Source organism: Nematostella vectensis, chromosome 7 (assembly GCF_932526225.1).
Source record: "Nematostella vectensis chromosome 7, jaNemVect1.1, whole genome shotgun sequence".
NCBI lineage: Eukaryota > Metazoa > Cnidaria > Anthozoa > Actiniaria > Edwardsiidae > Nematostella > Nematostella vectensis.
Window position 1 is genome coordinate 4,429,061 of NC_064040.1, and position 231,642 is coordinate 4,660,702.

Genomic DNA, 231,642 nt, shown 5'->3' on the forward strand with positions numbered 1-231,642 from the left:
CACAATGGCTTGACCGCAATCGCTGCTAGCGGCTTATGATCACTCTCTATTGTTACTGGTCGACCATATGCATATTAGTCAAACTTCTGCAGTGAATATACCACGGCCAGCATTTCCTTTTCGATTTGGGCGTAGCGAGTCTCTGCATCCGTAAGTGCCCGGCTGGCAAAGGCGACGGGCTGCCCATTCTGCATTAAGGCTGCGCCCAGTCCCTTCTCGCTAGCATCGCACTGTATGGCCAGCTCTTGTTCAGGGTCGTAGTACCTCGGTAGCGATGCTGTCGTCACCAATTCCTCCACTCTCTTGAAGTCTGTGTCGTGCTCCTGGCGCCAGTTCCACGCGGTCTTCCTGTGTGTTAGTTGCTGGGTTGGCTCTAGCACCTGGGCTAATCGAGGCAGGAATTTTGCAAGGTAGTTGACGAACCCACAAAATCTCCTCACTGCCTTGACGTTATCTGGTTTCGGTATGTTTTTTACTGCCTCAACCTTCTCTGCGTCCGGCTTGAGTCCCTCAGCCGTGATCTGGTGGCCCAGATATGGTATCTGCTTGCATTGCAGCTTCAGCTTTCTCTTGTTAAACTTGACACCAGTCTCCTTACAGCGCTGAAGAGACTGTGCCAATTTTCTGTTGTGGTCTTCTGTCGCTGCTTCCTCGGTGTCTCCAACTCCATATATGACCATATCATCGTGTACAGTTAGCAATCCATCCAATTTATCGAGCGCTTGGTGACATTACGATACAATACAATACAATACAATACAATACAATACAATACAATACAATACAATACAATACAATACAATACAATACAATACAATACAATACAATACAATACAATACAATACAATACAATACAATACAATACAATACAATAAACTCGTTAAATAAAGTTTATTGTATTGTATTGTATTGTATTGTATTGTATTGTATTGTATTGTATTGTATTGTATTGTATTGTATTGTATTGTATTGTATTGTATTGTCTTCTGAAAATTTCACTTGATACTGACGTCCCGAACGGGAGTCTTCTCCAGCAGTAACTGCCGAAAAGCGTGTCAAACGTTGTCAGTTTGCTGGACTCCTCGCCGAGCTGTACATGCCAGTAGCCGTTTCGGCCATCGACCTTTGTGAACACCTTAGCACGTTCTAGGTAATACGTGATCAATGACAGTCAATGGATAGCGCTCTCTCTGAAGGGCTTTGTTTAGCTGTTTCGAGTCCAAACTATGTCTTAAATCTCTTAATTCCTTTGTGGAGATAACTAGGTTGCTAACCCGATTAGTTCGCTCATCAACGGGCGCTAGAACCCCTAGCTCCGTCAGTTTCTCAAGCTCAGCTTTCAGCTTGGGCTTCACCGCAAACGGCACTCTGCAACATGAGGTTGTACTGATGTATCAAAAGTAAGATGCTGTTCTCCAGCAAGCGTCCCCAACTCGCCTTCAAATACGTCCTTGTATTCTTGAGCCGAAAACTGTATCTCCGTCTTTGTTGACGAGATTGTCTTAAATTTCTCTTTATGTACTTCGATTAGACCCATTTCCTGTATAACGTTGGCGCCCTAACAACGGGGTTAAATTATCCTTCACAACCATAAACTCGACTGAGTATTTTTCGGCCATTCTTGGAGTTAGTGACGGTCACGCAACGCGTCCCTTCCGGTTTAAGCTCAGTCTTATTCCACATTTGTAGAATCCTCTTCGTCGGCTTTATCTCTGCATCCTTGGCGTATCTCCGTATCTCTTGAGTAAAACGTTAACCGATGCCCCGCAATCGACGTGGAATTTTATCCTCTTTGTGCCGATCTACATATTAGCGTAGATCTGTTTGTTGTCAGCACGGGCTGCTCCATCCTTGTTAACCTCGTCCGGTTTCAGCCTTACTAAGTAGCCATACTCATAATCGCTTAAATCCTCGTCAGTTTCATCTGCAAGTTGATGTGCTTTCTTTTGCCGACATTGCTTGGCGAACTGATTTTTCTAGCCACAGGAATTGCACGTTTACTCTAAACGCACGGCAGTTGTCTCGCCCTCGTCTGTACTATCGACCGCAGAAGCCGCATGGCTTTGAGCCGAGCTTTGCCTTGTCTTGCGGCTTCCTGTTTGGCTTTGTTCTAGAGCTTTTCTGTTTGTCGTTGCTCTTTGGATTTAGCTTCAGCTTGTGAACTTCTTCGGTTCTTCCTGCTTTGTCCATGTATTTGCTTTGACGGAACCTCACCGCTTCTCACTATTTCTATACATTTTTGTAAAGTTAGCTTCGTCTGTCGCAGCAAGCGTTTTGGGTGTTTGCATCTTGTATTCCTAACACGAGTCTGTCCCTTATTCGCGAATCCTGTAGACATGCACAGAAATTACAAGATTGCGCTAAAAGTTCTCAGCTCTGTGACGTATTTATCGATGCTCTCTCCGTTCTTTTGCCTTACGGCTGTTAAAAACGTATCTCATACGTTTCGTTCGTCTCTCCGACCGCATACTCGTTGTATTGCTTCATTATCTGGTCTAGTTTTCTCGATCTTCTTGAGACAACTGTTGAAGATCTTTACAGCTTCATTGCCGCTCGAGTTCAAAAACAGCGCTACGGGACACTCCTCCGTCTTCTGTTGTAAATTTGTCAAGTTCGCATAATTCTTCAACTCCGGTTTATATACTTTCCAGTTAGATCTTTTGTTTTTTTACCGTTAGATTCAGCCCACTCGGCGGCTGGATTCCTTGTAACATGGGCCGGTCACTGGTCCCGCGGCCTCAGGATCCAGCATCGTTCTGTATATGATTACTTTCTCTACGTTGGTTTGCGAATTTCTCTATTTCCACCATGTTTCGTGTAAAGTATAACAAGAAGTGTGTTCAATACTAAGACGTATCATCTAGCATAAGACATTGAATTAGATAGCGTGGCGACGTGTTGATCACATGAATTTGTTATGAGAGGCGGTTATGAAATTGTTATGTAATCTACTTAACCCTATTCAGACTTGGGGGGGGGGGGGGGGCTCTTTAAGCCGATGGGGGGCTCTTTAAGCCTCCGGGAAAATTGCTATAACTTCTGAAACATAAGTGGTTAAAACTTGGTGACTTTTCCTAAAAACTATCTGTGGACGTTTTGATACCATTGACATGCCTAGGAGACGCTCCATGTTACCATGGCAACAGTTTTACACACATAGGTTTCCCAAAAAAGCAGTGAATTTTTCATATTTTGGTCCTGTTTCTCCGATTTAAATGCCTCTTTTGACTTTATAAGTTTGTTTAGGTAACAAGTTTATCAACAGCGCTAGAATTTTTTTACCTGTTTACCTCGGATATTTAGGGGAAAGGGGTGGGTAAATTTTGCTCTCTTAAAGCTGTTGTTAAAAATGTCATCAGATTTACTACACAGTCTGAAACAATACGTCTATCTCGTGACACACGCCACCTCATTCTAAACTAAGCAAGTATTCTATATTTTTTTGCCATATAATAAAACAAAATAATTGCGTTTTCCCGAATCATCGTGTAAGAAATGAGTCTTGAGGACTCATATTGATCATTTTAGGGATGGAATCTTATTTCTTCAATACGATTTTTGTGCGTGCTTACGCACATCTTTCACTGGAATGCTGAAGCCTACGACGCCCCCCGTGGAGATCGATGTTCAAAAACATCTCCACGGGGGACGGGTCCGTTGCTAAGGCGACTCTTGTCAGTTAAGAATTTTTGGCGAGCAAACGTGACGCTCACATTTCTGTGACTTCTGTCAGTTTGGTTCATCCTTCCTTATCCAGAAAGAAATGGCAAAAAACACGAGCCGGCGATTTTCTCCTTGTATCGTGGTTCACGGAGGCTCTCATGCTATTATACCCGATCAAGCCGTAAAACAGTTACTTGTTCATGGGGTAAAAAACGCGGCTAACGCCGGCTACGAAGTCCTCAAAAAGGGGGGCAAGAACGCTGTTATTGATGCTGTAGAGGCAGCGATAAGGGTGAGTTTTTAGTGAGAATTCGTATCCGACTTGTTCGTCACAGAAGTATCTCGTTGATGGCGTCGAAAACGCGTAAGAGAAAATCGCTGCTAGCAGGTTAGTGTAGATAGAAGTTTACATCAGTCTAGCTGGTTTCAAGTGAAAAATAGACCGGCAGCCTAAAATAGATTTTTGCCATAAAGCTTGCAAGTTCGTCCAAGTTCGAAGTTTTAACAAGATTGATCGATATGCTAGTTATAGCTTTTACTTATTAGTCCGGGGATCAAAAAGAAACATCCCCCTCAGAAAAGATTTTGCAAGATTTTGGGAGACATAAGCACATCATCGTAATGATTTGAATAAGATTTAAATTAGGATAATGTATGCATGCCAACATGACTGCCACAATTTTTAGAGCTCTGACTTAGTACCTATTTTTTACCTACTTAAAGCCAAATTCTTTGTTGCACGACCTCGGCGAATCCAAAATCCTTGTCTCGTTTGGGAAAAGCGCGTAGTCAGACACAAGCTTTTGGGGCGGTTTGTCTGGTTTACTAAAGAAAGGTATATTTCTTTAGTAGGGAGAAAGAAGTCATAAATTCCGTTGAGAAAACCCCCCCCCCCCCCCCCCAAATCGTTTATTACACGCGAATTTGACAACAACAAGGCATGTTCTAAGTTCTAAGGCAATTTTATTGACAACATTTCACACAAAAAAAACGCTTTACTCGACCGGTCTCAAAACAGCCGAATTCCGAGCTACGACAAGCAACCATTGCCTGTGGTACCTGTGCTTATACACGATTTGAAAGCTGTGTATGTGAGACGCTTCACGACGAAGTGTAACAGAAATACGCGAACGATAACCACATGGCACAAGCATGGTTCGACGGTTCTTGCCTACCCCGAAGGTTCAGTGATGTTGGATATTACTGTGTTCCAAGATGTAGCCAGGAACCCTGGTCCTCAATTTTCTATGAGTGGTGGCAGCTATAGTGAAACCGAGGGCCTACAAACACATAGTCAACAACAAGGACAGGTGCGGGGTTATGACAGGAAAGCGATTCTTGATGTGCGAAAACTCGCCGAATTCAACGTTTTCCGCCGAAGTAAAAAATCTGGGAATCCTGAAGTACCGAGGGCACAATACAGTTTCAATAACTTCAAGTTCTGAAAATAACCCACGGGAGATTATGGTTATCCCGAGTCGTCGTCCCACTGAATGCGCAAGGAAAATATCAGCTCGGACTTTTCTTGTACCTATGAAGCGGCAGCAACAGAGAAAAATAACGACTGATCGGGTTTTGCTTTTCAGAAATGTTTATTTATCAAAATTTGTAGTCTAAAGAAAACTAAAAATCGCGTCCGCGCTCCAGTGATCTTATTCATAATGAATAGATGTGTGCGTGATTACGGTATCTCACTTGAAACCGGACACACCGGACTCGGTGGTAAATATTCCAGGCTACTCGATCTACAGGAGAGACAGATACGAGGGAAAAGGGTGGAGTCGCAATTTATACCAGAAGTAATCTCAAGGTTTTGGATATTTATAGATCAAGGCTCTATATGAGCTTATTTGCATAACTCTACAGCCTGAAGGGAATTGCATGCTGGTATGCGGACTGTATAACCCACCTGAGCACAAGTATTCTGATGACGATCTTATGGATTACTTGGTCAACATAGCGGACAGCACACTAGAAAAATTTCCCAATATTTTCATTGCGTGTGGAGGAGATCTCAACCGCTTGGATATTTGTCGCTTGGAAGAACTGACAGGTTGGAAAGCGCTCGTCGATTTCCACACTCGTAGAAATTCTCTTTTAGACAGTTGTTTAACGAATGGACCCGATCTCTTTTCTAAAGGCCTGGCTAAACTAGGCGACATGTCGCCTAGTTTAGCCAGGCCTTAAGTGTCAACCGGTTCAGTTGTTAATAAAAACGGACCATACTGGGTTCACTGTTCCAGCGGGTGTTAAATTGAAACCAATTAGGCGTAAAGAGTTAGGGACTACAGAAACCACTCTAAAGAAAATCTGTACAAGGTTTTCGACGAAGAAGACTGGCACAATATCTTCAGTTTCAATGTGGGTGATGCAGTAAACAACCTGGAGAATACAATCCTCAGCGATATGAACAAGTGCATGCGTGCTTTGATGCAGTAAAAGGGACGAAAGCGTGGTGGAAAAGAGTTGGCACTCTATCTCAGCGGCGTAGCACTGCTACCAACGTTTGTCTGGATGATGAACAACTCACCGGTCTCAATGATTACTTCGGAAATCTGTGTACGACACAACATACGAGGAACCTGCTATCATGACTATTGATTCATAGCTCAGTTTTTCCCGAAGTCAGTGAGCGACAGGTTTGGAAGGCACTCGAGGGAATAAAATTTAAGAAAATAGAAACAGATATCTACAAGATAGATGGCAAGGAGTACTTGATAACGGTGGACTATTTCTCAAACTTTTGGGAAATCGATCCCCTTCCCAATGACGCTAAGGCCTCTACAGTTATCAAGAAACTAAAGGTTCGCTTTGCGCGACAAGGGATACCTGACAAAGTCATTAGTGACAATGGTCCTTAATTCTATTCTGAGGAATTTACCAACTTTACACATGAGTTGGGTTTTGAACACCAACCTGTAAGCCCTGAACATCAACAAATAGAAAAGCAGAGGCAGCAGTCAAAGATGCAAAGCGTTTGCTAAAGAAGGCTAAGCACACGAAAAGTGATTTGTACGAAAAGTGGCAGTACCCGCACTGAGAAACACACTCACTGAGGCTATGGAAACCAGCCCAGCACAACGACTACTGGGAGACGATTCAAGGCTACCCGTGACAGCAAAGCTACTGAAACCTAAAGAGGTAAACACTGATAGAGTGGTAAAGGAGACAAAGGCAAAGCAAGCAGTGCAAGCCTCACACTACAACCGAGGGAGATCTTCCTCCACTAGAAGAAGGAGATGTGGTGAGGATGCAGCGTTCGTATGAAGTCGAGACAGACGTAAAGACACACCGAAGAAACAGGGTGGATCTCAAGGAACAGAACCTTCCGCCTGCAGCACCACAGGAAACAGACCAAGGCCCAACCCCGGACAAGAAACAGGACAACCCAGCAACCAAGGCACCGGAAGTGTGTCAAGGTTTACAGTTAACCATATGGGATTGAAATAAGCCGTTCACTTTACTACGAAATAGAATCGTAAAACTCTAAAAAAATATTCTGACCTGACAGTGGAGTCTTAAATAATGTCTGGGTGAAGTTTCAAGCCATTTGAGCCGGCATTTCGAGAGTTACGTGTTTCCTACCCCCTGACCATGAAATCAACTTACATCACTACCACCCATTTTTTGGAAGAAATAAAAATCGCTAAAAAGCGAGAGATCTGGTGCTCAATGCGGGAGAAGGGGTCCAAAATCTTGAGACTCCTGCCTAATGCGGGAGAGTTGACACAAATATGGAGAATGCTCACAGAAGAATTCGATTTCAATGTTTGACAAACATATTTGAATATTTAGGTAGGCCATAAGCCTCGAAGGTATGGTAGCAAACCATGAAACCAACTAACATCACCTCCCACTACCCACCCCACCATCAACATCACTGGCATCACAAACATAAAGGAAAATTAAACCTTCTCCATCCTGAAGGTTTTGGTCATGAAATTTTGAATTTTAGGTCTAAGTGGATTGATGTACTCTTCATCCCAGCAATACATTTGAAGCTTATGGTATCTTATTGTCATTCTGCAGGTATTTGAAGACAATGCCCTGTTTAACTGCGGTTATGGCTCTAAACTAAATGCACTTGGCAGAGTATCAATGGATGCAATGATGATGGATGGAAGATCAATTGACTATGGTAAAATCATGCCCATGTTTTATTTTCAATTTGACTATTTGTACATAAATTGAGCCACATATCTGAAAAATAAGGAATTTACAGTCCCCAATTAGTGCCAGTGTGTTATAAACCTATCAATGTTATGCCTGTGGGGGGAGGTGCGGCAAGAGGCGGGGATTTAACATAGTTGCAGTTTTTTTAGTCAAATTTCCTACCCTTGGGGAAATTTTGGAGCTAGACCTTGAGGAATATCTTTACCCCGGGCTCTATTATTGTGATCAAATATCCCTTGTCAAGGGCCGTACGGCAGGTGAAATATAGAGACAGCATGAACTATATAACATGTGATTTCTTTTTATGGATGCGCTGAATATAGTAAAACACTGAAACATCAAGTCTGCAAACATTCTCACATCCGAGAATCAAAACAAATACAGTTATTAAACATCAATCAAGCATCTGCAGTGCGTGCACCACGCTTAGCAAAAAAATTAGAACATTCCAGTCCGTGGGTCACATAAATAGGCACTAGAAGAGAAGATCTCTACTCCGAGAAAAAAATATATAAATCTCTGCCACGGGATAAACATCAAAATCACTATCTACGGGTCAGTTTAACTGTTCACCCCCCCCCCCCTTGCCGCACCCCCCATCGGCTTAACATTGATAGTTGCATTATACCTTTGAAAGAAGCTATACATGATTAGCAAAAGTTATTATCATTTTCATGATTAACAGGATTTGTTAGTATTTCCATAATTCGCGAAATAATTTATTCGTGAATCGAGGAAATAACCTTGTGGACCCTTCGCCTCCTTGCTAATGTCTAGATCTGTGAGTAGAGGATACAGAGTACTAAATAATCATTTCTATTGCTTTAGGTGGTGTTTGCGGACTAAGGAATGTAGCAAACCCAATTACAGTGGCCAAGAAGCTAATGACCAACTCTAGACACTGCCTACTTACGGGGGAAGGTGGTGACATGTTTGCACAAGAGATGGGAGTGCCTTTTGTATCTGATGAAAACCTCATTACAGAAATGAGAAGGAAACAACTGGAAGCTGCCTTAGAGGCTCTAGAGGTTAAAATGGAAGAAAAAGAAAATAATGAGAAATTGCTGAAAGTGAAAGAGGACAAGGAAGAAAAAAAGAAAGATTTAGAGTGTATGAGCGGTTTTGTGACAGAATTTCTATCAAAGTCTGAAAATCGTGAAGAACTGGATACTGAATTGGTCTTAAAAACGGTAAGTACAGTGGAATAGTGAACGTTAAGTGTGTCCTGTTTCCCTCAACGAACCATATTTCTACCCTTTATATATAGCTTGCAATAAACTCCAAGCCATTTCAAGGGCTACATTAGAGCAGTGGGGACTCTCCATAAAAGTAGACAGAGGTGATCATCTATCGTTTGAAGTATAAAATTCTACCAGCCGCTATCCCTTGGGGGTGTTTAAAGATTCTTCCTATTCTGCTTTATTACTGTAGGCGGGTTTACACTAATGGATCATCCTATCCAACAACAACCGGACTCGAAAGTCGTCACAATATGGATGTGCTCGATGGTATAAAATGACAGCAACAAAATTCTAAAAGACTGAGTGTTTCCAGTGCTTTCTCTTAGAAATTGTCCTCATGGAAGACTTATAAACCATTATGCAAAAGTTATTACAATGATTTGGAATAATCAAATTAATTTAAAACATGAATTTCATGTTTCCAGATTGAAGAAATCAAGAACATTGATGAGCATGACACTGTGAGTAATGCAAGACTTGTAATTATTGTGGATTCTCATCCTCCGTGTTAAAAATCTGTATGGTTTCAAACCTCTATTTGACTATTCTTAAAAGAATGATTTATTTTTTATTCATTTATGCAGGATGGGGGGGGGGGGGGGGGGGGGCGGGAGGGGGGTGCAATGGGTGCGAACGCACCCGCCCAAAACGGCCGAAGGTCAACTTTCGGTTCTCAATAGACGTGCTATGTGTAGACAAAACTACAAAGCGTAAGATAGATCACTATGGTGTGTAGTCAAATTCGACAATAAACGTCCCGTGAAAATACTGCAAATGCATTAAAAAAACCCTTTTTTTCGGGGGTGGTCAGATTTTTATAAGAGAACTTCCCCCCCCCCCCCCCCCCCCCGTAAAAATTAGGTCCACTTTTTTTATTTCGCACCCCCTCCCGCCAAAAAAAAATCCTTGGTACGGGCCTGTTAAGTAAGACGATGAACGGAGACCTGCAACTGACAAAATAACATACAATATAATGATACATGTTGCACACAAAAACAACATAGAATAATGAATTCGACAATTGCACAAATGCACTTTAAGGGTAGCGATGGGTAAGTCTGAAGACTTGCCAAGGCGCCGAGACCCGCGTTTCAAAATCCGAGCCCGAGATTTTTGTCAAATTTCAGAAACCGAGCCCGAGCTTCTCCGGTCTCTTAACTACCGAGCCCGAGCTTATCTTTCGAGGTTGTTTTCGGATAACTTGTTCGAGGTATGTCATAAACATCATTTTGAAAAAAGAATAAGTAGAGTTACAGTACATTCTTGCTACACAACGAAATAGAAGGCTAACCCGCAGCATGATAACAACATAAAACAGATCGCGTTTAACAAAAATCCGAGATCCAGATCGCGTTTTAAAGACCGAGACTCCGAGGCCGTGGTAAAAACAGCGAGGCTCCGAGACCCCCAAAATTTTGGAAAAACGAGAATTTTTGCGAGACTTTCGAATTTTCGAGGTACCCATCGCTACCCCTCCTTTAAGGTCGCGCTTAACCTGGTACCTAAATGTCTCAAAGCTATACAGGCTCCTGGTGCTACAGTGCTACATGCCTTTAGCAATCTCAGGGTTTAAAACCTCTATATTTGTCTATTTTTAAAGGTTGGTGCTGTAGCAATAGACGAGTTTGGCAATGTTGCATGTGGCACATCAACAGGAGGGATGACTGGTGTTTATCATGGTAGAGTCGGTGATTCTCCCATTATTGGCTGTGGAGGTTATGCAGATAATGAGATTGCTGCCATTTCAACTACTGGCTCAGGGGAATTTCTTCTTCGATGCACACTTGCCAGGTACACTTGTCTTCTAGAGAATGTTGGAAGTACTGTTACCTAGGGTATGAGCGGGGGTGGATGGAGGGGGAGGGGGGGTGAAATGAACAAGCACAATTAGTGAATCAAGGGAGAAGGAAAAAAAAATGAATTAGCACAGTGGAGAATTCAGGAGGTTGTGGTGCTCCAAAGGGAGGGAAATGTATGGGAATTAAAATCCGTGTTCCTTTCTCTTTACACAGTCATTCGATGTACATGATGCAGAGTGGCAAAACTCCAACAGAGTCTGTCTTTGCTGCATTGGACAACATGGATAAACGGATTGGGGGCAAAGGCGGCATGATTGTTTTGGACTGCGAGGGAAACGCTGCTATTGCACACAGCACCCCGCACATGCCATGGGCTCAGCGCAGAGAAGATGTGACAGCATTTGGTGTCTATCCTGGGGATGCTATGGCTGAAGTGTACTCTACTGAAGGCATGAAAATAGTTGAGGCTCCTGGAGTAGCCTGTAAACAATATTCTGGCTCAAATGTAACCTCCTATGGTATAGGACAAGATAGTCTTGTGGCTGGGATGGATTTTTAGAAGTCTATTGAGATAACCAAGGGGTATATTTTGCACATTTAAGACAACAGGTTGTTAACAATTTCTTTTGATGCATAAAGCAGTGCTGTTGTGTCCATAGCTACCAGGGGTCCTGCCCCCCAGTAAACAAAACAAAAAAATAGGTACAGCAGTCTTCTGTGCTTTGACTAAGTTGGTAAAATAATCGTGTCAATCGTTGACGTGTTGCATGTAATTCTACATCCATGATGGAAAACAGCAAACTCCAGCCAGTTGCCACTAAAATGCTCCTAAATGGGAGCCCGAGATTTCTATGAACTGATAGTTGGACTTTAGCTCAAAACGCACGCGTTTACGCTATGAGCTGATAGATAGCGAGTAGGTAGGCCAAACAGCCCGCACCATTCCCAGTAGATCACTTGTTTGAATCAAATGATATCTTTGATATCATCAAGTAAAGCACATACGCCCTTTAAAAACATATCTATTTGCTAATTAGATGCTTCTTTCCTGTTTCGACTCAGTATAGCATGCACACATGCTTTAGTGTTGCGAGAGAGGATTTGGTTAAAGCGCACGGTCAAAGATATTATAAAGAGCAAGACAGTTTATTTATTTCACGAATTTATTTCTTAAAACGAATATATTTCTTAACATGTGAACGAGATAACTTGTGAGCCTATTCGTAGATCAGGGTTTGTACAATTTTTCACAAATCAAATTCAAGTACTTTCAAAGACTTTTTCAATGACTTTCTGTAGAAATTCAAGTAGTTTAAAAACGATAAAACCACATAGACAATATACGGTCAATAATGTTTTAGAGTCACCAACTTTGCTGAAGCTCGTTTTAATTGTACATGACTCATACCTTACATTTAAGGCAAAAAATTATGCATTTATGATTCACTGGTGAGCAACATGCATTCATGATTAACTGGTAGCAAATGCTACTAAAACAGTGATTTCACGCAAACTAGACTGATTTCAAGCGAAACGCTTAAATGACTACAATATTTCAACTTTTTGCGAGAAATTTCTTCCACGTCTTTTAAAGCCCAAGTCCACCGATATCTGTAATGTGATCATGAACAACTCTTTGGGCAATAAAGCTTCTTTCCTTAACACATTGACCCCTCAACCGGCCTGTACCGGCTTTGAGAGTACCCACAACCCCAAGAATTCATAAATGCAAAATAAACACAAAAAGATATAGATACTCAGGCATCAGTCTAAGGGATAAATGGTCTTGATATGCATCCAACCAAGGTGTTGGCATCTACTCTTAAGCCAAATAATAGCACAGGTTCTTTGACAAATTTCAAATCGAACAGGGAAAGAAAAGCAGAATCACCCCTCTCAATAAAACGCTCAAAATACCACAAAGGGAGAGAGATCAGCAAACACAGCTCAAGACACAAATATATACCTTTATTCTGATCCTCCAGGTTCATTTCCATGGCCTCAAAACACAATGTCCACTCCTTGAAGGCTTGTAAAAAAACTTGGGTGCCTTTACAGAATGCAAAGCATTCTGGAAGATCCAGAGAAAAATTCACGAGGGGAGGGCCAGTCAACACTCCTCTCCCCAAAGTCAGATGGTTTTTCACCCCGAAGCCAAACAAATCAATTCCAGGTCATACAGACCCAGAAAAGCAGTGTAAACAATTTTGAAATCAATTTGGTTCCAAAAAAGTCAGCATTTAGGAGAGCTGTGGTGATTCATTAGAAAATTATTCTTATCCAGGCAAAGCCAAACAAGAAAAAATCATCATGAATCCACCTTTGCTTGCAAATATCCATAAGCAAAGCACTCAATTATGCCCCTAATAGACTTCATGATGTCCTGAGACACTCTCCTAATATGCTCATAGCTGTATTTTTGATGAAAAATACAAGCAACCATCAACTTGTGCTGGCTTCAGCACAACGACGAGGGATTAAAAGTGGGGACCGCAAAGCACTGTTGGAAAGCTTGGATACCGCTGACTAGGTGCACCTGTGTTTGATTTTGACAGGCTGTATAAAACTCAGAATAGGAGGGAGGTATCTGTTTTCAGTCTGTTTTTTATTTTGTAAATTCAGCTAAAAAATAGCCAGTCAACGGGTTAAGGTTTCAACCATCAGCTGGCGATTTACCAAGAATCCCCTTGACAAGCTTTCCATTACAGTTTTCCGAGACCACTCTGCGAAGCCAGATGCTGCAGGAAGAACTTGTCCAGCCTATCTTGCTTGTAGTTAAAATCCAAAAACAGTGTCTTCTGAGCTTTCTCTGCTTTTTCGACAAACTCCGTATACTGGAGCACCAGGGGGTACATTTTTACCGGCGCGCTTGCACTCCACCATCTTCGTCAGTAAGAGCTTAAATTTGGAGATGCACACTTCTTTCCCCAGGACAATATGAGTGGAAACTAGGCAGATTATGTTTATTCTGGCCATGGAATACGCAATTGGGGTCTTCTCTAGTCAGGCCAGTACCCAGGGTACCCCCCCCCCTCCCCCACAACGGCCAAAGGTCCACTTTCGATTCTCAATAGACGTGCTATTATTTGTAGAAACTCCCCCTCGAAAATATATGGTCTTCTTTTTCGGATTTCGCACCCCTCCCCCCAAGAAAAATCCTGGGTACGGGCCTCCTAGTAGCTTCTGCACGACACAAGAAATCCCGGAACGCCTGCTTGAATTGGTAAACCTGAAAATATTGGTAAACCTGAAAATATTCAAATCGAAAAAATAATAAAAAGAAAACCCACGGACATGAAGAGAGTGGAAAAAATAGGAAATACTGAGTTTACATTACTTGGCTCGTAAATAGCACTATTAGATGAAGTACTGACCCCCTATTCCAACATCTATATCTTACAAAAAAACTACTGTAAGTCGATGCACTATGCTTTATGGTTAGAGCCTCCTATGAAATTCTTCAATATACTTTCCTGACGTTCACTGACTTTATTGTCTGCCAAAAGCGTCTTCACCTTTCTATTTTCCAAAAATTTTACATCTATCCTCTTGATATCAAGGTATGTTTCCTTCTGTGACAAGTCAATCTTAGTCAACTTAAATGCAGAGTTTGGTGGCTGGAGACATCTGGTTTAATGAATCTCTTCATTAAATCTTGGATCAAATGTAGCATCCTTGATGACTTTGAAAGACTTTGAATTGGGTGTTGGATACTTCTTCTCTCGAAGCACTGCTTGCACATATCGACACATAAGCCTCGATGTTGTCCCATGTCGACCCATAGTTCTTTAGCCCTTACAGAGACAGGGACATTCTCAAGCCATCTGTGCTAACAGAACTTGAGGGGGGGAACGGTAATCCTGTTAGTTCTTTTAAGTCCTCTCTTCTAGCAGGACAGTCGACAAAAAACCAATAAACTGAATAAAAGTACCTCCTCCACATTCCACTGAGAAGCTTTGCAATGCATTCAAATGCATTGCAAAGCACAATGCATCCACAATGCATTTAAAGCTCCCGCTTTAAATGCATTGTGGATAACGCGTAGACCACATGAACCCACATTAATGAGATTTGGGGTGCTTTCGTTGGCCTCCAGACGTCAATCAATGCCACTTGATTGCAAAAGAAGTTTTCATAACTTGAAACATGTCCTGTGCAGTTGCATGACCCATGAATACATAGGTGACATATCTAGTCTTGACTCTTGGCGTTATCTCGTAACAATATCTGACATGGATGGAGCTCAGATTGGCAGGTCATTCGATTGCAAAGGTGAAATCTATGTTCTTATAGATTTGCCTGGGCAGTTGACACATTTTCCATAAGCCATATTTAAATATAGAAGACCCTCTTTTCTTTGCAGCGACTGTCTTCTGGCTGATCACTAACTCTTTTTTTTCACGGTTTATCTGCTTGTTTTATAAAAGAAAAGGAACAAAAACAAATCTCAAGTAGTAATATTTTATTAAACAAAAGAAATTATTTAATTTAAGGTCTGATAACCATAACAGGCAATCTGATTAGTTGGGGAGGGGACATGCAATTATAGATATTCTGGAAAAAAAGACTGCTTTTTGGTGGCTGAGTGGGAGGGGCACAACCCGTGTGCCCACCCCGAGCTGCATGCCTGTACACACCCAGTAAGCCATTTGGATCTAAGTGGTGACCATGAAAATAGCTATTGAAATGATTAACTTTACATGTGTTGACATATAGTGTACAATAAAGAATTTATGATCTCCTGCTTATTTCTTACAATAGATTCTGTTTACAAAAATACACCACAGTGTTCAATGGAGCCCACTGATTTCTGAAGAATCTCCTCTATGGCTTTGTATGTGCCTTCCTTTGATTTGTTTATTGTTTTTTTTTCTAAGAAATATTCTCTATCTCTTATTGAATGTCATATTCTTAATAAAACATTTTAATGAAAAATGAAACATTTGCAATAAGAACTAGAGGATTCTGTTGTGTTTGATATTCTTTAGCCTATCCATTTGACTTTATAATATTTTTGTCTAAACAATATATATAGTAGATCTTATTGTTTATTTTGCACTTACATAAATGAAATAGTAATTAACAATAAAAACAATTAAACAGTAGTTACATTATGGCTCATTTTGGGTGTAACAGCAAATTTACCATAATATGAAACGTAGCTAAAGTTTTCCCGTATTTTATTATGGTTCTAGCTCCACTGTGACTTTGTTCTCTTTGCTATTGTAGCCCTCTACCCCTAGAGATATCATCTGGTGTATGAGGAATAGGATATTAAACACACGATGATACTAGGCTGCTACCAATTTAAAATCCTGATATATGTGACAAGATGACTTGTGCCGAGTGTACCCAAACGTCTTGTCAATTGTACGGGGGGAAGAAAGAGACCACAGACCAAACTGTTGAGACCCACTGCTTTACTATGGAAGAGCTGGAACTAACTGTAGACGAACTAGAACTTGAACTTTAGACGAACTTTGGACGAATTAGAACTTGAACTTTAGACGAACTTTGGACGAACTAGAACTTGAACTTTAGACGAACTTTGGACGAACTAGAACTTGAACTTTAGACGAACTTAATACAATTTTACGGTTGCTCCTTTCATAGGCAGGGTGCATCTGCGTGTGTATGCCTAGGCACTCATGGGTTACGTGTACCATTACATCATAAATGAAGAAGTTCATTGGTTTACCAGATTTTCTAGGTAACGGGTACACGGGTTGGCCCAGGGGTGAATACATAAACAGGACATGCGCAGATGCTGTTTAAAGGCATATTTTCCAACATAAAACTAATATAAAATTAGTAAAAGTAGCAACAGAAAGGAAGAGCTAAATCTAACGTAACTGACGGTACTAAAAACTTTAACTAAAATTCAAAAAGGAAAAAGTTATAATCGAAAAACTCAAAGGTTAATTATGTTGTCAGATAAGACAAAGTGTCAACAAAAACGAAGTCTTTGAAGTTGCTACTGCAAATTAACTAAACATGTTTCTTTTATTAAATCTCACACCTAAGGGTCTTTGAAGTTAGGGCCGCCAATCAACTGAATATGATTCTCTTATTAAACATGTATCCTCAATTTGAATCCCTTCGAGATAACGCAACACAAATCACCCAAGTGTGCAACCCTTAATCATCAAGGCCCGCGTACAAGTTGCAAGGCTTAGGCTTGTTAATTTGTACTGTATGGTACACAAAAGGATAGAGCGTTATTACATACACACACTTCCAATATCGCTATGCCGTGCTATTGTGTTAATATAGTGCTTATTTTAGATGTTTACGGTGCCGTATAAAATATTTAACTTGTAGCCACTAAATAAATATAAAAACTTAATATCACTCTTATGACATATACATCCAGATATTCCATATGGCCCTCTCATTTGGCACCAAAATATTTTTGTCTAAACAATATAATAGCATAAATGGTCTTGTTGTTTACTTTGTGCTTACAAGTGAAATGATAAATACCTTAAACAATGGAGACCAATATATATTGTTCATAACAATGACTCACTTTGGTTTAACAGCCAATTTGATCCTAACCCCCTTTTACTTTTATGGGGCCACATGGTGTTTCTAACCCCAATACCCAGTCAGAATTAACATTGCTTAAATAATTAAATGTTTTTTAATGGTTAAACAAAAAACATTTTTAGTCATACATGTCACAACACAGTTACTCAAACAAATTGCAATCCGTCACATGCATATGAAATCCCTCAGGTATCCCAGTCAACCCTGCGCTAAGGGTCTTTAATAAAACAATATGTTTTCAGCGCTTGGAGAGGTCGCTGGATGCCATATTGAAGACTCTGAGGCAATGTTGTGGTTTATATTCGATATTTATTTCGCTGTAAATTCCACTTTACGTGGCAGAACAAATGAATAACACTTCCCTCGACTAACAAAATATGTTCAACTTTGCCGGTTATTTTCCAAGGTGGTGACTGTGACTGTGAATAAGCAGAGACCACCAGTAGCAAAAATACGAGAGAGAGAAAAAGCAATACTCGAACGAAGAGAATAACATACGTCAAAATGTGTTTACCTATGCAATAAATAAACCTTGCACTAAAAGTCTTACCAATGATATGATTCTTGTCAGCATTGAATATTCGATATCCCTTCTAATAAAGATACTGAGTACTCGCTTCGATCCAAATTCGTGCCTGATTTGACTGCCAATAGTGATCGCTGGACCTCCGCTCGCTTGCTAAACCTCACGAACGTCTCAAAATTTCATCTTACTGATTTTTAAATAAAAAAAACGATAATCCTTGAAAATAAAACGCTAACTAATAAGAAAAATCATTGTTCGTAACAGAAACTTGGATGTAGCTTTCGGATGGGCAGTAAAACAGAGAAAATTTCGAAGATTTATCAACGGCACTTTTCCCCCTTCTCAGAGATCGATCATGGCTATCCGTTTTGGAAGGCTGGAGAAGGCTCCTCATGAGAACTAAGAACTAAGACAATGGTTTGCAATCATATTCATAGTAGTTTTGGATGGGACATTGATGTAAAAAAACACCAAAATATAAAATACTGCAAACCAGGTATCGAATTTAAAAAAACACTTTCATGTCTGATTGCGAAACGATGCAGAGGAATAAGAGTGTAGTTTCATAACAGAGTTCGTATGAGCGAACAAATCAATCTCGTTGAAATAAATATGCTGATTTGAAAATAAAGCAGTAGTTTGAAGTTGCTGCTGCTCAATGCCGCCATTTTTGCCATTCTAAGCTGTTTTAACCGAATTTTTCTCGTCGCCTTCTGTATTATATACAAAAGGCGACAGGAAAAATTTGCAGCGGCTAAAACAGCTTGTTTTATTTTCAAATCAGCATATTTATTTCAACAAGATTTGTTCGCTCATACAAACTCTGTTATAAAACTACACTCGCCGTGAGTCTGGGCCAAACTGTTGCGAAGCATTCTGGCTGGTGGAATTTGGCATGGCGTGTATTGTCTTTTTCTCCACGAACGGCCCATCGAACTCGAGGGTCGCTATCACGAATATTTTCAAATTCAAACTCGCTCAAACGGCAAAACGGGGACGAATAGACGATTAAAAGGTATGGTTGGAAAGATAAATACGTGTGCTATGATTCTGAAAGGTTTATTTTGCCGTGCGATTCTGGATTTCGAAACGATCGGTCGATTTGTTGAGCACTTTGGAATTTGGCGGTTGTCGGAGTTTGCAATCTTGTCTATTTTATATAAGTACAGAAGGCGACGTGAAAAATTTTCAGCGGCTGAAACAGCTTAGAATGACAAATAATGGCTGGATTGAGCAGCAGCAACGTCAAACTACTGTTTTATTTTCAATTCAGAATATTTATTTCAACGAATTTTTTGCTCATGCAAACTCTGTAATAAACCAACACTCGCCGTGAGCCTGGGCTACCTGTGATCAAATAACACAGATATCTACTAAATGCGTATTGTTTACCCACCATTTCAGGAATCTGGTTGGTTATAGCACGGGCAAACCAGACGAAATGTGCGTGTATCGAATATTATATATTATATCTTTAATTTGTTCACCGAATATATCTGTAATAACGCAAATTTCTTGAAAATGTTGTCATATATTGATCTGGTTACTTTTTAGCCGTGATTCATAACAGTTTAGGCGATTTTCCTCCCTCATCTCGGTTCTCCTCCTCCCCACTCGTAATCACAACTTCCACTCTTCGAGGCAATTTTTTCGGCAAAATTCAGTGACGAGCGAAACGAGGAGGCTCTGGGCGAGGCGAGCAGCTTCTTTCAGTTCCTTGGTCAACGAGATTGTCATAGTAACACAAAACCATATTTAGTCAATATACCCATATTTGGAATAAGCTTAAAAACCGGTTTGTTGGGTTTGTTTTGCAAAGGTTGAAAGTTCAGCTTTTCCATTGCGTGTAGTAACATGGAGTTCAACGCTAGTTTCGACCGTTTTCATGCGTCCTTGATTCTCCTATTTGTTTTCGGGCTGGGGCTGCAGGGATCTTGCAGTTTGTACCAAAGGCGAAGTTGAAAATGGAACTAAGCCGGCCCGCATCGGGGCGCAAACGGTGCCTTTCCGAGGCTTTTCCAACCTATCGCTCTCGATTGCTCACATGTCCTTGCGTTTGTGGATTTGAAATTTTGCCGTTCTCTATCAATGATTCCTTTACGTTCTCTACCTTTTCAAGCTGCCTTACGCAGGAGGTTTCTTATTGTAACGTTTGCTGGTAAAAAAAAAATAATAAACAGACGTTCTACGAATCGCGCCTTCCTTGTCTTAGAGCCAGTAAAACAAATTAAACTTGCCTATAGAAGTGTTGTTGCAGTTATGACAGAAATTAGAGCAGAAAAATGGCATTTTCGCTGAGCTTAACCGCCAGCTACGCAGGCTATACTGTTTTAGCAGGCTACGAATTCTGCTATAAAGCCGAAATTTTGTTTTCTTTTAGAATTTATTAAGATATGGGCTTCCTGTGTTTCGGATGCCAGCCAATGAAAACGACGTACCAGATGGCAGCTTGACTACAAACCGGTTTTCACTGCCGGTTTTCACATCAAGTTTCTCCCCGGGGCGGTAAGAAAGAAACGCGTTTTTTTCCTGTTTTATTGCTGGTCTTGCCAGAAATGAATTCTTGTTTCCAAAACACGAATAAATGGAGAATCAAAGATTCGTTAGTTTAGTTTAGATCTTTGAGCGAGCAAACGTGAGGTTTACATTTGTACTGTGACTTGTCCGTTTGGTCGATCTTTCCTTTCAGAGAAAAATGGAGAAAGGCAAGATCCGGCGATTTTCTCCTTGTATCGTGGTCCACGGAGGCGCTCATGCTGTAATACCCGATCAAGCCGTAAAACAGTTACTTGTTGATGGCGTCAAAAACGCGGCTAACGTCGGCTACAAAGTCCTCAAAGAAGGAGGCAGTAACGCTGCCATTGATGCCGTAGAAGCAGCGATAAGGGTGAGTTTTTAGTGATAAATTCTTATTCTGCTAGTAGAGCTTTTTTCTATTTGTTTCTAGCAGTTCGCTTATCCGTTAAGCGTCTTATTCGTTACAGAAGTACTTATATTGTTAATGGCGTCAAAAACGCGTAGGAGAAAGCTCCGTTTTCAGGCAGTGTGATAGAAATACAGATTCTGAACATAATTTTGAACATAATTCGGAACATAATTCGTCCGTACGAAGTTTTCAACGAGGTTGATCGATATGCTAGTTTCAGCTTATTACTTATTCATTTTGACGGAAAATTCCAGCTTCTAAATGGATTCACAGCAAAAAATTTTTTGCGTTGAACTAAATCACCACATGACGACTGAGAAAAAAATATGCTCATGTAGATAAAGTAGTAGATGTGATATCAGAATCATTCCTGTCAACCCTAGAAAATTTCAAGGCTTAAGTTTTTGTGAAGGGGTGGAGTATAATTATTTTCGGTGGTGACGGATATGTATAACCTCGCGGTTGTTTTGCACAAAAGAAACCCACACAAATCCACTTTATAGATCTCACGAGGGTGTTACAAATGTCGCTACACAAGGGAATTATTGTCTTAATATAAAGTAAAAATCGCTAAAAAGGGAGATCTGGTGCTCAATGCGGGAGAAGGGGTCCAAAGTCTTGAGACTCCTGCCTAATGCGGGAGAGTTGACACAAATATGGAGAATGCTCACAGGAGAATTCGATTTCAATGTTTGACAAACATATTTGAATATTTAGGTAGGCCATAAGCCTCGAAGGTATGGTAGCAAACCATGAAACCAACTAACATCACCTCCCACTACCCACCCCACCATCAACATCACTGGCATCACCAACAAAAAGGAAGATTAAACCTTCTCCATCCTGAAGGTTTTGGTCATGAAATTTTGAATTTTAGGTCTAAGTGGATTGATGTACTCTTCATCCCAGCAATACATTTGAAGCTTATGGTATCTTATTGTCATTCTGCAGGTATTTGAAGACAATGCCCTGTTCAACTGCGGTTATGGATCTAAACTAAATGCACTTGGCAGAGTATCAATGGATGCAATGATGATGGATGGAAGATCAATTGACTATGGTAAAATTTTGCCCTCTTTATTTTTAATTTGACTATTTGTACATAAATTAAGCCACATATCTGGAAGGTACAGGTAACTTACAGTCCCCAATGTTAGATAGCCAAGGTGTTACACCTTTAGAAATAGCTATACATGATTAGTAAAAGATGTTAGCATTTTCACAATACACAAAATGCTTTGTTCATGAATCAAGAAAATAACTTTGCAGTCCCTGATTTGACTGCATTTATTTTTGTCACCCTCGGCCCCCTTGCTTATGTCTAGGTCTGTAAGTAAACTAATCATTTATATTGCTTTAGGTGGTGTTTGCGGACTAAGGAATGTAGCAAACCCAATTACAGTGGCCAAGAAGCTAATGACCAACTCTAGGCACTGCCTACTTACGGGGGAAGGTGGTGACATGTTTGCACAAGAGATGGGAGTGCCTTTTGTATCTGATGAAAACCTCATTACAGAAATGAGAAGGAAACAACTGGAAGCTGCCTTAGAGGCTCTAGAGGTTAAAAAAATGGAAGAAAAAGAAAATAATGAGAAATTGCAGAAAGAGAAAGAGGACAAAGAAGAAGACAAGAAAGATTTTGACTGTGTGAACAGTTTTGAGACAGAACTTCAATCAAAGCCTGAAAAACGTGAAGAAGTTAAAGAACAGGATATTGAATTGGTCTTAAAAATGGTAAGTACAGTTGAATAGTGTTTTCTGTTTCCCTTGAAGAACTTTATTTCTTCCCTCCCCTTCATAACTTGCAATAAACTCCAAATAACCTAGCCATTTTCTAGGTCTACATTATGCTAGGGGTGACTCTCCATCAAAGTGATAATCCTGTCTTTAGGGTGTTGTGCTCAATGGCAGTCTCTTGGGTTAGAAATTGTCCACATGAAAGACTTTTAAACCATTATGCAACTGTACTTATAATATTTTGAATACTAGTCAAATTTATTTTAAACATGAATTTCATGTTTCCAGATTGAAGAAATCAAGAACATTGATGAGCATGACACTGTAAGTAATGCAAGACTTGTAATTATTGTGGATTCTCATCCTTTATCCGTATGGTTTCAAACATCTATATTTGTCTATTGTTAAGGGTGTACTGACATCTGTTGCTAAGAGAAATTGAATATAGCATAAAAGCCTTATAGAAAGTAATAAGGGTCTGATATTTGCCAAAGTTGACCACCAAAAGTTTAAATGTCTGATAGCTATGCAGGCTCCTTTAGGTTCAACTGCAGTGCTAGATTTAAAACCTCTATTTGTCTGTTTTTTTTAAAGGTTGGTGCTGTAGCAATAGACGAGTTTGGCAATGTTGCATGTGGCACATCAACAGGAGGAATCTCTGGTGTTCACCCTGGTAGAGTCGGTGATTCTCCCATCATTGGCTGTGGAGGTTATGCAGATAATGAGATTGCTGCCATTTCAACTACTGGCTCAGGGGAATTTATACTTCGATGCACACTTGCAAGGTACACTTGTTTTCTAGAGAATGTTGGATGTACTGTTACCTAGGGTATGAGCGGTGGTGAATCCAGAGGGGGGGGGGGTGGATTAGTGAATCAAGGGAGAAGGGAAAAAAAGATAAATTAGCACAGTGGAGAATTCAGGAGGTTGTGGTGCTCCAAAGGGAGGGAAATGTATGGGAATTAAAATCCGTGTTCCTTTCTCTTTACACAGTCATTCGATGTACATGATGCAAAGTGGCAAAACTCCAACAGAGTCTGTCTTTGCTGCATTGGACAACATGGATAAACGGATTGGGGGCAAAGGCGGCATGATTGTTTTGGACTGCGAGGGAAACGCTGCTATTGCACACAGCACCCCGCACATGCCATGGGCTCAGCGCAGAGAAGATGTGACAGCATTTGGTGTCTATCCTGGGGATGCTATGGCTGAAGTGTACTCAACTGAAGGCATGAAAATAGTGGAGGCTCCTGGAGTAGCTTGTAAACAATATTCTGGCTCAAATGTAACCTCCTATGGTATAGGACAAGATAGTATAGGGGTTGGCATGGATTTTTAGACGTCCATTGAGATCAACCAAGTGGTATATTTTGCACATACAATTGTACAAAAAGATTATTTTGTGTTCATAGCTCTAAGGTGGGGGCCGCCCCAGTATTAAAAAAATAGATAAAATAGAAAATGACTAGTAGGGCTTAGTTGCCCAAGTTTTCTTATGTATGTTGTCTCTGTACATACTGCCTATTTATATTTACAAAAAAAATCGTGTTTCATATTTTACAGTCGCATCACATTAGCAATCACATTATGACCAAAGTGCATCACTCGTGGTTGTAATTGTCAAATTGTTATTTATTATAATTGATTAAGATATATCAGTTTAAACTATTCAAATTAAAAAACAATGATTTTGCCTCTTAAGTTATTGCGTTATTCAAGAATCCCAAATGCATAACTGAAGCAAAACAATGACAAAGTTCAAATTGTAAGGTTATGTTACCTTACATTTGCTTGATTTTTTTGCCCAGAGGTTCCTTGTGTAATATAAAACAAAATAAGCGTGAGCATTTTTTGGTGGATGTTCTGTTCATGAGACATGATTCAGCAATTTTGACATAAATCATGAAAAAGTAGTAATTTTGGTGCAATTTGGGACAAATCAAGAGTCGCAATCCAGAACGGATTATCTACCAAAAGGCTTGCGACGTACATAAACATAAAATGCCAGCTAAAATTTTTGTGCATATAAACCAAACCCAAAAATAAACCCCCAGCTTCTACTCGCTGGCAAATACGGTACCTACAAAATGTCCGCAAACATAGCTAAAAACTTTCCCACTACCTAACACACACTACCTCTTGTACTGGTTGCCCACAGGATTGCACGGTTCCTCCGCAAGTAGCTCGACCACGGTGTAAAAAGGAAAAGCGACGGCTATTTTGGATACAAAGTCTGGATTCTAGTCTGCTCAATTTTTTTTTCGGATGCCTCAGTGATGCACGAATATTTTTTTTGTGAGCGATTGGCTTGCAGGAACCTTTGTTTTCGCCACAAACACTGAAATTTATTTATGGTTCGGAAAACAACAATAAATCTAGATTTCATTCTATTTGTTCATACGATAAATCCAAATGGTGATTGCATAGGACATGAAGTCAATCCTCATTCCCAGGTACCAGAAGCCCAGTAAAAAAATGCCCCCCCCCCCCCACCACCTCCCATCACTTTTCTAACGGTCCGTCCCTCAGTTGACAGAGGCTTGAACGGGGACGCGACGAGTGGTCGCAAGGCAGTGTGAGTGTCCCAGAAGGATCTTTGGCACGTTGGATCGCTGATAGGCAAACTCCGGGCTATCTTCGCAAGTTCGCCGAGGGAATGAGTGGCATGCTTTTTGGGAGTAGGTAACCCAGCCGCGGACGAGTCAGTGAGGAAGTATGTAGAGGCGAGTGTGGTAGTTCGCCAGGCTGCATTTTGCTCGAGGGTTTAAAGGTTATCTGTAATTCGCCTGCAAAACTCTTTGTTTATGCAAGGGATTTAAAAGTCTTATTTTTTTGCGGGAGACAGGGCTGCGGACATGTTTCAAATCAAATCAGGGATATTCTAGCTACGCCTTCCAGATGAGACAGGGCTTTCGCTTGATCACTGTTGGACATAAACGACGAGGGAGGGGGTTGTGCATCAAATGGGTCCTAAATGGGGGAGAAATAGGACAATATGTCTAGTTGCGGGCATAGAGCTATATTTGAGGGTTTGTGCTATTATAAAGGTGAAATTGTCACCGGGTTTCTTATTTCGGTCGAGCTCTTAATCGGATGAGGTGCCTGCGCATCCATTCGAAACTGCAGCAGCTCGGGCTAGATTAGATGTATACACGCAAGCACTCAAGGACAGGGCTTATAGGCTCGCTGTTTACGTTGCAAGGTTTTCGGAACGGTGTGGCTGTGTCTTTGGCGTTGTCTGGGGTTCCATTATGCAGGATATTATGGGTCATATTGCCTGGAAGTCGGGTAAAACAGCCCTGCACTATTACATTAGGTGTTTAAGCTCAATGGACAGGGAGAAGTATTACACTATGCAAATTCATGTCCATATGATAATATGACTCCCTGGGGAATTGGCATGATAAAACCTATGCGAGTAGTTGCTCTGCTCTCACTTCTTATCCCCCCCCCCCTCCCGAGCAAGCGTAACGTCCTATCCAATCCCCACTCTGGTGTAACCCGGGCCGTGGCCTCCTTTGTTTTATTCGGGCTTCCTGTGTTATCGATAGCCGCTGACAGGAGCTCATCCCAGTTCAGTTTTCGAACAATTTCATAGTCCCCGTCAAGGAGAAGGAGAAAATTCATCCTTCCACTTTTCATCGATAGCGAGATGACCTCGAGCGTCCCATTCATCGTACGGCTTGTATCTAGCTCTGTATCTATCGCGAATCGAGCAGGAAGTGTTATCAGGGACATTCTAAAAAAAGGAGAACTCGGTATTATCGACAAGGTAAAGGGGGCATCGGGCGCTCTCTCGGAGAGCGGCTATCCATTCCCATCAAAATCAACGTTTTTCGAGCATTGGCAATGTGAAGAAAGTCTTCGTGTTTTAACGTCTTCCACATGATAACACTAGTCTTCGTTTTCAATACAAAATGGCGATAACTTTCTTATTCACCCAACTAACTGTCAAAATAACATTGTCGTTTATTAGTTGACCTTAGCTGTCAAATTAACCATCGTCCTACTACCGCGTATTTATATGATTTAACTTAAACGCAGACAACTACAAAAGTCATTATTAAGACTTGAGGATATTTATTTTCATACTGGTTCTGTTCCGCCTCTTTCGCAGTAAGTCGATAACTTTTCATTTTCACTTCACTATTCAGGATTGCCCGAAAAAAATTTTACTCGATCCTTCTACATAGCCCTCTCTATGTTTAGTTTTATAATGTTTTTGGTACACCATTCCCCAAATAACCCACTATTAAGCCGGATATGTGGTAGGAGCGATTATAGATAACGGGGACATCTCACTGTATTATGAGAGCTTTTAGGTAATAATTCATTCTTCCTCTTAAGAAAAATGATTCGATTTGTCGCTTTTTATCCCACAAAACTTTAAAGCTACTTAAAGAGCAACCATATTTTTATCAAATGAATTACTGAATGGATTCACGAGTTTTTATTGCAAGGACAAATGATCAGCCATAAGCAATGAGCTCCAACTTGACCAGCACCTGTTAAGCTGAAAATTGATCTTCCCTCATTACCAGGTTTTAGTATGCTTGACTTGTGTTATAAAAGAACACATCTCTGCATACTTATAAAGAGGAATTGTGTGTTGAGACAAGAAGTCAACTTCCAAATAAATATCCCAATTTTTTGTCAGTAAATATTCGAAATATTTGTCAGTTTGTCAAATGGTTAGAGCTAAAGATATTTTTAGTATTGGTATATAGATTTAGCCATTGTATTAAGGTGTAGCTCCTGAATACATACTGTATCTTTTACAAACTGCAGAAACGACGCAAAAAACAACTAATGAAATAAGCGTAATCATTTCAATTCCATGCAGACAAGAGTTTTTTTTCCATAGAAATAATGTATAAAGATCTTTTCACAAAGCAAAAAAGTATTGTAGAGAGACTAGCTCAGCATCCAGTGTTTATTTCAACTCATTTAGTATTTTACTGAAACATTATTCTCCTTGTTTTTTTACACAAGGATTTGTTTGCAAAAAAGCTGCAAAGCTGCTCACTATAAAAAAGTTACCTAATTGGTTATGAACTAGGTTTCTTTCCTAGTGAAGAATATCGAACAGCGAACCAGAGAGCACAATTCAATTTTCTTCACTATGATGAAAAGCTTATTGTAAGCAGCAGCTTTGTCATTCAAAGGATTGTTTATGTTTTGACTGCAGTTGTTGTATAAAAACTGTGTGATCATGAAAATGGCATCAAGTGTTCAAGAATATCAAGAGATCTAGAATATCAAAAGAAGAGAGATAATTGTCTGCAATAGGGGTTTTAGAGAGAAATTTTATATATGACAGTTAGAAGAGATAATGGAAGAAATAATTGCAACACATCTCTGGTTACAATTTCAGTATAACAGTGACTTATTTATGTGTATCTTGTATTAGTCTGCTGCAGGTTCCGGGAAGTTCGACCCACAGACTGAGGCTGACCGTGCTGCCCAGCGATGCATTATTGGCTCCTTACTGGTGCAGTTCCCTAGCCTGCGAATAGTAGGAGAAGAAGAGGTTTGTGTTTTGGTTGTTTTTGATATGCAGGCTGGATTGATTGAAGGGGCATGGATGGTTAGGTTTTTGTTGACTTTTCTTATTTTTGAATTATTATTATCCAAGGCCAAGTTTACAGTTGTTTTATCCAGGGCCCTGTGCAGCATAGTTTAAGACCCTCTGCTCAATATTTGATAAGACCACTCATTTGAAGCCTTTGGACCAGCGGAAAAATCCATTTGTATGATTATGTTTTGTTGTTAAAGGGCATTGACGCCAATGACCTGGGGGATGACTTACTAGTCACTAGCCAAGACTCTTCTATCTTAGATGTCAAATGCCCTGAAAACCTCAACAACATCAAAGCTGAAGATGTAAGTCTGACAAAGCACGACTACTATCGTATATTAAGGTCTATATAACCTTTCAGAGTTTATAGATTTGGTTAATTCTTTATATTTGCATCTTCCAAAGCTGAAGATGTAAGTCTGACAAAGCATGACTACTATCTTTTGTATAATTAGTGCAAACATCAACATGATCAAATTAAGCTTCAAATGCTCAAAAAACATCACCCTTGAACAGCCTCTGTCAAAGTACCAAGTATCCATTTTGGCTGATTTGGGGAAGCCAATGCTATATTTGTGACTGAATCTAGTAAAAAGTATATTAAAAAAGTATATTAAAGTCTATATAACCTTTCAGAGTTTATAGATTTGGTTAATTCTTTATATTTTCATCTTCCAAATGGTATGTAGTTCGTTTGAACTCAAATCTGTAATATTGAGGTATTTTGGTCAACCTTTGGAAAAAAGGCTGTGAACTGGAAGGCCTGGGTCCAGTCATTTGTGACGTAGATCATGTAGTGTTTTCATAACGACGATGGAAGTAGATTCCTGCACACTGACACAAGCCAACACGAGACTGCCATATTGGATATCAACAACATCTTTATTACCTCAAAACGAGGCAGGTACCACAGGGTATCCAAACTGGCTAACACTACAGATCAAGGCGTCAATCAAATTACATGAGAAAATATCAGCACATGCTATACTAGTTCCCATCTACATGAGTCTTCTTGGCTATTGCTGAAGATGGTTGTGTGGCTACAAATTGTACCATCATCTTGATATCTCAACCTTGTAGTCAACTGATTTTTTAACTTCAGGATACAAATCTGAAAATTTAGCAAAAACTTTATAGTCTGTAAGTTGATTTGGCGTTTTCCGCGCGCGCTGCATGTACAATCAAGAATGGCAACATGTACTGTTTTAGAAACCTACAACAAAACAATATTTTCTAATTTCGCACATAATTCTCTGCTTTAAATTATTCTTTGCTTCATTGTGGGTAGCATTGCAATAGAAAACACTTCGCCAATATTTTGTGGTATTGCTGTCCCTGAATTTAAACGGATTTAAGGAAAATATGTTGTTTTAGATTTTCCTGCCAAAACTCGTAATTATTCACTTGTTCAATCTCCTTTCGCACAGCCAAGAAAATTTTCAAAGATCTGAAGAAAATTCAAAATTCTATCAAATTCATTTCCCTTTTCAGAATTTGAAAGCTTATATATATATATTCTTTTGGCTAGATTGATATGAGTGAAAGGTTTTAAGAACTTAAAGTGTATTACAGACAGTTCCATACAGTTTACATTCATGAGCAGTTGATTTAGTTAGTCTTGAACAATAGGGGGTGGTAGGTTTGTCCCCCTGCACCCATCCCTAGCAATAAAGACCCTACTTCCACCCCCAACAACTCGACTGGATGGTCCACTCTAATGAAGGAAAAAATGCTTTAGGATGAGCTTAGAAGAGATGGTATACTAAATGGCTACAGGCCTGAGCTACAATATACTCCTGGCTTGAAAGCTCTGTCTCTAGAGATGGCAATTAAGCCCAGAAGTCTCCAGCTGTTCATGTATGTCACTCAATAGAGGTTTATGTGCAGTGAGAGACAATACCTCCAAGAAGATTAAGAGCTTTATATGTCCCAATTTACAGTTGTACAGTAGAGTGCCGCTGAAGGGAATAGCAGAGTGCCCACCCTTTTGACTTGGAGGAAGATCTATGGGATTAATATGAAGCTATCTTTTCTTACAGGTTGTTGTATGGGTGGACCCAGTAGATGGAACAAAGGAATTCACTGAAGGTGGCTTTTATAAGTTTATTTTATTGAATTGCAATAAGACACAAGATGTTTCTCTCCCACTTGTTTGACATGATCTTTCTGTCCCCAAAGAAATATTTTGTCACAACCAGTAGCAATAACAACCTATATGTTAATTGCGCTGTCTTCTCTTGTCACCAGGACTCCTGCACCACGCCACCGTCTTGATAGGCGTGTCCTACGAGGGGCGTCCTGTTGCTGGAGTCATCCATCAGCCATTCTTCGGCCATAATTCTTCTTCAGATCTCTCCAAACTTGGCAGAACTCTCTGGGGTATAAACGGTCTGGGCGCATTTGGATTCAAGACAAAGCCTATACCTGATGGCCGACGTATTATCACAACTACCCGCTCCCATTTGACACAGGATGTCACCGATGCTATAGCGGCAATGAAGCCCGAAAGTGTCCTTAAAGTAGGAGGTTCCGGTCAGTAAAAATTAAAATAAGAAAAAAGTCAAAATGTTGACATGTTCTTAGAGCTTTTAGCATATTTTTATTGGGGATAGAAAATCATTGTTTCTCTATAACAGATATTTAAGCCCAACCTCAGGTGGGTGAAAATTAAAATTAGAAAAAATGCCAAATGTTGACATGTTCTTAGGGCTAGTAGCATTTTTTTATGGGGGAAGGAAATCATTGGTTATTCTATATAAGGTATAAGCATGACCTGTAAAACTGTGAATACCAAAAAATATGTGTTGAAGTGTACTTGTTTTCAGGACTTGTTCTCTCTTCTTAGGTTATAAGGTCCTCCTCCTTCTTGATGGTGATGCTGATGGCTATATATTTGCCAGCCCAGGAACAAAGATGTGGGACACCTGTGCATGTCAAGCAATACTAGAGGCTGTGGGAGGCAAGCTGACCGATATCTGTGGCAATGAAGTGGTGTATGATTTTGATGCCGAATCCTATCTTAATAGGTTAGGTGTGGTTGCTGCACTAAGGGAACATGAATGGTATATCGAAATGATACCAGACACAGTAAGGGACGGACTCAGGAAAAAACAGAAACTTTGAGACCTTTTTTTACGAGTAAAAGGCAACAGAAGGCAGTGAAACACATGTTAAAAAATAGGCATGGAGTAAAAATGTAGGGAAAAAAGAGAACGTAATTGTCTCCCTAGGTCTTCCTAAATGCATCAGGATTAGGTTCATGTGTTGATACATTTAGGTAGAGCCTAGTATTTCGTTTCCTTTATTGTGAAAAGTGAATCTAGAGAGAGGAGAAAAGGTGATATATATTTTCAGAAAAATTCGATTTTCGATTAAGGGACATTGTAAAGTTTCAAAAATCTGAGAAAAAAACCTAGATATCCAATGGTTTCTTTTTGGAATGACCATCCATATATAGACAGAACTTGACTCCATATAATATGATATTCACAGCTTTTATTCGTATATTTTGGCACAATATTTCCAAAAAAAGGATAATTTTTGCCACCAGTTGGCCCTCCACCCCGCCCTCTCCTTTTGAAGTTTTCTCAGATGTTTGGGATTTTTTAACTTTTCAAGATCCCTAAACACTTTTAGAATTGCTTAATATTTGTACAAATGTATGATTAATAACTAAAACTTATCTGCATAAGAATCTTAAAGATTTTTCTAATGTTAAAGTCTGATGTAATCCTTAATTCTTTTCCAGACTTTTCTAAAATACCATGAATGACTAATTAGCAAAGATGTTTAATATTAGAGTAGGAATGTAGGGGTGTTCTATTGAAGCTAAGAGATGGAAAATAAGATATTTAAGGGAGGGATGGGGAAATTTCTTTTGCTGTAATCTCTTTTTAACTTTATAAACTTGGCTTCAATCTTTCTAGGTGGAGGGACCATCAAAATGTATATTAGTTAAGTGTTATATTATTGAATTTCAAAATAATGTGTATTAAGCATATGTAGCAAGATATTAATTACTGTATATTGTGGATGTGGTATAATTTTAGGAAGTACAACTTCTATATAATTTATACTACTGAAAAATAAATACTACTAGAAACCTTTGAGGTTCTCAGAGCAACTCAATGAATTTTTAACATTGTGCTAAATCCCCTCAATAATTTCCAACTCCTAACCACTCTCAGGCTTCCCTCATTCAAACTAACAGAATAAATGTTTTTTTATTGGTCAGAACCTTGCCAAAAGCATGACTGCTGGCACCATGCATAGTTTAAACACAGGCTATATGATAATTTGACTCTGAAATGAAGTCTAATGTCTTGTTAGTGTTGGATAGCACATATCCCTACTTTGACTGGATGTATTTGCCTTGGTTTCGCTCATGCAGCAAGCTCTGTTCCTATGCACTTGCGACCTTTCAAACGACATGCTGTGTAACCACCACCACCTGGTAAATGAGTAACTCAACCACATTTCGGAGTCAAATTATCCTATAGCCCGTGGTTTAACTGGTCAAGTCATGTTTAGTTGGAAGGAAAGTCAGGGAATGGTATCTGCAAGATCATGAAAAGTACATGCTATGCTCGGATATGAGAGGGACTTGTATTTTGTTGACAATAGCTCACAAAATGTTCTCCCAAATCCCTTTTTTTTTTTTCAGAAAACCTTTTCAATCAAGATTGACGGGAAACTATTTTAACTCTTTAAGCTTTATTTTTAGCCATTTCTGTATGCTGGTAGTGTTGCAGTCTGCCATGTGGTGGAAGCAAAGCTCATCTCAAAACAAGAAACAATTTTTGATAATGCTATTTGGTAGTTACTATAAGTAGTAATGAAAATGATCTAAGTTTCACCAACTGAAATAAACCATTAAGGACATATAAACAGAAAGGTCAATAATTTATTAAACCAATTAACCGCCTAACCAGAAAATATAAATACAAACAAACGAGTCATTTTTCAAATATTGTATTTTTTTAAAGCCTTATATAGTCTAATATGGGACCATCAGAATGAGCCTGCTCTTATTTAGGGTTATTTAAAAATATGAAAGTATGAGGTCCATCCCATTGCACGTCACAGGATTCTCAATGTTTGAAAATAAAACATTTCCAAATAACCGCAATCGAGCTGGCTAGAAGGTCAACTTTAAACAACTGAAATGTTGCTATTTGAAAATACACAAGTCTTTTGAGCTGTTACCCTTTCTTGACAACATTGTTAATTCAATGTTAAATAATTATGCCAAATATTTACATTATCTATACTTTAATTTTGTTTTATGCTCTTAATATTCTCCTTCAAAGGGAATTCAGTTTCCTTTGACTTGTCCGACGTGGCAATCTTTGACGTGTTTTGAGGTTTGCCTGTTCTAAGGACCTATCCCTTTGACGTCTAAGGTTGTATGCAGGGCGTGATTGTTGTTTCTTTTTATTGCTGGTAGTATGGACAGAGTGGTTTCTTCTTTTCCTTGGTGTTCTTGTGTTACTTTCGGAAAACGTACACTCCCTAAGGAAACCAATAGTAACAACATTAAGACTAAAATGAGAAGATAAGAGCAATAGATAAATCCTCAGAGGGTTTAATCCCTTAAAAATAAACTTTCATGTCAATTGGCTGCCAGAGAGACAGTCCTTTTTAAAGAATATCTTATTGTCTAAAGGAGCCCAGTGTTTGGGTGTGATTCTGATAAAGCTGACAGAAATCTTTGAAACCTTTGTTATGGTCCTGACAGGATTTTTGCTCCCTGAACATTGTAGAAAAAAAAACACAGAGAGAGAAAGTCAGAGAGAGCAGCTTTTTCACACTAGGGAGACCACTAAGGGACCAGGGATATCACAAACGCGAAACTCAATTTAAGTATACACATATTTTTTACTTTAACTGTGGCACTTTAAATTTGCACGAAAATATATAAATGCACTCACTTTGAATGGGTGTCTAGCTCCCATTCCCACATCTCAGCCCCACAGCCAGCATTCAAGCATTTCCTTACTCCAAGTTGAACCTGAATAGCAATATTATCCTCTGGAATACTCGGTCTAAAGCACGGGAACGCATCCATTGTTTGACAAGTCGGACATTTTTCCAAACCTTCTCGTCTCTCACCGTTCGAGTCATAAAGACATGCTTCACAAAGTCTGTGCTGGCAACTCCCGTAAACCATTCGCAGTCTAGGTGACCAACATATCAAACAGTTAAACCTTTGCTCAAAAGAACAACATCTAGTAGGAGAAAGCAGTACATTTGGTGATTTTGTAGCATGTGCTTTTTTACGACCGTCCGCCATTTTTTGCATTTATTGTTACACATATTCCCGCGTCTCGCTTTATGATAATCGTTACCTCAATTCTGATTGGCTAGACACAAACAAATGCGCTCCTGATTGGCTACCTCCTTGGTGATAGACAAAACAGATCGAAAAATTTCTTTCTAAGGGAGGTAGAGGATCGGCTTTGGATACGGACGGGAGGGACGAGGTTTACTGATTTCGAAATTCTTATATAGGGGAAGAAATTACCTCCCCAAAAAGCTCCTATTTTTACACATATACATAATTATGAAAATCATCACCGTTTTGGAAAATAATCAATTTGTAATCGATGCATCATGGACCCCTGAATTTCTTTTAATTTTGTGATCACGTGACTGTGCCACCAAAAACAGACACGAGAGCCGGGAGACAAAATGGCGTCCGGCGACGTCGAAGACATCATTCCTCCCTCGTATCCCGGCGAATCCTTTCTCTATCGCTCTCTCAAAAACACGATCTCTGGTACAGCGGGTGGGATCTCTGTTTGCTTGGTAGGACATCCTTTCGACACTTTAAAAGTCCGTCTGCAAACCCAGCCAGTCGACAGGCCGGTGTACAAGGGACTTGTCGACTGCTTCGTGAAAACTTTGAAATGGGAAGGCATTGGAGGGCTTTATAAAGGTGTAGGTAGGTTTGATTTTGCCACTTTAAAACAACCTATCTAAGTATCTACTTAAAAAAAGCTATATGCCTTGTTCAAGGAGCTTTGGCTGCATATTTTAAGTACTAGTGTGTAAGACGATATGGTGTTGCTATAATAAAGTTATGGCCTGATAAAATGCATCTTGACCTTACCCATGTAGCGATTAATTTTGAGTGTTCTGCTAGATCTTGAATGTATGAAAAACATAGGTGCGTGAAAAAAGTGTTTTAGTGTTTGTCAGTCAATTTTTTTTCATTTTAGCCAATCCTGTTTGTCAATCATAATCAGCTGCATGTTCTATATTTGTGTTAATGTTTCAAATAATATAGAGTAGTCAAAATCATAGCGCCAGGCCACCAGGTCGCAGGGTTGCCGGGTCACAGGGTCACCAGAAACTTGAAAAGTGATGGGGGTGCCGAATGAATGGTATACGTGGCAAATATTTGAAAAAAAATTCTCCTTCTTTTTGACTAGGCTCGGTTTCCAGCCGTTGTGGTGTCGTTTTCTGACTAAGTCCTCCCTTGGAACCGAGCCTACTCTCTAACAAGCTCTCCATTATTTTTGCCAATACAACATATAGCATGGTCATTTTGACTAGTACGCACCTTCATGAATAAGGGAAAGTTCATTTATTATCCCAAGGGGGGGGGGGCTGTGGATTTTGATAAAAGTAATGGATAAAATTAGTTGACCCCCCTTCAGGAGGAACAAAATTTTCCATGCTCCCCCCCCCCCCCTTACGCTTCCCCCATATTTTTGGTGCCCCGCCTCCCGAAAATCGAAGAAAGAAGGAGCAAAGAAAGGAACAGCCATTACAACGTTAAACAAACATGATGAAGAGATTAGCTGCAAGCTGGACAGAAAGTGGAGGGGAAGAAATTGGCTAAAACATTAATTCAGAAAAAGTGAAGGCACTAAATTTCTCAAAGATGCGACTAACTCCAGGTTGCAACCTGATAATGGTTGATGCTATAGATGACGTAAAAGGAGCAAAAAGGCTTTTTGATCTTCTGTAAGAAAAGCGCAGCATGAGAAGAAAAAAAAAGAGAGCGAGGAAGACAGCGAATCAGTTATGAGCGAGGATTTTGATGATGGAGAATAAGTGCTTATAGCATTAAAATGTTTTGTTTATATTTTAGATATGGAACATAAGCACTTTATAATATTATATAGCAGAAATCATAAAAGATGTATTTAGGGTGTATACAGGTTTGCATTGCATAGATAAAATGTGGCTTAAAGCCGCATTGTCACCAGTTTACTTCCGGTCGATTACCTAACAATCTCCGATGATTTTTAACGGAAAAAGCGAAAAATATTTCAAAATATTGAAAGCAGTGTGTCTATTGAAAGTTTCTTTAAGGATGTGATTGATAATTTAGAGCGGATGGCCTGTTTAATATCTCGGATTTTTATAGATTCTTTTTTCTTTTAGCAGTTGAGGTTTCTGTCGGACCTCCGGAACTAAACTGGTGACAATGCGGCTTTAATACGTATTCTGGACTCCTGGATTGTGCATACCATAAATAACTGCCCCCAAACCGAGACAAGTTAAACAAAGAAGTCTGATTAGACACTTCATCAAATTATATAGTAGAGGCAACACCCAAAGGAATCAGTGACCCTCCCTTCTAAAATCCAAACATTTTTTACACCCCCCTTTAGACCTAAAAAATTTCTCAAGGCCCCCCTGCAGTATCCTCACGACCCCCCCCTCCTCTGGATAAGCTCCAAAACTGTTTCTCTTTCTTCAAATAAAACAATTCTCAAATATGGGAAAAGGCCCACTTGATAAACGTATATAACAGATAAATCCTGAACACTGCAGAAAATCCACTTTGCAATTAGGAAAATTAGGTCTAATTTTTTGGATGTCACCCCCACCCCCACCCCCCAAGAAAATTCCAGGGTACAGGCCTGTTAAATGCCATATTTGAGAGTCTGCTTTAATAAATTAAACAATTTTTTAGATGATTTAGTGAAACAACAGCCATTGAATAATGAGGTTATCGCAGTTTTTAATTCTGAATTCCAGGTTCACCTATTGTGGGGCAGATGTTTTTCAGAGCAACACTGTTTGGATCATATTTTCAGGTATAAATTCTAGCTAAATATTTTGTCTAGCAGAATGAGTGACATGCAAAAACACCCTCTTTTCCTGTGATATAGTTTACAGCTTCATTTGCTGGCAAGGAGCGTGAGGGCCAACGCCTAACACTCCCTGAGTACTACGCATGCGGTGCAGGAACAGGGCTTGTTGTAGCATTCATTGAGGGACCTATTGACTTGGTAAGTAAACATTTTTTTTCTATTTATTACAATAAAAAAAAAGAAACACCACAAAAAAAATTATGAGACCCTCTGGCCACCCAAGATAGTGGTTCAGGTGACTAGAAGAAAAGGGTCTGTGAATATCCTTAAGCATTTTTCAGCCGTTCAGTCGATCAGTAATTCAGTAACTGGACCCTCTACTCTCAGGCTTGTACTGAGGGGGGAAGGGTTCAAGGCATATGCCTGCAGCCCCACAAAAGCACAAGTCTTGTCTTGATCCACATTAAAAAACTGTAAGGACTTTATATGGATTTTCTTACTATTTTCTGTTTTTTTTTTGTTTTTTTTTTTAATGGAAATGCTTGACTCATTGTTTGCTTTGTTTCATAGTTCAAGTCTAAGATGCAGGTTCAGATTATCAGGGCCCAGTCTGGGGCTCCCATACAGTACAGGAATGTGTTCCATGCAGGCTATACCATAGCCCAGACTTATGGCATCAGAGGTTGCTATCAGGGGCTATCAGCTACACTTGTAAGAAACATCCCGGCTAATGGATTCTTCTTTGGTAAGAATATACTAATTACAGATTGTTAGAGACATTTAGATCCAATGACCAGTTCCAGATCCATGAACAGTTACTGTCAGGATCCATATTTTGCAGGTAGTAATGAACACAATCACCCACTGATCCCCCATGAAGAAACATTCACTTCGTGAGATCTCTCTGCCCACCACTTATATCAATGTTTGGGATGGTGTGAAGAGGATCTCAAAATTCCCAATAATTAGCTTGTGATTGACATGATGTTAACCCATTGACTCCTGGCTATTTTTGAGCTGAATTTACAAAAAAACAGACTGAAAACAGATACCTCCCCCCTATTCTGAGATTTATACAGCCCGTCAAAGTCAAACACAGCTGCACCTAGTCAGTGGTATCCAAGCTTTCCAACAGTGCTTTGCGGTCCCCACTTTTAATCCCTCGTCGTTGTGCTTAAGGAAGCACAAATTGATGGTTGCTTGTATTTTTCATCAAAAATACAGCTATGAGCATATTAGGAGAGTGTCTCAGGACATCATGAAGTCTATTGGGGCATAATTGAGTGCTTTGCTTATGGATATTTACAAGCAAAGGTGGATTCATGATGATTTTTCTTGTTTGGCTTTGCCTGGATGAGAAAAAAATTTTCTAATGAATCACCACAGCTTTCCTAAATGCTGTATTTTCTGAAAAACCTCTCTCTCCCTTGTGTGGTATTTTGAACGTTTTATTGAGAGGGGTGATTATGCTTTTCTTTCCTTGTTCCATTTGAAATTTGTCAAAGAACCTGTGCATATCTTTAAGACCATTTATCCCTTAGACTGTGCCTGAGTATCTTCATCTTGTTGTGTTTATTTTGAATTTATGAATTTTTTTGGGTTGTGGGTACTTCTCAAAGCCGGTACAGGCCGGTTGAGGGGTCAATGTGTTAATATAGCTTTGATTGAAGTTATTTTCACACCATGTGACCACCTCTGCAAAAACGAATTTCTCTGACTTGTTTAGAAATAGTTTTAAAAGTTGTGTGAGTATGACGTTTGAATTACGCACAGGCACATACGCAGGGTGCTGAGAGGGGGGGGTGACGATTGTTCATTTACAAATGCCCCCCCCCTTTTTGGGAGCCAGGGGTCTGCTGGGTATGTAGCTGCCTAGCTCAGAGTGCACCTGAACCAAAATGTAGCTATAACTACTGTCTCTGTTGTGATTATCTTTTTTGGAGCATCGTTTTTGGTTGGCTTAAACCAAAAATCTGTTTATTCACCTTGCATGGCAATGCTGTTTTGTTTTATTTTGAGAAATGCTAAACTCAATATAAGCTGTTTTTATTGTAGGTACTTTAATGTGTATCTCATTTCTATTTTATAGGTTTTATAGCACATGAAAATATGTACAGTATCAGTAATGTCATGAAAACTGACCTGATGAGTTAATTTATTTGCAGGTTTCTATGAGTTCACCAAGAATCTACTAACGCCGGAGGGCGGTACAGTGAATGATGTATCCCCTCTTGGCCTGCTGACATCAGGCGCAATGGGCGGGTTCTTCTACTGGTTTTTGACTTACCCCACAGACCTGGTCAAGTCTTCCATGATGGCGGACCACTCAGACAAAGCCCTGAGGAAGTACCATGGCTACATAGATTGTGCCAGGAAGCTATACACAAATGAAGGCGGATGGAGGAGGTTTTACCGTGGGTTTACGCCGTGCTTGTTGAGGTCAATGCCAGCAAATGCTGCCATGTTTTTCACTGTTGAAACCCTTAGAAAATATTTCCCATAGCCCTTTATCTCAGTTAATACTTACTTGAAATGGAAGCGGACAATTTCTAAATGTGTATACTTACTTCATTCTGCTAGAATTCTTATATAGAGTGTGTAAAGACATAATTGATAAGGGTAAAGTAATAAGACTTTTGTACCTTATTTCAATTTACTAGGTAGGGGAAGGGTAGGCATGGTATCTTTAACAATTATAGAAACTGCAGAATATATAGAAACAAAATAATAGAAATATGGCTTGATGGATATATTAAATCAAGCATATGGTATTTTTCAATTCATATAGCAAAAATTATATTGTTAAAAAAATTCATTATATTCAAATCATGTATTATATTTTCTAATTTGTGAATACATCACCTTTCCATGTTGCACTGTAGTTTCTGAGTTATAGCCAAAATGTAACCCCATCGTACAATACTACTGAACACTAAGGCGCCGGAAGCACCTCATCTCTAAGGGTGAGGAAATATCCAAATGTCCCGTTATACAAGGATTGAATGGCTCTTCTCGGTGTTTCCTAAATGGTCATAAACTGCGCGGAAAACCCATGATAATAGCAAACGTTAGCATCCAGACCTCTTTTTTTAAGATGGCGGCCAGCAAGATCGTGGTAAACACGAATTTCTGTAAGTAAACAATTTCTCGACTAACACTGCTAGGGAAAAATAAAATCGATTGGAGTTCACTTCGAAATATAATGAAGATGATAAGGGATTGTCCTAGCAAGCCCCCCCAAAAACGACTCTTATCACCAAAACACATTGTTGCATCGCTTTGATGGTATGTTTGTGTTTATTTGTATACAACTTCTCATCTCGCTTGGGTGGTATGTTTTCGGTTCGGATACAGCTCCCCTAAATACCCTCTCGCGGCCACCTAAGCTGCTTCACTATGTCCTTTTTTCCCGCGCGTCTGATTGCGGGTTTCGGGTGGTCAGCCTCGTATTGAAGCCTCCAGCCAATTATCTGGCTGTTTGTCTTCGGATATGTCATTGACGTCACTTCCGGCTTGGCCTCTGACGTAGTTTTTGTCACTGCTTCCGTGGCGTCATCTTTTTTGTCGCCAATGTGCAAAGTCCGCTGCTGAAGCTGTTAAAAAGAACACCTTGTGGATTAAATTCAAAAAGGTAACCTCTGCTTATAGTTTTTTTCTCTGAATGTGCAGAGTGAACTCATCCTCTTAAAAAGCTGGTTGCTGAACAGACCTCTTAAAAGCTGGTTCGTAGAAGACTATGCAAACGTTTACTTTTGTACTTTTTGGCGCCGACATAATTAATGTTGTCGACGGTGAAGACCACCCAAGTGGAAGTCACGCTTGGACGTCACGCTTGCTACATCAGCTACAGTAACTGCTCTACATCGCACTTTTACGGAGAGAAATATAAACTGGACTCGAATTAACCGGAATAAGACCAGAATAAAATCAAATCATCCGAAAGAATGGGTTTTTTTTTCTTTTAAAATCTGCATTAGTTTTTGGGCCAGTTTCTGATCTGTTCAAAAAAAAAAAAAGAAAGAAACAAAATATTCCTACCTAGCTGCTATTATTTATTCCTACCTAGCTGCTATTTATACGAACAAACCCATATTTGTTCCCGTATTTTTTATTCAGTTGTATTAAACTATGTGTATGTGTAGGATCGCCTTTTGAAGATTTCACGCTAGTGTTGACTGAAATAGAAATTTAGCCTAAATTTGCTTAAGATCGCTAAAAACGCTGTAAAAAAATTTTTGACGTATTTCCAGCTGTACTAATTTATATATGCAGAAAATAGGCAATTTGTTTTGTTACTAACAATTACCCCTTTTGCTATAAGTTTCTGTTTAGTATCTGATTAGTTTCTGATTAGCATGTGTTTATTATCTAAGAAATTTTAGTATCCAAGATCACCGCGGTTGCGTGTGCTTCTCATGTCTGCCTGCAAGTTTCGTCCGATTCGCTTGACCCTCGAACCTATCAGACGACGAGTAAAGTATTTTACCTGCTCGTACTCTTGCGCGAGGAAGCCCCACTTGTCCGGCCACCGGCGCTGTGCGAACAGTTCCATTTTGACATGGTCCTTCCTAAGAACAACCACGGCAGCAAAGATAGCAAAAATCGAGAGAAAGTGGGGGAGAGATACCGTAAGACAAAATGCTTTAAGAAATGGTAAACGATCGCTCCCACTTCCAGATTGAAGAAGAACAATCACGTCGCGCCATTTTACTGCTCATAGCAAAGTCACACAAATTTACAGGCTAATTCAAGCAGGTCTGCTGAGACAATTTCAACCATATGTCGTGTCAAGTATCAGGCCTTCATTTTGATGTTATCTTGCTGTCGACGGTTGTGTTTTCAAAAATAAACGTGGAGTTACGCTCCACGGTTTAAGCTGCTAATTGCAACGGGCATGATATCGCAGAATAGGGGGATTGCTTGGGGTAATAATTCGATAGCCCTTTTATAATCACGATCGCCTTCATTCACTGTCTGTACGATCGCCTTCATTCACTGAATTTCGCTACAGGCACTTACCATATCTCATCCTTGTGGACGAAGTTACACGTTTTTATTTTTCCGCCACCACCAGACATTGAAAACGTCTAGTGGATGTCCTACAGTGCTTTGCGAGGTTTTCAAATAAAATGAAACGTCATAATTCATTATCAATACAAATTAAATTCCATGGAATTGCGCAACCAGTTCGCGTGGTTTTAAAAGTTGTTAGGAAACGCTAGAATATTAATAACATTCCACAAAATTGCGCAATCAACTCGCATGGGAATCATTAGGAAAGACTGGTGGGTAACCCGATTCCTGATTGGCGATCAGCTAACGGCTGCTAGAGGTTTATGTGCAAAAACAATAAAACCTCTCGAGAATCATTCACAACTAAGAAATGGTGCGCGCGCAGAAAACACAGGCAAAACGTGCGTGCACCACAGGTAGACCGAGCCGTGTAAAAGCGCCCAGTTACTGAACTAACACTGTATGCATGCGAACTAACATATAACACACTGTATACATGTTTACTTCTCGTTTATTTTAAAAGCTGAACCGCTTACAATTTTTTTTGTTCGTTCAAACTATTAATTAATAAATATCTGTATATTTGTAAATAGATCTATCAATTTGGAAAACTCCTCACACCAAAACAGAGGATATCAAGCTGTTTGTTGGACAAAATATTCAGCCAAAGCTGAATGGCGTCTGACGCCAAAGTTCGATAAGAAGAAGATCAGCTACAGAACGAAGAGGGCTACATCTTGACGTTAGAGGGGCTACCATATCCGGCGGATCTCACACGGATCAATGTTCGATCAATATTCTTCTTCATACTCGCCATACTCGTCTTCCAAACCTGACGAAAGAGATATGTCAGTTTCCAGTTCTACTTTCAATTTTCTTAACCCTAGCCCCACTTACTGTCACACATCCTCCGGTATCTCACACTTACCGTCACACATCCTCCGGTATCTCACACTTACCGTCACACATCCGCCGGTATCTCACACTTACCGTCACACATCCGCCGGTATCTCACACTTACCGTCACACATCCTCCGGTATCTCACACTTACTGTCACACATCCTCCGGTATCTCACACTTACTGTCACACATCCTCCGGTATCTCACACTTACTGTCACACATCCTCCGGTATCTCACACTTACTGTCACACATCCTCCGGTATCTCACACTTACTGTCACACATCCTCCGGTATCTCACACTTACTGTCACACATCCTCCGGTATCTCACACTTACTGTCACACATCCTCCGGTATCTCACACTTACTGTCACACATCCTCCGGTATCTCACACTTACTGTCACACATCCTCCGGTATCTCACACTTACTGTCACACATCCTCCGGTATCTCACACTTACCGTCACACATCCTCCGGTATCTCACACTTACCGTCACACATCCGCCGGTATCTCACACTTACCGTCACACATCATTTTACAGGTATCCCACACTTACTGTCACACATCCTCCGGTATCTCACACTTACTGTCACACATCCTCCGGTATCTCACACTTACTGTCACACATCCTCCGGTATCTCACACTTACCGTCACACATCCGCCGGTATCTCACACTTACCGTCACAAATCCGCCGGTATCCGACACTTACCGTCACACATCATTTTACAGGTATCCCACACTTACTGTCACACATCCTCCGGTATCTCACACTTACCGTCACACATCCGCCGGTATCTCACACTTACCGTCACACATCCTGCGGTATCTCACACTTACCGTCACACATCCGCCGGTATCTCACACTTACTGTCACACATCCTCCGGTATCTCACACTTACCGTCACAAATCCTCCGGTATCTCAAACTTACCATCACACATCCGCCGGTATCTCACACTTACCATCACACATCCGCCGGTATCTCACACTTACCGTCACACATCCGCCGGTATCTCACACTTACCGTGACACATCATTTTACAGGTATCCCACATTTACCGTCACACATCCGCCGGTATCCCACACTTACCGTCACAAATCCGCCGGTATCCCACACTTACCGTCACACATCATTTTACAGGTATCCCACATTTACCGTCACACATCCGCCGGTATCTCACACTTACCGTCACAAATCCGCCGGTATCCGACACTTACCGTCACACATCATTTTACAGGTATCCCACATTTACCGTCACACATCCGCCGGTATCCCACACTTACCGTCACAAATCCGCCGGTATCCGACACTTACCGTCACACATCATTTTACAGGTATCCCACATTTACCGTCACACATCCGCCGGTATCTCACACTTACCGTCACAAATCCGCCGGTATCCGACACTTACAGTCACACATCATTTTACAGGTATCCCACACTCACCGTCACACATCCGCCGGTATCTCACACTTACCGTCACAAATCCGCCGGTATCCGACACTTACCGCCACACATCATTTTACAGGTATCCCACACTTACCGTCACACATCCGCCGGTATCTCACACTTACCGTCACACATCATTATACAGGTATCCCACACTTACCGTCACACATCCGCCGGTATCTCACACTTACCGTCACAAATCCACCGGTATCCGACACTTACCGCCACACATCATTTTACAGGTATCCCACACTTACCGTCACAAATCCGCCGGCATCCCACACTTACCGTCACAAATCCACCGGTATCTCACAGTTACCGTCACACCTCCGCCGGTATCTCACACTTACCGTCACACATCCGCCGGTATCCGACACTTACCGTCACACGTCATTTTACAGGTATCCCACACTTACCGTCACAAATCCACCGGTATCTCACACTTACCGTCACACATCCGCCGGTATCTCACACTTACCGTCACACATCCGCCAGTATCCGACACTTACCGTCACAAATCCACCGGTATCTCACACTTACCGTCACACATCCGCCGGTATCTCACACTTACCGTCACAAATCCGCCGGCATCCCACACTTACCGTCACAAATCCACCGGTATCTCACACTTACCGTCACACATCCGCCGGTATCTCACACTTACCGTCACACATCCGCCGGTATCCGACACTTACCGTCACACATCATTTTACAGGTATCCCACACTTACCGTCACACATCCGCCGGTATCTCACACTTACAGTCACAAATCCGCCGGTATCCGACACTTACCACCACACATCATTTTACAGGTATCCCACACTTTCCGTCACAAATCCACCGGTATCTCACACTTACCGTCACACATCCGCCGGTATCTCACACTTACCGTCACAAATCCACCGGTATCCGACACTTACCGTCACACATCATTTTACAGGTATCCCACACTTACCGTCATTATAGATATGGGCCATGAGCTGAGCTGCGCTCACGTGACTCCCCTCCTCCTCCTCCTCCTCGTCATAGTAATCTTCGGCCAGTGGCTCCTCGGCTCCAGGTCTCTCCCTATTCTCGTATTCCACAGGCCCTGTCTCGACCACAACCTCAACAGGGGCTGCCTGTGGTGCCTCGGCTTCTGGACTGGGGTCTGGTCTAGCGACCTCCTTAATAAAATCTTTGAAATTGGATGGAGTTATAGAAATCTGAAGTAAAAGTAAGGCGAGGGGTTAGTTCTCAGTTCCTCGTCTACATACATCTCCCATACACCTTTTTGTAATACGAACAATGGCCTGGTTAAGTAGTTAGTAGGTAACAAAGAGAAAGTGAAGTGGGTCTAACCTTGATGAAGGAAAAGAGAAAGTGATGATGAATGTCTATTTTTTTGTATTGTGTTTTTGTCGTTCACAGTTAGGTGAGGACATGCTCAAGTGATGTGGTATTTGTCTAACATGTACTTGAGGAGGGAAAGAGGAAGTGATGTCGGTCTAACCTTGGGTTTCTTCAGCGGGCTTGAGGACAGAGGTGTCAGCGCCAAAGATTGCCTTTGAAAGAAAACGTTTTGTCAAAATTGACACAAACCAAATACGATACTACGATGCTGGTATGAAGATGATGAAAATATAATGATGTGATGATAATATAGTTAACGATGATAATATATATATATTTATATTTATATATAAACTACATCCTTATATACTTACAACTTGTAAATTCTTTAAATATAGTGTACTTAAATTACATCATTTTAACGGCGATTACAAATTGTTGATAAAGCTATGTGTTATTGAAATGAATTCGATTCTTCGACTTATACTTCCTGCGTTTATTTAGACCATGGGGAGCCAAAGTAAATAATTGCATCATCCAGTACGCTTCTCTATTGAGAAGAACACTGTCTAGACCAATCGGATCCTGCATAGCTATTGTTTCAATTACAATGAAGTCAAAATCACCTCGCTGCGGTTGAAATGCTTGGCGACTTCACATGTTTTCTTGTTGGTTCTCATACTGGACTTACGATATATATATATATGGACCTAGAATCAATCATCTTACCTCTTTCTCCCCCCTGATCGAATAGGAATACTCGGCTTGAGAAATTCTGATTTGACGGATGAGGGTGGCTCGGGCTGCACAGGAGTTACTTGTTCAACTGGCTCAGCGGGTTCAACCGGTTCGGTGGGTTTACTGGACTGGCACGTTTCCAGGTCTCGCAGGACCTCGTAGTTGATCTTGCTTGAGATCTTTCGTTCAACAAGCATCTTCTCGATCGCTTCACCTGCAGTCGATGCGGGCTGCTTGTTCTTCGACTTGTACTTGCGTTTCTAAGAACACGCACACACGTTTGGTTTTTACTTGCAATTTAATTGGACTTTAATCGTCACAAGCTTTTACCTTCTTCTCCGGCTTGACGATTCCTTGTTCTCTGTCCTGCGCCTCTTGCTCTTCTTTTTCTGTGAAAAATAAAAATCCTTTTGGAACCCTGAAGGAATCGAAAGTCCCTGATAAAAGAGGATTATATTCATCTTTTAGTTCGAGGCGTATGGGGCCTCTCACCTCTGCTTAAACGTGTTTACTTCCCGGAGAGTATCTTTCTGTATCTCTCTGAATTTGACCTGCTCAACGAATGTGGGTTTACTAGAATAGAAGCTTGTGTTTCTTGCTTCCACGATGCACAATTCTTGATACGTATAAGGATTTCAGGGCCGTAGCAGGGGGTGGGGCACTGGGGGCACGTGCCCCCTAATATTTAAAAAAATATATAAGAAAATGACCAATAGGGGCGTGGCTGTGCCCTCCTAATATTTTCTTAATGTTTCTGTATTGCCCCCCCCCCCTCCCAAAAAAAAATATTAAAATAAAATAATCGACGGCCCTGGGATTTAGAATGTGAAGCGCTTTAAACATGAGATATTTAACTGTTAATAATAAAAACCATATCTTTTCATATTCTTCGCAAGATATCCCTGGCCTTTTCAACTGTAGTGTTTTTAAACAAAAGCACAAAAGTTGATGCTGCCGAACCCTTACATACACACTCCTACAGGGTACTTTGTTAACAAGGTACCTTTCATCTTTTCGAGGTATTCCTTATTTTCCTCCATCCAAATCTTTGTTTTCACCTTGATTTCGTCCTCCGTCAGCAGACACTACGTCAAAAATAACCTATTAGCCAATCATAGTGAGCCTTATGCGATCTCCATGGAAACTTACCTTGTCCAACTCCACGTCATCCAATCCCGTTAGGTCTAATTCCTCTCCTGACTCCTCCCCTAAGAAGAACATCATTTAAGGTTAAACCACTCTTTTGTTATGGTATATAGTTGAAAATACAACGGTCAGTTTGCAAGAAAACTTCAAAACAACGATCTTGAAATGAAGTCTGATACGTATTTGACGATATTTGATGGTGGAAATGTTTCAGTTTACTGCTTTTGATGAGACAATGGAAATGGGTGGATGCTTTGTGTGACTCAGTAAGTTAGTTTGTCTCAGCGATTGATGAGTTGAAATGTGGAACAAATTTCATAATTATTCAAGATTATAAAAACAAATTTAGGCACATGCCTCAGTGAAGGCAATAATACAGTAATATGCACAGCTTAGCAGACGTTTGTTATCTGAATGAAGGGCGGAGTAGGACAAGACACGTGAATCCGTTTGTCCTTAGAAATCTCTGATCTCAAGTTTACTCGTTTCCAGAGTTTTCACTGACGATATTGGGAAATCTGTGGTGATGCATAGAACTTGTTTTACAGCAAAGTTTTTGAAAAAGAATCGCCTTACCCTCTTCATCTTGAGTCATGTCATAACTCGCAAAACAATCCCCCCTAGTAGAACTCCCCGATACGCTAGCCGCAACATCCGCAGAACTGCAAGCAACACTTGCAGGCGACACTCCACCTGCCCTCTGATCACTCGGAGACATGGCTTTCTCGGTGTTGTCTTGGTTGCGGATTTCTTGCCGAATCCCCAGAATGTTATCAATCTCAGTGCGGAATTTCTCGACCTCTTGCGTGATCTCTGGGTTGACCACGTCCTCGGCTTGTTGCTTAGCCTTCTTCCTGGCATGCGTAAAGCATGGCGGGTCTTGCTCTTCCTCCAGGTCTATCTTATGGAACTCGTCGATGGTCAGTTGACTGGACGGCGTGTCCTTGAACTCGCCTAGTCGCTTACGGATGGTGGTGTCACTGATTCGGACGACTTTGACCACTTCCCGGACAGACCGGTTAAAGCTGTGAAGTCGTGATGCTACCAGAAGAGCTAAAGATTGAAAGAATTCTGTGAGCAAAATGGACAATTATAAAATAAGCGTCTTCAAAGCTGTAAGCATGGAAATCGGCATTCAAGATAGACACATACTTTCCTCATACACTAAAGTTTAGAAATCCCCCCAAAACGCGAGAGTAGGAAGATTCTTCAAGAAGAAAAGAATGTGGGGGGAGGGGGATGCACAGTCATAGATAACAAATGAAAAAAACTCCAAGATCTGGTGTTACTTCAAGAAGAAAAGAATATTTCTTGGCGGCTGTGGGGGTGCACATTCATAGATATCATATGTGAAAAGGCTAAGACAATGGGGTTCAGAAGGCACTTTGCAACAGTCACTTGCTACACACCTCCCATATGAGCAAAAACGCACCTGCACCACACAGCCCAGACGGCCTTCGGCCATGATGAATCCAGTCTCTTTTCATCCGGGATACAAGCCTCAGTGCTGTGACAGCAACGTCATGTTCTTTCTCTCCAAGCTCAAGCTTGTGGGCGAAGCGATGGATGTAGAGGCAGGGATCTGTGATTAGGAAAGATAAACATGAGTGATGGATACAAATCCTCTAAACTATTAGCACTGCATGATTATATCACATGGTGTGCCTAGGGTACTCTGGGTACCAGAGCCTCTGAGCTTTGCGGCGAAAACGATTTGAGCGAAGCTCAGAGCCTTTGGTACCCAGGGTATACCCAGGGTGATTGTACCTACCTATTGCTGGGTGGCACCCAGGGTGATTGTACCTACCTATTGCTGGGTGGTACCCAGAGTATACCCAGGGTGGTTGTACCTACCTATTGCTGGGTGGTACCCAGGGTATGCCCAGGGTGATTGTACCTACCTATTGCTGGGTGGTACCCAGAGTATACCCAGGGTGGTTGTACCTACCTATTGCTGGGTGGTACCCAGGGTGATTGTACCTACCTATTGCTGGGTGGCACCCAGGGTGATTGTACCTACCTATTGCTGGGTGGTACCCAGGGTATACCCAGGGTGATTGTACCTACCTATTGCTGGGTGGCACCCAGGGTGATTGTACCTACCTATTGCTGGGTGGTACCAAGGGTGATTGTACCTACCTATTGCTGGGTGGTACCCAGGGTATGCCCAGGGTGATTGTACCTACCTAATGCCAGGAGGTACCCAGGGTATACCCAGGGTGGTTGTACATACCTATTGCTGGGTGGTACCCAGGGTATGCCCAGGGTGATCGTACCTACCTATTGCCGGGTGGTACCCAGGGTGATTGTACATACCTATTGCTGGGTGGTACCCAGGGTATGCCCAGGGTGATTGTACCTACCTAATGCCAGGAGGTACCCAGGGTATGCCCAGGGTGATTGTACCTACCTATTGCCGGGAGGTACCCAGAGTATGCCCAGGGTGGTTGTACCTACCTATTGCCAGGTGGTACCCAGGGTGGTTGTACCTACCTATTGCCAGGTGGTACCCAGGGTGATTGTACCTACCTATTGCCAGGTGGTACCCAGGGTATGCCCAGGGTGGTTGTACATACCTATTGTCGGGTGGTACCCAGGGTGATTGTACCTACCTATTGCCAGGTGGTACCCAGGGTGGTTGTACCTACCTATTGCCAGGTGGTACCCAGGGTATGCCCAGGGTGGTTCTACATACCTATTGCCAGGTGGTACCCAGGGTATGCCCAGGGTGGTTGTACCTACCTATTGCTGGGTGGTACCCAGGGTGGTTGTACATACCTATTGTCGGGTGGTACCCAGGGTGATTGTACCTACCTATTGCCGGGTGGTACCCAGGGTATACCCAGGGTGATTGTACCTACCTATTGCCGGATGGTACCCAGGGTGGTTGTACATACCTATTGTCGGGTGGTACCCAGGGTGATTGTACCTACCTATTGCCGGGTGGTACCCAGGGTATGCCCAGGGTGATTGTACCTACCTATTGCCGGGTGGCACCCAGGGTGATTGTACCTACCTATTGCCTGGTGGTATCCAGGGTATACCCAGGGTGGTTGTACATACCTATTGCCGGGTGGTACCCAGGGTATGCCCAGGGTGGTTGTACATACCTATTGTCGGGTGGTACCCAGGGTGGTTGTACATACCTATTGCCTGGTGGTATCCAGGGTGGTTGTACATACCTATTGCCGGGTGGCACCCAGGGTGATTGTACCTACCTATTGCCTGGTGGTATCCAGGGTATACCCAGGGTGGTTGTACATACCTATTGCCTGGTGGTATCCAGGGTGGTTGTACATACCTATTGCCGGGTGGCACCCAGGGTGATTGTACCTACCTATTGCCTGGTGGTATCCAGGGTATGCCCAGGGTGGTTGTACCTACCTATTGCTGGGTGGTACCCAGGGTGGTTGTACATACCTATTGTCGGGTGGTACCCAGGGTGATTGTACCTACCTATTGCCGGGTGGTACCCAGGGTATACCCAGGGTGATTGTACCTACCTATTGCCGGATGGTACCCAGGGTGGTTGTACATACCTATTGTCGGGTGGTACCCAGGGTGATTGTACCTACCTATTGCCGGGTGGTACCCAGGGTATGCCCAGGGTGATTGTACCTACCTATTGCCGGGTGGCACCCAGGGTGATTGTACCTACCTATTGCCTGGTGGTATCCAGGGTATACCCAGGGTGGTTGTACATACCTATTGCCGGGTGGTACCCAGGGTATGCCCAGGGTGGTTGTACATACCTATTGTCGGGTGGTACCCAGGGTGGTTGTACATACCTATTGCCTGGTGGTATCCAGGGTGGTTGTACCTACCTATTGCCGGGTGGCACCCAGGGTGATTGTACCTACCTATTGCCTGGTGGTATCCAGGGTATACCCAGGGTGGTTGTACATACCTATTGCCGGGTGGTACCCAGGGTATGCCCAGGGTGGTTGTACATACCTATTGCCAGGTGGTACCCAGGGTGGTTGTACATACCTATTGCCGGGTGGTACCCAGGGTATGCCCAGGGTGGTTGTACATACCTATTGTCGGGTGGTACCCAGGGTGATTGTACCTACCTATTGCCAGGTGGTACCCAGGGTGATTGTACCTACCTATTGCCGGGAGGTACCCAGAGTATGCCCAGGGTGGTTGTACCTACCTATTGCCGGGTGGTACCCAGGGTATGCCCAGGGTGGTTGTACATACCTATTGTCGGGTGGTACCCAGGGTGATTGTACCTACCTATTGTCGGGTGGTACCCAGGGTATGCCCAGGGTGATTGTACCTACCTATTGCCAGGTGGTACCCAGGGTGATTGTACCTACCTATTGCCGGGTGGTACCCAGGGTATGCCCAGGGTGGTTGTACATACCTATTGTCGGGTGGTACCCAGGGTGGTTGTACATACCTATTGCCAGGTGGTACCCAGGGTGATTGTACCTACCTATTGCCTGGTGGTATCCAGGGTATGCCCAGGGTGGTTGTACCTACCTATTGCCAGGTGGTACCCAGGGTATGCCCAGGGTGTTTGTACCCACCTATTGCCGGGTGGTACCCAGGGTGATTGTACCTACCTATTGCCGGGTGGTACCCAGGGTGATTGTACATACCTATTGCCGGGTGGTACCCAGGGTGATTGTACCTACCTATTGCCAGGTGGTACCCAGGGTGATTGTACCTACCTATTGCCAGGTGGTACCCAGGGTGATTGTACCTACCTATTGCCGGGTGGTACCCAGGGTATACCCAGGGTTGTTGTACATACCTATTGCCAGGTGGTACCCAGGGTATGCCCAGGGTGATTGTACCTACCTATTGCTGGGTGGTACCCAGGGTGGTTGTACATACCTATTGCCGGGTGGTACCCAGGGTATGCCCAGGGTGGTTGTACATACCTATTGCCGGGAGGTTAATGTACAACTCCTGTGCAAGCTTGAGATATGCTCTTCCAAGAGTAAACACATCAATCTAGGGAAGAGAAAGTATTTTGTATGCATGATAAAGAAAAAAAAAAACAGAATAATTATTCCTTTGTTGCCCCTCCCAACCAACACAGATGTTAGCCTCATATAATGTCGTTTGAATGAATCAGGCCTAGTCACTGTTGAAGCTACACAGAATTGTACTAAGGAATGCACTAGTTGGCTTATGGTGAGTTTTTTTATACAATGATTATGATATTGGCATCAGTTACCTGCAAAATATCACTGAAATCCAGCAACATATCTGATCAATGATGAAGGAGAAATGGTTTTTTTGTCAAAATAAAGAAAATACCGCTGTATTTTCAATGATAAACAATAACAAAGCAGTGGGTGATTGACATTCTTTAATGCCTTGTGTTGTTTCATGCCAAGGATACGAGGAGTCCTCTCTGTTCGGCAAACCAGGTACAAACATGCTGCAACGACATGGGCAGTGCGCCGGCCCCTCGTCAGTCTCTTGTTCACAGCAAGTTTGTAGAAGTTGTATGCTGTATCAATACAATGCTGATTCATCTGCAGTTGGTGCCCTAGCTGGTTAATTCTCTTACGACCTTTGAATAAAGACCAGAAATGGTTAAGATGAACATAAGTACCCCCACCCCTCTAAGAACTGACCGCCCCTCTCTTCCTGGGCAAGGGTTATGCCTTACCACCATATAAGACCCAAAGAACCCAAACACATCTATGAACTGACCGCCCCTCTCTTCCTGGGCAAGGGTTATGCGTTACTACTATTTAAGACCCAAAGAACCCACACCCCTCTAAGAAATGACCACTCCCCTTTTCCTGGGAAAGGGGTACACCGCTACCACCATATAAGGCTGATTTTACCATTTTCTAGTGTGATGGCTCTTGATTCTTGTGCAAGTCCATGGCGGAAACCAGTACCTAGACCAATACCAGCTTTGTTTCCTGAAAAATTATAAACAGATCTCACAAAAAGACCCTTTAAGCTTACATTTAAAAAAAAGAAACTCCTTATATCCATCGGACGTGGATCATCGTCATATCTTTTTTATCTTTGATATTATTTGGACATACTTTACTTTACTTTAATACTTTAATAAATTACTCCCCTATACAATAGTATAAGGTAGCTTACGCTAATACTGGGGAGGGCACAGTCAGTTTACAGCCGGTGGAGATGCGGAGCCACCTTTAGTTGCCTGATGGCTGGCAAAGCTGCTGCTTTAACGGACTCCAGATTACTTAGGTTTACAATATTATCAGGAAGTAAATTCCATGCTCTTATTGCTCTAGGAAAAAAGAACAATTAAAGGAAAGAATATTCGAGTGCAATTGTTGAAAGCGTTGTATATGATTTCAAATAAAATATCTGTCTGTCTTTTAGGGTGCAAATTTGGAGCCTTGGGTATATTTTAGGGGTGAAAATGAGAATGCCCAATTTTTTTTCAAAAACTCCTGACGATGATCCCTGTCCGTTTGATATCGGAGTACTATACCTTTTTTCTATAGAAAAAATCATAATTTTCTTAAAATAACCAGAAAAGTTTTTTTTTCAGAATATATATTTTTTCCAAAATATAATATACTTTTATTACACTACTATTCCGATTCTTATGCAGAAGGCAATTTCAACACAATCGAATTTTGGTTGTATTAAATATGAGTTAAATAATAGCATAAACCCGTAAAGGAAAAACAAGATCAGATGTTTTAATCTTTTTGAATTTATACTTGATGAACATTAAATTAAATTCGCATAGAATTTAATGTTTCACACAAAATTTTGTAATAATTTAGATCCACTTTCACCTAAAAGACAATATATATAGCATTTATTAACTATCACGTGACCAGCGAAGACTCGATGGCCACGCGTTCAACGACTTCGTCTTTCAAGGCAGAAACTACAGGTTCGAATCCCCCAAACTGAAAAATCACCTTTCAGCTGAGGGGAATTCTATTTTTTTGCGATGTTTTTTTTCTTTTTTACGTAATCTTACAAACAGATATGCGGTTTCAAGTCGAAAAATGTGTAATTATTGCTATCATTTTGGCGCAATTTTCGACATGTTTGAAGTCTTAAAATGTAAAGAACAATTTCGTCTAAATATGAGATTTATTCTTGACATTCAATACATAAAAAAGCTATACAGTTGTGGCACAAACAGATAAAATACTTATAAGAAAACGACTTATAATTTATAACACAAATTTAACAATATAAAATTGATAAATAAACGGATTTCACGCGATATAAGACACAGTAACTTCAATTTTATTCACTCATATGTCCATAGCTCAGACTGAAGGCGTTCCAAACTGTTCTTTACCTTCAGACGAAACAAATTGGCCGATAGCACTCGTTCCTCCAAGAGAATTTTCCTGAAACTGAACCTCGGATACGATAATGTTGTCTTCTAGCACAGACCCACACCCCATACACACCGCGTCGCCCCGCGACGGATCAAGGTCGATGTCGCTACCACCACAATTAGAACACACAGAAGACATCCTTGCTGGCACTCTGGGTACACAGGTTAAGAACTTATTGCGGAGTTTTTAGCCGGCATTACACATTCTTGTACTAGCAGCATTCGAGATCTTCGCTATACTTGTCTGCCGGCAAAGCATCATGGGTGACGCAATAGTGAAATCCTCTAGGGCGGGGTAAGGATCTCAAGAAAAGTGACAAGCCTAGTTCACACAGCAAGAAATGCCCATAAATGTAACTATCGTTTTATTGAAATGTCCATCAATTTTTGACTGCGTTGTATCAAGCCATTTGCCTAACTATGTTCTAGGGCTACCTGTGTTTTGTTATGAAAACAGCCGCTGACCACAACAACAGCAGTCAAATCCAAGATGGCGGGAGTTTTGCGCGTAGTATTCGGTAAGTCTCTTCAACACAAATCAGTCCTTAATAAGATCGCTTTATATCTAAAGGCGAATCAAATTTGTTACGGGGGGCTCTTATTACGATGGAGGGGCACTCGTTAAAATAAAAAAGGGAGATACCAGTCAAACTAAATCCGATCCAGGCAATTTTTTGGAGATTCTGACTGAAGGTACAGTGGAACCTGGTTGTGCCTCGGGAGAAAAAAATGTATCGTTGCAAAGAGGTCCTCGATTTTAGGACATAAAGAACAATCCATTAAAAATATCGTTGTAGCGAGGTCGGGTTATTATCAACTTTTACAAAGTAATAATATTTTAACTGTTTTCTGTGTAAGAATGTTCAATTACTCTCTGTTAAACTGTGATTTGTATTTAACAAGATCTGCCAAGTTAAAAATAAATTAACTGTACTGTACGTGTGTGGTGTCCTGAGTTTTTCTTTCGAAGTTGATAGACAGAATCAGTAATATAGGTGGTGTACAAGGGATAACATGCAACAAAAACTTTTCGCGATACATTGTATCATTGTATCGATGTCAAAATTACGCTTGGGAGAACAGATTTGTATCGTAAAATCAAGAATATCGTTGTATCCAATATCGTAAGACTGAGGTAATTTCTTATACATTTTACTGTATTTCCGCCAGGAGAAATGAACGCCATCGTAAAATAGAAGTTATCGTAAAATCCAGGTTCCACTGTATTCAAATAAGGTCATGGCACCTATTATCAAACATAATAATTCGACCTAGATAACGAAAATCTGATGGTTAAATTTGGGAGAAAACTATTGTTAGTAAGAAGTGTTTTGAAGCCCTATTATTGGATGCTCTTACCTATTATCCGACACCCTAGCCCTATTACCAGACAGCAGATTCCTTCGCAAGATATAACACGAAAAACATGCATGATTTAAAAAAAAAATACAGCAGGCAATAACTGTGGACAAATTTACTTGCAAAAATCACGATGGAATTAAGTTTGCTACTCTTTCTCTTGCTACTATTTCTTCGCTGTAGCAAGTGATTCAAAACACATGCATTGCGCATGTGACAAACTGTACGCTGAAATGTGCTTTCACTTGGCCAACGCTCAAATTTATGTTGAATCGTTCGGCGTTTGCTTGTCTGTCCAATAATAGGGCACCAAGGCTAGGTACAAACAATTCGAGCTATCCTGAAGTGTCTACGGGAACAGATCCAAATAGCATCCTGGGAGATCAACAACAAAATAGCGGATTTGCCGAGCAACTTTCATCAAGATCGGTATATCTTTTTTATGGCTTCTTTTTGTTCTTACGTATTCAAGTCAAAGAGAGGATTTCAATCACCATTTTGCGTTGTGTGAGACTAAATTATTTCTAGTTTGGCGAAGTAATAAACACTCGTAAAAAGCTTTGGAACACATGATTTCTGAATGTTGTTTCTTCGACTTGATGGGTCATTTTTCGGTGTGTTTTCCCAATTGTTTGAGATATATATGATTTTTTTCGAGTGTCCGATAATAGAGCCCTGTCCGATAATAGGTACCAATACCTTAAATGTAAAACAGAAAGGTTCACCTTTCAACTCTTGCAAATATGGATGGGTCATGGAAAATTATATTTTATTTGATCTTTACCCCACCCCTGTTTTTTATGACCAGTCCCTAATTGAATCCAATGTTTTTAAAATAGTGCTTTGGCACATTGCCTAACTTCTTCTCTACCAAGTCACACTAATTAATTAACCTGAATCGAGGGGCTTACTGCTAAAATACCGCTGGGGATACTGGCTGCTGACACTGTTACCTTGTTCAAGTGCTCACATACTAATTTAACCTTATGATTAAAGAATTTGTAAAACAGTCTGTATTTTTGGGGGTAATTGCTGCATGTGAATTGTGGGTGAGTTCCACTAAATTAATATCTCCTTCTTTATAGATTAAAAACTATTGTGGCAGTGTATTCCACTAAATTAATCTCCTTCTTTATAGATTAAAAACTATTGTGGAAGTGTATTCTGAAGCTGCTCTGTCATTTTATTGATTATCTGTTCTATGCAATATTATTTTTCCTCTTAATAGGATAGTCAACCATGCAAATCTACAGCAAACAACATCTAGGCCCTTAGGATGTTTGCAACAAGACTATTTCAAAGGTTTGGCAGGCAGTCATTGAATACTTATCCAGGCTTTAACAAAAGATTCATTTGGTTGGGCTGTATTAACTATGGAAGCAAGAAAACTACCCAAAAGTCCCATGCTTCTAATACTTCTAGCAAAACTACAAGCCCCAGTCACAGAACTTTGAAACAGAAGCCAATTGGCGAGCTGTTCTCACTGCATATTGGGAGTAATAACCAAAACAATGTCTACCCCTTGGATTTGCTATTAGCATTAGCACAGAGCACACGTCGAAGTCTTAAACAGAGCTACCTCCTGTTGAGTGATACAGAGCTTCAAAGAGGATATTCAGAATTACTGAGCAAGATAACTGATTCACTGGGGAAAGTTAGTCTGGATGAACTAATGAAATCGCTGCTTGCCATTGCACAAATCTGCCAAAGACAAGACGTCTTTTTAGATCTGAATGAGACAAGAATATCTTTACATCCTCAAGAAAGTAAAGAGCTGACAACATGTGCTACGTATTTAACCAAACAAGCAGTGGTGTTATTCAAAAAGGCCGAGGGGATATTGTTGGATAATCGTTTTGGTGGCATTCCTAACTCTTGGTTGACAACAGTGTTGTGGGCATACACCGTGACAGGGCAAGGTTCAGATGAATTATTACATGTCATTAAGTCAGAGGTCCTCAATCGCGAACTGGAAACTTTTCATGAATCAGAGCTTGTCCAGGTTTTGGACTCATTCTGTATGGCTCCAGCATTTAACTCTGAGGATGTGTTTGGCTATATTCACCAGGAAGTGATGCGTAGAGGGCTTATTGGGTTTAAAACCTGTGAGCTACCAGTGCTGATGTATTCTTTCGTAAGTCAGGATTCCACAGTATTCTCTCCAGAGTTCTACCAACGTATCAAGATAGACCTTCTCGGTAGAGATGTCCGTGTGATAACTCCTGTTGAGCTAAGTAAACTATTTTGGTCTTTTGCACGTGTGAAGAGCAATGTTGATTCAATCGATGTCATCAAGTATCTACAGAAAGAGCTTCTTCGCAGAGGACTTTCCAAATTTGATGATCGCGGAGTTGCTGTTCTTATGTGGTCACTCATTGAGCTGAATTTCTTTTCTAAAGAACTTTTCAATCTGCTAAAAAGAGAAATATGTAGAAGAAATCAGCGAACATTTTCATCCCATGATATCTCAATCATTTTTTGGTGTTTTGCCAAGATTAAGAACAGGTTTGACTCACGTGTGATATTCGCAATGTTCGATAAGGAACTACACCATCGAGGCTTTGCAGCCTTCTCCCATTCTGAGCTAGCAATGACTTTGTGGTCCTTTGCTGAGCTGGATCAGGGCACGAGGGCGACACTCACGAAACTCACCACTGAGATACAGAACAGAGACATCAAGGAGTTCAAGCCAGTGCTTATCAGTCAATTAATATGGGGCTTTGCTAAGGTAAGGAATAGAGTTGATGTAATAGACGCCCTGCGTTTCCTCAGCAGCAAGCTTAGTAAGGAGGTCGCTATTCAGAAGTTCACAATGAGACAGCTGGCACTGATGCTTTGGTCATTGGCTGTGAGTGATCACATGTCACCACTACTAAAAAGTCTCCAACTGGAAGTTTGCAAGCGATCCAAACAAACCATCAACAACGCGACTCTGTGTCAGTTGTTGTTCTCTCTAGCCGAATCCGGAGACCTTGTGGATGGTGTACTCACTAGACATGTATTAGGGGAAGTAAGTCGGAGGGGATTTCAATCATTCCAGAACTTACAGCTTTCAGCAGCAGCATGGGCAATATCGGAATTGTTGGATTGCGGACATCCCGGATCAGAACTTGTGCATTTATTAGAAGATGAAATTCAACGGAGAAATATATCGGAATTCAAGCCAGCGGATCTGTGTCGCATCTTCCATGCCCTTGCTAGGTTTAAAGGAATACTTCAATCTGGAAGAGCTTTAAAGAAGTTCAGGGATGAAATATTGAAGGCTGGTCTCGACAGATTCTCAATCGGCGAGTTATTAATGATAACTGTTGCACAAATCAATGTCTATGAGCCAACAGATATGTCCCTGCAGTCCCTCAGAAGCGAAGTGTTGTCCCGAAACCCGCGGGAATTCGCTGCCACGCATCTCTGCATCATTGCACAGTATTTTCCTGATCCTGAAGTAAGAAGTTGGTTGGAGAAAGAAGTTATTGGTAGATCTGTTACCGCGTTCACTGCTGACGAGCTCAAGGTGCTTCTGCAAACATTGGCAAGGGATGAAAAACTCTGTACTAGTCTTAGACAGCAATTGGAGGCGAATGACATGAGGCTCTATGGTTACTCTGACTGTGAACTAGAGGAGATTGAGGATTTCTTGAAAGGGGAGAAGTTACTCAGTTAACATTGAAAACCATTCCTGTTCAACATGAATTAAATAAGAGATGTTTCGTGCACTGCACTGTGGGAGCAAAGATGAACGGTTTGAGTATCAGGGCAGTCGATAGATAAGAGGATTAGTTCCTTCCTCTAGGATAGGGGAAACTAGGTGTGTCTAGCATTTCCATCCCCTAGGATAGGGGAAACTAGGTGTGTCTAGCATTCCCATCCGGATAAAAGACTAGAAGAATTTGTTACATAACTGCTTCCGTCTCCATCTATCCGAACCATTGGACTGGAAAAGCTTTAAAAAATATAATAATGAAAAGGAATATTAGGGAGGAAGCATGGGGGGAGATCATGAAGCAAAGTACGATGAATTTTTGTCGCACTCTTTCAAAGAGAAGAGGTTGGGGTGGCACATATGTATTGGACTGATGTAGATGAAGGCGTGAAGCTCGTGGATATCTAATGATGGACTATCCGGCAAGGAAAAAGGTACGAATTAGATCTGCTTTTACCACATCAAATTCTGTTCCAATAAATTTGAGTGATAATTTAAGGGCGGGCGCCTTCTTGAACGAGAAGAATAAACTACAATGTTGTTCCATCGAGATGCTTTTGATTCGTATATTTTGGCGTTTTTAAGATTACATGAAATGATATATTTTGAACTAAAATAAGCATGACTGGTACGGTCACTTCTGTTAGGAGCATCACGATCACATGCGGCTCAGCATGCGCTGGAAAGTTTTAGATTTGATTTATTATTGATATTACACTAATGGCCTTGGGGTTTATTTGATAGATTTGCGTTTCAAGCTTTGTCTTTCAAGCGTGGCAAAGCGTGCCGTATGAATGCATTTAAGCGTGTCTTTTGAGCGTGTCCTATGAGATTATCTGAGCATGTCGTTTGAATGATCGTTAGCGTGTTTTTTTAAAGCTAACTAAGCGTGTTTTTTAGCTTATCTTAGCGTTTCTCTTGAGCACATTCAAGTATGTCTTTTGAGTGTGTCTCATGATCAATTTGTGACGCAACAGTCCCCTGCAAAGTATGGTTTATTCCTAGAATGATGACTGCGCGGGCCTGCCGCGTAGCATAGATTTTCTATCTTGACTTCAACACCCCTCCCCCCAATAACTCCATTATAAACTATGGCTAGAATTATTGAGAGCCTCTGCTAGCCACCATTTTGTCATCCTAGCAAAGTACTGAGAGAAAGTGTCCGGCTGATTTGGAGGAACTGTTGCGTTATTTTTACTGAATTCTGTGAGTAAAGTGGCCACTTTGAGATAATTTTTTTAGAATTTGGCTTCCACTATTGATGGAAACAATACGGTTTTGCTGGAAAAGGCTCTTTAAGATTCTTAGAGTTTCAATTCCGTCACGTTTATTTCTAGCTACAACTCCCTTTATCGAATTTAAACTATCCCTAGATCGATGACCTTCCGGGTCTCGCGCGTAACATGGAGTTTCTGTTCGAGTCCTTGCGCGTGAGACTGAGCGTACGCGTCTTAAGCATGGCACGTGACTCTCGGCGCAGTAGACTCGTGAACGTCTTTTTGAACCCCGGGATCTTCAGCGAATATATAATGGGGTTAATGGCCGAGTTTGAGTAGTGGAGGAGTTTCGTGAATTGGACAAGCTCGTAGGGTACACCTTTGCCTCTTTTGGGGTCGTAATAGAACAACACGTTCACCGTAAAGAATGGAAGCCACGTGATTATAAACACTACGATGACTATAAGTACAGTAAACGCGATCATGACCTCTCGATCCTGCCGCCTGCGCTTCCTCCGGTAGAAACCATAAGTCCCTCTTGTCTTGGCTTTCTTCCAAATCCCCACATACGCCGCGCAGATCACAATGAATGAGACCCCGTAACACATCCAGATCATCGAGAAGAATGCACGTCTAAGATGCATGCTCTTTTCCGTAATGCCTATCGCTTGGGTTATCGATAACGCCCCAGAAAAGAACCAAAAGAAGATCACAGACAGAATATACACCCACTTTGATGAGTTCCTATGGCTCACAGGGTATAAGATTGCATAGCAGCGTTCGAGAGAGATGAGAACAAGTTGGAAGATGGACGCGAATCCGGAGAAGATATCTGCAGCGTCGTAAATGCGCCTGAGTATGAGCGGAATATCGAGACTTCGCGTGTAATACCAGAACGTACATATGAACAAGGGTACCGCAAGAACCCCTACTATGAAGTCCGCGGCCGCCAGACCGATCACGAAAAAGTTCGTCCTCGTGTGAAGCTTGAGGTTCCGCACGAAAGCCACGATGACCATGCTGTTGCCAAACGCCGCCATTACTGCAATAGTACCGTATGCTGTACTCCACGCCAGGATAGGGAAAGTCGACATGACCGTCGTGTTGAGATGGTGGCCGTGGCTCGTGTTGGGGTGGAACAGGGCAGCATGACTCACATTACTGGTGATGTTCATTGTGACTGAAAGGAAAGGTAAAAGTAGGGAATGTGATAAGCAGATAAACGAAAACTCAGAATGAAGAAAGGCTATATAAAAGACGTTTCAGAACCACGAGAAAATAGCTCTAGTGGAAATGTGTCGCCTAAAGCTCCAACCCCCTCCCCTGAAGCATGACGGTAATGAAATAAAGCTGTCCTTTAGTATACCGTCTAGATCTCATTGACCGAGTGCGTGGGCCGAGATTCCAAGAATTTTTCGCTCTTCGGCCGCAAAATGATGGAAAATTTCGAGGGAACATCAGTTCCCGTATGTCGCAAACAAATGAGGGCAATAAAATGTTTATTATACTGAGTTCTGAGTATAATAAATATGCTGCATTGTAAATATGCTTATTGCATGGAATAGGTGTGTTAATTGTTGGATGGGAAATGAAACCGTATACAGTCGTTTGACAAAAGGTTGTCATCAACCGGCTTTGCGACTACGCGACAAGCTCGCATGTAAGCATGGGTAAAAACCACTAAGTCCCGTCTAAGTAGTTTTTACCCATGCTTACATGCGAGCTTGTCGCGCAGTCGCGAAGCCGGTCGATGACAACCTTTTGTCAAACGACTGTATAACGCTCACACCTCCAAAATCGATAAAAAGAATGCTAATTTAATTGAACAGTTTTGATCTATGTGACCGCGCGGAACACTGGGAGCATGTGTAGGATTTTGTACCATCTGTTTTCTATGAATTGTTCAATTGAATCCTGGAATAACCCAACGGTAAATATTGCCCTTTCGGATTTGGCACGTAGCGATTTTTAACACAAAACCGCGACTGAAATCGGAAATCAATGGATATTAGAATTGAAACAAGTAATATATACACAGTCCCTACGTTGGCTTTTACGATAGATAGCTGGAATAGTAAAGAACAGCTAGGGGACTGACTTATAAAGAAATGAAAAGAAAACACCGGTACGCTTTGAACTGCAACAATTATAATTTATGAAGGCACAACAATTCACCGAAATACCCGATCAATAAGCCCAGATGAAATGGCTCGCTCGGTATGAGAAGAATAAATTGGCCTTTTAACTAGACGCGAGAAATAAAGCTGTCGACAACTCGTCGACGTAGGCCTGTCTTACATGCCTCTTTTTATTGGACTTGCAAAGTAGATTCGGTGAAAAAGATACAGACAGCGTATATATTATTTTTAGGGTTGTTTTGAGAGAAGATGTTTATTACTTTTAAAGCCGGTATTTTCATTTTAAACTGGATTTCTTATGATTATGTATTTGAGAATTTCCACAATGGTTCAATTTGGGCCATAATTGACCAACTCAGTTAATGTTTCAGATACTTTGAATCTGATTAATTCTAGGTAAAAGCTTATCTCAAAGTTTTACTCGAATGGGTTCTTGATTTAATTACTGTTCATTTTCCCTCCTGTGTTTTATTCTAAAGGGTGAGGTAATAAAAACTATTATTTTCATGCACTCGCATCACGTTAACAGTTTAGAAAATAACCATTTCTGCGAAAATGAGTATTGGGCTTGGGAATTGCTTTGTTTATCCGGTTCATTTTCTTTTCGACGCGAGTGATCAAATCAGATTTCTATCAAATTCACCCGAGAAAAACACAGTACAATCGCACGCCCACTCAACTTGCTTGGAGCCAAAAACCCACAAAACTCACGAATACATTCTTGAGATGATTGATTTCTGCATTGAAAAGGGCTTCTAAACTTCTAGATATAGTAAAGTTTTTATCTTAAAAACATCACTTAAGTGACAAGGATGAGGATGAAATTCGCCCAGAACAGGATGTTGAAGCTGTTGATCATGACATGGAGATGTTCTTCAGTTTACAATACGCACAACAGCCCTTCAAGTATGAAAATGTCTCGCTCGAACGCGGGATCCACATCAATAAAATGCCCAATTTACTCTACTCGCCCGAGGGCTTTTAATATAATTCCCAAGCTTTGACTTGAATGAGAAAACAGAACTCCCCATTCAGCTATTCAGAATTTTACAAGAATCTTAGTGTATTGAACGTACTTGAACACTCTTAACGGGAATCATTACATTTGAAAATAATTCGTGCAAAGCACCAGGGAAAAAAAGGTTTTTTCTTATCGCTTAAAGAGGCTTAAGGTTGAAAAAAAGAATGGCTTTAGATACAGTTTCAGATGGACAACACTGAATCACAAAAAAAAAGAAATACTCGCTTGTATTTAGAAGTACCGGACGAAGTGATTTTTGGGAAATATTTGAAAGGTAGCACGCTTTTGCCAATATATCAAAGAAGGCTACTGACTCGCTTTTAGTGTAAATTGGTCTATCTGCGTCCATACCTTCTAAATTAACTATTTCAAAGCGGCCCGAGAGAATAAGAAACTTTTTTATTCAGTTCTTGGTACCACTGGAGTATTATAAAATAAAATTCAGCACAAGATATCATTATCAACGTACCTCAGACGTACCTTACCTTACCTCCTTTGATTATCGTGCTAAAGAACTACAACTGTGTTTCTGTGTTGAAGCCTAAAATCCTTCCCCATGATGTTTGTGTCAAATAGCTCAAGAAATTCGGTCACTGGCAGCTGGTGTATGTTTATTTTGCCTAATGAAATTCCAAAATGCAGAAAACAATCAACTTAAGGTTTCAAATTGATAACAAAGTACTATGGAGAATAAAATACGCGTGCTTGCTCTACATCAGGCATCACCGTTACAACAGCAGCAGAAGTAGCGATGAAACAGACTTTTAATCGAATTCGCTAATGCATCATTTGAACAAAAATAACGCGGGATAATAGAATTGTCAGTTTTGTCTTCATTTTCACGACGGCTTACGCTTCCATCGTTTATGTTTTGTTTTTCTTTTTCATTTGCCCTAATTAGCCTACAAAGCAAATCATTATTTCTATATAGCTTTTGCTTGCGAATCAGTGCATTATCGCCATACAGGGATTTTAGATTATCTTCTGATTATGCTGTTTCATCAGCACTGTACGGGACGACAGGAAGTGAGGGGGGGGGGGGGGGGGGGGGGGAGCCAGAGAGTTAGGGAGGAGGGCAAAGAAGTTGTGGGGGAGAAGGGTAGGGAAGTCTAGGGGGGGGACAGAGGGGCAGAAAGTGAGGGAGACGAGAAAAAGTCAGGATGAGAGAGCAGTGAGAGGAGGGGCAGAGAAGTGAGGGGAGACGACAGATGTGAGGAGGGCGACAGAACGCCTGGGAGGAAGGCAAAGAAGTGAAGTGGGGCAAAGACGTAAGGGGACGGATTATGTCAGGGGGGGCACGACAACGGTGAGGGGAGACGACAGATGTGAGGAGGGCGACAGAACGCCTGGGAGGAAGGCAAAGAAGTGAAGTGGGGCAAAGACGTAAGGGGACGGATTATGTCAGGGGGGGGGCACGACAACGGTGAGGGGAGACGACAAATGTGAGGAGGGCGACAGAACGCCTAGGAGGAAGGCAAAGAAGTAGAGTGGGGCAAAGACGTAAGGGGACGGAGTATGTCAGGGGGGGGGGGCACGACAACGGTGAGGGGAGACGACAGATGTGAGGAGGGCGACAGAACGCCTGAGAGGAAGGCAAAGAAGTGAAGTGGGGCAAAGACGTAAGGGGACGGAGTATGTCAGGGGGGGGGGCACGACAACGGTGAGGGGAGACGACAGATGTGAGGAGGGCGACAGAACGCCTGGGAGGAAGGCAAAGAAGTGAAGTGGGGCAAAGACGTAAGGGGACGGATTATGTCAGGGGGGCACGACAACGGTGAGGGGAGACGACAGATGTGAGGAGGGCGACAGAACGCCTGGGAGGAAGGCAAAGAAGTGAAGTGGGGCAAAGACGTAAGGGGACGGATTATGTCAGGGGGGCACGACAACGGTGAGGGGAGACGACAGATGTGAGGAGGGCGACAGAACGCCTGGGAGGAAGGCAAAGAAGTGAAGTGGGGCAAAGACGTAAGGGGACGGATTATGTCAGGGGGGCACGACAACGGTGAGGGGAGACGACAGAAAAGTGAGGGAGGTGGTCAGAACAGGGCTCGTATGGAACAAAGATTCCAATAAATTATCTGTATCAAGCAAAAAAGAAATCTACTGTCAACAAGCACGTTTGCTCTCGCTTCTTAAAAACTGGTTAAAACAAGTAAATTAATCGCAAAACTCCAACCAACCAGCACCTCCCGCGGCATTCAATGACGCGTCCGTCACTATTCGTACAGAAGGGTTTCCAAAATCGAATGAAAAATAACAACGCCTTGAAAAGGGGGCGTTTTTTCCTTTGATTAAGTGTTCTTTAAAGCAAAACATGACAAAAAGTAGTTATCGAATTAAAAAAAAAATTACGTGCTGCAAACTTGTGTTATAGAAATAATTGATTTACAGCCAAGCTGGTGACAAGAATGCCCCAAGAAACAACGAACTTTTGAGATAACGAGAAAGGTAGCCCTTCGCAAAACAACTGATTGGCATCTTGCTATGATTGACTTTTGCTGTAGCAAGAACAATAACGATATTGTACTCTTTAATGAGCCCCTCTAGGCATAAGCTCCCCTTCGTCTTTACTTCTTTTGATCTCTCCGCTTTAGACTCCTTCTCTTCCGAGAGACACAAGGGAAGCAATGAAGAGAAAGTGTGCCATAAAGTTTATCACACCCTTTAAAGAGGTCTGTCATTCTTCAATACGTCTAAAAATTACGGTACGCAAACAGATAGAGAAAACAAAATGGTTATGGAGGAAATAATAGTGTTCAAAATAACCTTATATATTGTTGCTATCGCTTATTTATACGCACCACAATTCAAGAACATCAATAAGAACATTCGTATTACAACGCTCCATCACATTGAATAAACAAATTGAGTTAGGGGTCGACCATTTATCTTTTGAGGAAAATGGCCTTTCCGCCACTAGTCATCGGTTCCTTCGGGACCAGCCTCTCTCGACCTGCTCACAAGAGCTTTTGTTCGATATCAAAAGTATGTTGTGTTATGGTTGTCCTCTGCCTAAATGGTCTCAGGGAGACTTGGCGAGCATGGGTAAATGCCTGTGCCAGTAAAAAACGAGGGCTCCTGGAGTTTACTCGAAGAGGCTGTGACGAAAGACGAATAGGGGAGATTGTTGCCGGAAAATAGGAATGGGGGATGGTGTTTTTCTCAGTTAGATAGCAGCATTTGCCTAACAACAAAAGATAATAAAGGAGAGTGCAAAAGGCAAGCGGTAGGTGCCTGGGGTTGCGCCACTTAGGCTACACTTGCGGATGATCAAAACAGCCATCCGATTTCACATAGCATTTGAAATATTCCCAGAAGGGGGAGGGAGTAGCGGTTTTAGGTAACGAAGTAGTACTTCCTGTCGCCATCAGTAGGGTTAGGGTAGGGGTCAGTATCTAGTACACACTATATTGATGGCTAATGAAGTACCGACACCCGATAACACGTGCCATATGCTATTAAAGCACGAAATCATTTTCAAAACACAACAAGCATTAGCTATGAACATGGAAAATGGGATGATGTTTTGATAAGAAATTCCCATTTGAATCCATTAAAGACATTTATCAAAACTTATAGTAATTCAGCATTTCCTATTCTGTTTCTCTATGGAAAACTATTTATGTGTGCTTGTAGCTTATTTTTATTGTTGCTTGTGATTAAAATGACATCTTTTTCTGTTCTTTTATTCCCAATTTCGCCAAGTGTTCTTGCACTACTATTATGACTATTTCGTTTCGTAGGTCTTTGTGATTTCTTCTAGAACATCGCGTCTTACAAAACGAGTCCCGAACATCCCCCGCAAACCCCGCATATGCAGGTATGTTTAGAGTTTACAATCGGGAATACTTATATCAGTTGTACCTTTTTTCAGTGAAAGTATTATTGGATGACATGTTTATAGTATGCGGTTGTGTTTTATGGTTATTGTCTTTATCAGAGCTTTCTCTATTAAGTGCTACAGGGCATTAATAACCTCAATTAAAAAGCAGGTCAAAAAGCTCGTGAAATCGTTCCACAAGGCGATCTCTTCTAGTACTCTAATTTTTGTTTTTTCGCATAAAATCTAGCTTAGAGTTTGTGGTAAAAATAGCAATCATGAACCACACGCGACGCGAGAAAACACGAGACATTTGGATTAGAAAAGCTTAACAATGTTATGAATCTACTGGCACTAAGAGAAACACAAACACCACTTCGCACCATATGGACACGACAAGTTAAAATGGCTGATAATATCATCGCCATCTAAAGCGAGAAAAACGTGTTATTTTTTAGGATAAAAGTCATTGCCTGGTTTTTCTTAATATATATTTTATCATTGACGAAAAATTCTTAGCCGGAAGCTAAAAAAAGCCTGGATGTATTAAAGCAATGTCGCGGCGTTCAAACAGTCAAAGACTTTGACTCCGTTGTCGGTAAAGTTGCTCTATTCAGTAGTGTTACTGCATTGAGTATCACGTTAATAGTAACAAGAAAACACAACTTGGTACTTACGAATATGCGAAGTTGGGAGCAATATCAAGCGTCATTTGTCCATATACGATATTCTACAGACGTGTACTCGTTCATGACGTAAAGCACTACGCAAAACGCATCCGCATTAACCGTCTAACACTGCAATGAAATCTTTTCAATCAAGACGCGAAAACTGGTAGAGCCAATCAGATATCTTGTTGGGTATTACTGGAGAAGCCATTAGAACATACAATTACACTTCAGTACGACATGACACGACGTTGGCTTCTGCTTGTTTTGACCAAGATATCAGCGACACATAAGCTTCGGCGTGTTTTGCCACTTAAAGCGCGCGCCACACAGATTCACAATTACAATACCGGCATTAGCTACGCAGGAAAACAGAAAAGTCAGGTGAAAGAACTACTCTTCTCATCACAGGGAGTCTTGAATTCCGTCCTTATTAAGTTACGCCTAAAGGCTCTGTGTCTAGCGTCGCGCGTGTTTTGCGGCATTATATGTGCTCTACTTACATTTTTACCTGTTTTTAGCTAAAGGACCTCCCCGCAAGCTCATGTTAAGAACATCCATCAAAGTGGAGCGGTCTTTTACCCTACTAATATTCCACTTGTTAATTCAGGAGAAAGAGAGGGTGCGTAGCGATTGAGTACTTTACATGAAGTGGGCGTACCCGTCACATGGAAAACAAAATAGCGCCCCCGAGTCACGTGTATACAGCTCACACAGTTATAATCTTCATGATTAACGGCGTCGTCAGGAAGCTTAGAGATCTGCGAGATTAACACAAGTCATTTCCTTGTTTGTATGTTTTTATTCAAGTTAAAGGAACACCACACAGGCGCGTATAGTTTTGACTCATATGATAGCTCTAAGCTTTTAGAACTAGCTTTAATTCGCAGAGGTTTTGCGCTCATTGTGTTTAGCATCGGCACCCCACGTATTCGGGTGCGCGTATACCCACTGCTTTCCGTGTCCGCGTGATTGATTGCGCGGTAATGATAGGTTTTATCGCCTCGCTATGGGCTGATCTTTGCTGTATGTGGGGTAAGTTATATGGGCAAGAAATCTTACACTGTGCTGCGTTGCCGATAATTTATACACCAATTTCAAAAAAGGTTTCACTCGGTTAATCTATGACTCGTAACCCGCAGTGCTTCATGGGTATCAAGTAAATAAGTAAACTTAGCCTAAATAAAAACAGACACAGGTTTAGAAAGCTTTAACATTCTTGTTTATGTATCTCTTAACGTTCACACGGATTCCAGAAATCAGGATTCAGCCAATTATACGTTACCTGCGACCCACTGCAGGCTATGATACATAGATTGGCGGGTTCAACCTTAAAAATAGGTGTATAAACTGGCAACTGTATTCTTGTTTCACGATGTTAGTCAAATCTGTGCGCTGTCTGCCTGGTGAAGTCTGTTTAGTGTACGGTGTCAGTTTTGTACGCCTGTACAGTGCGCTATATCTGTCTTTTGAACTTAGTTCAGTGCGCGCTGGATAATTTTTATGTCTGTGCAGGTGCACAGAATCTCTACATATTTGGTTGTCTATCTGGTGAAGTCTGTACAGTGCGCGCTGTCTATCTGGTGAAGTCTGTACAGTGCGCGCTGTCTGTCTATCTGGTGAAGTCTGCACAGTGCCCGCTGTCTATCTGGTGAAGTCTGTACAGTGCGCGCTGTCTGTCTATCTGGTGAAGTCTGCACAGTGCGCGCTGTCTGTCTATCTGGTGAAGTCTGTACAGTGCGCGCTGTCTGTCTGGTGAAGTCTGTACAGTGCCCGCAGTCTATCTGGTGAAGTCTGTACAGTGCCCGCTGTCTATCTGGCGAAGTCTGCACAGTGCGCGCTGTCTATCTGGTGAAGTCTGCACAGTGCGCGCTGTCTGTCTATCTGGTGAAGTCTGTACAGTGCGCGCTGTCTGTCTATCTGGTGAAGTCTGTACAGTGCGCGCTGTCTGTCTATCTGGTGAAGTCTGCACAGTGCGCGCTGTCTGTCTATCTGGTGAAGTCTGTACAGTGCGCGCTGTCTGTCTATCTGGTGAAGTCTGTACAGTGCCCGCAGTCTATCTGGTGAAGTCTGTACAGTGCGCGCTGTCTGTCTATCTGGTGAAGTCTGCACAGTGCCCGCTGTCTATCTGGTGAAGTCTGCACAGTGCGCGCTGTCTGTCTATCTGGTGAAGTTTGCACAGTGCGCCCTGTCTGTCTATCTGGTGAAGTCTGTACAGTGCCCGCTGTCTATCTGGTGAAGTCTGTACAATGCGCGCTGTCTGTCTATCTGGTGAGGTCTGTACAGTGCGCGCTGTCTATCTGGTGAAGTCTTCACAGTGCCCGCTGTCTGTCTATCTGGTGAAGTCTGCACAGTGCGCGCTGTTTGTCTATCTGGTGAAGTCTGTACAGTGCCCGCTGTCTGTCTATCTGGTGAAGTTTGCACAGTGCGCGCTGTTTGTCTATCTGGTGAAGTCTGTACAGTGCGCGCTGTCTATCTGGTGAAGTCTGCACAGTGCGCGCTGTCTGTCTATCTGGTGAAGTCTGCACAGTGCGCGCTGTCTGTCTATCTGGTGAAGTCTGTACAGTGCCCGCTGTCTATCTGGGAAAGTCTGTCAATACACCAAAAACTGGTATTCGACTCTGCATAGTCGAATACCGGTTTTTGGTGTATTGTATTTATTCTTCTGGTTTACGAACACGAATATTTTGGCCTTGTATTGGTTGGGAAAGTCTTACAGTACACCTTGTCTGTCTGTTGAAATCTAGACAGTACGCGCTGTCTGCCTGGGGAAGTCTGTACAATGTACCTTGTTTGTCTTGGGAAGTGTTTGCAGTGCGCACGATACAATATTTAATTTAGTGTCTATTACGTCAGGAGTGGTTTTCCAATCGCCTGAGCTCGAAGAACTCATGATACCCTCCAGAACACTACTCACCCGAGCTGACTTACCCATCGCATAATGATGCTATGTATAGAAAGAAAGGAGAATTCACACGCAGGTGCTGCATTGACAGCTAAGTAGAATGCTGGTTTTTCGCGGAACTCAGAGACGGAATTAGCAGTTTTGGCAGAATTATGTGATATTAGGTATAAAAGAGTTATGTATATACAACGAATTATATGGTTGTGTAACATTTCAAACTGAAGAGCGCAAATTGTGCTGAGAGGACCGGGTTACAAATACGTTAGAGATATAAGTAGCCTGTTGCATCCCATACGATAGAAGAGCTTGAATCATCCGTAATAGTGTCCTTAGGTTATAGCAGTTGCATTTTTTCTGTCCTTTTGGGTCTTGGTACCCAGAGTAGCAGTGGGAGCAGTATTCCAGGTGCAGGAGTACATACGTCTAGTAGAGCGACACCATCTACACTGACTGGTGAAGTCTGTGCAGCGAACGTCTGACTGGTGAAATATGTACAGTGTGCTTTGTCTGGTGAAGTCTGTACAGCGAACGTAGTATGTCTGGTAAAATCTGTACAGTGCGCTCTGTCTGTCTATCTGGTGAAGTCTGTACAGTGCGCGCTGTCTGTCTATCTGGTGAAGTCTGTACAGTGCGCGCTGTCTGTCTATCTGGTGAAGTCTGTATACAGTGCGCGCTGTCTGTCTATCTGGTGAAGTCTGTACAGTGCGCGCTGTCTGTCTATCTGGCGAAGTATGTAGAGTGCGCGCTGTCTGTCTGGTGAAGTCTGTACAGTGCGCGCTGTCTGTCTATCTGGTGAAGTCTGTACAGTGCGCGCTGTCTGTCTATCTGGTGAAGTCTGTACAGTGCGCGCTGTCTGTCTATCTGGCAAAGTCTGTACAATGTATATTTTGTGAAGTCTTTAAAGTTAGTGCTTCTAGTTATTAAGTACCTGCTTTGAAAACAACTAACATAAAACGACAGATATGCTCTTTTAATCCTAATGGTGATTCAAGCTCGAAAACACTTATTAGATCGTGATATTTAAAAAGGGATATTTCCTCTACAAAAAAAACTTAATGCACCAAGTATCGCAGGAAAATCGCGTGTAAGATTTTTAAAAGGTAGAACATTTATTGACCGTCTAGACGGTCAATAAATGAAGCATTTGCTATACCTGTGAATGCGCACGTAATCTTCATGTTTTTCTTTTGTCCTTTAGTCCTTTAGAATATGCTTTCTTTTTTCCTATAGAATATGCGCGATATATAATTTTCGTGTAAATCTCTTGAAGCCAAAAACAGGTGCATTTTTGCCAGCCTCGCTACCATGAATTACTGACCGGAGACTGGGGCGAGCTTCAATTTGGCGCCATATTTGTTGATTTCCAATCACTTGTTCTTGGCGATCATTCATTCGTTTGTTGTTGCTGTTGTTTTGTGGTTAGAATGGAGGGGAGTAATCTCACAGATGAAGTTGTGTCTATGGTTGACGTGCTTCAGGAGGATAATGAATTAGAGGAAGAAGCGAATGCTGTGTTTGGAGATAGCGATGACCAGCAATGCACTTACGAAAAGGTACGAATTGGGCTGAAAGAAAACGAGATGAAACAGAAATGTTACAAGTATACTTTCCAGTTTATCAAGTCTTTGGTTCCACAAGCATGCTATTCTGTAAAAGGCTTATTGGTAGTCATATATATGTATGTTTATTGCTGAAAAAGAGCTGGTTCCTAAATGGCTATAGACTTAAACCTTGAGTGGTGGTTATTTTGAGGTTTTCTTCAGTAAACCATTGTACTTATATTACTTATATGTGATTGTAAACAATAGCAAAGGAGTAGTTTATCTGCTTTTTTTTAAGGGGCATTGCCACCAGCTTACTTCCGGAGGGGCGTCAGAAACCCCAACCAACAAGAGACAGAAGAATCTATTAGAATCAGCTCTATTAAACAAGCCATCCGCTCTTAAATATTAATCACACCCTAAAAGAAACTCCCTATAGACCCACTGCTTTTACAATTTTAAAATATTTTTCACGTTTTCTGTTAAAGATGATCTGAGATTGTTTCTTAATCAACCTGGAGTAAATTAGTGACATTGCAGCTTTAACATTATAGATTTATAAAATTTTAGGTTAAGGATTTGACATTGCCGCTTTAACATTATAGAAGGATAAAAAAATGAACATTTTAGGTTAATGACTTGTGGTGAACTATTTAGGGTTATGTTGGACGGCAGGCACTCTACGCCTGCAGCACTTGCAGCTGTCCGTCATCTGAGCCTGCAGGACTCTGTTTGGCCTGTAGCTTGACATGCCATGATGGACATGAGCTCTATGAGTTGTACACAAAAAGGTAAATTGAAACTATAAAAATTTGACAAAATACTTCCTAAGAATAATTGTCATTTTTTATCACAATGAATGTTAGTTTATTTTTAATTTTGTTATTTAGAGTCTTCTTTCTTACTTATAAACTACACTGCACTATATACAGGAAGAATTGTGGAGAGGGGCCAGAAAACAGACATGAGGTTCTGGCTAGGCTAACCTGAGACTACAATTTACAATATTAATAGCAAAATAGTATATAGGTTGATTTAAGCAGCTTTTACTCTTTAAGAGCTGCATTTTGACATGTTGTCTTCCAAGTACGGATCTAAATTTTGGTATAAGCTCCATAAGTGGCCCCAAGCAAACAGTTAGGGTTGGAAATAGCATTGTTGAACATTAGCAATTACTCTTAATTTTTCAGAAATTTCCGCTGTGACTGTGGCAATTCAAAATTTGAAGGATTCAACTGTAAACTCTTCCCAGTAAGTGATCGTCTGGCACATTCATTCATTTATTCGTTTATGCTGAATCACTCATTGGATTTTGGTACTTGTTTTTTTAGGACAAAGATGCTGTTAACAAGTCAAACATGTATAACCAGAACTTTACAGGCGTGTATTGTACCTGCCATAGGCCATACCCAGACCCAGAAGATGAAGTAGGTTTATCTATCCTGTCTCTCTGTTAACCTTTCTATCTACTGGGCCATAGAAGCCATAGATAGATTCAGGGGGGGGGGGCACAATACAGAAACATTAAGAAAATATTGGGGGGCACAGCCACGCCCCTACTGGTCATTTTCTTATAATTTTTAGAGATATTGGGGGGCACAGTCACGCCCCTATTGGTCATTTCCTTATAATTTTTGAAAATATTGAGGGAGGGGGAACACATGCCCCCAGTGCCCCACCCCCTGCTATAGCCCCGATCTAGCTGACTGTCTGTCTGTCTGCCCACCTCTGGCTGTCTGTTTTTCTCTTTGTTAATCCGTCTGGTTGTCTGTCTTTCTGTTGATGTGTCTCTTGTCATTTTCTATCTGCCTGTCTGCATCTGTCTGCCTTCCTGCCCTCATGCACATCCATTTGACTGGCTGACTTTCCTTCCATCTATCATACAATTTTGTCCATCTGGCTTACATCTGTCTGCAAGCAACTTAACACCTTTCAACTTTTTGCTTTCAGATCGAAGATGAGATGATCCAATGTATAGTTTGTGAAGATTGGTACCACTCAAGAGTAATTCTCTCATTCCTAATAGGGCTCCAGGATCTTAGGGAGTGTTCATTAAATACACCAAGGGGGAGGGAAGATATTGAGGGGCGGGGCTCTGAAAATTTAAAACCACAAAAAGCGGAAAAAGGGGGGGCTGCGGAAAAAAAGGCCTCTAAAGGGGGCTGCTCTGAATCTTTTAGGAGCCGTACTTTTATATTTGTACTGATACGATTTAGTTTGAAGCACAAATAATTAAACACTTTTGTCTTGCAGCTTACGGTATATTATCAGTTAACAGGAACAAATTGAAATAAACTTTGAAAGTTGTGAAGAAAAGATGTCAGATGAAGAAATGATAAACTTGACTGGACCATCAACTCGGACAAAGAGGGCAATTTCACAGTATTTATTTTTCCAGATTTACAGACTTTTTTGTTTATTAAGGTCGTAGGGGGGAGGGATTCTGAAAATTTTGGGGTTCTGAAAGGGGGGCACCGAAAAAAAAATGTTAACAATGAAAGGGGGGTCTGAAATTTTAAGGTGTCTTGAGTAAAAATCTTCCCTCCCCCCTCCCCTCGGTGTAATTAATGATCACTCCCTTTTTCGGTGATTTCAGAATACCATAAAAGCTCTACTATAAGGGCACTGAAGAGCCTGATTGGAGATAAATGAAGCTTTTTATTTACTGAATTACTGATTGAATTTGATTTAAACACCTTGTTATTGCATTCCAGCACCTGGGCTGTCTTCCACCCGCTAATGGTGATTACCAGGAGATGATTTGTGACAGCTGTATGGACAGGTGTACCTTTCTGCAAGCTTATCTTACTCTTTCAGGTCAGTGTTTTGATAAGCATGCCATAATTGCTTGAGTAAGCACCTCTTGAATAAGCACCTAACCTATAAGGAAAAAAACTAATAATAAGTAATAAGCACCTCCTTGATTAAGCGCACACCTAAACATGTTTTTGTAATTGATGACAAGGAATTGTGTGTAAGAAGGGAAGAAAGATAACTGGCATTATTATATTACATTATATTACATGCCACAACAATTTAATATTGAAATTTATTATGGTTCTGGGAGGTTTTTAAATCTTTGCATTTTGTTAAAAACACTTTTTTTATCTAGAGATTAAAAAGTTTGTGTAATAAGTGCCTCCTCTAAAGTGTGCATGGCCTGGAAGGTTAAAAATAAAATAAGCACCCAGGCATTTATGATTCTGTAAGAATGCCATAGGTTACCAGTATCACCCAAAGCTTGAGATGAGTTGCTTGTAATTATCAAAATATAAGCAACCTCATATTTTGTGCTTGTCTAGTACCAAGTTTGTCATCATTGGGTCCCAGTCAGCAAGTTATCACTAAAGAGGAGGTTAACGGCTCTATTGAAGTTGGACCATCGGACGAGAAACCTGCAACTAAAAATGACAAATTTAAAAAGGAAAAACAGGATCAGACATTTGAAAAAAACAGCAAAGAAAATTTAGATAAGGTACGATTCTATAACTTGTAACTTTAACATTATTGACTTTTACATTAAACTTGTATCTATTTGTTGTAATAATAATTAATTCAAGCTTTCATTTATGCCATAAAAAACAAAAGGTGTAATGTTATCCTTGTTGTAGATAAAAAAAAGGGAACAAGAGGATAACAATCCTGTCGCTGAGCCCCATTACAAAGATGCCCAAAGCTCCTCTGCGGGGAGTGACTCAATTCCTTCTGAGTCTCCCTGCAAGCTGGATCAACTGCAGTTAAATGTAACATCTGTAAAGCCTGGCGCCTCCTTTTGGAATGTCGGCTGGAGAGCACAGCTCTGCACTTGTACCAAGTGCAAAGTAAGATGTCAAGCTTACCGGTTATTGTGAGACAACCCGAGACAACAGTTCTTCCCATTTATGTTTCTTTATCATTTATGTTTCCATTCAGTCAATCTATAAACTCCTGCTTCTTTTTTCTTTTACAATTTTTTTGTGTGCATTAAAGTTGTGATATTTTAAGAATTGCACAAGTAAAGTGAAGCAAAGTCATGTAATATTTTAGTTGTTCATTTTTTAAATTTTCTAAACTTGATTTTGTTTTGTTTTGCAGACACTTTATAACACTCTGGGTGTGTCTTTCCTCACAAGTGAGCAAGACACTCTTGTAGCATACGAAGCACGTGGCCAGTCAGCAAGGCAGTCAGCGTATGAGAGCGGCATGCAGGCCCTTGGAGGCATGGGACGCATCAACCAGGTCGAGGCATTACATGGTAAGGGACGCCACTATCCACCTCAATGGAAATGGTATGATTGTTGGTTATATCATTGTGTGTGTGTTTTATTTCAATGTTCAATGCTGTGTTTGTGTTTTCATTTTTCAGAGTACAACAACATGAAAGATGAGCTAACAGATTTCCTAAGAGAGTTTGCTACTCAAGGAAAGGTAAAAGTGTTTCAAGGATTCCCCTACTTATAAATAGTTAACAAATCCTTGCCAGCAATCATTTTGTGATTTGATGGAAATACAAGGGTGAGAAAATATCCATTTTTATCAGCCTTGAGAGAAGCTTTTGGGATTTTCAGAAGCTTTTGAATCTGGTAACTAAAGTATAAAACATTTTTAGATTTGTTTAACTTTTTTTTAGTTATTTTGAGATTTTCATAATTAGTCTTTCAGTATGGGATGAAAGCAATAACAAACATTTGGCTGGCAAGGGCTTTTTCAAGATGATTGATAGAATATTGGAAAGAATGGGCTTAGGAAGTCTAAATTTCGTTTTGTTTTTACTCAAAGGTTGTCAAACCAGAGGACATTCAAGGATTCTTTGAGAGCATGCAAGCACGCAAGAGGCAGCGAGTAGGAACAGCTAACACAGTGCAGTATTCATGCAAGTAGCCTGGATTATGTGGTATGCGTGTAGGTTTTTTTTTTTTAATAATGCAAGCAGCCAGCGAACACAATGCAGTATTCGTACAAGTAGCCTAGGTAACACAGTGTAGTATATGTACTAGTAGCCTGGATTGTGTGGGATACCTGTGTATTAGACATCCAAAAAGTATTTGAAACAACATTAATTATCAGCTACTGCAGAAGCAATACAGGCAACAGAGATTGTCTGGTATGCCGGTGACGGTTTTTCAGTGTACCTGGCAGTTATCATGCAAGTAGCTTGTATGTTGCCTGTGCTTGTACTAAAGCTACCTGAATAGCGCTCAATCTACGTTTCTGCTTGCGTCTGTAGCTAATGAATATAATTCAAGGTAAAGCTATGAAAGCTCAGTGCGATTTTTAAACAATTTAAACAACCTTACTGAAACATTGCCTCATCGCCCCTTTGTGTTGCTACTGGAGAGTTTAGGGAATAAAACATTTATTTTTGCCTTTTTATCTGGTCTAATATTACAACTTACATTTGAGAAACAAAAATTTACATCCCAGAAAGGCAATCACATTAATACATAACTTTGTAGTATTTTTTTTTCTAATGATAAAGTTTTTATAAAGGTTTTCCAATAGGTATAAAAAATTATGTACATTTTTTCAGGTGAGTTGTTATTACAGTTAAGTGGTAATTGAAATTCACATTAAACTTGGCATAAATGCTCATAGCAGTGGTAGTCCAGCGGCCAATCCATCCTCAATGCTCATAGCAGTGGTAGTCTAGCGGCCAATCCATCCTCAATGCTCATAGCAGCGGTAGTCCGGCGGCCAATCCATCTTCAATGCCGCACTCATCGGTCCCACGACGAATCTTGAAGTAACCTGAGAACAAACAAACCAACGTAGCCCTGTTGCTTCAACTGAAATGCTGTCTGTCTGTCTGTCTGTCTGTCCTTCCCTCCGTCCGTCCGTCTGTCTTTTTCATCAGCCAGTCTGCCTATCCCTCCGTCTGTCCGTCTGTCTTTTTCATCAGCCTGTCTGCCTATCCCTCAGTCTGTCCGTCTGTCTTTTTCATCAGCCTGTCTGCCTATCCCTCCGTCCGTCCGTCTGTCTTTTTCATCAGCCTGTCTGCCTATCCCTCCGTCTGTTCGTCTGTCTTTTTCATCAGCCTGTCTGCCTATCCCTCCGTCTGTCCGTCTGTCTTTTTCATCAGCCTGTCTGCCTATCCCTCCGTCCGTCTGTCTTTTTCATCAGCCTGTCTGCCTATCCCTCCGTCTGTCCGTCTGTCTTTTTCATCAGCCTGTCTGCCTATCCCTCCGTCCGTCTGTCTTTTTCATCAGCCTGTCTGCCTATCCCTCCGTCCGTCCGTCTGTCTTTTTCATCAGCCTGTCTGCCTATCCCTCCGTCTGTTCGTCTGTCTTTTTCATCAGCCTGTCTGCCTATCCCTCCGTCTGTCCGTCTGTCTTTTTCATCAGCCTGTCTGCCTATCCCTCCGTCCGTCTGTCTTTTTCATCAGCCTGTCTGCCTATCCCTCCGTCCGTCCGTCTGTCTTTTTCATCAGCCTGTCTGCCTATCCCTCCGTCTGTCCGTCTGTCTTTTTCATCAGCCTGTCTGTCCTTCCCTCCGTCCGTCCGTCCGTCTGTCTTTTTCATCAGCCTGTCTGCCTATCCCTCCGTCTGTCCGTCTGTCTTTTTCATCAGCCTGTCTGTCCTTCCCTCCGTCCGTCCGTCCGTCTGTCTTTTTCATCAGCCTGTCTGCCTATCCCTCCGTCCGTCCGTCTGTCTTTTTCATCAGCCTGTCTGCCTATCCCTCCGTCCGTCCGTCTGTCTTTTTCATCAGCCTGTCTGCCTATCCCTCCGTCCGTCCGTCTGTCTTTTTCATCAGCCTGTCTGCCTATCCCTCCGTCCGTCCGTCTGTCTTTTTCATCAGCCTGTCTGCCTATCCCTCCGTCCCCCCGTCTGTCTTTTTCATCAGCCTGTCTGCCTATCCCTCCGTCCGTCCGTCTGTCTTTTTCATCAGCCTGTCTGCCTATCCCTCCGTCCGTCTGTCTTTTTCATCAGCCTGTCTGCCTATCCCTCCGTCCGTCCGTCTGTCTTTTTCATCAGCCTGTCTGCCTATCCCTCCGTCCGTCCGTCTGTCTTTTTCATCAGCCTGTCTGCCTATCCCTCCGTCCGTCCGTCTGTCTTTTTCATCGGCCTGTCTGTCCTTCCCTCCGTCCGTCCGTCTGTCTTTTTCATCAGCCTGTCTGCCTATCCCTCCGTCTGTCCGTCTGTCTTTTTCATCAGCCTGTCTGCCTATCCCTCCGTCCGTCCGTCTGTCTTTTTCATCAGCCTGTCTGCCTATCCCTCCGTCTGTTCGTCCGCTTGCTGTGTCCTCCTGTCTTTCCGAACATCTGTCAGCTTTTCTGTCTGATTGTCGTGTCTGTCGGTATGTCATGTCTACTTGTCTGTCCGTCTATTTTCCATACCTTGTATTCCCCAATTAGCACCCCAGGAATTAGCACAAAGCTACAACAAAAGAAAGCTTTCTGTTAGCAGCATTTTTCCAGAGTTCTCATGACCGTCCAAGCTTGCACTCTGGTGAACTCTCATCCACTTTGAATATGTTCAAATGAGAGCTGTCGCCAGTTGACCGCGTCATAAGAGTTTATGGGAGTATTTCGGTAAGCTTTTTTATAGAAATGTACAAATTAACACTCATCAACTCTCGAAGACCGTTTGATCGTAACCCTTCGAGAGCTAGAAAGAGTGGATCTCTCATCATCTCTGATCGAGGCTTTACTATAGATCCATGATAACTGTTTGACCTACCCAGTAGTCGACGTTGTCTTCTGTTCCCCATCTGTAAAACAATGATGATTACATACAGATCCAGCATCTTATTGTACAAGAAGTCTATAAGGCACGGTTGTTTGTTGTGATGAAGATGGTGAGAATCCTAATGACGGATGTGATTCTGGTTGTTAGAATTATAATGATTGTTGTAATTATGATAAACGTGGTTGTGATAATGGAGTTGGTGGTGGTGATAATGATGATCGTGTTTTTAAAAAACTATGACAAGGATGTTGCATTGCAATGCACGTTAACGTGCATTGGCGGTTTAGGGAAGAAAACCAATTATAACCAGGGTTGCGAAAAAACTTGTTTTTGGTATGCTAATTGCTGAATTTCTTAAAGCTTGTGTTTGTGGACACGGTAGCGCGCTTCGCACTATAACACTTTGTATTGGTGGCCACGGTAGCGCGCGTCGCATTTTAACACTTTGTATTGGTGGCCATGGTAGCGCACGTCGCATTATAACACTTTGTATTGGTGGCCACGGTAGCGCGCGTCGCATTATAACACTTTGTATTGGTGGCCACGGTAGCGCGCGTCGCATTATAACACTTTGTATTGGTGGCTACGGTAGCGTGCGTCGCACTATAACACTTTGTATTGGTGGCCATGGTAGCGCACGCCGCATTATAACACTTTGTATTGGTGGCTACGGTAGCGCGCGTCGCATTATAACACTTTGAATTGGTGGCCACGGTAGCGCGCGTCGCAATATAGTGATAGATTAGTGTGACGGCGGTAATTATTTATGATGGGGATTGTAAAGGTGAGGATTCTGATGGAAAAGATGATGAGGGTGCTTAAGGGTGTCCTCACCCCAGTATTTTGATGGCATGTCCACCGAGCTGTTTGCCTGTCGCGTGCACATAAATTCCCGATCGATAGGCGTAGAAATCCTGGAAGATGGTGAAGTCGGCTGGGAACACAAAACACACGCGAGTGACAAGATCAGGCAACTTAGACGGCAGCCCTTCACGGCTAGGAACACACACGCAAGTAATATAATCAGGCAACTTAGATGGCCAAACTTCACGGCTAGGAACACAAAACAAACAAACTAACTTACTAATAATTAACAAACATCAACAGTTTGGCTTCACCTTCAACTGGACCGTTGTTCATGATGTCCGTTTGAATGGCTTCAACCTGAAAGAAAGGTTTTGTTACTGGGATAATTAGAGTATCCCAAGTGAACCCTGCGCGCAGCGTCTAGTTAAGCCTCTCTCCTTGTACATATTTTTCAAGGCCTTCCTCAGCTATCAAGGCAAAATATACCCACAGTTCCTTTACCAAGCTTTTCCCAGTGGCGTAGTAGATAAATGTGACTGATACCGTCCCCGGCTGATGTAGCTTCCCTGTGGCGTTATATAACGTACGTTACAAGCGGGCTTGCTGTGGCGAAATCTGGGTTTTGTCCTCCCGGATACTAATGATTCCCTGTGTTGTTGTTGTTGTCATACGTACGTCTCTAACGTGGATGCTACGGTTCCCCTGTGGGATGTCATGTTTTTTTAGCGTAAGGTTTGTAGACGTTCTAAGCGTGGCAAAATTTTGGTATATCGTTCCCCGAAGCTACGGTTTCCCTGTGGTGTTACCTACGTTTCTAGCGTGATGTTTGTAAGATCTCTGTTTATCGTTCCCGGATGCTACGGTTTCCCTGTGGTGTTATATTACGTACGTTTTTAGCGGGAAGCTTGTAGGCGCTCTTCGCGTGGTAGAATCTCGCCTTGACCCCCGGTTGCCACGGGCAGTCTGTGGTGTTTGCTGTCAGCCTGCATGTGTACTGCTTAGCATAGTACGGCCCATAACATTGCTCCGTCAATAGACTGCAAGAAACCACGAGTCAGAGTGTTATGTTGTGTGATAACAAGGGAAGCCTGCATTTGTGCTTCAAATATCAGCGGAGTAAGACGCGCGCGCATGTACCCTGTCTTGACCATGTAGTTCCAGGCGTTGATTGGCCAACCTCCCGAACAGCCGCTATTATCTAGGTCACAGTCCACCAACTGCTGCGCGGACAAAGTCACGTAGATCTGGTTCTTGGAAGCGATGGCGAAACGATCCGAAAGAACCTCTGGCAAAACGAATACGGGCAAAATTATTGCAAAGGATAAGCAGTCTGACTCCCCTCGCGGTTTGGTAGCCGCAAATTCGCGAATGTCGTACATGAATTAAGGAAGTTCGATAATAAAAACTGAATGTTCACAAACATGGTTCTAGTCTTACCTGAAGCACCAAATGCCCAGCAACTACCGCATTGACCCTGCAAAATATGACACGATTTGACGAGGAGGTTGACTTATAGGGCACTTAAGGGTGTACTGACATCTGTTGCTAAGGAAAATTAAATATAGCATAAAAGCCTCGAAAAAAGTCACAAGGGTCTGGTGTTTGCCAAGTTGACCACCAAAAGTATTCTGATTATTATGACGTCATACCATGACGTCATCACGTGACGTCATTGATACAGAAAAAAGCAAATAATTCGAATAATCAGGTCGAAAATATGTTTTAAATGCGTTTTAAGAATCTTGAGAGATGGGCGTATTCAGCCAAGCATGCGTTTTAAAAATTGTTGAGAAATTATTTTTTTACAAATTTTCAAAGGTCCTGAAATCCAGAATAATTGATATAATTCTAGTTTCCGCTAGAATAACGATAAATCCATGCTTGGCTCTATAGAAAAGATTTTAATAAAAAGGAATACTGGAAAAATATCGCGTTTTTAAATGATTTGGCGACAATAAAAGCTTTCTTATAGAAAACGCCGAACCGGAAGTGAAGCAAAGCCCGCGCGATTGCCCGCGCGTGCGCAGTAACCACTTTTGTATTTGATGGTTATCCACGTGCTCGGATTCCAAATGAAGTATTGGGACAAATTGGGTATGAAATTACCATTGCTTCTCACTGAGATGGTATAAACCCATACAGCCAAGACAGTTCAAATAATCCTTAAAATACTGCCCGCAAACCAAGAAGACAATTGCGAGGAAATTACATAAGTATGCCCTTTCTCTGGCAGTACCATCAATTGTGTTTTCATCAGAGACACAAGTTTGACCCCCACATTGTTTACATTTGAATGTTATAGAAACTTTGCCCCTGGTCTCCCCTACCACTGCAGCTTCCTTACGGTTAATTAGCGCGTTACAATGTTCGCAGTGTGCATTATTTGCTATCAGGTTGAGGGTTTGTTTATTTGTAAGGACATAATTTTCGGGCGTTATTTTTAGAGTGTTGTCGGTGAGGTTTTTCGTTTGATGAGCAGCCTGTTCGTATATATTATCGACCCGTTCGTGGCACCCCTTCGCGGTCTGCTCTGTTCCCTCTCGGGATAATTTAGTCTCCACACCAAGGTCCTCAAATATTTGAGCTAAATCGATCCGGCTGTGAAATTCAGAAAGATCGGCAAGATTGGGCGAAACCGGCGTTGTTTTGAGGAATTCCCCCGAGTCGACTTCCGGTATTTTTCCTATTACTAAATCTGTGTCTGTGTTTCTTTGTCTTTGAATTTCTCCTTCTAAGCTGGCGCTAGCACCGCAAATATTTACTTGACAGCCGAAATTTTTTGTAAACGTAGCCCGAGACGTATTTTCGGAAACATTTTCGTTTGTTTTTCTCTCACGTTGTTTTGCAGCAAGCCTTGCTTGCAACGGCATCGCTTGGCAACACTAATGTCAGTACACCCTTAAGACAACCTCCTCTTGGGAACAAAAACAGAAACAAATCACGCAACAAACCTTATGAGAACAAACGTTGGATTGTAGGACACCATATAAACAGAGTGGAAACTCATTAACTTATAGAAATGAGTAAAAAGAAACAAATCACGCAACAAACCTTATGAGAACAAACGTTGGATTGTAGGACACCATAAACAGAGTGGAAACTCTCTAATTTATAGAAATGAGTGAAAAAAATTAAGTGCTCGCCAGTCTTGAATATATTTTTATAATCGCCTACTTCCTGCGGGGAAAACTTTCACCCTAAGCTGTACAGGTGCTCAAACACGTGACTACCTGGTTTCTGATTGGATGAATGGACCCAGGCCATTGCTTACGCGCGTCGAAATTCTCTGGAATATTCTCGGCGACCCTGACCTCGATCTCCGGAGGAAGACTCCCCTCAGGCCAGGCCCCGCGACTCCCCAGCATGCTTTTCGCGCTCTCAAAAGTTAGGTTCTCAAACTGGGGGTAAAGCGTCGCCTCCCATCTTCAAGGAAAAAAAACAAACAATGATTTTCAACGCCCCCCTTAAATTATGTATGACGCATGAAGTGTTGTGACGTGAAATTCTTTTCGTGGTTTTTCTCCGCGAGTTGGAAAGGTAAAAACACTCGAAAACTGACGAGTGTATTATAAACAATCGATAAAAATCGACGATAGATGATTGTTTTTATGGATTTAATTTAAAAATCCTTAAAAATCGACTGCCTTTAAAAAAAAGTTAACGATTTTTATCGATTTCTCATAAAGCAAAATAAGATTATCAACTTGAGCTTGTTTAATTGTTTCCAATGCTAAAGGTTGTTTAGTCTGCAATGCAGGCGTTTGCCTGGTGTTTTTTTTTTAAATATTATTATTATTATCTCCTTTCCCGCCCCCTTCGCTCGTTTCTCATTTTTGCTCAAAATGCAAGATTTTATATTGAAAAATTCCTGAGGGGTGGGGGGGGGGTATGGATATTTTCTGGAACTACACATTGCAGTTGTTCTTTGTTCTCATGTCTACTTTGTCATTTGTTAGTTTGCCTTTTTGGCCCTCTTTCGTGGATAAAAACGTTTTTCTAAGCTTCCGATAAATCGATTTATTTATTTATCGATTTTTGGCACTCTTATTTCCCCTGAAGATTTTTAACGATTTCACGGATAAATCGTTTTTTAAATGATATCGATTTTTTAACAATTGACTAAACCGGGTATATATATATAGTTCGACCGTTGCTTATATATATATCAATTTTCTGGGGTATAAAATCCTGGTTCCATGACCGGCATTAGATTATTTCCGTGTCCTAATCTATCAGGCGTGACCGAAATAATCAAAATTATAAAACAGATTATAGATTTATGGTATTTCCTAATGTCTTAACCGCTAGATATACCAAACAATTCTGCAACACCAGAGATACAGTATTTTCTCATGACAAATAATTGCGATGGACAATGCCCTTGTTTGTTAACCAAGATCCATTTTTTCCAGTTATCAAAAGTTATTCTTATGCGTCAGAAATAATCAAGGACCTCAAAATTGCAGTCTTAAACAGGGTAAACCCCACTTACCCTACATTTAGCGTGTTGATCTTATCCACGAGATCTCGCGAGATGACTTTTTCTTTGCTGATAGGGATTCCGTCCCCAGATACTAACAACACAAGAAAGGCGGCAATAGCTAACATTTCCGCGGCAATGTTATTCGGCAGATCTGAGAACATATACAGCTTATGTCACAAGGATGCGAAACTTGCTTTAGAGTTGTTAACTTCGAGTGAAGCTTGCACGTGAGAGCACAAAGCTTCAGTCGTGGTTTCTAAAGTAAAATGATACGTTTACGGGGTAGATGTAAGCAGTTGAATGCTGGCAAACTCTTTGTGGTGAAAGCCGGCAGACTCGTGATTCATGTGGAAGTCTCGTGCCCGGCTTAGCGTGACGTGAAACAAACTTAAAAAGTAACGTAAAACGAGCTTAGTGTGACACTGTTAAGCGTGACGTGGATCTAGGGGGGTGGTGATAGGATATTAGGGGGCCGGGGGAATACACTTTCCCTTCTCCCCTTTTTTATCCTCTAGATCGTTAGTCTCACAACGTTGACTACATTGTCCATTGTGCCCGCAATAAATCCACAAAGGTTCCACTATGAAAACAAGGTTTCCCCAGATTGCACTTGGCTATGCCGATGCGATATAATTACTGAGATGTATGATATAGATAGCTAGATATATGTGTTTTTTTCTGCTCGAACAAAATATAATTTTTTTTAAATCTATTAGCATATCTGGTGGTAGCTTGACAAACTGCTGTTGTTAATAAAGAACAAGCATTATTTTGAACTGAAAGGGGGCAGTTTTTTGAACGGAGACACCCCAGGATCCGCCAAAGGCCATCTGAGACAGACAGAGACATGTATGTTTCATGTGCGTAGGAAAAAAGAAGTTGAATTGTATTTGACGAAGTTTATCTACGCAGTGCCATTCGTCGTTGTTCTAGATAATTTGTGTAACAATACCGGAAAATCTAGAAAATAATCTAAATCAATCTAAATCTAAAAAATCAATCAGTGACTAGGCAGTCATATGGCAACAAATTATTCTTATTTGTGCAGTGATCAATAATTCATCTTAGAAATCACATAACAATCTCTTTCTCTCTAAGATCTCATTAGTTTGATAGTCATTTTGAACAGAGATGCAATGAAATCTGTCGCCCTTTTCGCATCTGCAATCGCTTGCATTCTATTTCTAGTTTTTGTTCAAAATATAACAAAAGGTGAAAATCTAGCATTGGGTCTTCAAAGAGAGTTCGATTTCGAGTTTGGGAACTTAATCGAGCATAACGCGTCATATCTGACAGACGCTAGAGTGGTGCGCTCCCTTGTTGTGGAAAGTGGACTGGCTTGCTTGTTTGAATGCCTTTGGAACAAGGAGTGTTTCTCGGTGAATGTCGAGGCTGGAATCTGCAATTCGTCCAACTCGTCCAGTGGCCAGCGGTGCTGGTGCGAGCATTTATCCACTGACCGTCGCAGCCTCAACTTCGACAAACTTCAGAAGAACTTGAAAAGTCTGCATTATGAGTTTAAGGTCGGCGATTTTTACAAAGAGAAATAGTTTTACTGCGATTTTCCATAGTCCGGGAACTCTACTCAATAATTTCCAGCTGATAAATCGCTTTCTGGTTCGAACTTTCAAACTAACGGTATATTACTTTAGCTTTTTGATTGATCAATACTTAAGTGGAAAGGTGACGCGATTAGAAGTCATTCACTACGAGCAAAGGTGGTGGGAACATAATTTTTAGGCTCAATTCTGTTTATAAACCACGAAATCCCCTCTAATTTGGCTGAAATGTGCCATGTTTGCGACGCGCTCTCCATGTTAGATTATAGAAAGCCCAAGTTACGTTGCAAACTTCTGAGCTAACACCCCGCGACGCGCTGAACTGTTTCCGACGCGCTAGCCGGACCCTGCCCGACTATGTCAGCCAAATAAGAGGGAATTTTGTGGTTTATTATGAACTTAAAACCGCATTGTCACCAGTTTACTTCCGGAGGTCCGACGGACCGTTAAAGACAAAAGAATCTATTAGAATCCGAGATATTTAACAGGCCATCCGCTCTTAATTATCGATCACATCCTCGAAGAAACTTCCAACAGACACACTGCTTTCAATATTTTGAAATATTTTTCCCGTTTTCCGTTAAAAATCATCGAAGATTGTTACGTAATCGACTGGAAGTAAACTGGTGACAATGCGGCTTTAAATTAAGGACGCCCGAGCGCAATAGACAGGCCTTCTGGGATTAAATGTGTTTTAAGCCGAATTATGCGCATTTTTTTATGCGATACAAATCGCAAATTATGCACAATAATGCGGATTGGTCCTACGCAGGGGGGTAGTGTAACTAAACGAGCGGACACAGAGAGTCCTACGCAGGGGGTACTGTAACTAAACGAGCGGACACAGAGAGTCCTACGCAGGGGGGTACTGTAACTAAACGAGCGGGCACAGAGAGTCCTACGCAAGGGGTACTGTAACTAAACGAGCGGACACAGAGAGTCCTACGCAAGGGGTACTGTAACTAAACGAGCGGACACAGAGAGTCCTACGCAGGGGGTACTGTAACTAAACGAGCGGACACAGAGAGTCCTACGCAGGGGGTACTGTAACTAAACGAGCGGACACAGAGAGTCCTACGCAGGGGGTACTGTAACTAAACGAGCGGACACAGAGAGTCCTACGCAGGGGGTACTGTTACTAAACGAGCGGACACAGAGAGTCCTACGCAGGGGGGGGGGGTAGTGTAACTAAACGAGCGGACACAGAGAGTCCTTAGCAGGGGGGTAGTGTAACTAAACGAGCGGACACAGAGAGTCCTACGCAGGGGGGGGGGTAGTGTAACTAAACGAGCGGACACAGAGAGTCCTACGCAAGGGGTACTGTAACTAAACGAGCGGACACAGAGGGTCCTACGCAGGGGGGTACTGTAACTAAACGAGCGGACACAGAGAGTCCTACGCAGGGGGGGGGGGGGTAGTGTAACTAAACGAGCGGACACAGAGAGTCCTTAGCAGGGGGGTAGTGTAACTAAACGAGCGGACACAGAGAGTCCTACGCAGGGGGGGGGGGGTAGTGTAACTAAACGAGCGGACACAGAGAGTCCTACGCAAGGGGTACTGTAACTAAACGAGCGGACACAGAGGGTCCTACGCAGGGGGGTACTGTAACTAAACGAGCGGACACAGAGAGTCCTACGCAGGAGGGTAGTGTAACTAAACGAGCGGACACAGAGAGTCCTACGCAGGGGGGTACTGTAACTAAACGAGCGGACACAGAGAGTCCTACGCAGGGGGTACTGTAACTAAACGAGCGGACACAGAGAGTCCTACGCAGGGGGGTAGTGTAACTAAACGAGCGGACACAGAGAGTCCTACGCAAGGGGTACTGTAACTAAACGAGCGGATACAGAGAGTCCTACGCAAGGGGTACTGTAACTAAACGAGCGGACACAGAGAGTCCTACGCAAGGGGTACTGTAACTAAACGAGCGGACACAGAGAGTCCTACGCAGGGGGGTACTGTAACTAAACGAGCGGACACAGAAAGTCCTACGCAGGGGGTACTGTAACTAAACGAGCGGACACAGAGAGTCCTACGCAGGGGGGTACTGTAACTAAACGAGCGGACACAGAGAGTCCTACGCAAGGGGTACTGTAACTAAACGAGCGGACACAGAGAGTCCTACGCAGGGGGGTACTGTAACTAAACGAGCGGACACCGAGAGTCCTACGCAGGGGGTACTGTAACTAAACGAGCGGACACAGAGAGTCCTACGCAGGGGGGTACTGTAACTAAACGAGCGGACACAGAGAGTCCTACGCAGGGGGGTACTGTAACTAAACGAGCGGACACCGAGAGTCCTACGCAGGGGGTACTGTAACTAAACGAGCGGACACAGAGAGTCCTACGCAGGGGGTACTGTAACTAAACGAGCGGACACAGAGAGTCCTACGCAGGGGGGTACTGTAACTAAACGAGCGGACACCGAGAGTCCTACGCAGGGGGTACTGTAACTAAACTAGCGGACACAGAGAGTCCTACGCAAGGGGTACTGTAACTAAACGAGCGGACACAGAGAGTCCTACGCAGGGGGGTACTGTAACTAAACGAGCGGACACAGAGAGTCCTACGCAGGGGGGTAGTGTAACTAAACGAGCGGACACAGAGAGTCCTACGCAGGGGGGTATTGTAACTAAACGTGCGGACACAGAGAGTCCTACGCAGGGGGGTACTGTAACTAAACGAGCGGACACAGAGAGTCCTACGCAGGGGGCTACTGTAACTAAACGAGCGGATACAGAGAGTCCTACGCAGGGGGTATTGTAACTGTGAAAGTGGATATTCCAGCTCAAAAGCGGCAAAGTGCGCGAGAAATAAAGCAAGTAAGGGCATCATTTAACGGCATGTGAGATTTCCAATGGATTTTTTTTACATACAGCAAAACATTGAAAGAGGTGCTATCGTACTGGCTTGGTGAGGCTGATAAACCTTATTTGTTTATTACCTTTTGTTAAGACATTTTTATAATGGTTAAATAGCATATGTACATTTATTATTACATATATGCTTTAATATAAGCACTTCTTCGTTAGCACTTCTTCAGGCGCGTACTCTGGATTTGCTTGGAGGGGGGTGGGCGTGCGCAGTCATATCATATGGAAAGAAACGTGTCAATTTTTATTGAATTAAAATTGCCACTGAAACATTACCAACCGTTTCCACTTTGCTTCCAGAGTCCCTGTGACGTCACACAATGTCCCATCGACCGCCGGTGTCGTCCTTCTCACCATAACAACAGTTATACCTGCGTGCCCTGTGATCATCTCTACATGGGCAAAGACTGCACAGGTACCACACGAAACTATTTCATTGTCGAGTCATGTAAGCACCTTTTTGTTAGTTTCGCGGATCCTCTAGCTACCGAAGAGTGCAATACCGCATTTGTTCGGATAAGCGCCTCTCCCGAATAAGCGCCTATCCCGAATAATAACCGCCTCACCTGAGAGGGAAAATGGGAAAAAGCCCCTGCCCAAATAAGTATCTCTCGCAAACGTTTTTCTAGCCTACGCGGCTACATGAGGCTATGCTTCTCAATACTTTTCAATGTTCCAGGAGTAAACATTTTCCCAGAGCCACGGATTTTAAAATAAGCGCCTCCCAAAAATAATTGCCTCCCTAGACATATAAACACATTGACCCTTCAACCGGCCTGTACCGGCTTTGGGAAGTACCCACAACCCAAAAAATTCATAAATTCAAAATAAACACAACAAGATGAAGATACTCAGGCATCAGTCTAAGGGATAAATGGTCTTGCAGATATGCATCCAACCAAGGTGTTGGCATCTACTCTTAAGCCAAATAATAGCACAGGTTCTTTGACAAATCTCAAATCGAACAAGGAGAGAAAGGCAGAATCACCCCTCTCAATAAAACGCTCAAAATACCACACAAGGGAGAGAAATCAGCAAACACAGCTCAAGACACAAATAGATACCTTTATTCTGATCCTCCAGGTACATTTTCTTGGCCTCAAAACACAATGTTCATTCCTTGAAGGATTGTACAACCACGAAAATATCTTTACGTATTGCAAAGCATTCTGGGAGATCCAGGGGAAAATTCCCGAGGGGAAGGCCAGTCAACACTCCTCTCCCCAAAGTCAGATGGTTTTTTATAAGTCTTTTCACCCCGAAGCCAAACGAATCAATTCCAGCCATACAGACCCAGAATAGCAGTGCAAACAATTTTGGAATCAATTTGGTTTCAGAAAAGACAGCATTTAGGAGAGCTGTGGTGATTCATTAGAAAATTATTTTCTCATCCGGGCAAAGCCAAACAAGAAAAAATCATCATGAATCCACCTTTGCTTGCAAATATCCATAAGCGAAGCACTCAATTATGCCCCAAAAGACTTCATGATGTCCTGAGACACTCTCCTAATATGCTCATAGCTGTATTTTTTGATGAAAAATACAAGCAACCATCAACTTGTGCTGGCTTCAGCACATCGACGAGGGATTAAAAGTGGGGACCGCAAAGCACTGTTGGAAAGCTTGGATACCGCTGACTAGGTGCAGCTGTGTTTGACTTTGACGGGCTGTATGAAACTCAGAATAGGGGGGGAGGTATCTGTTTTCAGTCTGTTTTTTGTAAATTCAGCTCCAAAAAAGCCAGGAGTCAATGGGTTAAACATAAACATTAGATAATAGGTTGTGTACACAGAATTTTCATGCCGATTCTCCTAAAATAAAAAGTCATTTCTCAAAAAAGGTGTGAACCCCCATCCCAACAAATTATCTAATAGTCTTTCTACCACAATTTATCAATTTCCAATTTAACAAATTTACCAATGTCAGGAATAGCAAAAATATTATCATCACATTTTCTTTAAAATGTATTTTAATATTTGTTTAAATTATTTCTAAATTATATCCTTGTTCTCATTTTCATTTTCAGAGAAAACCTTTGCTCTAGGCATGGAAACAGGCGCTATCCCTAATGCTCAAATCAGGGCATCTAGCAAAACAGTTTATTACGATGCTAATTTCGCACGCCTGATGAGACAGGGCCTTTATTACTCTTGCTGGCAGGCTGCTTCTTTTGATCTCCAGCCGTGGCTTGAGATAGACCTCGGGCGACTTATGATAGTGAGCCAAGTGGGCACGCAGGGGAGACCACACTATGGCTTTTTTGTCAGACAATATGCCATAAAATACTCTCTGGACGGTACTGCCTGGACAGTGTACCAGGAGGGAGGTGTTGACAAGGTATGTAATGGTTGGACCATCAGTCTATATGGTACTGCCTGAACCATCAGTCTGTATGGTACTGCCTGGACAGTGTACCAGGAGGGAGGTGTTGACAAGGTATGTAATGGTTGGACCATCAGTCTATATGGTACTGCCTGGACCATCAGCCTATATGGTACTGCCTGGACCATTAGTCTGTATGGTACTGCCTGGACAGTGTACCAGGAGGGAGGTGTTGGCAAGGTATGTAATGGTTGGACCATCAGTCTATATGGTACTGCCTGGAGCATCAGTCTGTATGGTACTGCCTGAACCATCAGTCTGTATGGTACTGCCTGGACAGTGTACCAGGAGGGAGGTGTTGACAAGGTATGTAGTGGTTGAACCATCAGTCTGTATGGTACTGCCTGGACCATCAGTCTGTATGGTACTGCCTGGACCATTAGTCTGTATGGTACTGCCTGGACAGTGTACCAGGAGGGAGGTGTTGACAAGGTATGTAGTGGTTGGACCATCAGTCTATATGGTACTGCCTGGAGCATCAGTCTGTATGGTACTGCCTGAACCATCAGTCTGTATGGTACTGCCTGGACAGTGTACCAGGAGGGAGGTGTTGACAAGGTATGTAATGGTTGAACCATCAGTCTGTATGGTACTGCCTGGACCATCAGTCTGTATGGTACTGCCTGGACCATCAGTCTGTATGGTACTGCCTGGACCATCAGTCTGTATGGTACTGCCTGGACCATCAGTCTGTATGGTACTGCCTGGACCATTAGTCTGTATGGTACTGCCTGGACCATTAGTCTGTATGGTACTGCCTGGACAGTGTACCAGGAGGGAGGTGTTGACAAGGTATGTAGTGGTTGGACCATCAGTCTATATGGTACTGCCTGGAGCATCAGTCTGTATGGTACTGCCTGAACCATCAGTCTGTATGGTACTGCCTGGACAGTGTACCAGGAGGGAGGTGTTGACAAGGTATGTAGTGGTTGAACCATCAGTCTGTATGGTACTGCCTGGACCATCAGTCTGTATGGTACTGCCTGAACCATCAGTCTGTATGGTACTGCCTGGACCATCAGTCTGTATGGTACTGCCTGGACCATTAGTCTGTATGGTACTGCCTGGACCATTAGTCTGTATGGTACTGCCTGGACAGTGTACCAGGAGGGAGGTGTTGACAAGGTATGTAGTGGTTGGACCATCAGTCTATATGGTACTGCCTGGAGCATCAGTCTGTATGGTACTGCCTGAACCATCAGTCTGTATGGTACTGCCTGGACAGTGTACCAGGAGGGAGGTGTTGACAAGGTATGTAGTGGTTGAACCATCAGTCTGTATGGTACTGCCTGGACCATCAGTCTGTATGGTACTGCCTGGACCATCAGTCTGTATGGTACTGCCTGGACCATCAGTCTGTATGGTACTGCCTGGACCATTAGTCTGTATGGTACTGCCTGGACAGTGTACCAGGAGGGAGGTGTTGACAAGGTATGTAGTGGTTGGACCATCAGTCTATATGGTACTGCCTGGAGCATCAGTCTGTATGGTACTGCCTGGACCATCAGTCTGTATGGTACTGCCTGGACCATCAGTCTGTATGGTACTGCCTGGACCATCAGTCTGTATGGTACTGCCTGGACCATCAGTCTGTATGGTACTGCCTGGACCATTAGTCTGTATGGTACTGCCTGGACAGTGTACCAGAAGGGGGTGTTGACGAGGAAAGTAATGGTTGGACCATAAGTCTGTATGGTACTGCCTGGTCAGTGTACCAGGATGTGTTGACAAGGTATGTAATGGTTGGACCATAAGTCTGTATGGTACTTCCTGGACAGGTGTTGACAAGTTATGTAATGGTCATACCATTAGTCTGTATGGTACCACCTGGACAGTGTACCAGGAGGGTGTTGACACCTTGTTGAAGTATGTAGAGGTTGACTATCAGTCTGTATGGTACTGCCTGGACAGTGTACCAGGAGGGATAGCCATCTGAGATAGTGTATACAAACCACTCGAGAGGGGTTTTTCGCTATAAAACCCCGGGTAAACGCCATTGCCGGCTACAGGGGGAAGGGACAAGGTATATAGAGGTTGGACCATCAACCTGTTTGGTACTGCCTTTACAGGTGTTGACAATTTATCTAATAGTCATAACTTCAGTCTGTATGGTACTGCCTGGACAGTGCACCAAGAGGGAGATGTTCAAAAGGTATTTTACATGTTACAGTGGCAGATTCGGACTCCTAAAAATCGGCTGATGGAAAACAAGAAAATGGACATAAAAAGGGGTGGATAATGCAAAGAATATACCTAAAAATTATCAAATTGGGGTGTGATATTGTACCCAATCACCCCCTCACTGCCCTTGTATTACTTTGCCTACAGATGTTCTCCTTTACAAGGATAGCTCTCCTTCACTATCCTTACCTTAGACTTCAACTTAGTGTAGATTTTTTTCTTTGCTTATTTAAAGGACCCATTTTTTTCCAGGTGTTTAATGCAAACCTCAACAACAACATAATTGTGTACAATCGCTTTACTCCTGCACTGAGAGCAAAGTTCATCCGCTTCTACCCAAAGACCTGGAGTTACATATGTGCATTGCGTGTGGAGCTATATGGCAAAGGCATCATATAAAGTAGAAATGTCAAGTCCTGTAAGATGCATGATTTTGCTGTTTTATCTATTTATCTGCAGGAGCTCTTTTTTAAAAGGATACATATGACATGAAGACTAACTAAGCATGAAAAATGCATATATCCTGTACTTAACTTTACAGTGAGGACACAGAAAGTGGGCAATGCTGAACAACTTTGACTAATCAGAATCAGCTTGAGCACCGTAAACATTTTGACGTATGTGTAGTCAACCGTTTTCGTCTGTTGATTGAGCATGGAAACACCCTAACCTGATTGGCTTGAACTTATTTTTCAAAATGTTTACGGTGTTCAAGCCGAATCTGATTGGTCACAGTTGTTCAGGATTGCCCCGCTTTCTGTGTCCTCACTGTAATAATTGTCCATACAAGAACTAGACCCATTGTCCTGCAGCAAAAGTTTAATCATAGCTTTCCCCAAATAGGATCTTTTTTCTACTAAGCATGCAGGCAGCACATATAAATGGTAGTAAGATTTTAAAGAAATTGCCTAAACGTGTCCATCCCTATATATTTCATGGTTATTTTCTGTGGTAAACCAATTGGAAGCCAGAACGATAGCTTTTATTTGCCTTATATTTACAAGGTCCCCGAATCAAATTTACCTAAAAGCTTTATCACACAAAATAATTACCTCTAAAACTAAAATCTTCAAAAATGTAATGCATGATGTACATACAGTAGCAGATGCTCAGTTATAAATAAAGTGCATGCTCTTAGCCAATCACAAACCTGATAGAAGGCCAGACATAAAATTATCTATTATTGATATAAGCATCCTTACACTGCCAAACTCAAATAATATGGCAGTTTGGAACTTTATTGATTGTATTTCTCTGAATGAATTTGATTTGATTGCTTTTCTTCAATGCATCCCCCCAACACACACACACACACACACACACGCATACAAATAACGTTCCGAGTGTCCTGTTGCCCTTTTGTTGCTCAAGGGTAAATTTCAAAAATAAATTTGGTTTACTTTCGCTATTGGGATACACTAGATAATCCAGTCTATGCTGATCAGCCCAGTGTTTTTTTTTTACAAAAGATAAGGAAAACATTTTCTATATTTGCCAGGATCTAACATACTATATCTTCCAGTCCCTTCCTGAGTGTGTTTCCTCTTTCAGATGGGGCCATCATTTCATTTGTGTTATATCCAAGTACATAGAATGTCTTCAACAAATTCTTTTGTCTAAATCTAGATAAGTATAACTAACTTTCATGGTCAATAGGGGACTTGCGCTAAGGGATCATGTGACTGTTTGAGTGGCAAACTAGCGCACACTCAGACTTTTAGCAGCAAAATAAATGCAAAAGAAGCAAATTATTCAGCGCCTCTGAAAAAAACCAGAACCCTTTTTTTTAGAAAGAGTTTAGTTTCATTTTAAGATTTTATTTCTTAACCATTCTCTCATGTTTTGAATTTGTCACCCAAAAAGGTCACATGATCTCTTAGCGCAAGTCCCTATTAGCTAGAAATGAAAACCAAATGCTCCTGAAATGCTCACTGAGTTACTGGTCTGATTTAAGACTCTCCTTTAGTTCTTCCAAAGAAGGCCGGTCTAATGAGAACTTACTCTGATGAATAAGTGTCATGTTGCCATGGCAATTAATTATAAAGTCTCCACCCATTTGTAACGGGTCATCATTCTCAAAGACGGCTGTTAGCTTCCTGCCAGCACGCTTTTGCTCTGCATAGAACATAAGGGCTGTGATGTTATAGCTTTTGAACACTGACCTCTTCAGACCAAATGCATGGTACAGACGCCTGTCTGGGTCTAGATACATTGGCAATGTACAATTTGTTTGCTCTAACCATTTCTTGGCGCCAACCTGATGTAAATAAACAATATGCGGACTTGTGATAAGCTATATAGCTTGTGGTTTCATAAACACTCACCTTGGGCCGTGCTGATGTTTAGAGTACATACATACCATGTTTAGGGTATACAGTATGCCTAATATGTTTGATAATTTTGACAATAAAGCAGTGTTGAAATTACACCTACCATATTTAAAGTATATACAGTAAATACCATGTTCAGAGCATAGGAATTAGGATAACTTGTCAGCAATTTCTTAACAAAATAAAAAAAAATGCATCCCCAATTTGTGTTGAAAATTGAACTCAGAGAATAAAACATTTTTAACCCTAATCCGAAATGTTTCCTGCTTTTCAAGTTAGTGAAATACTTTGGTTGTTATATATATTTTTTTTCTCTTAATAACCTTAATAACCCTAGTGATTGTTGTTTTCAACTCTTAAAACATTTGAATGGTACTGTGTAACCATAGCCTCTTTAGTGTTTGTGACAAGCCCGAGCAATGGAATCAAGCATTGTTTCATTTCCTTTCTATTTTATATAGAACCTAAATAGGAAGCTTGGTTTTGTGAGGGCTCGGGCTTGTCACAAACACTAAATAGGCTATGGTTACACAGTACAGTTGAAATGTCTTGAGATTTGAAAACAACAATCGCTAGGATTATTTTAGACAAGAGAAATAGAAGTATAACAAAAAAAAAGTATTTCGCTGACTCAGAAAGCAGGAATTTCAGATTAAGGTTAGAAATATTTTATTCGCTGAGTTCAATATTCAATACAAATTGGGGGTACATTTTTGTTTATTTTATTAAGAATTCACTGACTAAGTATCCTAACTCCTTTGTTTAGAGTATATACTGTACATACCATGTTTAGAGAATATACCTAATATGTTTGATTATTTTGACCATAAAGTAGTGTTAAGATCACACCTACCATGTTTCCAAAGCCAACAACCACCACGTGACCACCTAGCCCCTCAAGTCCCGCCATGTTGGACTGGACAAGAGCGGTATGGTCACGTCACGGCAGTCATGCAAAGTGACGCAGTAAGATCATCACTAGATGCTTTGGACTGACAGACGACAGAATGTCTCCAAGACTGGTATCCCTGTGGACAGAAAAACCAAACAGATGGTCAGGCATTAATGATGATGATGATAAGAACCATTTTAAAAATGCTGCTGATGATGATCATGATGGTGATGATGATAATGATGGTGGTGCTGCTGCTGGTGGTGAACATGATGTGAACATGATCATGATAAGAACCATTATTTTAAATGGTGGTGATGATGACAATGATGATGGTTATGACAATAATGATGATAATAATGATTATGATGATGATAATAGTTGTGGTGGTGATGACATTGACGATGATAAGGATAATGGAACATAATCATTATGTTTTAACATTATCATCTTGATCAACCACTCCTTTGTTATTGTTTATATTTAAAATACAACAGTTTATTTGCAACAAAACTTAAACAAAGACACCCATGAATGATTAAGTTAGATTAGATCTTGGTTACTTGCTTGAGGTTAGCCAATGCAAATAGGTGTTTTGTGTGAATAGGGACACAATGTGGCAGGATTGCACTTTTTAAAAAGACTAGAAAACCCTCCATGGACCAATAGCCCAGAACATTACTTTATTAATATTATTATACTCACCTGTTCCATTCCACATCCACAAGGTTTAAATGAAGAGGAGCCTTCCCTCCAAGGGTGACCTCAACATCTTTCTCATCAACCATCTGCCTATCAACACTCCTCAAGAAGTCATCAAACTCTTCCTCAGCTTCCATCAGCATCTCAGCACTATCTTGTATGCCCGGGTCACTGTACTGTTGACCTATCAAGGCATTCAACTCTTTTCTTCCAGGGACTTCAAGCGCAGTGAGAACCTGATAGTAATGACCTATCAAAGATCCTAACTTGCTAATTTTACTGCTGAGAAACTCCTCTAGATTGAAGTTCTGCTTGCTCTCAGCTATCAAGGAAAAGATTGCTTTTTGTAGTTTGTTGAGTTCTTCTGTCAAATATGACGCTGATGGTGGAGGTTGATTCTGTCTCTGGAAAATAAACAAATTTTGTCAATCCAATCAAAAACAAAATATTATGGAATCATTATAGATCAGACTTTGGTCGTTGGATAATTATATTACTTGTCAATCATTATACACCACCCCCCCCCCCCCCAAAAAAAAGACACTTTTCAAAAAGAAACCTTCAACAGTTTACTTTCCTCAGGCCAATGGAAACCTCAACGGATAAAAGACAAAAATGTCTACTATTAGAATCTGCTCTTAATTATGAAACACATGCTCGAATAAACTTTCAAAATAATCATTGGGAATCATCGGGAGATTGGTAAGTACGTAATTGACCGGAAGTAAATTGATGATATTTGCCTATTAATTTAATTTTAATTGCTGTCCCCCTTCTTGAAATCTGCATAAGAAAGCCTCTCTAAGACTTTATTGTCCAGTCGATCAAGCAAAAGCAGAGTTTAGGTTGATGATAGAAATATAAAGATGCAGAATGTCCTTTCCATTATATTTACACTGGCGCGTTCTTTAGAAATCGAGGTGTGAATTAACATTGGTCCTACATTGGCATCACAGTTTTACGAACCTTGCTTTCTAGCGCCTTATTCTTTTTACCTGGAGGTTCAACTTCGTCCGACATGTTTCTGTAGTGAACTACCGGTGAGATCGCATGATTGTAGAGACTTTGGATAATGTGACATCTACTAGGCGTTCCGTAAACCACAGGACGACCATTTTTTTTTGTAAAAAACGATTTAAAGAAAAATATAAGGAATTGGATATCATTGATATATAAAAACCTTTTTTAAAGTGGAAAAGTTATAAAAAGTCCAGAAAGGGTAACGAAATGGTAGAATTTCATTATAATTGAATGACTTCTCGTTATTAGGGCTTCCTGTGGTGCCGAACCAGACCCCCTCTGTTAACATTTCAACATGGTCGCCGCTCGAGAGAATTTCTTAATGAATTTTTGTGGAATTTGAGTCAAATTATTTAATCGAAATGGGCCGATGGATGAATTTCAGGCTGGTGCTGCATAAATACAACTTATATCTCTTGTATGGGATGTGCGGATTAATATTCACGACACAACTGGCCATGATATATGTGCATCAAACCGGCGGACAAGCTACCAGTGAGTACTTATGCATTTGTCATTTGAAACTACCACCCCGCATGATCACGGGGTCCTTATCATCATCAGTCACTATCACCATCAGTTATTTTCATCATCAGTTACTATCATCATCAGCCACTATCATCATCAGTCACTATCATCATCAGCCACTATCATCATCAGTCACTATCATCATCAGCCACTATCATCATCAGTCACTACCATCATCAGCCACTATCATCATCAGTCACTATCATCATCAGCCACTATCATCAGTCACTATCATCATCAGCCACTATCATCATCAGTCACTATCATCATCAGTTACTATCATCATCAGTCACTATCATCATCAGTCACTATCATCATCAGTCACTATCATCATCAGTCACTATCATCATCAGTTACTATCATCATCAGTTACTATCATCATCAGCCACTATCATCATCAGTTACTATCATCATCAGCCACTATCATCATCAGCCACTATCATCATCAGCCACTATCATCATCAGTCACTATCATCATCAGTCACTATCATCATCAGCCACTATCATCATCAGCCACTATCATCATCAGCCACTATCATCATCAGCCACTATCATCATCAGTCACTATCATCATCAGTCACTATCATCATCAGTCACTATCATTAGTCACTATCATCATCAGTCACTATCATCATCAGCCACTATCATCATCAGCCACTATCATCATCAGCCGCTATCATCATCATCAGTCAATTTCATCATCAGCCACTATCATCATCAGCCACTATCATCATCAGTCACTATCATCATCAGTCACTATCATCATCAGCCACTATCATTAGTCACTATCATCATCAGTCACTATCATCATCAGCCACTATCATCATCAGTCACTATCATCATCAGTCACTATCATCATCAGCCACTATCATTAGTCACTATCATCATCAGTCACTATCATCATCAGCCACTATCATCATCAGCCACTATCATCATCATCAGTCACTTTCATCATCAGCCACTATCATCATCAGTCACTATCATCATCAGTCACTATCATCATCAGCCACTATCATCATCAGCCACTATCATCATCAGTCACTATCATCATCAGCCACTATCATCATCAGTCACTATCATCATCAGCCACTATCATCATCAGTCACTATCATCATCAGCCACTATCATCAGTCACTATCATCATCAGCCACTATCATCATCAGTCACTATCATCATCAGTTACTATCATCATCAGTCACAATCATCATTAGTCACTATCATCATCAGTCACTATCATCATCAGTCACTATCATCATCAGTCACTATCATCATCAGTCACTATCATCATCAGTTACTATCATCATCAGCCACTATCATCATCAGCCACTATCATCATCAGCCACTATCATCATCAGTCACTATCATCATCAGTCACTATCATCATCAGTCACTATCATCATCAGCCACTATCATTAGTCACTATCATCATCAGTCACTATCATCATCAGCCACTATCATCATCAGTCACTATCATCATCAGTCACTATCATCATCAGCCACTATCATTAGTCACTATCATCATCAGTCACTATCATCATAAGCCACTATCATCATCAGCCACTATCATCATCATCAGTCACTTTCATCATCAGCCACTATCATCATCAGTCACTATCATCATCAGTCACTATCATCATCAGCCACTATCATCAGTCACTATCATCATCAGTCACTATCATCATCAATCACTATCATCATCAGTCACTATCATCAGTCACTATCATCATCAGTCACTATCATCATCAGTCACTATCATCATCAGTAACTATCATCATCAGTTACTATCATCATCAGTCACAATCATCATCAGTCACTATCATCATCAGTCACTATCATCATCAGTCACTATCATCATCAGTCACTGTCATCATCAGTCACTATCATCAGTCACTATCATCAGTCACTATCATCATCAGTTACTATCATCATCAGTCACAATCATCATCAGTCACTATCATCATCAGTCACTATCATCATCAGTCACTGTCATCATCAGTCACTATCATCACTATCTATTGGCTACATTTTCTTGAATTAATTTGGTGGTGGTGGTTACTCCAAACCCCCCAAATCCCCTGACTACAGCCTTATGGTTACTGATGATGATAGATACTGATCTGGATTATAACATAAAATTACGGTTTGATCACCTCACCACTTAACAGATTCATTCCTATAACGCCCTTTTTAACTTGATTGTGCTTAACATTTATTCTCTTCTACGAAAAAGATAGACTTTTTACGGCAAAATTTTAGAGGTGAGGTTGGTAAGCACAAGGATGAAATCCAGATAATTTTGAAGAACTTCCCTGCATTATGACTTCATTATTTAAGGCTCCTTTGCACAGGTTAATGAATATAATACCCTTTCATTTTTAGTTAATAAAGATGATATTTTCAAGAAGGGAGAATACATTGAAAAACTTGAGAACGCTTTTGAAAAATTTACCAAGGTAAGTAATATGATTGATAATGAGGTATCATTCCACAATATGAAAATGTTTTAACATTTTTCTGTGTGGATTTTGCATGTGCGTGGAATGCCCTATTGTATGCCCAGTCAAGATGCAGAGAACTAAAATATGCTCATATCAATATGAAAATGGATTGGTTTATCTAGTGGAAAATCAAGGATTTATCTAAGGATGGAGGGGTTGTGCTATACATAGACTATTCCAATTATGATACTGGTTAGCCCACGCAACTAAACTGTGTTTTTATTAATCATCTGTTTCAGGTAAAGAGTATTGATCCATTTGAGCCAAGTGAAGAGGAAAAACTGAGGAAAAAGTGACAAAAGATATGCCTGACACAAGCCAAAGTCAAAAGTCTGTTTCATTATCATCTTGGATAATGTGGTAGCATTGTAGTTTAGAAGGCAGGGGATTGCATTATCACAAGTCATGTAGAACCATCAGCATACTGTACCCCTGATGTTGCCTGTTTATTTGTTGTTTTTTTTGTTTTTTTTTTGCTGAACAATCAATTTAAGATTATGAGACTGGAGGATTTATGCAAAACTAGGAGACTCAGGTTTTGCAGGTATAGAATCAAAAGGCAGATTGTCTTCGTGTTTTTTTCAAGAGTTTTATAAAAAAAAACTAGATAAAGAGTCAACGTGACACTAAAAGAGGCTGCTTAGCAGACTAAGAAGTTAAGACTATGAATGCCTCAAGAATGTCATCCTAGCAAAACCAGGGGTATTTCCTCTAAAGATGCAAGAATATTTATTCTTCTGAACGTTCATTTGATGCGGTGTTAGTACCGGATTTGTGAATATTTTAGAAGTAGATACCCAAACCTTAGGTCTAAATAGAAGTTTTTTTATGTTGTTAATTTTTTTTTTTTTACGATAAAAAAATGTCCGAAATAAAATTTGATCTCGCGCTGGTTTTTTTGTATGGTCAGCGGCCTTCGCATGCTTATTACCATGGCAATGGCCTCGAGTGTTCTTTCGAACGCAGTCATCGAGCACTCGAATGGCGTTCGAACATCTGGCGCGCGAGGAAATCAGTTCGTAAAACCTATCCCATTTTAGATGGCGGAGAGCGATAAATACAAGCTCGAACTTGAAGAGCAAAAGAAGAACGTATTTGTGACACAGCTGAGGTGAGTATTTCGAACGCATTGCGTATATTATTTGTCAGCGACATATTTGCAGTTTATGGACGGATGATGTTGCAGTTTTGTCAGCTTCCAGTCTTCTTAAATGTATTTTAATTAACAGAGAAGAGGACGACGAAGATGTCGAAACTCGAAAGTACCAAGTTGTCAACGAGGTATTGTGGTTAGATTATTTTACCGCCCAAATTTGGTGGATTGATTTAGATCTTGTAAGTTGCTACTCCCCACTGTTTGAATTCAGCTCCAGAACATATCAAGTCAAAACAAACTTTTAATTTCGAGGTTTTTGTTCGATCCCCTACTAAGATCTCAATCTTACAAGTTATTAAATAGCCGAAAACCAATCATCTTACCATCACCGTTATAGTTACAAATTTAAATTTTAATTCAAGAAGGTCCAGTATTGTTACAAGGTGTTGTTTATAGATACAACAGAATCTTCTTCAGCTAATTGAAACTATTTTTACAACTGTAAGAACTTAAGTATTGACAAAAATTTAATACAGTCATATAATATCTTTTAGAAATAGGATTGTAGTTTTCTTTGAGTAAAAACTACTATAAAGTAATGTAAATTGTGTAATTTGGTTTAAATGTTCTCTAAATTTGGAATATCATGTTTTTGAACAAATTTTATACTTTTCACACAGAAATAGATTTAGCTACCACAGCATATCAATATTTCTTAGTGATAAGCATATATATCTATGCAAGCCTCTTTCTGTTTCAGACTTCAGGCAAACTACTGGAAACAGGGCTCAAGACTTTCCAGTCAACCCTGCTCCTCAAGAAACAGCTTGAAGTGGAAAAAGTCCAGGAAGACCTTGAGATCAAGAGGCAGCAGTTTGCCGAGAGGATGGCAGCTTGTAAACGCAAGGAGGAGGAGCTTAAGAAAAAACAGCTACAGGTAAACAGGTGTGGCAGGCGCAGGGTGTGTGCACTCCCCCTAACCCCTCCCCCATACTTGGCTGCCAAAAATGGGTCATTTATAATTGAAGGGTCCACAAATGCTATCCTTTCTAACTGGTAAATGCAAAGCATTTAGTACACTGTGAAAATACTGTTTTATTAATGAAGTCAAAATGATGATTTCAACAAGATTTACAGCAAACTAAAGTTCACTCATGCAAGCTTAAATTTTCTGTTCTTGCCTTGAGCCTTGCCTTGCAAACAGATTAGCCATTCTTTATATAGTCGTTTTAATTCATTTTTCCTAACATCTTTGTGTATATTATGTACATAAAAAGAGCTTAGAAACTACATTTGCATTCACAAGTTTGATCATAGAGCCTTTGATTCCATATGATAACTACATGACCAGGTGTGTACATAGAGAGGTGCACGCTCCCCAAAATGACATCATATGACTGCCCCCCAGGATGAACAGTACATACATGTGTAACATCCTTTTTCATGGCCACCCTTTTTTGTGATACATTTTAACTTATAAGCCCCCTCTACCTATGTTATATCTGTGAATTTGTATTCATTTGACCATTACCTTTTTGTATAAAGAACAACAACAACAAGTGTTTAGGCACACCACTTGCTGCATTACGTTTTGAAGTATAATGTTTAAGTTCACAAACTGGTACAATAGTGGTATTTGTCTATATCTCTGACAGATAAGAGATAGAGTGGGGAAATTTGAGAAGTTCATCAAAGAGAATGAAGCAAAGAGAAGACGAGCTGTTCAGAAATACCAGACTGAACTGAAACTAAAGGACCAAAAGTCTAAAGAAGAGGAGATTCTGGCTGCAGAATTGCAGCAGTTAAAAGCAAGGTTAGTGGTAGTCAACCTTTCTTTGCCATCTTTATTCAATTTACACTGAATTGCAGTGAGTTTGTGGCAACACACCAAAGATAACTAGGTATATTTTACTATCAAAATCCAAAAATGAAGGAAAAAGCCACTTGATTATTTGGTTCTAGTCACCTCAGGGCCTCTGAGGTACCCAACCTTAACTTATGTATATGGGATCACCTAGGTCTTGATTCTATTACAGTTCCTTAAAAGGTGATGTTCATGCGTTCACTACTGCTTATGTTAGATATATACTGATCTATAATTATTTCTCAGGAAACACTCACTAGAAGCCAAGATTGCAAAATATTCTGTCTATGAGAAATATCTACTGAAAGTATTGGACTTCCTACCTGAAGGTAATAGGATGGTATTTTGTAAGATTGTTTAGCATTTATGATAGGTTATTGATGAGTATCTTCTCAAGCAGAGGTTCCACCTTGTACCCCCTTCCTGTCTGTGTACATACAGCTTTCATATATTCTGGGGGAAGGTTCAAAATTTTGAATATACATTAGCATTTTTTATGATATTTGATTGAAAATATCTCACGCACTTGCTTGAATTAATCAATGGAAATGGATGCCATTTTAAGCTGTTATTGTTCGGGAGCTTTAAATTTCAGCATGAGTGGCCTTTTTTAGATGTACATTTGTGTCACAGATTACCTTGAAGCAAGCGACTCCATGCTGATGGGGATCATGATGAGATTTAGGACTCTCAGTGCCACCAACCATACGTTAATGCAGATGTTATCAGACAAGGCAGACGGGGTGAGCATAACATCTCTATGACCAGCCTTCTCTGTCACGTGGTGTCACACCAAATGTGATGTTTTACAAGAAAATCTTTTCTTCCAGCATGTTAGTGTGGGGGCCTATTGCTGGCCCAAAAAATTGAGCTGTAAATCATGCCCTAGCTTTAAAATTATGGCTCAATTGTTTTTATGCCTGTGCTTTGTTTGAGGATAACCAGCTTGCTGTGCTTTAATCAGGTGGAACAATCACAGCAGAAATTATTGGACATGAACAACAATCACACACAACATTTAGTGGTAAGTAGGACACCAACTATCAAAGATGGTTATTGAAGTCTCAACAGGCACACAGAGACTGTGAAAATAGGGAAAATAAAGTCGCATAAAAAAAATGAACTTTTCTGGCAGACAACTCGCTACTTGGCCCCTCTATTTGCACCAGACTAGAAAAACAATGGACAAGCTATAGAAAAAGTAGCTGGTCTGCATAGACATGGTAGAATCAGGGAAATAATTCAAAGGTTTAAGGGCCATTCCCCAAAATTTCAGGGAAACTACTCGCAGAGGCGTACAACATGCCATTTCAATCTTGCACCAGAGTTATAGTAAGATGAGGCTGTTTAATTTATTTGGAGTATTTTCCTATTTTCACAGCTCATCAACAGTGAGCTTGCACATCTACAGCAGATTTTGGAAGAAACATCTCAGAAGAATGCCGAACTGGACCAGCTCCTTATCAACAACAAGACTACTGTCAGACACCAGGTTGGTCATCAGTCGATGAGGCTTGTCATCATTTAGTAGAAATCACCTAGTGGTATATTACATACTGTGCCTCTGATTGGCTGAGCTACCAGTGGTATATTACATATCCTAAGCTCTAATTGGCTGAGCTAATAGCGGTATACTACATATCCTGTACTCTGATTGGCTGAGCTACTTGTGGTACATACAGTATATTACAGGGAAAAACACACTCTATAATGTTTGTTTCTCACTGGAATACTACTCGGTTTTCTTGCATTTGGGCATGTATGATTTCCTGATTCTCTCGTGTGTCGCTATCAGGTTTCTCTAGTGATTCTCACTAGTGAAAACCTAAGCACCACTCACATCAAAAGTAAAAAAGATATTTATTTTGCCAGCTAAGGGTAATAAGAAGAGTTGGATAATCAAGATAATTTTTACTATATCAATTAGGCCCATAGCCAGGGGGGGGGGGCTTGGAAGAACACCCCCACTCGAAAGGTCCGCTCTTATTACGAAAAATTAAGTACCGCTGCGAGGTAGGATGAGCTACCTAAAGGAAAATTGTCCGCTTTTATGTAAATTACCCCCTCCCCCCCCCCCCCCCCCCCGCTTAAAATCCTGGCTACGGGTCTGTCAATCAAACGCCCAAGGCGCCTATGGGCGCCTGAACGTTAAATATTTATAGAGAGCCTTTTCGACGCCTTTATCATCACGGTGCACGGGGGGAGGGAGGGGGGCATTTATAACATTTATTTTCGCATAATCTTATAACTCTGTTATTTCTTTTTCAGAGCGAAATTCTCGGTCGTATCCAGTTAGCCATCAACAACATATCGGAACGTTGCCAAAGACGAGTTCTGGTTCCTGTCGAAACGCTAGACTACGATACCAAACTACACTTGATTCAAGACCACATATCCGAATACAATGACATTTGCAGGCTAGCAAAGCCTTCCGAGGGGGGTCCCCTTAGTACGAATGGACCTGTTTCCAGTGCCTCGATTCTGAAGAAGGATGCGCGGACAGTAAAAACACAGGAATCCGCGCTTAAGAGCGGCGGGGCGCGCGGGCGACATCCGCACCAAGAATTGCGCTTCGCGGCGGATGTGAAATAGACACTAGAACACATGACATAACACGTGACGGCCTTGTGCGAGAGGGCTTGGGACCTAGAGTGATACACGAGACAAGCATGCTTATTGCGTGGGAGTGAGTGACTCCTTCCCACGCGAAGGCATAGCAAAACTATAGAGCTCTCATCTCTCAATCAGTAAGAACAAATCAAACTTCATAAAATATACTGTAAATTTGTAAATAACATAAATACCTATGTGTGCATAGTTTTGGAAAGGATTTTGTACCAAAATGCATTAAAGATATGCAATATTTTGATGTTTCTGCCGTTCGTAGTTTTCTGTACAAAGAAGTATGTCTGTTCTTAATTTAGTTTGTGTATGGAGTGTTTTATACCGGGTTTTAAATAAACCTTGGAACAAAGCCTGTAATAGTGAAAATGTAACAGTCAAAGAGTATCGGGCAGCCCATCACAAAAGAGAACAAAGACTGTATATTAGTGCCAAATGAGCTTGAATGCATTGTACTAAATACAAACTATAAAAATATTGTGGATACGTGGTATCGACGAGCCAACCGAGGTAAAAACCTACTCAGAGACATTCTAGTATCAGGCGTTCCTACCCGGGTCTCTGATGACGCTTCCTGCGGCTGTTGTCCCAGACCCCAAATTGCCTCGTGGTTCACCTCCAAGGAAGCACTGTAAGAAACCGGAAAGTTGGGCTACCTACTGTCCGAAAATAGGGCCACATGTCCCAAAATAGGACCACACACTGTCAAAAAGTAAGGTCTGACACTACACTTCTTCTAGGTACGGAAAGAAGAATGCCTCCTTTCCATAATGAACGTCCCCCACCCCTAAGTTTACAAGTTTGTATGGAACGCCCTATCTAACAAACAAACGACATAGGAATTCTTCCCTCTTATCAGCACATGTGCACCTTGCATAAGGAGCTGTCAAAACGATAATTTTGTCGTTAGAGAATTTGCCTCTGAAGTGACTCACAAACGGTCTCATTCATTATTAGATGCCGTTTTATTCCATTTTGTCAATTGCATACTTCTCGTTGAAAATGAAATTTTTAATGAGTGTAGCAAGTGTGGAAAGCCGTTTAACATACTTTCACTGTATGAATATCTATTCTTGAGCATGTTTCGGTTTTCATAAAAAAAAGACCAGAAACATGTTATTGTATTACCAGCAAGATGTTTTCAATCAAGCGATATTACTTAAAGTTAATGTTTATACAAGCCGACCACTCTTTCAATTATTCCACCATGTTTAGACTATCTTGATAAATCGATCAACTCTATTCTAATAGCTTCTGCCCTTTAAAAGCATGTCTTCCATTACGCTACCTTATCTACCCTGCTATCTGCGAGGTTTGGAATCCCAGGCTTTTTTTAGATTGTTTTCTAACAAAGTAATGGTCTAGACGCTACTCAGTGTTTATAAACTTAAAACGCTCTCATACCGACTCGGCTATTTCAACTATGTACATCATACGATTACCATCCTGGGGAAAACTAATCCCCCCTATTTCACGATATTCTATTTTCTTAATGGCCGACTATTTATTATGTCGAGACGGGTGGGCTTTTTTTCTTTGGGTCTAAAAAAAAGTACACTGTATTGTTTGGTCCAAAGAAAAATTCCCCACCCAATGACAAAATAACTATACCTACTGTATCACAAAAGTTCATTTAATGTTCGGAATGTACTCCCATTTATGTACAGTACAAGTTGCCTGGCGGACAACCCTCTATTAAGGGCACCCATGATAGTCAATTCCCGCCTGACGGACAGCCCTCTATTACGGGCACCCATGATAGTCAATTCCCGCCTGACGGACAGCCCTCTATTACGGGCACCCATGATAGTCAATTCCCGCCTGGCGGACAACCCTCTATTACGGGCACCCATGATAGTCAATTCCCGCCTGGCGGACAACCCTCTATTACGGGCACCCATGATAGTCAATTCCCGCCTGACGGACAGCCCTCTATTGCGGAAACCTCGTTATTCCGGACAGAAAGACAACCCCGATTAAAAGTGGTACTCAAAGTTACGGTCCCAAGGGGGTGTATTAAACATAGCGAGGATTGAATTATTAGATGGGATATGCGTTTTTAGACCAAGAAAAGATCTCGTTTTTATTGTATTTAATGTTTTCCCAAGGAAGTTCAATTTCATCAACTTTTTTCTAAATAGTTCTATCAAAGAATTAGTTGACCAGTTTGTGATACTCTTTTTTCTGCAAACATTACCATTTAACCTACATATGTAAGCTTAATATATTGCTCTGTCGTACTTTGTATATTGAAAAATGAGAACTATTCATTTGAAACCGGAACAAAAATCCATCACAGATGTTGAATTCAATTAATCATTTTCTTTTCTGTCTTTTCAAAAACTAAAACTAAAAGTGATAATATATTATGTTAACGACAGGGCTGTTTCACCAAAAGAGCAAACAAATTTTTAAAATGCCACTTTTATGGGCTTGATATGAACTCGTTAATTTATTCGACATAGTCTTTTCTACGCGTAAATGATGTTCTCGAGTTTTCCACTAAGCGATATTGCTTTAGTTTTGTCAGACACTCGACATACAATTTATAAATTGATTTCTAAAATTCCCCCCTACAAGGCACCGATACTATAAGAGTATTGAAACTCAAGTGATGTCCACCGCCATTTCTAGTCAAAATTGTAAATAAATGGGTAAAAATCAGAGCAATGCGGGTTAAATTGATCGTTAGAATGCTGAATCAATCATGAATTGATTTCTCCTCGCATATATTGTTGTTACGCCTTCTTGTTCTTTTTAAATTAATGAGATTCAGGTGGCATGATATATTACGACACAGAATGTAGTCTTTAGAGACGAAATATTAGGCGCTTTTTTTCAGCAAATTGGAAAAAGGCAAAAGGTGATATGTAATTAAGAAAGTGAATAATGCAAGTAAATGGAATCTCAAAGTAAAAGCGACTACGATAATTGGGTATTCTAAATATTTTTCCGGTCTTGAAATGTTATGAACTCATTTTGTTTTCGTGTTTTTTTCTTTTTTTTAACAAGGGCTGAAGTTCAAAAGAAAGTGGGGTTGATGAGAAAATGACATTCCGATTACAAATATTGTGTCGCTTCGTTTAATAAAAATATGGCAGCAAATTTCCTCTCAAGAAAAAGTGATATTTACACACCTATAACACCATTTTGCATATATTTGCATATTTCCGCGCGGCCTGTCTATTTGTAAATGGCTTTCAGGGGGTTTTAGTTTGATTTTTCTGAGACCAATATCAAAAAGATGTTCCACTCAAAAACGCGTCCAACATTGACATTTATGACAACAAGAAATTAACGAAAGCGACATTCATTTCTTCCCCGGGGCTCTAGTGTTTTAACGTACTTTAAATGCAATTTTTATATATTTCCCCCAGAAACTCAATTGAATCTGTTGCTGACTAATTTGGGTGAGAAATCTTTTTTCGCGAGTTCTTAAAAGGCTTAGAACTTCTAAGAGGGACTATAGCTAAATGCTTTGATGGCCTTTTTATCATCCTGGTATCAGTTGTACCAAGGTAGATAGAAAGGCTTTCAGTGGCTGAGTAAATTATTGATTCTAGGTATTGTTCTGAGCTCATCTATATGTGCATAATCAAAAAACACAAGGCACAACAATGCAATTTATTTTTCTCGAAATACATTGATCAATTGAGTGGGGAAAGGGAGATTTCGTACATGCTTTTAATGCGAATGGTAACGCATTGAAAATTGTAAACGTCGGGATGAACACAGATAAAAAAGAGAGTTCAGACACACACACAGGGAAAAAATCTGGAAATGCGAAACGAAAAGGGTCTGTATTAGAGCTGGAACGACTCAAAAAGCGTGAAAAAGAACTCCACGTTATGAAATTATCCCAAGAATGGGATGCGAGGAGGCAAAAACGGAGAATGGACAGAATGAAATGGCTACAACAACGGCGAGATCAAAATCTGCCTATCTGGCAAAGAGTTGGAAATTTACGAGTTCAAGCAACCGATGAGACCAGACGAGCTGAGAGAAATAGTGCGACCTCTTCAAAGGCAACCAAAGCTGTACTAACTGAATCAAACCAAGGTCGTCCACACTCGCCAAGCCTGGCCGGGCGTGATATAGTTCAACGAAGCATAACAGACAGCTCGACTGTGAACGAACAGCGCGAACCTGACGAGCTAACTCTACGCTCATCGTCTCCTGCTATAGGGCTAGAAATTGTGCAGGACGTAGAAGAAAAATCTGCATTGTGTGTCAAAAGAGAACGCGCGGAATCACAGGAATTTTGCAAGTCTAATTTCAACACAACGTCAGGTTCTTCCAGTGCCGAACCCGAGGTTAGTGTGACAAATCGCTCCAACTCATTGGAATTCCGTCTTTATGGAAAACTTGGTTTTTATATTTTAGAGTGTTTCTTTTGAATTGGAAATTTGCATACGCGGCTCAGTTGTAAACACGCTTATATTAACCTCAAACATATTTTTATAAATAATCACAGAGAAGAAGAAATTAGATTGAAAAAATTCAAAGTCACTAAGTAGGAAAACCAAGAACACTATTACGAGAATTAAGAAGGAGGTCGTTTCTAAAAAAAAGTACTTTTTTAATTCATCTGAACGTTTAGCTTAATTAATCGCTCACACGTGCCCCGACAAAAGCTATTTCTCATCTTTTTTTTACGCCGAATTGAATAGGAAATAAACAGCAGCAGAGAAAAAAAATTGTGTTTTCTGTCGCGCTGTTTCTAGTGGGGTGAAAGTTGAGCACGCGATAACAATTATATTTCTGTGCCTGTGATGTTATGTTAAATGATTATCGGCTCTTATAGTTATTGGGTCTCAATGTATTCTGTATTATTCCTCGTTGTGATTACTAATAGAAAAGACTGGGTTTATGCGCGCTAATTCGCAGATGCATAAATTACCCACATGTATTCGATATCAAGGCAGCTGCCGCATACATTTAGCATAATTCTCACTCAGATATGGAAATACACATGTGACATAAGGGTGCTAAGTGCTTTTTATAAAAATAAAAAGAAGTGTCAAAGAAAATACGAATTAACTTTGCACCATCAGTGGCGACATATAAGGATTATACTTCTAAAATCTAAATTTCAATTTGCGATGAAAAATGTTAGTAGAAAGTAATTAATGACTTAGGTTTTTATTTCGGGTCTCTATCTAGACATCAATCAAGGGTGAAATAGGTACTTTCAAACCAAACTGGGGTTATTTTCTCGTGTTGCTTTCCAGCCCCTTAAGTAACGATTTGAGAGAGCAGGCCCCCACATTTCATATTTCGCCATTGTTGGGTTTTAACAATAACAAAACCATTATTGCTTCTTAATTAATTTCGTCTGAGATCAACAACTGTGCTCGATATTTGACACTAACTGTCAATCGGTGGAACAAAAGCACGTTTCGCAAACAGCTATTTCATACTAATGAGTTTTATCCATTGTAAAACTAAGTACAAACCCAAAATATGTGTTTCAATTGACAATAGCTTTTCCCGCCTTTAAGCATAGGTTTAATAACAAAATCTAATTGAAAAAAAGAGATAGCTTTTAAGGAGCAGCGATGAAAAGATGGACTATGAATAAAGAATTCAGATGAATTCTAGTGTAATCCCCATCGTAGCGGAAGTTATTCCCCCGCCAAATAATTTATAATAAGAAAATTAATGGTGTTTTTTATTGTGTTAAAGCAATTCACTCAGTAGGGGAACTTGTCTAGACACTAAAAATATAATTTTAAGCAAAGCAATTTTTCATGCTTTTTTGTGAAAACTGATGATCTAGTCTTTTGACACGGAAGGAAAGACCTTAATCTCGTTTTTGAGAGCTTATTGGCTATCGACACTAAAGACAAGGTAAAATTTCATTTGTTTTTTTGTTTTTGTTTCCGATTCCCGTGTTTTCAGCAAAATGGAAATTCTAGTAAATCACACATATAAAACGGCACAATAATTAAATCTCTCGGTTAAGGCCATTTTCTTTTTATTAAAAGTAAATTAGTATCATTTCATTGTTTGATTTTTTTTTCTCAGGAAAGATAGACGAGAAAGGTGAAATTGCTATCAGTAATGAGTGGTACTTTCAGTTAAAATAAATATAATATTTGAAACTATTTTGATAAAACCTGAGCAGTACAAAATAATTCTAATCTTATTTATTACTGTTTATTAATATTATGGAAAACAATTTCGAAAATTATCATGGTTATTAAACGTTCTCCTTGAAATAAATACAACTTGAAGAAATTCTCTTTAGAACAATGATACATTATTTCTTTATTTTTTTTCGCGGAACATTTTTCAAGTCTATTGTTTTCTTTTTCGAGCGGAAATAAAAACGTTTATGCTTACCTTACTCCCAAGTCTCTTTCCTAAAGGAAGCGCGATCAATTTTTCCTTTTTCCACATTTTCCCACATTGCAATCGTACTAAAACCTTCTATGTATTAGAGACACTTTTGAAAAGCCTACTGTACAGGCTACAATAAGACATTTACGATACAGCCTTTCGGCGAAGCCTTACAGTAGCGTAAATCTTTTTTTTTCTCATGTCAAAAATGCTTCTTTGCAGTGTTCCATCCCCTTTGTTCCAGCTTATTAGTCCGAATTTTTTACAGCTTAATATTGACTGCGGGCGCTTTAAAATGTAATTTTCATAAATTTTATCCAAACATTTTATCCAAACAAATTTTATATAATAATTAAATTTTTCATTTATGCGTTCTCTACACGGTGGGTGTTAGTGTATTTCCTACTGTTTCTACTGTGTTATTACTTTCACTTTTCTGTCAGGGTATAGAAATCTATGCCATGGCTTCTATTTATTCCCATTATTTTCTACTCGGATAAATAATCTTTGCCATGGTTTTTACTGTTTTTCTGACATTGTTTCTACATATTCCCATTATTTTCTACTCGGATAAATAATCTTTGCCATGGTTTTCACTGTTTTTCTGACATTGTTTCTACAAATTTCCATTATTTTCTACCCGCATAAAAAATCTTTGCCATTGTTTCCACTGTTTTTCTGACATTGTTTCTACATATTTCCATTATTATCTGCTAGGATAAAGAAGGCTTTGAGAGCAAAGCCTGGCAGAAGCATGAAGAGGATTTGTCTTGTCGACGATCGGGTATGAATATCTCTTTTATGTTTTATTGAAATAAAATCTGGATAAACTACATTTAGTACTCTTTCAGGTATTGGTCTTGCTTGTTCAAAAATGGTCAGAATGCAGCGCTAAATGAAATTGTGAGGTGGGGGGGGGGGGGGGGGGGTGGTGGAAAAATCGGACTGGTGGGGGGCTGGTGGGGGGCGTGGAGGTCAGGATTCAGTAGCAGATCTAGGGGGAGGGTTAAGGGGGTTTAAACCCCCCTTTGAACTGCCAGAAAGCCATATGTAACAAAAAAATAACCCCTCCCTCTTTTGCGAAAAGCTAAATCTCCCGTATTTTCGGGGTTGGGGCTTGCTTGGGGAAATTGTTAATTACATTGTTATAAATATTTCAGAGTCTTCTTCCTCTGCGTATCAGCAACTCGTAACCATGGTGAACTCTCACCCGAGCAAAACATACGCCAATAAAACTACGTACGAGCCCGACGAGCGAACTCGACAGCATTACGACACAAAAGAACGCTTCCAGACACATTCTGAGCCAGACGAAATATCTCGAGAAATTGAAGAACGGCGGCAACAAATGAACGAGCGTACCCTTTACAGTTACGAGTACAACGCACGCTTCCGACAACAACCAGAAGCCGAGGAGGAAACCCAACCGATGGACGAACGCGCTCGACAGTTTTCCTTGATGGATGCTCGAGGCCGGCAGCATACCGAGATGAGCGAACAGACCGCACGTGTAGTCGATGTGGATACGAGAACGAAAGGTTATGGGGCTCGGCCGCATGTCGATAGGACCGAGCAGACCACACGAGTAACCGATGTGATTACGAGTCACACATCAGTCATCGTGCAGGCCATGCGGCAGAGCGGTATCCCTTCAGGGGGACTTGATTCCGAGGTGAGTACGCAGTAGTATATAGGGACAGGATTCGAATTGATTTTGTGAAACCCCTGCTGAGGTGGGGCACTTTAGGTCTGAGACATCAATCACGCAGAAGATGCAGTCCTTGTCAGCTTTCATTTTCAAAGTCTTTTCTGTGTTGATGATGGTGAAAAAAGTACATTTTTATATCCTTCGTAGCCGACGTTGCTGCTTGCTTCGGAGCCAATTAGATTCGAGGAAGTGATTCGCGAGGGCGGTACCATTATTCAGCGGTTAGGTGAGTCTTTTGACCTTAAGCCTAACATGGACTTGTGCTCCTGGGATAAGCAATCGGTATCTTTCATCTAACTGTAACCCCATACAAGGTTCCAGTCTTTGTCCAGCCGTGGAAGAGTAAAAACTATAAATTTTAGCCAACCAGAAATCAGAATATGTAACAAACATGACGTTGTCTTTTATTCAGAGACAAGCACCGCCGGTATCATTAGCAAGTCTAGAACTCCAGAGACACAAGAGCGAGAGGTAATAATGTTGCATCCACACACAATCAAATCCACACACGATTTCGTGTACATATGGTCACATCCACACACGATCACATCCACACACGATTAAGTGTACACATGCTCACATCCACACACGATCACATCCACACACGATTACGTGTTCACATAGTCACATCCACGCACGATTAAGTGTACACATGCTCACATCCACACACGATTACGTGTACACATAGTCACATCCACACACGGTCACCTCACAAACACGGCTACATCCTCACCCGGTTACGTCCACACACGACCACAACCACACGATTGCATCGTCATACGATTGCATCAACAGACGATCAAATCCACACAAATCAAATCCTCTTACGTTTACATCCACGCTCGGTCTATAAAATTATGCGGCTTTGTTCTAGGTTCTGAGTCCGCACAGTCCGGCGTTTTCCGCTGAGTCCAGTCGTCCAGGTATGGCCATCCTCGAATAGCCGTTATTCTGTGTTGCGTAATTGAACCGCTATGATCACCTGACAACATTGCGAAAGTAGTGTTAAACTATTGGCTGTGGTTAGCTCTCAAAGGTCCCTTGATCCACTCAGTTATTTTTGATATTCTAAAATTTAAAAAAACGTTTCTTTCTTATTACTGTCATAGAGAATATTTCTGAGCTATTGAGACTCTTGATTCGATACAGAATACATGCGAGTAGCAGGCCTTTCAGTCACTGTGGCCAATTAATCAGTATGCATTGATTTCATCCCAGAATCAATGGGCACCAGCCCCCAACCCGATAATCAAACAAGACATTCGGCTACCCGCGATGACGCCAGCACAGAGAGTCCAGCTCAACACAGCACCATCACCATGGCAACAGTAAACAAAACAATGCAGCCAATGATGTACTCATCATCGAGTGCTTCCCCACACCCCACCCCCTCGGGATTCCTTGTCCCCGTCCTGAAGCCTGGGTCCGGAGAGGTTGTGTACGCATTTGTCCCTGGAACGAGTTCCCCCGGATCTGTAGACCCACGAGCTCAGATCCATCCTAGTGTCCCTGGTAACCTCTTATACCACTCGCTACCGAGGTTCGGTAGTCCGGGGGGTGCTGGCCCAGGTGGGTTTGCATGTCCGGGGGGTCCCGCCTACCCGCGCGTGATTCACCCAAGTGCAACCATACATCACGGTCGACACGTCCCAGTCCCACGCGCGGAGCTCGCGAAACGAACTGCAGAAGCCACAAGATATGTGTATCATGAAACGAGATATCCCGTGCCTGACCCGCAAGACACGATGTCACCCGAACAACCAAATTATTACTCACGGGATACGCGCGACGTGACGTCACGTGATCAAGCTACGGGATATCCCTCGCCCGTCCCTCAAGACACGAGGTCACCTGGTCAAGTAATGGGATACCATTCCCGGGAATCCCGTAAATCGGAGTCACCGAACTTGAAATATACGGAAAGGGCAACTCGCTCTACGGAGTCACCCGCGTGTAACACGCACTACTATACCGAGGAGAAGGCGCGTGAAATGCGATCACCGGAGCATGAAACAAGCGTGTCGCATCGTGATACGGGATCGCCTCCGCGTGACACACGGTGTGGTTCACGAACAGTCTCACCTGCGGAAACACCGCGGTACACGAACTTCACCGAGTGTCAAGGCTCGACCACGTACGAACCACACGCTACCATGACAACAGACACACCACACGTGCACACGGAAGGCTCTCCGACTACTGCTCATGCAAGGTCACGTGAACCTCAATCTGTGAATGGCTTTTCACCCACCGGTCCGGTTAACGGACAGCCGACCAACTCTACGAGCTCGAGTCCATTCAGCGTGACTTCCGCAGACACTATTATCAACCCTACGGCGGCATACGTGCGTCCCGGGATGGTCCCGCGGGAAATTATCCCGCCACTACGGGACGGTTCGGGCGGACCCATGGTCGAGTACATCAAGACGGACTCCATATGCGGGAGACCGCTGATCAGCTGGAACGCGCGGAATGTGGCGGATTTTGTAGCCGCGACGGACTGTGCGGACAGTGCGGTGATCTTCCTAGAGCAGGTACATTACGAGTAAGGGGTATATTAGAGGGCGGGCAAATACCAAATAATACCCTGAATAAACAAAGGCTGGATCTCACTAGGACGCAACGCACGTAATTATTCAATATTCGCTGGAATAAAGCAAAAGCGAGCACAAGAGAACGCTTGAGCTTGTGTTTGACAGATTCTCACTTGTTTCGTTATTGCGTTTGCTCTTGCCCTTGCGATTGCATGCTAGTGAGAACCAACCGTTTTTTTATTTCGTGGCTACCATGGCGGCTACAGCAAAATTTCTCTGGCCCATTTATACCCCTTCCCTTTGTCCGAAGGTTTACATGTGACTTAGTCTATCGGATCAAAGCCTGATTTTCATGTCTAATCGATCCGAACTGGATTATTGCATTTGCATATTATTGCCCTTGCGATAAGTGTTAAATTCTGCTTTTAACTTATTAGTAATGTGTACTTTTCTCCTTTTTGTAATTAGTGCTTGTTTTTTTGTCTACAGGATATTGACGGCAAAGCTCTGCTTCTTCTTTCGCAAGACATATTCGTGAATAAACTTAACCTGAAACTGGGAACTGCCATAAAATTATACAACCACATATCCAACTTACGTTCAGCGATGCTCATGCGATGAATTATCTTATTATGCTAATACATCCGCTCTGCTTATGAAAATGCGGTCGTGCCGGGTGGTAAAACAACGTTATGGACTTTATTGGACGATAAATTACATTTGGTTTAGAGTATATGAAAGATATTGAACCATATATACGTATTACATGACAAAAATAAAGAATATATATTTTTGCGAGGGAAATGGTGCATTCATGCGATTTTATTGTTCTCTGATGGGCGCATTTTTCGCCCAGGAGCTTGTGTGTACCTGACTAGAACTTCACTTGCACATCACCTAGTGTGTGCATGACGAACACTGCCCACATCACCTAGTGTGTACAAGACGAGCACTGCGCACATCACCTAGTGTGTACAAGACGAGCACTGCCCACATCACCTAGTGTGTACAAGACGAGCACTGCGCACATCACCTAGTGTGTACAAGACGAGCACTGCGCACATCACCTAGTGTGTACAAGACGAGCACTGCGCACATCACCTAGTGTGTACAAGACAAGCACTGCGCACATCACCTAGTTTGTACATGACGAGCACTGCGCACATCACCTAGTGTGTACAAGACGAGCACTGCGCACATCACCTAGTGTGTACAAGACGAGCACTGCGCACATCACCTAGTTTGTACATGACGAGCACTGCGCACATCACCTAGTGTGTACAAGACGAGCACTGCGCACATCACCTAGTGTGTACATGACGAGCACTGCGCACATCACCTAGTGTGTACAAGACGAGCACTGCGCACATCACCTGGTGTGTACAAGACAAGCACTGCGCACATCACCTAGTGTGTACAAGACGAGCACTGCCCACATCGCCTAGTGTGTACATGACGAGCACTGCGCACATCACCTAGTGTGTACATGACGAGCACTGCGCACATCACCTAGTGTGTACATGACGAGCACTGCGCACATCACATAGTGTGTACAAGACGAGCACTGCGCACATCACCTAGTGTGTACAAGACGAACACTGCCCACATCACCTAGTGTGTACATGACGAGCACTGCGCACATCACCTAGTGTGTACATGACGAGCACTGCGCACATCACCTAGTGTGTACATGACGAGCACTGCGCACATCACCTAGTGTGTACATGACGAGCACTGCGCACATCACCTAGTGTGTACATGACGAGCACTGCGCACATCACCTAGTGTGTACAAGACGAGCACTGCGCACATCACCTAGTGTGTACAAGACGAGCACTGCGCACATCACCTAGTGTGTACATGACGAGCACTGCGCACATCACCTAGTGTGTACAAGACGAGCACTGCGCACATCGCCTAGTGTGTACAAGACGAGCACTGCCCACATCACCTAGTGTGTACATGACGAGCACTGCGCACATCACATAGTGTGTACAAGACGAGCACTGCGCACATCACCTAGTGTGTACAAGACGAACACTACCCACATCACCTAGTGTGTACATGACGAGCACTGCGCACATCACCTAGTGTGTACATGACGAGCACTGCGCACATCACCTAGTGTGTACATGACGAGCACTGCGCACATCACCTAGTGTGTACATGACGAGCACTGCGCACATCACCTAGTGTGTACATGACGAGCACTGCGCACATCACCTAGTGTGTACAAGACGAGCACTGCGCACATCACCTAGTGTGTACAAGACGAGCACTGCCCACATCACCTAGCGTGTACATGGCGAGCACTGCGCACATCACCTAGTGTGTACATGACGAGCACTGCGCACATCACCTAGTTCGTACATGAAAAGCACTGTGCGCATCAGCTAGTGTGTACATGACGAGCACTGCGCACATCACCTAGTGTGTGTATTACGGGTACTGCGCACATCACCTGGTGTGTACATGACGAGCACTGCGCACATAACATAGTGTGTATATGACGAGTTCTGCGCGCATCACCTAGTGTGTACAAGACGAGCACTGCGCACATCACCTAGTGTGTGTATATTGCGATTGCTGCGCAAATCACTAAGTGTGTACATGACGAGCACTACGTACATCGCCTGTGCACGTCACACGAAAAGCGCTGCGCCTCAAATCATATTATGTACATTTGTAAAGAGAAGGAAACAATGCTTTTTTCTACTGCATTTATTGATTTCGTGTTTTAAGTTGCAATTATGCTTGTAATAAATGCAGAACTTTTTCATCCGAATTTCATCCATGGTTCCTGGCGTTTAAGAAGATTGCAAAGTCTTATATCATGGGGTTCTGTCCACGGTCGTCACACACTCACTAGCATCTGCCACAAGTTTTCTTGCATTTGCGACGGACATATTCAGAGATTCGACATTTATGTTTCATCCTCCGACAGATAAAGGAGTGCCCACTGTCTCGACAATCTACAAATAGGAAATACTTGTCTCTTATTACGAATAAATAGTATTTCTAATCATAGCTACTGGCAAGCCACGTACAACAAATGTTTCAAGATACGATTATGAAGATATCTTACAGCGCAATAAGAGAATTGGATATTTAGAAATATCTTGCAATTTCTTTATAATGTCTCTTTACTGAGTAAAGCCAGTAGTCAAACGTTAAAGAAGGCCAATCAAGCCACCATTTTATGCTCCCGCTCAATGCCGAGTCGCACAAAGCATCCATTTCCATCGGCTAATGCAAGCAAGTAACTAAGATATTTTCAATCCAATATCGTCAAGAACATATAAGACTTCATTCGTAAATTGTTATTTCGAAGTTTTCTTGCAAATTTATCGCTGTATTTCCAATGATAAACAGTAACGAAGGGGTGAGTGATTGACATTCTTTAAAAGACGTTGGACCTTGTTTGATACTAGGTATCATATATCTCTGTCAGCTTTATTCAAATTTATTAATTATTATTTAATGAATTAATTATTTCTAAATCTTTATGAATTAGCAAAATATCAAGAGTGAGATGGCGTCTATTTTCATCGGCTGATCTCAGGTAGCCCCCCTCGCAGACGGGCGAGCGACACCTGCCTAAAAACGCCTGCGAGGGAGGCTAGATTTCAGAAGGCTGTTGGGATATTTAGTAAAGTAGCTTTGCCTATTTTAGATCGTGGTCTATTCTACTAGAGTTGTCTTCCAATGTCTTCCAATATTAAAAGAAAACAATAACAAGGTGTGGCTGACTGAAGGGCTCTGCAAATAATCATATAATTCTTATACTTTCTAAATATTTCACAGGAGCGGAGGGGGTTTAACCCCCCCCCCCCCTTGGGCTACTAGAAAGCCATATGTAACAAAAATTTTCCCCCTCCCCCCTTTGTCACTGAGCCAAACCCCACCTTTAGCGAAAAGCTAGATCCGCCCCAGTTTCAAATACATTGTGCCATGGATCATTTTACACTAGACCAGTAGAGCTCTCTTGACTAGACATTATGTGACACACGGAACATGTTTAAGGAGCCCCATTTAGCCTTTTGCTATTTTTATTCAATATGTAAAGAACAACCCTGTGAAGAAATCTCGAAATACAAAATATGAGAACATTTTTATAGGAACGTCCAGCCGAAGATTTCAACAAACTCTACGAAAATGTAAATAACATGTCGAGGCTCGGATATTAGTAAAATATTGGTTAGTTTTGTGATGCCTTTGGGGGGTGGGATCGGAAGGGATTTGGAGGCTTGCCTTTAGGTACACACCTGCGACGTGTTTACGAGAAAATACGATACCAGGGGGGATGGGGGTACTAACCACGGAGGGTGGGGGGGGGATGTCGAGGCTTTACGAGTAAATACGATACTCTCCCCAGGGAGGAGGGGGGTACTAATCACGGGGGGTAGGGAGGGATGTGGAGGCTTTACAAGTTAACACGATACTTTCCCCAGGGGGGGGGGGGGGGTACACACCCTGTGAGCACTGGCGGCAATACTTCTGACAGATGCTTTTGCCGTACATCGGACATAACATCAAGCCCATCTGGACCGCCTTCTGTCTACAGAACGGATAGCTGTCCACACACTTTGCATTAGCCCCTGGTGATATCAAACAAACAAAATAAAATTCCAATATCAATGATAGCGATCCACGCACTAGGAGTAAGCCCCGTGTAATATCCAGCTTATAATTAAGATCAAGCTGTAACCTCTCTTGTTTGAAAAAAAGCGTAGTTAATCGAACACTATAGGGAGTGGTATTGGTTGTTTGCTATGATTGACTTCGCCCTTACTCTCAAACTAGACAAGTACTGTGAGTTCTAGACGGCTACAAATGATAATGAGTGATCAATGTGTTGTAGATCCTTGCGCACATCACCTAGTGTGCATTACTCGAACTGCGCACATCACCTAGTGTGTACATGACGATCACTGTGCACATCTCCTAGTGTGTACATGATGAACAATGCGCACATCACCTAATGTGTAATGACGAACAATACGCATTTCACCTAGTGTGTGTATTACGAGCAATGCGTACATCACCTAGTGTGTGTGCCATACGAGCAATGCGCAGATTCTTTTGAACACTAGAGATTTATGCCTAGTCACACACATGCTAATGATAAGAATTGGCTCAGTTTTGTTTGGTTTTTGTTCGTCGCGCCTTCGGCCGTTCGGCCATGCCAGAACCACTTATGAAAACCTCTATCGCTTTGATAAATTAAGACTTCTAGAGCTTTGATACAATTTAAACGATGCCGATCGAATTTTCGACCACTAAAAAGTTCAAACCTTTTCGCTTTCCGTTTACACGGGACCGAACAAAGAAACGACTATACGAAAACCTAACAAACTGTATCCACGCCGTTTCTTTCCTCCGCTATGCATTTATTTTTCTTCATCGTGTAAAATATAAATAAATGGAGAAGAAGCGAAGGGCTGTCGCCGAACGAACCTCAAGGTCTAGGAGCAGTGGTCTGTAATCTTTATATACTCACGATTAGCAGAAAGCACGACCAATAAAACAGCCACCATAGCGCTCAACGCAACCATATTCCTTGTCCTCCACTTATGGTAGAGTGAAATGTCTAGTCAGTGCTAAAAAAAAAACAAATATTTAAAACTACAAATAGGCAGAAAGGGGACCATGCACAACAGCTATCCTGCGGGTGTGCGTCGGACCTTAAAAAATGACTATTTAGAAAAAAATAGTTTACCGTAAAATCTAGAACTGAAGTATTGCAAATTAGTTAATTCAACAATTAATAGTGATGAATTGAACATTTGTACGCCATTAAAACCTACAAAAAAGATATTCAATATTGCCAGGGGAATGCTTCGCCGATAAAAACCTTCATGTGCTAATTGCAGGGATCTGATTGGATGATTTGAACATTTCAATATTCATTAGGTATCAAGCAGTTATTCATAAGGTTTCAAGCTGTTTTTTAAATAAGGTATAGAACGGCGGATGTCATTATTGGTCGAAGCTACGAAACTAATAAAAATTGACTTTGTCTATATTCCAGTATACAACTTATTCAATTCTTACAACTTTATACAATTTCATTCGCAATAAAATTCGCTAAGTGAAAATTCATATGTGGTAGCCCGCAGTGGTTCATGGGTAAAGAACGGCACATGTGAATGTACAACCAGCCCTAATTTAATTTTATGTACGCTTATTTGTTTATTTATTTGATACCCATGAAACAATGCGAGTTACGACAAATAGAATTTCTCCAAGTGCAACTGAATCAGTTTTGTTTTATGTTTTATATGCGTTTTATCAAAGAAATCCTCAAAACGCACGAGTTAAGCTAAGTTCAAACGTCGTGTTATCCATGAGCCGTATTCAATGCAAATGCATGTGAATGAATCGAGTCGATTGTTTCATTTGCATGCATTTGCATTGAATACGGCCCATGGATAATACGACGTTTAAACTTAGCCTTACAAGAAAGAAAAAACACTTAAGGGGGGGGACAAATATCAGAGACGACATCGGGACTGACGATCAGTCGGACTGAAGATCGGTCATATACAAGGGAGTCCGGCCGGCATGCTCCCGCGGAGATAAAATTAATCACTAAAAATTGTTAAGACTTTATGGAGAATAGCGGCATTAGCGTCATTTCTTATTTTATATATATATATATTATGTAGGAAGGGTGTCTATTCGTCGCCTCTGTTCTTTTGGGACTACACGTCTCTTTGACCCCGACCGGGTCCGTACCTGGAAAACATAGTGTGTCCTAAATGCCGCGCCTTCGGGCTGAATCCTTTGAGATTAGTCTCTGTGTTTTTGTATTTTATCGATAAGTGTTCAAGTATCCGTAGTGTAGGGGCAAGCCTCTCCTGGACCTCGTGTTCGTTCGCGTTCCCCTCTCTGCACTAATTCTTGTCTGTTTTTCTATGTATTTTGCTGTATATCTTTATATATAAGTGTGGAGGAAGCCACACTTAAATAAATACATCAAAAAAATGTGATTTGGGTACGCATCACTGTAGTTTACTTTATGACGAACGTTGCGCAAATAGAACAGCAACGGCAAAAAAGAAAAACAATGCAAAATTCAGAAACAGGCGTGAAATGCACTCTGAAATAGACACTGTCTCATACATCTGAGACGTTCTCCTCCAAGCCACGACGCTCATCGCCTAGAACAGTTTTGTCAAAACTAGTTTAGAATTCAGCGGTTATAAGCATAAGAGTATTTTTGACAAAGTATAATCAACTTATCTCGTATCTGTCTCACCGGCTCTGTTCCAGTTCTTTCCAGTTCCAATTCCGGTTATTCCTCTCTTTTTTTCTGGGTTTTCTGCCTCTTTCAGTAAACCAGCCAAATATAATTTGTATTATTTAAATAGATCATAATCCCTCTCGCTGCCTTATCAGCATGAGGATATAGGGGTTATTTGCCGGATGGGAGGTCCGTATCGTGAAATACCGTGACCGAGGTCTTGAAAACACTGACCGAGGCCGATCTGATCGACACTTTGAGGGGGCAGCGCGCGCAAAATATCGATTCTCGGACCTAGATATAGGAATCTCCGGACCGCTCTATTAGCCAATAGAATGCAATCAGAATGCAAACAGAATGCAGGATTCGTTACCGTGACCGCTAAAAAAAATAAATGGGAATATCTTCCCTGTCGAGTAAACTACAGAGAAGCGCGAAGTACGCGCCTTCCTTTAAGGCAAAAAGTGGGTCGTTTATTACCAGGCTTTTTTCCATATGTTACCTTTGGAACGCGCCTGCGAGGGACCAAGGGAAGGCAAGTTGTTTTCCGGCAACACAGCACGCACAGCACAAGTGAGCACCAGTCAACACAAGCGGAAAGCGCAAGAAAAGCCGGCAGTTGCGTTCTTTTGCGCTTGCGTCAACAAGGCGGTCATGAATATCCAATAACGTTTGAATGGCCTCCTCTATACCCTGGATACCAGAGGCCCTGAGCTTCGCTGCGACAACTATTTGAGCGATAAGCGTCGTCGCGAAGAACGGTGCCTTTGGTACGCAGGGTGCCTCCTCTATGAAACGAAAATACTTTTTATTCGTTTTGTAATGCTAATCCCTTCCTAAAGCTAAAGGATTTATGGCCCGTAAATCACTTTTGATTATTTGGCATATACAAGGTTAGGTTACCCTGGTTCCAGAGCCACGAACGTCTCTCTATTTAGTGGCCAACGAGCTTGCTGGCGAGCTCGGAGACGTTCGAGGCTCTGGAACCAGGGTAAGGTTAGGTTTGCCCAGAAACAGAAAGATTATTCCATAAAGGGTATTCCTTGTTAGATTGTTGGAGTGGATTCAAGAAGTTTTTAAGGGGGAGTGTTTTCATGCAAGACAAATCTTACAAACTGCGGTCGATGCGAGAAAAGCTCATTGAATAATCTCTTCTTCTCTCAATAACAATTCCAGGCACAAGAGAACCTTCTACTTAAGCGTTGAAAATTGAAAAAACAAAACAATTTATGCAGAAAGATAATCTAAAAAGTTTGACAAGCATTATTAGAAGGCAATGTCCTCTTACCTTAAAGTTGCGACACCCCGCGTAACCAACTGAAAAAATAGAAACTGTCAAGACAAGAAAATTTTGAATCAAGACAATGAGGACCAAATTATCTTTATTGCCGACAATAATGAGTTTTTTACGACTTTTCTTTCTATTATCAGATCATGATAAAGCGTTTTAATGACAGCGAATATTGACATATTTCATTAGCTCACGACAGCTCTGCGAGCATAAAAGGCGAACTTTTTGATCAAATATATTTTATATCGAACTTTTATTCCTAGAAACTAAATAAAAATAATTAAACTTGAAAAAATGTGATGCCTTAGATTTTCATAGCATGCCCACATGTTTTTATCATTATGAATGGTACTTAATTATCTAAATTACAGTTAAATTTACTCGATGCTAAAGCTAACAGATCATTCTCTCGGAATTTTATAGTTTCCTAGTCTTCCCTGCTTACCCTTGCTTGGAGATAAGGGTCAAGGTAGCACCTCAAGACCCAAGACAGGGTCAAGGTAGCACCCCAAGACCCAAGACAGGGTCAAGGTAGCACCCCAAGAGAGGGTCAAGGTAGCACCCCAAGACCCAAGACAGGGTCAAGGTAGCACCCCAAGACCCAAGACAGGGTCAAGGTAGCACCCCAAGACCCAAGACAGGGTCAAGGTAGCACCCCAAGACCCAAGAGAGGGTCAAGGTAGCACCCCAAGACCCAAGAGAGGGTCAATGTAGCACCCTAAGACCCAAGACAGGGTCAAGGTAGCACCCCAAGACAGGGTCAAGGTAGCACCCCAAGACCCAAGAGATGGTCAATGTAGCACCCCAAGAGAGGGTCAAGGTAGCACCCCAAGACCCAAGACAGGGTCAAGGTAGCACCCCAAGACCCAATAGAGGGTCAAGGTAGCACCCCAAGACAGATACAAGGTAGCACCCTAAGACCCAAGAGAGGGTCAAGGTAGCACCCCAAGACCCAAGAGAGGGTCAAGGTAGCACCCCAAGAACCATTAACAGACCAGGCATTGAAAAACGTGAAATAGATGCAACAAAGAACAAATAATCTGCTAGTAATTCAAGATATCTCTGATATCGGGATAAAATGTCTGTGACAAAGCCCCTTTGCTGTGAGAATTTTTGTTGACCAAACCCATCTTATTATCCGTTAGGGTTAAAACTTTCTAAGGGAGATTCCCCAGGGTCCCTATCGAGATCAACACCAGAAAAAAGAATAACGTTAGAAGGGGTTTGTCAAGTTTGGTATAATCAATATATTTCGACATTAGTGGAGAAGGAAGAATCAAATATAAATCTGTAGTGTTCTCTTGGCTATCTGTCTGATGTATTCAAAGAATCAGAGACCCCCCCCCCCCCAAAAAAAAAAGCCTTACCCACGGGGAATGCATTTTTTTTCTCATTATATATATTCATTTTAGAAAACCCTTAGACGTGTCCAATTGTATTCGATTTTTTATTGAAAGGAAATAAATCTTGCGATTTTCATCCCTTTTTGCCAGCTGCGGACATATGGACCTATGTCGAGTTCTTCATTGGAAAAAGCAACGATAACTCAATTGCATTAGAGGTATGGTGAAAATTCGTAGGTACAATCACAAGCAAGCATTAGAGCTACCCTAAAGTGCCGTAGCAGAGCCCGAAATATTGAGAGGCACAATCCAAAAACAGTAAGGAAATATACTGGTCATTTCCTTATAATTTTTGGAAATGTTGTGTGTGTGGGGGGGGAGGGGGGCACGTGTCCCACAGTGCCCCACCCCCTGCTACGGGCTTTGACCCTAACTTATGACATTGAATAGATTAAATATATTTCTCCTTTAAACGCTGTCTCTTGAAATAAACTTGTCCAAATTGTTAGTCTAAAATGACGTTTGTAATATGGAGAAAATTTTCTTGCAATTTTTAATTACAAAGAATATTTGCTATTATATCTTCAATTCTAGCCAGATCCAGCCGACACCGCACAGAACCAAGGGCGATCGTGTATGGATGGATCTTCTGAAAGTGTTTCATGTCTGGCTAACATATGGCTGGCGGCGAATTTATGGTTTTAACCTCTATACATAAAAAAATTGTTACCTTATAAAAATAATCATTTTTTCTAGCTTTGAAATAACACCTGTACGACAAATACTCAAGTATCGTCGTTTTTTTGTGGGGCAAAATGATGTAAAAAAAAATCTTGACCAAATACACATTCCAGAATTTACTTATTTTACAACTGTAGGATTGGATTCAAGAAGTTGGCTACATTTTCGAGTGTGTTTAACTCCTTTTGTGTATGTTTAATTTATGTGTTCCAGGCTTCAGTTAATTCATCAGTCTTCTACCCCAATGTACAAGCACCTAACCTAACGAAGTCTACCACAACTGATTCCAGCATACTTTACGTATAATGTAATGTACCTTACGTATAAGTCGAGATCGATTCCTATGACGTCGTGAGAACAATAGTTCTGTTTCGGCTTCAAATGCTCGACCATATACAGTATGAATCTTTGCTCTATACCAATCAAATTCGACATGAACGATTGACCATATTTAGTGACACCAAGACTAGCGTACCGTATAGTTACTAAATCTAATATATTCCGGCATGCCTAGGGGTCTACTTGACTTCTGGGTGTTTTATCTGTAATATATCCCGGCATACCTATGGGTCTGCCGGGTTCCTGGCTTTCCTTAAGTCCCTCCACGCGTTAAGTTTATATCCCGGCGCCTGTGCAATGTCCGCGAGTTGAAGGTTGATCTCGCCAACTAGCTTCTCCTTGGCTACGCCGCTCTGCGTGTACAGCCTTAGTCTGACCGCCATTCGGTACAAATCTTCCTTAACGAGCCGGTCAAACACGAACGTCTCGCGAAACTTGGGATGTGGCGTACGCCTGTGCTTTGTCTTAAACCGCTGCTTCTTTGCGGGCAGAAGCACCACGTGGAACCGGGCATGAGTGCCTCCGCCCTTGCCCTTCATGGGTACATTCTGCGCCTCTACGATACTGAACCCTACTCTGCCAACATCCGGGTAATACTCCGCTACGATCCACGCCTTGCCAGGTAGCAAAGCTTCCTCGCCTCCCTCTCCACCCCGTACCCCACCCGCCCTAGCAGTCGATGCACTACGTATAGACCCTACTTCGGTATCCGAATGTACCTCGCTTGCATTTTCGACACGCTCGGAGGGAGTTCGGCCATCGACTTCGGAATCCGATGCGATTTGAGGAGTCTTTTTGACCGGTCGAGGAGAGCGGGCGAGGTCTTCGGCTTCGTCCGTTTCTTCGCCGATGTTGAGTTCTTCGTATGCGACTTTGTCGGCCTCTGTTTGCGTGCAAGGGCAGAGGTTATGTGTCAGGCAGTAGTACATGCCAAGAAGCCCAACCAACAGGAGCAATATCAGCGCCAGAAACGAGATGGCAGGTACGTAACCTGGAAATAGAGGGAATGGTGTTAGGACTACTGGAAAGAAGAAAACGGGATGGGGGACATATAGAATCATTCCTCTTTCTTATGAGAATGTGAAAACATGATCATATTATACCATACACTATCTTATTTTTATATAAATATATATATATTTCCTCGTCGAGTCTAATGAAGTATTCAACTAGGGTTGCCCCCCTTGTAATGAAGTATCTAACTAGGGCCCCCCTTGTAATGAAGTATCTAACTAGGGCCCCTCTTGTAATGAAGTATCTAACTAGGGCCCCCCTTGTAATGAAGTATCTAACTAGGGCCCCTCTTGTAATGAAGTATCTAACTAGGGCCCCCCTTGTAATGAAGTATCTAACTAGGGCCCCTCTTGTAATGAAGTATCTAACTAGGGCCCCCCTTGTAATGAAGTATCTAACTAGGGCCCCTCTTGTAATGAAGTATCTAACTAGGGCCCCTCTTGTAATGAAGTATCTAACTAGGGCCCCCCTTGTAATAAAGTACCTAACTAGGGCCCCCCTTGTAATGAAGTATCTAACTAGGGCCCCCCTTATAATAAAGTACCTAACTAGGGCCCCCCTTGTAATGAAGTATCTAACTAGGGCCCCCCTTATAATAAAGTACCTAACTAGGGCCCCCCTTGTAATGAAGTACCTAACTAGGGCCCCCCTTGTAATGAAGTACCTAACTAGGGCCCCCCTTGTAATGAAGTACCTAACTAGTGCCCCCTTGTAATGCAGTATCTAACTAGGGCTCCCCTTGTAAAGAAGTTGTCTTGCATCAGACACCAATGCCAAAAATGCACAAAATCCTTTTTCCCCCTTTTTTGACAAAAAAATGTAAATTTATATTTCGGGACATGCAAGATTAGTGTCTTTCAAAAATGATTTGTGTGTAGATACTGTCAAATAAGAAAAATGAAATAGAAATCTTTTTTTTAGAATCAATAACATAATTAGCACACGAAAAGAGAGTTTGATAAGAATATTAAAAATTTCTTATCACAATCGAACTTTTTGATAAGCTAACAGCGGGTCGTGAGGTCCAGAAGGCATAATAATAACAAAAAAAACTAATATTAGTTAAACCAGTAAGTGCCATATCACGCAATATCCACTGCACTCAAATTCAGGTTGATTTCTCGACTAGATAGATCTGCTAAAAATTCCCTCTCCGCTATTTACAAGGGCACAAAGTCAAATTTGAATTATTTCTATAAAGATTTTAGATAAGTTACTAGGTATAGTGTAATGATTAAGGCCCTAGAAACACACAATAAAACAAACCGAAACGGGCCATAATCAAGGTTAATCAAATTAGCGAGAATAAGAAAGGCTTGACTGTTTACTGTAAATTATAATATATTTTTTTCGCCATGTAAGAATCAGAAGACAATTAAATACAAAAAAGAACTACGAATTTTAGCTGCAGAGAGCTGAAGGATTATGATAAAGTAAATGTTTGATTCGCAATATTATGACAGTCTCTTGGCGTTTTTCTATCTCTATTTTTTCTTAAGAAAGCATTTTTGGGATATACCAACTTACTCGCAATATCAAAACAGCTAGAATTAAACAAGGGGACCGAAGCGATGTTAGAAAACTTTACACTAACCAACCTGTATGCAGAGAGAAAACCATCTTGGAAACTCCTTTCTCCGCCCAATAGCTTTATCCTTTGTCCATATTAAGAGTGCACACAGCAAAGGATTTGAAAGCTTTTCATGGCCCAAAATATGTGATTTCAGTGATAAACAGAATAAGTATCTACCAAGACACTAGTTTGATGAAAAAAACTGAGCTTGATGCCAGAGACATAATTAAAATACATTGTTCGAAGGTCTCCTTGGTATCTATAGAAACGCTATATTTCATTAAATCCCTATAGAAACTATACATAAGAGATATAACGTGAAAATTAACTTTTAGCAATAGCTCGCTTGTGCTTTTGCAGTCTATCTTAGACTAAACCGTCGTATCATAGAAAAGCTTCACCGAAATTCCACAAACAACTAGGATAATGCGTATCAAATACCTTTTTTTTATTCTATTCAAGTTGGCGTTTCGTCAGATAGAAAAAATCACTCCCTAAGCTGATACAATAGAAAAAACAGATATATGCTTTTTAGGAAGATGGTACATTAACTTGGAAAAAATATCAAGATATCATTCGATGGATGATTTAAAAATCGGATTCGAAATGACGTTTTTCCTTTTAGCTGACTTTTGAAGAGTCTCAGTGCCTATTGAAAAAGCGCCACAAAATTCACGTGAAGGTGCTATGTAAGTAAACACAGTTATCATCGTTTGAAGCTTTTTATGTGACTTCTGTCTGCATCCGTAATCAACGGTGATTGTTTTTAAACACGATTTTAAATCATCTTGACATTTCCGAACTAACTTTTGAAACGCTAAATATTGTTAAAAAGTAATAAAATATTATACCAGCGCGTATATATTATAACTAGAGCGTAATAAACAATATATAGATATAATATAGATACAATATATTTAGTTTCTACACCACATTCCACGAGCTTTCGCAAAGCAAACAGTCACCTTAGCCTTTTTGACAATATAATCGCAGTGCGTCCCCCAGGGGAAATCACCCGATGTCAATACGAGAAGCGTGAATGTTGACCAATTTCAACATCGAAGATGAGGTGCGTCGTTTTACACTTGCAAGGATCTAAGCACATATTATTTGCAATCGCGAAAGAATTGATATCTTATGAGGGAGAGCTCCGAGAAACACTCCCCAGAACTCAAGGACACAAAACGAAGCTGTTCCGCGAAATATCTGTTCCACAGCCCGTTTTTTTTCTGGCTGGAAAGAAAATCTTTTCGAATGGTTCTGCTGGCAAATTTGTAGAATCGAACTAGTTGTGCTATAAATATTTTTTGGGGGCGCTAGAGCGGATGCCTGGGGAAAAAATCGTCCCGATCGGTTATACGGGCAATTATTGATGTGCTAAAATGCCTAACCACTGCTGGCTGGGAAAAATCTTAACCAATGCCGGCTGGCAAAAAAGGAATGGTCTCTCCTGGGAAAACAGGGCCGTAGCCCTGTTGCCCCCCCCCCCCCCCCCCCCCCTCAATCAAAAACTATAAGGAAATGACCAGAAGGGGCGTGGCTCCCCCTCCCCAATATTTGCCTTATGTTTCTGTATTGCGCCCCCCAATCTTACATGGCCTGCTATGGCCCTGGTAAAAGGAGCAGTTATTTTTTCCCAGCAACTTAACATATTCAAACGACGAAATATGCCATTTTTAACGTGTTTCGGGAAGGGGGCTCGTTCTATGATAACTGTCATTTTATCCACGTATTTCGCGCGAGGACCCTACGAACGCATGAGGTCGTGATGACGAAGTTGATGAGAGTATAAAGACGATGGTAAATAATCATCATAACCACAAAAAAATAAAATAATAATAATGAAAAGAGGAGAAAGCGGTTTTTATTCTGGAAATAGTTTAAAGTGGCGGTTTTCTAGTTGTTTCCACAGGGACATCAATCAAATGAGAGCCAGCTAACAGGTAGACTTTTAGCTGGCCCTCCCCCCAGGTGTGGCGACATCATAAACGCTTAGCGATATGGGTGAGTTCCACAAAATCATTACTTATTCATTAGTCTCATTTTGTTGGGCTTACTTTTTTTAAACCATACTAATGGTTCTTGGCATTCGTTATTCATCATAAAATAAAAGTTTCTTTCTAATTAAACGTCTTTTTTAGTTGACACGAAATGCAATATTTATTCGCGCTTGCAAGATAGCGACAGACGACCGCTGAAATGTGATATGGATTTTGACATTCGATAGGCGAAAGTGCGCCAAATCCAAATTTGAAATGTCAGTCAACACGCTTCTTTTATAACAGAATATTTCCATTGGAACTTCGAGCAAAAAAATATGCCTTATTCTCACGGCAACTCGACCTTGGACCTAAAAATGTTCAAATCAAATCCATTCTTCATGTCTGAAGCGATTAAATTTAACGCTCTGTTTACTCATTTACATAATAGTATCGTTGATATATTCCTAAAGTGATTTTCACTTTAGCTCTTTACCGTACCACGAAACTATCTAGAGAAATGTTCATATTAAATACACCCGAACAGCGAAGGAGACAGAATAAACACTGGCGGGGGAGTATGCGAACGACAAACGTGTGTTTACTCAGCCGTGATTTGCATAAAGAACCAAAGTTGACAAAATAACATAGCGATAACAAATTAGACACCGTACTTGGAGTTTGGGGTAGTATAACAGAGAATAAACTTACCAAACGCCATGTTAGTGGTCTTTTACTGCGGTTTACAAGAGTCTTTTTCTTCAAGGAGCATAAACTAGTTCGGTGAACTTGCTGCCCACTTGTTGCTTCATTGCAGTAAGCTCAGCATTCCTGTACTTTTATCACTACCCAGAAGCCTGAATATAGACCCCACTGGAGGAGAAAGCAGTATTCAAGAATACTCTAACAACGGGAATCAAACCTTTGGCTGCAAGTTCAGCAATTACGGAAAACCCTGACCCAACGAATCTCCGATAACTTCACCACTTATTGAATTTCAATAATCCCTATGGACGACAAGAATGCGTGACGTATGTGGGTATTTGCATGATTATTTGCATAATTGCTTGACAACGGAAGTTATATTACACTGGGAACGGATGAAGAGATGTATAAAAGCTTGATCGTGGAAATAACCATAATTGGGACGAATGAATAGGATAGAAAGGGTTTTAAGATTGAAAGTTTTGATAGGTGAGACCAGGGGCTAGTAGGGGATGGTCTGTAGACCAGGAGCGAATCCAGACCTATTTACACCTGTTTACGTAAACAGGTCAAAATAATATCAGAGTTGTTACGTTATGTGTAAGCTGCATGTCTTCATATTGTTAATTGAGTTAATGCTGTAACGTTTTTTCGTAAACAGGTCGGAATTTCCTGGTCCGCCTCTTTGCTGGGTCTTTCTCTTACCACACGTGCGCGGCTAAATCACTCATCTCCGAGCTCTCCCTTATTTGCGCTTGCTACGCAGGCTTAGAGAATATGGGAAGAAAATGCAGTGCAAGGGGGCGCTTTCCGGCCAACCCGATAAAAGTTTACCCCCCCCCCCCCCCTCCCCCTCTCTCTGCTTTTCTTCCATGGCCTCTGGCCTTTCAAACAGACTGGGAACGACTTAAATCTAAAATGGCCGACGGAAGACAAAAAACGTTCGTATTTCTAAAAAACTAATTTAAGAGCACTGTGAAAAAAAAAACAGATTTGCACAAGACTCATCGTTAAGCTATAAACCCGCGTGCCAAGAAAAATTGATTGATTGATCTTCGAATTGATCAATCTATTACTGTATGAACGGCATCTATGATGTCTTGCAAGTAGAAGAATAATAGCTTGCCCTAACTTGACAAAGGCGATATGTTCTCTATGAGATGAATATCACGAGCTCAAGATACGGGACATTTGAAGCGAGTTTGGAGAGAAGAGCCTCGGAGATCCACTCGATAGACGAGCAAGGATTCGATGGCGATGCCGTCAGCGAGGTATATCAGAAGATCAGTTGTCATTTGTTGATTTATTAGCTACTTATCAACGAGGATTTGTGTTATCTGTGTGAGCTTTCTGTTGAAGATTGGATGATAATTTAAGTAGTGTATATCAATCAACTGTTAAGCCTGATTTACCAGTCGCTTGGAGATCGTTCCAATTACCTAGGTGTAGCTAGGGGTGCCGCCCTCCCCTTTTGGGCTGGGAGGGGGGGTATGGTAGAATGGGGCGTACCTCCATTTTTCCCCTAAAAATATAAGTGTTGTTGTTGTGCCCCCCTTTTTAATGTCTCTGTATTGTGCCCCCCCCCCCCACCCCCACCCAGCATTTCAAGGCCTTCTATGGCCCTGCATTTAATTATTAGTAAACCCCATGGTTTACTTTTTTAACTTATTAATCAAGATATTGTGACTTTTTTATCAGATCAACTTCAGTGGCAGCTTTGTTCAATCCCAGGACCCAATAGTCAAGCGACAAGACTTGCTCATACAAAATAGACTTCCTTTATTGTACAGAAGCATTCTTGTTTGGTTAGAAGACAAGGGAAACCTAGGGATCTTGATAACATTACACATAGCAATTATTGGAGTGTTCATGTTGACTCTGACTGCAAAGAAAACGGTATTCAGAGTAATTGCACAAAATTTAGTCTCATGTGGTATTCTCGGCATGGCTGGGGGCATGACTAACTGGCTGGCTTTAAAATTCATCTTTATTAGGATCCCAGGAGTGTATGGCTCAGGGTAAGTAAGTGAGCATCTCCATATGATTCGATTACGTTGTCCTGTCATCGTCCTCCTTGCTTAAGGTCCCTACTATCATCACCACCATCATCACAACCTTATCATCATTATCACCACCACCTAATCATCATCACCACCATCATTACACCTCCACCATCATCATTATCATCACCACCATCATCACAACCTTATCATTGTCACCACCACCTAATCATCATTATTATAACCACCACCTAATCATCATCATCACTCCACCTAATCATCATTATTATCATCACCTCCTTATCATTATTATCACCACCATCTAATAATAATAATCATCATCATCACCACCTAATCATTATCATCATCACCACCATCATCATTATCACCACCACCTTATCATCATCATCACTGTGATTGCAGCTTAGTCAAAATCGTCATAATCACCACCACTGAATAGAAAAAACTAATATGGACCCAACAAAATAATGTAATCTAATGATGCCATGAATTTTCCTTGACATCCCTATCTTCAGTCATGTGATTTTAATTTATGTGTGATATGCTTTGTTTGCAGGGTATTTGAGAACTGCTCTGATGAGATTATAAAGACATTTAGACGGATAGTCATAAACATATTTTTGGAACAGTCATTCTTAGAGCACTTTATAGAACAAAAACTACCACAGCTAATGGTGGCAATTAACATTGAGGGCCAGTTAAGACATGTATTGGAGTCACAGACTGTGGAACTTATGATCAACAGGGAGTTACATGCCTTGTCTATCTCTGCTGAAGGGCAGCTTTTATCAATGGCTGGAATACGAACTTCTGCTTTGAGACCATTATTAAGACCAATGTTGATGGAAATGATGGCAGATATTATACCTGAGAAATTGGAAAACTTATATACTTCAGAAAAGGTTTGAAATTCATTTATATTTAATGGCAGCCTAGTTTTGTGTTATCCAGTTTTTCACTAACTATGTCCTTTGGGTAATCGTGTTCCATTCAGTAGCAGTAGTTTTTCTTTTTTTTAGCTGAGCAAAATTTTGATTTTATAGATGCTTTGTATATATATATAGGGAATGCAATGAATTTTTGTGTTCAGAGCTTTAAAATATTATTTTGTTCCTCTGTAAATGAAGGAGATAAAAATCATATTTGCCATCCTATATTTTTTATCACAAACTTTTTGTTACAATTTTTTGTATCTATGTAGAGAAACACAGCAGTGCTGCTCAGACAAGAAATAACAAGATACCTAGACCGTCGTAGAAGCGAGCAACACACAAAGGAGGTGTCACACTTTGTGAAGCTGATCTTGTACAAGCATCTAAGCTGGTTGGTTATCTTAGGATGTGGTGCTGGTGTCCTCATGGGTGTCATATCACAGATTACTCAAGTGGGCAAATTAATTTAGGAAATTCTGATCTTGTATGTAGGCATTTTGACTGGTTGGTTGTTTAAGAGTATGGGGCTAAGTAAAGACAATTGACAAATTAAAGTAGGAAGTTATAAATAATCCTTAGATGTGGGATATTTAGAAATTTTACTGGTGGAAACATTAAGTCATGAATTTTGGGAATGGCTCTTTATCATCTTTGGCCCATACAAAAGAAACCAATTACCGGCAGTCTCAGATCACAAGAAATTGTTTAAGTTAACCCATTGGATAGAACTTTTATTTTATCAGCCTGCTGAAGTGAATTCAATTTTAGGTACCTTCATTAAGTTAGAATGACAACAATGTGGAAGACGACAGCAACAACCTTAGAATTGAATCAAGAATTTAAATAGCATTTTATCCATTTTCAACAAACCACAAAGCTCTGCGATCCATTAAGGGATGTAAAACTGTGTTTTACTATTGTTGAAATGAAAACCTTAGTTGATTTCCACAGTTTCTGACATTGTTGTGATTTTTAAATTGCCAACAGAATTAAGTGCCACCTTTTTTCGCTTTTGTTGCCATAGTATTCATTGCTCAGGGTTCCTATAATTACTTTAATTACACTTTTGTGTTGGACATGTGTAAAATATTGCCATATAGATATGTATAAGCCTTTGGTATTGAGAAATTATGAAATATAATTGCTTTGAGAAAAGCATAATAATATATAAAAATCTGATAGTAGCTATGAAAAGAAATTAAAAGAAAAGAAATTTAACTCTTCTTGCATGTGTCTATTGAGAAAACTCATCAAAAGCTCCAAATTCATAAAATAAAGACAACTCGTCATCTAGTACAAATGACTCGGTTTGTTCATTTATCAGACATACTTTGTTAGAGCTTATTGGGCTGGTATAGTGAAACTGCTTAAAAACAGGACACATCCCTGCATTTCCCAAATCATCTTTATCTTTCCTTGTATGACTAAAGCCACCTTCTGACAGTTTGATTTTGTCTGTTGTGATTCGCTTCCTTGCTGGTGAAGGAACTGATGATGAGTCTGACTCTTCTTTTTCTGACTCAGATTTCTCTTTATTGACTGCCCAGAAGGTATTATTTTCAAACTCCTCCAACCAGTCAAAGCTATTTTCCTTCTCAATACCTCTTTCCTCATTCAAAACATCTTTGTGCAATGCATCCTTAGTTTCTAAATCATCTTCCTTAAGAAGATTTTCATCAGTCTTTTCAGTGTGGAATTCAAGGCCTGTAGGATCTGCCTGCTTGCTGTTTTTGCTAATATACTCTGAAAACTCCAACACAACCTCACTCAAAAAATCTGTTTCTGTTTCCTGGCTTCCAAAGCACTCTCCCATAAGGCCTGGTTCAGATGAAAAACAGGTGTTCTCTTGTGTGTTTGTTTGAGGGATGTTATTACGCAGGGGTTTGTCTAGGCCCAATTCAGATGTAATACCAGAGTTTACTTCTTGTGTCTTTCGTTGAGTGGTGTTATTAAGCAGGGGGATGTCTATGCCCAGTTCAGATGGTTCAGATGTAATACATGTGTTTTTTTCTTGTGTGTTTGGCAGGGGTTTGTCTTGAGTTGCTTGTGATTGTGTGTATTGCCGGGGCTCTTGGCTGTCATACAAGCTCATATTGCAGATCTCATCTGCTTCATAGTAGTCACTTAGATCATCAAAGTAACTACTGCTTATTATAGAGGTCTGGGTGGAAGGTGTTTTCTGTAAATAAGAAAAATGTTACATATGAGCACTTTGTCAATTGTAGGAAGAAACCCAATGCTGCACACCCCTACAAATCCCAACTCCTACTGTGATCATTCTTTAACTAAAGGAGGCATAAAACCCAATGTCACCCAATCAGGAGCATTATTTTAATTGTAGCTGAGCCATAGAACAGGCTGGTAAAGGGGGGTGTGGATCACGTTTCACGGACCGGGCAAAATGGCTTTTCACGTTTCACAGACCGAAAAATGGCCTTTTTTTAAATCATGTTTCACGGACGTCCAAATGGACAGTTTCACGTTTCTCGTAGGGTGAAAAATGGCCAAATCTTGTTTCACGAAAATACCCTTCACTTTAACGCCACAATGTTGCCCTGTGATGCCTGACTAAAAACGCCTGCGAGGGAGGCTACACATACCTACCTTTCTGCCCCACCCACCCATCTGTTGGCCACCCAAAAGTTAGGTACTTTCTTATTGAATAATTGCCAGATACCATCCTTTTCCCATATCATGACTATGACTATTCACCCTCTTCAGCAATCCCTGGGTATGCGCCTCCAACTAATCAACTTACGCCAGTGTCTGATCCCACTGATGCTTGCGATATAGCCTCTGGCACAGCCTGTAAAATAGTAATTTATAAACTGTCAAAACTAACTTACAAATGAGAGTTTATGAATGAGAAATGTGAATGAGATGAAAAAATAATATAAAATTTATACTGTATTTTTTTTAAACATTTCAAATTCACTACCTGTTGTTCACCTTCTGAAGCCTCCTGGCTAATACCAAACTTCTGTTTGGCCAAACACCATAGCTTGGTATTCAACTTTTCCTCAATCCTGTCTACTCTTGTTTCCTGGTAATTGTAAAACGGCTTACAAAACAACTATAGAATAAAATTTTTGGATGTTTTTTTATTGTTTTAGAAGGTATTTAAATTACCTGTATAATTTCTAAGCACCTCTGTTGAAATTCCTTGTTTTTGCTGTGTGATACAATCGAGGCGAGCGCCATCGAGATGGCAGGGACTGCTCTTTTAACCTAAGAAACGAAGACAAACTCTGGTATAACTTTAACCAAAATGTCACTCTATTGACTGGAAATATGAATTATACTTACATTTTAATCTTCGTCCTTTATTTATATAACTTTTACCTTATTTTCCCGAGAAATCTGCGGTTTTCTGGTCGATAAAATTTCCATTTCAGAGTTGTTGAATTTTTAGTTTACTTTACTTTACAGACATGCCTGCTGCTTCTGGGAGGGTAATATTTTTTTTTTCACGGTTAGCATTCAGACAACCAACAAAAAACTACGATGAAACCCCCAAAAGATGCAAAAAACAAAATGAAAAAAAAAGACCTTGTTTGCTTGTTGTTGATTTTTTTTTTTTGCACCCGCTCGCGACCATACCATATTTGGCAGTGGCGCGAAATCTGCTAAATCATAAAATTGGTTCTAATTAAAATAAATCAAAGACAACGACAAAAACTTATAAATACATACTTGAAACTCAACAGGAACGTATCGGTCGCTCTGTGTAACCAAAAAATATTTCATTCCTGGAATAGGAACGGAAGGAATCTGTAACTGGCCGAAAAAAGCAAAGAACAGGGGTGAGCAAGGAGTATGGAATTTGTAACTGACAAACAATGAAAAAAAAGGGATCCCCCTCCCGTTTAGGGCTGCCAGAAAGCCATATGTAACAAAAAAAAATTACCCCCTTCCCCCTTTGTCACTCAACGAAACCTCTCTCCGCCCCTGATTCCTTGCTCCCCTTTTTGCTCACCTCCGTTCTCAGTTTTCGGTGAAGTCCGTATTCCTTCCTATCCCTTGTTCCTCTTTGCCCATCCCTTTTCATTTCTCCGTTGTTCTAGTCAAGGCTTTATTCCTTGCTCTCCCCCGTCCTCAGTTTTCGGTCAAGTCCGTATTCCCTGTCGACCTCGCTCACCCTTTGCCCATTCCTTATCGGTTATCTTAATTTGTATTTATCTGGGCGTACGAAGTTGCAGTCAAAGCATTCAGAAGCTGAATGAGGGCGTGGTCCCTCATCCCCGTGAAGATTTCATAGCTCCCGCTTTTGGGTTTTTTAATTGGCGTCAATGCGTCAGACTTTTGAGAATATTACACGATCCTCTGTCATCCTCGATCTGAAATAGGACTTCAGTCGTCGCGTGGCACTGAACGACATAACAATATGTTTGGAAATCATCTGTAGACTACCATGATTAAGAAAATTATAGTTATTCTCCTCCTCATATATATAAAACTACGTGCATAAAAATGAATGAATAAACTTGATTTTTTCCCCTCGTTATGGCTTATGCAAGATCGCCATTTTTTTTTTTTTTTTTTTTTTTTTTGCAGTCCAGTGACCGCAGGCCTATAGGCTGCGTACGCCCCAGTTTATCAAATACTCTAAATATTCTGAAGGAATAAAGTGAGGCACCGAACACAGGCTCACTACCATTTTAACCCGGGTGCACCAAAAAAATAAAAAATGTTTGCTACCCTTTCTCATCGGAGAAAGAGTAAAACAAAAAAGCCAGCCCCGTTTCTATTCCAGGCTTTCTATTCAAGTTAAAATGAGCCGTTCATTCTTCTATAAACAAAATCTTAATAATAATCGTACTTGCTTGTTGTGTCTCCAATGTAGTCCGAATGGGATAAGCTTGGGCGAGTTACCCTGTTTGAGGGGAGGGGGGGGGGGGCTTAGAGTCAAAACGTAAAAACGTAGCCTGATCACACACTATGGGCTTGGGGTACATATGAAGGCGTGTGTGCATCGGACTACATCTTTCTCGAAATGACTTATATTGATCCCAGAAAAATCTTCCATTCCAAAGTTTCCACGAAAGGAATTGGATATTCCCAGAAGGGGGAGCATTTGATATTAGGGTTAAAAAACCCGCACTAGAGTTTATTTTGGCCGCTTCCAGGTGTGGTAAGGAAAGGAAAGTGACAATATATGTGTGTACTACAAGTACTGTCAATAATTTTCCGTATATGCAGGCAAAAAAGGGTGTACATTGAGACAGCAAGAATAAAGGGTGCATAAGATGGGAGGGGGGCGGAGTGTGTTGATCGTGTGCGGGAGTGTCTGACTCCTTGTGTATGGGAGGGAGGGGTGGTAGAGTGGGTCATAGAAGTGATGACTCATACCCCAAGAAAATATTCCATCCCCAATAACAACCAAAAATGCAGATATTTAAGGGTTCAGCTGCCATTTATTCACATGAAATAAATTAGATGGCACTGTTAAAATATGGTGCTCAAAACGATAGCATAGTTAAAAATAAGACATTCCAATTCACAGCATATTCTACAGGCTATTGTACAGCTTTCACTTTTGCATTACCTTACAAAAGTGTTTTTTTCTACTAGCTTGATAATGTTATCCATGTTAGTTCTGTTAAGTTATTTTATAATAATACCCATGTCCATCATTAAGGACAGACAATTTATCTAGTACAGGTATAGATATACGCATTTTGGATCATTTGCAGAAGATCTCCTTGTATAGGATATAACAGACATGGAATATGAATATCCACCAATGAGAGTATTGTATGACAGGGTATAAGAATGCTTAGTAGCCTAAGTAAGGCTTCCCAGGACAGACATAAACAGCTAATAGTTTCAAACCATTGATTTGTCTATGCACATTACAGACTATAATGTAGATATAGTTTATGTACAGTAATTCATACCAGTATCAATGAAATAGAAATAAAAAAAATGTGTACAAGTTTAACAAAACAATAATTAAATAAAAAATATCAATATAGTATAATTATAGATTAACGCTATGACTTTTATATGTTTAAAGTGCAGTTTGTATGGTGATTGCATTAGGGGAGCTCAATAATTGAGAATTCTATAAAAATAGCATTGATTTCATTGAATGCTTTATAATCTTGGCAACACATTTTACTGTAGCCATGGCTCCTACCTATGATTGGATAAAACCAGTTCTTATTAGGATTTTAATTAAAATGTTATTCACTGAGAAATAAGTATATTTCTTTCCTCAATATACATCTAATTTGCTAATAGTCTGTGTTGATAATATAGATATGAATTTTACATAGTAGCTCAGCATAGAACTATTATCAACAAATGCCTTTTCTAGCATGTCTCAATGCCAAATGGCAATGAACTTAATACAAGGTCACATTAAGATTATTGCAAAAAAAAAGAAACAAATCCGTTTTTACTATATACCACAGTCCAAACAGCTGCAGTGGCTAACAAAAATATCTCCTATCACTCACTTAAGAAAGTTAGAAGAAATGACACTTCCATTCTCTTTTTCCATATCTTATCAGTGGCCATCTAACGATTATAAATATCTCAATATACACAAGGAAAACTAAATACTTTACATCCTACTACCTTCAATACATTAGATGGTTAAAATGGACCCCACATGAAAATGCTCACATATGGGTGGGTAATGTATCAATTTTTAAAAGCTTTTCGGCAACTTCTTTAAAAGCTAAACACAAAATTGGTTTGTTATTGGTAGCAAATCAAGGAATAAATAATAAGGCATATGCTAGAAGGTTGGTGCATGTTATCCATGTTTATCCCATTTAATGGATTAATTGAGAAGTTAGCAACCAAGGACACACAACCCTTTACTGGTGACAGGCATATTCCCAATTAGAGAGAATTCTCACATTTATGCCACCGTTTAGCCCACTTATTATTATTAGTGGCCACTCTGCTATAATTATACACCCTCACAAAAGAGCTTATTCTATCATTAGTATATCAGGATATATATATTATTCAAGTCTTTGTCTGATTTGAGTTCACTCATCAGAATGTATATATACTCAGAATGATGGGTAAAAAGCCATGAGCTACCAATAAACATACATTGAAAAACATGGCAAAAAAGATACTAAAATACTCTGACAATTTCAATCTTCCTTATTGCCATCAGATCCATATTTTTTTCACTAGAGAAAATATGATAGAGAATGAGAATGAATTGTTATAAAGTTTTGGTTAAAAGATTAAAAATAAATCACTCACAATGTATCGTATGTTGTGGAATTATGGGAGAGGACTATTGGGAAGATTGCATGCTATCTACACTCGACTTGAGGAGGAGTAGGTGATACACAGCTAGATGACTTGTGATTGCTTTCTTGTAAGGCAGAATCCGCTTCATGTTCTGATAAGAAACATGGGGAATTTCAGTTTGCGAACAGACAGGCAGACAGAAACAGTACATCATATAGGAGATGATTTTTACCTTCTCTCTTTTTCTTTAATCTTTTCCTTCTGCGGTCAATGGTGGCAACCTCAGCTTTTAATGATCCATAAAGTTTTCTCATCTCCTTTATTTTCTCTTGTAAAAGTCGTATTCTCTCTGAGCTATCTTTGTTTGCTTTTATCATAACTGCAATTAAAATTTAGCAACTCTTAGTAACAGCATTTGGTTCTTGTCCTTTACAACTGCAATTAAATTCTACTATAGACATTGAATGGTTCTTGTCTTGTCGCACTAATGGTTCTGAATAATTTCCAAGCAGGAATCTCTTGTCAAGTGCTGGTAGCCAATGCAATTAGCAATTTAAGGTAAAATTACACAATATTTTACTCTTGCAAATGCTTATAACATTAATTGTCAGTACTTAAGAAGGAAGTTTTGCTCTGAGAAAAATGTAATAGCTGTACATAGAAAGAAAGGAAGTGTTGTTTTTGTGAATACATGGTTGTTGAGAGGAACTCAAAATTGTCCAATGAAAATTGGTAAATAAATACTGAAAAATGACAACATTAAATAAATAGGGAATGGCCCAATTGTTTGAGAAACTGTGCTCTCAGTGTAACAAAAGGCATCAGGTACTGACCTAGCTCAGCATCAAAATTGATTCTCGGTCGAGAGGGTGAGGGTCTGGAGGCAGGAGAGTTGGCTATTCCTGGACTAGCTGGGATGTCGCTACCAGTGCTGTCATTCCCAGAATGGTGCCTCTGCTTTTTCTTTTCTCTTCTCCTTCTGTGCCGCCTGTGTTTGTCGTCAGAATTTTTCTTGTCTGATTTGCTATCATGTCTGGGTCTGCTAGTGTGCTTTTCTGGTTTCTCTTTAGTAGACTCGCATTCATCTTTACTGCTGGATGTGCTACCTGTTAGATAAATGTAATAAAATTGCTTTGGCATTTTGAATTATTATCAATAATAATAATAATAATAATAATAATAATAATAATAATAATAATAATAATAATAGTAATAGTAATAGTAATAGTAATAGTAATAGTAATAGTAATAGTAATAGTAATAGTAATAGTAATAGTAATAGTAATAATAATAATAACAATAATAATAATAATATATGTATTTATAAAGAGCTTAAACAATATATGTACACTACATATTCTAAAGAGCTAAAACAGAGCAAAAACTAAATATAAAAATGAATTATTGTGTGTAAACTAGGAATGACAGGTTCCAGGCCAGTATGATTGATATTTCCAAAGTTTGACATTTCCTAGGATGATTGAACAATCAAGGTATAAGATATTTTTCTGTAGGGCAATATGCCATTCTGTAATGCTGTAATTCCAGGGGTCAAATGGGAATGTCAGACTACCAATAAGCCAATCACTGCATGCGCACAGTCGTTGCCATATACCGTAATGATAGATTGAGATATCCCTAGAACCAAGACGAATCTACACAAAATCACATACCATTTGGACTGGACGACTGAGAGTTGTCCTTCTGATTATTCTCAGACTCAGACTTGTTCTCTTCCACTCCTTCCTGTGGCTGTTGCTCTTCGATGCGGCCATTCATACTGCAGAACTTGTCAGCATCAGCACTGGTGCTCCCTTCAGAGTGTGGCGCAGCTGCTGGAGTCTCACTTGGAACATTTTCACCTAATAACTTCTCAATCTTAATATCCTCCAAGTCCTTCTCCTCTTCAACCTTGACTTTCTTGACAGGAGGAGCATCAGGGTCATCTTCTTGCAAAGAGTAGTCTGAGTTCATGGATGCCGGGGAGCTCAGGCTTCTAATCAAACCATTCAGTACTCGCCTGCTTTTCTTTCTACCTCCCTGTTCCTTTGGCTTTTCTGGTTCCTTTTTCTCATGCTCGTTATCATTACTTGTCGGTTCTTGGGGATCAGGAACAATCACCTCCTTGTCCTCTTTCTTGGAGCAAGTTAGAGGGGCATCTTCCTTCTCAAATGCTTGGTCAAAACTCTTCACAACATTTTCCTCTAGTGAAGGCTTCTTGTCAGGAATGGGAACTAGGGGCTTGACCTCTTCAGCTTTGTCACAATCTTAAATAAAAATCACAAAAAAACTATTACTTACTGTGTACATTAACAACTTTAGGGTTGTTACATAATTATACAAGAATGTACTGCATTTGTAGGTACTGTATATCAAGTTTAAAAAATAAGAGACATTTATTCAGAAACTCATCTGAAAGGATCTTGTCCAGATCATATGTATCAAATTAAACTAATAACAAAAATACTGTCTTTTACAGTACAAAAATATTACAAATATTTTCATGAAAATAGCTTTGTGTGATTGTGGCTTGAACAACATGTTTTGCTGTCCTATGATCCTTTTAGAATCATCTTTTTCTTCCACTGAATATCCATGATATGTCTCTCTAAATGTTTTTGCAATCTGTGTACATGAGTTTCGATCCATGCTGTCACGAATGTACACAGATTGGTGCAGATGTAAGAGGTAGTGCAAGGAAACAGGCATTTTTTGCAAGCAACTTTTAGCTTTAGTATAACTTACCAGTTGGCTCTGGAGTCACTGATTTTTGCTGTCTTTTTGTCGGTGGACTACGCCCAGATGAAAGGGCATCACCTTAAAAAGCACATTAAAACTTTGTTGTTAGGTAAAATACATTTCTGTTTTAGTCTTACATGTATCTTTATCATAAGGATGTAATAAAGTATTTTTGAGTTTTCAAAAGGGCATTTAAATATTAAATACCATTATTTATTTATAAGCTTATCCTGAACAATTATATTTATTCATACCAATATGTTATCATGCCATCACTTTTACCTTCAGATGTTCCATTAGCTGACTCTGGCAAAGAGTTCCTCTCAGAGCGTGTGCGCCGTGACACTGTTCCAGGGGAAGCGGCCGAAGTCACCGAGGGTGATGCAGATCTTGTAGGTGCTTTATTCCCATTGGTGGGTGCATTTTTGCCATTAGAAGCCTTGCCGGCGCCACTGTTGGGAGGAATCAGCTTCCCCTTCTTGTGCATCGCTTTCTGAAGATTTCTACCCATTGGCTTTGGTGGGAATTTTGGTCTTGCTACCTCAATCCCTCTTACCATAAAGGTTCCCTTTTTTCTGGATTGGCATGTGCTCTTGCCGACAACACGATCTGGGCTTATCCACTCATCGTATCTAAAGGTATTAGGGTTACAAAATCCCCAGTTATCTTTTGCATGGTTGTAAAATATCAGAATGGGTGAGGGATGTTGGCAAAGAGAACACAGAAATGGGCCAATTAAGAGGAAAGTTTACCCTGCCCTAGCCACAACAGCACATTTTGAACCCTGTCCTGGCCACACTCTTAGCACCCTGTCCTGGCCACACACGTAGCATCCTGTCCTGGCCACACTCTCAGCACCCTGTCCTGGCCACACTCTTAGCACCCTGTCCTAGGCACACTCTTAGCACCCTGTCCTGGCAACACTCATAGCACCCTGTCCTGGCAACACTCATAGCACCCTGTCCAAGCCACACTCTTAGCACACTGTCCTGGCCACACTCTTAGCACCCTGTCCTAGCCACACTCGTAGCACCCTGTCCTAGCCACACTCTTAGCACCCTGTCCTAGCCGCACTCTTAGCACCCTGTCCAGGCCACACTCTTAGCACCCTGTCCAGGCCACACACGTAGCACCCTGTCCTGGCCACACCCTTAGCACCCTGTCCTGGCCACACTCTTAGCACCCTGTCCTGGCCACACTCTTAGCACCATGTCCTAGCAACACTCTTAGCACTCTGTCCTGGCCACACTCTTAGCACCCTGTCCTAGCCGCACTCTTAGCACCCTGTACTGGCCACGTTCTAAGCACCCTGTCCTAGCCACAATCATAACACCCTGTCCTGGCCACACTCTTAGCACCCTGTCCTAGCCGCACTCTTAGCACCCTGTACTGGCCGCACTCTTAGCACCCTGTACTGGCCACACTCTTAGCACCCTGTCCTGGCCACACTCTTAGCACCCTGTCCTAGCCACACCCTTAGCACCATGTCCTAGAACACTTGTAGCACCCTGTCCAAGCCACACTCTTAGCACCATGTCCTAGCTGCACTCTTAGCACCCTGTACTGGCCACACTCTTAGCACCCTGTCCTAGCCACACCTTTAGCATCCAGTCCTAGGCACACTCTTAGCACCCTGTCCTAGGCACACTCTTAGCACCCTGTCCTGGCCACACTCTTAGCACCATGTCCTAGCAACACTCTTAGCACCATGTCCTAGCAACACTCTTAGCATCCTGTCGTAGCACAAACAGTAACTTAAAGAATTGATGTGACACTATTGTTTAAAAAATAAACAACACATTGACAAACCTGTTATTCCATCCAGCATAATGAATCAGAAAAAGAATACCCTCCTCTGCATTCTCATCAATTGTTGTAATCTGTTGACGGAGTAATTGATTATTAGTTCTGAAACCAATGTCCTTCTGTTGAGATATCATGAGTGTTATGACTAGTAAAATGACAGACAAGCTATAGAATAACTAGGTGGTCTGCATAAGGGTGTTGAAAAATGGGAAACAGATGAACGTGAGGTTGAGATGGTATATGTTAAATGCCTCTTCTAAAATTATTTTGCTCAGACATAGGGCAAATACTCGAAATCTCAGGGAAACTACTAAGAGGTGTAAGAAATTAAGGAGGACAATCAGATAAATACTTTATTTGCCAAGAAGACTCCCTAGTTTTACAATCCACAAACAAGTATATGCGGTGGACTAGCCACGTAAGCTAAGGACTAACTTGTCCATGTAAGCCTAGTGACTTACCTTGGCCTCGTAGATAAGCTGATTGCGTCCACGCCCGTATTTGACTTGGATCTTGTCACCCACATTATAATCCTTTGGATCCTCAGGGCAGTAATCAGACCTGGACTCACTGATGTCAGACAGGCTGCCAGGACTGTTCACCACATCCACCGCAAGCTCAGACTCAGGTGACGTCACTTCATCATCAATATCCACCTCTGAGTCTATGCTTTCATCATGATGAGAGCTAGACTCATCCTCTCCTCTCCTCCTTGAAGCGTCTCTCTTGTCAACTGAGAGGTCATCGCTGCTGTCTGGTGTTGGGGGCTGGTTGGGAGTGGAAGGTTTACTATTAGGTTTTCCCTTGTTATTAGGTGTGGTAGCTCGCTTGCTGGGCGTGGCCTTACTAGGGGTGGGGACTCTGGAGGGTTTACCAGTAGGAGAGCTCCTATCAGGAAGAATCAACTTGTCTGGTTTCTTTGGCCCTGCAGGTTTACTCTCTGGCATTGAAACTGGTTTTACTCGTTTATCTGGCTTGTCAGGAGTGGCAGGTTTATCTGGCTTGCTGTTTTTCATGGACCGGTCCAGCCTAGTCCGTGAGGAACTTCTTTCCCTTGGATGAGGGGCCTCTGTTTTCTCATCTTCCGTGGGTTTGCCTCGCATGCTTGTGTTTCTTTCACGGGTGGAACTATCAACGTTATCCTCGTCTGGCTCTTGATTGGGTTTTCCAAGTTGGTGTTCTTCATATGGTTGTAAGTACCTTAGAATAAAACATTCAAAGTTTATGATTTCTCAGGTGAAGGTGAGAAACTCTTTTGTGTTTGTTTACGTTTGAAAATACAATGGTCTAAACAAACATACTTGAATTAAAGCTGCTGCTATATTGACAATATTTGATTACAAGTACAAGGGAAGTGTAACAGTGGCACGCTTGGCCTGAGCCTGGACTCAGTAAAATCACTGATTACTCACTTTTTATAAGCCATTTTAATGTGATGAGACGCACTAGGAGGCATAATAGCAATTCCCATCTTGGAGTAGAGATTTCTCCATTGTTGTTGATTGGTGACCTCTTCCATTCCACCAAATTCCTGCACCAGCACATAGAGTTTGTACAAGTCCAGATCCTGGTTACCCAGCACTGGAGGACGAGTGATTGGGGTTCCTATTTTAGAAAGATAGCATGCTTTAGTCCAGTATATATTGGCAATAGTTTTCCCAGGCTTAGATTCTGTGTATAGCCTGAAAATAACCTACCTGTAGGCCTTGATAGTTTTTCTGGCACGAAAACACCAAAAACACAGAGTTCTTATAACCTGGCCGCCATCTTGGTTAATGAGCTCTGCAGGGGGAGGAGGAGGAAAAATGTGCGGGGCAGGGGGAGGGGGAGAGGGGGAAAAGAACGCCTACAGGATGTTTCAACACGTGACGGAAAATTGACAGCTAAATAACATGTGACATAATCATTGTTGATTATTAATCAGATTTGATTCTTGAATTCAAAACAAAACAAACTCGCGTAGATAGAGCTAAAATCTTAGCGCTGCGCAAAGGTAATAATGCAACATGTAGCTAGTCGCCCTAAAAGGTAAAAATAGCACCTAAGACTGTTGAATTACTTGCAAACGACCTTTGCTAGGCCAACAAGGGAAAACTTATACAGAGTCTTCAAGAACACAAGAATATTACGACAAGAAATTCCTTGCCGGGAGTTGTGTGAGGAATTGAGGTTTTATGTGCCTGGTGCAACAAATGCAACGAAGCTGTCTGTAAGCCATGCGGAAGGATTCTTAGAAGAACACATACGTTTAATTTTAAATTAAAAGTCGCACTTACAAACAAGAATAGAGATAACGAACCGTAGCCGAACAGCGGTTCCTAAATCTTCAAAAATCCCACTAGTCAACTCTGCTGCAGAATCTAAGTGGGCATATTACAAGAACAGCAGAGTTTGTGCTATGTTTTTTTTTTGAGAGGCAATGTCAGAAACGGTAAAAATGATGCTTTTACCGAACCATGTCGGCAACACAGCCATCACATCTTTAGCTTCTAACAAGGCTTTCACAGCTGCCTCCTGTTTTTGCCTTTAAATAACGGATTTGTCTTTCCAATGAAGAAAATTTAGAGCTTTTTGTATCACTTCATCAGTAATTGCCACGTTAAATCAGCGCTGTAGGGCGAACGTGATAAAGCTATGGAGTGATGAGTGATGGAAGGTCATTAGGCAATAAGATCGCTTTGTCCGTATATGGACGAAGTTTGAAATCAATCAACGAAAAAGGTGAGACATCCTGTAGGCATTCTTTTCCCCCTCCCCCTCCCCCTGCCCTGTGCATTTTTCCTCCTTCTCCCCCTACGGAGCGCATTATCCAAGATGGCGGCCGGGTTATGCAAACTCCTTGTCTTCGGGGTTTTCGTGCCTAAAAAAATTATCAAAGCCTACAGGTAGGCTACCTGAAAACTTCAGAAAAGCTGTAGAATAACAAGGTGGTCTTTGTAGGCTCAGGGACACTAGAGAAAAAAAATATCAACACAAGGCTGGAGTGGTATGATTTACATTTCTGAACAGAGTAGCTGAGCTGACATTTTTGCTCTAACGAATGGCCAACACTCAAAACCTATTAAGCAAAACTACCCTGTTTACACAGAGGCAAAAAACATACCATTTCATCCTTGTGTTGATTTATTTCCGTTGATTTATAACCCTTGTACTGTAAGGTTGGGCTGTCTGTGAACTGGTTAATAGCAGGCCATACAGTACATTACCGTATGGCCAGCACAGAGAAAGTAACACTTTGCTATGAAAAAATTCTAAAAATCCCATATAATTAAATTTTCACTGTCGTCGTTTGCTTGGGTCGTAACGGAAATTATGGAGCCACAAATTTCTCCATCATTTTATGCCAGCTCACTCAGGCAATAAGAGCTATGTATGTATCCCAGGTGAATGATTTAGGTGTATGGTGGCGTAATACTTACGTCTATCGTCCATGAATGCAGTTAGTTTTGTCATGAACTCTTTCTTCTCGTCTTCGTCATCTTCACTCCCCTCCTCGGAAGACTGCTTTTCTAGCTTTGCTTTTCCTGTGTCCTCATCCTTCATTATCACCTCTGACTTGTTCCCTTCCCAGATAGATGGGATACGCCCAGTTTCCAGATATGCAATGGCCCGATCAATAGCTGAGGTGAAGAGAGGCGGTTAGTTTGATCTTTCTACTTAATAGGGTTTATATTTGAGTTTTGGTAGCCAAAATATGGCAAAATCATTTTCGAAAGAATAAATCACTTATGGAATTCATACAAAGCTTTTTTTATTTTTTAATAGTATTTTTTTATACGTAGCTGAGGAGCACAAGTTCAGTTTAGTTTTTATAAACCCCTCTTTAAATAATGTTTTATCATTTTATTAATTGTTATCACTATACATACCAGCCTTGGTGACTCTGTTTTCTGTTCGAATGGCAGTACTAACAGGTTCTTCATCCTTAGAGAAATCCTTTGTATCACGTACATTGACAATATGACTGCAATATGACATAGAGAAATCAATGGCGCCAGTAATGTTAACCTCGATATAATAAAATGGCAAGGGATCAAAAGATTGCAGTGTTATATTTCTATGAAATGGTTACTTCCAGATAACTTCACATATATTTTATGGTTGGCAGGACCAGAAATCAATATCGTTATACCAAGATTGTTTCAAATTGATGATGAGCACTACAATAGAGCAGAGAACTATTGCTTTGTGATAGAAATCTTGATTAACTAGACTTACTAGTTGCCATCTTTGAAGGATCTTGCTAGGCAGTGGTCTTTAGATTTGATAAACTCCATGTTATCTGAGCTTGGACTCACTCCCTGTCAGACATTAAATGTACAATCATCAGTCAAAGTATATAATCAGAAAATAAAATTTGAAATTCCATTTTAATTCTTCAAAACTCCATTAAATAAAGAAGTCCAGCAAGAATAGAGTTCACTGAGAATGAGTGTTTCGAAAAAAGAGTGAACTTACTTACCAAAGCTGGAAACCAGTGGGATTTCCGTTTAGTCCCTCGCTCAACTACAACAACCTACAAAAAATGGACAGTTTGGACATGGCCATCACATGCTTACATACTCGGTCCTTATCGAGTGACCAGAAAATCTCACAACCTCACGGATATCTAGAAAACACATTAGAAGCAAGTAAATATATCTTTAGGTGACCAGAATTTAGCTGTTTAATAAATATTTAGAAAACACTTAGTAAAAAAGTGAACAGTTCCTATGGTTGACCAGTTATTCATCACCCAATATTTGCTTCCCTCTGAAATAGCAGCAAAGTGCAATGACAATAGAAATCCCGAACACTCACCTTTCCAACAATGCTATCATTGAAGAGACATTTCTTTTTCACTACTGGTGCTGGAGATTCTGCTTCATTTTCAGAATCATCAATACTACAGAAAACAAAACAAAAACTGCTTAGAAACACAGCAAGCACACTTTTGTAGTGGTCACGGGAAAACACCTTCACACTAGTTAAACAAATAGGGGAACAAACTAACTCAATGATAAATTTTTTTTAGAGGATAAAGCAAAGAAAGGAGTTGGACTACTGATCATGTGAAAATTTAGATTTAGCACTGATAAAATAAAGTTATTATAAAATTGTTTAAATTTTGTAAAATGGGAATGGTAAACAGGAATTAAAATGGATGAGAAACTAAAGTTACATTTCTCTAATCATCAGTGCATAGTGGGAGTGAATAATGAAAATGATACAAAAGAAAATCAAGCAGAAAGAGAAATGACAGTAATAAGTGATCCCCTTGCTGATAGATGTTATTGTTATAAAATACATGACTGTTGAACACCAGCTCAACTCCATCAAATCTTGAATGAGACATTTAATTGTACCTTGCACTTTGTTGACTCAATCTTCTCTTTTTACGCTTTTTCCCATTCTGAAAATCAATCACAATGGTGAGGATTATAACAACTATGCAGTGATCTGCATTGCTATGACAGAAAAAGAAGTGAAAATAACCACACTGCAGCTTTTCCCACAAGTCATGTTCTGTTTTGGAAGTATGGGAATGTCATACTTTGCATGCTCCTAATAAAGATGAACTCTATATAAGCTGACGGGGTATGATGCTAGTATCTAGACAAGACCTTTATATAGCCTCATAAAATGTAAACAGCACTTTATGCCAGGCCTATGTTACTATGTTACTAAGTAAAAATTGCCCTTACTTGAACTACTGGTGTTCCAAAATTCTCAGGATCTGTTAATGGAAGATGGTCTAGGGTCTGTGGAGGAACAAACAAGTTAGACCTTTCTGATATCATGTACCAAGGGTAAACACATAGGCAATACATAAAGGCAGGGGGATTAAAGCAAAAGATTGTGAGTAATAACACCACGAAATGAGATCAAAGCACTCACTTCACTCTCATTGAAATGACGCTCCCCCTTTAAACACAGGGATGTCCTCCTTAGAGTTCTTTCATCTCCATCATCAAATACTACAAATTGAAGCATTGGACAAAAAGTAAATATCAAAACATAATATATAACAACTAATCAAAACAGTCAATGGTACAGTTTGTGAAATAAAAGATATACAGTTTTCTTACCAACTGTGTAGACACTGGCATCAGTTAGTTTAGTGATTACTCCATCTACCAACTGGCCATCAGAATTCTTGACTTCTACAACTGATCCAACCTAGTAAAAAACAACCAGGGCTTATCAGAAAAGAAGCCTCATTTGGCGAGCAAAATGTTTTCTTGCTGGTTCATAACTGTGTTAAGTTATTACCTTTAAAGCTCCTTTTACTCCGTCATCGTTGACTGTCCCAGTTGTATTATTTTTGTACTGGATCTGTTGGAATGGTCGTGAAATGGTTTCTCAGTTAGTTGAAGTTATCCCGAACAGGTTTCTCACAATAAATCTACAAACGATGGCAACCCCACGTTGGAACGACGTTCCCGAAACATTACCTTGCATTTGACGAGTTTCTTTATAGTCTTTATGCTGGCTTCGCAAAAAGCTCCTCGATATTTTGCACTAACTTCAGTTCCCACCGTCAGGAAGGGAGGCTCTTCGCTTCCCTGTGCCTGGGAAAGAAAATCAAGCAAGAGAATTTCAAGCCACTTGTTGAAAAACTGAAGCAGAGAAAAAGCAAAGAACGAACTGCAATGACGTGAGCAACATTTCTTTTGAATAATAAATGATACAATACGACCGAACTTCAGTGCTAAACTAACTGCTTGTCAAATCACAACGTTACATGAGCAGTAGAGCAAAGTTGGGAGCAGTTTTGAGCGGTAGAAAGGGTTTGATTTGCAAGTAAACTACGTTAGAAAGCAAACGAAACCGTACACATGGCAAATCAGCTTGAAGTTGAATACACTTCTAACATGTCACTGCGGAGAACTCGATTTACACCGCTAAAACTTTACAGAAAGCGGTGAAACTACAGGCTAACATGGGTAAATGTATGATCTCGGTGTACTGAGATTTTTTAGGTAGTTTAACCATTACATTGGTTTCAAATAAGATAAAACAACGGGCATGAAATGAAACGCATACTCTATTCGAATTAAAATTCGTAAACAAACTGAGTGATCAACAGTTTTCTTTGGTTTTTAGTGGAAAAATCCAACAATTAATTGTTACATCTAAGTTAAAATCACTCTTAACAAGGGTAAAGTACTACTCTTTGACTAGAGATAGTTTTTTAGGGGAAAGATAGCCTATAAGTCAAGGTTTTCCTTCAAATATCTGAATCAAATTTACAAAGTGTTTGACAAAACGTCTCACTGAGAGTAGAAAACTACAGTCATATCCATTGACCAAAACCTTATTTCTAGTCTAAATTTCCACTAAAATATCTCTAATTATACTCTTTAGATTACAAGGAATCATAAACGAGTGGAAACCTGAGAGTTTACTGCAAAATAATGACAAGATTCGGTGTAAAAACCAACATGTGTAGATTTGTGCATGCCTCAAGCAAGTTAGAGTATGCCTGATTCTGAAAGTCAACATGGACTGCTCGCAGAATCTCGGGAAACCTACACTTCTGATGACTAAATTTTAAATCAAAAGAGCCCCATATATAATACATATAGCCATGGAAATCTAACGCCTGAACCAAGCCGTTAGCATTGATACAAACGCAGGAAGTCCATGCACTACAACTCGACTAAAACCAACTAAACAATGAACAGTGGAGAAATTTCCAACTGGAAATTCGTCCAAGAATGATGTCAACAGTGGCTTTGCTACCTCTACAATTCACAAAACTCACCATAAGGGATGTTCTCCGAAGTGTTTTTTCCTGTAGCTAAGTCCAGCTTGAGATCGGAGCAAAAACCGCTAAAATTTTAAGGAGAAAACTCCAAACATCTAGAAATTTAGTGATGATGGCCGACACAAGACAACAAGACGCTCGGTTTCCCCTCCTCGCCACGGGCTTAGGGGGGTCTTCGTTTCTGATTGGCTACAATTTACCGGAAGTACCCTAATGCATGTTAAATATACCCCTTATATGGAATCTTTGTCCATTTTCGTAGAAGTTCCTGTACTGTCACAACATCCGCTTTTGACAGAAAACGCGCGAAAATTTGATTTATTCTGATATTACGTGAAAGTAAGTTTTCTGACAATAAGGCCACAGTCTAGATTTCTTCTTTTTTCGTGCTATACAATCTCCCTTTCTTGGAAAATAAATTTCTTTGGAGTCAGCGATGATTTCTTATTACTTTGGGGATTTTTCTATAAATTATTTCTTTCACTTCCACTAAGAAAAAAAAGTATTTGCTATAAGAGGCGAATCAACACGTAAAGAACAGACATATATTTGTTTCTTGTCAGCCAGGTGCTTTTTGGTAAGTAATTGCGATGTTTAAAAAATAAGGACGACTGAACAGAAAGTATCAGACTTAGGCTGATCATGTTCTTGGAGGTTCTATGGATGCACCCAGGGGATGTTCTAGGGGTGCACCCAGGGGATGTTCTAGGGGTATACCCAGGGGATGTTCTAGGGGTGCACCCAGGGGATGTTTTAGGGGTGCACCCAGGGGATGTTCTAGGGGTGTACCCAGGGGATGTTCTATGAATGCACCCAGGGGATGTTCTAGGGGTGCACCCAGGGGAGGTTCTAGGGATGCACCCAGGAGATTTTCTAAGGGTGCACCTAGGGGATGTTCTAGGGGTATACCCAGGGGATGTTCTAGGGGTGCACCCAGGGGAGGTTTTAGGGGTGCCCTCAGGGGATGTTCTAGGGGTGCACCCAGGGGAGGTTTTAGGGGTGCACCCAGGGGAGGTTTTAGGGGTGTACCCAGGGGATGTTCTAGAGAAATCAAGTTTTCATATACACCTATTTCAATAAACAGTGTCAGTGCAAATGGCGAATCACAGCTTATGGGTATAATTATTTGTAATAATAACAGCCTATGGGTATAGTTATTTGTAAAATGAAGATTATAATTAATGTAATCACAGAAATCCTCCACATCACATAAAGTTATAATTTGATGAGTACCATGGCATTTTATAATAGCAGAACTACCATTTGACAATTGGTATTTGCCATTTGTGCTGACAACATATATTGAAATAGGTGTATATGCCAACCCAGAATTCACGAAGACGACCAATAACCAGAAAATTGAGTGTTTTTATTAAAAATACAGCAACTGTATGAGAGAATTGCAATAACTTGACCTGGGAGATGTACCAAGAAAGTTGGCAGGTATGTGTTCATCATGATTAGAAAACACAAAAAAACATCCAGAAAATCTATAAAAATATATCTGAACATCAATTATTGCAACGAGGTACTTTTTAACTGTTGAAAGATAACAGTCCCACCCAAAAATGCCTCGAGTTTTTTGTTGTTGTTATGTTAAAAAAGGGCCGTCTATTGTAAAGGGTTTATTCAACAGGGATTCTTGTTCACACAAAGCAAGCTCTGAAGTTCTGAATGGGGGAGGGTTAGGCTGAAATAAGGACTCTGAGAATTGATCATGGCCTCACTATCCTACTGTTTTTTAGTGACATTAATTTATTGCTATGTTTTTCTCCTCTTTGTATTTTTGTGAGTACTGTCCTTAGCAGCAGGTCGCTTTTGCTGTTTATTCCGCTGTGGACCTTTTGCCATAGTTCTGTTTTGATTAGTGTCCCCTTTGTCAAAGTTTTTTCTTTTTCCTGGAAATTTGGGTTTCCTGCCAGAGAAGCCTTTCCCAGGGGGTCCCTTTTGTCTGTGTTTTGTCTTTTTCTTGCTGTCTTTCTTGTGTTGTGAGGCTTTGATTCCACTAAATGAGTGGCCTTGAGGCTTGGGTTTGCGTTGTCTCTGAATCTGACCTGAATATGGGATATAAACTCTATCATAAATAAAACACAGCAAACAGCAAACGATTAATTAAAACTACCACAAGAGATTTTGAAATGCTTTTATACCAGATGTCTCTGGCAAATCAACATCATTAAAAGTAAAACAATCAAAATAATATATCTTAATGTTGAAGGCCATTGTATGGTTGTCAACAAGTTATCAACATCGTTAGGCAATACTGACGGGTCAATTGTGTGCAAATAAAAAGTAAATTTCTCGCTCTGTTGAAATTCTTGTGATCACTGCAAGACTTGAAGCAAGAGAGCTGATTTTTCAGTCCCCGAAAAAGAAAGCGTGTGGTTTTAAAAGCCATTCGGCGAATAAAAGTAAAAAAAGTGAAAGCGAAAACAAATCCCCGGTCAAAACATGAAAAATCAGGCTCTGCAGACCCAAGAAAAAAAGGATAAATCGTAGTCTTCAGTTGTTATTTCATTGTTTCCATCACTGAGCTATGTTGAAAAAATTGTGAATAACTTACTGATATTAGTAAACACAATTGATATTGTCTTTTTCTCTCTATAGGATGTGAAGTAGTGGAGGATTTTGAATAACAGTGAGGTTTGTCATTTGTAATTAGTAGTCATCTACTTAGTGATTAGTATTCCCTAAGTTCACAGTAACACCTAACAATACTCCAGCTTGAAGCACACGAATTTTTGGCTTAAAACTGACCTGTCAAACTTCGCGATTGATGAATCTTTTTTTCACGCCAAAATTGCCTACAAAGATCCATCCCCGAATTTACGCCACCCTGCTAAGTCCAAACCCTAAGGCAACTTGTGTGAGAGGGGCAAGAGGACCAGTGTTGCAGAAGAATAAATTTCAGATAGTCAATTCGAGAGTATTTTTGTTCAGATAATTTGAAAAGTAAAGAATTTTTCCTTTTCAACATTTGAGCCCAAGCCGCACCTCTTTTAAACTATCACCCGACGCTATGGCTAAAATAGGCCTTACCGAAAGTACTTGCTTAATGCAGTTGCATGTCCAACCTGCGTTTATGAGAAACAAGAATCGAAAGTTGAGGATATGAACGAGCTTCAAACGAAGCCCACGCCAGCGTCACACATGGTAATCGACGAGCTGCCTTGTTTGTTTCACATGTGACAAATTTGCACGTAAATTCGGGGATGGATCTTTGTAGGCAAGAGTGCATTTATTTTTTCAAATATTGCGAGGACAATTTTGGCATAAAATAAAGATTCATCAATCGCGAAGTTTGACAGGTCAGTTTTAAGCCAAAAATTTGTGTGCTTCAAGTTGGAGTATTGTTAGTGTTACACTGTAGATTTAGAAAAAAAAAATCATCGCACAGATTTTGAGATTTTTATTTTAATATAAAAAAATTGCTTCCTTTCAACTTGCATCACAAAAAAATTGGATTTCCAAGAAGAGTGAATCTAGTGGAATCTGATAAAGCATAGATGTATTAATAAAATCTGAAAAATTTACGAAAATCGCCCCGAAAATGAGTCTTCTGTAGGGAACATAGTATATAAGCTGTTTAGCCAAAACAACCTCGGCACGCCACCTTGATGACTATGAGATAAAGGGGGTTCAAATGGAGTGCGCTGATTGATCGAGTGTCAGTGATCATTTTCTAAGTTGTAGTAACAAAGCTGGTTTCAAAATGGTACTCAAGTTATAAAAATACTATCTTACCAGTTTGCGGTTTGTCTTTGGAGGGAAAAACTCTGATTTTTCTCCCTTTGAATTCGGCATTGTTCATTTTAAGGGCAAAGACCACAGCATCTTTACTCTGATGAGAAACAAAACAATCAATGCAGTTATAGTGAAGCCTGGTGCATGGAGTCATAAATTCTACAATTACAGCAATTACAGACATTAATGCTTGTGTTAGTGCCAAAGTTCTAATAATCGCCTCCCTAGCATGGGATACTGAATATTTACATTTTTTTTACCTATTTTATTCATTTTGCTGTGCATATCACTGGAAACTGTTAATTGTGGGAAAATAAGGCCATGCTAAATGTGGCTGTGCTGTACGTATACAACATCATTAAATTTGCATGGGGTGACAACTGAAAATGCAAGGAAAAGTGTGGCATCAAATAAAGGGGGAGATAACTATGTGGGTTTCAGTTCTGATCCATTTTTCGGATCCATTCAAAATTTTGTCTACAGAGGAAAGTACCATCCAATATGTGGGGGAGGGGCAATATATAAAACACATTGTAACGATGCCTGTCATTGCATTGCTTCTATCATCATCACCTCTGGAGCCTCCACTAATATGAAGGCACATAAAACAGTAAAAGCAAGCAAAGCGTGCAATCTTACCTCAAACAAGACATATCCAAAGCCTTTTCCAATGCCAGTTTTCCTATCTCTGATCAGCCGAACGGACTCCACATTGCCACAAGTGGTGAACAGCTCCCTCAGAGGCTCTTCCTCAATATCTATAACAGATTAATGTTAAATTGAGTTGAATTATTAACTAGATAAATAAATAATTCAAAGATAGCATGGCGAGGGCCACTGTGACAGTTTTTCTGCAAGTTCCTAGGGGAGGAATAACACTATTTGACTTGAACTATGAACTTACTTGGCACAAACACAAAAGATTTGGGATTCTGTATTAAAACTGTGATTCACACATCAAAATAACCTATTTTTCAAAATTGTCTTGGTGGCCAAGACAGACTCATCTGCAAACAGTACCAATGGGTGTGACTTACCAAATGGTAGATTTCCTATAAACACAGACCTTTGATGATCATGAGCCTACAGACAACATTCAATAATTAATAAATTAACTAAATGACTTAAAATAATCACTGATAATAATGACTGTAAATGCTGAGAATTAGTCAGACTTTAATAATAACTGACCAACCATTTCACAAATTGACTACTATACTAGCTCACCTTGTCATTAGAGGCCAAGTCCACACGGATGTGAAATCCATCTATCTCCTCGCCATTGCTGGCTATCGCCTGGTTGGCATTCTCTGCAGTCTTGTACACCACATAGCCATTAAGCGTGTGCCGCTCAGAGTGGAACTCTTTTCTGGAAAAGTCCAGGTAAAGCAATCATTGCTTTGGTGCTTAAATAATACATACTGTTTTCGAATAAGTGTACAATTTTCAGTTGAGGGTCATGGTGGAAATACAAACTAGCTAGTTTACTGTATTATACCAATCAATGAAGTAAATCACAATAATATCAGTCAATAATAAGGTCACTTACACTGAAGGGCATCATTCTAAAAATATATATATTCGTTGCTGCCAACCTCCCTGGTTTATAAACATGTTATCATAACAGCCATTAACTCACCTTTTCATTCCGACCTTTCTTGAAAGATTGGGCTTTGCTAATGCCTACAAAATATGATATGATATGTTAAACCATCTTTGTCAAAAAGTGATGTCCGTCTGTCCGTCCCAAAAAAGCATCGTATGACAAACAAACCTGGCAAATGTCATATACAGTATGTGTCAAGGGAGGTGCAAAACTGTGGTCACATGATTTGTGACATCATCATGATGTCACTAAAAGCAAAAATATGTTTATCTCATCAAAATAAAAAAAATATATTTATATTCCATTAAAGAAACATTGTATGACAACCAAACTTGTTAGAACAGTGATCAATTCTAAACTGGAAAAAAAACCTATTAAGTGGAAACATCTTAGGGTCCTGACCCCGTACGCAGTTCTGCTCAAGGTTAAACCAATCAGCTATCGAGCTATGATTTGGGGTTTGCACAGCGCAGATCTGCGCGGTTTGAGCCAATCAGACGTTATAGATCTCCGTGACATCAAGGAGGTGTTGACATACAATAACCAGACTACTCTGTATGGCATAAATATCTGGTTATTACATGTCAACAGGGGTAAAGCCTTTGTTAATTCTCAAACAAAAGGTAAAACAAAACCTCTGAAAGTCTGAACGAAAACACCTTCCTTTGACTAAATACAATAAGCTAAAAAGGAGCGACATTATTTTCACAGGTCCTCTTTTATTATTATAGTTTCTCAAATTGATACTTTTTGTGTTTGATATGTGTATTATTTTTAGCTTACTTGAAGGGTGCTAATTTGGCGGGATTGTTTTGGCGCGTTAAGAACAGTGTTCTCAAATACTGGAACTTCCTTCGTGTATCTCCTCCTTAGAGTTAATCGATTAACTCCAATATAATGCCTTCCTTATTTTCGGAGTTTATGATATTTATTTGAATACCTTGTATCCCAGAAGAGTCCTTGCGTTATTTTCCAATTTCAACTGGAAGCTTGGCAAGCCTTAATCGGCCACGGCGGACTTGTTACTTTGCTTTCGTTGTAAATGCGTATGCAACCATACAAATATCCATCTTTGGTCGCTTAATAGTAAACTCGGAATGATCAAGCCGGCTATAACGCGAGGCAACGCGAGTTGGAGTGCTTATCATTGCAAGTGGTCACAAGACACAAAGCGCAGTCCTGCGCTTGCATTAGCCAATAATGATACAATTATTCACTTCCTTTAGCGCAGGACTGCTCATGTATCAGCGAATCCCGTATTTAGCGTGATATCGGAACCCACGTGAACTGCTACCTAGCGCCTGGTTAATTAACCTGGTTAATCTACTCGGCTTAGTTTCGTATTTTAACTCAAACATATTGATTAAAAATAAACTTCTCACTACATCCAGAGTACTTTTCAATTATCTGTTAAGGACTCGCTTATTTTGAGAAATTTCGGGCTCGTTATGAAAGTAACGCGAAACGGCAAAACTTGAGCGCAGCCCTGCGCTCGCATTAGCCAATAATGATACAATTATTCACTTCCTGTTGCGCAGGACTGCTCATGTATCAGCGAATCCTGTATTTAGCGTGATATTGGAACCCATGTGAACTTCTACCTAGCGCAGAGCAGCTTATGCCCTTGTACCTGCCACTTGGTTAATCTACTCTGCTTAGTTTCGTATTTTCAATCAAACATGTTGTTTAAAAGTAAACATGTCTATAGTTATGAAAGTGATGCGAAACGGGAAAACTTGTGAGTTAATTACGAGTTTCGCGCACGACTGCACCGTTTTGTGCTTATCTTTCAATATATTTTGTACTCCACTGTTAGCAAAGCGGCTGTTATCTTATCAAATCAAAAATAACATTAGTATGATCAAGCTGGCTATAACGTATAGCAATGCGAGTTGGAGTGCTTATCATTGCAAGTGGTCACAAGACACAAAGCGCAGTCCTGCTCTTGCATTAGCCAATAATGATACAATTATTCACTTCCTTTAGCGCAGGACTGCTCATGTATCAGCGAATCCCGTATTTAGCGTAACATCGGAACATATTGATTAAAAATAAACGTGTCACTATATCCAGAGTACTTCTCAATTATCTGTTAAGTACTCGCTTATTTTGAAAAATTTCGGGCTCGTTATGAAAGTAACGCGAAACGGCAAAACTTGAGCGCAGCCCTGCGCTCGCATTAGCCAATAATGATACAATTATTCACTTCCTGTTGCGCAGGACTGCTCATGTATCAGCGAATCCCGTATTTAGCGTGATATCGGAACCCATGTGAACTGCTACCTAGCGCCTGGTTAATTAACCTGGTTAATCTACTCGGCTTAGTTTCGAGAACGAATAAAAGCCAATCACATTCCCAATCAGTGCGTTTGCAGACGCAACGAGTGTCTAGGATCGATTTACAAAGATACATAGGCATGGAAAGCCGGTAAAAATTTTAGTGTACTATGTATCTAAAGTGACTAGCCTTTAAACAATATATCGGCGTTTTCTTACTTTGTAAGTCAAGCAAGCATAATGTTTTCTTCATTTCACAGAGATTGGACATAGCCATGCGTTATATTTTCTTCTCAATAGACACTCAAGAGTAGGCTTTGAACACAAACCGGAAACTGTGCGTTTTAAAGACGCAGGCTAGTCAATAGTGTGAAAGAATCTAATTTTCGGTACGAGAAACACATTATGGCGTTTGTAATTGGTTGTTAGAAGACGAGGTTGATAAAACTTTCTTATTCAAACATCAAAAGCAAGCTGTTATAAGTTGATTTACGTCTATTTATGTGCTTTGGGAAAGCACCCGACTCCGGGACAGATGGAGCACCAAAGGTTGAGCTCTCTGTTGGTGGTCATATGATATGATTAACAAACTGCTATCTTGTAAGCTAGGAGATAAGGCCCGAGCTAGGGAGCTTTGCTCTTTGCACACAAGCATTCCAAGCACCAGTCGAGCAAAAGAGCGCATCAATATAATTCTAGAGAAAAATCAAAAGATTTGAACAGATAATCTGTTTAAAAGAATTTAGCCTATTATCATCCTACAGTATCGTAGATTCATGCATAGGGACAGTCGGATATTACAGCTTGGTGTTACATTTTTTCAACTTGACAAAGTTAGCACGTGGGAGCCCCAGCACATATACCCGCGGCTATTTACTCAAGTTGTGGTTGCTTCGAAACATGATGGTATTTTTCGAGTTCACCTATATTACAGATTGTACGTTTCTGCGTTCGAAAACGCACTTGCTACGTTTTGATTTGCTGTATAATCAGAATCTGTCAATATTTAATTGCAACAACAGCAAATTGTTTATCAATTCATTCCATACCCTGAGATCTTGTGTTACACGGCATCATGTGCAGCGTGAGCTAGAAGATCTTTTTATAATGAGAACAATACGAATGGGTCATTCTTGGAGGGAACCAATTGCAAAAAGAACGTGCAATCTGTAATATACGTAAGGGGTAACGATGGGTACCTTAAAATTTCGAAAATCTCGCAAAAATTTCGCAAAGTCTCGGAATCTCGGCGTTTTTACGGAAGTCTCGAAGTCTCGTTTTTCCCCACGACATTTTAGGATCTTGGAGCCTCTTTTTGTACCACGTTCTCGGAGTCTCTGTTAAACGCGATCTGTTTTATGTTGTTACTGCTAAGGGTTTCCCTCTTTTTCGAGTCTCGAGTCTTAAGCCTTTCCGCTCTAGCTATTCTTTTTCAACTAATGTTTATGACATACCTCGAGCAAGTTATCTGATGTCCGAACACAAGCTAGTAAAAGCTCGGACACGGATTCCGAAATTTGACTTAAAGTCTCGGGCTCGGATTCTAAAACGCGGTCTCGGCGCCTCGGCAAATCTCGAACTTACTCATCGCTACCCCTAAAAGGGGTCTCTAGAACGCGCCAACATCCCAGAACATCGGCTTTATTCTCAGAGCGTATTGTTCACTGTTTATTGGCAACAAAATGTCTAGTTCTCGGATAAACAACTACTTTTGGAAAATAGTAATCTGGCGGTGTTTAAAGTTTGCGAGGATATAATATTTTCACTGGCTTTCCATGCCTATATCTGTCTCTTGATCTCGTGCTTGCATGAATATCTAGACCGTTGCATTTTCGAACGCACTAATAGACATGCGATTGGTTTTATCCTAAGGGATAAATTACTTGACATTGTTATTTATACCCTGCTTATACTCAAGCTCACCAAACTATAGACAAAAATGCTCAATGAAATAAATTGTAGTCCACTACTTTGAATGTAAACCCAGGAAGGTGACATGAATGTAGGAAATATTATGAACTTATACCCAAAATTAAGCAAACCAAAAGCACATAACTAGCTTTAAAGACGTAAATCAACTATAAATCAACTAATAACAGCTTGCTTTGATGTTTGAACAAGAAAAATTATATCATGTTCTTACAAGCAATTACAAGCGCCATGTGTTTCTTGTACCGAAAATTAGATTCTTCTACACTATTGACTAGCCTGCGTCTTTAAAACGCACACTTTCCGGTTTGTTCGGGCCTTATCTCCTAGCTTACAAGATGGCAGTTTTTTAATCATATCATATGACCACCAACAGAGAGCTCAACCTTTGGTGCTCCATCTGTCCCGGAGTCGGGTGCTTTCCTAAAGCACATAACTAGACGTAAATCAACTTATAACAGCTTGCTTTTGATGTTTGAATAAGAAAGTTGTATCAACCTCGTCTTCTAACAACCAATTACAAACGTCATAATGTGTTTCTCGTACCGAAAATTAGATTCTTTCACACTATTGACTAGCCTGCGTCTTTAAAACGCACAGTTTCCGGTTTGTTTTCAAAGCCTACTCTTGAGTGTCTATCGAGAAGTATAACATATGGCTATGTCCGATCTCTGTGAAATGAACAAAACATTTTGCGTGCTTGACTTACAAAGTAAGAAAACGCCGATATATTGTTTAAAGGCTAGTCACTTTAGATACATAGTACACTAAAATTTTTACCGGCTTTCCATGCCTATGTAGCTTTGTAAATCGATCCTAGACACTCGTTGCGTCTGCAAACGCACTGATTGGGAATGTGATTGGCTTTTATTCGTTCTCCTTGCAATAAATGATGATGTTGTATACTATCTTCCTCTTTCACGTTTCGGTGAGATGTTTCAGTAGTTAGAGGTTTGCTTTATTAAAGGGGTTTTCCGTATGTGATTGCTTCGAAACACGATGGTATTTTTCGAGTTCACCTATATTACAGATTGCACGTTCTGCGTTCAAAAACGCACTTTGATTTGCTGTATAATCCGAATCTGTTGAAACAGTAAATTGTTTATCAATTCATTCCATACCCTGAGATCTCGTGTTACACGGCATCATGTGCAGCGTGAGCTAGAAGATTTCTCTCCGCCAAATTAGCACCCTTCAAGTAAGTTAAAAATAATACACATATCAAACACAAAAAGTATCAATTTGAGAAACTATAATAATAAAAGAGGACCTGTGAAAATAATGTCGCTCCTTTTTAGCTTATTGTATTTAGTCAAAGGAAGGTGTTTTCGTTCAGACTTTCAGAGGTTTTGTTTTACCTTTTGTTTGAGAATTAACAAAGGCTTTACCCCTGTTGACATGTAATAACCAGATATTTATGCCATACAGAGTAGTCTGGTTATTGTATGTCAACACCTCCTTGATGTCACCGAGATCTATAACGTCTGATTGGCTCAAACCGCGCAGATCTGCGCTGTGCAAACCCCAAATCATAGCTCGATAGCTGATTGGTTTAACCTTGAGCAGAACTGCGTACGGGGTCAGGACCCTAAGATGTTTCCACTTAATAGGTTTTTTTTCCAGTTTAGAATTGATCACTGTTTTAGGTGTATGACAACTAAACTTGTTATGTTTCATGTAGATGTCAAATCATATATTTTATATATATAAATATTTATTCTCAATACTGTTTGACAAGATATATGTTTTAAATATATTAAACAATATATAGAATACAAATAAATAAAATTCCTCACACTTGATGGCATTGGGTTATTGACTTTAAAACAACGATAAACATTTATGGTTAGGTCATTTTAATTGGATGTTAAGCTGATGAATGCAGACTTATTTAGTTTACACTGAGGACTAATACTATTTGAATTCCTGATGACAAAGTTGAAGATATTAAAGTTCAAGATATAGAGCTTTTTAGAGTAGGCAGTATTGTCTATGTCAATAAATTATTGATATTCAAAATGTTTACCCCCTTTCACATCTCACAAAACCACACCCCTAATCATCCATAAATTCCTCTTTTAGGCAGAATGAATATTTTGTGATTTCCCATTCACTTTAGTCCTAGTTAAGAATGTTCCAGTCTTCCAGGGTTTGTGGATGTAGAAGTTAGGGTTTCCCCCAAGCCATGACCCATATATTGCTGGATGGGTAGAGGCAGCCGGTGGCAGCAGTGGTCTGAACTCCACTGGCGACGACACACTTGCCCTAGGGGGCAGTGTCTCAGGATCAGCGCCAGCTGTAGCCCGAAATCCAACATCTTTGTCTTCATTATTTGGAGTTCTACATCTGTTTTTTAAGGGTGTCTTATTTCTCTTTTTAGCATCTCTTAAGGGAATACACTCCTCAAAATCTGAGTCTGAATCTATGGATTCGTTATCTCCCTTGACCTCGACTTCTTGGAAACCAAGTTTCTTCAGAAGAAAGACCTGGATGTTTGTCACTCCTTCCTTGATCACATCCTCTGGGGGATCCTCAATAGGGTTCCCAGAAAGACTGATGGCGCTGAGAGAGTTTAATAACCCAAGTTCTAATGGCAAAATTTTCAGCTTGTTTCCTTGAAGGAGAAGAGTCTTAAGTCTGCCATGCTCACCAATGGAATTGGGCAAGTTTTCTAGTTGATTGTCTCTCAAGTCAAGCCATACCAAGTTTATGAGTTTCCTGAAGAATTCCTCAGGAAGAGCAGATATCTGAGATCCTTTTAGATACAAATACTCAAGCTGAGTTAGTTCAAGCAAACCTGTTGGAAAATTGCTCAAGTTCTGAAAACTTAAATCTAAAGAATTTAAATTTTTTGAGCTCTGAATAAGAAAATCCACTGTTCCCTTTTCAGGAATATCTGAGGTTGCTTTGGTGCTTTCCATCTTCGTCTGTCAAAAACCCTTCAATCACTGATGTAAGTATAGCTGTTGACATGCTGTCTATTCTGTTTGGTTGCTAGGAACAAGGCCAGCTATTTGGCTGATTAATTATTAAAAGCATCAAGAAAAGATCCAATACATTGAAAAGATCCTCTAGACATTCAAACAAAACAACCTATTGATAATATTATGCCAACTAAAAGTTAATCTGGGACAAACAGGAAAGAAAAACAATAACTAATGTTATCAATGTACAGTAACTTAGACTTTTACAACAAGGAAGGGTATGTAATTATTGAAATTATTTCAGTTTGAATTCTGAACAAAAACACTTAAATGATATAATTCATGACTTGATTAATAATTAAAGATACACTTTCTCTAATTACTGTTTGAAAACCAGACAGAGAGTGCTTTAAAATATTATTTGCGCAAGTCATTACACAGCAAATAGTGAGGGATGTAGTTAGTGTATAGTACTGTAGAAAATTGAGCCCTGTATCAAGGTACAGCAGTACTACGGGAATCAATTTGAAATCATGTAGCATGTGATGAAAATACTATATGCATTTGAATTGAAATGATAAAACATTTGTTTTGCAAATAATAGTGAAAAAAATAATTTACATATGGTAGTAAATAAACTTTATACAGTATAGTTTAAAAAAAGGCAAAATACCAAGTTTGAGAAGGCAACCATTTCCATCCCATTATTGATTTTTTAATTTTAGAGATATTTTCTATTAATTTAGTAAATGAATTTTAAAAAATGTGATTCAGAGGATTATTTTGAGATCTTATCACATTATTTATCTTCCAGTATTTATAGAAAACAATAACAATGGTGTGGCTGTCATGGGCTCTTTAATTCCACTTATGTCTGTTTTATTTACACCAAGCTCTTTTGTACTGCTTTGTTTAAATAAAATATTATCATCATAACAGACTTACCAATAGTCATCAAGAAGAAATTGTACACAAGGTAAAGTTGGTTATTATAAAACAATTTATTATTTATTTAAGAAATAAAATATTCTTTGCGCTAAATGGTGTCATACCAGTGCACATCAGCTAGCGCACAGAAAACAGTTTAAATAACTGAAGAACTGGCTTCAAATTCCAAGCAATATTTACTTCATTGTTTGGTTGTTCATATATTTAGACTTATTTTTTCAATTTCTTTTCTACCTGGGACACATTTTTCTAAAAAAGAATAATATTTTTTAGTGTTAAAAGGTAAAAGTTCATCGGAATTCGCAGGGTTGTTGACTGATGATGCACAAATTCTATGCTGCACTATCTGATGATACACAATTCTATGCTGCACTATCTTAATTATTTTATAATGTAAAATCAAATAATCATTGTCCCATAATACTGTGAGATATAACTGTCTTTCCTACAACTTACCGCTGATCTAAAACGGACACTTTCTACTTCCCCATACTTGGAAAAATATTTCTTTAATGCCTAAAAGAAAAAAAGAGATAGAAATTACAAGATTGAATTAGGTTTTTTTTACTAATAATAATATAACCACTAGTAACAAGTCTGTATCATGCACTTTTATTAGCTTCTTTTTTAGTGTGAATGGGAGATTGGCAACAACACCTATACTATAACCCACTTAACCTTCTTTTTCAGTGTGATTGCCAGTTCTTTTTTAGTGTGATTGCCAGTTCTTTTTTAGTGTGATTGCCAGTTCTTTTTTAGTGTGATTGCCAGCAAGACTCATACTATAACCCACTGGTAACAAGTATCATACACTGTCTTTACCATCTTTTATAAGTGTAAGTGGGAGATTGCCGACAAGACTTAAAGAAACCACTGGTAACAAGACGGTATCATAAAGTATCATAACCTTCATTTTTAGTTTTAGTGGGAGATTGCCGACAAGAGTTATAACTCTGTATTAAACACTGTCATTACCTTTTATTTTTAGTGTGAGTGGGAGATTACCAACAAGACTTAGTATTCTGTAACCCACTGGTAACAAATCTGTTTCATAAATTATCATAATCTTCTTTTTAAGTGTGAGTGGGAGATTACCAAAAAGACTTATAACCCACTGGTAATGAGTCTGTATTAAACATTGTGATTTACCTTCTTTTTAAGTGTGAGTGGGAGATTACCAACAAGACTTATAACCCACTGGTAATAAGTCTGTATTAAACATTGTGATTTACCTTCTTTTTAAGTGTGAGTGGGAGATTACCAAAAAGACTTATAACCCACTGGTAATAAGTCTGTATTAAACATTGTGATTTACCTTCTTTTTAAGTGTGAGTGGGAGATTACCAAAAAGACTTATAACCCACTGGTAATAAGTCTGTATTAAACATTGTGATTTACCTTCTTTTTAAGTGTGAGTGGGAGATTGCCAACAAACACTGTCCTGTCTAGTCTCTCAGGGTCTTCAGGGGTAGGGGTGGGGTTCTTCTTGTTTATTCTATTCATTGCTGCTTCCCTGTTACTGATAAAACAATTGACTCAAAATCAGTATCAAAACAGACAGACAAAGAGTCAGGCAGGCACTATCTAATTTGTCTGATTGTCTAAGATTAATGAGGTATATCTTTATGGTTACACACAGATAAACGCTGATTGGCAAACAGAAATTCTATGACAAAAAAGGTACCATAGGTATGATTGCACAAAAATATGGATAGACCATATAAATACATGCTAACACTCGGTTTTTTTTCACTTCTTGGTTAATATTTAAAAGATGTGCCTTTTCCCCTTGAGACAGTGTTAAAAGTTGGAAACGGCAGTCAAAGTTGATCCGCGGCATCTATGTGAGTGAATATTCTTTCCAGCATTATGGTAACAAGAGTTTATTTTCAATAGTTAATACATGTATGTATTTACATCAAAATCAAAATATGAATAATGTATTACTGAATACTTCATTATGAGATTGTGTTTAAATATTACATCTGATATTTTTCAAATAATAAAATGTATCTCTGTGTACAGTAAATAAAAAATAATTTACATTGCTGGTGTTTTTGTTGTGTTGGCAGATCCCTCTAGTTGCAAAAATTGGAATTAAAACTTTGTTTAGTAAAAAAGTGCATCTGAAGTCAAAATCTCCGCTTTTTTAAGTTTGAATGTTAGCATGTATGCATATATGACTATAAAGATGATCAATGTATGGCACTGGTTTCACCGTACTTTATTCATTGCCTTCGTTCTGTCAAAAATTGATTACAATTCGTCACATAGTCATTAAGTACAATTTGTCACATTGTCTGACATTTCCCACTTTCACTGATTACATATTGTATAAAATACTGCAAATACACTAACCTTGAAGGCTTCTCGGATAATTCTACTGGCAAATCACCTACAAAGCAATCATCATGTCTTAGTGCAATATTTCTAAAACAAGTTTTTTTCTACAACCCTGATAGAGAAGTGTTTCAGTCAAATCACGCAACCAATTAGTATAAGCAGAAGCATTGCCTGCAGGCCGGCACCCAGGATTGGCTGAGGGGGGATGCGGAGTCATAGGTCTCATAAGGAAAAAACATAGTATTTGAAGATTACATAATAAGAAATGACCCACTTTTTGGCCGCCAAGGGGAGGTGTGTGCGCACCTACCTGTGTTTGGGCCTTGTCTGGTCATTTGCAAGTTTTGGGTTTTCAAATCAGGCACTTTTGGCTACTGATAGGCTTAAGCTTAGAAACTCCCGGTATTGTGCATACTAAACCACATTCTTATTTTCAACAGTGCTGTCTGTACATAGGTGCATACTTAAGGGGTTCCCCCCCCGCCCCTCCCCTGGCTACAAAAATTAGTCATTTGATAATGAAGACTTCTCACTCCTTTAAACAAATCATGAGGATGCACCTGATACTACAATGGAACATATGCAAGCACAGGCCCGTAGCCAGGGGGGTCAAGGGGTTCCGAAGAACCACCCCACTCGACCGGAAGGCAGCTCTTATGAAGGAAAATTAAGTACCACTGTGAGCTAGGGCAAGATACCTAAGAGAAAAAGGTCTGTCTGCTAAATGGGTAAACGAACCCCCCCCCCCCCCCCCCGCTCAAAATCCCAGCTACAGGCCTAAAACATATGCAAACATGCGGTACATACTACCTGTTTCATTTTTAGAATCAATGTCATCATCTTTTCTTCTCTTTGCCGTTTTATTTTGAGAATCAGCATCTCTTTTGATCTCATCTGTGGTCTCCTTTATTTTCTATTTTTAAAAAAGACTTAGTAAGTTAAAGATGCAGGGCCTTCTGCAAATCAGCTGTAATACATTGCCATCAGACCATCAAAAATATATCACTGGGTTATATACAAAGCATCTTTAGCAAATAAGAAGCGATCACATGGTAATAGAAGTACTCTTTCTACGAGAGACTTCTCACCTTTTGCGTCGGGGCGACTTTCATAAACACCGGTTTCTGAGCCTGAACGACGCTAAATAGACTCGATAAATTGCTGGTTTCGTCAGCTTTCTTCTTTTTACTCTTCTTCTCAGTTGATAACACTTGAGAAATCTCGCCAACAGCAAAGGCAGCGAGTTCAGATGCGGCCGCCATGTTGGATGCGGCGTGTTGGGGCAAGCACAGTGTGATACTATCACGGAATCGTCCCACAGGTAGCCCAAAAAACATAGATTTTCTCATTTCTTCGCCTCGTTATATACCCCGCTATACCCCCGCTATACCCCCGTTTTTTATCTTTTATTTATCATTTGTCTGTGTTTCTCACTATCCTTACTCCTAAATTCATCATATGGATCATACATCTTTTTCCACAGATAAATGTGATTGTTTTCACGGTTCTTTTATTAGTATTTTTACAATTACATAGAATACCAAATAATAAACAAACTACTGTTATAACTACCCACTTTTATCTGTTTATAAGTTCAGCATCTCTATCGCTTTCTTCTTTTAGTATTTCCATATCCCGTAATTTTCCCGCGGGCTTCGGGTGCCTGGTTACCCAGCTATCCTTCTTTTACACGTTGGCACCGGCGTTCGCCAAGGAGAACTATGGTTCCTCTTCCGAGAAAATAACATCTACGGGTCAAAACCTCCTCTAGACTAGCTACCATGAGGCTAATGAGACGGAGGAGGCTTATTTTATTCTTACTGGTTCTTGTTTGGGTTGTTGGAATGTGTTACTTTCTAACAAATTCCACGGGTAATAGAAACTCCAGCCCGCAAGAAACCGATATTTTTACAAGAGATGAGGCACAGACGGGTCCCACCAACCAAGATCTGCAAGAAAACCAGGTTAGTTAAACTTTTAGTTTGTTGCAGACCTGTTTATAGATTAAAAAGGTGAAATATGGTGACCTGTGATCATGGCACGTTTGGTGTTAATTCGTGCGTTGCGAAAGTTTACAAAACAGAATTCATTTTTCAAAACATAACGGAGGAACATTTTATTACAAAGTACACTAAATCATAGCTTCTAAATAACTAAAATAAGAAATTGTTAAGTCTTTTTGCAGGAGTTATCTAAAAGCTGTTTTGTGAAGTTGTAAATTTGATGGTCTCTGAAGAATTTATAATTTGAAACAAATTATGTTATTAAAACATTTCTTGTCAGTATTTTGACTTTTTTCACCAGCTGTTATGAATTCTGTAGGTGTTAAGCTTACGGTCGCAGTGTTCTTACTATTTAGTGTTGGTAAAAGCAGATCACTTTAGAAGTTCAGACAGTACTTAACAGTCTATTTCTGGCAAAAGTGGGGGCTTTTAAAAAGATCTTTGAAAAGATCCCTAGACTAATATGGGACAAATCTTATGTGTAAATATGTCTGCAGCACTTATCACAAAAAGTATAAATTTACTATTTTTTTAATAGAAATACTTATAATGTTCCAAATGTGGAATGTATGTTATCTAGATGTTTCCAATATAAAATATTTAGGGTAGCACTACAGGTGTTATGTTATTAAGATTTTTATTTGAATGTGAAATGTTGATACCTATTGTGTAGCACCACAGCTGTACACTTAAAGTAACAAGAAAGCCTATTAATCACACACTATTGATCTCCTAGGAGACTAGCCGGGAAATCCCTAAAGAGAGGGAGGAAGAGGAGGAATTCGATAAGAGGAAAATAAGTGATTTGGACCCCATTAAGTATATCGCAGAGAATGGCTTCCATGAGGGAGATGACGCCTATGCCAAGAATGCCTACAACATTAAGAAGAGTGACCAGCTACCAGTTGACAGGGAAGTCCCTGATGTCAGAGACCAACAGTGAGCTGATAATAGATTATTATTAATATATCATTATTTTCTTTAATCATCATTACCATATTTACTCATGTGTAATATGTACTTTTTTCACCTGAAAATGACCTCCAAAATTGGGGTGCATATTATACATGAAACTTCTTGTTTGATAGGTCAAACATTTGCATAATAATTAACTCAATAGAAAACTCTTGGGTATTTCGACCAGCAAATTAGTTAGTCAAGTTTTTTTTAACAAGACATTCCAAATCTAAATCAATGAAAAAAGTCTGGAGAGCATGCTTTGAAGGACTTGGGTGAGAATGAAGTCTACTTGTTTACGATGTCTTCTACGCAAACATAACCATTATTTTGCAACATACTTCTCACTAGGATTTTTGTCAAATATAGTTACTTTTCAATTTTCTTTGGAAAATGATGTAAAAAATCAGGGTGCGTATTATACGTAAGTGCATATTATACACCCCTTCTTGAAAACTTGCTCTGCTATGAATGTCATCAAGTCTTTAAGTATCGAATAACTACACAACACTGGCACCTCATGGACTACACTAAACACAATCTCATTAAGACCTGGCTTAGTCCCTTCGTACATCTCGCATAGTACTGTCTTTGGTTTTTATAGACAGCACAACTTGAATAACAATAAATATTGTTATCCTAGGTGTAAATCCCAAGTGTGGCCGCATGATCTGCCAACAACAACTATAATTATCTGCTTCCACAATGAGGGGCGAAGTGCTCTTCTACGCACGGTTATCAGGTATGTCTGCTGATTTACTGTAAAGACAGAGTATCTGGTAAAGTGCAGCCTATGTGTTGTTCCACATAATCAGCCAAAAACTAGATTCTCTGTAAAGAGCTACAAATGATTCTTTCCATAGGATTATCCTTATTAAAAGATAAATTAGAGTCTCACCAAATTCTTTTTACTTTTATTTTGCAGTGCATTAAACCGGAGCCCTCCACATTTACTCAAAGAAATTATTCTAGTGGATGATTTTAGCTCTGACCGTAAGTTGTACTTTTTGTTAATCTATTTTCAGAGGCAAAGAAAATGATTCGTTAAGAATATGACAAGAGGTTCTTTTCCTGAGGAGCTAGTATTTGAACTTTTTTTATTTGTTTTGTCTCTACTTTGTCTCATGAAGTCCTCCCAGTTACCATTCTACATTAGTAGAATGAGGTCGTTAAGAATATGACGGGAGGTGCTTTTCCTGAGGAGCTAGTATTTGAACTTTTTTTATTTGTTTTGTCTCTACTTAGTCTCATGAAGTCCCCACAGTTACCATTCTACATTAGTACAAAAACTAACTCTTCATTTTCTATTTCATTTCAGCCAAGGATGGTCGTAGATTGCTCAAGCTCCCTAAGGTCAAACTTATTAGAAACACTAAGAGAGAAGGTAATTATTATTATTTAAGGCAAGAGAGTATTGTTGCCACTCTGTCTAATGAAGTAGTATGCTTATCTTAGGCTTGATACGTTCTCGTGTCAAGGGAGCCAACCTGGCAAGAGGGGAGGTGCTGACGTTTTTAGACAGTCATTGTGAATGCAACAAGAACTGGCTCGAGCCACTGCTGCTAAGGATCAAGGAGGTACGTATAATTCCATGCACTATAATTGTATGATTCTGTTCCAGGGGGGGACTCTCCAGAAAAGAAGACGGGGGTGCTCGAACTATCTTTTAGGGTATACAATTCTTTCCAACTGCTATCTCTTAGGGGGTGTTTTAGAATTTTTCGAGTCTGCTATCTTTAAGGGTGTCTTACCTTAAATGGTGGCCCAATCGCTCCGAACATATTTTACAATAAACCACAAGTCAACTGATTGTTTGATACTTCTGGCTTAATTGTCGGTAACATAACAATACAGGATTCCTCAGACAATTAAAACGGGCATTGTTCAAGCGTGCTAAATAGGAAATGTCAACCAAATGGCTTGACAGTTAACAGGGGAAATCACAGCATCTAGGTATCTAAAACTATCTTTGTTTTTTTAATGCTATCTCTTAGGGTTAAAATTCCTTCCACCACATCCAATGTGCTATCTCTTAGGGTTAAAATTCCTTCCACCACATCCAATGTGCTATCTCTTAGGGGTAAGAATTGTTGTTGACCACTCCCTTAGTGCAACCCCTTAGGGTTAAAACTGATTTTGATTTCATGGAGATCAAGTTGCAAACTGTTATTTTATTTTATGGATCAGAGTCCCAAAACGATAGTATCTCCCATCATAGACGTAATCAACTTAGATACTTTTGACTATCTGGGATCATCTGCAGATTTAAGGGGAGGTAAGTACTAAGATTCCTTTAAAATCTTCTTTAAAGTGTTATCATCAAATTGTCTATCAAGGGCTTTGTTTAAAGCTTCTTTAAAGGGGTTTCCTTAAAGCCTCTTTTTTGGACTTTGATCGAAGCTTCTATGGAGGGTTTTGATTAAAGCTTTATACTAGGGCTTTTATCAAAGCTTCCATCGGGGCTTTTGATCAAAGCTTCATGAAAATGTTTTTTTTGGCAATAAGCTTCTATAAAGTGTTTTTATGAATAAAGTATCTTGTGACTTCTTTTGCTGTATTCATTTTGCCAGGTTTTGGGTGGAATCTAAATTTCAAGTGGGATTTTCTGCCACCACACATACTAGCTGAGAGACAAGGCAAACCCACTCTTCCGATCAAGTAAGTACATTTTGTCTCCTTTGAGCCTCTTGCAGCTCAAGGCCCTTTATATAATGACCAGCCTACTGTGCGTACTTGTTTACCTCATGCTTTTATACCCTCCTTATAATGACCATACACTGTGTGTCATATAACATTCATCTGCCTGTATGTTTCTACCATTATCTCTTTCTTGCTAGGTCTCCTGTGATTGCTGGTGGCCTGTTTTCTGTTGCCAAGAAATGGTTTGAGACGCTTGGCAAATACGATATGCAGATGGATGTATGGGGAGGAGAGAACTTGGGTAAGTACAATACAATAATAGAATAAAATTATCTTTATTTAGAGAGGGTTACAGCAGCGTTATCAAGTTTTCTAACCAAAGACATTGGAAGCCCTACAATGCCCAAGGAATATGCTTATAACTAAGTTATAATAGCCCCTAAATGAAGATAAAGATGAAGCTTTCCAGATCATAGTTCTGCCTTAATTTAGTCCGACTTGGCCTCTTAATGCAGGCACTTTTACAGCATTGACAAAATACTTTTTGTATGGTTATTAAATCCCCATTAGCAAACAAGCTGAATTGATATATTTTTTACTTTTGTTGTATTAAATATGTTGTAATTTCTTCTCTTTGTCAGAAATTTCTTTTAGAACATGGCAGTGCGGAGGAGCTATGGAAATCATTCCCTGCTCACGTGTTGGGCATGTGTTTCGAAACCGCCACCCATACCAGTTCCCAGGGGGAAGCATGAACGTTTTCCAGAAGTAAGTTCATAATGTATTGCGCTTTCCCTCCACTTTCCCTCACAGATAAAAAAGGGTCAGTCTTGCACCTACAATCCAGTAGCGTACTTAATAATTTACTCAATTTACTCGATTATTATTATTATTATTATTATTATTATTATTATTATTATTATTATTATTATTATTATTATTATTATTATTATTATTATTATTATTATTATTATTATTATTATTATTATTATTATTATTATTACTACGATGATGATGATAATGATGATGATGATGATGATAATCATTTTATAGGAATACAAGGCGTGCTGTGGAGGTATGGATGGATGATTACAAGCGTTACTACTATGCTGCCGTGCCTTATGCTAAGAACACTCCTTATGGAGAGTAAGTGTGATTTAATTTTCTCTACCATATGCATTTTATGCCTCCTGGATAGCTTTTGTGTGAGTCAGCTACTAGGTCTAAATTAAGAACATAACCCCCCCCCCCCTACCCCTCTTCAAGTTGTTGCTGTCCTGCAGTTAGCGGACTCTGCTAAACCTGCCTGGTTTTTTTTTTTTTAGTATTGAGGAGCGCATGGAGTTAAGAAGAAAATTAAGGTGCCGCCCTTTCAAGTGGTACGTCCAGAATGTTTATCCGGAACTCAAGTAAGTGGACTTCTGTTAAACTTGACATTTGAAACACAAACTTTGAATAACTAAATTAACAAACTTTTCATGATGATTGTTTAAAGACTTTATCATTTCCTTTTCACAGACTGCCCAGTGATGAGAGCACCAAGTCATTTGGTGAGATCAAGCAAGGCAACCAATGTGTAGACACACTGGGCCACATGCGAGGACAGACCATTGGGCTCTTTGAGTGTCACGGCGCAGGAGGAAATCAGGTAAGAGATCAGGGTTACTCTTGGCCACATGCGAGGACAGACAATTGGGCTCTTTGAGTGTCACGGCGCAGGAGGAAATCAGGTAAGAGATCAGGGTTACTCTTGGCCACATGCGAGGACAGACCATTGGGCTCTTTGAGTGTCACGGCGCAGGAGGAAATCAGGTGAGAGATCAGGGTTACTCTTGGCCACATGCGAGGACAGACCATTGGGCTCTTTGAGTGTCATGGCGCAGGAGGAAATCAGGTAAGAGATCAGGGTTACTCTTGGCCACATGCGAGGACAGACCATTGGGCTCTTTGAGTGTCACGGCGCAGGAGGAAATCAGGTAAGAGATCAGAGTTACTCTTGGCCATATGCGAGGACAGACCATTGGGCTCTTTGAGTGTCACGGCGCAGGAGGAAACCAGGTAGGAGAACAGGGTCAGGCTGGGCCACATAGCGAGGGCAGACCGTTGGGCTCTTTGAACATGAGGAAATCTGGTGGGAAATCATGCAGGGTTACGCCAGGCCACAATAAAATTAAACAAGCTTTGGACGCTAGCAATCGAATGGCCATATTCTTTTGTCCTTTTTGTACGAGCTGAGAACTAACAAAAATGGTGTGTCCTCAGCTCATACAAAAAGGACAAAGGAATATGCCCATTGGATTGCTAGCGTCCAAAGCTTGTTTTATTTTATTATTGATCATGTTCATGAACCGAGGACATCTGGGTTTCCAAGAGTTTAAATCTTATCCATCTTTTCTTGCAGATGTGGTCATTGACAAAATCATCGTTGCTAAAACACGAGACGATGTGTCTTGGGGTGAATGACGGCAAAGCCACCGAACCTGTACAGCTACTAGACTGTGATGAGAACAACTCAATGCAGGTAACCATGGCAATTTGTAGCGTGTCCCGTATTATGCAGTAACCATGGGAACGTGCGAGTGCCGCATCTGTTGTCAGCTTGTCTTCTTGTTGCTTAGCATAGATTTCCACTTTAGTCCATTTTCTTTTCCCATTTCGTTTCTTCCCATTTTGTCTTTGCATCGTATTTTTTTTGCCAGTTTTTTCCCTATTTCCTCATTTATTGTCTGTTCTCGTCTTATTTCATAGCACTGGGAGTATGAGAAAGCCACAAGTCGTCTTCGACACAAACCAACCAGCCTCTGTCTAAGCAGCGACAAGCACAAGACCTCAGGTCTGACACTCGAGCAGTGCAATGGCAGTGCCTTCTCTCAGCACTGGGCCTTCGAGGTCAATCTATAGCCTTCTCTCAGCACTGGGCCTTCGAGGTCAATCTATAGGTTTCTCTCAGCACTGGGCCTTCGAGGTCAATCTATAGGTTTCTCTCAGCACTGGGCCTTCGAGGTCAATCTATAGGTTTCTCTCAGCACTGGGCCTTCGAGGTCAATCTATAGGTTTCTCTCAGCACTGGGCCTTCGAAGTCAATCTATAGGCTTCTCTCAGCACTGGGCCTTCGAAGTCAATCTATAGGCTTCTCTCAGCACTGGGCCTTCGAAGTCAATCTATAGGCTTCTCTCAGCACTGGGCCTTCGAAGTCAATCTATAGCCTTCTCTCAGCACTGGGCTTTCGAGGTCAATCTATAGGTTTCTGTCAGCACTGGGCCTTCGAAGTCAATCTATAGCCTTCTCTCAGCACTGGGCTTTCGAGGTCAATCTATAGGCTTCTCTCAGCACTGTGCCTTCGAAGTCAATCTATAGCCTTCTCTCAGCACTGGGCTTTCGAGGTCAATCTATAGGTTTCTGTCAGCACTAGGCCTTCGAGGTCAATCTATAGGTTTCTCTCAGCACTGGGCCTTCGAGGTCAATCTATAGCCTTCTCTCAGCACTGGGCCTTCGAGGTCAATCTATAGGTTTCTCTCAGCACTGGGCCTTCGAGGGCAATCTAAAGGCTTCGCTTAGGACTAGACTTTCGAAGTCAATTTATAGGACATTTTTTATCTTGTATAAATATTTTACAACGACACTGAATTTACAGTACACCAGCGATTCATAGGAAACTATGGCACTGGCTGGGTATCTGAAAATATCAGAAGTATTCAAAGTGCAGGGTACTTGAATATCATAAAAAAGAAATACATAGCAGTGGTTCAGGTCCAGCTATTAATCAAGAAAAAAGTTACAAAGTTATTTTGCAAGACAAATAATGAAAAAAAAAACATGAATTTGAAGTAAGTTTAGTCTCTCCTGTGTTTTCAATATGAAAAACAAAATTGCTGTAATGTTGAAGATCAACGTCCTCTTTGCAGCAAGAAAGTCAATTCTTTCTTCTGCACCAATTTTTGTGTGTGTCAAGAGCAAAGAGCATAGACTCGAAGCATTCGCCGCTGTGTCAAGCGTTTCACTTCTCTTCTAAACGCTCAACACAGCGGCGAATGCTTGGAATCTACAAAGAGCAATGATGCATCCAGTCGCGGGGGCTAGCATGAACTCATGCTTGCTCAAGGCCGACACATTTGTACAATGCTTTGTATATCAGGTCAAATATATATATTTTTATCCCTAGTACGTGCATAATTTGTAATTGCTATTTGTCATAATAGTTTTGTAATTCGATGGATAAAGTCAGCTAGCTTTAATATAAATCTGAATAGATTAATTTATTAAATCCTTTAAATCCTTTCAAAACTCTATAGTTATTAATTCGGTAGCGCTCCTTTCACTCATCCATCCCCAAGGCCAGTTCGTTCCCGGGTCTTCTGGGTAATCTAAGTTACCCGACGCCATATTGGAAATTACCCAGGCGACCCTCTGGGCAAGGTTGCCCCATATGTCAAGGCTTCGCCCGTATTGGCAACACCACACGGACATTTATCGGTAAATCATCTTTAATTAAAGAGAAGTTTACATAATTTATTTTGTATTCATCAAAATGTTGGTCAGCTAGTTGATAATTGTTATGGTTTCGTTCCTGTACTCCTTATGAATCTGCTCATCCTATGGGTCGTTGTTTCTTGCTTCGCGCGATGACGTCTTGTCGGCTCACGGTCTGAAATGTAACGAGGTGATTTTATCAGATTGACGGTAATTTTGGTATACACGACTCTGATTCATAAACAAAATTGTGATCGCTCTGAGGTAGCGTCCAGAATGCACACGCGATTGCACACAAATAGGGTTTTCTCGTCGCGCACTTGTGTAATGCTTTGTGTTATTTGGGGAGTTTCGGTTCTCTCGTCGTGCACGAATAACATGTAAAAGTACTCACAAAAGCGGACAGTTGACGTTGGCTGCCACCTGGCCAGGGATATTACCCCGTGGTGCAAAGCGCGCAACCACGTAATCCCCGGATATAGCTATCCCGACATCCTTTGTGTTCTTCCACATCAGCTGGACGAAGTCTGCGATGCTGTAGTCTCCATGGTAAGGAGGCCTGGAACAATAGCCGCGCTTGGCGTACTTGTCAATTTGGAAATACCTGAAGAGATACGAGGGCAGCCATCAGGGAGAGAAGCCATATTGAGTGTGATTATACTTAGTGAAAAAAAGACAGAGGGGAGATATGAAGGTTGCTATTCCTATACGCGGATAGATTGAATGCAGATGCCATTTGCGTTGAGGACACTGGCGATGGGCTAAAGAAAAAGTATTGCAATGACCAAAGTGTGATTCAATTGATACACTCATCATATTGCTTAAAAGGTGACTGTTGAGCCGACGGAGCCGGCCCTGTATCCACCACTGTGGTAGTGGAACAGAACTATAATAGAGACCCTATATCCTCTGGCGCCATCAAATTGGTTGCTAGGAAGTGTGGAGATGTACTTAGGTTCCAATGAACCGTGATGTTCTGCACTTAAGGAGAGAAGGAGCAAGAAAGAGTGATAAATAGTTTATCATTCCAACCCTTTACCAGCTATCCACAGCCGCGACACAAAGATATTTACGACTCTTGCTTGTGTTGAAATACCGACTTTCCCCCATGTTTTTGTTGTTGGGATCAGCGAACAATTTGCGAGTTGCGTGCAAGTGTTGCACCCATGTCTCGGCGGCTTGTTGCAGACCCAGGTCCCACTTGAGGGGAGGCATTCCATGAATGGAACGGTACGCATTAACGCGCTTGAGGCAGTCGTCAGCGAACGGAACTGTCAATCAATCAAAATTTGGTTGGGTTCCGTCTAATGCCTAGTGCACACTAGCGACATATCGACATAAAGACATGGGCGCGCGCACTTTTATCTTCGACATAACGATATAAGATAAAAAAAACATGTTTTTTCTTTTATGTCATTATGTCCATGTCGTTATGTCGGGCTAGTTAGTGCGCGCGCCCATGTCGTTATGTTGCTTGTTTGCACTAGGCATTAGACAAAATGTCAATTAAACGAACGCATATCTTTCCGTTAACCCATCTAAGGAGTTATTTTGTTGAGGATGCAAATTCTAAATGAAAGACAGGTAGGAACGTAAGTGCGCGAACGGTCTGCCAAAATAATGTACTGATATTTTATCTTCTTTTTAACAGCTTAATAAAGCATTGGTGCTCTTACATATATTTGACGCTCTTATTCATTCCAATTGCGGCTACCCTGAGTGAGCGTGCCAGTTGGTCATAATAGTGTACCTTCAGTCGGCTTTGGAGTGGTCACTTTGGGAAGGGTGGTTGTTTCTGGAGGGGTGGCCGTTTCTGGAGGACTGGTTGTCTCGGGTAGATTGGTTGTTTCGGGAAGACTGGTTGTTTCGGGTAAATTGGTTGTTTCGGGAAGACTGGTTGTCTCGGGAAGACTGGTTGTTTCGGGAAGACTGGTTGTCTCGGGAAGACCGGTTGTTTCGGGAAGACTGGTTGTCTTGGGAAGACTGGTTGTTTCGGGAAGTTTCGTCGGGGCTGGAGCTGAAGGATCTGTGACACACAAAAAAAAACAATATAGGCATGGTCTTTTATCATAATACAGAAGAATGGATCAGTTCACCTCCTTAGACGCTCGCAGAAACATAAGAATACTCACTGCAGTACCGGCATGTAGAAGGGCAAAATGTCTTCATTTGAAACCGCACCTTGGGGTCGAGAGAGTCGCACATTTTATGTTGAACGTACACGGCACACTTCAAGTTATCCTTGCACTCTGCCAACATCAACACGACAGCAACGGGTTATCTTTTTACAATGTCAACAGAAACATCAAAAGCAATAACAACTGGTAATAACAACTATAGCGAGGAGCTTTACACGAAATAACAACAATACCAGCAGCAAGGGCAAATAGCAACGTCAACAACATCGATACACACTGTCGCGTTATGGCTAAATTCAGCACAGAAAGCGCAAAATAAATGCGCCTACGATGTCATGATCACGATAAAGAACTAATAGAATCGAGCTGTTATTACATAACTCTTACCTTCAGGCTTTGGCTGTTTGCCTGTTCAACAAAAAAAAGTGTTTTAACATATATCACATATATCGATGCATAGGTTAAGAAGATGAATGGCACCACGTGTCAGCGTATAGGACCGCAGGTAGCCCAGGCAATGGTTTTGCAGCTTGATCGTAGCTTGGAATCGTGTTCTTAGTAGAGGTAACACGAGTGGATTGAAGAAGCGATTTTTTTGTGAAATTTTGCCAATAAAATTGCCTTAAAACTTAGGACATGTCTTGCTGTCAAATGTATGTCTAATAACGATTTGGGGGTGGTTTTCTTCGCGAAATATATACAGCTTCACTCACCCTTACTAGGACATGTTTAAAGCATGTTCTAGGTTTTAAGGCAATTTATTGCCAACATTTCACCAAAAAATCGCTACTTCAATCCACTCGTTTTACCTACTAAGAACACGATTCCAAGCTGCAAAACCATTGCCTGGGCTACCTGTGGTAGGAGCAGCCGTCAGCTAAAGCGGGCTCGATTCCCGGTCGTGACATGGGCAGAATCTTCTTGTTTTTCGACCCTGAATTTGACTGAACGTGCTTACTAGAAGCTTCTGTTCCCAAATCCCAACATCAATATTCTTATAAGTACTAGAGTTTTAAATGTAAAGCGCCAAGAAACTATATATTGGGCGCAAACACTTAAGTTTTTTCTACATTTCTATGCCTGTAAATGGACACGAGAGGTATTTATATTGCGGTCTGCGGTTCTTGCAAACGTCATACTCGGTCTCATTAACCATTTTCATGTACACGTGCATAACCCTATGCGACCGTGATAGTTTCATGTCAGCGGTACTTACACAGATCACATGTGACCTCGCAGACCATGCGCATGTGCGCGACCTGTTCTTTGGTGCCCGTACAGAATCCCTTGCTCTTCAGGTCGTCACAGTCGCCTTCCATGTCCTGGCAGTAAGGCTTTTCTGGTGGTGGGAGGAATCAACAATACGATGATAATTCATATTTGGAATGATGAAATAATGGCATAAAGTGGTAGCAGTGGTTATGATGTAAGTGATAATGATGACGATAGTAGTTAGTAGTCATGTAATGATGTTATTAATTATGATGATGGTAGTAGTAGATGACGACATTAGCAATGATGATGATGGGGAGTAGTATTCATGATGGTGTCGGTAGTAAATATGATGATGGTGTTGGTAGTAAATATGATGATGGTGTTGGTAGTAGTTATGATGGTGTTGATAGTAGTGATGATGATGGTGTTGGTAGTAGTGATGATGATGGTGTTGATAGTAGTGATGATGATGGTGTTGATAGTAGTGATGATGATGGTGTTGATAGTAGTGATGATGATGGTGTTGGTTGTAGTGATAATGATTGTGTTGGTAGTACTATTGATAAGAATGTGATGATGATTATGGTAGTAGTGATGAAGATGATGTTGATAGTAAGTGATAATGATGGTGGTGTATTTGTAATGTTGCTGGTGGTTGTGATGATAATGTTGGTGGTAGCGGTAGTGATGATGATGATGATGATGATGATGATGATGATGATGATGATGATATGAGGTTGCTAATGGTGATGATTGTAGTGTGGATGGTAGTGTATTGGTGGTGGTGTTGATGATGGTATTGATGGTGGCTTTTATCATGATGATAATATATTGGTTTTGTTCGTGGTGGTGTGATGTTAATGATGACCTGATGACAGTGTGATGTTGGTAGTGTTGGTATAATGCGAATATAGAGATTGTTGTATGCCCTGTTTAGTTTCGATGATGGAAACATGACCTACCCTTTGGAGGAGCTGGTGGCTTCACTGGCACTAAAAAAAAACCCAAAATACATTAATTAGCAGATTACTATCACAAAACTGTAGGAGAGTCTTGAAGAATGAATGATGTTTTAGCCCAGAGAAAAAACGTAATTAGTAGACATATCATTGGATCAATATCAGCCGATGAGGCAGCATGGTTCTGTGAAATACCGTGACTTCGATATACACTAAGGCCGTTCACTTACTCCGAACAGATAAGAATAGCCGACATCACAGAAGCCCACTTCTCGTATCGCCTGGCTTTTATACTTTGTCATTTACTGGAATTGGTGATTTTAAGTACAACAACAATTTAGTTCTGAAGAAGTGAGCAAAAACTCAAGTCGAAAGAAGGGGATGAAACAAATACCGAGCTAGCGAACACGGAAATCATTAGCTTGTTTACCCCAATGATGTTATGCGTACATTCGAGTGATACACGTGTACCCGAATTCCACGGAGACATGGAATCTCAAGATACCCACGGTATCCCTAAAGACCCCAATATCTTTCAACTTCCATCTCAGCGAGCTGTGCTTGGCGTAACCGACTAAGACAGGCCTGGGATCCTGGTTATTGCCTCCCCATAAATGCGCGGGTACCTCAGGTTTCTTTGTGTTATACAGTTCGCCAGATAGCGGTGCTGGGGCCGAAATCTCCAGCCTAGCCGTAAAGCTTTACTGCCATACGGTGATTCAGCGCATATCTGGAAGTATGGTCTATTTTTCTCTTTTTTACTTCCTTGGCGCGGGTTCGAGCCGCGGCATAACCAACATTCCATTTGTATTTTTTACATCTTTTTTTAAAATTTCTTTTATTTCTTTATCCTATATTCTGCGATCCTTAGATATGCTTGACCCCCTCCCCTTTCAAGCTCCCCTTTCCCCATCCGTTCTCTTCTTCTCAACCCGATTTCCTCTCCTCAGGCCCCCTCTTACCACAGAATCCACAGGACTTCTCGCAGTATTTAATCAGGAAGCTCTTGTACTTGTCACAGTACCCTTCGCGTTTTGAGTAGACTTCGCACCAGGACTTACTCTTCTTGTCCACACATTCTAAACAATAATGAACGGTGAATGAGAGACAAGCCCCAAATCTCATAACCATCCAATATTAGTCATATGATACATCACATGACTACCCCACCGCCACGGAGATCATATCAACAGATGTTTATTACCCTTGGGCGGCGCTGGCGCCTTTGTCGGGGCTGTGGTTGTCTTGGTAACTGGCGGCTCTGTCGGGGCTGTGGTTGTCTTGGTAACTGGCGGCTCTGTTGGGGCGGAAGTGGTCGATTCTGGTAGATTCAACAGACGAATTGCGATCGTCGTTAGATTGCCATATACTTAGTTATTTATCTTATTAAATCAAAAGCGGACGAACCTTGGATTGGAGGGTGCGGGGCTTTTCCTGGAAAAAAGAAAGAAAAGTAAAATTAAAAACCATAATGGTATCTATTGTTTGAACATTCAGGCTTTTTGGTGTTAACAGACGAATTTCCTTTTACATTTAAACTTTGTCTAAAATCGAATTGGAGCGCATCACCTTTGCCTTTATCTACTAGTAAATTACAAATTTATTATCCTGTTTTTTTTTTCTAAAAAGCTATAGTAATTTTCCACCGTTTAGCAGAAAAGCTCTGTGGACGCAATTTACAATCCCCTTCCTGAACTCATCGCTAAAACTCTTGAACATCAATTCGGAAGACTTCAAAGTCAAAGGGAGAGAAAGATGGTTGAATCATTATCCAGATCATTCCCAGTCCTACGCACCACAGAATCCACAGGACTTCCGGCAGTAGATGTTCATGTAGGTCTTGTGCCGTCGACAGTAGCCGTCAATAATGACTTTCGCAGCGCAAACCTCCTTACTCAGCTTATCAGCGCACACTAGGGAAAAAATGAACGCTTATCAGCGCATACTAGGGATAATTGATGCTTTTTTGTTCATGTTGTTATGCTAATATGATATTGTTGTCGCTAATAGTAACACTATTGTTGTTGTTCTCGTCGTTGTTACTGTCATCGTCGTCGTCGTTGCTATTGTCGTTTTCGTCGTTGTTATTGTTGTTTTCGTCGTTGCTGTTGTTGTTTTCGTCGTTGTTACTGTCATCGTCGTCGTCGTTGCTATTGTTGTTTTCGTCGTTGTTATTGCTGTTTTCGTCGTTGCTGTTGTTGTTCTCGTCATTGTTACTGTCATCGTCGTCGTCGTTGCTATTGTTGTTTTCGTCGTTGTTATTGTTGTTTTCGTCGTTGCTGTTGTTGTTTTCGTCTTTGTTACCTGTCATCAGGAGCTACAGAGAAGGTTTATAAAAACACGCGGAAACAATCGAACATCGAGAAAAATACGTGTGTTCGTCTGTCTTACCTTGTGGTGTGGGTTCTGAGGTAGTCGGAGGTACTTCGGGAGCTGAGAGTTCAGAAACAGAAGCAGAGTGTTAAAGAGACCCAATCAGTCACACTTTGTTATTGTTTTAATTCAATATTATGGAAGACAAATCATGTGAAAAATCTCGAAATAACCATAGAAACACAAAATTCGGAATAAATATTCCAACCAATCACTCGCGAGATATTCAAACAGTTTTAAATTTAGTTAAAACTTAAAACATGTCTCAACAAGTCTCAGTGTCTGAATTCTCGCGACTGATGACTCGTCAGAAGACGAATAAACATTCCACACATATTTTAAGTGTTCACGATTTTACTGATTCTAATGAAACTAATTTGTATAAATTTGAGAAAGCGTTATCGTTTCGCGGATGCTCTTACTGCAGAATCCGCAGGACAACTCGCAGTACTGCGTCATATATTCCTTGTTCTGTTGGCAGTAACCGCTGATCTTTGCGTAGTGCTGGCACATGGCAGACTCGGCAATGTCCTTACATTCTAAAAGGGCACGTTAATAACACGTAAGGTCATGATGACAACATCGATTAGTGTATATGGATTATCGTATATGGGTAATGGAATATTTTTTTATATGGATTATTGTATATGGGTTATTGTATATGGATAAATGGATTACTGTTGGATATAGAAGATGACAATGTTCCCATTGTGGTGATGATTATGATGGTGGTAGTGATTTTTGTAGTGATGATTGGGGTGGCAGATTATGATGACAATGATGAATATGTTTGATGATTATGATGATGACGATGAGACGTAGATAATGATAATGCTAATATTGATGATTATGATGATTATTTTGTATGAGGGTCGTGATGATGACGTGAAACGTTGCTGCTGCTGATGCCAATGATGATAATTACGATTACGATTATTGACGATGATGATAAAGATGAGACGTGTATGATGCCGATGATGATGGAGTGACTGACGATTATTCTAATGACAATGATGAGTGCTGATAATGATTTCTTGTGCTGTTGGGGATTTCATACCTTTTACCGGGGCAGGTGGCTTGGGTTGCTCTGTTGAAGGTAAATATTTAAAAAATATTGAGACCCATCAGCATACGCCCACATCATCTAGAATCCCTTGTTGTGGAAATATCAATGATTTTAATTTTAAACTAGACTAGACCCAGCTCACTCCCTACCACAGAATCCACAGGCCTTCTTGCAGTTCTTCGTCATAAAGGTTTTCCAAGTTTGGCAGTAACCCGGGTAGCTGGCGTACTTTTCGCAAACCGCGCTGCCATACTTGTCAACGCAATCTTGAAAAGGGACAAAGAATGTGTCATTATATTCATTATATGTGTCATTATATGAAATATTTCTAGACATAACTGTTCATGTTTGAGGTGGATCTTTGACGATTGGCAATCCTGTTCTTTAGTAGCCCAATTAAGCACCAGTGTAGAACGACTTATTAAGTTTAGCAAGGCTCACACCATTCGCGATATCTGTTTTGAGTTGGTGCAATAAAAGCTCCACGTCAGCAAGGTCAACTTTTACTCCCCCCCCCCCCCCCCCCCCCCCACACACACACACACCCACACAAACACCAGTTTGTAGATTACATATTGGTAACGTACCGTCCCGTTTGACTGTTGCATCCTGGGAAAGGATCTCGTCATCAATGTATGCTCCTGTGTAAAGAATGTTTCATTGAATATTTTAGCAAAAGAAAAAAAAACGCGAGCTAACCGTAAGATTTTTCTGTTTTCGTCGTCGTATCGTAATTCGCCTTTGCAACCTAAAAACTATTATTCGTTTCAATCTATCTTATCGTATAGAATTTTCTATCCGTATTCTACTTCTGATTCAAGAAAGTATTAAGATACCTCTAACTCCCTTGAGCTATTAAAAAACCTATAACGTACCAAGTGATGTAGAAACAGCAAACACAACAGCCAAAATAACACGAAATTTCCCCATTCCTTGCATGACTCTTAGCCCTAGCAGAACAAACCGTTGAATAACTGACGCCTAGCTCGCGTATGACTTTTGAGTCTGTTACACACGAGAGCCCAACCAGGACAGCGTCAATTTGAAAAAAAAAAACCGGTAAACCACTCCTTGTTATTGTTGACAATTAAAAATATAGTGGTTTATTTGCAAGAATTTTCAAAAATATACAACCACTCGCGATAATTAGTCTAATACCTTACTGAGAAATTTGGTTAAAGTTATTTGCTTGAATTGGCCGATGGAAATAGATGCCATTATAAACTCGGTATTGAGGGAGTGTAAAATGTCTGCGTGATTGGCCTTCTTTAAGTGTGGTTCGCACGAGAGCTCATCCAAAACGGCGTCAGGTTGAGGGACGCATGTAAAACAGACACCACGACTGCTGTTAGAATGCGCAACTTGGAAACAAAATTACGAATGCTGTATTGTATGAACGAAGACTGTGATGGATTTAACATTTTACGTAGAATATCATTTGTTTAAACAAAGAGATGAAGAAGTTAAACACCAATACTAAATCCGTTGCAGCATTTAAGTGGTTGGTTTTGATTTAAGTCAAGTGGGCGTGTAAAATGTGCGCGAAAACATGTAAACATTACCGCAAAAACTCCACAAGTTTTAACATGATGAAAGTTAAATGTTTTTTAGAGTGATACTCTGTTTTCTAAATAGCCCTGGGAAAAGAATAACAAAACATACAAATATAAAAAGATTGTTTAGCGATAACCTATTGATATGTCTACAGAGACGCTGTTTATGTGAATAAATCCCATGACCCTTCCGCTTGGCTAGCGAGAATTCAAATATTACCGTTACGAAATACCACAAAACAACAGATAATTTGAATACAAACCATACGGCAAACAAAGTAAAAACGTAATTAAAAATATGCTGCAACCTAAATGTAGGATATTTCACAAGAAAAAGATATCCCTGCAAAGTACACAGCACAAGCCTTCTTCTTGAACACTGTCTAGAACACTTGCTTGTCCTTTTTAAACCTTCTCTACGATCGAGTCTATCTATATTAACCATGAACGCATTGGTAAAACCTAGCTACCTTGCTTTCCCATTATACCTCTATCCTGTTTTATGTTTGTTTTTGTCCCTTCTTTTCTTTGTTGTTGGCAGTAGAAGTAAAGTCACGTCTCATTCGGGACTCAGCATTACGGCATGGGCCTCACGGCGGCCATGGTAACCGACTGACGCGCGCGAGATGACAGGCACACACTTAAACATGACACTTTACGTGCCACATGAGAGATTGACCAAAAACGATCAAAACTGTAGCAAACACGACAAAATTTAATAGTTGTTTCAAATTGTTAGTGCTGCCCCATACAATGCGTGACCAAAAGATTAGCACCTACCATTATAAAGTTGTAATACTATGTCCGTTGTATTTTCAAATGGAAATAAAGGGTGGCTGGGCAACATTCTTTAAAAAGAACTTCAGTAGTTTAGGCGTTCTATTACACCTGGCTAGATGGCTAACCCCGAACCAACAGAAAAGAACATCCTCAAGATAATTGATAATTGATTATTACAATTATCATTCTTATATGTTTTTATAGTAGGAAACAAACAATTGAGTTCAGTAGCGACCGTAATAGGCTAGTATCTATGGCCAATATTGCTGAATAGAAAAACGCACTGCAAAATTGCTCCAAACTTACCGTGCGCAATGCAAGGCACAAGGAAGAAAGGAATTAGAATAAACTCCATTGGTTGGGCAGACAGGTAGATGGTCGGTAGATGCTCGGCGAATTTGATTCAGTACTCGTTCGAGGTCGGCAAAGTGTACGGGCTGGTTCATATGGAAGGGTTTTATATAGAGGCACGGATCAATGAGCGATTCATATTTGCAAGTCAAACACGAGCAAACAAACATGGGACAGTACGTGTCAAAATGAGTTTACTTAAAACATAGATATCTCTTGTTCTATGATAGAACTTTGGTATCCTAAAACAGAAATTGTTAAAGGCTATGCAATCAAATCTTGAATTTAGTGCTGTTGTGAAATAGCTTATATATAATTAATCAAATTTATAACATACTATATGAAAACAGAAACTTTGACTAAAACTTTGAAAAATCGCCATATGTGCTTTAACTACGGTAGCCATGTTCAAAGAAAATGTGACAATCAAATTGATACCATCAGCCTGGGAACACTGCAGAACGGTCTAGTTCGGCGGTCAAAGGAAGTCCATGCTCTATCTCAAAGATCCCGAAATACTTTCTAGTAACTTGTTGCTACGGTGACGGAGTTTGTGGCTGGGTATGGTAGATGCGGTTTAGTCTGGAAGTCCCTCAAGTGTCACGCGAGACGTGAGTCATCATAGCAAAAGTAAGAGAAAGCGTCCATTTCCATTAGCTGATATCTATATACAGGCCCGTACCCAGGGGGGTGCAGGGGGTACGAACGCACCCCCCAAAACGGCCGAAAGTCCATTTTCGGTTCTCGATAGACGAGTTATTTGTAGACAAAACTATAAAGTATAAGTTAGATAACTCTGGTGTGTCATCAATCCATAAGTCAGACTTTATTGTAGCCACATCCGACAATAAACGTCCTTTGGAGATACTGCAAAGGCATAAGAAATCCCTTTTTGTCCCCCTCTCCCCCCCCCCCCCTCCCCCCCCCCCGCCCCACACACACACACGCCCGGGACGCTTATTTAATTTCCCTAGTCTTTAGTGGGGCGCTTATTGGAGAGGGGGCGTTAATTTCATTTCGGCGAAAAACACCAGCTTCTGAATGGACTGAGACAAAAACTTGCGCTTATATAGGATAAAGAAGTTGAATGAATAGGAATAATAATGTGAGCATGTCAATGCGAGCTCAATTTACAACGTTCAAGTGGTGCATTTGTTGAGATTTGTTTGGAGGGGATGGGAGGGGGAGGGGGCACTTATTGGGGAGGGGGCGCTTATTTGAAGGAGGGCGCTCAGTCGAATCATTACGGTAAGTCAAATCATACCAGGGCATCCATCTTTTTTTTTGTACATAAGACTTAATCTTAACTCAACCGCAGAGATGACAAAAAACAAGATAAAACCAAATACTAACGCTTTTAATTTACTAAACGCGCAAGTTATTATTGAATTCATAAGTAAGGATCCTTGACCCCTTTAAGTTTGGAGTAATAGTTCTTAATCATATCGGTGACTGCTTGAGAAATTTCTGATCCCGAGTTGCGTATTTTGTTCACGCGCATCTTCTTATCGGAAGGCTGCTGACTGGATGTCTGCGGCGCATCTTGGAAACTTGCGGGCCCATGGGTGTCCTTAATGAGCCAGACTTTATCAATGACCTCGTAATCCTGTGGGAAGGAGGGAGATTAGAATGACAACAACAGCCGCAGCAACGTCAACATAACCAATAACGATAACAGCAACAACGACTACGTATATAGCAGCAGCAACACCGAACGGAGCAGAAACAACGACCAGAGTAGCAACAACAACAACAACGTAGCAGTGTCAGTAGCAGCAATAAAAAGAAGCAAACAACATCAACGGTAACAATAAAAATGACAGCAGCAGCAACCACGACTGAAGCAGCAGCAGCAGCAACCACGACTGAAGCAGTAGCAGCAGCAGCAGCAACCACGACTGAAGCAGCAGCAGCAGCAACAACCACGACTGAAGCAGCAGCAGCAGCAGCAACCACGACTGAAGCAGCAGCAGCAGCAGCAACCACGACTGAAGCAACAGCAGCAGCAGCAACCACGACTGAAGCAGTAGCAGCAGCAGCAGCAACCACGACTGAAGCAGCAGCAGCAGCAACAACCACGACTGAAGCAGTAGCAGCAGCAACAACCACGACTGAAGCAGTAGCAGCAGCAGCAACCACGACTGAAGCAGTAGCAGCAGCAGCAACCACGACTGAAGCAGCAGCAGCAGCAACAACCACGACTGAAGCAGCAGCAGCAGCAGCAACCACGACTGAAGCAGCAGCAGCAGCAACAACCACGACTGAAGCAGCAGCAGCAGCAACAACCACGACTGAAGCAGCAGCAGCAACCACGACTGAAGCAGCAGCAGCAGCAACCACGACTGAAGCAGCAGCAGCAGCAACAACCACGACTGAAGCAGTAGCAGCAGCAGCAGCAACCACGACTGAAGCAGCAGCAGCAGCAACAACCACGACTGAAGCAGCAGCAGCAGCAGCAACCACGACTGAAGCAGTAGCAGCAGCAACAACCACGACTGAAGCAGTAGCAGCAGCAACAACCACGACTGAAGCAGTAGCAGCAGCAGCAACCACGACTGAAGCAGTAGCAGCAGCAGCAACCACGACTGAAGCAGCAGCAGCAGCAGCAACCACGACTGAAGCAGCAGCAGCAGCAACAACCACGACTGAAGCAGCAGCAGCAGCAGCAACCACGACTGAAGCAGCAGCAGCAGCAGCAGCAACAACCACGACTGAAGCAGCAGCAGCAACCACGACTGAAGCAGTAGCAGCAACAACCACGACTGAAGCAGCAGCAGCAACCACGACTGAAGCAGTAGCAGCAGCAACAACCACGACTGAAGCAGCAGCAGCAGCAACAACCACGACTGAAGCAGTAGCAGCAACAACCACGACTGAAGCAGCAGCAGCAGCAGCAACCACGACTGAAGCAGCAGCAGCAGCAGCAACCACGACTGAAGCAGCAGCAGCAGCAGCAACCACGACTGAAGCAGCAGCAGCAGCAGCAACCACGACTGAAGCAGTAGCAGCAGCAACAACCACGACTGAAGCAGCAGCAGCAACCACGACTGAAGCAGCAGCAGCAGCAGCAACCACGACTGAAGCAGCAGCAGCAGCAGCAACCACGACTGAAGCAACAGCAGCAGCAGCAACCACGACTGAAGCAGTAGCAGCAGCAACAACCACGACTGAAGCAGCAGCAGCAGCAGCAACCACGACTGAAGCAGCAGCAGCAGCAACCACGACTGAAGCAGCAGCAGCAGCAACAACCACGACTGAAGCAGCAGCAGCAGCAACCACGACTGAAGCAGTAGCAGCAGCAACCACGACTGAAGCAGTAGCAGCAGCAGCAGCAACCACGACTGAAGCAGCAGCAGCAGCAACAACCACGACTGAAGCAGTAGCAGCAGCAGCAACCACGACTGAAGCAGCAGCAGCAGCAGCAACCACGACTGAAGCAGCAGCAGCAGCAACCACGACTGAAGCAGCAGCAGCAGCAACCACGACTGAAGCAGTAGCAGCAGCAGCAACCACGACTGAAGCAGCAGCAGCAGCAACCACGACTGAAGCAGCAGCAGCAGCAACCACGACTGAAGCAGCAGCAGCAGCAACCACGACTGAAGCAGCAGCAGCAGCAGCAACCACGACTGAAGCAGCAGCAGCAGCAGCAACCACGACTGAAGCAGTAGCAGCAGCAGCAGCAACAACCACGACTGAAGCAGCAGCAGCAACCACGACTGAAGCAGTAGCAGCAGCAACCACGACTGAAGCAGTAGCAGCAGCAACCACGACTGAAGCAGCAGCAGCAGCAACAACCACGACTGAAGCAGCAGCAGCAGCAGCAACCACGACTGAAGCAGCAGCAGCAGCAGCAGCAACCACGACTGAAGCAGCAGCAGCAGCAGCAACCACGACTGAAGCAGTAGCAGCAGCAACAACCACGACTGAAGCAGCAGCAGCAACCACGACTGAAGCAGCAGCAGCAGCAGCAACCACGACTGAAGCAGCAGCAGCAGCAGCAACCACGACTGAAGCAACAGCAGCAGCAGCAACCACGACTGAAGCAGTAGCAGCAGCAACAACCACGACTGAAGCAGCAGCAGCAGCAGCAACCACGACTGAAGCAGCAGCAGCAGCAACCACGACTGAAGCAGCAGCAGCAGCAACAACCACGACTGAAGCAGCAGCAGCAGCAACCACGACTGAAGCAGTAGCAGCAGCAACCACGACTGAAGCAGCAGCAGCAGCAACAACCACGACTGAAGCAGCAGCAGCAGCAACCACGACTGAAGCAGTAGCAGCAGCAGCAGCAACCACGACTGAAGCAGCAGCAGCAGCAACAACCACGACTGAAGCAGTAGCAGCAGCAGCAACCACGACTGAAGCAGCAGCAGCAGCAGCAACCACGACTGAAGCAGTAGCAGCAGCAGCAACCACGACTGAAGCAGTAGCAGCAGCAACAACCACGACTGAAGCAGCAGCAGCAGCAGCAACCACGACTGAAGCAGCAGCAGCAGCAACAACCACGACTGAAGCAGCAGCAGCAGCAACCACGACTGAAGCAGCAGCAGCAGCAACCACGACTGAAGCAGCAGCAGCAGCAGCAGCAACCACGACTGAAGCAGCAGCAGCAGCAACAACCACGACTGAAGCAGTAGCAGCAGCAGCAACCACGACTGAAGCAGCAGCAGCAGCAGCAACCACGACTGAAGCAGCAGCAGCAGCAACAACCACGACTGAAGCAGCAGCAGCAGCAACAACCACGACTGAAGCAGCAGCAGCAGCAACCACGACTGAAGCAGTAGCAGCAGCAGCAGCAACCACGACTGAAGCAGCAGCAGCAGCAACAACCACGACTGAAGCAGTAGCAGCAGCAGCAACCACGACTGAAGCAGCAGCAGCAGCAGCAACCACGACTGAAGCAGTAGCAGCAGCAGCAACCACGACTGAAGCAGTAGCAGCAGCAACAACCACGACTGAAGCAGCAGCAGCAGCAGCAACCACGACTGAAGCAGCAGCAGCAGCAGCAACCACGACTGAAGCAGTAGCAGCAGCAACAACCACGACTGAAGCAGCAGCAGCAGCAACAACCACGACTGAAGCAGCAGCAGCAGCAGCAACCACGACTGAAGCAGTAGCAGCAGCAACAACCACGACTGAAGCAGCAGCAGCAGCAGCAACCACGACTGAAGCAGCAGCAGCAGCAGCAACCACGACTGAAGCAACAGCAGCAGCAGCAGCAGCAACAAAAACTTTGGAAAACGGCCAACACTAGCAACGACGAAAACAATAATAGTAGAAGTGACAGCCAAGCCAATTTAGACGAAGTCAGAAATCAGAACAGACTGACAAACAGAAGGAATTCTAAAACACCTTGTCTATGCTGACTTGTTCGAAGTACAAGTGTGTGTTATTGTGGATTTTCATTCTTGTAAAACCATAGTCCAGTGAACGAAACGCCGTCCACGGCCCGTAGTCACGTTTGAAGCTATCATGACAGTATTTACAACCCTACAAGGGATAGAGGAATAAATAGGAATAATAATTAGAATAAGAAATAGTTATGAACGGCGAAAAGAGATTGAAGAAATCAAGCGAGAAAAGAATGTAACCACCTTGAAAATAACCAGTGTAGCGAATACAAGTGGCGGGGGTAGGATAGGGAGGGGAGGCTAAGTGGGGAATGGCAAGGTTGTATAAAAGATGAGTACGGTGGCCCATAAGGTATTTTGGGTATATATTTTTTATTCCCCCACGGCCCCACGGCCCCATCGCCCCATCGCCCCATCGCCCCTCGGCCCCACGACCCCATCGCCCCCATCGCACCACGGCCCCATCTCCCCACGGCCCCACGATCCCATCGCCCCACGACCCCATCACCCCACGGCCCCATCGCCCCACGGCCCCACGGCCCCACGACCCCATCGCCCCACGGCCCCGTCGCCCCACGGCCCCGTCGCCCCACGACCCCACCGCCCAATCGCCCCACGACCCCATCGCCCCACGACCCCACCCCCACGATCGCTGGCTTTCCTGATCGCAGGCTCATCAGCTCTAGACGACACGTGTATACAAAGCGAATCCAAGCATGGAAGGCGTGGAAGAGGTTGGTATTTTACTTCAGAGCGTAACTGAGGAAAACATTGTCAACCACACGGGAAACTGCTTTTATTAATTCTTTGTAATATAAGGAATAGTTGATCTATTTTTTTTGTTAATGTTGTTTGACTTTATAAGGTCGTAGAGTTCCTAAGAGAAGAGCTCTCCCTCGATGATCAAGTGATAGATGTCTTTAGAAAGGAAAAGGTAAAGAATTGCGGCTTGTGTTATGAACCGAAGGTGATCTTTGCACGAACTTCTCTCTTTCTGTTTTGTATTTATTTATAAACACATGAAACATGAAGATATCATTTTGTCGAGAATGCAACTACTTCTTGGCCAAAAGCTAAAAACCAATGTAGTTTTGTACACATTCGCCAGTAGACACGAGATCTGTACACAGTAATGCATCAGTCTTACTTCCCTGACCAACAAACCCCGGGGGCTGGGTGAGAAATTTCATATGCGTGTTGCCAATGTTCCCCTTGATACTGAAGCAAAATATGTTAATGTGTATTCTTTAATTAAAGCCCAATTTCTCATTATAATGAGAACAACATACTTATATTCAAAATAATGTCTCTATTATCACACAATGGAGGTTTGGGGTGTGGTTGTGGGGGCGAGGATATAAATGACCAGTGCATAATTATTTGGTCTTTTAAAATGTGGTAGCCTGATTGATATATACAAAAGAGTCCAATCCAGGGATTGGGGCTGATTCTCTTGTACTTGTGTGAAAACCAGGCTAACAAAATGGCTGAGAAAACAGACATTCTATTTTTTCATTAGTTTTGCCTGTAAGGCAAGGTGGCCACAGCAGCCATTGGCCAATTAGTGGTCCCTCTAAAACATTCTGCTGATCAAACTTTAATGAAACTATAATGATATCAACAATGTCTTTCAATTCTTTTCATAATCTTATTATCTTGTGATTGTAAATCACAAGTCTAAATCACTACCTACCTACTTACCCACCCACCCACTTGTGCATTACACCCACCCACCCACCCACCCACTAGTGCATTACACCTACCCACCCACCCACCCACCCACCCACCCACCCAAATAAGTTGTCCACAGAAAAAGACTCAAATGCACGCAAAGGCCCCCAGAAGACAGAAAGCAACGTTATTTGAGTTTCGCTGGAAGCACTTTGTGGAAGGGACTGGTTATAAATTTCAAGGTGTAGGTGCAGGGGGTGGTGTGCGAGTTGTGGACATGCCCCGGACAGCTACATGTATTGACTTTCTTCTGGAGCTTGAAAGGCTGTATTTCCCTGATGGCAAGAATTCCCAAGGAGAGCTAGTTGATATGGAGACTAAGGTAGCAGACTTCAGAGATGAAGTGTTGGATTCTTGGGATCCGATGACGGCAGACGATTACAAGAGCAGACATGCATTGCACACTCTTAGAGTGCATTTACTAAGCAAACGCAAGGAACACCCTGTTACTCCATCCATCCGAGGTCAATCAGACTCTGTTAAACGGCCAGACACATTGAGCATTTCCGATGATGATGATGATGATGATGATGATGATGATGATGATGATGATGATGATGATGATGATGATGATGATGATGATGATGATGATGATGATGATGATACGGGATATCTCGCAAAAATGACGAGGAGCTGATGCTATCAAGAAAGATGCGGTTGCTTCCTGAGCCTAGTTATGGAAGTCCCTTCATTGTTATCTCGGTTAGACATCGACACCTTGGTGTGCAATCAAGGCGATTTTTAAACAAAAGCAAAGCAGGTTCCATATATGATTGGGTGGGCTCGTTATCCCCCACACCAAGGCACTATGAGCTCCGAATAGCGTCACCTTCTAGAATCGTTTATCCCGATGAGGATGCAGACCCACTTGCCAACAGCTTACTCTATATGCAAGAGTGTGAGGACCCTGTTCCTCTATCTAAAGACGAGCAGGAAGTAGAATTTTTTAGTGGCGAAGGAGCAGAGAGCAGTGATAACAACACCACTTTGCCAATGGATGAAAAGCCAAGCCCAGGGCCAAGCGTCTCGTGGTCACCAGAATCACACACCAGTGACATCCGCGGCCCTCTCCAATGACGACTATGTGGCTTTGGGTCGTATAATCACACACCAGATTTTTCAAACAGGGACTTTCTCGCTGTTGTTGACTGAAGCAACGATGCAACAAGCTGTCTTAGGCAATGTCACAGAAAGTTGCCTACTGGAATCCTTCTCTTCGCTTCTTCACGAGAAAGAACGAATGTTAATTGCTCATGCTACGGACACCAGCTTGCATTTCCAAAGGAAGAACTGATAGACGTTTTGGCAGATTTTAATGTATCAACATTGCCAAAGCGGGAGAACCTGAGAGAAATCCTACTAAATGTGGCCGAGACAGAGCTTATCTCCAAACCATACCTCCCTATCATGAAAATCGGACAAGGGATGGGTTACTACTGGGTAGGGGTAACGATGGAAGAAATACGGGCTCTGTATTTGTCAGCCATCCCAACACCTCTCTCTGTGGCCAACAAGCTGTATATGTCAGATCCAACACAGACGACAGGGAAGGTTTTCCGCTGGCTACTTCGATACGTCAGAAACCAAAACCAGGCTTTCAAGACTACTACGTTTCTGTACTGGTAGTGAGTATGCTGAAGGAAGAATAAAAGTTGAGATGGAAAAGATGTCAGGAATGGCCATGAGACCCAAAGCTCGTACATGCTTTAATATTCTGGTTATACCTGAGAACTACACTTCTTATGCACATTTGAATGAAAACCTCGACTTTTACCTACATAACACTCACTTCTGGGAGTTAACTTAAGGGTAGTGTATTGTTTACAGGTTTAGGGTTACAAAAAGTTTATTTAATTTTAGGCACAATATGTACATATCGCATAGAGCAAGCTGATAATTTACTACAGTAAATTATTTTGGTCGATGCAAGATTTGTTGGGTTTTGTTATGAATTGTTATTGGAATATGCTGAAAAGGTTGCATTGTCAAAATAATTTCCCGCGATTTCGAATCGTAACTAACGCTAAGGTTATACTACTACATTCAGTTTTAACTACATAAGTAAAAAAAACAACATTTTTTTCATTTGTATGATTGAAAAAGTATTAAAAAATACTGTTAGCGTTAGCAAGTCTCGTGTTTCTCGATGGTGTAACCTTTTTTTATACAAGCACCTTAAGATGGGGGCGTAAAGGGGGTGCGAACATCTTAAAACCGCACAGGAAAACGCACCGAAAACGCAGAGAAATACGCCAAAACCCGCAAAACCGCCAAAATAAGTCAAAAACCGTAAACCGCGCCGTCTAGAGAAACTGCAGTAGCGCGGAATAAAATACAAAAAACCGCGCCAGATTTAAGGCAAAACCGCATCGCCGCAGACCCTTGCCCCCCTCCCTTAAGGACCCCATCATCTTGTGCCCTTTTGCGCCCCCCGATGATTCGAATAGTACGTCCACTGACATCATATTGTCTGTTTGCCATCTGTTTTTTCTTTATTTATTGCCAAGAAAGTATCACGACTGTGATGAATTTTATCTGGTAAGTATAGACCTATTGTATTCAGAAAAGGAAGATCTATATGGCAATTGCTAAGGCGTAATTTGCCGCAAACTACCATATTTAGGCTAAACTTTATGATTATATGTTACTTGTTTCGGTCAAAAGTTGAATAAAAAGTTGACAAGCGTCATTTGGCGAAGTAGGCATTCCAATTCCCTTGTCTTCCATAATCATATTTGCTAGCTGAGCAAATGCTTCGTGGCATCCCGAAGCGGGTCTTTCTACGGCGTATTCCCCCTCTGCGATGTTCAGGTCGTCGGGATTAATCCCATACTTGTAGCTTCGTGTAGATTGCCTTTCAGGAAGAAAGTAAAGCACATCAGGTTTTCCTGGGGGTGATTCGGCATTGTGGGACGGCCTTATGCGATGAAGGTTCCAGTGTTTGGCTACTAGGTTAAGTTCGTCCTGAATGATGTTGAAGTAGCAAAATCGTAAACACTCTACATGAAGCGGATCGTTATCATCATCGATCCCTATGTCTCGCATGTCCTTAAAATAATTTATCCACCAGTTGGAATTTTCACCAGGCCTCAATGCGCTGATTGGATGTGGATTTACCATAAATGAAGCTCTCGCCGCCGTCCCGGACGTCAGAACAATTTCTTCGCAGAAAGCGCTGAATACCTGCTACAAGGACGTTCTCGGTCCCCCAGTCTGCCCTTACGAATTTCGATGTCCCATTTATTGAACGAACGTAATCGATAAAGTACTTCGCTACAATTCTAGGGTTGTTATTTGATGGCCCGACCTCTAACCACAGAATGCGACGGCTATAACCGTCGATTGCCCCATGGATAGCAAAACCAAACGGCTTCAATTTATCGTATCCATCAATATGCCATACAACATCGGGTCCCTTGGAGTAGTACTTTCGTCTTCTAAGTCTTCTCCTTGATCTATAGTCCACTCCCTCTGGATCGATGTCTCGCGGTCGACATTTAGGCCATACTGAACCCGTAGTCTATGGTGTATTTGCCTGTATCCGAAACAAGACCCACTTCTACTTATCTCTTGCTCAATAACATCACAAATGTCCCGGAGACTTGCATGTTGTCTTCTTCGCTGCAATTCTTTTGAACGAAGGATCCTTTTTAGCTGACGCATTGAGATAGTTATACCATGCAGTGCACAAAGAAACGATAATATCTCGCAGTACTGAAAACCAAGCAGGAAATAGCTTTCTATTATAGAATCTCGATCCCCTTGCACGCTCGGAAGATATGTCGGCACTGCCATGTTTTTGCATGTTTTTGTAGTTTCTGAAAAACTGCTTCTTGTGACAAGTGCCTAATGAGCCTGCAATCACCGTGGTGTGGCGCAGCGGTATGGCCGTGGGGCGATGGGGGCGATGGGGCCGTGGGGCGACGGGGCCGTGGGGCGATGGGGCCGTGGGGCGATGGGACCGAGGGGCGGTGGGGTCGTGGGACGATGGGGCCGTGGGGAAAAAAAATTTATACCCAAAATACCATGTCCCTTATGGGCCACCGTAGATGAGAGCAAGCAGTTATAAATGAGATAAGGAATAAACTAACTTACCGCTGACCCGGAAGTAAGGTGTACGGGCGCTTTTGGGTTTGTGTATGGCTCCTCTTCAGAGCCCTTGTATATCTGAAAAAAATATTCACAAAATATGAACTTGGGTCACAATCAAATGAGAATCTCCTCCTAAGAAGGGATTCTTGTGAGTGTGGTCTGATTTGACTTTTTGTACCTTATGCTGATAAACAGGATAAAGACGCTCGTAAGAATGCTCGTGGCCGTATAGCTGAAGATCAACACCTGGAACAACACGAAACGCGCCGTAGCCAGCATGAGACAAGTGAGGCACGCGCCTCAGTAAAACTGTTATGTTTAGTCCAGTGGCAAGCTTTGCCTTGGCAAAATTTTGATTCTGGCTACAGGCCTGCATTGAGGGACAGTCACGCTGCTATTTTACTCTCAGACACGATACCGAGTGACTCAAAGAATCCATTTCCATTGGCTTTTGCAAGCAAGTGCTTGAGACATTTTCGTTATAAGTTGTTAGACTTTAATCTTTGGTGGTTATTTTGAAGTTTTCTTGCAAATAAACCAATGCATTTTCAATTTTAAGTAAAAGGAGTGATTGATCGACCATTTATAATACGACACCAGACATTAATTCGCAGCCATATACATTAATACGACACCAGACACATTAATTCGCAACCATATACATTAATACGACACCAGACACATTCATTCGCAACCATATACATTGATACGACACCAGACACATTAATTTGCAACCATATACATTAATACGACACCAGACACATTAATTCGCAACCATATACATTAATACGACACCAGACACATTAATTCGCAACCATATACATTAATACGACACCAGACACGTTTTGCAGGTAAAAGAAAAGTGTCGGGAGAGCATTTATGAATCATTGCTAATAGGAATAACTGCTTACCGTGTTTATAGAAAAGCTCCTCTAACGGAAAAAGCTTTAATGAGGTTATACCAGTGCGAATCTAAGAAAACAATATGTAACAAAATGAAAAAAATAATGATAATACATAATAACCTCAATGCAGAAAATATTCATCCGAACCAAATGTCTAATCAAGCGTCTCGAAAGTTTGACTAAGGCTTGCATTCAAGATGAACTGAGTACCACATCATTTGAGGCACCCAGTGAGCATTTATGAATCTATAACTTTCTTTCCTGTTTACCGCGTTCTCGTGGTTTTGACAGCCGTCTCCCACGATGTTGGAGCAGTACATGGGGCGGTGCCCCATCGTGATGATCCAGGGCCTCTGGGCGCGGTTATGTGGCAGATTCGCCTCCTGGACACAAGACGAGATATCGTCAAGAGTTAATGGACACAGAACTATCTGTGGCCGCGTCTGAATCATTAATAGCGCCATCCGCTATAGCGCCCTTCACGACACATTCTACTCGCCTCCTGAACACACCAGACAGAAGATAATGAATAGAGCCCCATCCCCTTCCCAGCCTAATCAAACTCCATGCAACATACGTAACCCTGTTGGGCGTGGTTATACGGAAGATTCACTTTATGAATAGACAATGCTCCTCTAGACCTTTTTTTATCAATTTGTACTGTTCGAAAAGTTGTTGTATCTCCATCACTTACCTCTAGATCTTTCTGCAGCCATTTGTACTGTTGCACAAGTTGTTCAATCCCGAACTGAAGGAAGTAGTACACCTCGGTGCTGAAGCTTATGATGTGAGCTGGACCGATATTCCAGCTAGTAACAAAAACAGACTAAGCTACAAGCAAGGACTTAGAGCGAACGAAATTGTTACACTAGAAAGTCATAGGTCGATAAATCACCTGTAAAAGATTCCCTCGGTCCCGCCGGGCATGCTGAATCTTTTTCTGTAGTCGGAGAAATTGCTGCGAAACAAATGCATAAATGATAAAAACAACAATAATGACGACCACGGCGACGACGACGATAATGATGGTATGATGGGTAATGAAGATTATGGTAATGATTATGATTGATAATGATGATGGTGATTTAGTTTTTAATCATGCTAATAATTTTGATATAATAATGATAACAATATTTGAAAATAATGAAATTATGAAAGGGTACCTCGACGCTACGAAGAAGAAGACTTACCACGCATGCTCGTGATTTCCGGGGCAGACCATATATGGTGTGTATGCCGCCATAGTCTCGATCTGGTTCATGAACGTATCGCCTACCCTCGCCATATCCTTTAATGAATAGTGTATCAATTTCCTTCTTTGTTACATAAAACAAGAAAACTTTTAAACTCAAATTTGAATACTCACCGAAGCCATATCGTATGCAAAGTCTCCTAAATACAAACAGTAATCAGATCAGTTAGTAAAGATATAGATCAAATAGTGCGAAGCGTGCTACCATGGCCACCAATACAAAGTGTTATAATGCGACGCGCGCTACCGTGGCCACCAATACAAAGTGTTATAATGCGACGCGCGCTACCGTGGCCACCAATACAAAGTGTTATAATGCGACGCGCGCTACCGTGGCCACCAATACAAAGTGTTATAATGCGACGCGCGCTACCGTGGCCACCAATACAAAGTGTTATAGTGCGACGCGCGCTACCGTGGCCACCAATACAAAGTGTTATAATGCGACGCGCGCTACCGTGGCCACCAATACAAAGTGTTATAATGCGACGCGCGCTACCGTGGCCACCAATACAAAGTGTTATAATGCGACGCGCGCTACCGTGGCCACCAATACAAAGTGTTATAGTGCGACGCGCGCTACCGTGGCCACCAATACAAAGTGTTATAATGCGACGCGCGCTACCGTGGCCACCAATACAAAGTGTTATAGTGTAACGCGCGCTACCGTGGCCACCAAAACAAAGTGTTATAGTGCGAGGCGCGCTACCGTGGCCACCAATACAAAGTGTTATAATGCGACGCGCGCTACCGTGGCCACCAATACAAAGTGTTATAGTGCGACGCGCGCTACCGTGGCCACCAATACAAAGTGTTATAATGCGACGCGCGCTACCGTGGCCACCAATACAAAGTGTTATAGTGTAACGCGCGCTACCGTGGCCACCAATACAAAGTGTTATAGTGCGAGGCGCGCTACCGTGGCCACCAATACAAAGTGTTATAGTGTGACGAGCGCTACCGTGGCCACCAATACAAAGTGTTATAGTGTGACGCGCGCTACCGTGGCCACCAAAACAAAGTGTTATAGTGCGAGGCGCGCTACCGTGGCCACCAATACAAAGTGTTATAGTGCGACGCGCGTTACCGTGGCCACCAATACAAAGTGTTATAGTGCGACGCGCGCTACCGTGGCCACCAATACAAAGTGTTATAGTGCGACGCGCGCTACCGTGGCCACCAATACAAAGTGTTATAATGCGACGCGCACTACCGTGGCCACCAATACAAAGTGTTATAGTGTAACGCGCGCTACCGTGGCCACCAAAACAAAGTGTTATAGTGCGAGGCGCGCTACCGTGGCCACCAATACAAAGTGTTATAGTGTGACGAGCGCTACCGTGGCCACCAATACAAAGTGTTATAGTGTGACGCGCGCTACCGTGGCCACCAAAACAAAGTGTTATAGTGCGACGCGCGTTACCGTGGCCACCAATACAAAGTGTTATAGTGCGACGTGCGCTACCGTGGCCACCAATACCAAGTGTTATAGTGTGACGCGCGCTACCGTGGTCACCAATACAGAGTGTTATAGTGCGATGCGCGCTACCGTGGCCACCAATACAACGTGTTATAGTGCGACGCGCGCTACCATGGCCACCAAGACAAAGTGTTATTAGTTCGACGCGCGCTACCGTGGCCACCAATACAATAGTGCGAAGCGCTCTATCGTACCAACCAATACAAAGTGTTATAGTGCGACGCGCGCTACCTTGGCCACCATTACAAAGTTTTGAAAAAGCTAGCCAATTTGCCTCGCTGGTTAGCTAGTGAAAGTCAATCATGTCTAATTTTACCCTGTTAAGGCCACATTTGTAATAAACTGCCACATTTGTTATTAATAAGGTAGGCCACATTTGTAACAAACTATATGATATCTCATTAAAGAAACTATTTAAACCTGTCTATGTCTTACCTATGTGAAGTATCGCGTCATAGTGCCCGGACTGAACTTCTCGCTGAAGTTTAGCTAGAGCCATAGGGTTCCCGACCCCGAGGTCACCATACACTGCAAAACTCGGCGACCAATCCGAACCAGCATTGGACGCGTTAAAAGTGTAGATTGCACTCCATCCGTGGTCCCCGCCACACCGGTAATCTGACAAGTGTAGTATTATGCTTAGTCTTGTATGGGAACCCTGTGTACAACCCTGTACACCCGGGCATGCGAGGGTCCGCCATCTTGAGATAAAACGTGTTTGTTGAATTTTGATGTAATTTTCACTCGGCGTGCTATATTGAATCTAATTTAACACGAAGCTAAAACGATGGTGATTCGAATTCGCATTACATGCATACGATATTTTCAATGGTAGACTCAAGTTTTCTTTTTTGCTGATTAAAGCGCGGAAAATTCAAATAAGTTGCAACTTCTTGTCAGAAAGCGAAAATATTGTGAGTCTTGTGGCATATCTAACTATGGAAATGACAACCTTTTAAAGATCAGCCGCATGATTTTCAGATTTTTAAACTGGCCCATGTCGTCAGACACACGTTTTCTGTTGTTGTTGTTTTGTATGAAGACCTAAGACCCCGAAACTATTATAAGACTATTTCACACATAAAAACTTAAGGAAGACATTTTAATCAAGTATCATTAACAATGTTTCAGGCTTCAATCGTGAATGGCTATTTTGAAGTTTTTTTTACAAATGACCCGTTGTATTTTTAATTGTAAACAATAACAAAGTTGTTGATCGACATTCTTGAACTGTTAGCCGTAACTTTTTCCCGGTTAACTCAATTGTTCACGTGTATTAGAGAGGGCCACCATTCTTACCGTATCCCTCACTGGGCACCAGTCCCTCGAGTTTGGCTCGGTGGATCCAGATTGTGCGCTTTTTCACTCCGCACGTCCTGAACTTGGAAACTTCGGCATCGACCTTACTGCCTAGCGGTTGACCCCTCAAGCCAAACTCCACGAAGCTGTTATTGGTCCGCGCCATGGTGGCCCACGTGACCATCATCTCGGAGGGGTCCCCTGGGGGAAGATTGTCTCACTAGGATGGTAACTCAATAGTGTAAAACGTAAAACAAGCACAACACAAGCACATCAGCGCAACTCATAGCCCGAGTGTCAGTCCCTTTTACCGTTCCCTATGAAGTATATAACGGGAAGCGCTAAAAAGAGGGCCTGAAATATTGAAAAGTCCATTTGTTGGAAGAAACTACGGAGCAGGTACTGCGTAATCGCCTGCTTGACTTTGCTGACGCGACAAATTCAACTCAGTTTGAAGTTTGTTAGATCTATGTAGTGACCTACCAAGAACCACTGGATCAGATACAAGCCGTCTATCAGGCCATTATCCACCCCCCCATTTTGAAATCCTGGACCCGCCCCTGCACGGGTTACGCACAACCCATGCCATGCCAAATAAGGCATTCAAGTGCACGACCTCGCGGTTTTAAAACAGCCTTACCATCAGTTGCGGCAGTTGACCGGACACAACCCCATGAGGTCTGGTTTGATTTGTATGTGTCATTTGCAATTAGTATTATTTTTATAACGAAGATGACATTTCAAATAAGATTATTTCATACCAAATAAGACGGACAGTTCCAATTAGTAGTTAGCGAGTAAGCAAACAAAATATTAAATGCGACTTCTAAAAATTGCATGTGCATGTTTTTTTCCCATCATGTCTGACCATCTAAATTAGTCCGCAATGCAGAAATAAAAAACGGAGGGGGAGGGGTTCTGCTCAAAATCCAAAATGGCGGCCCACACGAGGCTGGTTTTTCGCTATAAAAACACCGGCTAAATGGCTGCGTTGCAGGCTATTGTCGTGTCGATATGCTCTTTTGCGCGCTCATGTCGTTAATATCAAATACTAAAATATACTCTCCACTTAAGAAAAAGAGGCAAAATGTACATACAAGTAATTTTCTATAATCTACCCCTTAACGTACTTTAACATAACGTCACTGTCAATAGAAACCTAAAAAGCTGTAAACAAACTCTGATGTACGAGAGCCTCGTTACAAATGGCTTATTTATTAAGATACTCACGTGTAATCAGAATACCCATTCATCGAATCCAATCTCGCACACCAACAATACAACACAAGATTTGTAGAATAGAGATCACAAACACGACAGGTGCCTAACAATGACCTAAGACTATCCCCAGTAACTATATATCTAGCACTTTAACCATGACGGAGAGAATATAAAACCAATTGTCCAAATAAGAAGGATACCGGGTACGATTCTGAGAACACTTGATCGTAACTTGTCATTCTAATACCGCCATTGATCAACTGTTAATACTGATACTTACCTGTAAGTGAAAGGTGAATCTGCTCTGGCTGCGGGGACTTCCATAATAGGTTGGAGCCCGGACACCACGCTTGTGCGATTGTGAGCTTGAGAAGGATTATACATGACAACAGCATGAATCCCATTTTATCGACATTTTATACAAACATATTTTTAGGTTGGCACAGGAAGCAGGTATAAACACAAACTGACAGGTACCAATATTGCTAACACCCAGGAACACGGTACAAATACCACAGATAACCCAAGACTGTTTGATCTCATGACGGAAAACATGACTTGACGTTTCCAATATGCTCATTTCACATCATAAAAGGAAGAAAATTCCCTTAAGTACTAAGTGTATAATATCAAATGCGACTTGTTTTAAATTGATGCTACTTTTTGTAAAATGTCATTGAAATTCGAGTTTTTCGTCCCTGAGCTCATACATAGCGCCAGGATGATTAAAGAAAATACTATTTCTTAAAAAACCAAAATCTTGATCTGTGCATTTACGGCTCGTTATTTGTGTTGAATACAAGGAACTGATGGCCATTGTAAGAAATTGTATCTTCTTTCACCATCTCTCCGAAATGCGCATATTCAGGGTTATCCGTCATGTCTACCCCCAAAACCCGGTTTCGACGATATAAAATATTGAATTGATAAATTTATGAATAGTTGAAGACCGGCATGGTTTCGGCCGAACTGCGGTTTCACATACAAACAAGGGCCATTGGTTAGAAATATTTGTAAAGGTTAAAATATTACGCTCTTTAAATGCAGACAACTGTACAAGGTTTTTTTTATCTCTGAATATTTTGATAAATAAACAGGTGAATATTCATTATGACACGCAATGTGCGAACTATAAATTTTAGTTTTGTATGCCAAAAGCGAGGCCTGTTCTTATCCATAAGACCTTGCTTTGGAACTGTGTTCCCATTGTCTTTGTTTTGCAAATGACACCAACACATTTGAAGCCGCTAATACACGACTTGGTGTATTGTCCATTTAAATACTCCATTATCATCAAATGCAACAAGCAAGCACAACACGCATGCGCACAGTTCGCGAGTTCACGTCTTCGTAAGAATCAACACTGCCGACGGAACTAGACCAGCATCCTTCAGGGTCGTGTTCATGTCGGCGGGCGAGAAGGTTTTGCGCGGGAAAGACGTCATAAGAGCGAACGGCGCGATGCCGTCTGTTCGGTTACCCTGCACGTATGCTACGACCGCGGACAGTGTGTCAGTGGCCTGGAACGAGCCCGTCATTGTCGCGCCGTTTGTAAGTCGAAACTGGAAAAAAAAATTAGACATTGGTACACGGGCGGTAGGATAGATCGCAACGGCCGTCATTGTCGTGCCGTTTGTAAGTCGAAACTGGAAAAAAAATTAGACATTGGTACACGGGCGGTAGGATAGATCGCAACGGTTATGTATGGTTTGATGGTGGTTTAGTCGCCCTTGTTTTAATAGCCTTTGAAGCGTTTTTTACAGCCGTACGTGTCTCTTTGACCCTTTTTACAAACTACACCGCCCTGGATCAATAAATAATTGTCGCCCTCTAGCTCTCTTGAAAGCTAAGACAAAATACATCAACCCATAAACTATCCTATAGCCCGTGATTGGTACCATGGGTTACAAAGGTTCTCTGACCGCCGAAAACTTGAAAGCGCGCCGCAAACCCGTTTGGTAAGTAAGTAATGAAGTAAGTAAGTAATAACTAAGACAAATTCATCAAACCATACATAATAACCCATAAACTATCCTATATCCCGTGATTGGTACCATGGGTTACAAAGGTTCTCTGACCGCCGAAAACTCGAAAGCGCCGCAAACCCGTTTGGTAATAACCTATATTGTAACGTTTTACAGGTTTGGTAATTACCTATATTGTAACGTTCAATATTTATGAAATACAGGAATTTTTCATGTTTTACAGTTTTGTGTGTACCTGTATTTTACACATGCTGTAGTCTTTAGGCGGAGCTTGAGCCTGCGGCACTACTGGTGAAGGTTGGGCAGCGGCTTCAGATGTCTCCTTTTCAGAAGATTTTGCAAACTTAAAAACAAAAAAGTGGAATTTAAGTCGGGGATCATGCTCCATGCTTTCCACGGCCTATAACTGCCTTGTGCGTGGTGCTATGGTAGTGATGACAATGATGGGATAGTGATAGGGGGCTTATAGTGCTGGTGGTGGTGGTGATGATGATGAGGGAAATGGTTTTGGGTGGTTATATGGAGATGGTGTTGGTGATATGTGATGGTGGTGATTATGATTGTGATGGTAATGGTGATGATGATGATGACGGTGGTGGTGATGATGATGATGATGGTGATGGTGGTGATGGTAATAGTGGTGGTGGTGATGATGATGATGATGATGGTAATGGTGATGGTGGTGATGGTTATAGTGGTGATGGTTATGATGATGATGATGATGATGATGGTGGTAGTGGTGATGATGATGGTGGTGGTCATGATGATGATGATGATGGTGGTAATGATGATGGTGGTGATGATAATGGTGATAATGATGATGGTAGTGGTGATGATGCTGGTGGTGGTAATGATAATAATGGTGATGGTGGTGATGGTAATAGTGGTGGTGGTTATGATGATGGTGGTGGTGATGATGATGATGGTGGTAATGGTGATGGTGGTGATGGTAATAGTGGTGATGGTTATGATGATGATGATGATGATGGTGATGGTGATGATGATGATGGTGGTAATGATAATGGTGGTGGTGATAATGGTGATGATGATGATGGTGGTGATGATGATGATGGTGGTAATGATGATGGTGGTGATGATAATGGTGATGATGATGATGGTGGTGGTGATGATGATGATGATGGTGGTGGTAATGATAATAATGGTGATGGTAATAGTGGTGATGGTTATGATGATGATGATGGTAGTAATGGTGATGGCGGTGATGGTAATAGTGGTGATGGTTATGATGATGATGATGATGATGATGGTGGTGGTGATGATGATGATGGTGGTAATGATGATGGTGGTGATGATAATGGTGATGATGATAATGGTGATGGTGGTGATGGTAATAGTGGTGGTGGTTATGATAATGATGGTGGTGGATATGGTGATGGGTGTTGATGATAATTGTGGTTATGATGATGACGGTGGTTATGATGATGATGGTGGTGGATATGGTGATGGGTGTTGATGATAAAAGTGGTTAAGATGATGATGGTGGTTATGATGATGATGGTGATGGGTGTTGATGATGATGGTGGTTATGATGATGATGGTGGTGGATATGGTGATGGGTGTTGATGATAATGGTGGTTATCATGATGATGGTGGTGGTGATGATGATGGTGGTTATGATGATGATGGTGGTGGTAATGATAATAATGGTGATGGGTGTTGATGCTCAAGGGTCCAGTGATTCCTTTCTTTGACTGCAAGGAGCCCCCATAAAGACAGCTGAGTCACAAGATGCATGGCAGAGAGCATGACACAAGATAACTAGACCACCCCTGGGCGATGGCGGAGGTGATTGAAGGCAATGTGGCATACTAGTATACATACCTTCTTTGCCCTTTCAGCTTTGTCTTTTTCAATCTTCTCCCTCACTCTCTGCCTGATAAAGTAAAAAGTAATGTTAACTCAGGTTAAAGAATATCAGCTACTCATAAAGGTTTATTAGCAAATATTGTCAAAACCAATACTACCAATAACCAAAATAATCAACAATTGTCAAGCCCAATACTAGATTAAAATAATCTCAATTAAGTCTGGTCTTCATATAATCGCACTTAATCGCAGCTAATTTCTATTGCAAAGTGGTTTCCATATGATCACACTCGATGAGTGAGTTTCCATATAATCGTAAACAACTGCCTGCATTCTTGTTTGATGATACTGAAACCTGCCTTTACTCGTGTGAATCAGCTGATAGAAAGGATGTTCGTGTGACTCAGTATCAAGTAGGAGTGTTAAATGGTGGCTTGTTTGGCCTTCTTTGAGTCCAATGCAAACTGAGCAAGAAAATATTACGAACCTTGCCATCTTTTCTTCTTGCTTTTCTCGCCTTTTAAAATCTGCTAGTTTCTTAGCTTCATCCAATTCCATCCTGAAACAAAACAAACCACTAAATAACATAGATCCACTTTGTTTGATTGCACCTTTGATCATCTGACATGTAAGAATGCATTATGGAAATAAATAAATCATTACATAGTTAAACTATAGTGTGGAAGGCTTAAATGTTAATAGACTGTATCAAACTGAGCTAAGTAAAGTAAAAATTGAAAATGCAAGCGAAGATGGAAACACTTACTGTTGTTTTATCTGAGTAATCTCTTTCCCAGTTTTTCTTCGAATCTTTTCTTTCTCAAGCTTTTCCTATAAATGAAGAGCCATTAAAGAAATGATAAAAATTAGTAATATGGAGAAAAAACAACCACCACCACTTTTGAGGTAATAATTATAGTCTCCTTTGCAGGCTTTTTGCCAAAAAAAGCTCATGAAAAGAACCAAGGCAGCTCGCGGGTGCTCATCCTTATCCACATTTGGCACTGTCCCCTCCCCCCTTTCTCTAGGAATGTGTTCACCACAGGAACCATGTGAAGCTATTTGGATCCATTCCCAGTTTTCTAACATTTAGAGATGCTCACAGAGGAAGATAGAAGTATCACACCATTCTACCTTTTTTTCTATCTCAGCTTTTTCCTGTCGCCTTTCTTTTATCTTTTGTTGTAATCTAGTGCAAAATCAATTAATGAAATGTCAAAAGACGGAATAGAAGAGGCATAGCATGGAAGTAGTGAGTGCAAAATCAATTAATGAAATGTCAAAAGACGGAATAGAAGAGGCATAGCATGGAAGTAGTGAGTGCAAAATCAATTAATGAAATGTCAAAAGACGGAATAGAAGTAGTGAACCCAGATTATTTATAACATCTTGATCCAGGAGAAATATATCTTAACCTGAATTTCAGAAACAAACAAAGAAGACAAAAGCAATGTGAACATTTGACAGTGCAAACGGGAATAGAAACCTGGTAGCATGAGCTCAATTTTTATCTGCAATGTAAAATTTTCAAATTCCTTGTTTGTGTTGAATTCGGTTTGTTTAGGTTATGGCCTTGCACATGGTAATGCGCATCAGAGCGTAGCATCAATTCTAACGCTAGGTTTATTATTATAACTTTGATCTCGAGAAAGCTACACACTTTTTATTTTATTTGGATAACGGTTGTCTAATATGCATCTTGAATCCAAAGTTAGAGATTTCAAAAACAAATTTAAAAAAATATATCAACATAAAAACAGTGCCATAAAAACGGTCCGTTTTAAAGCCCATTTTTTATGAACATTGCCACCTCCAACAACAAAACATGCAACTGCAGACAAAAGAATGCGTGCCCCCTTGACGGAAACTGCCTCCAATCATCTGTTATCTACCAAGCCACTGTAACAAGAAAGGACAACAACACCTCCGAAACCTACATAGGACTAACCGAGAACGAATTCAAGACAAGATATAGAAACCACACCGCCTCATTCCGACACGCTAAACACATAAACTCGACCGAACTAAGCAAGTACATATGGAGCCTTAAAGACAACGACATAGAACACTTTATTTCATGGAAAATCCTGTCATCTCACTCCACCTACAACAGCTCTAGCAAAAGATGTAATCTCTGCCAGAAAGAAAAACTTATCATTATCCGCCAACCCAAGCTATCAACTTTAAACAAGCGTAACAAGCTAGTGTCTTCGTGCCGCCACAGGAACAAAGCCTTGTTATGCAACAGCTGAACTATTCAATTTCACCATAACAGCCATTCAAATTTCACGCCCTATTTTTATGTTAATTTTATACATAGATAGTATATAAGTGATGGTAGTAATATATTCTTATTAAATCTCCTGATGAGTGGGCAACCACGAAACAGGCTTGTAGAGATGAAACAGTAGTTCGTGTGTTTTTTTCTACAAACCAATATATATATTATTTCCCTTATACTAAGTTTTCTTTCTATTGAATTGTTTGCTGTTTTTACTATATTTCTCATATCAAGTGTATTTTGAGATGCTATGAGTTAGTTAGTTAGTCTAGGCTAGTTAGTTAGTTAGTTAGTTAGTTAGTTAGTTAGTTAGTTAGTTAGTTAGTTAGTTAGTTAGTTAGTTAGTTAGCTAGTTAGTTAGTTAGTTAATTAGTTAGTTTGCTAATTAGTTAGTTAGTCAGTTAGTTAGTTTAGTCTAAGTTACTAAGTTTTAAATACTTTATATAAAATATTGTTACCTTAATTTTATATTGTAAAGCGCCACTGGATTCATAGTAGAAGTGGCGCTATAAAAATAGATTATTATTATTATTATTATTATTACGTCGGGCCTTTTTTTGCCCTTTTTGCCTTCATTGAGCCGTTTTTGCCCTTTTGCTTATTGCCTTTTTTTGCCCATTGCGCCCTTTTTGCCCATGGCGCCTTTTTTGCCTTTTTTGGCTTTTTTGCCCTTTTTTGCCTTATTTTGCCATCACGCTCTTTCTGCATTTTCATTGTGCTTTTTATGCAGTATGAAGTGTTTTTTTTCTATCTATTTAAGCATATTTTTTATCCCTAGACAATATCAGCATGGAGAAATATACATTCTATAATGAAAATAAGTTTAGAAGCCTAAATTGTTCAATGATAGAGCTCCCATATAATCTGAATTTTCCGAAGCTGGATTAAATTTTGATTTTTTTATAGCAGGATTCTAGAGAGGCGCGCGAAAAAAGGCAAAAAAGTGGGCGATAGGGCAAAAACGCAAAAAAGTGCGCGATAGGGCAAAAAAGGGCAAAAACATGCGGAATAGGGCAAAACTAGGCAAAAAAGGCAAAACAGATTTGCAGCGTTCAAATGTTACGCAGCAGTTTATGATAACTACATAACGTCCATACTTCGACAACAAAATATAGAGGTTTTCTATTAGGTTAGAAAAATAGTATGACTATTTTTAAAAAAACTACGATAATCAAACTTTTATATCCCAAATTCCGGATACGTATAACGCAATACTTAAGAAATAGCAGTAAATCTAAAACGAAATGTCGAGAAATTCCTATTTGAGCCAGGCTGGCGCAACACCATGTGCAAGGCCTTATTTGATAGTTTACTTGATTCACAATACATATACCTCATCTCACTGTATACTTCACTCTAATTTTCAAATTTTTTTAGCTGATTCCAAAACCTGTTTTTACAAAAAAGATTTGGATTACGAGACACAATTGGATCAGCAAAAATGGGAAGCAAAAGGACACTTCATCACTTCATGTTGTTCTTTATGGTGATGATGTTAATGATGTTGTTGTTATTGTTGTTGAACATCTAAATCTCGGTTGTATCTGCCAACTCAGCCAATGATAACATAGCACGTATAGACTTACTTTTCAAGGTTTCTCTGTTTTTCCTCTGCTGTTAATGGTTTGATCTCTTCTGTTGACTCTGAAAAGTTTGCATGTCCAGTGCGTGCTGCATGAAACTGTGATAAAATACTGTGCTTACAATCCATCAGATAGACCATGGGGGAGGAGGGGCAGAGTTTGTCCCTGGCTTTGAGTTTGCATCACAATTGTTATAGACAACACATTGGTACATACCTGGACATCATTCTCTGATCGCAGTCTCTTTCCACAACTGTTGAGAAAGCGGGATAAGTTTGCATTCAAGTAATTCTGTGCCCTTAACAATTCAGCCTTTCACCACTGTACAATACATGTGAAATACCAAGTAAGTCTTGCTTTCTTTTTAAAGTGTGTTCATATGGACTGGTACCATCTTGATTGCCCATTTTCCCTCTCCCACCCTGCCCTTCTCCCCCCCCCCTGATACTTACTCATCACCGATTAGTAAGAGGGCTTGTCCAGGGGCTGCCTCCCCCACTATCCCCACCCTTTCCTTATGTTTTGGTCCCCCCTGAAAACTGATTTATCACAGATGAGTGATAGTTTTTGTTGATGGATTGCCTCCCAGTTATCCCCACCCTTCCTGTATTCCCCTCCCCCCACCTCCCCTGGATACTTACTCATCACAGACAAGTGAGAGTGCTTGCTGAGGGGCTGCCTCCCCACTCTCCCCTCCCTGACCTTCTTCCTGATCCCCCACTGACTGGGAATCACCAGGTGCAGCCGCACACATGGCCTCTTGGGGCGGGGCCGTGTCTGCAATTGAAAGCATGCAAATAATAAAGGAATCAAAGATAAACGCATCCTTGTATGTGAGTGGCTTCTCTAAATCAAAATAGTTGTGTGTAATTTTGGTGAAGCAGCAAGCACTATTCCACGGCGCGCACACAGGAGTGGCTGAGGGGGGGGATGCGCAGTCATAGGTATCATATGGAAAAAGTATAGAATTTGAAAATTCGTTAAAAAGAAATGACACACTTTTTGGCCGTCAAGAGGTGCGCGCGCACCCTGCGCACCCCCCTTTGTACGCGCCTGATTCCTCTATCCCAAGTTTAGTCCATTATAAATGGAACTTCAATTTATCTACCATCAGCAGAGCCAAGCTTGTGGCCTTGTGGGAGCTTGTAAGGTTCATCAATATCTGGATCCTCAGAATGTGCAAAAAGCCTGGAGATTATGGAGAAACAAATGCAGCACATATGGTTTGATATTACACTACTGATAGTAAATAAATGTTTGAAAATAAAAAAATACATATCAAATCAGGTAACATATGTCAGGAGCATGAAATGGGAATGCTAAAATGGTTTCGTCCTATTTCAGGCCATGGAACAGTATTTCTGAGGTGGACTGCAGCTGGGTTTCCTAAAGAAGAATCTTTAATAGTAATCCATGTATTAATGTTTAGTTCTATATGAGATGGTTCTAGACTTGGTGTCCTTCTAGTTTCCTCTACAGTGTTTTCTTTGAAAGACAGTGATGTGAGAGGTGGTTTTCAGGGGAGGGGGACAAAGATGATAGTGAAGCTTGGGTAGAGGGGCTGAGGTAGAGCAAAAGGGAAGCAGAAAAATATTGGGGGAGTGTTAAGGGGGGACTTCATCGTCAGTACACCATTAGTACTGTATGGGTAGTGGATAAATAATTCTTGGGGGAGGGGTTGAATCATTCCTGATATCCAGATACCATGGACATAGGAGAAAAATGAGAGAGAGGGCAATACGGAGTTCACATAAGTACAATTCCTAGAAAATTCAATAGCCAAATTCGTTTGCATACTCGTGCAGTAAGTATATAGACACGCTAGGTTATCGGTATTTGCCGTTATAAAAAGTTTAACCTATGGATGGTAACAATATAAATGTTCTAGATAAACTCACACAATATGGTGTAAACATACCATTCCATAGCGGCCTCGACCCCTCTTTTTCCAGTCACCGCCAGTGCTTTTTCACTGAAAGACGGAATCCATAGTAAAATTGTCCAAAATGGCGAAGTAAGTTATACTTTAACTTTGGTATTATGTCCAACGGAAGAAAAGATGCATGAATATTTTCAACACTTACGCTCTATTCTGGGGAAACCCCATCTCCATTAAAGTCTGAACTTCGTTTGACATTTTTCGCAGAAAGAATTATTTTCGAAATACTAAAAAAAGGAGAACTTCCTTCACAATAATGGCCGTCTTGGCTGAGCCGTGTGACTGGCTTGTCAGCGCTAAAAACACAGGCAACCCGGTTCACAAAAGAATTCAAAGTTTTTTAGCCAAAAATAAAGATTTGCTATGAAGTATTTAAAATTTTCTAAGAGGTGTCCTTCCTTATTTTTCTCAATTTGTTCAAAAATGATTTTCTTGCAAAGGAACACATTTTTGTTATTTTTTCCTGTACTTGGGTTCCTGTGGTGTTGTATCAGCTCGCGCGGAAGTACCGAAATTATTAGCAAGATGACAGCTGAATCAACTATTCCCGAGATATTTGATTTACAGAAGATATCAATTAGGGCATTCTCCTAATAATGAGATCCACACCGACGCTTCCACGTCACTGCTTGGGATGGTAGACAATGGAACGCCATGTTTGAACTGGATTTAGTTGTGTTTTTGTGAAGCTATCAGGACTTCCCCCACATTTAGGCGACTTTCTGGATTCCTAAGGAGAAGGTACTTTATCAGCTAGCCGTTTCTTTGAGTAACAATTGTATGATATCATCATGCAGTAGGTATCGCTTTGCTAGTGAATTTTTACTAGGAAAAAGATGGCCAATATAATCCTAATGTTGACCGAAATTTAGCCCCTTCCACTCATCAAAAAGCCAGAAATACATTAAGGCTAAGAAAGTTTGGTTAAGGTATTTTTCCTTGTCTTATGTGATCATATGTTCCGCTTACAATAAGATTAACTTATGTGTTATGTTAACCTTGTTGAACAGCTGTTGAGGATGGCCCCTAAAACCACTGTGAAACAGAGAAAATCAACCGCCTGCACCAAAAAATCAGCCCCAGTTGGGGAATTAAATGACTCCAAACACAGCACAATGAAGAATGTCATCCCACATGGGGCATTACCACTACCTGAGATAACACTTTACTGCACAGTGTGGATGTCAATGATGGTCTACTTGGTGTATGTTGTCATTGAAGCTTCGAACGGTAGGGGCATCCATTCCTTCCCATACCCTCAAACCTCCTTCCTCTACCCACAAACTCCTTTTTCCTTACCCCTTCCCAAACCCTCAACCCCCTTCTCTAACCTCAACCCCAATTTCCTTTGCCTCAACCCCCTACCCTTGAACCCCTTCCCCCACACTCCCCTCCTGTCAACCCCCTTCCTCTAGCCTGAACCTCCCTCCCTTCCCCAGGGGCGCAGACAGGGAGGTTGGTGGATATCCCCCCCCTTACCCCCCTTTTGAGTAAAAAATAAATGAAAAGTCACATCAGCACCTTGGGGGTACATTAAGGTCAGTCTGTAATTTTTTCAGAATTTTACAAAAATCCTGTGAAAGGAAGGAGAGGTCAGATTATTCAAGATATGATCACATCTCTAATAAGGATTGTACTGGTCTGCTATTCAAAATCCACTTTTGTTTCCTTTGTGATAGAGTATAAAGATCATCTCTGGCCTGGTGATTTCTCCAAGGGATGGAAGTTCATTGGGCGTGATAAGGTATTTACCTATACTTTTGTTTTAATAAAATTAAAAGCAGGCATAAAAATGTGTATGACTGTATAAAAAGTTCATTGGGTGTGACAAGGTATATATCTATATGAGCAGTTCATTGGGTATGCCTGGGTGTACAGTAAATAACTGAATTGAAATCCTTTTAAGAGTCTCCAGGAAAGATTAAAAAAAAACATGGATACTTGTGATGCTGGAACATAACCTTGCTTGCAGGATATTTGTGATGCTGAATGGGAATTCTGGTCTAATCTCAAGTTGGAGATGATTCTCGCTTATTGTCTGCATTCCACCGGTGGTTTGGTTATTTCTCATTACCTTCCCATGGTGAGAAACATTTAATTTTCTATATCATTTCATTTTCAGCAAATATTATTGCTCACCTGCTTTAACTGGATTCTTCTCTTATTTATATCTTTCCAGGCACGCAGATGGTATTATCCAGCCTTTACTGTTGCCTTTTTGGTACTGCTAGTTGGTATCAAGTCGGTTCTCTACGTGGTTGCAGTCTGTACTATATTCTACCTCACTTCTAAGACACAGTCTGTTTCTTTGGTCTGGACCACAGTTATTGGAATTTTGGCAACGCTGCAGTTTGAAACTGCCAGAAACTTCCAGGTAATACAAGGAACCGTTTTTAACCTCTATTTGATTCTTTGGTTAAAGGTCCTTTGTCAGCCACACCACAGGCAGCCCAAGGCTACTATCAGTGGTTTATAAAGGAATGTATGGGGGAATTTATATGTTACCGAAAAAAATACTTTATCGTAAAAAATAAAACTTTAGACCATGTAATATTGTGTTTGAGTCTTCCTTTATTTCAATTATGTCGATAGAATGTCAGTAGAGCGAGTTTGAAGCCTGCTACAAATTGTGTTTCTCACTGTATTTAAATATAGGAAAGGCTGGTGACTCCATAGGCTAACTTCGAACACACATCTACTTTGAGGCTTGATAAAACTCACAAAAATTGACAAGCTGCCAATCCAGCGCCAAAACACTTAAAAAAAACTTAAGCTTTCAATTGAACCGAGTCTTATGTCACCAATTTGCGAATTTCACCCATATTTTCTTTATTTACCGCCGACTGTCGCATTCACAATCTGTGCCAACAGATTGTGTGCACTTTCTGACCCAAAATTCCGACTCGAAACTTCGAGTAGTCATTGGCGCGACAACGGCAGCGCTGAGTGAGTGTCTATCCTTTTCTAAACAGAGTATTGGCAACTAGTTGTTAAAGAAACAACTCAATCAACCACCCATTGCTTTTCTTTACTTTAAAAAGAACAGTCTATATGAAGAAAACTACTAAACTGTTTGAAGTCCAATACTTGATAATAGATGTTTGATTGAATGTATCTTGGCTACTCACTTGGATCAGTAGGGATTTTTTTCAAGCACATGGCTAGAGTTCTTGATCATAATGGTTGTCATGTAAGATGCAACAAATAACTGTGACTGTTTTGATTGCCTTAGTTTCAGTTTCTGTCAAGCAATCCTGACAAGAATGAGATTGTTCTGTTTGTGACGCTGATGTCTCTTCTGAGATGTGTTAGCTTCTGCCTTGAGTGTTGCTGGCACCGGCAAGATGGTGCTGGTGTTACAAGGGATAAAACTGATAAGCCATCACCATCTTTCACCCTACTTGACCTGTTACTCTATAATTTCTACCTTCCACTTTTTGCAAACGGACCTGTCATGACATACAAGGATTTCCATACTCAAGTAAGTCAAGGTTGGTTCTCATCAGGATGTAAGCCCTCAAGTAAGTTAAGGCTGGTTCTAATCAGGATGTAAGCCCTCAAGTAAGTCAAGGCTGGTTCTCATCAGGATGTAAGCCCTCAAGTAAGTTAAGGCTGGTTCTCATCAGGATGTAAGCCCTGGTCCAACACCAATAATTATACAATTTTCTCTGAAACCCCAGGGCATACCACGTTTTAAATATATGTATTGTGTGATATAACTAGGAAAGTAAAAGCAAGCATTGGAAAACTTAGGTGGTATGTGCCAGGTATGAGGAAAAAAGAGATAAATCAATGCCATGGTTTTATGTTCAATAGACTGAAAACAAATTGTTTTTTCTGTTCATTTTGATCTTGATGGGGGTGGAAGAATTGGCTAGTGTAAAGTTTTGTATGCCTGAAATGTTTTTCTAGAATTCTGTTTTGTTGCATGTAAGATCCCTTTGGCCATACCATCTGTAATTTCATTTGCTTTTTTTTCTTTGGCATTTTACTTGCAAGATTTTGAATGCATTTTCTCCCTTCCCCCTCTCAAAGATCTAAATGGTTAACTCCAATAAATGAATGCATTTTCTTTCACCAGTTTCACCAGCCAGTGCAGTTGCTAACAAAACCAGAGCTCCTTACTATCCTATGGGACGCTATACGCACTCTCTGGTGGTATATATTCCTAGAGGTGTACCTTCACTATATGTACTCTGCCGCTCTTGTGAGAGAAGCCCCTGTGTTTAAGGGCCTGTCAGCATGGACTATCACAGGGATCATGTACTCTCAACTCAACATCTTCCTCACGAAGTATGTGGTCTTGTATCTTCTCTCTGGCCTGTTTTCGAGGTTGGACCATCTAGACCCTCCTGGAGCTCCACGCTGCGTTTCCACCTTGTACTTATTTGGAGACATGTGGAGGTAGGCCACACCCTATGCCATGCGCACTCTCATTGGTTGATTAGCAGGCCGTACATCCCTCATGGTTACCTCCGAAACGATCCTCTCTCAAAACCCTGTAGTTAGTTATCCATCTATCCCTCTAATGCCTGATTATTCAGTACCATACATTATGGCATGGCTTTAGAGACATATAGGAGCAAATCAATTACCCAAATACTCTCTTATTGACTTTCTTATTCGCTCCAACTTGTATTTGTTTTGTTTTCAGATATTTTGATAGGGGCTTAAACGTCTGGATGAAACGGTACACATACGCATTGTTTCATATTTACTTGTTTTTATCAACTTTTATATTAATTTGTTCATTTTACAAAGGCTTTTTATTTTACTTTAGATATATCTATATCCCTATGGGAGGGTCCCGAAAGGGGATTCCCCGCCAGATAACAGGATCGTTTCTAGCATTCACGTTCGTGTGGGCGTGGCACGGGGGTCAGGTGGACAACCTGTGGTGGTTCATCCCTAACTGTCTGGGTGTGGTCATAGAGGGACTGGCAGGAGTTGTGTCCGACCTACCGGAAGTGAAAGCAAGAGAGGTGAGAGTTGGTGGAAGTTGAATTCCTAAAAGTGGGGAAGGGCCAAGATCATGGATGATACAATGACTGATTTTGCTGTTTTTCATCAACTTAGAACAGGGTCAAAATTGCTCCTTCCACCACAGCCCTTGTGAGGTAGTGATTAAGCAATTGCTAGCCTCACTGGTTGGCCTGTGAAGCTCATGTTAATCAGTATGTCTATTTACATTCTTATTGGGGTTTACTTTACAAACTGCCAAGGTGGCCACGCTAGCGTGTGTCGAACTGTCACTGTGTCATGTCCCCTCAAGCGTGTGTTGGGCTTTCACTGTGTAATGTCTGTGTCTTGTTTCTGCTCCTCAGGCAAGTTTGTCGGAAAGCAATCGGCGCCGTGTTCGTGCATTGTTCGGGTCTGTTACATTGTGCTGTCTCATCCTTAGTAACCTCGTGTTTCTACAAGGTTCTGAGCCTGTTTGGTACTACATTACTAGAGTCTACTGGCAAGGTGGGTACCCTGTGTGATGATTTATTACTTGGGCCTTCTAGGTAGGTGGGTTGCCTGTGTGTTTAGTTTCTGATGGTCCGCCACTCTTTGTATTCGTTTCAGGATTCCCTGTGTGTCCGCTTGTTTCGCTGTGCGCGTTTTATTGCTGTGTACAAACTAACATGGAACTAAACAGATACAAGCGTGGAAAGTGGTGATCTTGCTTACTGTTGAAGACGTTCAAGAAATGTATAGTTCCAGAAAATATCCATACCCTCCCCCCCTTCCCATGGAGGGGATTAGAATTTCCGGAGAATTATATAATGACATCGCTACAAAGTACGATGATATAGAATTTATTGTAAATAGGAATATAATTGAAAACCAATTGTTAATATTAATGTATTTGAAGCAACGCCCGTGAATCAAAGATTAAAAGGTGCCAAATAAAATTATTGAATTGAATTAAATAGAAATTGAAATCGGAGGAGGGGGGGTCAAATGCCCAGGAATTTCCAGAGGAGAGGGGGATGCCATTTTGGAAACTCCAGAGGGGTGGGGGGTCATACCTCCGAGCCCTTCATAGGGAAGAGGGGTATGGATGTTTTCTGGAACTACATATAATAAGATTGATACATACAAGCTAGGTTATCCTTTCGCGCCTTTTCGAACCATTACCAAGAGGGGACTGTGTTGGTTAGTGTTTCAAGATGGTGGCTAAAAATAAGCAAAATCGCGTGTGTTTAAAAAACTGTAAAATAATCAGGATTGAAGGAAACCGAATTTTATTTTTCGGCAAAGTCAGCCTCAGATAATATACATTTTGCCCTAACGGTGATCCCGTTCGTTGGAGAAGCACTTTAGAAGTCGCTCAAATGTTTTCCTTTCTCATGTTTAATATCGTTACTCTAGATAGTTGTTTTAGTAAAGGTTGTAAGTGCTATTTCACATCTGGTCTAATGTATTTTGTATCGTAGATAAATTACAGTATTCAAGAGATATTGTTTGACTGTATGATGGCTTTTGAAAATAAGCGCATTTCAATAGCCATGGTTCAAACTGTTCGTGAGGAGTTAGTCCAGTCAATCTATTAAATTTTTATGGCCCAGGTGGAACTTATTGCAATAGAATTTCTCTTAGTGGATTTTGAACAAATGATACAACCTAGTTAACATACTAAAAGTCCCCAAAAATCCCTTTGGTGGAACATCTTGAAATATGTGATTTTTCCATTTCGGATTAAAACCACAGGGTACCCGCGTCGTTAAAACGGAAAAAAATTAAATACACGTCTCAATCAGTACATTGAAAAGGCCATTGGTCAAAGTTGATTAAAGACAATGTTTGCATATCGAAACAAAGCAAATCGCCCCTGTTTAATTTTTTTTCCAATATTTCTGTATTCCAAAAACCACAGGGTACTCGCGCCGAAAACCCGGAAAAATTGAAAATACAAGTCTGAATCAGAAAATTTGAAAGGTCATTGGCCAAAAATGATTAAAGACATAATTTTAGTATCGAAATAAAGCGACTTGTACATGTTTTATTTATATTTCAAATATTTTCTCCACAAATGTATTTCTGCATTCTTCGCACTTGCGTCAGTGACTGAAATTTGTTGAATTAGTTCCACCACAGATTGACTGGATTAAGTGGGAAAATACCTCAGTCCCTAAGCGATAGACCAACACTCTGAGCGACGGCTGCTCGGGAGGCTATTTGGCGCTCAGCGAAAGTTTTGAAATGTTAAAATTTGACAAATTTTATGTGAAAGTACTCATGATCACTTCTAAATTTGGTAGCTGACTCTGTGACTCTGTCAATTTGTTACCCTTGGGCTACCACCGTGACTTACGTAATTTTTACAATGTTGCTACGACTACGGAAGTCACACACTAACTTGTTACACTGCTAGTGCGCATGGCAAGCTACACGCGTGATTATTATGATTGACAGCATTCCAGCCATTTTTGCAGTCAAAGTGTTAAAATGTACAAACCAGGGCCCTGCTAAAACCTAATTCTACCGACGGCTAAGGTCTGAAGCCTAGGGTAAACCCTTTGTGAACTCAGACCTAACTTTCCTTATGTAGTTAACGGACACAGGACCAAAACAAATGCTCCAAACTCTGTTCTCAAGTAAAATTGAAAACTAACGGCACGTCTATAAAATTCCCGAGCAAAAGGTCAATCTGCTAAAAATAGGAACTGCTTGGCTAAGCAATTTCCATGCGAGCGCTTTAGATTTCCCTGTCAAACGCGATAGCTTAACTAAACAAAATGCTTTAAGTTGTCCTGTTAGCTTACGACAAGTTGGCAGCTTATTAGTATATAATTTCTAGATGCTAAATATGTCTTCATTACATGTGTGACGTGTGACTTATTCCTCCGTGACAATATTTATCACTATTTCTCAACGTATAAACAGGGCTGCCTGTGGTTGAACGGTTACTAAGCTATCCGATACCTGACATACATGCGCATTAGCCTGTTGCTCTGAAACGACGAGGGGCGACGATAAAAATTCAGAGCGACTAAACTCATAAAACAGCTTAGATGGGTTTTTGGCAGATTTCAGCGGCTTCAGAGGTTAGTATGATAGTACACCGTCAATCTACTGTTTATTTTGAAGTCAGTATATTTATTTAAACAGATTTATTGCATACAAAATTCGATAGATTTCTCTGTAACAATTCAGCAAAAACTGGTTTGACTGCTCTAGCGAAGGTGATGCAAGAATTGCAAATTAATGTTGATCTATAAAAAAAGGTACATTTTTAGAGATTATGATTTCTAAGGAAACACATTCAATAAAATAAGTGTGCTCCGTGAGTTATAAACTGCACTTATTTGCACTTTTATTGTATTTACTGCCTTGTTCTATAGAAATCGAGGTGTGAAGTCTCATTGTGAACTCTTCGTGGACGGTTATTCTGCAGTGTCTCGTTTGCCGGAAAAAGTGTACGGGACCAAATGATCTTGGCAAGTATAGGGAGGCCCTGGAATACCTCCAACAAGCGCTGCAAGTGTACGTAAGCACTGGTAACGAGATCGTCAAATAGAAGTAGTAAGAATATTAGTGTTGCACAAGCGAATCTTGGTAATTATGAGAAGGCGATAAAATAAAAAAAAACATGTGCTGAAAGTCCACATAAATACTGTTAACAAGATCAGGTAGACTTGCTTCAGAATATTGGTGCTGGGCAAAAGGTCACATTTTGCACAACACCAATATTCTGAGGCACTTCTGCTGAAGGAACTAGGAAATTACATGGAGGTGATTAAGACCTACAAACAAGCGCTGCAAGTGTACATGCGGACTTGTAACAAGAACGATCGAGCACACGTGAGTCAGAATATTGCTTATGTTCTATAAGTATTCCTGGTAATTTTGAGGAGGTGATGTAACTCTACCAACAAGTGCTACTGCTTCAAAATATCGGTGTTGGGTAAAAGGTCACATTTTACACAGTACCGATATTGTGAAGCACGTTTGCTTAGGAACTAGGATACAACGAGGAGGCAAATTAAAGCTACCAACAAGCGCTGTAACTCCACACGAAGACAGGTAACGAGAGAAATCAAGCCCGTGTGATGTGTCAGAATTCTAGTAATGTGCATGGGGATGGAGAACTGTACAGGACCCGAAATGACCCCAAAACGATCCCAGGACCCAAAATGATCCCCAAAAGTACCCCAACCGATCCCGGAACCCGAAACGATACAGAGGAGTCCCCAAATCAACCTCAAGGAATTGCGGTAATGGACAAAGGGGAAGCAGAGAAATCACTTGCAATTTCAAAAACATAATTAAGGGTTTTGCCATGACGGTAAAGCCATAAACAGAGTACAAAACAAATAAACATTTTTAACTGCTACTAAAAGGAATACAACATAACCATAGCACATCCTTGCTCAGAACAACCAAACTGTTGACCTTTCATCACACTAAACATTTGCAGTTCCGAGACATGACTGTGACACTGTAAATCTCGTTTCTGGTAAACATCAGCCCTAAAAATTCATATTCATTTGACAACAAAATGTGTATTTCAACACGAAATCCATGTTCATCATGAGCGAATATTAATTGACACATTTTAGGCAGCCGGTTTGGCCTAAAAGATGGCGGAAAGACAAAAGCACACTGAGTAATGCACTCGAACAACACTTTTACTACAGTAGCAAGATGTGGCTTTTGTTGAAAGCAAAATTTATGTGAGTTTTGAATTTCCTTCATGTAGTCGGCTGTTCAACACTGCATGATCTCATGGTAGGTCTTTCATTCACCGAATACGAACAAACATGCACAAAAGTAACCTTAAGAATAACCTTATGTTTTATCTGTGGATCGATGTGGAGACGTTCTTTTAAGTCTTGTTATCTATAAATGATTTATTCACGCCTGGTTCTTCAAATTACTATCACGGGAATTTCCATTTGACCCCGATTTCTGACTCAACCACTGTATTTCCCGCGCAGTCGTATATAAAAATCTTAATACTATGGTTTTATTTAATGTAAATTTCTGGATAGTGACAAAAATGACGCTAAAATGTTTCATATGTTTTTAAAACTGAAAGCCAATTCTTCATTCCACGAGATTGAGAATGTAGTTTCAGAATTTAAAAATAAGTCAAGCACAGGAGCAGACGATCTAAACCCAAAGGTTATTA

General features: G+C 41.0%; 24 protein-coding genes and 1 non-coding gene across 36 annotated transcripts; 12 read left to right on the top strand and 13 right to left on the bottom strand.

Annotated features, from left to right (window-relative positions):
• The first annotated feature begins 3,748 nt into the window (after nt 1-3,748).
• LOC5509706 (isoaspartyl peptidase/L-asparaginase) lies at nt 3,749-12,536 on the top strand. Of its 2 annotated transcripts, none has more exons than XM_032378687.2 (6): nt 3,749-3,955; nt 7,693-7,801; nt 8,665-9,026; nt 9,503-9,538; nt 10,678-10,868; nt 11,090-12,536. In XM_032378687.2, the coding sequence occupies exons 1-6, from the start codon at nt 3,764-3,766 to the stop codon at nt 11,433-11,435; spliced, it is 1,236 nt and encodes a 411-aa protein (XP_032234578.2). In that variant the 5' UTR covers nt 3,749-3,763; the 3' UTR covers nt 11,436-12,536. The 2 variants fall into 2 exon arrangements, with proteins under 2 accessions (XP_032234578.2, XP_048585699.1); XM_048729742.1 differs by lacking the exon at nt 3,749-3,955 and adding an exon at nt 6,899-7,072.
• A 7,970-nt stretch (nt 12,537-20,506) lies between these two features.
• LOC5509705 (isoaspartyl peptidase/L-asparaginase) lies at nt 20,507-24,315 on the top strand. The gene is made up of 6 exons (XM_032378685.2): nt 20,507-20,838; nt 21,829-21,937; nt 22,238-22,611; nt 22,903-22,938; nt 23,209-23,399; nt 23,608-24,315. Exons 1-6 carry the CDS (start codon nt 20,647-20,649, stop codon nt 23,951-23,953), a joined length of 1,248 nt encoding a protein of 415 aa, XP_032234576.2. The 5' UTR covers nt 20,507-20,646; the 3' UTR covers nt 23,954-24,315.
• Nucleotides 24,316-26,148: 1,833 nt separating this feature from the next.
• Nucleotides 26,149-31,381, top strand: LOC5509704 (3'(2'),5'-bisphosphate nucleotidase 1). Its single transcript, XM_001630177.3, has 6 exons — nt 26,149-26,386; nt 28,025-28,144; nt 28,390-28,497; nt 30,232-30,280; nt 30,440-30,724; nt 31,038-31,381. The coding sequence occupies exons 1-6, from the start codon at nt 26,267-26,269 to the stop codon at nt 31,313-31,315; spliced, it is 960 nt and encodes a 319-aa protein (XP_001630227.2). The 5' UTR covers nt 26,149-26,266; the 3' UTR covers nt 31,316-31,381.
• Nucleotides 31,382-34,712: 3,331 nt separating this feature from the next.
• On the top strand, nt 34,713-40,115 carry LOC5509703 (mitochondrial substrate carrier family protein G). The gene is made up of 5 exons (XM_032378657.2): nt 34,713-35,135; nt 37,187-37,245; nt 37,321-37,440; nt 37,813-37,987; nt 39,408-40,115. Exons 1-5 carry the CDS (start codon nt 34,883-34,885, stop codon nt 39,743-39,745), a joined length of 945 nt encoding a protein of 314 aa, XP_032234548.2. The 5' UTR covers nt 34,713-34,882; the 3' UTR covers nt 39,746-40,115.
• Nucleotides 40,116-40,520: 405 nt separating this feature from the next.
• On the bottom strand, nt 40,521-42,413 carry LOC116616654 (uncharacterized protein C20orf85). The gene is made up of 3 exons (XM_032378658.2): nt 42,262-42,413; nt 41,729-41,810; nt 40,521-40,835 (listed from the first exon to the last, which is right to left on the bottom strand). The coding sequence occupies exons 1-3, from the start codon at nt 42,318-42,320 to the stop codon at nt 40,602-40,604; spliced, it is 375 nt and encodes a 124-aa protein (XP_032234549.1). The 5' UTR covers nt 42,321-42,413; the 3' UTR covers nt 40,521-40,601.
• A 337-nt stretch (nt 42,414-42,750) lies between these two features.
• LOC5509726 (transcription factor IIIB 90 kDa subunit) lies at nt 42,751-55,410 on the bottom strand. Its single transcript, XM_048729744.1, has 14 exons — nt 55,105-55,410; nt 53,639-53,719; nt 53,185-53,358; nt 53,017-53,048; nt 52,718-52,790; nt 49,258-49,407; nt 48,402-48,878; nt 47,829-47,887; nt 47,683-47,764; nt 47,010-47,068; nt 46,671-46,939; nt 46,102-46,153; nt 45,565-45,814; nt 42,751-43,087 (listed from the first exon to the last, which is right to left on the bottom strand). Exons 1-14 carry the CDS (start codon nt 55,283-55,285, stop codon nt 43,047-43,049), a joined length of 1,980 nt encoding a protein of 659 aa, XP_048585701.1. The 5' UTR covers nt 55,286-55,410; the 3' UTR covers nt 42,751-43,046.
• Nucleotides 55,411-55,496: 86 nt separating this feature from the next.
• On the top strand, nt 55,497-62,785 carry LOC5509700. The gene is made up of 2 exons (XM_032378629.2): nt 55,497-55,664; nt 57,734-62,785. The coding sequence occupies exon 2, from the start codon at nt 57,782-57,784 to the stop codon at nt 60,164-60,166; it is 2,385 nt and encodes a 794-aa protein (XP_032234520.1). The 5' UTR covers nt 55,497-55,664; nt 57,734-57,781; the 3' UTR covers nt 60,167-62,785.
• Nucleotides 61,183-62,597, bottom strand: LOC116616636 (adenosine receptor A3-like). The gene has a single exon (XM_048729745.1). It carries the CDS (start codon nt 62,595-62,597, stop codon nt 61,575-61,577), a length of 1,023 nt encoding a protein of 340 aa, XP_048585702.1. The 3' UTR covers nt 61,183-61,574.
• Nucleotides 62,786-67,175: 4,390 nt separating the features above from the next.
• LOC5509699 (putative E3 ubiquitin-protein ligase UBR7) lies at nt 67,176-79,086 on the top strand. Of its 2 annotated transcripts, XM_032378630.2 has the most exons (13): nt 67,176-67,286; nt 68,325-68,401; nt 73,398-73,527; nt 74,173-74,306; nt 74,706-74,766; nt 74,847-74,942; nt 75,466-75,519; nt 76,230-76,332; nt 76,818-76,990; nt 77,127-77,336; nt 77,590-77,749; nt 77,861-77,922; nt 78,274-79,086. In XM_032378630.2, the coding sequence occupies exons 1-13, from the start codon at nt 67,209-67,211 to the stop codon at nt 78,373-78,375; spliced, it is 1,440 nt and encodes a 479-aa protein (XP_032234521.2). In that variant the 5' UTR covers nt 67,176-67,208; the 3' UTR covers nt 78,376-79,086. The 2 variants fall into 2 exon arrangements, with proteins under 2 accessions (XP_032234521.2, XP_032234522.1); XM_032378631.2 differs by lacking the exons at nt 67,176-67,286; nt 68,325-68,401 and adding an exon at nt 69,694-70,104.
• Nucleotides 78,834-86,833, bottom strand: LOC5509723 (cathepsin B-like cysteine proteinase 4). Of its 2 annotated transcripts, XM_032378637.2 has the most exons (11): nt 86,479-86,833; nt 85,217-85,409; nt 83,424-83,460; nt 83,124-83,271; nt 82,876-83,023; nt 82,298-82,343; nt 82,014-82,113; nt 81,171-81,201; nt 80,828-80,867; nt 79,199-79,242; nt 78,834-79,157 (listed from the first exon to the last, which is right to left on the bottom strand). In XM_032378637.2, exons 1-11 carry the CDS (start codon nt 86,628-86,630, stop codon nt 79,125-79,127), a joined length of 972 nt encoding a protein of 323 aa, XP_032234528.1. In that variant the 5' UTR covers nt 86,631-86,833; the 3' UTR covers nt 78,834-79,124. The 2 variants fall into 2 exon arrangements, with proteins under 2 accessions (XP_032234528.1, XP_001630185.2); XM_001630135.3 differs by having other exon boundaries at nt 78,834-79,242; nt 86,479-86,831.
• A 552-nt stretch (nt 86,834-87,385) lies between these two features.
• LOC116616634 (lactadherin) lies at nt 87,386-96,651 on the top strand. Its single transcript, XM_032378627.2, has 4 exons — nt 87,386-87,992; nt 91,202-91,316; nt 92,928-93,238; nt 95,717-96,651. Exons 1-4 carry the CDS (start codon nt 87,606-87,608, stop codon nt 95,861-95,863), a joined length of 960 nt encoding a protein of 319 aa, XP_032234518.1. The 5' UTR covers nt 87,386-87,605; the 3' UTR covers nt 95,864-96,651.
• Nucleotides 96,652-97,581: 930 nt separating this feature from the next.
• On the bottom strand, nt 97,582-100,422 carry LOC116616635. Its single transcript, XR_007312138.1, has 4 exons — nt 100,355-100,422; nt 99,392-99,792; nt 98,648-98,822; nt 97,582-97,721 (listed from the first exon to the last, which is right to left on the bottom strand). It is a non-coding gene; the product is annotated as an uncharacterized LOC116616635 (transcript).
• A 247-nt stretch (nt 100,423-100,669) lies between these two features.
• Nucleotides 100,670-109,493, top strand: LOC5509719 (coiled-coil domain-containing protein 42 homolog). Its single transcript, XM_032378626.2, has 11 exons — nt 100,670-100,903; nt 103,316-103,389; nt 103,674-104,545; nt 104,664-104,715; nt 105,291-105,467; nt 106,186-106,343; nt 106,641-106,723; nt 107,028-107,137; nt 107,359-107,418; nt 107,776-107,886; nt 108,663-109,493. The coding sequence occupies exons 3-11, from the start codon at nt 104,475-104,477 to the stop codon at nt 108,984-108,986; spliced, it is 1,146 nt and encodes a 381-aa protein (XP_032234517.2). The 5' UTR covers nt 100,670-100,903; nt 103,316-103,389; nt 103,674-104,474; the 3' UTR covers nt 108,987-109,493.
• Nucleotides 109,494-112,405: 2,912 nt separating this feature from the next.
• LOC5509687 lies at nt 112,406-120,404 on the top strand. Its single transcript, XM_001630167.3, has 8 exons — nt 112,406-113,329; nt 116,076-116,142; nt 116,519-117,030; nt 117,214-117,292; nt 117,479-117,537; nt 117,941-117,989; nt 118,285-119,600; nt 120,090-120,404. Exons 1-8 carry the CDS (start codon nt 112,742-112,744, stop codon nt 120,219-120,221), a joined length of 2,802 nt encoding a protein of 933 aa, XP_001630217.3. The 5' UTR covers nt 112,406-112,741; the 3' UTR covers nt 120,222-120,404.
• Nucleotides 120,405-129,985: 9,581 nt separating this feature from the next.
• On the bottom strand, nt 129,986-136,138 carry LOC116616656 (synaptotagmin-16). 2 transcript variants are annotated; one of them, XM_032378663.2, is made up of 2 exons: nt 135,838-136,138; nt 129,986-131,551 (listed from the first exon to the last, which is right to left on the bottom strand). In XM_032378663.2, the coding sequence occupies exons 1-2, from the start codon at nt 135,845-135,847 to the stop codon at nt 130,785-130,787; spliced, it is 777 nt and encodes a 258-aa protein (XP_032234554.1). In that variant the 5' UTR covers nt 135,848-136,138; the 3' UTR covers nt 129,986-130,784. The 2 variants fall into 2 exon arrangements, with proteins under 2 accessions (XP_032234554.1, XP_032234553.1); XM_032378662.2 differs by lacking the exon at nt 135,838-136,138 and adding an exon at nt 133,173-133,359.
• A 573-nt stretch (nt 136,139-136,711) lies between these two features.
• On the top strand, nt 136,712-140,080 carry LOC5509698. The gene is made up of 4 exons (XM_032378670.2): nt 136,712-137,102; nt 137,530-137,849; nt 138,409-138,754; nt 139,054-140,080. The coding sequence occupies exons 1-4, from the start codon at nt 136,992-136,994 to the stop codon at nt 139,252-139,254; spliced, it is 978 nt and encodes a 325-aa protein (XP_032234561.2). The 5' UTR covers nt 136,712-136,991; the 3' UTR covers nt 139,255-140,080.
• On the bottom strand, nt 139,776-142,338 carry LOC116616662. The gene is made up of 5 exons (XM_032378669.2): nt 142,127-142,338; nt 141,914-142,012; nt 141,723-141,827; nt 141,543-141,590; nt 139,776-140,963 (listed from the first exon to the last, which is right to left on the bottom strand). Exons 1-5 carry the CDS (start codon nt 142,172-142,174, stop codon nt 140,019-140,021), a joined length of 1,245 nt encoding a protein of 414 aa, XP_032234560.2. The 5' UTR covers nt 142,175-142,338; the 3' UTR covers nt 139,776-140,018.
• Nucleotides 142,339-144,178: 1,840 nt separating this feature from the next.
• LOC5509689 (AT-rich interactive domain-containing protein 4A) lies at nt 144,179-158,456 on the bottom strand. Its single transcript, XM_001630131.3, has 21 exons — nt 158,298-158,456; nt 156,985-157,101; nt 156,803-156,865; nt 156,619-156,709; nt 156,428-156,507; nt 156,235-156,291; nt 155,896-155,942; nt 155,351-155,435; nt 155,013-155,066; nt 154,769-154,851; nt 154,420-154,514; nt 153,970-154,170; nt 151,963-152,155; nt 151,012-151,750; nt 150,554-150,624; nt 149,027-149,376; nt 148,751-148,822; nt 147,679-148,272; nt 146,839-147,111; nt 146,238-146,384; nt 144,179-146,156 (listed from the first exon to the last, which is right to left on the bottom strand). The coding sequence occupies exons 1-21, from the start codon at nt 158,298-158,300 to the stop codon at nt 146,068-146,070; spliced, it is 3,504 nt and encodes a 1,167-aa protein (XP_001630181.3). The 5' UTR covers nt 158,301-158,456; the 3' UTR covers nt 144,179-146,067.
• A 1,194-nt stretch (nt 158,457-159,650) lies between these two features.
• Nucleotides 159,651-175,380, bottom strand: LOC5509683 (RNA-binding protein 34). 2 transcript variants are annotated; one of them, XM_048730309.1, is made up of 12 exons: nt 175,160-175,380; nt 174,882-174,984; nt 174,087-174,123; nt 173,127-173,247; nt 172,185-172,244; nt 163,684-163,727; nt 163,272-163,413; nt 163,082-163,127; nt 162,684-162,802; nt 162,045-162,141; nt 161,340-161,374; nt 159,651-160,354 (listed from the first exon to the last, which is right to left on the bottom strand). In XM_048730309.1, the coding sequence occupies exons 1-12, from the start codon at nt 175,331-175,333 to the stop codon at nt 160,016-160,018; spliced, it is 1,317 nt and encodes a 438-aa protein (XP_048586266.1). In that variant the 5' UTR covers nt 175,334-175,380; the 3' UTR covers nt 159,651-160,015. The 2 variants fall into 2 exon arrangements, with proteins under 2 accessions (XP_048586266.1, XP_048586267.1); XM_048730310.1 differs by lacking the exon at nt 161,340-161,374.
• Nucleotides 169,696-172,219, bottom strand: LOC125568322 (leucine-rich repeat-containing protein 57-like). The gene has a single exon (XM_048730311.1). The coding sequence runs from the start codon at nt 170,775-170,777 to the stop codon at nt 169,935-169,937; it is 843 nt and encodes a 280-aa protein (XP_048586268.1). The 5' UTR covers nt 170,778-172,219; the 3' UTR covers nt 169,696-169,934.
• Nucleotides 175,381-175,743: 363 nt separating the features above from the next.
• On the top strand, nt 175,744-183,955 carry LOC5509691 (polypeptide N-acetylgalactosaminyltransferase 2). Of its 2 annotated transcripts, XR_007312223.1 has the most exons (16): nt 175,744-176,035; nt 176,811-177,013; nt 177,675-177,773; nt 177,957-178,024; nt 178,350-178,415; nt 178,487-178,608; nt 179,219-179,306; nt 179,602-179,689; nt 179,869-179,972; nt 180,313-180,439; nt 180,725-180,817; nt 180,997-181,080; nt 181,190-181,265; nt 181,430-181,647; nt 182,073-182,192; nt 182,420-182,450. XR_007312223.1 is itself a non-coding variant. In XM_048730227.1 (15 exons), exons 1-15 carry the CDS (start codon nt 175,853-175,855, stop codon nt 182,570-182,572), a joined length of 1,728 nt encoding a protein of 575 aa, XP_048586184.1. In that variant the 5' UTR covers nt 175,745-175,852; the 3' UTR covers nt 182,573-183,955. The 2 variants fall into 2 exon arrangements, 1 of the variants encoding a protein (XP_048586184.1); XM_048730227.1 differs by lacking the exon at nt 181,430-181,647 and having other exon boundaries at nt 175,745-176,035; nt 181,190-181,319; nt 182,420-183,955.
• Nucleotides 183,956-184,137: 182 nt separating this feature from the next.
• Nucleotides 184,138-194,680, bottom strand: LOC5509690 (integumentary mucin C.1). 5 transcript variants are annotated; one of them, XM_048730223.1, is made up of 18 exons: nt 194,532-194,680; nt 192,480-192,533; nt 192,042-192,158; nt 191,884-191,913; nt 191,249-191,365; nt 190,845-190,886; nt 190,250-190,366; nt 189,861-189,887; nt 189,658-189,774; nt 189,416-189,532; nt 188,457-188,486; nt 187,496-187,618; nt 186,667-186,687; nt 186,274-186,390; nt 185,892-186,167; nt 185,181-185,412; nt 184,536-184,745; nt 184,138-184,316 (listed from the first exon to the last, which is right to left on the bottom strand). In XM_048730223.1, the coding sequence occupies exons 1-18, from the start codon at nt 194,578-194,580 to the stop codon at nt 184,310-184,312; spliced, it is 1,803 nt and encodes a 600-aa protein (XP_048586180.1). In that variant the 5' UTR covers nt 194,581-194,680; the 3' UTR covers nt 184,138-184,309. The 5 variants fall into 5 exon arrangements, with proteins under 5 accessions (XP_048586180.1, XP_048586179.1, XP_048586181.1 ...); XM_048730222.1 differs by lacking the exon at nt 194,532-194,680 and adding an exon at nt 192,768-192,912; XM_048730226.1 differs by lacking the exons at nt 184,138-184,316; nt 185,181-185,412; nt 194,532-194,680 and adding an exon at nt 192,768-192,913 and having other exon boundaries at nt 184,537-184,745.
• Nucleotides 194,681-195,912: 1,232 nt separating this feature from the next.
• On the bottom strand, nt 195,913-212,321 carry LOC5509684 (acid phosphatase type 7). Of its 2 annotated transcripts, none has more exons than XM_048730437.1 (13): nt 212,188-212,321; nt 210,687-210,906; nt 209,823-210,005; nt 208,022-208,047; nt 207,846-207,943; nt 207,551-207,613; nt 207,350-207,464; nt 206,925-207,038; nt 206,662-206,722; nt 205,929-205,996; nt 205,754-205,825; nt 199,929-200,066; nt 195,913-196,182 (listed from the first exon to the last, which is right to left on the bottom strand). In XM_048730437.1, exons 2-13 carry the CDS (start codon nt 210,871-210,873, stop codon nt 195,967-195,969), a joined length of 1,341 nt encoding a protein of 446 aa, XP_048586394.1. In that variant the 5' UTR covers nt 210,874-210,906; nt 212,188-212,321; the 3' UTR covers nt 195,913-195,966. The 2 variants fall into 2 exon arrangements, with proteins under 2 accessions (XP_048586394.1, XP_048586393.1); XM_048730436.1 differs by having other exon boundaries at nt 210,687-210,887; nt 212,188-212,320.
• Nucleotides 212,308-221,825, bottom strand: LOC5509677 (UBX domain-containing protein 1). Its single transcript, XM_048730438.1, has 12 exons — nt 221,668-221,825; nt 221,502-221,555; nt 220,692-220,771; nt 220,225-220,360; nt 219,800-219,836; nt 219,587-219,681; nt 216,854-216,908; nt 216,486-216,550; nt 216,207-216,278; nt 215,735-215,786; nt 214,128-214,235; nt 212,308-213,469 (listed from the first exon to the last, which is right to left on the bottom strand). Exons 1-12 carry the CDS (start codon nt 221,718-221,720, stop codon nt 213,248-213,250), a joined length of 1,029 nt encoding a protein of 342 aa, XP_048586395.1. The 5' UTR covers nt 221,721-221,825; the 3' UTR covers nt 212,308-213,247.
• A 157-nt stretch (nt 221,826-221,982) lies between these two features.
• LOC5509678 (protein-cysteine N-palmitoyltransferase HHAT) lies at nt 221,983-227,915 on the top strand. Its single transcript, XM_001630163.3, has 11 exons — nt 221,983-222,263; nt 222,533-222,752; nt 223,202-223,266; nt 223,495-223,605; nt 223,702-223,896; nt 224,755-225,003; nt 225,604-225,926; nt 226,177-226,212; nt 226,303-226,504; nt 226,847-226,988; nt 227,091-227,915. The coding sequence occupies exons 2-11, from the start codon at nt 222,542-222,544 to the stop codon at nt 227,183-227,185; spliced, it is 1,629 nt and encodes a 542-aa protein (XP_001630213.2). The 5' UTR covers nt 221,983-222,263; nt 222,533-222,541; the 3' UTR covers nt 227,186-227,915.
• The last annotated feature ends 3,727 nt before the right edge of the window (nt 227,916-231,642 follow it).

Coding starts and splice junctions, on each gene's coding strand:
- LOC116616654 (XM_032378658.2), bottom strand. CDS start 42,320: ATGTCTGGTGGTGGCGGAAAAATAAAAACGTGTAACTTCGTCCACAAG. Junction 41,811..42,261: donor GTCCACAAGGATGAGATATG/GTAAGTGCCTGT, acceptor GGTTGTTCTTAG/GAAGGACCATGTCAAAATGG. Junction 40,836..41,728: donor TCGCGCAAGAGTACGAGCAG/GTAAAATACTTT, acceptor TCTTTTTAACAG/CTTCAGCAGCGGACTTTGCA.
- LOC5509719 (XM_032378626.2), top strand. CDS start 104,475: ATGGCGGAGAGCGATAAATACAAGCTCGAACTTGAAGAGCAAAAGAAG. Junction 104,546..104,663: donor GTATTTGTGACACAGCTGAG/GTGAGTATTTCG, acceptor TTTAATTAACAG/AGAAGAGGACGACGAAGATG. Junction 107,138..107,358: donor TATCAGACAAGGCAGACGGG/GTGAGCATAACA, acceptor TGCTTTAATCAG/GTGGAACAATCACAGCAGAA.
- LOC5509705 (XM_032378685.2), top strand. CDS start 20,647: ATGGAGAAAGGCAAGATCCGGCGATTTTCTCCTTGTATCGTGGTCCAC. Junction 22,939..23,208: donor ACATTGATGAGCATGACACT/GTAAGTAATGCA, acceptor TTTTTTTTAAAG/GTTGGTGCTGTAGCAATAGA. Junction 23,400..23,607: donor CTTCGATGCACACTTGCAAG/GTACACTTGTTT, acceptor CTCTTTACACAG/TCATTCGATGTACATGATGC.
- LOC5509687 (XM_001630167.3), top strand. CDS start 112,742: ATGAACACAGATAAAAAAGAGAGTTCAGACACACACACAGGGAAAAAA. Junction 117,031..117,213: donor CAGGGGGACTTGATTCCGAG/GTGAGTACGCAG, acceptor TATCCTTCGTAG/CCGACGTTGCTGCTTGCTTC. Junction 117,293..117,478: donor TACCATTATTCAGCGGTTAG/GTGAGTCTTTTG, acceptor TCTTTTATTCAG/AGACAAGCACCGCCGGTATC.
- LOC5509723 (XM_032378637.2), bottom strand. CDS start 86,630: ATGTTCTCAGATCTGCCGAATAACATTGCCGCGGAAATGTTAGCTATT. Junction 85,410..86,478: donor ATCAACACGCTAAATGTAGG/GTAAGTGGGGTT, acceptor TTTTCCTTGAAG/ATGGGAGGCGACGCTTTACC. Junction 83,272..83,423: donor CTGGGCATTTGGTGCTTCAG/GTAAGACTAGAA, acceptor TCGTTTTGCCAG/AGGTTCTTTCGGATCGTTTC.
- LOC116616634 (XM_032378627.2), top strand. CDS start 87,606: ATGAAATCTGTCGCCCTTTTCGCATCTGCAATCGCTTGCATTCTATTT. Junction 87,993..91,201: donor GTCTGCATTATGAGTTTAAG/GTCGGCGATTTT, acceptor CTTTGCTTCCAG/AGTCCCTGTGACGTCACACA. Junction 91,317..92,927: donor CATGGGCAAAGACTGCACAG/GTACCACACGAA, acceptor TTTCATTTTCAG/AGAAAACCTTTGCTCTAGGC.
- LOC5509683 (XM_048730309.1), bottom strand. CDS start 175,333: ATGGCGGCCGCATCTGAACTCGCTGCCTTTGCTGTTGGCGAGATTTCT. Junction 174,985..175,159: donor AAGTCGCCCCGACGCAAAAG/GTGAGAAGTCTC, acceptor TTTTAAAAATAG/AAAATAAAGGAGACCACAGA. Junction 174,124..174,881: donor TGATTCTAAAAATGAAACAG/GTAGTATGTACC, acceptor ATTGCTTTGTAG/GTGATTTGCCAGTAGAATTA.
- LOC5509684 (XM_048730436.1), bottom strand. CDS start 212,311: ATGGGATTCATGCTGTTGTCATGTATAATCCTTCTCAAGCTCACAATC. Junction 207,465..207,550: donor ACCGAGGGAATCTTTTACAG/GTGATTTATCGA, acceptor TTTTGTTACTAG/CTGGAATATCGGTCCAGCTC. Junction 196,183..199,928: donor AACAAGTCAGCATAGACAAG/GTGTTTTAGAAT, acceptor TCCTTCCCACAG/GATTACGAGGTCATTGATAA.
- LOC5509699 (XM_032378630.2), top strand. CDS start 67,209: ATGAAGAGAAAGTGTGCCATAAAGTTTATCACACCCTTTAAAGAGGTC. Junction 74,767..74,846: donor TCAACTGTAAACTCTTCCCA/GTAAGTGATCGT, acceptor TTGTTTTTTTAG/GACAAAGATGCTGTTAACAA. Junction 77,337..77,589: donor GCACTTGTACCAAGTGCAAA/GTAAGATGTCAA, acceptor TTTGTTTTGCAG/ACACTTTATAACACTCTGGG.
- LOC116616656 (XM_032378662.2), bottom strand. CDS start 133,194: ATGGTTTTCTCTCTGCATACAG. Junction 131,552..133,172: donor GGTTTTCTCTCTGCATACAG/GTTGGTTAGTGT, acceptor CTCTATTTCCAG/GTTACGTACCTGCCATCTCG.
- LOC5509691 (XM_048730227.1), top strand. CDS start 175,853: ATGAGGCTAATGAGACGGAGGAGGCTTATTTTATTCTTACTGGTTCTT. Junction 176,036..176,810: donor AAGATCTGCAAGAAAACCAG/GTTAGTTAAACT, acceptor TTGATCTCCTAG/GAGACTAGCCGGGAAATCCC. Junction 178,025..178,349: donor GGATGATTTTAGCTCTGACC/GTAAGTTGTACT, acceptor ATTTCATTTCAG/CCAAGGATGGTCGTAGATTG.
- LOC116616636 (XM_048729745.1), bottom strand. CDS start 62,597: ATGAACATCACCAGTAATGTGAGTCATGCTGCCCTGTTCCACCCCAAC.
- LOC5509706 (XM_032378687.2), top strand. CDS start 3,764: ATGGCAAAAAACACGAGCCGGCGATTTTCTCCTTGTATCGTGGTTCAC. Junction 7,802..8,664: donor TGGAAGATCAATTGACTATG/GTAAAATCATGC, acceptor CTATTGCTTTAG/GTGGTGTTTGCGGACTAAGG. Junction 9,027..9,502: donor CTGAATTGGTCTTAAAAACG/GTAAGTACAGTG, acceptor TCATGTTTCCAG/ATTGAAGAAATCAAGAACAT.
- LOC5509700 (XM_032378629.2), top strand. CDS start 57,782: ATGTTTGCAACAAGACTATTTCAAAGGTTTGGCAGGCAGTCATTGAAT.
- LOC5509703 (XM_032378657.2), top strand. CDS start 34,883: ATGGCGTCCGGCGACGTCGAAGACATCATTCCTCCCTCGTATCCCGGC. Junction 37,246..37,320: donor TGTTTGGATCATATTTTCAG/GTATAAATTCTA, acceptor CCTGTGATATAG/TTTACAGCTTCATTTGCTGG. Junction 37,988..39,407: donor GGCTAATGGATTCTTCTTTG/GTAAGAATATAC, acceptor ATTTATTTGCAG/GTTTCTATGAGTTCACCAAG.
- LOC5509678 (XM_001630163.3), top strand. CDS start 222,542: ATGGCCCCTAAAACCACTGTGAAACAGAGAAAATCAACCGCCTGCACC. Junction 226,213..226,302: donor TTAAACGTCTGGATGAAACG/GTACACATACGC, acceptor ATTTTACTTTAG/ATATATCTATATCCCTATGG. Junction 226,505..226,846: donor CGGAAGTGAAAGCAAGAGAG/GTGAGAGTTGGT, acceptor TCTGCTCCTCAG/GCAAGTTTGTCGGAAAGCAA.
- LOC5509677 (XM_048730438.1), bottom strand. CDS start 221,720: ATGTCAAACGAAGTTCAGACTTTAATGGAGATGGGGTTTCCCCAGAAT. Junction 221,556..221,667: donor GGGTTTCCCCAGAATAGAGC/GTAAGTGTTGAA, acceptor TCCGTCTTTCAG/TGAAAAAGCACTGGCGGTGA. Junction 216,909..219,586: donor AAACAGAGAAACCTTGAAAA/GTAAGTCTATAC, acceptor ATTTTGCACTAG/ATTACAACAAAAGATAAAAG.
- LOC125568322 (XM_048730311.1), bottom strand. CDS start 170,777: ATGGAAAGCACCAAAGCAACCTCAGATATTCCTGAAAAGGGAACAGTG.
- LOC5509690 (XM_048730222.1), bottom strand. CDS start 192,831: ATGCAAGGAATGGGGAAATTTCGTGTTATTTTGGCTGTTGTGTTTGCT. Junction 190,887..191,248: donor GTTGTCCTGCGGATTCTGCA/GTAAGAGCATCC, acceptor CTGAACTCTCAG/CTCCCGAAGTACCTCCGACT. Junction 189,533..189,657: donor GGCGCCAGCGCCGCCCAAGG/GTAATAAACATC, acceptor ATTATTGTTTAG/AATGTGTGGACAAGAAGAGT.
- LOC5509689 (XM_001630131.3), bottom strand. Junction 156,710..156,802: donor GAGTAAAAGGAGCTTTAAAG/GTAATAACTTAA, acceptor GTTTTTTACTAG/GTTGGATCAGTTGTAGAAGT. Junction 155,943..156,234: donor TTGGAACACCAGTAGTTCAA/GTAAGGGCAATT, acceptor ATTGATTTTCAG/AATGGGAAAAAGCGTAAAAA.
- LOC116616662 (XM_032378669.2), bottom strand. CDS start 142,174: ATGGAAATTTTATCGACCAGAAAACCGCAGATTTCTCGGGAAAATAAG. Junction 141,828..141,913: donor GGTGCTTAGAAATTATACAG/GTAATTTAAATA, acceptor TACAATTACCAG/GAAACAAGAGTAGACAGGAT. Junction 140,964..141,542: donor CAGTGGGATCAGACACTGGC/GTAAGTTGATTA, acceptor TCTTATTTACAG/AAAACACCTTCCACCCAGAC.
- LOC5509698 (XM_032378670.2), top strand. CDS start 136,992: ATGAATATCACGAGCTCAAGATACGGGACATTTGAAGCGAGTTTGGAG. Junction 137,103..137,529: donor ATGGCGATGCCGTCAGCGAG/GTATATCAGAAG, acceptor CTTTTTTATCAG/ATCAACTTCAGTGGCAGCTT. Junction 137,850..138,408: donor CCAGGAGTGTATGGCTCAGG/GTAAGTAAGTGA, acceptor CTTTGTTTGCAG/GGTATTTGAGAACTGCTCTG.
- LOC5509704 (XM_001630177.3), top strand. CDS start 26,267: ATGACCTCGAGCGTCCCATTCATCGTACGGCTTGTATCTAGCTCTGTA. Junction 26,387..28,024: donor AACTCGGTATTATCGACAAG/GTAAAGGGGGCA, acceptor ATCTTGTATTAG/TCTGCTGCAGGTTCCGGGAA. Junction 30,725..31,037: donor CCTTAAAGTAGGAGGTTCCG/GTCAGTAAAAAT, acceptor CTCTCTTCTTAG/GTTATAAGGTCCTCCTCCTT.
- LOC5509726 (XM_048729744.1), bottom strand. CDS start 55,285: ATGTCTTCTGTGTGTTCTAATTGTGGTGGTAGCGACATCGACCTTGAT. Junction 53,720..55,104: donor CCAATTTGTTTCGTCTGAAG/GTAAAGAACAGT, acceptor ATAATTTTTCAG/GAAACAAAGCTGGTATTGGT. Junction 52,791..53,016: donor ATTTCAGTGATATTTTGCAG/GTAACTGATGCC, acceptor TCTCTTCCCTAG/ATTGATGTGTTTACTCTTGG.